The sequence below is a fragment of the Erinaceus europaeus genome, chromosome 6, assembly GCF_950295315.1.
Source record: "Erinaceus europaeus chromosome 6, mEriEur2.1, whole genome shotgun sequence".
NCBI lineage: Eukaryota > Metazoa > Chordata > Mammalia > Eulipotyphla > Erinaceidae > Erinaceus > Erinaceus europaeus.
The window spans coordinates 65032832-65317478 of NC_080167.1; the positions used below are offsets into that span (position 1 = coordinate 65032832).

The 284647-nt window shown below is 50.5% G+C and overlaps 2 protein-coding genes, 1 long non-coding RNA gene and 1 pseudogene across 4 annotated transcripts; 1 reads left to right on the forward strand and 3 right to left on the reverse strand.

The window, feature by feature from the left end:
* Positions 1-89228: 89228 nt before the first annotated feature.
* LOC132538953 (uncharacterized) lies at positions 89229-99571 on the reverse strand. Its single transcript, XR_009550278.1, has 2 exons — positions 96512-99571; positions 89229-91496 (listed from the first exon to the last, which is right to left on the reverse strand). It is a non-coding gene; the product is annotated as an uncharacterized LOC132538953 (long non-coding RNA).
* Positions 99572-105934: 6363 nt separating this feature from the next.
* On the forward strand, positions 105935-151746 carry PFKP (phosphofructokinase, platelet). 2 transcript variants are annotated; one of them, XM_060192386.1, is made up of 23 exons: positions 105935-106098; positions 117764-117837; positions 127387-127464; positions 129911-130100; positions 131673-131838; positions 132196-132240; positions 132389-132497; positions 134207-134302; positions 136600-136692; positions 136898-137023; positions 137803-137867; positions 138697-138766; positions 139069-139215; positions 139588-139658; positions 140024-140111; positions 142118-142270; positions 144661-144813; positions 146555-146719; positions 147015-147076; positions 147968-148079; positions 149391-149490; positions 151215-151317; positions 151401-151746. In XM_060192386.1, the coding sequence occupies exons 1-23, from the start codon at positions 105984-105986 to the stop codon at positions 151546-151548; spliced, it is 2529 nt and encodes an 842-aa protein (XP_060048369.1). In that variant the 5' UTR covers positions 105935-105983; the 3' UTR covers positions 151549-151746. The 2 variants fall into 2 exon arrangements, with proteins under 2 accessions (XP_060048369.1, XP_060048370.1); XM_060192387.1 differs by lacking the exon at positions 144661-144813.
* A 435-nt stretch (positions 151747-152181) lies between these two features.
* Positions 152182-177361, reverse strand: PITRM1 (pitrilysin metallopeptidase 1). The gene is made up of 27 exons (XM_060192385.1): positions 177265-177361; positions 175237-175333; positions 173739-173845; positions 173316-173467; positions 172472-172586; positions 172291-172387; positions 170217-170377; positions 168070-168196; positions 167714-167802; positions 166896-167024; positions 166247-166360; positions 165989-166085; positions 164731-164865; positions 161616-161754; positions 159989-160105; positions 158404-158536; positions 157629-157749; positions 157470-157546; positions 156474-156639; positions 155994-156094; positions 154928-155048; positions 154213-154281; positions 153798-153910; positions 153178-153303; positions 152810-152955; positions 152587-152689; positions 152182-152502 (listed from the first exon to the last, which is right to left on the reverse strand). The coding sequence occupies exons 1-27, from the start codon at positions 177309-177311 to the stop codon at positions 152409-152411; spliced, it is 3093 nt and encodes a 1030-aa protein (XP_060048368.1). The 5' UTR covers positions 177312-177361; the 3' UTR covers positions 152182-152408.
* A 59914-nt stretch (positions 177362-237275) lies between these two features.
* Positions 237276-248513, reverse strand: LOC103116047 (polypyrimidine tract-binding protein 1-like; annotated as a pseudogene).
* Positions 248514-284647: the final 36134 nt, after the last annotated feature.

Sequence of the window (284647 nt, forward strand, 5' to 3'; positions counted from 1 at the left end):
GAAAAAATGGCCTCCAGGAGCGGTGGATTCATGGTGCAGGCACCGAGCCCAGCAATAACCCTGGAGGAAAAAAAAATAAATAAGTGAGCTTGTTAAATAAAAACATTTCTGATTTATTGATTCACAAGTCTTTCTTCTGTTTTTCATTTTTTATTAGTGGTTTAATAACGATGAAGATTGTAAGATCACAGGGGTACAGTTCCATACAGTTCCCACCACCAGAGTTCCATGTCCCTTTCCCTCTTCTGGAAGATTCCTTATTCTTTTTTTCCCCCCACCTACCCCAGAGTCTTCTACTTTGGTGCAATACACCGACTCCAGTCCAGATTCTGCTTAGTGTTTTCTCTTCTGGTCTTGTTTTTCAACTTCTGCCTGTGAGTGAGACCATCCCATATTCATCCTTCTGTTTCTGACTTATTTCACTTACCATGATTTCTTCAAGCTCCATCCAAGATGGGCTGAAAATGGTGAAATCGCCATTTTTAATACCTGAGTCACATTCCATTGTGTATATAGACCACAACTTGCTCAGCCACTCATCTGTTGTTGGGCAACTAGGTTGGGAAGCTTCCCTATTCTTTATTCCTCTCAATGTATGGACCAGAATTCTTTTCTTTTCTTTTTTTTTCTTTTTTTTTTTTTTTTTTTTTTGATATGACAAAGAGCCACTGAGAGAGATTGGGAAGGTAGATAGGGAGAGAGAAAGACAGACACCTGTAGACATGCTTCACCATTTGTGAAGTGCCTCCTACTCTGCAGGTGAGGATCCAGGGGCTCTAGCTGGGATCATTATGTGGGTCCTTGAGCTACATACTATGTGAGTTTAACCCGGTTTACCACCACCCGGCCCCCTGGACCAGAATTCTTTATGGTGTGCAGAAGGTGGAGTTTCCAGTGACACAAACAAAACTCTTTTGCCAGGCATGGCAAAGAACTAGTCTTGGCTGAATGTATAACATCAAAGTAAAAATTTAATATTGGCAGACATTGAAAATGTGTGTTTCCTTTCAGCATATAGCACCAGTCTTTTCTTCTTCCTGGTCTGTTTTCAGTAATGTTATAGTATTCTACAATGTCTGTTCCTCAAATAATACACACTGGGGCAGTTAATGCCAACATAACAGTACTTAATCGCCTAACATAAACTTGTTTTAAGGGCACTAGTCCCCTCAAACCATTGTAATTAATGATAGTCTCCTCATTAATGACAAGAGTCTTCCTCTGGAGACAGACACATGGTGTAGCATAATTAGAAGAGAAGACACTTTGCAAAGAAAGTAGAGAGAGATGAGGAGGGAGAGGGATAGTCAGGGAGAGGGGAGATTGTCCCAGGGGGAGGGATAATTCTACTCTACTGTAACTAATGGGGGTTGTTGAGCTTGTGTAGGTTGGGTTTAACTTACCTGAGTCATCATTTTGCACTCTTTCTCCTCTTTCTCTCTCTCTCTCTCTCTCTCTCTCTCTCTATATATATATATATATATATATATATATATATATATATATATATTCATTTCACAGCTATTTTGGGTCTAAGTACCCCTGGAAGCTGATTAGGAATCACAAGTTGGTCTTCTTCCCACCCCACCCCCAAGCTTTCCTGCACACCTTATGCCCCTGGAATCACCTTATGTCCCTGGAATCACCTTATGCCCTTGGAATCAGCTTATGCCCCTGGAATCACCTTATACCCCTGGAATCAGCTTATGCCCCTGGAATCACCTTATGCCCCTGGAATCACCTTATGCCCCTGGAATTACCTTATGCCCCTGGAATCACCTTATGCCCCTGGAATTACCTTATGCCCCTGGAATTACCTTATGCCCCTGGAATCACCTTATGCCCCTGGAATCACCTTATACCCCTGGAATCACCTCTTCTTCTAGCCTTTGCCCTTCTTCCGTAGCCAGTCAACAGCGTCAGGTTGAACCTGATGTAAAGTTTCGAGACCTCCTTTGAATCTGGAGAGGTGGCAGTCGTTGACTATGTGGGTCATAGTCTGTCTGTAGCCGCAGGGGCAGTTCGGGTCGTCTCTGGCTCCCCAGCGATGGAACATAGCGGCGCACCGGCCATGGCCTGTTCGATAGTGATGGAGGAGGGCCCAATCATAACGTGCCAGGTCAAAGCCGGGTTGACGCTTGCAGGGGTCTGTGATGAGGTGTTTGTTCTTTACCTCAGCTGACTGCCAAGCCTTTCCCGCTACGAGACAAGTTCTCAAGATCTTCCCGCACAGTCATCACTGCCCAGCTATCATCCACATTGGTCTCCAGCTCCCACTGATTTTGTGCTCGGAGAACCTAAGATGTAACTTTCGGAAAGCAAAGTGGCGTCTGTTCAGTGATCTTACCAACAAATCTATTCCTGCAATTCCAATTAACTCTATCCCCTCTGAAGATTCCTACAGGCGCATCCGCCAAGCCATCTTCAAAGCAGCTTCCCAAGCTATTCCTTGTGGGAGACGTGCTAACTATACGCCTTGTCTTGATGCTCAATGTGAGCAACTACTAAAGCAGTATGATGAGTCGGGGGACCCAGATGTGGCTGACCATCTCATTGCCTCCCTGGATGCAGCACGCCAAGCCCGCTGGCAACAACTCACGGAAAGTCTGAACTTCACCCACTCAAGTAGGAAGGCCTAGAAGCTTCTTCATAGTCTGTGTGCCGGTAGCCAACCCTCTCCCATCTCCCATCCTCCCGTATCTCCAAACTCAGTGGCCAGTCACCTAACTCAAGTTGGATGTGCTAAGATCGACCCAGTCTGGAAAAGAGAAATTTCCCATGAGTGGTCATCCCACTTCCATTTATCTTGTCCATCTCCAAAACTCTCTCCCTTTACGCTGTCTGAACTGGAAGACGCTTTGAAGAGGGTTAAACCGGGAACGGCTGCTGGCTATGATAACATTACCCCAGAACTCATTCTTAACTTGGGCCCCGCAGCAAATAAGTGGCTCACTACATTCCTGTCCCACATCTTGGAATCCGAATCTATGCCCAAAATTTGGTGTCGTGCGAAGATAATAGCAGTTTTGAAACCAAAGAAAGACCCAACACTGGCCGCCAGCTATAGACCAATTTCTCTCCTCTCCGTGTGTTACAAACTCGAGAGGCTGCTTCTGTCACGAATTTCTCCTCTTACAGAGAAATTCCTATCACCCGCCCAAGCTGGTTTCTGTCCAGGAAGATCTACCTGCGAACAAGTCCTGGCCTTCTCAACTTACATTGAAAATGGATTCCAGAAGAATTTAAAGATGGGTGCTGTCTTTGTTGATCTCACAGCAGCCTATGACACGGTCTGGCACCGTGGTCTCCTAGTCAAGATCTCAAGATGCCTGCCTCCATGGGTGGCCAACACTATATCGTTTCTTCTCCAAAACAGAAGATTCTGGGTGCATCTGGGTGACAAGTCTAGCAGATGGAGACTTGTCTCAAGTGACCTCCCCCAGGGTTCTGTTCTGGCTCCTACGCTATTTAATATTTACATCAATGACCTCCCAGAAACTTCTTCAAGGAAGTTCATCTACGCCGATGACATCTGCTGTGCAACTCAGGCATCCAAGTTTGACATCCTCGAGGAAACACTCACGAAAGACATGTCTCTGATATCTGATTACTGTAAAAAATGGCGACTAATCCCTAGCACTGCAAAAATGGTATCATCTGTTTTCCATCTACACTATGCCTCGGCCTCGCGTGAGTGGAATCACCTTATGCCCCTAGAATCACCTTATACCCCTGGAATCACCTTATGACCCTGGAATCACCTTATGCCCCTGGAATCACCTTATGCCCCTGGAATCACCTTATGCCCCTGGAATCACCTTATGCCCCTAGAATCACCTTATACCCCTGGAATCACCTTATGCCCCTGGAATCACCTTATGCCCCTGGAATCACCTTATGCCCCTGGAATTACCTTATGCCCCTGGAATTACCTTATGCCCCTGGAATTACCACCCACTGAGAGGTCAAAGTCGCAGGGAGTGCTGGGAAGCCATCGTGTGCCACCAGCAGGAGAAGGAGGAAATGACCCCTAGAAAGATGGAGTTCCTGGGCTGGTGAACTAGCTCACCTGGATAGTACCCGGCTTTGCCATGTGTGTGACCCAGGTTAGAGTCAGGCCACTGTCACAAAGAAGGAAGCTTTAGTTCTGTGGTCTTACCTCCCCTGGCTCTGTAAGTAAATAAACAAATATATATCCCATCTACATGCCCTTAGAGGAGATAGCACTGGTGTCTTATCTACAGCCCCAGGATCCTGAAAGATTTTGTCAAAGTCTCCAGAACTTTTTCCAACTTCTTCCTCTGAAATGGCATGAGAGGTCCTGCCAAGTGCAAGAACTTTAATGTCCCTGTGTGTCCTTTCTCCTCTTTCTCCTTTCTTTTCTTCTCTTTCTTTTTTCTTTTGCCTTCAGGGTTATCTCTGGGGCTTGGTGCCAGCACTAGGAATCCACCATCCCTGGCAGCCATTTGCTTTCCTTTTTTTTTTTTTTTATTTGATAGGAGGACAGAAAGAAATTGAGTGGGAAGGAGATAATAGAGAGGGAGAAAGAAAGATAGACACCTGCAGACCTGCTTCCCCGCCTATGAAGTATCCCCCCTGCATGTGGGGAGCTGGGGCTTGAACCTTACTCCTTGTGCTGGTCCTTGTACGTGGTGCCATGTGTGCTTAACCTGGCGCAACCCCGCCAGGCCCCCTCCCCACCGTGTGTCCCTTTTCATCCCTGTGAGAGGCACACATGTCATGGGAAATGGCAGCTCTGACACAGAGCAGGAGGGTGGCAGGGGGGAGGGGGTGTGTTCTCTGGAGGTGGGCACAGATGGTTGGCTGGAGAGACCCCCTGTGCCCCAATGTGGTCTCTGTCCCTCTCATGAACCTACATAGCCTCCCAGTCAACTCTCGCTATGCTGAAAATTTCCCCGAGAGGGTCTCCAGCACTGGGGCCAGCACAAGATGAAGCCACCTGGGAGCCCGGAAGAGCATGGAGAGGCCTGCACCCGGCAGAGGGCAGGAGGAAGACGGGCGACAGTAAGGATGTCCCTGACACCCACATCAGATGCCAAGACCATGCTGTGTGGAGTGACTCCAGCAGCATGAAGCCCCAGCGCTCAGAGCCATTACTCCTACCAGCTCCATCAGTGTCCAGGCCAGACTGGGGCTCTGGAGAAGTCGGGGTGCTTCGAGGAAGAGAAGTGCAGGACCTCTGGCCGTGACTTACGGGGAGCTGGCTGTGAGCTCCCCCCCCCCCCGACCTCCACCCTCCCGTGTCAGGGTGAATGATCACACGCCGGGCTCATTCCTCCACCTCATTTTCAAGTGACTTCTTTTCTTCTGTAATTCATAAATCCTGACTTTCATGTGAGGCTTCTCTAGGATACTTTATCAAATGCCTTTTGAAAGCCTCTGCAGAAAATATAACCCATGTCGCCGACTTCCTTCTCTCAGCTATTTCTTCATAATGGAACCCATTTTTTAGAGTGGGGGGGCTTGTAGAGGCAGGTGGCCTCAAGATACTGCCCCACACCCCCCACACACACCACACCCTCAGATCCCTGCAGACTGCAATTGACTCTCCTGGTGCACCTTCTGCAACAGTAAAAGAAAAAGGGAAATACCGGAGTCCTGCTGTGGAAACCTCTCCCTGGAAGCCCATTTTCACAGATAATCCCAGGCTCCAAATTGGTGGAGAGCAAATCTTATCTCCACAGAATGGAGACATGGGGACATTCAGTAACCATTTCTGGGACAGAGTCATCTTCTGGTCTCTCTGTCTCATCTGCATCTAAGGAGTTTTCACTCTCGTGTTTTTAACTGATTTGATTGAGGAAATGTTGCCCCCAGACTGTTGAGTAGGAGTATGACTTCACCTCTCCTCAAACTATGTGTAAGCACCTCCCCTACCACCAAAGTAACCTTTTCCTCCAGTGCTGGGCATTGGGGTCTCTCCAACCTGATCGCTTTGAAAGCTTTAACTGTTCAACTACTTAGGGGGGCCGGGCAGTGGTGCACCCGGTTAAGCACACATAGTACCAAGTGCAAGGACTTGTGCTAGGATCTGGGATTGAAACCCTGCTTCCCACTTGCAAAAGGGGTCGCTTCACAAGTGGTGAAGCAGGTCTGCAGGTGTTTCTCTGTCTCTCCCCCTTTCTCCCTCCCCCTCCTCGCTCAATTTCTCTCTGTCCTAGCCAATAAAATGGGAGAAATGGCCACTGGGGCAGCAGATTCATGGTGCCGGCACTGCAAGATGACAGGTGTTCATGTCCCCAGACAACACCTTTAGCCCACCTGAGCTGTTGGGCTCAGGCAAAATTTAGCAAAGTCATAGGACCCTTGAAACAAACCTAAAACAGACCCACTGGCTTTTACAAAACGGAGACCCCAAATCTCATCTGCTCTATTCTTACCTTTAGGTTCCTGATTATTAAACAATTTATTCTGCTTTATATCTCAATGCTTTTACAGCCAGCCACCAAGTTACAGATCATCACACCAACCTGACTTCCCTGGGCAGACGACCTCACCAATGTGTTCTGGAACCTCACCTCCCCAGAGCCCTGACCCACTAAGGAAAGATAGAAACAGGCTGGGGGGATGGATCCACCTGCCAACATCCATGTTCAGTAGAGAATCGATGACAGAAGCCAGACCTCCCCCTTCTGCACCCGATAAGGAATTTGTGTCCACAATCCCAGAGGGATAAAGAATAGTAAAGCTGGGAGTCAGGCTGTAGCACAGCGAGCTACACGCATGTGGCACAAAGCCCAAGGACCAATGTAAGGATCTCGGTTCGAGCCCCTGGCTCCCCACCTTCAGGGGGAGTCACTTCACAAGCAGTGAAGCAGGTCTGCAGGTCTCTCTTTCTCTCCCCTGCTCTACTTCCCCTCCTCTCTCCATTTCTCTCTGTCCTATCCAATAACAAGGACATTAATCACAATAACTACAACAGTAAAACAACAAGGGCAACAAAAGGGAATAAATAAATATTAAAAATTAAAAAAAAAAGAATAGTAAAGCTTCCAGTGGAGGGGATGGGACACAGAACTCCGGCAGTGGGAACACTGTGGAATTGTACCTCTGTTATCTTACAATCTTGTTAACCATTAAATCACTAATAAAATAAAAATAATAATAATAATGTTCTCTCAAGTCATTTCCATGCTAACCATTCTAGACTAAGGGCAGGAGATGATGGCAGCACTGCGGTTTGTAGACCAGCTCCCTTAACTATATTTTCCAGAGTTGCCGAGCCCTTTGGACAGCTGGGGGGTCTGACTCTGTCCCCCTGGAAGAGCTGGGTCAAGCAGATTCCACGTTTACTTTCACTGTCACAGAAAATAGGCCATGCTCACCACCTGGGTACCCAGCCCCGCTCAAGGACAGGGTCCATCAGAGCACGCCTGTGAATGGAGTTGAAAGGCTTCCTTCCTTTGGGAGGAAGTCAAGGACACAGCCTCTGGGGACATCACTGGACAGCAGCTGGTGGTGAGGGTGCTTTTTCTGGAATGGCATCATCAGCCAGCATTCCATTCTCTACCAGAATTCCACCCCATCGTAGCCTGCAAGAGAGCGGCACTCTAAACACGTTGATGTGGTATGTAAACATTTGTTTTTCGGATGCAAAATTTAAGAAGTGATTGACACGGAGCTCAGTACGGCTCAGATGATGTGGGAGCTGGGAGGCCTTGCTTGCCAAGGGGGTCACCTTGGAGGGGGTTGGACACTGAGCAGACAACAGGCTGGGGGGGAAGGGCCAGAGAGAGGGGTGTCTCTAGTCACATGGAGCCCTTGTTCTCCACAGTGGAGTTCCCATCAGAGACTGGGGTGCAGAAATGTGCAAGGCAAGATTGGTGGTACAAACCTACTGCCTACTCGGGGTCTTTCCCTAGACCTCTGGATTCCCACCCCTGCAGCCCCCACTCAGTCAACCTGCCTCCAGCCAACCACAGGTCCACCAGCTCCAGCTTCACTGCTCACCAGCTAACCAACCATAAAAGTGAGGAAACACGGGGGCCTGCCATTCTCTTCTGATCGTTACGAATGTGCTGCCTGTGCTTTCCCTTTCATTGCTATTCGTAGTTTTATGATCCTTTTTAGAGTTGGAAAGGACCCCAAGGACCCAGATCTTACTGAAGTCCACTCTCTGCTTCACATTACACACTTGGACCAAATGGAAGAAGCACCACTGACTGCGGCTGCCTGCTCTTGGGGTCTCTGCTGCTGCCATCAGCCACCCCAGCGCCCCTCAGGGGGCTTCTGCACCAGGGGTCTTTCTCTCCTGCTGTGTCCTATCCTCAAGCTGCTCAGGGAAAGACACAGAGACTGTTCTTGCACCTCTTCTGGGCTCCAGCAGAGCCCACATGTTGGTAAAGACAGCATGGAGACAGGTGATCAAATGTCTTCCAAAAGAAGCTGGGGGGTGGGGTATGGATCCATCTGCCAACGCCCGTGTCCACTGGAGGAGCAGTTACAGAGACAGGCCCTTCACCTTCTGCACCCCATAAGGAATTTTGCTCCATACTTCCAGAGGGATAAAGAATAAGGAAGCTTGGGAGTCGGGCAGAAGTGCAATGGGTTAAGTGCAAGTGGTGCAAAGCCCAAGGACTGAGGAAGGATCCCGGTTCGAGCCACTGGCTCCCCACCTGCACTGGAGTCGCTTCACAGGTGGTGAAGCAGGTCTGCAGGTGTCTGTCTTTCTCTCCCCTCTCTGTCTTCCCCTCCTCTCTCCATTTCTCTCTGTCCTATGCAACAATGACGACATCAATCACAACTACAACAATAAAACAACAAGGACAACAAAAGGGAATAAATAAGTAAATAAATATTTTAAAAAACAAAACTGAATAAGGAAGCTTTCAGTGGAGGGAATGGGACACGGAACTCTGGTGGTAGGAACTGTATGGAAATGTACCCCTGTTATCTTACAATCTTGTTAATCATTATTAACTCACTAATAAATCCAAGTTAAAAAAAAAAGAGAGACTCCTCATTTGAAGCCTGTTGAGACAGCTCTGCACAGGACACCCACACACACACACTCCATCCCTCTCCTCTCCATCATGGTTCTCTTCGACCATCCTGGCTGTGCAGAGATCTCTGGAGTGTGGTCTCAGCAGTTTGCACCATGAGAGAGGGGCTAGTGAGGCCTTTGTTCTACCTAAACAGGAGCCCCCAAAGGGCTTGCAAGCCCCCACCCCTTTCTGACTGAGCACCACAGACAGAACTAGAGACAAGCTCCATGGTTCTGAAAGCCCATGGACACGGGCCCCTTGGCACCTCAGTGCAGGGACCCCCCCCCGCCCCCCCCACACACAGAGACCACCAGCGCTAATAATCTGAGAACACCTGCCCATACAGGACACTCTGCATGTGAGGTCACAGGGCCACTGAGGCACACACCAAGACTTAAGGAGCTAACAGTCCATAATTGCAGGACGTCTCTGGATTAATACTTAGATAATTGGTTTCTGACATAGTTAAACCACCTACTCAGAAGGTACCTAGCACAGACCAAATACTGCAGCTCACTTGATGCAGTCAGACTCCTCTGTACACCAGGTGCCTGGCCATCTGCCTGGAGCCTGTGGGGTTGAAGCAAGTCAGAATCCCTTTCTCTCTCTCTCTCTCTCTCTCTCTCTCTCTCTCTCTCCTCTCTCTCTCTCTCATACATACACACACACACACACACACACACGTTTTCATCTTCACCCTCCAGAAATATCCTAGAGTTTCACAGTTGTCCCTGGGGGTGGAGAAAAATTTTGTTACCAGAGCAGAAAAAATGTAGGTGTCGGGGGCTGGATGGTAATGCAGCGGGTTAAGCTCACATGGTGTGAAGCTCAAGGATCAGCACAAGGATCCTGGTTCAAGCCCCCAGTTCCTCATCTGCAGGGGGAGTCGCTTCACAAGTGGTAAAACAGGTGTCTGTCTTTCTCTCCCCCTCTATGTCTTCCCCTCCTCTCTCCGTTTCTCTCTGTCCTATCCGACAACAACAGCAGCAACAACAATGGGAAAAAAAATGGCCACCATAAGCAGTGGATTCATAGTGCAAGCACTGAGTCCTAGAGATAATCCTGGAAGCAAAAAAAAAAAAAAAAATTAAGTGTTGGGGTCACTAGAGGGGCCTGAGCTCAGGAGGGCTGGTCTGGACAATGAGCGACAGACATGGGAAAGTAGACGTCCTTCACCCCACCCCAACTGCAATTTCAGAAGGTGGAAACTGGCAAGGCAGGGCCTGAGGAGATACCTCAGGGGTAGCACACAGGACCCAGCTGAGAGAATGAGAGGGATCCCAGGTTCTCTCCCCAGCATCATTAATAGAGTTGAGCAGTATTCTAGTCTTGAGGGAAACAAGGAATATCTGGAAAAATAAAAATTTGTCTTTAGAATATACCCCCGAAGCTCCATCTCTACCCTCTCTAATAAATAGCTTCCTATGAGGTGGGTAGGGGTGAGGGGTGGTGACACCCTCTGGGGAGACATGGAACACTTGTGAGAACAACTGTTTAAGTCAGCATTTCCTCAATAAAGCAGACAGATAAAAAGTGACTTTCTGGGGGTAGCACAGCAGGTTAAGTGCAGGTGGCACAAAGCACAAGGACCGGTGTAAGGATCCCAGTTCAAGCCCTGGCTCCCCACCTGCAGGGGAGTTGCTTCACAAGTGGTGAAGCAGGTCTGCAGGTGTCTGTCTTTCTCTCCCCACCTCTGTCTTCCCCTCCTCTCTCCATTTCTCTCTGTCCTATCCAACAACATCATCAACAACAATAATAATAACTACAACAATAAAAAAAACAAGGGCAACAAAAGGGAAAATAAATAATAATTTTAAAAGTGACTTTCTAGGGGGCTGGGCAGTGGTGCACCCAGTTAAGTGCACATATCACCAGCTCAAGGACCCAAGTTTGAGCCCCTGGCTCCCCACCTGCAGGGGGGGGGGTTAGCTTCACAAGCGGTGAAGCAGATCTGCAGGTGTCTATCTTTTCTCCTCTCTATCTCCCTCTCCCTTCAACTTCTCTCTGTTCCTGTCAAATAAAAATAGAAAGGAGAAAAAAGGGGGAAGGGGATGGCCGCTGGGAGCAGTGGATTTGGAGTACCAGCACTGATCCCCATTGATGACCCTGGAGGCGAAAAGAAAAGAAAAGAAAAGAAAAGAAAAGAAAAGAAAAGAAAAGAAAAGAAAAGAAAAGAAAAAAAAGAAAAGAGTGGCTTTCTACAAATTACAAGCTTACTGAATCTACTTTTTTTTTTCCTTCTTAACATGCAAGAGATTCCCCTTCCTCAAACTAGTTCGTGAAAACTCTGCTTCCCCTCAGATGCTCTGTAAGTACACACCTGCTTGTAAACTGAATGTACATGTTGACTGTATGTACACATACAATCCCATACATACATACAAGGGTGGGTGAGTGGGTGAGTGGATGGATGAATGGATAAATTGATGGGTGGATGTATGGATAGATGGATGGATGGGTGGGTGGATGGGGGTAGATGGGTAGATGGATAGTGAATGGTAGATAGATGGTGGCTGGACAGATGGATGGCAATAGGTAGGTAAGTGGCTGATGGGTGGATAATGGGTGGATGGTGAATGAATAGATTGATGGATGTGTGGGTGGATGGACGGATGCTGTCAGAACCAGTGTCGGATGTGAAGCCAGCTGCTGGTCTGACATGGAGACATGTCTTCTCTGTATCCTACACAGGGAAAAGCTGAGAAAGTTCTCTGAGGTGTCTTTTATAAGGACACTAATTCATCCGTGAAGCTTCACCCATAGCCTCCACCCCCGCAACACCCTTTTGCCTGACTTCTTGGGAGTTAGGAGTCAGGATATGGGTTTAAGAAGGTACAGCATGCAGTCGACAGTAGAGAATAAACAGTGGAGGGACCAGATGGTGGCGCACCTGGTTAAGCACACACATCACAGTGCACAAGGACATAGGTTCAAGCCCCTAGTCCCCACCCACAGGAGGACGGTCTCACGAGTGGTGAAGCAGGGCTTCACCTCTATCTAACCTCTTTACCTCCCCCCCCCAATTTCTCTCTGTCTCTATCCAATAATAAATTAAAATAAAAAATAAGGGGGTGGGCAGTGGTGCACCCGGTTAAATGCACATGATACCACATGCAAGAACCCGGGTTTGAGCCCTCACCGCCCACCTGCAGGGGGTCCACTTCATGAGCAGGGGGTCCACTTCATGAGCAGTTTCTCTCTATGCTATCTAATAAAGAAAAATTAGAAAAAAAAATAATGAACGCCGGGAGCAGTGGATTTGTAGCGCAGGTACTAAGCTCCAGCAATAATCCTGGTGGCAATAAAAAAAATAATAAATAAATAAAACTAAATTAAAAGAGAATAAGCAGTGGAGACCAAGGGAGAGGATGTCGGGGGACATGACAACACGCGGGAGATACAACAGTAGGACTGTGCACTGTATGTGACGATGCAAAACCCTATGAGCAGGAGGCCCTGGGAAAGAAGGCCCCTCACTGACAACATTCTCTTTGCTTCTCCCTCTCCACAAAACCCTTCTCAGTATCAGGAAGCAGCAGCTGCCGGAGTGTGAAGGTGCGTGTGTGCTGTGGCCTGCTCCCTCAGCTACTGGGTCTCCATAAATCCCGGGCAGTCTCCGGGAGCCGAGACAGGTCCCCGGGCCAGCAGCCCCGAGGCCGCACAGTGGAAACAAGGCATTTATCAGGCCCTGACTGTGTTGTTCTCCCGCCCATGGAGAGTTCTGGAAACAACAGGAGTGGGCAGGAGTGGGCAGCGGTGAAAGAAGGCAGGTGTGCAGGCCTCCTCTCTCTGAAAGGCCTGTCTCTCCATCTCTGTCTCCCTGGTGTGTCAGCACTTGGGTCTAAGTGCCAGGGTCCCCAGCTGTGATCACCCACCGCCCAGCCCAGTGCCCCAAGGAACCCAGAGCACGGCTGCCTCCCGTGACACATTGCCGGACCCTCAGGGGGGAGGGGGGGAGGGGGGAGAGCCAGCTGGACATGATAACATCAGCCAGGCAGCTGTTTATCTGTCTTACACAGACGGACGGAGGCTTTGTCACGTTCCTTTCACGGACGCTTCTAATCAGATGCCTTTGAATATGCAAGGGGAGAAAAGGCCGATTAATAAACACGTCTCGCTTGAAAACTCTTTGTGGAGCCTTGCCGTTTGTTGCCTTTTCTTCCCTCTCTTCTTGGAATGCCTTTGAATGTGCCATTTGAAGCTGCCTGAACTCGCTGGGCTCTACAGGGGCGCGTGGATGAGAAGAAAGGCGGCCCCAGTGCCAGCGTCCTCTTTGGGAAGAGAGATAAGGTCCCCAGAAGCTCCCCCCTACCACACACCTCCACCATGGAAGGAGACGTCAGCCCAGCCTGAATGTAAGGAGTGCTCTTGGAGGACTTGAGGACTTCTAGGAAGAGGCAAAGCTCTCCTTCACCTCCAACCCCTACCACATAGCCCCCCCCCAAAAAAAAAAAAAAAAAGCCTTCTAGACAGGGAAGAAAATTGGGCATGTCAGCTGGAACAAAGCTGGTCTGAGGTTTCCCTAAAGAAAGACACATTCCGGGCATGGGGTGTTCTGAGCATAATCATTGCTAGGAAGGTTTGCCTGAGTTCTTTAAAAACTGTCAATCAATATCCTTATAAAAGGGTGCTATTGGGGCTGGGTTGAATGCTGATTTTTACAACGAGCAAGGATCCAGGTTTGAATCCCCAGTCCCCACCTGCAGGAGATAAGCTGTGTGAGTGGTGAAGCAGAACTTCAGGTGTCTCTCTGTCTCTCTCCCAATCACCTCTTTCCCTCTCAACTTCTGGCTGTCTCTATCCAATAACTAAATGAAGATAAAATTTTCAAAATATTAAAAGTAAATAAAAGGTTGCTGTTCACACCACAGTGGCTGGGGAGGTAGCTCAGCTAAAAGAGCACAGGCCTTGCATGTCTGAGGCTTTCAGTTCAATCCCCAGTATCACAGGTGCCCTAGTGGTGCTGTGGCTTCTGTCTCTCTTTCTATAATGTGATACTCTTTTTTTTTTTAATTTTCTTCCCTTTTGTTGCCCTTGTTGTTCATTGTTGTGGTGGTTATTATTATTGTTGCTATTGCTGTCATTGTTGTTGGAGAGGACAGAGAGAAATCGAGAGAGGAGGGGAAGACAGAGAGAGGGAGAGAAAGATAGATACCTGCAGACCTGCTTCAGTACTTATGAAGTGACCCCACCTCTGCAGGTGGGGAGCTTGGGGCTCAAACCAGGATTCTTATGCCAGTCCTTATGCTTCACACCATGTGTGTTTAACCTGCTGTGCTACCACCCCACACCCTTTTTTAAAAATTTTTTTATCATCTTTATTTGTTGAGCTAGCATCGTGAGAGAGAGAGAGAGAGAGAGAAGACCCAGGAACCAAGCTTGTGGCAGCAGGACAAATCAAATCTTTATTCATCTGAGAGCCCCAGAGTCGGGTGCTAGCACACCTGGTTAAGCTACATGGCACCAACCACAATGGCCGGTGTCTGCCTCCCGGTCTGCCCGCTCGTGACCTGGAAGAGACAAGATGGAAACGAAAGTGGCTTGACGATCCCATACATGGTTAGGAAGGGGGTGGAGAAAGGGGCCTGGAATGATATGGCCCTCCCCAGCAACTGTAGCTAGGGGTTCAACTCACAGGATTAGCAATACCCTGTGGGGATATAGGAAGGAGACCTTTAGTCATTTGTAAGACAAAGCAGAAGACTGATATGTAGATAATAAAGGGGTGGGCCATAGTAGCAGGGAATGTGGGGCGCTTTGTGAGCCCTGCCAAGCTCAGCCACATCTGCACAATTTCCCAACATTTACTTATAAGATAAAGACATCCTGAAATCGAGAGGGGAGAAGGAGAAGGAAAGAGAGACACCTGCAGCCCTGCTTCACCACTCGCAAAGCTTTCCCCTGGCAAGTGAGGACAGGGGGTAGGGGAGCTCAAACCTGGGTCCTTGTACACTGTAACATGTGCACTCAATCAGGTGCACCAGCCCCTCATGGGAAACTCCCCATCTCCTCTGAATAAATAAGAGATGGCTTTCAAAGAAGCGCATTACTGGTTGAGTATCCAGGGCTCTAATAGCCTCTCCCGCCCACAACTCGATGCCCACCCTCCATCCAAACATGGCGGGTGGCCCAGGGACCACACAGGCCTGGCAGCTCCACTCCTGCAGGCCAGGACCTCCCTTGAGGATGGAGGCCTCCTGGGAGGAGGAAGGAGGGAGGCCAGGGACACTCTCAGGTCAGCCCACACTCACCTGACATTCCCAGAACACACTGTACACATTACATGTATTTCACCAGAACATTCCGCCACGGCTCCAAACAAGTCCCATGTTTCTCTAATCCCCGAATGGAGGGCAGGGGAAGGGGAACATGTTTCCAAAGTTACTCAAGGATGTGGAGTGGCTTCCTCGCCACCCTCACCTTTTCCTCCTCTAACACTGCCTTCCAACAAGACAGCACCCTTTCCCAAGAAACCAAGCATCCTCCCAATCCTACCTCATGCCGGGAGCACTCACGCCAACGGCAAGAACTAGCCCTGCCCCCGTTTCTCTGCACAGTGTCACAAGAAAACTGCTTGCGAAGCTGCAAAGCTGGTCCCTCAGTCCCCCCCGCCCCAAGTGTGCAGGGCCACGCTCTGACAAAGACCCACATTTCACACTAATTCAAAACAACGCTCTGCTTCTGCACAAAACTGCACAGACCCCTGGGTGGAAGGGATCTCCAGATACTGCAGTGCTGACCCACACACACACACACACACACACACACACACACACACTTCACCTCCCACCTGGGGTGCCTGGACACAGGGGAGCCCTCAGAGACCTGTGAGGGTTCATTTCACATGTCAGCCTGCCCGGGTCGTCAGGGCCCCAGGGAGTGTCTGTGCAAGGAGGCCCAGCGGAGAGCTTCAGGCCTGAGGTGGAGGAAGGCAGAAGGCAGGCCTCATGGTGCTTGTATCTGGAGGTACCCATGGCCCCCACCCCACCATGCTGCCTCCTGGTCCACAACTGCACAGAGCCCCTCCTCTCTCTCTTTTCTGGGGGGGTGGTCTCAGAGCCCCTCCTCTCTCTTTTCTGGGGGGGTGGTCTCTTGTCCTCCTGGAAGCCCTCACAGCCTCAGGCATCCCCTCTGCCCTCTCCCCCCTTATCCTCTTCGTTCACTGTGGAAGCTCTTTGCTTTCATGAATGAGTTTCTTTGCTCCTCTGCACTCCATAACCTGTGAGCTGTGTTGCCCACTGCTATGTCCCCAGGCTCAGGGCACACCCCAAGCCCCAGAGCAGACAGCATAAATCTGTTTGTTTGTTTATTTGAAAGATTTTTTTAATTTATTCATGAGAAAGATAGGGGGAGTGGTCCAGGAGGTGGCACAGCATATAAGGCATTGGACTCTCAAGCATGAGGTCCCAAGTTCAAATCCTACACACAGCACATGTACCAGAGTGATGTTTGGTTCTTTCTCTCCTCCTGTCTTTTTTTTTTAAAGATTTTATTTATTTATTAATGAGAAAAAGAAAAGGAGATAGAAAGAACTAGACATCACTCCACTACATTTGCTGCTGGGGATTGAAATCAGGACATTATGATTGAGAGTCCAATGCTTTATCCACTGTGCCACCTCCCAGACCACTCCTGAATCTGTGAAGGTTCAAAACAGGTAGAATCAAGGACAACCAAAAAAAAAAGGAAGATGACTCTTCCTCACTACTTTCTTGACATGCTCCAGCCTAATCAGTAATGACTACAGCGGCCCACGGAGTCTCCTGAGGAGAGACACATGGGACCTGGGGACATAGCATACTGGTTATGAAAAAGGCTTTCATGCCTGAGGCTCTGAGGTTCCAGGTTCAATCCCCAGCACCACCTTATAAACCAGAGCTGAGCAGTACTCTGGTCTTTCTCTCTGTATATCTGTAATTCTGCATCTCTCTTACTGAAACAAATAAAATATTAAGAGAGAAAGATGTGGTCCAGGAGGTGGCGCAGTGGCTAAGGCACTAAACTCTCAAGCATGAGGTCCTGAGTTCAATCCCTGACAGCACATGTACCAGAGTGATGTCTGGTTCTTTCTTTCTCTCTCTCTCTCTCTCTCTCTCTCTCTCTCTCCTATCTTTCTCATTAATAAATAAATAAAATATTTAAAAAGAGAGAGAGAGAGAGAGATAGTAGCCATGAGTCACAATTGATAATTCACATCACCATTCATTCTGAGAAAGACATTTGCAGTTCATAAATGCAAAGGAAAACATTCGCCGATTTAGGGGGGAAAATGATATTTCAATAAGATCCGAGATCCTGATGTGTACATTAGATCTGCAAAACGGCTATAAAAGCACACTCATGTGGCAGCTGGTGATAAATTGGACTTCTAATTTATCTTTTCCTAAATTAAAGAAATCCCTAGCCCACTTTTCTCTGGGGCAGGAGACGTCTCAGCTTCAGCAGAAGGCCAAGCTCAGCTGGGGGAAGGCAGGAGGCCCCTTGGGTAATTAATTCTGGTGAGAAGTCAGTCGATGAGTATCACCCAGACTGTAGCTTTGGGACTGTTGCTACCTATGCTGATAGGACTGGGCTGCCTGCAGCAGTCACTCTCACTGAAAAGTCAGGATTGACTAGGGAGATAGCCCAGTGGTAGAGCACAGGACATGCATATACTAACTAGGCCTCAGGCTAGATCCCCAACACTGCTTATGTCAAAACTGAGCAGTAGGGAACAAGCAGTAGCTCAGTGGGTTAAACGCACATGGTGCTAAGTGCAAGGAACTTAAGGATCCTGATTCAAGCCCCTGCTGGGGGGGTCCTTTCACAAGCAGTGAAGCAGGTCTGCAGATGTCTATCTTTCTCTCCCCTTCTTTGTCTTCCCCTCCTCTCTCCATTTCTCTCTGTCTTATCTAACAAAAATAACAGCAAGGGCAACAGAAATGGGGGAAAAAATGGCCTCTGGGAGCACTGGATTCATAGTGCAGTCACTGAGACCCAGCGATAACCCTGGAGACAAAAAAAAAAAAAAAAAGTTGAGCAGAGCAGTGGTGTCTCTCTAATAAGCAAGATCAGAGTCAGTGAAATAGCTCCACATGGATAGTTTGCTGCTTTGCCATGTATGAAAACCCAGGTTTGAGCACACTGAAAGATGCTTCCCAGGACCACCACCACCACCCTGTCTCTCTTCTATCTGAAAAATCCAGCCTAGAGACCAGGTGTCACTCTCACTGAAAAGTCCGGATCAACTAGGGAGATAGCCCAGTGGTAGAGCGCAGGACATGCATACACTAACTAGGCCCCAGGTTTGATCCCCAACACTGCTTATGTCAAAAGTGAGCAGCAGGGGGCCAGGCAGTAGCAGTGGGTTAAGCGCACATGGTGCTAAGCGCAAGGAAGGACTTAAGGGTGCTAGCATACCCAGTAGAGTGCACACTTTACTAACACAAGGACCTGGGTTCAAACCCCTGTTCCCTACTCTTGAGGGGGAGGGGGGCTGGATGCTTTACAAGCAGTGAAGCAGGGCTTCAGGTATCTTCCTCTCTCCCTCTCTGTCTTGCCCTCCCCTCTCAATTTTTCTCTGTCTTATCAAATAAATGAAAGAAAAAGAAAAAATGGTCGCCAGGCGTGGTTGATTCCTTGCGCAGGCACGAGTCCCAGCCATCACCCTGGTGGCAAAAATAACTGGATCCGGGGAGATTAGCAGGCTGGTCACATGCTCTGTCATCATCTTATCAACTTCTGCAAAGGCGGAGTTTATCCTTTCACAAAGGAGTGTAGCAAGACTTCATTCCTCTGGAAGTTGCTAATTCACTTGTTCTCTAGCAACCTGGGTTGTGTCAGATATAATTTTATGAGTGGTTTAATAACAGTTTGCAAGATAATAAAATTATGGGTGAGTGTAGTTCTGCACAACGGAGTTGTGTCTTATGATAAAGTGTAGCTAAACAGTGAGCTGGCATCAGAGCTAAGGTTTGGGTCAGAGAAGTGACCAGCTCCTATTGACAGGTACCAAGAGGGGCTGATGCCATGGGTGCACTGACCCAGGTCAGGCTGTGGGCTCACCTGGCTGGCTGAGGAGCACGGCTCCTTGCAGGCACGGCGTGCACTAGGAATGATAAACCAGCTTAGAGAACAGCTTACTCACAGACCCTGCTCCCCCTCATAACCTCAGGCTTCAGTGTCAGCTAATGGAGGTCACTGTTCTGTGTGTGACATCTGCAGGGCTGATGGGGGCCAGTGCCTGCTGTTTCCCCTGAAAGAAATGGGGTCAGCCCTTCACTGTGTCGTTAGAGCCAATGAGAGCAGGACAACAGTCTGCCTCTTCTCCGGATGGGTCATTCCAGAGGCCTGAGAACCACCACACACACACACACACACACACACCCCTCAAGGAGGCACACTTGAACCCTAACAGATGACAAAAACACTGAGCCTGACCACAGAATGCAAGCTTGGACCTACAGGGATGCAGAGGTCACACAGCCTGTTGTGCTGAATATGGGTGCCAGATCAAATCGATGGGGTTTACAGTCCACGATGTTTATATGTTTCTCCCATATTTGGGAGCTACTCTCTTCCCTGATCCAGCTTTCTAGCCCTTTTTCCAACTCTGACACCATCTCTCCAGACAATAACTTGGGTCCACCTGCTTATCAGATGGCAGGCTCACGCAAAAACAAGTAAAGTCATAGGCCCCTTGGAGTATACATAAAATAGACCTACTAGCTTTTTCCAAAATGGAGACCCCAAATCTTCATCTGCAATATTCCAGCCTTTAGGCTCATGATTAGTCAACAATTTGTTCTGCTTTGTATCTTAATGCTTTTTCAGCCACCAGGTTCCAGATGCTACCATGATGCTAACCGGACTTCCCAGGGCAGATGACCCACCAATGTGTCCTGGAGCCCCACCTCCCCAGAGCCCTGCCCCACTAGGGAAAGAGAGAGACAGGCTGGGAATATGGGTCGACCTGCCAACACCCATGTTCAGTAGGGAAGCAATTACAGAAGCCAGACTTCCACCTTCTGCACCCCATAATGACCCTGGGTCCATACTCCCAGAGAGATAAAGAATAGGAAAGCTATCAGGGGAGGGGATGGAATATGGAGTTCTGGTGGTGGGAACTGTATGGAGTTGTATCCCTCTTATCCTATGATCTTGTCAGTGTTTCCACTTTATAAATAAAAGTTATAAAAATAAAAAAATTTAAAAACTGGGAGTCAGGCGGTAGCACAGCGGGTTAAGCGCACCTGGCACGAAACGCAAGGACCCACATAAGGATCTCAGTTCAAGCCCCCAGCTCCCCACCTGTAGGGGAGTCACTTCACAAGCGGTGAAACAGGTCTGCAGGTGTCTGTCTTTCTTTCCCCTTCTGTCTTCCCCTCCTCTCTCCATTTCTCTCTGTCCTATCCAACGAGGACAACATCAAGAACAACAATAATGACTACAACAATAAAACAAGGACAACAAAAGGGAAAATAAATATTTTAAAATAAAATAATAATAATAATAATAAAAATTTTTAAAAACTGAGCCGGCCCTCTGAGATCTGCTTTCCTGTCTGCTTCAGCTGCTAAGCTCTCTCCTCTGCTTCATCTCCCATCAGCCTCTTCCGACACACAACAGGTAGAGAAACACAGGTGTGGGACGACCACTGGCTCAGGTGCGCCCAGCAGAAAACAACAGGGTGGAGGTGTGGTCCTCAGAGCTGACACCCTACGGATTTGCCCTGGAACCTGTCTCCAGCAAGCCTTTCATTCCAGTTCCTTCAAGTCAGTCGAGATGTTTTTTAGCCCTTCACCTCTGGTTTCTGTGCTTCTGGCCAAACGCCTAGGAAATCTCGCCCCACCTGCCAGCCTTGCCCTGTGTCCACGGTCCTGGAACCTGCTGGCTCAGAGCCTGGGCTGCTGACCTCTCTCTGTCCGATCTGGAAGAATCTGCCTCAGTTGTCCTCCTCGGTCTCATTAATGACAGAAGTGTGTGAGCTAATGAGCCTGTCTCCACTCTCCAAGTCAGACGGTTAACTTCCCCTCACCTGGTTCCCCAATGAGAGGGGAGCAGAGCTAGCTGAGTGGGCCTCCCGCCCTGCTCCCCAGTGGCCGCTTCACTTGCAGTTAATTAATTTCCTGAAAGAAAACAAGCTTTCTTCATCTACAAAAGGATCGACAGCAGCTGAGAACCAAATAACCTCTTGAGTCATCTCCACGGGCACCCTGCGTACTCACTGACTTTCAGAAGTTAGCTGGGCAACCCCCTCCCACACACACACTTCAAATGCTGGAAACAGTAGAGAGTTTGGAGGAAGTCTCCCCCCACCCCAGTCTCTCGCCCTGACTTGGTTCTCAATGGATCAGGTTGAAATCTGGAAAGCAGGCCTGGCCTAGCTCCTCCTCATTCCAAAGGGAGGAATGTTTATTCTCAGGAGGAAAAAAAAAAAATCAATCGAAATTAAGACCTGCTTGTCAGGGGCCATGTTAGCCTTATTCTGTGACTTTGCCTGGATTTGATTATCTGTGAGGAAGGGTCTGGATGGAGGGACCTCCAGTCAACTTTTTTTTTTTCCTTTCTTCCTGAAAGATCAACAAGGGCTAAAAGGACCCTGGTACCAATTATTTTTATCAGGCCGGCTAACTGAAGAGATTGGGATTTTTCCCTGCCAAGCCATTTACTTTCCTGCCACAGTATTTTTATAAACAGACCTTAGCTCCCCGAGATAAGGAAAGATGTAAACTTTCAGATGACCAGAGCAGAACATAGTGGGAGAAAATACATTGTGGAAATTATGCTGTGATTCTTGTCCGGATGGAAATTGGGTAAGTTGTCCCAATCAGGGGCAAACGGTTTAAGGTCAGACGATAACAGAAGATGAGGCTGCCATCCGACATTTGCTGGACTTGCTTACACACTCAAAGGGTGGGTGACCTGCCCCAGCTCTGCACCCCAAGTTCACTGCAATAAACCTGATCCCCAAGGAACCCCAGGAGACAGGAAATGGGTCTGTCGATAACAAGAAGTGATACATGCATACATCTCTCCCCTCTGAGTCAGGTTCTCAGTACCAGAATTCTAGCATGCTGTCATCTTCCTTCTGTGGTCACCCCCAGATGGAGGGCAAGAGGCTGGGTTTGCCTGGGCCTCAAGCTGCTAGTGGAAGGACTCAGGATTTGAGGTCTAGCTCAGGCTGTACCCTTTGCTCCATCTCTACTGGAGCATTCTTTTTTGAATTTTTAAAAATTTCTTCTTAGAGATTTAATATTAATTTACAAAATTATGAGACAACAGGGGGTATAATTCCACACTGTTCCCATCATCACAGTTCTGTGTCCCATCCCCTCCATGGAAAACTGCAGTAGTTCTCCCAAGGTCATAGTTATGGGTTGAGTCTTATTTCTTTTTTTTTTTTCCCTCCAGGGTTATTGCTGGGCTCGGTGCCTGCACCATGAATCCACCGCTCCTGGAGGCCATTTTTTCCCCTTTTGTTGCCCTTGTTGTTGTAGCCTCGTTGTGGTTATTATTATTATCATTGTTGATGTTGTTCATTGTTGGATAGGACAGAGAAAAATGGAGAGAGGAGGGGAAGACAGAGAGGGGGAGAGAAAGACAGACACCTGCAGACCTGCTTCACCGCCTGTGAAGTGACTCCCCTGCAGGTGGGGAGCCAGGGGTTCGAACTGGGATCCTTACGCCCGTCCTTTAGCTTTGCGCCACGTGCGCTTAACCCACTGCGCCACCGCCCAACCCCCGATTCTTATTTCTATAGCTGAATATATATATGCCCATTTTTAATGTTTTTATATATAATCTTTTTTAATATTTGCTGTATTTATTCCCTTTTGTTGCCCTTGTTTTATTGTTGTAGTTATTATTGCATGTCGTCGTTGTTAGATAGGACAGAGAGAGGAGAGAGGAGGGGAAGACAAAGAGGGGGAGAGAAAGATAGACACCTGCAGACCTGCTTCACTGCCTGTGAATTGACTCCCCTGCAGCTGGGGAGCCGGGGGCTCGAACCAGGATCCTTCCACCATTCCTAGCACTTCACATCACCTGCATTTAACCCTCTGCGCTACCGCTCAATTCCCTATAATATTTATTTATTTATTGGATAGAGACAGAAATTGAGAGGGAAAGGAGAGATAGAGAGGGAGAAAGACAGACACCTGCAACCCTGCTTCACCACTCGTGAAGCTTTCCCCCTGTAGGTGGGGATCAGGGGCTCAAACCCGGGTCCTTGTGCACTGTAACATGTGCATTCAACCAGGTGTGCCACCACCCAGCCCCTCTGTCCTCATTATTATCTAGGGTCCTGTCTTCTCTTCCTAAGTCACACCTATATTTGTTACTACTTCCAAAGGGTCTTCCTTTCTTCCACTTCTCTCACTGGGTCCTGATGAAATTGGAGTTCAGAACCCTCTGGTCATCCTCTGCTAACATTTCTCCCTCTCTAAGGGGTATAAACCAAAATTCAGAAGATCTCTTTCACATCATATTTTTCTCCCTTCTCACAGAACTCAGATGATCTCTTAAAGGGGTAGGAGGTGCTATTTATAATAGCACAGAAACAACTTCTACAAGGCAGCTGTGTTTCTGCTACAAACATCCTGTGTCACCGGCTGGTGGTGCTCACATTACAGTGCACAAGGACCTAGGTTCAAGCCCCTGATCCCCACCTGCAGGGGGAAAGCTTCATGAGTGGTGAAGCAGTATTGCAGCTCTCTCTCTCTCTCTCTCTTTCTCTCTCCTCCCCCCTCTCTTAGATATATTTTATTTATTTGTTATTTTTACCAGAGCACTGCTCAGCTCTATTCATGGCGGTGTAAGGGATTGAACCTGGAACTTCGGAGTCTCAGGTATGTGAATCTCTTTGCGTAACCATTATGCTAGCTATCCCCACCCGCAGCTATCTCTCTGTCTCCCTCTCTATCTCCCTCTACCCTCTAAATTTCTGGCTATCTTTACTCAATAAATAAAGATAATAATAATAAAGATTCTGTGTCATCCTGTGCTTCCTTGGAGAAAGATGTGTTTGGGGGGTGGGGTGGGGGAATGCTTCCAATTTTTGACATGCTGTCCAGAACAGAAGAGGACATGAACTACAGAAAAGGCACACACAAAGGTGTGGCCACCAACAGGTTAGCTGGCAGGAAAGAGCCCTGGGAGGAGATGCATCGTGAAGAAAGCCACGTGCCTGCCCTGGTCACTGGCATGGAGTCTGTAAGGGGCACTCGCCAGCAGAGAAAGCTTTGCAAACACCTGTCACCAATTTCCTGGGCTCCCGCATTGCCAGAAGTGCGGTGATCACCAACTCTCAATTGAGCCATCTGGTTACTCTGCCAGAGGTGACCAGCCAGCCTCCTGGCAGCACTTACTGAAACGAACCCTCTTCTGGAACCGGGAGCTGCTTCTGCTGACTGCCCAAGCCCCACACCTGAGTCTGTGAAGAACCAAGGAAGCTGGTCCTACATTGGAAGCACCTGGGACACTCAGTCACCTTTTCATCGGATCCTGCACTGATGTGGAAACCATTTCAGGCCCGTGCAGGCACAGGATAAGTAAAATTCCACAAACCCATTTGGAAGACTGTCTGGAGAGTCCTTCAACAAATAAAAATGGGATGACCGGGAGTCGGGCTGTAGCGCAGCGGGATAAGCGCAGGTGGCGCAAAGCACAAGGACCGGCTTAAGGGTCCCGGTTCGAACCCCAGCTCCCCAGCTGCAGGGGAGTCGCTTAACAGGCGGTGAAGCAGGTCTGCAGGTGTCTATCTTTCTCTCCTCCTCTCTGTCTTCCCCTCCTCTCTCCATTTCTCTCTGTCCTATACAAAAACAACGACATCAATAACAACAACAATAATAACTACAACAACAATTAAAAAAAAAAAAAACAAGGGCACCACCCAGCCACAAGTCACACTTTTTTTCAGTAGTGGCAGGGTGGATAAAACTCTGGACTTAAAAGCATGAGGTCCTGAGTTTGTGGCTCCCTCCCCATCCCTGCCTCTCTGTGCCACTCTGGCCATATGCTCAGTAAGGGCCTCAGTAGTAAAACAGGTCCTTGTGTAGACACACAGGGCCAGCACCTCCGGACGCCGGGCTCTGGGCCCACACCAGGCCCCGCACACCATGGATAGTGCATAGAGTGTCTACCAGAGCCCTGCTTAGCTCTGCCTTATGGTGGTGCTGGGGACTTTGGAGCCAAAAGTCTTTTGCAAAACCATTATGCTGTCTCCTCAGCCCCGCAGCTTATTTGCTCCATCAAGTTTTTCCACCCCCAGTTCTGTTCTGGGTAGAAACCACACCTCCCAGAAAGAACTCAGTGAAGCATTCTTTGACAATAGTTCAGGGTATTTTTTTTTTTTTACTAGTTTTACCTGAGCTGTCAGGACCCTAACATTGCTGTGTGCTATAGAGAAAAATAACCCAGCTAACAGGACCCCAGTGGAGTTGAAAACAGAAGAAGAGCTCGTTTGGGGTGTGTGTGTGGGGGGGGGGATGTAATGCTATCTTGCTTGACAACAAAGTCATCCAGTGGAGAGGTGGGAGAGGTGGACCACTCTGGAATAAGAGTTATAGATTCACCAAGATGGATGCCTCCCAAACACGGGCCTCTGGGCTTCTCCAAGGTACATGAGGGGGTGATACCAGGGGAGGGGGGCGTATGGAAGCTTGGAGGGGTGGCCGAGCCACTGAGGAAGCAGGAGAGCACAGTGGAGCTAGGGATGAGCTTTCTCTACCTCTCTGGGTACATTTGGTCCTCTGTGCCCAGTGTCTGTTCCTCCAGAGTCACCGTGAAATGGCTCCATCTGTTGGCAGAGGAGGCAGGTACCTTGAAGGCAGGGGGCCCACCTGCTGACCCAGTCCCAGCCTGCAGGTGCCAAGGGGCCTTGCTGAGCATGGTATTACCTGGATGCAAAACAACGCAGATTCCTTTCTACTATCCCTAAACCCTGCCTCCTCACTCCTCAGTCTACACCCTCAAGCCGTTTGCCAGGGTTAGCGGAAACTGGAAAGACTCTGCTCTCTCTCTCTCTCTCTTTCTCTCTCTCTCTAATTTTTTTATTATCTTTATTGGATAGAGACATCCAGAAATTGAGAGGGTAGTGGGAAATAGAGAGGAAGAGAGACAGAGACACCTGCAGCACTGCTTCACCACTTACAAAGCTTCCCCTGCAGGTGGGGACCAGGAGCTCAAACCTAGGTCCTGGCACACTGTTAACATGTGCTCAGCTAGACGCACTACCACCCAGCCCCTGCTATCCTGTTCTCCATTCGGCCAGCTCTCAGTCAATTCTCTCTCTTTCTCTCCATCTCTCTCTCTCTCTCTCTCTCTCTCTCTCCTCCCTCCCTCTAAGCACCAGCACTGCTGTGCTTGGCTTCCCCTGCACATCTGGAGCATGAACCTGACTTGGGGCCTCAGGTGACAAGTCACAGCCATGATCCCAGGGCACTGGGCTCCTCTCTGTAACAGAGTGAAGCCATGTAGGCCTCAGGGGCATTTGAACTGGGTCCTGAGCCCCCTCCCCAGTTTATGCACAGTGCCTGCTGGTGTTTGGGGAAGGAACAGCCCCTCACGACAAGTTGGCAGGGAGAAGTGGAGGCTGGTTTGAGATGACTTCCCCCTGCAGAGAGCAGAGATTCTCAAAGCTGACTGCATGTCAGGGCCTCCCAGAGAGTATGTGGCCAAACTCACACTACAAGGACACAACAAATGCAGGACATGCCATGCCGTCCGTCCATCTGTGCAAATAGAACTCTGTCGGCAATTCTGACAGGTGGTCAGCAGCAAGGCCCCCTGCCCCCACAGCCTTGGCTGTAAAGGCACAGCTGATAGGATGCCCAGGGCCTAGGAAGCAAGGCAGGAGTGTGGGTGTGACTAGGAGGCCATGTCAGTCATGAACCCTGGGTGTAACCTGGGCAGTGGGGCTGGGGTACCACCACAGGAAGGCACTCACAGCTGTGTTCCCTGCATGTGGGACTTGGGAGTCTGAGCTACCTCCCTTCCGGTGACTTTAAGTCTGGGGGATGTACAAAACCACCACAAAACACAGCAACAAACTCCTGAGCAAAGGATGCTCAGATTTCTTGGGCTCCAGCACATAAGGATTGGTTTAGAAACCAAGGGCCAGGGATGTGGGTAGATAGCATAATGGCGATACAGAGAGACTCTCATGCCTGAGGCTCCAAAACCTGAGTCCCAGGTTCAATCCCCTGTACCTCCATTAGCTAGAGTTGAGCAGTACTCTGGTAAAAAAAAATAATAATAAATAAAAAATAAAAAAATTTGACTGTAAAACATTAATTCCCTGGGGGTCAGGCAATAGCGCAGTGGGTTAATCACACGTGGCACAAAGCACAAGGACCAACATAAGGATCCCGGTTCGAGCCCCCAGCTCCCCACCTACAGGTGAGTCACTTCACAGATGGTGAAGCAGGTCTGCAGGTGTCTATCTTTCTCTTCCCCTCCTCTCTCCACTCTCCTCTTCCCCTCCTCTCTCCTCTCTCTGTCCTATCCAACAACGATGACATTGGTAACAACAACAATAATAACTACAACAATAAAAAACAACTACAACAAAAGGGAAAATAAAGAAATATAAAAAACGGTTTTTTTAAAAGCAAAAAATGAAAGAAAAAAAAAAACCAAGGGCCAAGGACCAGGCAGTGGTACACCCAGTTAAGCCTACACATTAAAGTGTACAAGGACCCAGGTTCAAGCCCCTGGTCTCCACCTGCAGGGGGTAAGCCTCTCGAGTGGAAAAGCAGAGCTGAAAGTGTCTCTCTGGCTTGTTCCTTCCCTAGCTCCTCCACCCCTCTGAATTTCTCTCTGTCTCTATCCAATAATAAATAAAAACTTTTTAAAAAAAAAAAATGAAGAGACAAGAACATTAAAGGGCAAATCTGAGGTCAGGCAAGAAAATCAGTTTAGAAGTCAGGTTTGGTGGGACCCACAGCCCAGGCTGACTCCGGGCTAAGTGGCGGTGCTGGTTCTGGAGTGTGCTCTGAGCACCCCCTGGTGGACGCATCTGGAATGGCCCCAGGAAAGAATCCAAAGCAGCCCCTTTGGGCGGAGCCCTCAGCCAGAGTGTCTGGAATGGGAACTCGGAAAGGGAGCCTGGGGCTGGCTCAGGTTCGTGAATAAACGCTCCCAACAAAGAGCCATCTGTTCCGTTGTTCTCAATTAGGCAATTTTGCAAGAAGATTGAGCAAATTATCAATCTGACACTGCCGTTGCCAAAAATAGCCGAGTCCCGTCTTCCCCTCTTCCGAAGGGGAATCATCCGTGTGAGGAAGAGGGGGACGGGAGGAGGCAGCAACTTCTGAATTGTCAAAACTCTGAGGCTGCGTTTAACAAAGTTCACCAGGAGACCCAAGCATGCAAACAACGGTTCGGTCTGAATTCCGGCCCCCTCCAGTGCTTCCCATGTTGGGAAGATTCTGAGGTCAACTGCCCCCCAACCCCATGCTTAAGACACAGAGGCTCAGCTGAACTCTGTCCTGCACCCAAGTGCAGCTTTATCCGCCTCTGCTGCCAGACCCCACGTCCTTGGCCCCCAGATCTCATCAACTCTGTGTAGACTGGTTCTTGTATTTTCTAGAGGAGTGAATCATTGCTGACTTGATAATCTAGGATGTGGGCCTGCCTGGCACATAGCTGAGCTGATAGAGTGCACACTTCACCATGCAAGGATCTGGGTTCCAACCCCTACACCTATCTGGGAACACACTCAGCACCGGAGGAGGCTCCATGGAAGGAGCTATGGCATCACTCCTTCTATCTCTAGCTCTTTCTTCCATTTCTGTCCCTATGGGATTAAAAGGAAAAATTGCCTGCGGGGAACTGTGGACTGGCTAGGCCCCAACAGGCAAAATAATATTAATATAAATATTGATAATGTCAATCACAAGGAGAGTAATGGAGGTTGTGAGTGCTTCTTTTATGAATAATTTATTTTATTTGTCGACTTCATTTTATTTGACAAGACAGAGAAAGTTAGAATGAGGAGGGAGAAAGACACCTGCAGACCTGCTTCACTGCTTGTGAAGTTCCCCAGATGGGGACTGGGGGCTTGAACCCAGGTCCTTGCATGCTGTAATGTGAGCACTTCACCAAGTGTACCACCACCCAGCTCCTGGCTACTTCTTAGATCCCAAATGCTTGGGGTAAAGAAGGTTTTCATGGCTGACAATCTCACCAATATGTCCGGAAGTCTCAACTCCCCAGAGCGCTGCCCCACTAGGGAAAGACAGAAACAGGCTGGGGGTATGGATCCACCTGCCAACACCCAAGTCCAGATGAGAAGCAATTACAGAACTAGAACCCCCACCTTCTGCACTCCATAAAGAATTTTAGTTCATACTCCCAGAGGGATAAACAATAGGGGAGCTTCCAGTGGAGGGGATGGGCTGTGGAACTCTGAGGTTCCAGCCTGCAAAGCACTCACTGCAGTTAGGGTCTGCTGGTGTGCAGCTTAGGAGTGGAAGGTCCTGGTGGGCTGGCCCCCCAGACCCCAGCACACAGCTTCCATGAGCACTCGGGCCTTGGGCGTCAAGATATGGATCCCGCAGGTTATTGGAGTCTGCAGGTTACTTGCAAACATCTTTCCAGTTGCCACCCTTGTGGAGATCTCCTCTTTAAATCACAAAGAACTGTGCAGGGTGGGGGTGTTATGAGACTAGAACCAACCCCAGGACGAGGGGCACCTGTGACCCCTCTTCAGAGCCACACGGCCACATGCTGACAAACAGCTGTGCCTCTCAACACCCTGTTAACCAGCAATGTTCTTTCAGACTTGCAAGGAAGGGCAGAGGAAATAAGCTGGAGATGGGGGTCTATATACAGATACACACGCACACGCATAGTCCTAAAAATGAGAATATACATGAGGAGGCAGATGGATGCTTGCAGATCATTTCTAACAGGTTTGTGTCTCTGGGTGTACAGACAGTAGAGATGGCATAACCATGGTGGGGAGACTCCTCGGGACCCATTCAAGTTTCTTCTTCCATCACGGGGTGTATGTGTGTTAGTTGGACAGATCCCCACACAACGAGACTCTCACAAGGGAATCTCTTTACTGCATCTCCTCCTCTTCCTCCTTCCTTTTCCCATCCTCCTCCAGTCCTTGCAGATAGACACATAATGTTTCTTCTGTGTCTGCAGAGAATACAACTTGTCTGGGTTATCAGCAGGCTCTTGGGGCAGAAGAAGCAGATTCTCAGGCCACTGACCAAGACCAAGACCAAAGCCCTGTGTGGAGGGGGAAGTCGGCCACCAACTTTAAGAAGTTAACTCTTGATTTTCTCTTTAAAAAGTTAACCCTGGGAGTCGGGTGGTAGTGCAGCAGGCTAAGCACAGGTGGTGTAAAGCGCAAAGACCGCATAAGAATACCGGTTCAAGCCCCCGGCTCCTCACCTGCAGGGAAGGCGCTTCACAGGTGGTGAAGCAGGTCTGTAGGTGTCTGTCTTTCTCTCCCCCTCTCTTTCCCCCCTCCTCTCTCTATTTCTCTCTGTCCTATCCAACAACAATGACATCAACAACAATAATAACTACAACAATTAAACAACAAGGGCAACAAAAGGGAATAAATAAATTAATTTTTAAAAAAAGTTACCCCACGCTTGTTTCATCTCCAGAACAGGCTGTCACACCCAGGGGCAGGGAGGGGAGTATGTAGAGTTAGGTGGGGAGCAGGCACCAGGCCCCACCACAGGCAGGGAACAGTCCTTCTAAAATGAAAGGAGAGAGGGGGAGTGACAGAGAGACAGGGAGGGAGGGAGGGAGAGAGAAAGAAAGAGGGAGAGATCAGTGGGTGAGGCAATGGCGCACCTAGTTAAGTGCATTACAGTGCGCTAGGACCCGGGTTCAAACCCTTGGCCCCCACCTGCAGGGGGAAAGCTTCATGAGTGGTGAAGCAGAGCTGCAGGTGTCTCTCTGTCTCTTTCCCTCTCTATCTCCCCCCTCAATTTCTCTCTGTCTCTAACCAATAATAAATAAAATAAAGATTTAAAAAGAGAAAGAGTGAGATCACAACACTGGCGCTTACTTAATGCAGTGAGGGCTGCCATTGAACCAGGTCACACACACACAGACACACACACACACACACACACAAAGACACACACAGAGAGACACACACACACAGACACACACACAGAGACACACACACAGAAACACACAGAGACACACACACAGACATATACAGACACACACACAGACACACACACAAAGACACACACAGAAAGACACACACAGAGACACACACACACACACACAGACACACACACACAGAAACACACACACAGATACACACACAGACACACAGAGAGAGACACACACACAGACATATACAGACACAGACACACACAGACAGACAAGCACAGACAGACACACACACAGACACACACAGACAGACAACACAGACAGACACAGACACACACACAGACATGAAGCAGCACACCCTCCAAGTGAGTGACATCACCAGACTGTTACTGCAGGGATCCACAAAGACAGCCAGGCAGCATCAGTAACGGGGTTGCTCTCAGGAATGTGTGAGCAGACACAGAACTGGGGTCGGCCTCACAGAGGCACCCACAGTGAGAAGGGCTGGGCAAGGGCAGATGGCGACACAGGGGAGCACCCAGAGGAGCACCTTGTGCCCAGAAGCACCAGCTCCTCCCACAGACCCACCTGTGCTCGTGGGGGGAGAAAGGAGGCCTGGCCCACAACGCAGGCTTCACGGAGCAAGAAAAACAACATCTGGAGCCTCTGCCGCAAGCAGTGCTGGCCGGCGACCACGGTGTCCAGTGGGGACCTGCTGTGTGGCCCTGCCCTCCGCCACCAGCAGCATATGTTTACACGGTGGTGACCGGCGGCTCACAGAGGAAACGTTTGCATCCATCAAAGTTAGACAGCGCAGTGTGTGTGTGTGTGTGTGTGTGTGTGTGTGTGTGTGTGTATGCACAGCCCTGGGGAATAGACCCCCCCACCCTTGATTGCAAGGCATGCAGACACCTTGAGACTGAACTGACTGTGGGTGACCTGAGGGCAGGAGGTGTGTGAAATTTGGGGTTATCACAGGGATGGGCCCTTCTGGGACTCTCAGCCTCTCCCCTGTAACAGGCAAGTCTGAGATCCTGTGGCTATGCAGCCGAGGGCTGACAGCGTCCAGTCCAGGTGACACCGAAACGGGTCTGTCCTGTGTCCGTCCTGTGTCCGCCAGGCTCCCTCTGTTATCAGATTCTCAGGCAGAGCCAGGGCACCCTGAGGCTTGCATGCAGAAGGCTGTATTTATTCTGCCGGCAGTCTCCACAGGAGACTGGGCCCCCGAGCACAATGGGTCTGGCCGTTTAATGGTTATCGACCTTCCCATAGTAACTCCCAGCAACAAGCTTCACAGGTGACTTTCTTTTGTGTCTTCAGAGAGTGCAACTTGTCTGGGTGGTCTGCAGACTCTGGGGGCAGAAGGAGAAGATTCTCAGGTCACTGATAATGGCCACTTGGATGACAGGAGCAGAAAGCCCTGTGTATGCTGGGAAGATGGCTGCCAACTACATTTTTCTTCAACTAAGAAGCTAATCTGGGATTGGGCAGTGGCATACCTGGTTAAGTACACAAAGACCCACACAAGGACCTGGGTTCAAGCCCCAACTCCCCACCTGTAGCAGGGATGCTTCATAAACAGTGGAGCAGGTATACAGATGTCTATTTTTCTCTCTCCCTCTCTGTATCCCCCTCCTCTCTCAAAGTTTCTCTCTAGTACAGAATAAAATGAAAAAAAAGGGGGGGGTGGTGGAAGTGACTGCCAGGAGTAGTGGATTCATAGTGCTGGCACCAAGCCTCAGGAATAACCCTGAAAGCAAAGAAGAAGAAAGAGGAGGAGAAGGAGGAGGGAGAGGAGGATGGGGGAAGAGGAGGAGGAAAGGAAGGAGGAGGTGAAGGGCGAAGGGAAGGAGGAGGAGGAGAGAAGGAGAAGGAGGAGAAGGAGAAGAAGAGGAAGAGGAAGAGGAAGAGGAAGGAGAAGGAGAAGGAGAAGAAGCATGATTTAACCTTTGCTTTTCTCTCTAAAAGTTAACCCTTGCTGGCCTCACTCCAGAACAGGATGTCACACCCAGGGGCTAAGAAGGGGAGTCTTTAGAGCTAGGTGGGGAGCAGGCATCAGGTAGGAGACGGCCCTGAAATGAAAAGGAAGGAGGAGGAGAGAGAGCAGAGTCACCCATACAACACCCACTACCTTCTCATGATGGAGACAGCCTGGAGGAGCCCAAGGGTGGTGGGAGGCAGTGGGCTGGCTTAGCCGCTGGTCACAGACCCCCAGTGGCTTTGTCTCAGGGCTGGATGAGGTTTCCCTCCATGACAGGTGGGAAAAACACCTGTTGCAGGTGTTACAGCCCCAGACCTGGTTAGACACCAGATCTGGGGGCAGCAGCTCCCCTGCCCCATCCACATACGCCCCTGAAGTCAGAGTAGAGAAACCACAGGAAGCCAGTCCCCACCAGACCTGGGTCTGCGGGCACTGGGACAGCCAGCCCCAGGAGGAGTGAGAAAGCTTGTTTACGGACCTTGCCCAGACGTCTCCATCACAGCTGCCCCAGTGGGCTGAGACTTGCACACCCCCAGAGGGCTGAAACACTGCACATCCCCAGGGGGCTTGATGACTCTGCTTAATACATGCCTTCCCCACTGGTTTCCAGCCCATGAGGCTGTGCCCATGCTGTGCCCTGTCCCCATGTGAGCACTGGACATGAAAACAAATACAAACCAGAGTCTGGAGAGCATTCAGGTGTCCTGGGGGTACACACCCCCACTCGAGCCCTTAGGGCCAGCTGACACTTGTCTGGGTAGAGGAAGAAAGCCCAGAGGGTCCCTCATTGCCTCCACTGTCCCCAGGTCATACAGGTGGCTTCTCCTGGGGACAACCTCTGCTCCACCTGCCACCCTCTCCCTCCTCTGGGCAACGCCTCAGAGCTCAGGCTCCATTTCCATACCTGCAATTAGCAAGATTCATATTCCAGGGGAAGCTAAACTGTTCATTTGTGCTAACTCTGCACTTGGGACCCATCAGCGCAGTGAGAGAAAGCAAAGACACATTTCCTCTTCCAGACAGGCCTCACGGCTGCCGGCAAAACAGGGACCCCGCACCCCAGTGAAAGCACCAAAGGGAGTCTCAGCCCAGTCATCTCCCCAGCCTTCTAGCACAGGGCTCCATCTCAGTGTTGGAATCTGGACAAAAGGAGCCCGTCTGTGGCACTTGAATGCCCACATGACTGTGTGTGAGGACCCGGGTTTGAGCCCCCACTGCCCGCCTGCAGGGGGGACACTCGACCAGCAGAGCAATCAGGTGTCTGCCTTTCTCTCTCTCCCTCTCTAGCTCCCCCTCCCTCCTCAATTTCTCTCTGTCTTATCCAATAAAATAGAAAGAAGTAAAAGAGGAAAAAAATGGTTGGGAGCAGTGGATTCATAGTGCTGGCACAGAGCTTTATCCAGTGATAAACCTCTTGGCAAGAAAAAAAAGAAAAACGGAAAGGGGAAGAGAGGAATAGGAGGGAAGGGAAGGGAAGGGAAGGGAAGGGAAGGGAAGGGAAGGGAAGGAAAAAGAAGGGAAGGAAAAAGAAGGGAAGGAAAAAGAAGGGAAGGAAAAAGAAGGGAAGGGGAGGGGAGGGGAAGGGAGGGGAGGGAAGGAGAGGGGAAGGGAGGAAAGGAGAGGGGAAGGGAGGGTAGCAGAGGGGAAGGGAAGGGAGGGGAGGGGAGGGAGAAACCAGGAGAAAGAAAATAGAAAAATCTATGTCTGTAAATGAGTTGCTTCCCAATGTGAGGCTTGAAGCCGCTCTTTTTATTTTGGACAAAGAGAAATTGAGAGGGAAGAGGGAAGTAGAAAGGGAGAGAGAAGGAGAGATGCTTCCCTCCTGCAGGCGGGGACTGGGGGTTTGAACCAGGACCCTTGCGTATGGTGCGCTCTATCTAGATGCACCACTGCTCAGTCCCTCTCTGATCTGCACGGAGGAGAAACACGGCCAAAGAGCAGGGCCTCTGTCTCCACCCACGGTGTCACTCCAAAGCCCTTGTGGGCTGGTGATGGGCTGCCAAGGCCACACAACACAGGGTCTCACTTCTCTGCCCTGCTTCCCAGACTGTGTCCGACCCTACGGGAGCCGAGCCAGCGCCTCCCAGGTGCCCCAGACTGCCTTCTCCCACTGCACCTCCAACTCCAGCTCCTTTCTCGGGCTCTGTCTGGTTCTAGTTTAGCTGCTGTCACTGCAGGGAGTGTGGACCTTGTCTCTCATGGAAACCCTCCTCTTTGCCATACTTTTAAGCAAATGATTTTCATACTCTTTTTCAGAAGCAGCAGAAATGAACTCTGAGCTCTAAAAATAATTATGCCAAGTTGTGATTCAAAATTCTAGAACAGGGTGTCGCGGTAGCACAGTGGTTAAGCGCACATGGCACAAAGCACAAGGACCGGCTTAAGGATCCCGGTTCAAGCCCCAGGCTCCCCACCTGCAGGGGAGTCACTTCAGGAGGTGAAGCAGGTTTGCAGGTGTCTGTCTTTCTCTCCCCCTCTGTCTCCCCCTCCTCTTTCCATTTCTCTCTGTCCTATCCAACAACAACGACATCAATAATTACAGCAATAAAACAACAAGGGCAACAAAAGGGAATAAATAAATAAATATAAAAAATTAAAAAATAGATAAATCTTTTAAAGAAAAAAAAAAGAAAATTCTAGAACAGAACAACAGGAGGGGTGACTGTAGGGAGCAGAAGGGAGAGAGGAAGACTTATTCAAACAATCCTGAGGCACCGTGACTGGGCTGGGGGCCGGAACAGTGGACGTGCTCGGGCCCTGACACCAGACTCAGGCCCCACCGCTGGATCCCACAGAGGCAGTGAGCCCCGTCTGCTCCTCACAGCCGGTCACAAAGCCATTTGTGTAACAGCAGGACCCTGCCTCTAGCCTCACGCCTCATCAGCCTGGCCAGCATGGTGGAAGGTTTGATGGGCAGAGACGAGGCCAGACTAAGAAGGGGACAGTGGTAGAAGGTGGAAGGTCTGGCTTCTAGAATTGCTTCCCCACTGAACATGGGCATTGACAGGTCAACCCATACTCCCAGCCTGTCTCTCTCTTTCCCTAGTGTGGCGGGGCTCTGAGGGAGTGGGGCTCCAGGACACATTGGTGGGATCATCTGTCCACCTTCTACACCCCATAATGACCCTGGGTCCATACTCCCACAGGGTTAAAGAATAGGAAAACTATTAGGGGGAGGGATGGGATACAAAACTCTGGTGGTGGGAATTCTACCCCTCTTTTTTTGTTGTTGTTTAAACCCTTTTTTATTTTTTTATATTTATTTATTTATTTTCCCTTTTGTTGCCCTTGTTTTTTTTTTAATTGTTGTTGTAGTTATTATTGTTGTTGTTATTGATGTCGTTGTTGTTAGGGAAGAGAGAAATGGAGAGAGGAGGGGAGAAAGATTGACACCTGCAGACCTGCTTCACCGCTTGTGAAGCGACTGCCCTGCAGGTGGGGAGCCGGAGGCTCGAACTGGGATCCTTACGCCGGTCCCTGCGCTTTGTGCCAAGTGTGCTTAACCCGCTGTGCTACCGCCCAACTCCCAATTTTACCCCTCTTCTCCTATGGTCTTGTCAGTGTTTCCATGTTATAAATAAATTTTAAAAGAAAAAGAAAGAAAGGGGCAGTAGAGAGGAGTCACGGTGTCTTTCCCCATGACACGGACTGAAACTCCATCTGAACGGGTCATTCTACAGGGATATGTGGCATAGAAGGCTTTAAATTTCCTGAGAGTGCACCTTCCCCCCCACCTCTCCCTCTCCTCTCTCCTCCCTCCCCCCTCCTCCCTCCTCTCTCTCTCCACACACACACACACACACACATACACACACACATGCACACGCACGCACACGCACATACACTCCTGCACCTAGTCAGTTTGCCGATAACAGCATCCTAGAAGGGCCAAAAAGGGGCTGCAACAGAACACAGCACTGGAGGGTTCAGAGTCTCTACCAGTGCCATGGTCAGCCAGCACCAACCAGCAAGATATATGGGGGGAGGGGGCGTGTGCAGGGAGAGAGCATAATAGTTATGCAAAGAGACTTTTATGTCTGAGGTTCCAAAGCCCCAGCTGCTATTCCCCGCATCACCATAAGCCAGAACAGATCAGTGCTCTGATAAAATAAATAAATAAATGAATAAATCAGGCTGGGGATGCAAAACACTCTCATGCCTGAAGCTCTGAGGTCCCAGGTTCGATCCTCAGCCCCACCATAAGCTGGAGCTGAACAGTGCTCTGGTCTGTGTGTGTCTCTCAATAAAATAAATAAAATACAAATTATTTTAAATCCTTCACATGGGGCAGAGGGTAGATAGCATAATAGTTATGCAAAAAGACTCTCATGCCTGATGCTCCAAAGTCCCAGGTTCAATCCCCCGCATCACCATAAGCCAGAGATGAACAGTGCTCTGGTTAAAATAATAATAATAATAATAATAATAATAATAATAATAATAATAATATCCTTTATATGATGCAAGTCACTGTCTGACTGTGAGTCCGACGGTGCCTCCCTACTGTGGGGCATGCTCAGCTGCTGGAGAAGTGAGGAAATGGCACAGGACCGAACCCTGTCCATCATAACAGAAAGGAGAAGCTGCCCTCAAGAGGCAGAGTGACTTTGTGGGTCAGGGCCGCTGCTAGGTGCATGTGAGGGCACCATGCAAAAGCCCAGGTGCCGGCAGCCGGGCCACCTGGTTCATAGCCCCCTCCTGACCTGCCGACCCACCGACCTGCCACCTCTGGCCCAGATGGGCGAGAGAACTGTGATCCTGTAAAGGGACTAACACGCAGCAGGGCTGCTCCATCCTCAGCAAACACCCAGAAGTTCTGCCTTTGTCTCTTGGAAATCAAGTCCACTTAGGAACGTGTCAGCCAGAGGATCAAAGCGTCCTTCTGAACAAATGTCCTTTTTCTTTTTCTTTTAATTATTTATTTATAATAGTGGCAGAGGGGGGGGCAGGCAGTGGCTCACCGGCTTAAGCACACAGGATCCAAGTTCAATCTCCCAGTCTCCACCTGCAGGAAAGGACATGAAGCAGGTCAGCAGGTCTCTCTCTCTCTCTCTCTCTGTCTCTCTCTCTTCCCCCTCCTCTCTCAACTTTTCCCTGTCCTATTCAACAAAGTGGATAAAATCACCACCAGGAGCAGTGGATTTGTAATGCAGGCACCAAGCCCCCAAGGAGGCTGAATCTTGGAGGCTCAAAATATAATTAAAATAGAGACAGAGAAAGAGAGACAGAGAGAGAGACTTTCAGCACTGCTTCACCACCTGTAAAGCACCCTCCTTGCAGGTGGGGACTGGGGGCTTGAGCCCAAGACCTTGCACATTGTAGCATGTGCGCTCAACCAGATGCATCACCACCCAGCCCCCTGAGCGCACGTTCTAACATGCTAGTGATATTTTGTTTTGTGTGTCACTGGCTGCCAGGAAGCGCGCGCGCGCGCGCGCGTGTGTGTGTGTGTGTGTGTGTGTGTGTGGCCACTCAGCCTCAGGTGTCCTTTCTTTCTAATATCCATGGTGTTGACCTTCAGCCAGTATGTTGCACACACCTTTGGCATGAGCCAAATCCAGGGCTGTGGAAATAATGGTTATGGAAAAAGAACTTCAAGCCTGGGCCAGACAGCTGGTCATTTGCAAGGACCAGATTCAACCCCCCAGTCCTGCAGCAAGGAGTCTTTACAAGTGGTGGAACAGTGTTGCAGGTATCTCTCTTTCTCTCTCCTTCTACTTCCCCCTCCACTTTCAGTTTTTCTCTGTTTTATCAAATAAAAAGGAAAACTAAAATAATAATAATAATACTTTCATGTCTGAGGCACCACAAGTCCCAGGTTCAATCCCCAGAAATACCATAGGCCAGAGCTAATCAGTGCTCTGTTACCTATCTATCTATCTATCTATCTATCACTGTCTTTCTCTTTGTGTCTCTTTTTCATTAAAATAAATAAATGTTTGAAGCCAGGTGGTGGTGCACCTGGTTGAGCATACATGCTACAATGTGCAAGGACCTGGGTTCAAGTCCCCAGTCCCCATCTGCAGGGGGAAAGCTTTCTCGACAGGTGAAGCAGTGCTGCAGGTGTCACTCTTTCTCTCTCCCTATCACCCCCTTCACCTTTGATTTCTGGCTGTCTCTATCCAATAAATAAATAAAGATAATAAAAATAATAATAACTTGGAGTCTGGCAGTAGCGCAGCGGGTTAAGCACACATGGTGCAAAGCGCAAGGACCAGCGTAAGGATCCTGGTTTGAGCCCCCAGCTCCCCACCTGCAGAGGAGTCACTTCACAGGCGGTGAAGCAGGTCTGCAGGTGTCTGTCTTTCTCTCCCCCTCTCCGTCTTCCCCTCCTCTCTCCATTTCTCTCTGTTCTATCCAACAACGACGACATCAATAACAACAGAAATAATAACTACAACAACAATAAAACAGCAAGGGCAACAAAAGGGAATAAATAAAAAATATTTAAAAAACAAATAACTGTTTTTTTTTAATGAGCCACGTCCATCTCCCCAGGGCCAGAAAGAAGCTGCATGAAAGAGCGCATTGGTCACAGCAGACCAGAATCATCGGTGACTCGGCCCTTTCCACGCTTCTGTTTCAGAAAGAAAAGGCAAATGGCTCAGAGAAATCATATTTCTTAACACTCCAGGCTAACAGCATGAATCCTACCTGGTCAATTTCCCCCATTTCCTGCCAGACAATGAGAAACGAGGTCAGATGCTCATTAAGATTCTGACCATGACAACAAAGTTAAAAATGGTCGGGCACTGTGGCAATAGGAGTGACCGAGCCCGGGACGGGGTGGGAGGCAGCTGCTCTCCTCAGTGAGGCTTCCCCGAGACAGCCATGGGTGCTCTGCTGAGAAGCGCTGTTCCTGGTCCACTCCCTGAGTGATGGCGGCAGGAACAGACTACAGAAATCCCACCAGCAAAGGCCTTTTTAGCTCAGTGAATGAGCAAAACCTTTTCTACTTCCTCTTCTCCTCCTCCTCTTCCTCTTTTTTCTTTTTCTCCTCCTCCTCCTCCTCCTCATTTTCCTCTTCCTCTTCTTCTTTCTCCTTCTTTTTCTTCTCCTCCTCTTTCTTCATTTCCTCTTCCTCTTCTTCTCCTCCTCCTTTTTCTATTTATTTTTTCTTCTCCTTCTCTTCCTCCTTTTTTTTCCTCTTCCTCTTCTTATTCTCTTTCTCCTTCTCCTTTTTGTGATTCAATATACATTTATAAAATTATAAGATAACGGGTACAGGGAGTCGGGCGGTAGAGCGGCGGGTTAAGCACACATGGCGTGAAGCGCAAGGACAGGCATAAGGATCCCGGTTCGAGCCCCCGGCTCCCCACCTGCAGGGGAGTCGCTTCACAGGTGGTGAAGCAGGTCTGCAGGTGTCTGTCTTTCTCTCCCCCTCTCTGTCTTCCCCTCCTCTCTCCATCTCTCTCTGTCCTATCCAACAATAACTACAACAATAAAAAAAAACAACAAGGGCAACAAAAAAGGGAATAAATAAATAAATAATTTTTTTTTAAAAATGATAACAAGGGTACAACTTCACACCGTTCCCATCACCAGAGTTCTGTGTCCCCATTCCCTCCATTGGAAACTGCAGTGGTGCTCCCAAGGGTTGACTAATATATATGGAATATATATATATATATATATATATATTCCCTATGATCCTGCCTTCTCTTCCTTTCTAAGTCACACCTATACCGTATTACTACTTCTGAATGCCTTTCTGTTTTTCCTCTTCTCTCTCTGGGTCCTGATGGGATAGGAATTCAAGTCTCTCTTTTCATCTTCCCCTAACATTTCTCCCCCCTCTGAGAGTATGGCCCAAATTTCAGCTAAGTCCTTTCTAACTCAGTGAAGAAGCAACACCTGCTCTTGTGCACTTTCTAGATGGTGGCTGTGTCTGAAACGTCCCCTGCCCTTCATTCCAGGACTGCTCCCCTTGTCATCTTCACTCCTGCGTTAGAACACAGCCAGCCGGCCTTTGTCCTGAGGGAGTGGAGGTAGGGTGTCCACATCTCCTCCTGCTGAAAATGGTTGTGAGCCCCAGCAGAGAAAGAAACCCATCCTAAATAGATAGACCCCAGGAACTGGGGATCAGAGTGTCTTTCACTAAGCCCTCACCACACAGCCAAAATCGGGCAGGAACTTCGTGCCGAGGGTGTTATCTTCTCCCCTCAGCCTGAGTCAGGGACTCACCAGACACACTCGGAGAGGCTGGGTGGTGACAACCACAGCATCACTGGGATGGCACTCTGACTTCCTGTAAGAGGATGTTACTGGACAAAGATCCTAGAAAGTACCCGGTTTCTACTCACATTTGACATTTTCAAATGGAGTGTCATTCACTGGAAGGTTAAAGAATTAAGTTAAGCAACCCAGGTGTCCAAAGACAGAAAAGAGGTTGAGAGAAAGAGAGAGAGAGAGAGAGAGAAGAGAGAGAGAGAGAGAGAGAGAGAAGAGAGAGAGAGAGAGAGAGAGGAACACTACTCAGCTGAGGGGCCATGTGGTGGTGCACCTGGTTGAACATACATGTAACAAAGCACAAGAACCCGGGTTTGAGCCCCTGGTCCCCACCTGCAGGGGGAAAGCTTCACGAGTGGTGAAGCAGGGCTACAGGTGTCTCTCTCCTTCTCTATCACTCCCTCCCCTCTCAATTTCTGGATGTCTCTAATACACAAAGATCATATATATCATGTGCAGGGGTGGATAATAATGGTTATGCAAAGAGACTCTCATGCCTGAGGCTCCAAAGTCCTAGGTTCAATCCCCCATACCACCATAAACAAGAGCCAAACAGAACTCTGGTAAAAAAAAAAAAATTAATAATATATATATATATATATATATATATATATATATATATATATATATATGTTACTCAGTTGTTAACGATGAAGTTATCTCCTTCACCTCATCTTAGATGGCACTTGAAGGAGACAAGCCAAAAAGGAAAGACTGAATCCCAGGTGACCTAACCTATCCCAAGGTGGAGCTTAACAAACAAGAACAGAGAGGGGATACAAAGTAAAACTCAGACTGGGTTTGGTGAATTTACCAAAGCAAAGGACTCTGGGGAAAGAGGGAGTCGAGGGTGGGGAGAGTCTAAGGGCTCCTGGTGAATGATGATGGCAAAGGAGCTAAGCTGGGGGTGAGGGCATTTTGCAGACACTTATAAGAGGGAGGTAAGAAGTGTGTGTGTCAGCCGGGAGTCGGGCGGTAGCGCAGCAGGTTAAGTGCAGATGGCGCAAAGTGTAAGGACTGAGCCCCCGGCTCCCCACCTGCAGAGGAGTTGCTTCACAGGCGGTGAAGCAGGTCTGCAGGTGTCTGTCTTTCCCCCTCTCTGTCTTACCCTCCTCTCTCCATTTCTCTCTGTCCTATCCAACATCGATGACATCAATAACAATAATAACTACAACAATAAAAACACAACAAAGGCAACAAAAGGGAATACATAAATATTAAAAAAAGGAATTGTGTCAGCAACTGTACTTACTGTAAACCGTTACCTTCACCCTTAATAAAGTGATTTTTAAAAAAAAAGGAGAAAGAAAGTTGTTACATTTGCTTTTAATTCCCTGGTCAGCTAAGAAGAGTCAGCATGGGGGGGGGTCTGGTTTGATGCAGTCCCTCATTGAGGGGGTGATGACCTCACAGGAAAACAGGGAGATGCCCCTCTGCCCCCTGCAAGCTCTTCCCAGGTGGTTAAAAACAAATCACTCTAAAGGGTTCCAGTCATCATGAGTGTCCTCCCTCGGGGGGAAAAAGGAGTGGAAGTGGTCCAGGAGGTGGCACAGTGAATAAAGCACCGGACTCTTAAGCACGTGGTCCTGAGTTCAATCCCTGGAAGTACCAGAGTGATGTCTGGTTCTTTCTCTCTCTCTCTCATCTTTCCCATTAATAAATAAAATCATAAAGAAAGAAAAAGGAATATATTTTCTAAAAAATGAATGAAAAGTAACAAAAAGAGGGGGCTGGGTGGTGGTGCATTTAGTTAAGCACACATATAATCACACATAAGGATCCAGGTTCGAGCCCCCATTCCCCACCTGCAGGGAGGATGCTTCATGAGTGGGGAAGTAAGTCTGCAGGTGCCTATTCTCTCTCCCTTTCTTTTTTTTTTTTTTTTTTTTGCCTCCAGGGTTACTGCTGGGGCTTGGTGCCTACACTACAAATCCACTGCTCCTGGAGGCCATTTTTTTTCCATTTTTTGTTGTCCTTGTGCCCTTGTTGTTGTTATTGCTGTTGGAGAAGACAGAGATAGATTGAGAGAGGAAGGGAAGACAGAGAAAGGGAGAGAAAGACAGACACCTGCAGACCCGCTTCACCGCTTGTGAAGCAACGCCCACCCCTGCAGGTGGGGAGCCGGGGGCTCAAACCGAGATCCTTACACCAGTCCACTTCACTCCACGTGCGCTTAACCCTCAGCACCTGCCCCGCCCTCCCCCCCCCTCACTTTCTATCTACTCTTTCCTCTCAATTTCTCTCTGTCCTGTCAAATAAAAATAAAATTGAAAGGAAAACTGGAGCAGTGGATTCATGGTGCCGGCACCAAGCCCCAGCAATAACCCTGGAAGCAAAAAAAAAAACCAGAAAAACAAACCAAGGGAACCAGGAGATAGAGCACCTGGTTGAGCGCACATGTTACAGTACACAAGGTCCCAGGTTCAAGTCCCTGGTCCCCATCTGCAGGGGGAAAGCTTCACGAGTGGTGAAGCAGGGCTGCAGGTGTCTCTCTGTCTCTGTTCCTCTCTATCCCCTCCTTCTTCTCAATTTCTAGCTATCTCTGTCCAATAAATAAAGATAATTAAATATATGTTTTTTTAAAAAAAAAAAAAAAGAAAGAAAGAAAGAAAGAAAGAAAGAAAGAAAGAAAGAAAGGGAGCAAGGTAGCAAATGAATCAACCGGAATGGTGATTGTGATTCTTTGTCACGGTCTTGTGAAGCTGTGTGATACTCTTCTTCCTCTCTGTTCTGCAGGTGTTTGCAAACAGACCTGGGACATTTTCAGAGCCAATTGGAATGGCACTGTTCCGTGAACTTTGTAGGGTGGATGGGTGGACGAGGCCCCACCCTCTACCCTCCACCCTCGGTGGAAAGGTGTGCTGATTTGTGGCTTTTCCCGGAATACTTTCATGGATTCTTTCTGTCTTCTTCTTCTCCTTCTCCTTCTCCTTCTCCTTCTCCTTCTCCTTCTCCTTCTCCTTCTCCTTCTCCTTCTTCTCCTCCTTCTTCTTCTTCTCCTCCTCCTCCTCCTTCTTCCTCTTCTCCTTCTTCTCCTTCTCCTTCTACTTCTCCTTCTCCTTCTTCTTCTCCTCCTTCTACTTCTCCTTCTTATTCTCCTTCTTCTCCTTCTTTTATTTTTTTATTTCAGATTCATGACTGAAAATAGCCAGGCTGCTTTCTATCCCTCACCACATAAAAGCAATCGGACTTGGAATTATGTTAATACAGTTTACCCAAGTTCAAGGGAGAACATTTGCAAATTCCCACTGTGAGAGTCTTTCTAAATATTAGTAAAACCTTAGGTGGCAGTACAATGCCTGTTGAGGTCTGGAACCTGTGCTAATGGCAGGCTTGTGCACAACTGGCTAGTTTGGCTTAAAGATGTTCCAGGGATATTTTTATCTTAATTTGTGTTTTATTCAGAACTCCTAGGAAAAAAAATAATAAATCAGCAATATCATGTAAATCCCAGAACACTTTGCACTTTCCCATGAAAGCACCAATATCTGGGGAAAGCAACAATTTAATGTCACAGGGAGTCATGAATATGGCAAATATCTGGGGTGGTGGATGGGGTGGGGGGACAGGAAGTGTGACATCTCCGAGGAACTTGCGCTCAAAGGGGGTTTGTGACTAGGGGCCCACCTATTTTTTTAGAACCTCCTGATTGATTTATGCAGGTTTCTACAGTGTTTTTTAATAAGGAAAAAAAAAAAGACAGGGAGTCAGGCGGTAGCTCAGTGGGTTAAATGCACGTGGCACAAAGCGCAAGGACCAGCATAAAGATCCCGGTTCAAGCCCCCGGCTCCCCACCTGCAGGGGAGTAGCCTCACAGGCAGTGAAGCAGGTCTGCAGGTGTCTGTCTTTCTCTCCCCCTCTCTGTCTCCCCCTCCTCTCTCCATTTCTCTCTCTCCTATCCAACAACAACGACATCAATAACTACAACAACAAAAAAATTTTTTAAGGATTAAAAAAAGAAAGGCAGGTCTTCTTTCTCTACAAATTAGAGGCTTTTCTCCATAATAGATTTTCACTTTGGAACTCAGTAGGGTTCCCCTGGAAAAGACAGCATGGTTTTGTTTTTTCATCTGGCTGAAAGGGGGTTTGTGGGCTCTGTCTCCCAGTGGGTGGTTAACTTCCCACAGAAAGGCACCGTCCAGGACTCTGTGTTGGGGCCAGATGTATGTGTGTGTGGAGTGCGAGGGTGGGGGGTGGAAACTCTAGCCCAGAGCTGTCCAAGCAAGGACAAGGGAAGGTTGTTTCTCCCCTCCTTGGGGACATATAGGCTTTGTACCACTCTGGCGGGCACTCTTTCCTTTATTCCCAGGCTCGTCGGAGCAGGAGCAGTCTTTGCTGGCATGTGTCCTTGTGACTACAGTGTGTGAGAAACACAGTGACAGACCTGGCACCGAGCGAGCCTTCCGTCATCCACCGAGGGGGACTCTGCGAATGGCCCCTCCTCCTCCACCTCAGACTCTCATTCATCACCTCGGAGGCACCTGCCAGCAGGACTCCCAGGGGAATTTATCTGGTACCAAAAAGACTGCAGCCCAAGGACTAGGAGGGGCTGAAATAAAGCTTCTGGGAAGTTCCTAGGTGTTCAGAAAGGCTGGAAAGGTCAGTCTCACATCTCATTGGACTGCTTACAGGGCTGCAGGTGTCTCTCTGTCTCTCTCCCTCTCTGTCTCCATCTTCCCTCTCAATTTTTGGCTGTCTCTATCCAATAAATAAATAAAGATAATAATTTTTTTCATTTTGGATCATTTATTAACATATTGGTTTTCTTAATAGGTCAAATGTAGTGGACATCCAACCAAAGGTGGTCAAATCACCTGAAATATCTAGGTGGGACTTGTAACACCCGACAGTGACTCTAAGCACTTTGTTTTCTGGCAGTCAAGAAAAGGACAGGATGGTGGGGGGATCCTGCCGAGGTCTCTGCCACCAGCCATGGAAACCAGAACATGGCTTCCGACATGAGGACGGGCAGCATGGACACAGGTGGGAGGGCCGTAAGCTGGATGGAGCAGGAGAGAAGCCTGGTTTTGAAAAGAAAGCCACAAGGACATGATGGCTTTGCTTGTCCATCCGTGAGCCCCCATGACCCAAGGCACAGCACCCACCTGGACAGGCCTCGCCTGCAGCACACACTTCATGGGGAATCAACAGCTCTGGGGTCAGGCTGCAGCTCAGAACCACCACCACTACCCAACTCTAGACAGCAGTGATGTTCCCCTTAAGAGACAGGCTGGCCGTTAACTCAATAACAAAACACAAGGGGATACAGCCATGGGTCATTCAGAGATTTATTTTATTTTATTTTTTTATATTTATTTATTTTCCCTCTTTGTTGCCCTTGTTGTTTTTTGCCAGCCTAGCCTGAGGGTGCTTTTCCCGAGCACGTGCTCTCTGGGTTGGAGAGAACTCGACTGGAACCAACCTAGGCTGCTGCGTGGGAGAGGGATCAGGAACTCGTGCCGGGCTAGCATTGCAGGAGAGAGACTCTGGGACTCTCTGAGCCGGAAGGCAATCCAATGTGTGTTTAATCAGAAAAGGAGATTCTTTTATACATCCCAAGAAGGAAGTGGTAGGATGTGACTAGGAGAGGGGGTGGAGCAAAAAGAGAGTGCGAACCAGTGGGATTAAACCAGTGCCCTGCAGGCAGGACAGGTCTCAGGTAAAACAGTGGTTCTGTAAATAGACCCCAGGGTTAAGCAATGGAGTGGGGGGAGCTGGCGTACTGCCCAACAGTTTTTCATTGTTGTTGTAGTTATTATTGTTGTTGTTGATGCCATCGTTGTTAGATAGGACAGAGAGAAATAGAGAAAGGAGAGGAAGACAGAGAGGGGGAGAGAAAGAGAGACACCTGCAGAACTGCTTCACCGCCTGTGAAGTGACTCCCCTACAGATGGGGAGCCGGGGACTCAAACCAGATTCCTTATGCGCTTAACCTGCTGCACTACCGCCCGACTCCCCATTCAGAGATTTCTGAGTCCCCGCCACTCTCCTCCCCGAGGCAAGAACCCACGCAGTAAGGACCCAGGAGTATCCCCACCCGTGCAGGGTAGGAGGAAGACACAGCAAAGGTGCACAACTGCTGTCCCTGAGATGCCCTAAGACTAAAAGCACCTATCTGTAACGGTGTCCATGTCATAAATACTAATGGGTACGCGATCACCAGACAGGATCCAGTACTAAATTTTATGTTATTAAACTAGCTCCCTAAATAAATAGTCCATAGATGAAAACAGGAGCACCGTAAGCTAACTGGTCCTAAGTAGATTGGACTGAAACCTTCTCGGTTTCTCTTTGTAAATACAAAGAAAATGCACCGCGTCCCTCACATTGTGACGAAAACCTAGGAGCTTCTTGTTTGTGGTTTTGTCCATGTGTGTGTGTGTGTGTGTGTGTGTGTGTGTGCGTGTGTGTAAAAAGGAGGAAAAGAGGGAGAAGGAGAGGGAAAGGGGGAGGGAGAGGGAGAGGAGGGAGAAAGGGAGGGTGAGAAGTTGGAGAGAGGGAGAGGCAGCGAGTGTGAGAGAAAGACAGATGCTCTGGGGAGACTGAGGGCTGTGACGGGCTGGTCTCTGCGGGCCCCCGTCACATTGTTCATCTCAAACACCCCCCTAACCGTCTGATTGAATGGGAGGGTGATTTTTATGATGTGAGCTAAATGGAAATTAGGGTGATTTTTGAAACTCTAACATATGGCCCAACTGATTACTTTCCCCAACAAATTTTTCATGTGGTCAGGATCTCCATTTAAGTACGAGCGTGCGGGCAATGGAGGATACAGTCAACGTGCCCCCAGCCTCCTCAGAGGCCATTAAAACCTGTGCTTCCCAGAGGCAGAGGGAAATGGGACGCAAGGAGAAGACGAACGGTCATGGAATGGTGCCTCCAGAAACCGCCGCCTGCCAGCATCTCTCTAAACACCGGCTTTAACCAGAACTGACAGAGGGGCAGGGCCTTGTTTGTGATAAGATCATAGCAGCCAGACAGGGTGCTAGGGGTCCTGGAAAAAGCTCTGTGGTCGGGGTAATCACCAAATCCATGGAAGTTCATAGAACCTTCCAGAAAGCAACTCTGCATAACACGCAAAAGAAATTTTTGTGTGGCTGTCCATGTGGTCCTTCTCCACTTGCCATACCATTTTGTGTAACTATATCGAGAGCTAGGCAGAACAGAGGCCAGGCTGTGTACACATCACCACGCACAAGGACCCAGGTTCAAGTCCCCGGCCCCCCGACTTACAGGGAGAAATCTTCACAAGTGGTGAAGCAAGGATGCAGTTGTCTCTCTCAGCTCTTTCTCTCACTCTCTCTTTCTCTCCCTCTCTCTTTCTCACTCTCTCTCTTCCCTCTCAATTCCTCTCTGTCCTATCAAATTAAATAAAGTGAAGAGAGAGAGAGATAAGAAGAAGCACATAGCCACTACAAAACAAAAGCATGAAGGAGCACAAAAATAGGAAAGAAAAAATAATAGCCATTCAAATCTCCAAACCCCAGACAGCAGCTCTGACCAGGCTCTGACCACTCTGGTGCTTTTCCTGTGCTTTGAAAGTGCCGTCTGAGACAACGAATAACCCCATACAAAAATAGGAAGAGGACTTGGACAGAATATTCACCACAGAAGAGATCCAAAAGGCCGAGAAACACATGAAAAAATGCTCCAAGTCTCTGATTATCAGAGAAATGCAAATCAAGACAACAATGAGATACCACTTCACTCCTGTCAGAATGTCATACATCAGAAAAGGTAACAGCAGCAAATGCTGGAAAGGGTGTGGGGTCAAAGGAGCCCTCCTGCACTGCTGGTGGGAATGTAAATTGGTCTGACCCCTGTAGATAACAGTCTGGAGAACTTTCAGAAGGCTAGAAATGGACCTACCCTATGATCCAGCAATTCCTCTCCTGGGGATATATCCTAAGGAACCCAACACATCCATCCAAAAAGATCTGTGTACACATATGTTCTTGGCAGCACAATTTGTAATAGCCAAAACCTAGAAGCAACCCAAGTGTCCAACAACAGATGAGTGGCTGAGCAAGTTGTGGTCTATATACACAGTGGAATACTACTCAGCTGTAAAAAATGGTGACTTCACCATTTTCAGCCGATCTTGGATGGACCTTGAAAAATTTATGTTAAGTGAAATAAGTCAGAAACAGAAGGATGAATATGGGATGATCTCACTCTCAGGCCGAAGTTGAAAAACAAGATGGGGAAAAAAAAAAAAGTAGAACCTGAAATGGAATTGGCGTATCATATCGCACCAAAGTAAAAGACTCTGGGGTGGGTGGGTAGGGAGAATACAGGTCTAAGAAGGATGACAGAGGACCTAGTGAGGGTTGTATTGTTATATGGGAAACTGGGGAATGTTATGCATGTACAAACTATTGTATTTACTGTTGAATGTGAAACATTAATTCCCCAATAAAGAAATTTTTTTAAAAAGTGCTGACTGTGCTGCCTGTGAGGGAGGCAGCCCTGTGCTCCTAGTTGCCCCAGGCTCCTCATCACCCAGTGTCACTAAAGCCTCTGAAATCCTGAGAAATTCCAAAGATGTGCATTTCCAGTGCGCCCTCCCTACATTAGTGCATGTCAATCATTTTATTTCCCTTCCTCCTCCAAACTCCTCCTTCTAATTCTTCTCTTCTCCCTCTTCCTCCTCCTTCTCTTCCTTCTTCTCCTCCTCCTACTCTTTCTCTTCCTCTCTCTCTCCTTCTCCTCCTCTCCTTTCTATTCCTCTTTCTCCTCCTCATCTTTCTCTTCCTCTTTCTCCTTCTCCTCCTCTCCTTTCTCTTCCTCTTTCTCCTTCTCCTCCTTTCTCTTCCTCTTTCTCCTTCTCCTCCTCTCCTTTCTCTTCCTCTTTCTCCTTCTCCTCATCTTTCTCTTCCTCTTTCTCCTTCTCTTCCTTGTCTTCTTCCTCCTCTTCTGTCTCTTCTTCTTCCTCTTCCTCCTCCTTTTCCTCCCCCCCTTCTCTTCCTTCTCCTCTTCCTCTCCTACCTTCTCCTTCTCCTCTGCCTAAGTGAGACAGACTGGACCCACTGCCTCCATGATAAACACAGCAGACACAGTGATGGAAGGATAGGATCTGTCATCTACTATTTCCCACCCTCAGCAGAGGCTGGGGGCTGCGGGTTAGCCGCTAAAATGCTGGAACTCCTGGGAACTTGCAGAGGCTTTGAGGGGACGCAGGCCAGCATCCCAGACTGCATCCTTGCTGGCAGTCTGTGAGCATTTGGCTGGGTCAGCACAGCATGGTGGCAGGAGTTGGTCGCCTGAGATTTGTGGTATGGCTTCTGCAGAGGGACCTGCCCTTGTGTAAAAGGGCTGGGAAGTCTCGGGTCACCTGGTCCCTGATGCACTTCTTCTCCTAGCATTTGCCCTTCTTCCGTAGCCAGTCAACAGCGTCAGGTTGAGCCTGATGTAAAGTTTCGAGACCTCCTTTGAATCTGGAGAGGTGGCAGTCGTTGACTATGTGGGTCATAGTCTGTCTGTAGCCGCAGGGGCAGTTCAGGTCGTCTCTGGCTCCCCAGCGATGGAACATAGCAGCACACCAGCCATGGCCTGTTCGATAGCGATTGAGGAGGGCCCAATCATAACGTGCTAAGTCAAAGCCGGGTTGACGCTTGCAGGGGTCTGTGATGAGGTGTTTGTTCTTTACCTCAGCTGACTGCCAACTCTGTTTCCAAGAGTCTGGAACAGAGAAGTTCAGTGTAGGTGTAGGAGACCAGATTGGGTGACGAGACGTCAAGCGTTGGACAGGGTGGGCGAAGATATCCGCGTATATTGGCAGGTCCGGTCGAGCATAGACGTGGGAAATGAACTTAGATGATGCCGCATCCTGACGAATACCTGGTGGGGCGATGTTGCTAAGAACTGGCAGCCATGGAACCAGGGTGGAACAGATGGTTCCAGAAATGATCCTCATGGAGGAATATAATTTGGAATCGACCAAGTGGACATGGGGGCTACTGATGCACTGAGACGCAATAAAACAGATTTGTCTCCTACCTGGAAGGAATAGCAGGAGGAGTCAGTGACAAGATGCCCTGGAGCTGAAGAGGCCTTCCAAGGGTGGCCCTGCCCTCTGGCGTCAGACCTGGGCAGGCAAGTGGGAGAAAGAGCCCCCCACCCCTTCCCCTGGCCTGTGAGTGGTTCTAACCTCTCATGAAAAGACAGGAAGGACTACCTGCACGGGACTTTACAATAAATCTAAATGTTGTGATAATTGCCTGTCAGCACTACAAATAGTTTTTGCTTTTCAAGGAGCAAGCATTAAAGATCTGAGAAATAAATCAGAACTTCCAGTTCATCTGGAGACAGACAGGGAACAACGGGGGTGGGGGGGGGGTCTATCAGAGTGACCCTGAGCATCATGGGAGAGAAGGGTGTCACTATGTTTAAAAAAGAAAGGGGGGAGTCAGGCGGTAGTGCAATGGGTTAAGCTTAAGCGCAGGTGGTGCAAAACACAAGGACCAGTGTAAGGATCCCGATTTGAGCCCCCAGCTCCCCACCTGCAGGGGAGTCACTTCACAGGCGGTGAAGCAGGTCTGCAGGTGTCTCTCTTTCTCCCTCCCTTTGTCTTCCCCTCCTCTCTCCATTTCTCTCTGTCCTATCCAACAATGATGACATTGATAAGAACAATAATAACTACAACTATAAAACAAGGGCAACAAAAGAGAATAAATAAATAATTTTTTTAAAGGGGGGAGGATAGGGGAGTATCGCAGTGGGTTAAACGCAGGTAGCATAAAGCACAAGGAACGGCATAAGGATCCTGGTTCGAGCCCCTGGCTCCCCACCTGCAGGGAGTTGCTTCACAAATAGTGAAGCAGGTCTGCAGGTGTCTGTCTTTCTCTCCCCCCTCTGTCTTCCCCTCCTCTCTGCATTTCTCTTTGTCCTATCCAATGACGACGACATCAATAACAACAACAATAATAACTACAACAATAAGACAAGGGCAACAAAAGGGAATAAATAAATATTTGAAAAGAGAGAGAGAGAGAGAGAGAGAGAGAGAGGCTGGGAGTATGGATCCACCTGTCAACGCCCATGTTCAATGGGGACATGATGCCAGACCTTCCACATTCTGCATCCCACAATGACCTTGGGTCCATACTCCCAGAGGGATAAAGAATAGGAGAGCTATCAGAGGAGGGGATGGGATACAGAACTTTGGTGGTGGGAATTGTACCCCTCTTATCCTATGGTTTTGTCAATGTTTCCTTTTTATAAATAAAAAAAAAATTTTTAATCGAGAACATAGTCAAAAGGAATTTCCTCTGAGACAAGGTCTTCTGACCACACTATCTCCTCATGGTGGGGAGCCCGCTCAGTGAGCTGACACCTTGGAAGGGTGGGAAGGTGACAAGGACAGCGGTGGCCCCCAGCCGGATGGAGTCCCTCCAGGAATGCTGTGCAATTTAAGTCCAGATGTCACCTGGGACTTCACAATACTTTTTTTAATTTCTAAAAAAAAAAAAAAAGGTGGGGATATACTATAACACCAAATGACTCCATTTCTGGTTGTGAAGCTGGACACAGCTTATAAACACTATAAACACCATGAACTCATAGCCAGTGCTGCACAGGGCACGTGCCAGCCCACTGGGCTCACTTCACAGTGAGCTGTTGGTCACCGCTCCAGGGACAGTGCTCAAAAGTTCTCTGTCTCTATCTAAAAAAAAGTCAGCCCTGAAAAATGTAGGCTGGGCGTGGTGTGTTGCATCAAAGCAAAAGATTGTGAGGAAGAAGGGAGAGAGAGGCAGAAGTGAGCTTTGAGGTCCTGGTGGTGCCTAATGAAATTATATCCATGTCTCCATAAGTCATTAGCTCACTCAATTAAAAGGGGGGAAGGAAGCAGGAGTAATTCAGGGAAGGCTTGCTTTAATAAAAGGAACAAGCAACAAGGAGTCTTTCTGCAGTGGTGAAACCCCTGTAATAAAAAATAAGAGGATTCGACTTCCGGAGGCGGAGCTACGAGCAGCAGATCGCTTTCTCTCCTCTCCTCTCCTCTCCCGGATCAACTAGGAATACCAAAGGAGACCACCCAGGACTGAAACAAGACAGGACTAGAATGACCACAGGAACCCAGTAAATCACCGGTGAGTACAAACACGCGTGGCTGGTGACAGAGAGGAGAGAGGGGCCTAAGGAGAGATTAAGTGGCTGCTAACAGTTCAGCAGTTTATCAGTGGAGACACCACCTCCAGTCTGCTCCACCAACAAGGGGACAGCTGAAGGGAGGAGAGGACTCCCCAGAGACTCACCAAGTGCAACTCTGAGTCTCCATTGCTACTACCCTCAGAATCTGGAGCAGCAACAGGGAGGGACACCAGGGGACAGAGATCTAACCAGGAAACTCAGAAGACCTATACCTCAGTGGCATAGCTGAGGGGCTGTGAAAGTCTCTTTGCATAACCACTGGATTATCTCTGCCACACCCTGCTTTATCTCTTGGTCAGGAGTCAGTGATTAAGTCAGTGGATGCATTGGATCGACCTTCCCGTGGTGCATCCCGTGAGTACCCATTCATTGGGGAAACTGACTATCCTTCCTAGCCGACTGAATCCACATGGATCCCAGTCACTTTCAAAGCCAGCAATAAGCAGCTCCTGACAGCTTTCAAGCTGTTGGTCCTGCTCTTCGAGTCCTCCAACTTAATGTTGAGGGGCTGTCCTTTGCCAAACACGTTCTTATTGGTCAATTGGCGATACAGCATCAGGCAGATGTTATTTGCCTACAAGAAACACATATAGCAGTCGATGAAGCTGCTCGATTCACCATCAGTGGATTCGATTTAATATCTATAATCTCCATCCTAAACACGGCCGAGCCATCTACGCTAAATCGTATCTTGCGGACGTTTACCATACAGCCTCTTCGACCTTCTATGACTCCATTACTATTGGAACTATTCAGCTCATCAACGTATATAAGCCTCCCAGTGCCTCATGGGATAATGAGGTCCTGCCTAGCCCCAATCACCCAGCCGTTTACGTTGGAGACTTTAATAGTCATCACCAAGACTGGGGATACTCCTTCACTCGTGCTGACGGCTCTATCTTAGCCGACTGGGCTTCAGCGAATGACCTCTCCCTATTATACGATCCCAAACAGCCAGGCTCTTTTCACAGTGCTAGATGGAATAAAGACTCATCGCCCGACCTGTGCTGAATTAGCACAGTCAACGGCCAAGCCTTTCCCGCTACGAGACAAGTTCTCAAGATCTTCCCGCACAGTCATCACCGCCCAGCTATCATCCACATTGGTCTCCAGCTCCCACTGATTCTGTGCTCGGAGAAACTAAGATGGAACTTTCGGAAAGCAAACTGGCGTCTGTTCAATGATCTTACCAACAAATCTATTCCTGCAATTCCAATTAACTCTATCCCCTCTGAAGATTCCTACAGGCGCTTCAGCCAAGCCATCTTCAAAGCAGCTTCCCAAGCTATTCCTCGTGGGAGACGTGCTAACTATACGCCTTGTCTTGGTGCTGAATGCGAGCAACTACTAAAGCAGTATGATGAGTCGGGGGACCCAGATGTGGCTGACCATCTCATTGCCTCCCTGGATGCAGCACGCCAAGCCCGCTGGCAACAACTCACGGAAAGTCTGAACTTCACCCACTCAAGTAGGAAGGCCTAGAAGCTTCTTCATAGTCTGGGTGCCGGTAGCCAACCCTCTCCCATCTCCCATCCTCCCGTATCTCCAAACTCAGTGGCCAGTCACCTAACTCAAGTTGGATGTGCTAAGATCGACCCAGTCTGGAAAAGAGAAATTTCCCATGAGTGGTCATCCCACTTCCGGTTATCTTGTCCATCTCCAAAACTCTCTCCCTTTACACTGTCTGAACTGGAAGATGCTTTGAAGAGGGTTAAACTGGGAACGGCTGCTGGCTATGATAACATCACCCCAGAACTCATTCTTAACTTGGGCCCCGCGGCAAAGAAGTGGCTCACTACATTCCTGTCCCACATCTTGGAATCCGAATCTATGCCCAAAATTTGGCGTCGTGCGAAGATAATAGCAGTTTTGAAACCAAAGAAAGACCCAACACTGGCCACCAGCTATAGACCAATTTCTCTCCTCTCAGTGTGTTACAAACTCCTTGAGAGGCTGCTTCTGTCACGAATTTCTCCTCTTACAGAGAAATTCCTATCACCCGCCCAAGCTGGTTTCCGCCCAGGAAGATCTACCTGCGAACAAGTCCTGGCCCTCTCAACTTACATTGAAAATGGATTCCAGAAGAATTTAAAGATGGGTGCTGTCTTTGTTGATCTCACAGCAGCCTATGACACGGTCTGGCACCGTGGTCTCCTAGTCAAGATCTCAAGATGCCTGCCTCCATGGGTGGCCAACACTATATCGTTTCTTCTCCAAAACAGAAGATTCCGGGTGCATCTGGGTGACAAGTCTAGCAGATGGAGACTTGTCTCAAGTGGCCTCCCCCAGGGCTCTGTTCTGGCTCCTACACTATTTAATATTTACATCAATGACCTCCCAGAAACTTCTTCAAGGAAGTTCATCTACGCCGATGACATCTGCTGTGCAACTCAGGCATCCAAGTTCGACATCCTCGAGGAAACACTCACGAAAGACATGTCTCTGATATCTGATTACTGTAAAAAATGGCGACTAATCCCTAGCACTGCAAAAATGGTATCATCTGTTTTCCATCTACACCATGCCTCGGCCTCGCGTGAACTTAATGTGCAGCTTGACGATACGAGAATCCGGCATGAAGCCCAGCCAGTCTATCTTGGTGTTACTCTCGATCGCACCCTGCATTTCACGAACATCTCATAAAAACTGCAGCAAAGGTGGGCGCGAGGAATCACATCATTGCAAGACTGGCCAGCTCCTCATGGGGCGCGAGCGCTTCCACACTACGATCATCCTCTCTGGCATTATGCTATTCCACTGCAGAATACTGTGCCCCAGTATGGTTCCGTAGCCCCCATGTCCACTTGGTCGATTCCAAATTATATTCCTCCATGAGGATCATTTCTGGAACCATCCGTTCCACCCCGGTCCCATGGCTGCCAGTTCTTAGCAACATCGCCCCGCCAGATATTTGTCGGGATGCGGCATCATCTAAGTTCATTTCCCACGTCTACGCTCGACCGGACCTGCCAATATACGCGGATATCTTCGCCCACCCTGTCCAACGCTTGACGTCTTGTCACCCAATCTGGTCCCCTACACCTACACTGAACTTCTCTGTTCCAGACTCTTGGAAACAGAGTTGGCAGTCAGCTGAGGTAAAGAACAAACACCTCATCACAGACCCCTGCGAGCGTCAACCCGGCTTTGACCTGCACGTTATGATTGGGCCCTCCTCAATCGCTATCGAACAGGCCATGGCCGGTGCGCCGCTATGTTCTATCGCTGGGGAGCCAGAGACAACCCGAACTGCCCCTGCAGCTACAGACAATGACCCACATAGTCAACGACTGCCACCTCTCCAGATTCAAAGGAGGTCTCGAAACTTTACATCAGGCTCAACCTGACGCTGTTGACTGGCTACGGAAAAAGGGCAAACGCCAGAAGAAGTGATTAAGCTAAGAAGCCTATTGATAGTTTAAAAGCCCTCAGGCTCCCATTGCCTACAGGGAAGGAAAAAAAAAAAAAGAAAGAGGCTTTTAAACCACTGAGCTCCAACTCAGGGATTGAAATAACTGTTAACTTCCACCACTGTGAACCCTTTAATTAACTTACTTAGACACAAGTCAATCCAGGCAGTAGTGATCAATAATTTGAAAAGTACTGATAAAGGGAACTCATAACATAATATATAAAATGGTTAAAACAACAAGAAAAAATATTGGAGAATCGAACCAAGACAAGAGTCCAACTAAAAGTCCTCCAGAGGGTGAAGCACAAAATAATGAGTTCAACATCCAAACATTAGCTAAGGAAATAATAACAGGAGTGAGTAAAGAATTTGAAAAAATTGTAATCAGAAATGCAGGAACAACAAATGAGAATATGGAAGAAAATACTAATTATCTCATGGTTATTAGAGAGCTGAAAGCTGAAATCGCTGAGCTAAGAATGCAACTAGCTGAACAAGCTAAAACAGTATTGTTGTTGCTATTGATGTCATTGTTGTTGGATAGGACAGAGAGAAATGGAGAGAGGAGGGGAAGACAGAGAGGGGGAAAGACAGACACCTGCAGACCTGCTTCACTGCTTGTGAAGTGACCCCCCCTGCAGGTGGAGAGCCGGAAGCTGGACCCAGATCCTTTGGCTGGTCCTTGCGCTTTGCACCACTTGCGCTTAACCCGCTGTGCTACCACCCTATTCTCCCATGCTTTCTTTCAGAATCAAAGTGGGTCACTGTTTGCATCTTGAAAGGGAATAGAGCCCACTTCCCCAGAGACCCACCCAACTAGGGAAAGAGAGAGGCAGACTAGGAATATGTATTGACCAGTCAGCGCCCATGTTCAGTGGGGAAGAAATTACAGAAGCCAGAACTTCCACCTTCTGCAACCCACAATGACCCTGGGTCCATGCTCCCAGAGGGATAGAGAATGGGAAAGCTATCAGGGGAGGGGGTGGGATATGGAAATCGGGCTGTGGGAATTGTGTGGAGTTGTACCCCTCCTATCCTATGGTTTTGTTAATGTCTCCTTTCTTAAATAAATTTTTTTAAGTTGAAAAGTGGGGGAAAGGGAATAGAGATGGGGGGCAGCCTGTATCAGGATGGAGGGTATGAGAAGGAGGTACATCACTGTCCCCAAGTCCAGCCCCCATAGTGTGTCCTGGGAGCCACACAGAGCCCCCATCAGGGTCCTTACTCACACTGACACCCTCTGTGGAGTGATTCTGTCTCCTTCTCACAGAGGGGAGCATAAGCATGAAAGAACCACACAGGAGAAACGGGTGGTCCTTCAGCCTTCTTGGAAGATGCAGGCGAGGAGGAAACATCGAGGTGCATTGGCCTGCCTCGAGGTCCCCAGTTCTCTCTGTCCAGGGGAGGAAAAGGGAGACATGAGGAAGGCCACTGGGAGGCACTGACGTAAGCATGAAGTCAGTCAGTGATGCTTTGAGGGAATTTAGCCTGGTCAAGCACGCCCTCTGTTGTCTGAAATGCAGAATACAGGTACCTTGCTCAGAGGGTGCACAGAGCCTCCGGAAGTCCAGGCATTAGCAGCTCCAGAGCCATTGTAATTAACATCAAGGGAAAAAAAAAATCCCCTGCTATAATCCAGCTTTCTATCCCTATTATTAACTCTGACACCATATTCCCAAACAATACTTTTGGCCCACCTGCATGCTAGCTATCAGGCTCAGGCAAAAATTATGAAAGTCATGGGCCCCTTAGAATATATCTAAAATAGACTTCTTAGCTTCTTCCCACATGAAGACCCTTAGTTTCATCTGTTCTATTCCTGCCTTGGGGTTTCTTTTTATTAAACTGTTTTACCTGCTTTATATATCTTATTGCCTTTCAGCCACCAGATGCTACTAGGATTCCATCCTGATTTCTCTGGGCAGACAACCTCATCAAAGTGTCCCAAAATCTCACCTCCCCAGAGCCCCACTAAGGAAAGATAGAAAAAGGCTGTGGGTATGGATCCACCTGCCAACATCCATGTCCAGTGAAGAAGCAATTACAGAAGCCAGAACTCCCACCTTCTGCACTCCCTAAAGAATTTTGGTTCAGGTCAGAGGGTAGATAGCATAACGGTTACACAAAAAAAACTCTCATGCCTGATACTCCAAAGTCTCAGGTTCAATCTCCTGCACCACCATCAGCCAGAGCTAAGAAATGCTCTGGTAAAAAAAAAATTATTTTAAAAAAATGGAGTCTGGGTAGTAGTGCAGCGGGGTAAGTGCACATGACACGAAGTGCAAGGACCAGCAGCGTAAGGTTCCCAGTTCGAGCCCCCGGCTCCCCACCTGCAGAAAGGTGGCTTCACAAGTGGTGAAACAGGTTTGCAGGTGTCTTGTCTTTCTCTACCCCTCTCTGTCTTCCCCTCCTCTCTCAATTTCTTTCTGTCCTATCCAGCAGCAGTAATAATAATAACAACAACAAGGGCAACAAAATGGGAAAAATGGCCTCCGGGAGCAGTGGATTCATAGTACAGGCACCAAACCCCAGCAATAACCCTGGAGGCAAATAATAATAATAATAATAATTTTTGTCCATACTCCCACAGGGATAAAGAATAGGGAAGCAGCGCAAAGCACAAGGACCGGTGTAAGGATCCCGGTTCGAGCTCCAGACTCTCCACCTGCAGGGGAGTCACTTCACAAGCAGTGAAGCAGGTCTTCAGGTGTCTATCTTTCTCTTCCCTTCTCTGTCTTCCCCTCCTCTCTCCATTCCTGTCTGTCCTCTCCAAGAACGATGACATCATCAACAACAACAATAATAACCACAACAATAAAAAACCACAAGGACAACAAAAGGGAATAAATAAATAAATATTTTTTAAAATAGGGAAGCTTCCAATGGAGGGGATGGGATATGGAACTCTGGTGGTGGGAATTGTGTGGAGTTGTACCCCTATTATCCTGCAATCCTGTTAATCATTACTTGCGATGGAAGAGCAGCAGGAAGGATCAGGGTGACTCCAAAGGTGACCACCTGGTGGGTCAGGAGTTGGCGCAAGGGAGAACAGAATACACCGCACTCTGTTGGAGGGTGAATCTGAGCTCAATTTTTATTCAGCAAGTGAGAGTTTATATATCTTTCAGTCTTACATAAACAATATCTGAAACAGAAAGTAAAGCTCATTTCTTGATTAGATGGCCTTGCGGTTTTACGGAAATGTCCTACTTCATAGGGTGATGCATTTCTGAGTAATAGGCTTAGCAGATAGTATTTTATGTAGAGTTTTAACATATTTCATAAGAGGAGGTGAGTAAGTCTTACTAAGAATTTTTCCTAAAACTTTATGTATTTGATGACCCATAACTTCATCCACCTCATTTCCTGTTCATCTGTATCTAATCTGGGAACAGGGGCTGTTCATCCCCGATTACACGGCATCATTACCATGTACATAATGAAAACAATAATCAGAGTTTCCAATTTAGATCTGCTCAGGATGCCAAGACCCTTCTCCCAGAATTCTTCTTCCCTGAAGAGAGTTTTCCGGGGTGCTGACCCTGTGGGACCCATCGTTCTAGATTTGAGTGCGGCGTGCCAATTACTGAATTGTTAATGAAATTAAAAAATAAAAATAAATAACTCAGAAGTAATTAACTTTGTGGATGGCATCCTCACCAGTTGCCCACTGTTCTTTCTTCATTTTCAAGTGATTTAGACCCCAGTGCTCCAAGAAAAACTGTGAGAAAACAATATTCACAAAACTCATCAACTAGGGGCCAGGTGGTGGCACACGAGGTTAAGTGCAAGCATTGCAGTGCGCAAGGGCCCAGGTTCAAGCCCCTGCTCCCCACCAGCAGGGGGAAAGCTTTATGAATGGTGAAGCAGGGCTGCAGGTGTCTCTCTGTCTCTTTCCTCCTCTAATTCACCCTCTCCTTTCAATTTCTATCCATCTCTATCCAATAATAAACATTAAATTAAATTAGAAATTATTTTTTAAAAATGCATCAACTCCACTGGCTGGTAAGACAGTATTTTTCCAAAACATGTTTGAGCATAGGCAGTGCAGATGCCCAGATCTGTTGTTTATTGACTTTGTTGATTATTTTACTTGGATTTCAGTGTTTATATTTCTAGCTGTCACTTCTCTGCTTGAGCCATTGTTGATAAACTGAAATGTTCACTACTGTGGGAATAATTAAAAGTAAAGCCTTGGGGATGGGGGGGTAGGTTGTTGTATACTTTACATTGGGTAGTTCTCCCCCGCCAAGAGAATTGTATCAGTCCTGTTAATTTCGCGGGCCCACTTGGCCCCGCCCCGGAGGAACCCTGCCAGAGTTCCTGAGTTCGAGAGTAAGGGAGGGGGTTCCTGAGTTCGAGAGTAAAAGAAAGAGTGCTTGCGCCGCCGCAAAGAGACAGCAGAGTTCTGTTTGGTGATTTTTGTTTGTCTTAGTTTATGAATCGTTGTTCCTGAATAAAGAAATACAGCTTCCCTGCCCAGCCGTTGTCTCCGCGTCTCTGTCACCCGCCCGTGAAGCTAACCCTGCTGGCCAGAGCCTATGGAAATTTTAACAACAGTAGGTAGCATAATGGCTATGCAAAGAGTCTCTCATGCTTGAGTCCCCAATGTCCTAGGTTCAGTCCCCTGCACCACCATAAACCAGAGCTGAACAGTGCTCTGGTAAAATAAATAGATACATAGATACATAAATAGGTAGAGAGTAAAGCTTGAGGGGTCTGAGGTTTTAGTGGAGAGGCAGAGAACCAAGTAAATCAGAACTGTGCAGTGCTCTAACTTCTGTGTGTGTGTCTCTGTCTCTTTTATTAAAGAAAAAAAATTCCAGCCCCTGGTCCTCACCTGCAAGGGGAAAGCTTCTTGAGTGGTTGAGCAGTGTTGTAGGTATCTGTCTCTCTGTCTATCTCCCACTGCCCTCTCAATTTCTCTCTATCTCTGTCTAATAATAAATATATATATTGGAAATGATAACATAATAACTAAATGTAAAGGTTCTACTCGGAATGCAGAATGTGGCAACATGCCTTGGGAAATAATAAGTCGCTTCAGCCATTTTTTTATTCTTTTTTTAAAAATATTTATTTATTTATTTCCTTTTGTTGCCCTTGTGTTTTTATTGTTGTAGTCATTATTGTTGTTGTTATTGATGTCATTATTGTTGGATAGGACAGAGAGAAATGGAGAGAGGAGGGGAAGACAAAGGAAGGGAGAGAAAGACAGACACCTGCAGACCTGCTTCATCGCTTGTGAAGTGACCACCCTACAGATGGGGAGCCAGGGGTTTGAACCGGGATCCTTACGCCAATCCTTGCTTTGCACCAAGTGCGCTTAACCCACTGCGCTACCACCGGACTCCCCTGCCATTTCTTTTCTTTTATTTTTCCTCCAGGGTTATCGATGGGGCTTGGTGTCAGTACTATGAATCCACTGCTCCTGGAGGCCATTTTTTCCATGTTATTGCATAAAGACAGAGAGAAATTGAGAGAGGAGTGAGAGACAGAGATGAAGACAGAAAGAGAGACACCTGCAGACCTGCTTCGCCGCTCATAAAGGTTCCTCCCTGCAAGTGGAAAGCCAGGAGTTTGAACCCAGATCCTTCTATGGGTCTTTGCGCTTTAGTACTTACGTACGTTTAACCAGGTGCACCATCACCCAGCCTCTGTCACTTCAGCCACTTCTACATCTTGAAGTGAGCTATTTCCTCAGGTCCCAGCACTAGCTGGGTTGTTGAATACACACATAGCCACTGGGTTCTTGATTGATGTCACAAGCACCAACCAAGACAGAGAGTGTAAAAGGGCATCACCGAAGGTCACAATAGGGGCCACCACAGCTCAGGGTGGGACGTGGGTGCCGTCAGCCTCCCCCCACCCCCTAGGTCTGCACGGCTGGAGGGTGACAGGACAGGCATCCTTAGGAGAACTAATTAAAATAAATAAAACAATAAAAAGTGCTAGTGCCGGTGCAGTCTATTGGGGAAAAGAACGGACCTGTTTTTGTTTTGTTTTGATTTTTTGTTTCTGTTTTTGTTTTGTTTTTTTGGTATTGCTTTGCATTTTTCTGTTCCCAGGGGTGTCTCCCTCCCTCACATGCTGATGGCTGCATTACAGAGCAGTCTTCACTTGTGGTCTTGCACAGCCAAACCCTGTGGAGAAATAAGCAGGTCGAGTAGTGTCTCCTCAGAGGAATGTTGAGAAGAGAGCAAGGAGAAAAATACCAAGTGATCTCCTAGTCAAAGGGTACTGCTAATAAGTGGCAAACACAAAGATGGTGATTCAAAGCGACAGAAAACTTTCCTGGGGTGGTCTGGCTCCGAGCCCTCTACCCTCCATCCACAGAGTCCTCTCAGGCACAATGAAATGTGGTTATTATCAACTCTTATCCTCCCTGACCTACACAGAGGAGGTGTGTAGAGGAGAGTCCTCTGGATAAATAAATGATGTTAATAACACTGAACTCTCCGAGTGGTTAATGGACTAAACACCAGCAAGAGATCCTTTGTAAAGATAAAGAGGATTGCTTCCCTTCAAGTAGCTTGACCACGGAACTTGTCACAGCTGTGGGGGGTTGGCAAAGCATTCGGGCTGAGTCTCCACCAGGAAAAATTAAAAGTCTGTGGGTTGCTCTTTTATTCTATCGGCTTCTTATTGTTGTTGTTGTTCTCCTCCTCCTCCTCCTCCTCCTCTTCCTCCTCCTCTTCCTCCTCCTCCTCCTCTTCCTCCTCCTACTCCTCTTCCTTCTCCTTCTCCTCCTTCTCCTTCTTCTCCTGAATTTCAACTGGCAGAAATTATCCAGTCCCTGACTTTTTCCCAGCTCCCACAATGATGAAGATAAGTTCTGGGCAGGAGCCAGGTGGTGGCACACCTGGGTGAGCTCACATGTTACAATTTGCAAGGATCAGAGTTCGAGCCCCAGGTCCCTACCTGCAAAGGGGAAAGCTTTGCAAATGGTAAAGCAGTGTTGCAGGTGTCTCTCTGTCTCTCTCCCTCTCTATCAACCTCTTCCCTCTTGATTTAACTCTGTCTCTATTTAATAAATAAATATAAGATATTTTTTTAAAAAAACAATTAAAGAAAATGTAAAAAAAAAAAAAGTTCTGGGCAGCCAGGAAGTCAAACCTGAGCAACCCTCTCCTACATTTGAGATGAATTCTATTCACTGAAATTGTTTTCAGGTCTTTGAGAATTCAATTGAACAAAACTCACCAAAGACTCAGGCCAGACATTTAATAAACTTTGCTCTTGAAAAAAAAAAAAAAAAAAACTTATCAGAGAAAATGGCTGTGATGGACTAAATTTGCACAGTCATTTTTGTGAATAATATCCCCCACAATGTTTGAAATCAAATGAAAGTTAAGGATGAGAGATTTTTTTTTTAATCTGAGGACTTTAGTATTTATTGAGGTGTCCTTCTGCCGGGCTCCAAATGCCAGGACGCAGTCCCAGGGCAATGGATGTGGTGCTAGGAGACTTGAAGGGATCGATTGCACTGGCTGAGTTTTCTTGTCAGAAGGGTATGTGCGTGAGCCCTGTCCCAGGATCCCCACACACCCTGGCTTCAGCAGCAGGGCATCCTGCTACTTCTCTTCTGTGTCAGCGCTCTGAAGAGGCATGAACCTCCCCCAGTTGCTGCTCTCACCTCCTCTGCAAGAACAGGCATGGCACAGAGGCAATAGGCCTCTGGAGAGCAGCAAAACTGACAGACGGGGGCCAGGCAGTACAGCAGCCGGTTAAGTGCACATGGTACAAAACACAAGGACCAACATAAGAATCCTGATTCGAGCCCCTGGCTCCCCACCTGCTGGGGGGTAAAGGGTTGCTTCACAGGCGGTGAAGCAGGTCTGTAGGTGTTTGTCTTTCTTCCCCACCTCTGTCTTCCCCTCCTCTCTCAATTTCTCTCTGTCCTATCCAACAAGAACAATAGTAATAACAATAACAACAGTGGCAACAAAATGAAAAAAAAAAGGCCTCCAGTAGCAGTGGTTTCATAGTATGGGCGCTGAGCCCCAGCGATAACCCTGGAGGGGGGAAAAAAAACTGTCGGACCCTGTGTTGCTCAGTAATCTGCTTAAACATGGTTCCTTGTAGTTGGGGGATTGGTGATCGCCAAAGAAATTAGCATTGGAGCTGGAGGGGTGGATCTCTGCAGAGCAGAAGGTCTCCCCAGAATGAGTGGTCATCTTTCAGCCTGTTCAGGACCCAAGTGGGTGTAGAAAACGCGGATGAGATATTTGGGTCTCCTAACTGCCCTGGAACACCTCTGCCTTGGAACCCCACCTGCTCCCGGGCCCCAGCCTACAGCCAGCAGAAGATGGGGCCTCCTGGCCCCTGTTGTTCTGGGAGTGGATTCTCAGCACAGGGACAGTTGCCTCTGCCTCTCCATAGAGCCCTGCAAATGGGGTGCCTGTGCCCCTCCTGCCCTGAGTCAGAAGTCTTCTCTCTACACGTCTGCCTTTCCTCTTTGCCACTATTTCCCAGAAGAAATGCCCTGTGGGAGCCAGGATAAAAAGCAGAAGTGAGGGAGAAGGGCGGTGGCACAGCGGGTTAAGCGCACGTGGCGCGAAGCACAAGGACCAACGTAAGGATCCCGGTTCGAGGCCCTGGTTCCCCACCTGCAGGGGCGTCACTTCACAGGTGGTGAAGCAGGTCTGCAGGTGTCTGTCTTTCTCTCCCCCTCTCTGTCTTCCCCTCCTCTCTCCATTTCTCTCTGTCCTATCCAATAACGACATCAATAACAACAACAATAAGTACAACAAGAAAACAACAAAAGGGAATAAATAAATATTTTTTTTAAAAAAAGCAGAAGTGACGAAGTCGGGCGGTGGCGCAGCGGGTTAAGCGCATGTGGTGCAAAGCACAAGGACCCACTTAATGATCCAGGTTCAAACACTTGGCTCCCTACCTGCAAGGGAGTTGTTTCACAGGCAGTGAAGCAGTCTTTAGGTGTCTGTCTTTCTCTCCCCCTCTCTGTCTTCCCCTCCTCTTTCCATTTCTCTCAGTCCTATCCAACAACGAATGACATCAATAATAACAATAATAACCACAACAAGGCTACAACAACAAGGGCAACAAAAGGGGGGAAAATGACCTTCAGGAGCAGTGGATTCATGGTGCAGGCACTGAGCCCTAGCAATAATGCCAGAGGCAAATATATATATATCAACACATAAAGAAAAAAAAGTACAAGTGGGGGAGCGGTGGAACAGCGGGTTAAGAGCAAAGCGCAAGGACCTGAGTAGTGGAAGGATCCGGGTTCGATCCTCCGGCTCCCCACCTGAGGGGAGTCACTTCACAAGCAGTGAAGCAGGTCTACAGGTGTCTGTCTTTCTCTCCCCCTCTCTGTCTTCCCCTCCTCTCTCCATTTCTTTCGGTCCTATCCAACAACAACAACATCAACAACAATAATAAAACTACAAAAATAAAAAACAAGAACAACAAAAGGGAAAAATAAATATTTTTTTAAAATCTCTTTAAAATATCAGAAGTAGGAGAACCACTGGAGTGAAAGGAGCATGCTAGTAAGGCCTCGTGCCCTCTCTCATGGTTGCCAGCATCGCACCCAACGTCGGGGTGGAAGGAAGGAGGCTCATCCAGGCAGGCTTTACAGGGCCCTGTGCCAAGGCAAAACTCGCTTCTGAAATAAAACCACAAAGAGTTGGGTTCATGGGTTTAAATGTGCTTAATGTTCTTCTCCAGGAGAGTGAAATACACAAAGAGCAACAGAGGAGGAGGAAAGGCGTCTGACCTTGGACATGATAAACAACACGCTCAGATACCCTCCAATTTGTCTCCATCCTTCAATCTGGAAATTGATTTTCCTGACCTAGCCTGCTCCCGGGGTGTAAACCATCCCCAGCGCCCGGCGGGCCACTTCTTCATGCTCACGATATTGCTTTACCCTGCGATTTCCCCGCAGCCTCCCTCTTTCCTCCTGAGGTGTTTTTTTTTTATGTCCTCCTTGACGGTACTGTATTTCTTCTCCCCTCCTGCACCGCTCATCTGCACCTCCAAGGGTAAATCCCTTAGTACCCGGCAGACATCTGGTGAGCTAAATGGGGCTCGGCGCTTCTGTTTGCAGGAGGATCCTGAAAGACCACAATTGACTCCTCTGGCTCTGTGATGACTGGGTGCACGCCATGGAGGAGGAGGAGTGACTGCCACTATCCCCGGGAGTCCTGGGGCCTCCAAGCTCCTCCCTAACCTTTCAGCTTTGAGGAGAGCCTGGTGGAGGACAGAGGGGCTAGGCAGTGTGCTGCTGTCCTGCTGGTGAAGCTGTTCTCTGAGGAGTACACACACATCCGTGTGCACGAGAACACACATATGTACACGCTTGTCTCCTTTGTGTACATCCACCTGCAAATTCGTGTGGACACAAGAGCACATACGTGTGTGCTTACATGTGCACTGTATGCTTGTATGTGTGTTCAATGTGTGTGCACGGCAGGTAATCTTCAATTATTTTACTCATCTTTATTTTCCTAGGTAAAGGCAGAAAATGAAGGGGGCTGGGCGGTGGTGCACCAGGTTGAGTGCACATAGTACAAAGTGCAAGGACCCGCGCAAGGATCCAGGTTTTAGCTGCCCCCCCCCTCCAGGGGGTCGCCACCTGCAGGGGGGTCGTTTCACAAGCAGTGAAGCAGGTCTGCAGGTGTCTCTTTTTCTCCCTTTCTATCTTCCCTTCCCCTCTCAATTTCTCTTTGTCCTATGCAATAAAGTGGCTGCCAGGAGCAGTGGATTCAGAGTGCTGGGATTCAGAGTGCTGACACCGAGCCCCAGATATAACCCTGGAGGCAAAAAAAAAAAGACAAAAATTGAGATAGAATGGAGAGATAGAAAGGATGAGAAAGAGATGGGCCAGATGGTGGCACACCTGGTTGAACACACGTTACAATGTACAAAGACCGGAGTTTGAGCCACCACTCTATGAGTGGTGAAGCAGGGCTGCAGATGTCCCTTCCTTTTCGATTTCAGTCTCTATCCGATAAGTAAAGAAATTTTTTAATTGCATCTTATTTAAAAAAAAAAAAAATAGCAAGAGAGAAACACCTGCAACACTGCTCCACCATTCAAGAAGCTTTCTGGGAGTCGGTCAGTAGCACAGCGGGTTAAGCGCAGGTGGCGCAAAGCAAGGACCGGCATAAGGATCCTGGTTTGAGCCCCCAGCTCCCCGTCTGTAGGGGAGTCACTTCACAACCGGTGAAGCAGGTCTGCAGGTGTCTATCTTTCTCTCCCCCCTCTCTGTCTTCCCCTCCTCTCTCCATTTCTCTCTGTCCTGTTCAACAGCAACAAAAATAACTACAACAATAAAATAACAAGGGCAACAAAAGGGAATAAATAAATAAATATTTTTAAAAAGAAGATTTCTCCCCTCAGGCAGAGACTGATGGCTTGAACCCTGGTCTTTGTGCAAGGTATATTCAACAGGGAGCACCACCACCAGCCCCCACCATGTTCACATATGTGTACGTGTATCCTTCCTAATTGGCAAGGAAAAGGGAATTAAAAGAGAAAGACAGCCAAGGAAGGAATAAGCAAAAGAATTCAAGTTGCTGATAAATAATATTCTAAAATCCAAGATACCAAAAAAGTCAAGAACCAGAGAAATACCTTGTAACCTCAACTGATTTGAGAAAAATATAATAATTTCTACAAGTTTCTCCCTTAAACCATAAAACACCTCCTATTAATAGTTCTGGATGGGAGTCGGGCTGTAGCGCAGTGGGTTAAGCGCAGGTGGCGCAAAGCACAAGGACCGGCATTAGGATCCCGGTTCGAACCCCGGCTCCCCACCTGCAGGGGAGTCGCTTCACAGGCGGTGAAGCAGGTCTGCAGGTGTCTATCTTTCTCTCCTCCTCTCTGTCTTCCCCTCCTCTCTCCATTTCTCTCTGTCCTACCCAACAATGACAACAACAATAATAACTACAACAATAAAACAACAAGGGCAACAAAAGGGAATAAATAAATAAAATAAATATAAAAAAAAGAAAAAAAATAGTCTGGACATAGATTTTTTTTTTTTTTTTTGCCACCAGGGTCATCACTTGGGTTCAGTGCCTGAAAAATGATTCCTCTGTTCCCAGTGGCCATGTATTTTTATTATTTTTATTCGTTCTTTTTTGTTGTTTCTTGTTTGTTTGTTTGTCTGTTATTATTGTATAGAGACAGAGAGGAATTGAGAGGGAATGGGGAGGCAGAGAGGGAGAGAGACAGAGAGACACCTACAGCCCTGTTCCACCGATCGTGAAGATTTTCCCCCCAGCAGGTGGGGACCAGGGACTTGAACCCTCAATCGTGTACACTACAATGTGTATTCTTAACCACCTGGCCCCCTTTTATTTGTATTCTTTTTTTCTCTGATAGAGACAGAGAGGAACAGAGAAGGGAGAGAGAGAAAGAGACGCCTGTAGCACTGCTCCACTATTCATGAGGCTTCTGCCCTAAAGTTGGGGACCAGGGACTTGAACCTGGGTCCTTGCATGGGTACATTCTACTATGTGCACTACTACGACTACTGCATGGCCCCAAGTATAGATGCTCTTTCTATGAAGGGGATCCTTAAACTCTCTCTATCCCACTTGCTTCCTACCATATCTGACCTTCCAGATATCTGTCAACAGGTAAGTATAAAGGAACTAAGCTGCCATGATTCTGAAATAGTAAGTACTAGCAAACATCACCCTCCAGCATCATTTCAACATGTGAGTCTGTGAGAATCTAACTGACCCATATTGCGTGCTGCTGGTCAGAAAGTCCGCAGATGGGAGCACAGAGCTTGGGGAGTGTCGGGGCCCACAGCCCTGGCTTCCACATGCACCTCTCCTGTGTGGCTGAAAAGGGCTTGTCCCAGCACCCACACCTCCGCACCCAGGACGCATGTCCTCTCACCAAGCTCAGTCTTCACCCTCTGATAAGGAGGTGACAGACAGTGCAAGATGGCTGACCTGAGCAGCACCAGCAAAAAGTTATCCCTGATGCTTGGTCAGAGGAGGCCAAGGGCAAGGGTCTCCTCAGAGGGTGACAGATTCTGCTCCCCAACCTGTCCCAGCAAACAGAGGGAAGAAATCCAGCTGGGCAGGGAATAACCAAAAGCATGGTGGTGGGGCCGGGTGATGGCGCACATGGTTAAGCACACATTACTATGCACAAGGGCCCAGGTTCAAGCTCCTGGTCCCCACCTGCATGGGCAAAGCCTCATAAGTGATGAAGCAGGGCTGCAGGTGTCTCTTTGTCTCTCTCCCTATCTCCTTTTTTTTTTTTTTTACCTGAGTACTGTTCAGCTCTGGCTTATGGTGGTACAGGGCATTGAACCTGGGATTTTAGAGCCCCAGGTATGAGAGTCTGTTTGCATTATACTATCTACCCCTGTGCTCCCTATCTTCTCTCAATTACTCTGTCTCTATCCAATAGTAAATATAATAAAATTAAAATATTTAAAAACAAAAACAGCGGCACAGAAGCCAAGAACTAGAGCAGGATCTCACTCCCAAGCCCTTGTTGCCCCCGTGTGGCCAAGCCCCAATCAGAACCTCTTGAACCCCTTCAGCCAGCCAAGCTGGCTTCCGCCCAGGAAGATCTACCTGCAAACAAGCCCTGGCCTTCTCAACTGACATTGAAAATGGATTCCAGAAGAATTTAAAGATGGGTGCTGTCTTTGTTGATCTCACAGCAGCCTATGACACGGTCTGGCACCGTGGTCTCCTAGTCAAGATCTCAAGATGCCTGCCTCCATGGGTGGCCAACACTATATCGTTTCTTCTCCAAAACAGAAGATTCCGGGTGCATCTGGGTGACAAGTCTAGCAGATGGAGACTTGTCTCAAGTGGCCTCCCCCAGGGCTCTGTTCTGGCTCCTACACTATTTAATATTTACATCAATGACCTCCCAGAAACTTCTTCAAGGAAGTTCATCTACGCCGATGACATCTGCTGTGCAACTCAGGCATCCAAGTTCGACATCCTCGAGGAAACACTCACGAAAGACATGTCTCTGATATCTGATTACTGTAAAAAATGGCGACTAATCCCTAGCACTGCAAAAACGGTATCATCTGTTTTCCATCTACACCATGCCTCGGCCTCGCGTGAACTTAATGTGCAGCTTGGCGATACGAGAATCCAGCATGAAGCCCAGCCAGTCTATCTTGGCGTTACTCTCGATTGCACCCTGTCATTTCACGAACATCTCATAAAAACTGCAGCAAAGGTGGGCGCGAGGAATCACATCATTGCAAGACTGGCCAGCTCCTCATGGGGCGCGAGCGCTTCCACACTACGATCATCATCTCTGGCATTATGCTATTCCACTGCAGAATACTGTGCCCCAGTATGGTTCTGTAGCCCCCATGTCCACTTGGTCGATTCCAAATTATATTCCTCCATGAGGATCATTTCTGGAACCATCCGTTCCACCCCGGTTCCATGGCTGCCAGTTCTTAGCAACATCGCCCCGCCAGATATTCATCAGGATGCGGCGGCATCATCTAAGTTCATTTCCCACGTCTACGCTCGACCGGACCTGCCAATATACGCGGATATCTTCGCCCACCCTGTCCAACACTTGACATCTCGTCACCCAATCTGGTCCCCTATGCCTACACTGAACTTCTCTGTTCCAGACTCTTGGAAACAGAGTTGGCAGTCAGCTGAGGTAAAGAACAAACACCTCATCACAGACCCCTGCAAGCGTCAACCCGGCTTTGACCTAGCACGTTATGATTAGGCCCTCCTCAATCGCTGTCGAACAGGCCATGGCCGGTGCGCCGCTATGTTCCATCGCTGGGGAGCCAGAGACGACCCGAACTGCCCTTGCGGCCCCAGACAGACCCACAGACTATGACCCACATAGTCAACGACTGCCACCTCTCCAGATTCAAAGGAGGTCTCGAAACTTTACATCAGGCTCAACCTGGCGCTGTTGACTGGCTACGGAAGAAGGGCAAATACTAGAAGGAGAAGCAGCCAGCCAAAGAAATCAACAGCAACAACTACTGGTAACTACCACGAAGCTTCTATCGATCCCATTGAAATGGTTATTCACCCAGAGTCACACCCTACTAGGGAAAGAGAGAGGCAGACTGGGGGTATGGACCGACCAGTCAATGCCCATGTTCAGCGGGGAAGCAATTACAGAAGCCAGACCTTCTACCTTCTGCAACCCTCAAGGACCCTGGGTCCATGCTCCCAGAGGGCTAGAGAATGGGAAAGCTATCATGGGAGGGGGTGGGTTATGGGGATTGGGTGTTGGGAATTGTGTGGAGTTGTACCCCTCTTACCTTATGCTTTTGTTCACTAATCCTTTCTTAAATAAAAAATTTTAAAAAAAAAGGACATAATAGCAGAAAAAAAAAAAAGAAATGGTTATTCAATAGAGAAAGATTTTTCTTTTTCTTTTTTTTTCAGTATTCATTTATTTCCTTTTGTTGCCCTTGTTGTTTTTATTGTTGTAGTTATTATTGTTGCTATTTATGTCATTGTTGTTGGATAGGACAGAGAGAAATGGAGAGAGGAGGGGAAGACAGAGAAGGGGAGAGAAAGACAGACACCTGCAGACCTGCTTCACCACCTGTGAAGTGACTCCCCTGCAGGTGGGGAGCTGGGGGCTTGAACTGGGATCCTTAAGCCTGTCCTTGTGCTGGTCCTTGTGCTTCGTGCCACCTGTGCTTAACCCGCTGCGCTACTGCCTGACTCCCAAGAAAGCCTTTTCTAACATAGGGCAAAGCCCCCCTCCTCCTTCCTGATTCCCTTCCAAGTGTGTTTCAGGTGCGTGTGACCTTTTCACTTAACCCAGAAACCAATTCAGATACAACCAAGTTGCGCCATTAGCAGTCCTGGCCAATAAAATACAAAAGACCCTCACCTGTGCCGTTCAAGACAGCCCACTAATATTAGTAAAGCAAGTTAAATAACTTTGTCTGTGTGATGGGCTTGCTCCTACAAACACCCAGCCCACAGCCTCAGAAACAAACTGTGTGTGTTGTTGTTATCTCCAGAGTGATAACATCTGTGTTTTCAAGTAGAGTAGTTTTATATTTTTTTAGAATTCTACTAACAAATCAGCTTACCATAAATATGCCTTGATATCTACCTATCAAAGTAGATTGCCATCAGGTTATCGAGATAGATAGCACTGCCAAATTGACCATGAATAGGAGGCAATGTACTCACATCGATATCTTTCTGTGTGTCAATATATGAATATTTGTCTTTATGAAGCTGTCTGTATCAGAATCTCTGTCAGCAGTCCAAAAAGGATGACAGAGGACCTGGTGGGGGCTGTATTGTTAACTGGAAAACTGGTAAATGTTATGCATGTACAAACTATTGTATTTACTCTCGAATGTAAAACATTAATTCCCCAATAAAGAAATTTTAAAAAAAGAAATTTAAAAACAAAACAAAAAAAGAATCTCTGTCAGCCTGTGGTCCAGGAGGTGGCGCAGTGGATAAAGCATTGGACTCTCAAGCATGAGGTCCTGAGTTCAATCCCTGGCAGCACATGTACCAGTGATGTCTGGTTCTTTTTCTCTCTCCTCCTACCTTTTTTTTTTTTTTACAGGAAATCTTTATTTATTTATTATTGAATAGAGACAGAGAAATTGAGAGGGTGGGTGAGACAGAGAGGGAGAGAGACAGAGAGACACCTTCTTCATCACTCATGAAGCTTCCCCATTGCAGGTAGGGACCAGGGGCTTGAATCTGGGTCCTTGAGGATTGTGATGTGCGTGCTTAACCAAGTGCACCACCTCCTGGCCCTTTCTCCTACCTTTATAATAAATAAATAAATAATATTTTTAAATGTTTTCTTAACATTTATTTTATTTATTTATTCCCTTTTGTTGGCCTTGATGTTTCATTGTTGTAGTTATTGTTGTTGTTATTGATGTCATCGTTGTTGGATAGGATAGAGAGAAATGGAGAGAGGAGGGGAAGACAGAGGGGGAGAGAAAGACAGACACCTGCAGACCTGCTTCACCGCCTGTGAAGCGACTCCCCTGCAGGTGGGGAGCTGGAGGCTAGAACCGGGATCCTTATGCCGGTCCTTGTGCTTTGTGCCACCTGTGAATAACCCACTGTGCTACAGCCCGACTCCCAGTAAATAATATTTTTTAAAAAATAATTTCTGTCAGTATGTATATCACCCTCTCTGTCTATCCTGGCTGTCTATCTGTTGATCTAACCTAGCCCCGAATGGTTCCAGTGTTGGTTGTATATATTGAACAATAATATCAAATACAAGGGCTGGGGAGACAGCATAATGGTTCTGTAAGAAGGACTTCCCTGCCTAAGGCTCTGAGATCTTAGGTTCAAACCCCAGCACCACCATAAGCCAGAGCAGTGCTCTGGTAAAATAATAATAATAATAATCAATGATAATAAATTAAGAGGGCCAAGCGGTGGCACAACTTGGTTGAACATATACACTGCAGTGTGCAAGGACCCAGGTTCAAGTCCCTGATCCCCACTTGCAGGGTGGAAACTTCACAAGTGGTGAGGCAAGGCTGTAGGTGTCCCTTTGTCTCTGTCTCTCTCTTTATCTCCCCTCCCCTTCTCAATTTCTCTGTCTCTATCCAATAATAAATAAAAATGTTAAATTAATTTTTTTGAAATTTTTTAAATTTATTTTCCCTTTCGTTGTCCTTGTTGTCATTGTAGTTATTGTTGCTGTTGTTACTGATGTTGTCGTTGTTGGATAGGACAGAGAGAAATGGAGAGAGGAGGGGAAGACAGAGGGGGAGAGAAAGATGGACACCTGCAGACCTGCTTCACCGCCTGTGAGGACTCCCCTGCAATTGGGGAGGAGGGGGCTCGAACCAGGATCCTTACGCCAGTCCTTGTGCTTTGTGCCACGTGCGCTTTACCCACTGTGCTACCGCCCGACTCCCTTAAATTAATTAATTATATCAATATAGAAATAGGCCTCTGGATATATTTAACCAATTCACGCACACACACGTCAGCCTCCAAAATCCTTGTTTGGAAATGTCACCCCCTCAGCCCTTCCCTTCTCCCGCAGGGCTGTTGTTAGTTCCCCCTTTCCCACTGGCTGCTGGTTTCCCAGGAGAAATCAGAGGCCAAGTAGGTGGGCTGCCTCCTTCCAGGGCTGCATTTCAGGAAGTCCAGAGCTGGGTGTGGGCCCTCAGCCATCTCCTGGGGGTGGTCTCCCCACACTGCTGCCTGCGATGACTTCTGAGATGTGTGTGGGAACTCACTCACAGCCTCACCTGTGGAGACCTGAAAGTCCGTGTCCTGTGGCCTGCAGACACACTTGGGAGAGAGAAGAGGTGTGGCAGTTCATAGGGGTCCTGTCTGCAGGCCCGTTTCAGGAGGCGCTGGGCCTCTGCTCACAAGATGCTTAGAAACACTGTAGAAGAAGGGAGTCGGGCAGTAGCGCAGCAGTTAAGCACACGTGGCGCCAAGCGCAAGCACCTGCCTAATGATCCCGGATCAAGTTCCCGGCTCCCCACCTGCAGGTGTGCAGGTGTGCAGGTGTGCAGGTGTGCAGGTGCCTATCTTTCTGTCTTCCCCTCCTCTCTTGATTTCTCTCTGTCCTATCCAACAACGATGACACCAACAACAATAATAACTACAACAATAAAACAAGGGCAACAAAAGAGAATAAATAAATAAATATTTAAAAAAAAGAATTACCATAGAAGAAACAGGCTGGGGTTATGGGTCGATCTGCTAATGCCCATGTTCACCAGAGAAGCAGTTACAGAGGCCAGACCTTCTGCACCCCATAAAGAATTTGGGGGTCCATACTCCCAGAGAGATAAAGAATAAGAAAGCTTCCAATGGAGGGGATGGACACTGAACTCTGGTGGTGGGAACTGTGTGGAATTGTACCCCTGTTATCTTACAACCTTATTAATCATTATTAAATCACTAATAAAGTTATTGAAAAGGGGGGCAGGTGGTGGTGCACCTAGTTGAGCACACATGTTATAACACACAAGGTCCCAGGTTCTAGCCCCTGGCCCCCATCTTCAGTAGTGGTGGGGCAGGGCTGCAGGTGACCCTCTGTCTCTTTCCCTCTCTATCTCCCCCTTCTTCTCAATTACTGGCTGTCTCTATCCAATAAATAAATAAATAAAGATAAACTTTAAAATTAAAAAAGAAGAAAAAGCACAGTAGAATGTGGAGTGAAAAGTTCTGTTAACCAATAAAACTCCTTTTTTTATAATATTATTATCTTTATCTATTTTTTAAATATTTATTTATTCCCTTTTGTTGCCCTTGTTGTTTTATTGTTGTTGTTATTGATGTCGTTGCTGGATAGGACAGAGAGAAATGGAGAGAGGAGGGGAAGACAGAGAGGAGGAGAGAAAGATAGACACCTGCAGACCTGCTTCACTGCTTGTGAAGCGACTCCCCTGCAAGTGAGGAGCCGGGGGCTTGAACCAGGATCCTTACTCCAGTCCTTGCTCTTTGCGCCACGTGGGCTTAACCTGCTGCGCTACCGCCCAACTCCCTCACTCCTTTTTTTTTTTTACACTACTCCTCTACCCTTTCTGGATGGCCCCCCCAAGAAAAAAAAAAAAACCTCTCTGCTTTTCTCTCCCTATAAAAAAGTCCCCACCTGAAAGGGAGCTGGTTCCTAAAAATATGAGTCTGTTAGCATTTTCGGTTGCTAGAACACTGAATTCAACCTGCATTCCTCTCACCCATCCTTGTCTTTGAGATACTGACTTTGGAGCGGAGGGCACCAAACCTCAGCCTTCCAAAGACTAAGGACACAGAGTCCCTTACAACATTGGCACCAAGTAGCATTTCTAAGTTCCATTCTCCCCGTCAGTGCCATGCCCTATACCGACTCCTGAATCTTGATTGCCAGGGCTGATCACTGCATTTTGAAATCAGAAAAAGGGATCCTCTTTTTGGTTGTGTTTGTTTGTTTGTTTGTTTGTTTTCCCCTGGGCTGTTTTTGACTATTCTGGTCCCTTGCAATTCCATAGTGATGTTAAACCCAGCATGTCAATCTCCACAGAGACAAATGATCCAGGATTCCTACAGACACCATGCTGAACATGGAGCCATTAGAGGAATGTCTCCTCTGTGACAAAGATTCATCTTCCAGTCTGTGAACAGGGCTCTTTTTCCATTTCTTTAGATTCTCTTGAATTTCTTTCAGCAACACTTCACAGTTTCAGGGCATATGTCTTATGTGTCTTTGGCTAAATTTATTCTGCAAGTATCTGATTCTTTTTGATGCTATTGTGTTTCTCTGATTTCATTTTCAGATAGTTCAGTGTATGTGCACAAAACTCCATTGATTTTTAAGCATTGACGCTGTGCCCTGCAACCTTGCTGAACTCATTCATCACCGTTAATAATGTTGCTGTGGCTTCCAGGGGCTTTTTATACACAAAGCATCGATTTTCATTATTTTCGGGATAAACACACCTGTCTTTGCTCAGACGGCTTGCAGGCACTGTTTTTGCACTCTCTGTAGGCAGGGCTCGCTGGCATCCTTCTCTCACTAGATGAAGAACCCCCTCTTCCAGCTCTCTGACGGGGCAGGGATGCTAAGCCACTTTCCGGTCCCCTGTGTCCCATGTCACTGGAGGAGCACAGCCCTGGGCCCACCCAGTCCTGACTTGTCCTCCTGCTCTCCAGCATGCCAGGACTGTCCTCCTCTGGGAGGGCTGGACTTTGTGGGGTCCAGAGCAGGCTCTGAGCATTCCCCTGAGGAGTTACATTTCCCCGAGGGTCAGCACTCAGCATGTGACCCGTGTTCCATCAGCTGGTGACCACTCAGCTCAGTCTCCAGGTCACACTTACCCCTGGTTGACAGTGCAGGGATGTTCAGACTGGGTGTCTTTTGGAACCCATGTCACCACGTAACACAGAAGCACAACCCAATCGACACCAGACAGAGTAACTGTCCCCACGGCCACCATGTCCAAAAGGAGGCTTCTGACACACAACAGAGTCAGGCCTCACCAGCCTGCAAGGTCACAGAGACTCTGGAGGGGCTGCTGGCCATCTTACAGGGGCACAGAGGTGGCCTGCTGGCACGTGGGCTCCCGGGTGACTTTCTATCTCTGACAAGTGGAGCTGTTGCTAAGCTGGGAGATGTGGGTGGCCCTGGCCTCCCAGCCAGATCCAACACCACGCAGAGCACAGGCCCTTTAAAGAGAACCACCACCGCTGCTCATCCTCCCCGGGCCACTCTGCTCCTGGAGCCAAGGCCTGTGGTGGGGCCATTTCTCTTTCACGCCTCCGCTCCAGGGTTTCATTTCATTGTCCCTGGGCTTTGGGAGAGCCAAATGGGTTCCTCCTCTTCTCTTTTTTCTTTCCAATTTTGCTTTTCCTCCTTGGGCCTCATTTTCATTTCCTTCATGATGATTTTCAGCTCTCTTGCACACTTTGCCCAAATGGCTTGGTTCTGTGATTCACATTCTCCTCTCACCAGGAGGGTCGATTCTCAGGCCCATGATACCCAGAGCCTCACCTCCATTGCCGCAAAGACACATTTGGCAGCTGCTCCCCAAACACAGTCGCTCACTCAGATTCCAGCGGGGCTGAGAGGACAGACCCGTCCAGCCCCAGCTAAACCGCACCCTTAGCAGCTGTGCGATTCCTTAAGGTCTCTGTGAGCCAGCCTCTCACGTGGAAAGTGACAGCAGTGGGTCAGTTTCCCTCTGAGGGGACACAGTTCACTTTGTCGTTGCTACAGGAACTCCTGGGGCTGCACAACCACTGATGCTGAAATCTTAGCCCCGCAGACAGGAAAGCTAGTGCTGGGTTACTCACTGAAGCTATGAATTAAAATAAACAAATAAATAGAAGCAGAAACAAACAAACAAACAAAACCTACCATCATTGGGAGCAAAGAACCTTATTATCCAGAGTTAAAACTGAGGACTCCTAGGTGGAAGAAACCAATAGAGAGGGGAGCCAGGCCGAATTGGATGGTAGTGTGCCTGGTTGAGCACACGTTACAATGCACAAGGACCTGCGTTCGAGCCCCCTGTCCCCACCTGCAAAGGGAAAGCTTCACGAGTGGTGAAACAGTGCCGTAGGTGTCTCTCTGTCTCTCTCCATCTCTATACCCCCCTCCCTCTCAATTTCTGGCTGTCTCTATCAAATAAAGATAATTTAAGGGAGTCGGGCTGTAGCTCAGCGGGTTAAGCGCAGGTGGCACAAAACACAAGGTCGGCATAAGGATCCCGGTTTGAGCCCCCGGCTCCCCATCTGCAGAGGAGTCGCTTCACAAGCGGTGAAGCAGGTCTGCAGGTGTCTATCTTTCTCTGCCCCTCTCTGTCTTCCCCCTCCTCTCTCCATTTCTCTCTGTCCTATCTAACAACGACAACATCAATAACAATAATAACTACAACAACAATGAAAAACAACAAGGACAACAAAAGAGAAAATAAATAAATAAAATAAAGATAATTTAAACATGTTTAAAAAATAATTTAGGGGAGTCAGGTGGTAATGCAGTGGGTTAAGCCCATGTGGCACAAAGCGCAAGGACCAGCTTAAGGATCCCGGTTCGAGCCCCCGGCTCCCCACCTGCAGAGGAGTCGCTTCACAGGCAGTGAAGCAGGTCTGTAGGTGTCTGTCTTTCTCTCCCCCTCTCTGTTTTCCCCTCCTCTCTCCATTTCTCTCTGTCCTATCCAACAACAATGACATCAATAATAACTACAACAATAAAGCAACAAGGGCAACAAAAGGGAATAAATAAATAAAATAAATATTTTTTTAAAATAATAATAATTTAAAAAAAATTAGAGAGAGAGAGTGTGTTCTGATTAGCTGTTCCCCCACTCCAGGGTGGGTTCTAACCTACAGGTGAACTGTTTTCAGTGGAAGGGACATTTGCATTAATTGGACCCAGTCTCACTCTCTGACTAATATATGGTGATTCCTAATGTCTGGCTGGACAAGTACGCGCCCTCTCTGAACTCAGGTGACACTGTCTCTGAAGAGACACCCTGGGTGAGGGGAGGTACCATAGCTGAAGGCTCTGTCCCAGTTTGCCCTGACCTTCCCGCCATCGCAACAGGGATGGACTGTGGTGGCCAGAGGGTGTGGGCTCCTCACAGGATGAGGTACTTAGCTCTCCCACCCCCTCTTCCCTCCCTCGGCTGACTCAAACCCTCCACAGGCTCAGCTTCTCTGTCAGGACTTCCTGCTACCTACCATCTTCGAAAACTAAGTAAAGAGGAAGTGGATAACATAAACAGGCCCATCACAGCTAATGAAATTGAAACAGTTATCAAAAATCTCCCCAAAAATAAAAGTCCTGGACCAGATGGTTTTACAAATGAATTCTATAAAACCTTCAAAGAAGAACTAATTCCTCTATTTTTAAAAGTCTTCCAGAAGATTGAAGACACTGGAATACTCCCTGCCAGCTTCTATGAAGCCAACATCACCCTGATACCAAAAGCAGACAGGGACACAACCAAAAAAGAAAACTACAGACCAATATCTCTGATGAACATAGATGCGAAAATATTGAACAAAATTCTAGCCAGCCGGATACAGCAGTATATCAAAAAGATTGTTCATCATGACCAAGTGGGGTTTATCCCAGGCATGCAAGGTTGGTTTAATATACGTAAATCAATCAATGTGATCCACCACATCAACAAAAGCAAGACCAAAAACCACATGGTCATATCAATAGATGCAGAGAAAGCCTTTAACAAAATACAACATCCCTTTATGATCAAAACACTACAAAAAATGGGAATAGATGGAAATTCCTGAAGATAGTGGAGTCTATATATAGCAAACCTACAGCCAACATCATACTCAATGGTGAAAAACTGGAAGCATTTCCCCTCAGATCAGGTACTAGACAAGGCTGCCCACTATCACCATTACTATTCAACATAGTGTTGGAAGTTCTTGCCATAGCAATCAGGCAGGAGCAAGGAATTAAAGGCATACAGATTGGAAGAGAAGAAGTCAAACTCTCCTTATTTGCAGATGACATGATAGTATACATGGAAAAACCTAAGGAATCCAGCAAGAAGCTTTTGGAAATCATCAGGCAATATAGTAAGGTGTCAGGCTACAAAATTAACATTCAAAAGTCAGTGGCATTCCTCTATGCAAACACTAAGTTAGAAGAAATTGAAATCCAGAAATCAATTCCTTTTACTATAGCAACAAAAACAATAAAATATCTAGGAGTAAACCTAACCAAAGAAGTGAAAGACTTGTATACTGAAAATTATGAGTCACTACTCAAAGAAATTGAAAAAGACACAAAGAAGTGGAAAGATATTCCATGTTCATGGGTTGGAAGAATTAACATCATCAAAATGAATATATTACCCAGAGCCACCTACAAATTTAATGCTGTCCCCATCAAGATCCCAAGCACATTTTTTAGGAGAATAGAACAAATGCTACAAATGTTTATCTGGAACTAGAAAAGACCTAGAATTGCCAAAACAATCTTGAGAAAAAAGAACAGAACAGGAGGCATCACACTCCCAGATCTCAAACTGTATTATAGAGCCATTGTCATCAAAACTGCTTGGTACTGGAACATGAACAGACACACTGACCAGTGGAATAGAATTGAGAACCCAGAAATGAGGCCCCACACCTATGGACATCTAATCTTTGACAAAGGGGCCCAGACTATTACATGGGGAAAGCAGAGTCTCTTCAACAAATGGTGTTGGAAACAATGGGTTAAAAAATGCAGAAGAATGAAACTGAATCACTGTATTTCACCAAATACAAAAGTAAATTCCAAGTGGATCAAGGACTTGGATGTTAGACCACAAACTATCAAATACTTAGAGGAAAATATTGGCAGAACTCTTTTCTGCATAAATTTTAAAGACATTTTCAATGAAACGAATCCAATTACAAAGAAGACTAAGGCAAGTATAAACCAATGGGACTACATCAAATTAAAAAGCTTCTGCACAGCAAAAGAAACCACTACCCAAACCAAGAGACCCCTCACAGAACGGGAGAAGATCTTTACATGTCATACATCAGATAAGAGTTTAATAACCAACATATATAAAGAGCTTGCCAGACTCAACAACAAGACAACAAATAACCCCATCCAAAAATGGAGGGAGGACTTGGACAGAATATTCACCACAGAAGAGATCCAAAAGACTGAGAAACACATAAAAAATGCTCCAAGTCTCTGATTGTCAGAGAAATGCAAATCAAGACAACAATGAGATATCACTTCACTCCTATGAGAATGTCATACATCAGAAAAGGTAACAGCAGCAAATGCTGGAGAGGGTGTGGGGTCAAAGGAACCCTCCTGCACTACTGGTGGGAATGTCAATTGGTCCAACCTCTGTGGAAAACAGTCTGGAGAACTCTCAGAAGGCTAGAAATGGACCTACCCTGTGATCCTGCAATTCCTCTCCTGGGATATATCCTAAGGAACTCAACACATCCATCCAAAAAGATCTGTGTACACATATGTTCTTGGCAGCACAATTTGTAATAGCCAAAACCTGGAAGCAACCCAGGTGTCCAACAACAGATGAGTGGCTGAGCAAGTTGTGGGATATATACACAATGGAATACTACTCAGCTGTAAAAAAATGGTGACTTCACTGTTTTCAGCCGATCTTGAACGGACTTTGAAAAATTCATGTCAAGTGAAATAAGTCAGAAACAGAAGGATGAATATGGGATGATCTCACTCTCAGGCAGAAGTTGAAAAACAAGATCAGAAAAGAAAACACAAGTAGGACTTCCTGCTACCTTGAGCAAAGCTTTGTTTATGAAAGTTAAGAAGTGGAAACAACTGAAAGCCCTGGAGACAAAAACTGGCAGTGGAGTCAGATGGCAGTGGAGTCAAATGGAGTCAGAGTGGTCCCCTGTAGCACTGGGTATGTTGGCCACAACACAGACTTGGAGTCACTGTAACCCCTAGGGATGGGCCTGAAGGGCTCCTGCCTGGGTCCCGAAATGCAGGTGGCATAGAACCAGGCTGAGGGGAATCGAGTGGTAGCGCAGTGGGTTAAGCGCAGGTGGTGCAAAGCGAAAGGACTGGTATAAGGATCCCAGTTCAAGTCCCCCAGCTTCCCACCTGCAGGGGAGTCGCTTCACAAGCTGTAAAGCAGGTCTGCAGGTGTCTGTCTTTCTCTCCCCCTCTCTGTCTTCCTCTCCTCTTTCCATTTCTCTCTGTCCTATCCAACAATGATGACAGCAATAACAACAACAATAATAGCTACAACAATAAAACAACAAGGGTAACAAAAGGGAATAAATAAATAAATATTTTAAAAAAAGAACCAGGCCAAGGCCAATGTCTGGTGGGTAAGCCATGGCTTCCATAGCTTGGCCAAGCAGGAGGAAGAAGGCTCTGTCTAAGATGGCACTGGGAACTCCTGGGATGATGAAGTGGTGATTTACTATCTTTCTCACTTCTTTCTCTTTCCTTACTGATAGAAATTTAAAAATTGGTGGTCCGGGAGGTGGTGCAGTGGATAAAGTATTGGACTTTCAAGCATGAGGTCCTGGGTTTAATCCCTGGCAGCACATGTACCAGAGTGATATCTGTCTCTCTCTCTTTTCTCTCTCTCTCTCTCTCTCTCTCTCTCTCTCTCTCTCTCCCTCTCCCTCTCCCTCTCCCCTATCCTACCTTTCTCATTAGATAAAATATTTTAAAAATGAAAGAGAAAGAGGGGGCCAGCTGGTAGCGCACCTGGTTGAGTGCGCATGTTACAATGCACAAGGACCCGGGTTTGAGCCCCCGTCCCCCACCTGCGGGGGAAATCTTTGTAAGTGGTGAAGCAGTGCTGCAGTCTCTCTTTCCCTGTCTTCCCTTACTGTCTCAATTTCTGGCAATCTCTATCCAATAGATACAGATAATTTTTTAAAAAATTAAATAAAATATGAAAATAAAATCAAGAAAGAGAAACAATTTAATACTTGATTCAGGAAAGCTACTCAATGCAGAACCCAACATGGGAGTGAATAAAGTTTGCAAAAGAGATTATGTTCATGCTTGTGGCCTTGGTTCCAACCTTCTGTAATAGATAAAGTCCCCTCCTTCTAAGCATGACCTCAGACCCCTTATGAAAAGGTGTTCATTTTTTTAAATTTTATTTATTCATGAGAAAGATAGGAGGAGAGAGAAAGAACCAGACATCACGCTGGTACATGTGCTGCCGGGGATTGAACTTGGGACTTCAAGCTTGAAAGTCCACTGCTTATCCACTACACCACCTCCTGGGCCACGGTGTTCTTTTTTTGTTGTTCTTGTTTGTATGTTTGTCTGGCTTTGTTGTTGCTGTTGTTGTTGTTTTTAATTTTTTAAAAGATTTTATTTATTTATGAGAAAGATAGGAGGAGAAAGAAAGAACCAGACAACACTCTGGCACATGTGCTGCCAGGGATCGAACTCAGGACCTCATGCTTGAGAGTCCAAAGCTTTATCACTGTGCCACCTCCTGGACCACTTGTTTGTTTGTTTTTTTTTAAAGAAACAGAATCATTCCTGGACCAAGTAAGTATGGCAGATTTTTATTTATTTATTTATTTATTTTTAAGAAAAGAAACTCAATTTCCCAAAGGTCAAATATACGAGTCACCCTCGTTTTGTGGAATGGAAAGTGAGACATTTCAGAGCGACAGTTGTTAAGTTCCTCTCCCTTAACTGTAATTCTAAAATAGCTTGGTTTTAAGAAGAATTTGAGGAACCTGAAGGAAGCCGTCAAAATGACCCCATGGCCCTGAGGATTAGGAAAAGCAGAGCCAATATTACCCTCCACTCCTTTCCACAGAATTCTATTTTCTCCTTGAGACAAAAATAGCTACAGATGAGAACCTGCGTTTTTAAATTTTGACCTACTCCACTTCCCTGCTCAAAAAGTGAAATGGCCTAGAATCACTACAGAGCAGACTACCCAGTGTTCTGAAGGAAGGCTTACCACCCCTGCACCTCCACCCTGAGCCCTTACACTGAGTGTGTCTAAGACTTGGGAGTGATTGTACGTGGCTTTCAGTCAAGTCGCCTCTCCTGGACTCCAGCTTTTGGAATCCATCTTCATACTGAATGGTCAAGGCAGGTTTCCAATAAACACGGGCACTTCACAACCTGAGGGAACGTTCAGCTCCTAAAGGTGTTCATCGTGAGTCAGCACCATCTTAGTGCGCACCCAAAGGACTCAGGATGGCCATAAAGTCACTTACTGGGGGGTGGGCTGCAGCGCAGTGGGTTAAGCGCACGTGGCGCAAAGCGCAGGGACCCATGTAAGGATCCCGGTTTGAGCCCCCCGGCTCCACACCTGCAGGGGGCGTCGCTTGATAAGCGGTGAAGCAGATCTGCAATGACTTTCTCTCCCCCTCTCTGCCTTCCCCACCTCTCCTTTTCTCTCTGTGGGATCCAACAACAACAACAGCAATGACAACAATAACAATATATACAACAAGGGCAACAAAAATGGGGGGTGGGAAACGGCCTCCAGAAGCAGTGGATTGATAGTGCAGGCACCGAACCCCAGTGATAACCCTGGAGGCAAAAAAAAAAGTCACTTATTAATGAGAAATATAGGAGTAAAGAGAAAGAACCAGACATGACTGTGGCAGGGGACTGAACATGGGACCTCACACTTGAGAGGTCAATGACATCCACTGCACTAACTTCCAGACCACCATAAGGCCGTTTCATCTGAAGCCTGCACCGCCTTCATCAAGTCAAGGGAAGCAGAAGCACTTAAGACAGAGTCAAGGACCAGGGACATCTGCTGTGCAACTCAGGCATCAAAGTTCGACATCCTCGAGGAAACACTCACGAAAGACATGTCTCTGATATCTGATTACTGTAAAAAATGGCAACTAATCCCTAGCACTGCAAAAACGGTATCATCTGTTTTCCATCTACACCATGCCTCGGCCTCGCGTGAACTTAATGTGCAGCTTGGCGATACGAGAATCCAGCATGAAGCCCAGCCAGTCTATCTTGGCATTACTCTCGATCGCACCCTGTCATTTCACGAACATCTCATAAAAACTGCAGCAAAGGTGGGCGCGAGGAATCACAGCATTGCAAGACTGGCCAGCTCCTTATGGGGCATGAGCGCTTCCACACTACGATCATCATCTCTGGCATTATGCTATTCCACTGCAGAATACTGTGCCCCAGTATGGTTCTGTAGCCCCCATGTCCACTTGGTCGATTCCAAATTATATTTCTCCATGAGGATCATTTCTGGAACCATCCGTTCCACCCCGGTCCCATGGCTGCCAGTTCTTAGCAACATCGCCCCGCCAGATATTTGTCGGGATGCGGCATCATCTAAGTTCATTTCCCACGTCTACGCTCAACCGGACCTGCCAATATACGCGGATATCTTCACCCACCCTGTCCAACGCTTGACGTCTCGTCACCCAATCTGGTCCCCTACGCCTACACTGAACTTCTCTGTTCCAGACTCTTGGAAACAGAGCTGGCAGTCAGCTGAGGTAACGAACAAACACCTCATCACAGACCCCTGCGAGCGTCAACCCGGCTTTGACCTGCACGTTATGATTGGGCCCTCCTCAATCGCTATCGAACAGGCCATGGCTGGTGCGCCACTATGGTCCATCACTGGGGAGCCAGAGACGACCCGAACTGCCCCTGCAGCTACAGACAGACTATGACCCACATAGTCAACGACTGCCACCTCTCCAGATTCAAAGGAGGTCTCGAAACTTTACATCAGGCTCAACCTGACACTGTTGACTGGCTACGGAAGAAGGGCAAACGCTAGAAGAAGAAGAAAGGACCAGGGAAATAAGCCAGCTGCTAAAACACAGGCCTTCCATGCCCACAGCTGGATCCCAGGCATGTAAGGCCTCAGGCTCTAGCCTCTCCCAGGACACAGATAAAATCTTTTTTTTATTATTATTTAATATCGATTTACAAAACTACAAGATAACAGGGGTACAATCCCACACCATTCCCACCAGCAGAGTTCTGTGTCCCATTCCCTCCATTGGAAACTGCAGTGGTTTTCCCATGGTCACCGAAAAGGGTTCACTTTATAATTATCTATCTCTATATATTTATATCTATAATTATCTGTTGTAGCTATATTTTTGTTTTGATCATTTCTCTACATTCCTACCTTTATGTACTTTCTTTTTTCTATTTGTTTGTTTGTTTGTTTATTTATTTGCCTCCAGGGTTATCGCTGGGGCTCAGTGCCTGCACTACACATCCATTGCTCCTGGAGGCCATTTTTTCCATTTTGTTGCCCTTGTTGTTATTGCTGTTGTTGGATAGGACAGACAGAAATCAAAAGAGGAGGGAAAGAGAGAGGGAGAGAGAAAGACACCCACCCGCAAATCTACTTCACTGATTGTGAAGCAACCCCCTTCAGGTGGGGAACCGGAGGCTCAAACTGGGATCCTTGAGCCGGTCCTTGCGTTTCATACTATGTGTGCTTAACCTGCTGTGCTACATCCTGGCCCCTTATTTATTTATTTATTATTGCATTCTTTCTCTCCTTCCTCCTTTCTTCTTCTCCTTTCTTTCCTTTCTTCCTTCCTCCCTCTCTCCTCCCTCCCTCCCTCCCTCCTTCCTTCCTTCCTTCTTTCTCAGAGCACTGCTCAGCACTGGCTCATGGTGGTGAGGGGAATTGAACTTATAACTTTGGAACCTCAGGAAGGAAAGGCCATTTGCCTGACCAGTTTGCTATCTCTCCCACCCCCACCCTGAACATACCTCCCACTAGGTAGTGATGAAGGTTTGAGAAAGAATGTGGTGTGCTCCTCACAGAGAAACCACCTTCCCAAGTCTTCTCCACATACTTCCCAGGATTTATTTAGCCTGGTGCATTCTTTCCTCCACCGGCAGGTGAGGCCCCAGCACACCGGAAGCTATCTGTTTAACGGGAACTTTTGAAAGCTCAGACAGACCACGCACAGTCATTAAAAGAATGACTACGCTCACCTTGGTTCACTCCATCCTTCTCCATCAAGAATCAGGGTGGTTTTTCCACTCTCACGCCAGGAATGTTCTTTGCTGCTCCCTGTGAGCTCACACCTTCCCCTCCAACCGCACCCTCGTCCTTCAAGTTGTTTGGCCCAATCCCGTCTTTGCCCTCAGTGTTGCTCCAGGCAGTGCGTGAACCTCAGCAGACCCTCCCAAATCCTTTAGGTGTGGGACATGGCTCTAATCTAAGCATGGTCCCTGGGTCCCCCTCTGTGGACTCTTTGTTTCTTTTTGTTTTCATTTTAAAGAATTAAAAATATTTTTTTACTTACTTTATTTTTATTTTTTTAATATTTATTTTATTTATTTCCTTTTGTTGCCCTTGTTGTTTTATTGTTGTAGTTATTATTATTGTTGTTGTCATTGTTGGATAGGACAGAGAGAAATGGAGAGAGGAGGGGAAGACAGAGAGGGGGAGAGAAAGACAGACACCTGCAGACCTGCTTCACCACCTGTGAAGCGACTCCCCTGCAGGTGGGGAGCCAGGGCACGAACTGGGATCCTTATGCTGGTCCTTGTGCTTTGCGCCACCTGAGCTTAACCCGCTGCGCTACTGCCCGACTCCCACTTACTTTATTTTAATGAGAAAGAGTAGATATAGAAAGAAAGGTACTGAGAGAAAGAGATCAGAACGCTGCTCAGTTCTGGCTTACGGTGCTGCTGGGGATTGAACCTGAGATCTCAGAGCCTCAGGCGTTTAAGCATTTGCATAATCATTATGCTATCTCCCCTTCCTTCCTTCCTTAATTTTCCTTCTTCCTTCCTTCCTCCTTTCTTTCTTTCTTTCTTTCTTTCTTTCTTTCTTTCTTTCTTTCTTTCTTCCTTTCTCCCTGCTATGTCAGCTAGGGTGGGGCTGGATCTCATTTTTACCAGAAGCCACCTCCTTTACAGAGAAGGAAGTGAACGTGAACGTGGATCCTTTGTTTGATCCACTGATATGATTAGGCTCTGCAATAACATCAGATTCTGTCTCCGAGTCTCTGTCTCTCTTTCTCTCTCTCATATACAGATACCAGTGGTAGCCAGGACCCCCTTGCTTGATGTCATGTGGTTCAAATGAGATTTTAAAGCCTCTGACGGCTTTTTCTATGTGTTCACTGGCCAGATGCCTAATGAGAACCGTTTACGTAGCATGATGGTGGTAGCTTTCTAGCAAAGCCTGGAGGGCTGCCTGTTTAAGGGGACAGACCCATCTGTCTGCTTAGTGTTCACTTCAGGATTCGAGGGGTAGGCGAGGAGAGGGGGGCTTGTCAGAAAATTTGAAATGTTAAGACTCTGTTTTGTTTTTTCAGTCAGAGCACTGCTCAACTCTGGTGGTGTGTGGGATTGAACCTAGGACCTTTGGTGGCTCAGGCAAGAGAGTCTGTCTGCATAACTGTTATGCAGTCTATTCCACCCAAATGTTAAGATGCTGAAGAAAAATATCATTCTTCCACTTGGTCCAGAAACTGGCTCTGTGCTTTTATTGTAAAATAAAGGGAAAGAGTGTCAACAAATACATTTTCTTACAAACAGTTCCACAATAAGGAGTCTTATCCCCAGAGCCAGCATATGGGAACAAAAGACAGACGTAATCACAGTGTTTTTGTCTTAATCCTTGCCTTTGGAAGTGAAGGGTTTATGGAGTATTTGTACTGCCTGTCATCCTGGACCTTTTCTTTTCTTTTTTGTATCATTCTAGTTGGAAATGCATGTTTTTCCTTGGTGAGAAAGGAACGTGTTCTGGAGGAGAGCTGCTTTGACTATCCAGGTGGGCTCTGTCCTGAGCTGGGAGCCCACCTCATGGGCCAGGGCTGGCCTGGAAGTGAGCCGGGAAGGGAGCTAGGGAAACACACACACACGCACACACACACACACACGGGTACACACACACGGGTACACACACACACGGGTACACACACACATGGGTACAAACACACGGGTACACACACACACGGGTACACACACACACTGGTACACACAGAGACACACACACGGGTACACACACACGTGTACACACACACACACTGGTACACACACACACAGAGACACACACACGGGTACACACACACAGACACACATACGGGTACACACACACAGACACGAGTACACACACACACATGGGTACACACACACGAGTACACACACACGAGTACACACACATGGGTACACACACAGAGAGACACACACGGGTACACACACACACGGATACAAACACACACGGGTACACACACAGACACACACACGGGTACACACACAGACACACACACGGGTACACACACACGGGTACACACACACGGGTACACACACACACACAGACACACACAGACACACGGGTACACACACATGGGTACACACACGGGTACACACACACACACACGGGTACACCCATTTTTGGAAACTGTTCGGTAGTTGCTTTCCTTCTTTCTTTTTTTCCTCCAGGGTTATTGCTGGGGCTCAGTGCCTGCACCGTGAATCCACTGCTCCTGGAGGCCATTTTTTCCACTTTTGTTGTCGTTATCATTATTGTTGCCACTGTTGTTGTTGAATAGGACAGAGAGAAATGGAGAGAGGAGGGGAAGACAGAGAGGGGGAGAGAAAGATAGACACCTGCAGACCCGCTTCACTGCTTGTGAAGTGACCTCCCACACACATACACACACAGGTGGGGAGCCAGGGACTTGACTAGGATCCTTACTTCAGTCCTTGTGCTTTGTGCCATGTGCACTTACCGCCCAACCACCCCCTCAGTTTTTCTTTTTTTTTTTTTTTGAAAATTAATTTTTTAATATATTTATTTATTTCCCCTTTTGTTGCCCTTGTTTTCTTATTATTGTTGTAGTTATTATTGATGTTGTAATTGATGTCATCATTGTTAGGACAGAGAAATGGAGAGAGGAGGGGAAGACAGAGAGGGGGAGAGAAAGACAGACACCTGCAGACCTGTTTCACAACCTATGAAGCGACTCCCCTGCAGGCAGGGAGCCGGGGGCTCAAACTGGGACCCTTATGCCAGTCCTTGCACTTTGTACCACGTGTGCTTAACCCACTGTGGTACTGCCCGACTCCTTTTTTTTTTTTTAACTAGACATATTGGGCTGGTCGAGTAGCTGACTTGGTTACTGAGCTGCTTTGCCATGTGCGTGACCCAGGTTCCAGCCCCCACTGTACTGAGGGAAGCGTCGCTGCTGGGGTCTCTTACTCTCTCTGCCTCTATCTGAAAAAAAAAATGAAATCAAATCAAACGTATACTTCCAGGGAGGGGGGTTTAGATAGCATAATGGTGATGCAAAGAGACTTTCATGCCTGAGGCTCCAAGGTCCCAGGTTCAATATCCCTAAGCCAGAGCTGAGCAGGACTCTGGGAAAACAAAACAAATGTATTTTCCATTACACCCAGCATCCCCCCCCCCCTCCCCTCCACACACACACACGTAATTCCCCAAAGAACATGAGAGTGCCTTCCTACCCAGGACAGGGACATGTTCATCACTCTGCCTGTAATAAAAGCCTAGAGACACTGCAACACTCAGCAACAACAGGCTGGTTATGGGCTGTGGGAGAGGAACATGGCTGCCTCTCAAACCATGTGTTCAGTCAATAAAGCTGCAGGCCAGGGTAGCCAGGTGCGTTATCCCAGTCATGGAGTGATCTGAGATCCGAATCAGCAGTCACAGCTGCTCTTCCTGTGGACTTGTTAGGATGACTTGTCCAGGGTGGTCCAGGAGGTGGTGCTGTGGATAAAGCATTGGACTCTTAGGCATGAGGTCCTGAGTTCAGTCCCTGGCAGCACATGTACCAGAGTGATGTCTGATTCTTTCTCTCTTTCTTTCTTTCTTTCTCATTAATTAACAAATAAAATCTACATTTATTATTATTTTTTTCCAGAATAAACTTTATTGGTCTCTTTTTCCGCTCACATCATGTAAACAAACAAGGAACTCTTTCCCCATCCCCTTAACTCCCCCCGCCCTCCCCTCCCTGGGTAGAGGAGGGGTGAGCGCTGACTCTTATTTTTTTTAAAGGGCAGGGGTAGATAGCATAATGGTTATGCAAACAGACTCTCATGCCTGTGGCTCCAAAGCCTCAGGTTCAATCCTCGGCACCACCGTAAGCCAGAGTTGAGTAGTGCTCTGGTGTTTGTCTCTGTCTCTCTGTGCATCTCTCTCAAAAATAAAGTAAATAAAATATTTAAAAAAAAGAAACCCAGGGAAGTCTTGGGGGTGACAGTCTGGTGCCTGGGGTGGGAGAACTCACACACTGTGTGTGTGTGTGTGTGTGTGCAATTTTAATGAGAGATAGAGAGATGCCAGCTTATGGTGGTGTCAGGAATTGTACCTGAGGGAGTCGGGCTGTAGCTCAGCGGGCTAAGCGCAGGTGGCGCAAAGCACAAGGTCGGCATAAGGATCCCGGTTCGAGCCCCCGGCTCCCCACCTGCAGGGGAGTCGCTTCACCGGCGGTGAAGCAGGTCTGCGGGTGTCTGTCTTTCTCTCCCCCCCCCTCTGTCTTCCCCTCCTCTCTCCATTTCTCTCTGTCCTATCCAACAACGACGACATCAATAACAATAACTATAACAACAATGAAAAACAACAAGGACAACAAAAGAGAAAATAAATAAATAAAATATTTTTTTAAAAAAAGGAATTGCACCTGAGACTTTGGAGCTTCAGGCATGAAAGTCTTTTTGCACAACCATTATGCTGTCTCCCCCACCCCAAACTCACACAGCCTGAATGTTAATGTTAAGTGTGTATATTAAAGTTTAAGCATCCAAGAGACAGGAAAAGGCAGAGCCCTGACAACAAAGCTAACAGGAATTCTCCTAGTCGGACCCAAAATACTACAAAAAGAATTTACCCTCAGATTCAGGGTGCAGTTCTTCAGAAATACTGAGCTCCAAGGTTGAATGTAGAGAAAGTAAATTCCCAGAGTTGGTTGATGGTTTTACTTTGTTTATTTTATTTATTTATTTTTAAATTTTTTTTATATTTATTTACTCCCTTTTGTTGCCCTTGTTGTTTTATTGTTGTAGTTATTATTGTTGTTGTCGTTGTTGGATAGGACAGAGAGCAATGGAGAGAGGAGGGGAAGACAGAGAGGAGGAGAGAAAGATAGACACCTGCAGACCTGCTTCACTGCTTGTGAAGCGACTCCCCTGCAGGTGGGGAGCCAGGGTTCGAACCAGGATCCTTATGCCGGTCCTTGTGCTTTGCGCCACCTGCGCTTAACGCGCTTACTTTGTTTATTTTTTAAGCATTTTATTCATTTTGTTGGAGATGAAATGAAAGAGATATAATAATAATTATTATTATAAGTATAGGGAGAGACCCAAGGACTGCTCAGCTCTGGTTTACGTTGGTGCTGGGGAGTGAAGCTGGGCACTGTGGGGCATCAGGCAGGAGAATCTGGTCCACATCTGCTGGGCTATCTCCCAAACCCAGCTGGCGTTAATTTTAAAGCCACACTTGGCGTGAGGAGGACATAGGCTAGCACGAAACAGACAGAGGCCCACATTACTTAAAAGGCTCATTCTCCTTAGTGTTTTATTGTGGACTGGGTGCAGCAAGTTCTAGTAAATTCTGAGCACGGGCAATGTGGGGGCAGTGCTGTGTGTGTGTGTGTGTGTGTGTGTGTGTCCTTGAAATGCGGGGTCACATTAAGTCTGAGAGAACAATGTCCCTTTCAGCCTAGAAAGTGGGGTGCTGGTGCCCCCCTGTGCCGAAAGGACACAGCCAGCCAGCGCCTGTCCCTGAGGAGAAGAAGGTGTCCCAGAGAAGGGTTGGCCTGGTGGCAGTGATCCAGTGCTCCAAAGGCAGCATGAAGGGAGAGAGACATAGCCCAGAGGGGGGTGTCTAGTCCTTAAGATGGATGTGAAAGGCAGCTGAGGGCTGGAGAGACAGCTCACCTGGGGGAGGGGTGTCTGCTTTGCCACAGGTCACCCAGGCTAGAGCCAGGCCCCCCATAGCACTGTGGTGCTGTGGTGACACTCCCTTCCTACCTCTGTCTCCGTCTTTTCTGCTTGTCAGCTGCTCCAGCAACAATAAAAAGCAAAGGACAACAACAGTATGTCACAAAGGGCAGGGGTAGATAGCATAATGGTTATGTGAAGAAACTCTCACGCCTGAGGCCCTAAAGTCCCAGGTTCAATCTCTTACACCACCTTAAACCAGAGCTGAACAGTGCTCTGGTAAAGAAACAAAACCAGGGAGTCCGGCAGTAGCGCAGCAGATTAAGCTCACATGGTGCGAAGCCCAAGGACTGGGGTAAGGATCCTGGTTTGACTCCCCAGCTCCCCACCTGCAGGGGAGTCGCTTCACAGGCCACAGGCGGTGAAGCAGATCTGCAGGTGTCTGTCTTTCTCTTCCCCTCTCTGACTTCCCCTCCTCTCTCAATTTCTCTCTGTCCTATCCAACAACAATAATAACTACAACAATAAAACAACAAGGGCAACAAAAGGGAATCAGTAATAATAATTTAAAAAAACAGTATGTCATATACATGAGCACAGAGGCACCCTTTTTGTCAGGGAGCAGGGAGGAACTCTGAGTCTGTCACCTGAGTGAGGTGACTCCTGGCAGGTTGGCAGGAGCTGGGCAGAAGGCAGCCACCCTGAGGCTCAGTATGAGTGACCCCCATCTGCCCCCAACTCTGATTCTTCTGGGTTCAGGACCTGGTGTCACTGTGGACTCCACTGCAGATGGTCTGTCTTCCCCGTGAACACTGACGGAAACCCAGCCTGTTCTTTGTCCTACAGAGCAGGTCCTTTGGGGTTAGCTCTTGCCTTCCAGAAGCAACTGGAAGGGGGACAGGGCAGAGAAGGGGGAAAGGAGAGGAGGGCTGGGAAGGGGAGAGACAGGCCACTTGCCAAGACTGCAAAAGACTTCCGATGACTATAACCAAAGTACAGCTCCAACTGCTCCTTTAGAACAGCAGACTGCAGAGAAATGCATCTTACCAGGGGGAGGGGAGGGGAGGCGGGTGGTGTACCTGCTTAAGCACACACATCACTGAGTGCAAAGACCCAAGTTTGAGCACCTCACTCCCCACTTGCAGGGGGTCTGCTTTATGAGCGGTGAAGCAGGTCTGCACATGTCTTAATCTCTCTCTCATTTTAAGATTTTGTTGGTTGGTTTATTCATTTATTTACCAGGGTTATGGCTGGGGCTCGGTGCCTGCACTATGAATCCACTGCTCCTGGAGGCCATTTTCCCCATTTTGTTGCCCTTGTTACTGTTGTCATAGCTGTTGTTGGTGGTGGTATTTATTTATTAATGAGAAAGATAGGGAGAGAGAAAGAACCAGACATCACTCTGGTACATGTGCTGCCAGGGATGGAACTTGGGACTTCATGCTTGAGAGTCCAGTGCTTTATCCACTGTGCCACCTTCTGGACCACTCCCCCCCCTACATATCTCCCCCTCCTCTCTCAATTTCTCTCTGTCCTATCCAATAAAATGGAAAAAAAATGGCCATCAGGAGCAGTGGATTTGTAGTGCAGGCACCAAGCCCCAGCGATAACCCTGGAGGCAAAAAAAAAAAAAAAAAAGGAAATAAAAAAAAGGAAAAGAAATGCATCTTATTTGACAGCAGGGCTGGAATGTTCCACCAAGCCCGGCAGGCTCCTCTGACCTCACAACTGGCATCCAACTGTCCTCTCACTTTTCAAGGCAGCCTGTTGGAGCCACAGTCCTTCCCCTCCTGGGAGAGAACCCATTATCCTGGCCTCTGTGACCTGTGACCACGGGGACCCTGGCCTGCCTGTCCCTTGGTGCTACTCCCTCCTCCCCAGTCCTGGGAACCTGCCAGGCTCTGAATACAAGAGCAGATCTGGGATCCCAGGCTGCTCAGCTCCTGCTGGCCTTCCAGCATCCTGCCTAATATGCAGGGGTGGGGGTGGGGGGCTTGGAAGCCTCCAGCCTTATAAGGAGTCCTTCCCCCGGATGGGAAGAGGGGCCTGGCAGGCACTGGCTCTCTCCACCTCGGCAGGCTAGTTTGCTGTAAACAAGGCCTTCGCCTGAAGGCAGGGCTCCACTTCAAGCCACCAACTCTGCTTCTCCCCCTCTTGAGAGAACCAGGCTGCTCAGGGGACCTGGGGACCAAATTCAGTAACACCACCTCCCCCCATCCCTCCCACAGCAAGAGCCCAGGACTGCCCTGGGGGACAGGGCCTGCACCCACTTGCCTATGCTAGAGAAGGTCTCATTTCTCAAGGATAGCCAGGCCCTTCAGCTAATAAACACTAAGTGGCATCATTCTGGGGTGTCACCAGGACAGAGGCCACAAGAAAGAACAGGGCTCTGACTGCTGGGCCTTCTCTGTGGGAACAATGAAGAGAACACCCCAGAGAGTCCTACATTCAAGTGTCCCCTCCAGGAAGTGTCCGATCCTTGCGTTTGGCACTATGTGCATTTAACCTAGTCGGTTACTGCCCGGCCTCTTCCAGGAAGCATCTGGTCCTTGCACTTGTGCATTTAACCCAGTGGGTTAATGCCTAGCCCCCTCCAGGAAGCATCTGAAGCAGGGTGGCTAGTACAGCTTTGGGCCCAAAGTGACAGGTCTCTCTCTGCCTCTCTGGTGCCCATCCCCCTTTGTCACTTGGGGGAGAACCCCTGCAGGAGCCCGGGGTCCACGGGCACTGCACCGACCCTGCTGTGTGCCCTTTCCATGACTCCAAGTCAGTGAGGGTTGTGGGGAAGTCATCACAGACCCCCAGTGAGTGACAAGCAGACTCTGGCCACTGTGTCCTTACCTTGGCTGGGCCTCCCGTTCTCAGCTGCCCTGGGCATGGCTCACTTTCCACTCTGCAAGCTGCTTGTCTCCCTTTGAAACAATCTGTGTGTCCCTTTGAGAATCAAAGCCCCAAACCTCCTCTGAGGTCAGAATCTTGGCACTTAAGTGGAGCCAGGGAGCCAGCCACCTCTGGCCCAGAGCCAGGGACCAGGGGACAAAGCCTGGGGGTAGGTTGTGCTCCTGCAGGAGCTAGGGTCAAGCAAGGCCAGAGCAGGACACAGCTTCCTTCCAGCAGGTAGACTCAGCCAGGAGGGCGAGGGCCTAAGGTCCACACTGGGAGGTGGGAAAGGCCACCCCCGCATCTGCAGTGGTGAGCCTGTGTGGCCAGGCCAGGCCAGAGATGCCGGCTGTCACCATTAGCCTTTGGTTCCATAGTCCCCAGCAACCTGTGTCTCTGTCTGCAGAATTACCAATCTTCTATGCGGAGAGCCACATGGTCTGCGTCCTGAGCTCTCCCTGCCACCACCCCCTCCTGTCAAGTGCCTGAGAGGGCAGAGCAGACAGGTCAGAAGCCACTGGGTATTACCCTGAGGAGAGGCAGGGGGCACCTTCATCAGGACAGGGGGTAGGAGGAGGGCTGTTAGGGCAGGTGGGCAAGACCCCGGCCCCCCTCCCCACTTCATGACTGTCAACTTGGGGCGAGTGCTAATAACAGGTGTCCTTTTTTCAGGTGTAGCTTGCACAGGGACAACGGGGAGGGAAGTGCTATGTGCTTTGTCAGGGTTTAGATTCATTTTGCTGAGGAAGTCTCTTCCTCCATTAAGCTGTGGGATGGCTCCTTCTCTTTTGCAGGTTCTTTAATGAGAAGGTAACAAAGAGTGGCCCAGGACGTGGTGCAGTGGATAAAGCATTGAATTCTCAACCATGAGGTCTCGAATTCAATTCCCAGCAGCCCACGTACCAGAGTGATGTTTGATTCTTTCTCTCTCTCCTTTCTTTTCTTTTTTTTCTTAATATTTTATTTTATTCACTCATTTATGAGAAAGATAGGAGGAGAGAGAGAAAAACCAGACATCACTCTGGTACATGTGCTGCTGGGGATTGAACTCAGGACCTCATGATCAAGAGTCCAGTGCTTTATGGACTACACCATCTCCCAGACCACTTCTTTTTCTTTTTCTTTTTCTTTTTCTTTTTTTTTTTTGGCCTCCAGAGTTATCAGTGAGGCTCGGTGCCTGCACTATGAATCCACTGCTCCTGAGGCCGTTTTTTTCAATTTTGTTACCATTGTTGTTGGAGAGGACAGAGAGAATCAAGAGAGGAGGGGTAGACAGAGGGAAACACAGACACCTGCAGGCCTGCTTCACAGCTTGTGAAGTGACCCCCCTGAAAGTGGGAAGTCCAGGGCTCTGAGAATCCTTAGGCTGGTCCTTGTGCTTCACACTAGTGTGCTTAGCCTGCTGTGCTACCACCCAGCCCCTCTCCTATCTTTCTCATGAATAAATAAATAAATTCATAAAAAAGACATATATTGTGGTAACATTTCTTTCTTTTTTTTAAAATCTTCATTTATTTATTGGATAGAGACAGCCAGAAATTGAGAGGTAAGGGGGTGACAGGAAGGGAGAGAGACAGAGAGACACTTACAGCCTTGCTTCACCACTCGCAAAGCTTTCTGCTTGCAGGTGGGGGACCAGGGGCTCGAACCTGGGTCCTTGCGTACTGTAACACATGCGCTCAACCAGGTGCACCACCACTCGGCCCCAGTGTGGTAACATTTCTTTAAAAAAAAAAATAGGGAGTTTGGCGGTAGCGCAGCGGGTTAAGCGCACGTAGCACGAAGCACAAGGACTAGTGAAGGATTCCGGTTCAAGCCCCTGGCTCCCCACCTGCAGGGGAGTCGCTTCACAGGCGGTGAGGCAGGTCTGCAGGTGTCTGTCTTTCTCTCCCCCTCTCTGTCTTCCCCTCCTCTCTCCATTTTTCTCTGTCCTATGCAGCAACAACGACAAAAATACTAACTACAACAAAAAACAACAACAAGGGCAACAAAAAGGGAAAATAAATAAATAAATATTTAAATAAATAAGTGGTCCAGGAGGTGGCACAGTGGATAAAGCATCTGACTCTCAAGCATAAAGTCCTGAGTTCAATCCCCGGCAGCACATGTACCAGGGTGATGCCTGGTTCTTTCTCTCTCTCCTCCTATGTTTCTCATTAATAAATAAATAAAATCTTTTAAAAAAGGTAACAAAGATGTTAGAAAGCCATACTGAAGCTGCTGACACTCTACCCCAGGGACCCCTCCCTCCTGCAGAGAGAGTGTGACACTCTGCAGTCTCTCTGGCCAGTTCTCTCAGAAACAGGGACGACAGAGTCAGAAGGAAATTAAGCCCTGCCACACTGTAATAGCACCACAAGATCCGGTGCTTTAAAGCAGAAGGGCACTCTGGAATTTCTTTTATGGTGTCAAAAAGGAGACAGTCTGCAGGGCTCTGCTAAGAGACAACGGGGAGGAATGAATGAAGTGACAGTGCCCGCTAACCCCAGAGAAATGGGGCCTCCTTGTGCTCTCTGTGGTGGCCTGCCTTGGGCCATAACAGGAGAGGGAGGGAGGTGTGTCCTGTTCTGCTTCCTTCATAGGTTACAGAACCTTCAGGCCTGGGTGCAGGAAGTGAATTAGAACCTGGCTGGGGACACAGGAACGGCTTCAGGATCAACAACCCTGAGTCAGTAAGGCGATAAACACCCAGACACAATGCATTAGGAGGAAGACAAGGTTACTTATCCTGGGATATTAGGATAAATTTCCTCTGGTCCAGGAGGTGGTGCAATGAATAAAGCACTGGACTCTTAAGCTAGAGGTCCTGAGTTCAATCCCCGGCAGCACATGTACCAGAGTGATGTCTGGTTGTCTCTCTCTCTGCCTATCTTCTTAATAAATAAATAAAAATTAAAATAGAAAAAAGAAAGAGAAAGAGGGAGAAAGAAAGAGGGGCCAAGCAGTGGTGCACTCGGCAAGTGTGCACATTACAGTGTGTGAGAACAAGGGTTCAAGCCCCTGGTCCCCACCTGCAGAGGAAAATCTTTTTTTTAAAATTATATTTATTTATTTTCCCTTTTGTTGCCTTTGTTGTTTTTATTGTTGTTGATGTCATTGTTGTTGGATAGGACAGAGAGAAATGGAGAGAGGAGGGGAAGACAGAGGGGAAGAGAAAGACACCTGCAGACCTGCTTCACCGCCTGTGAAGCGACTCCCCTGCAGGTGGGGAGCCGGGGGCTCAAACCGGGATCCTTACGCCGGTCCTTGTGCTTTGCACCACGTGCGCTTAACCCTCAGCCCTACCGACTCCCAGAGGGAAATCTTTTAGGAGTGGTAAAACAAGGTTGCAGGTGTTTGTCTCTTGTTTCTTCCCCTCCCCCCTCAATTTCTCTCTATCCAATAAGTAAAAAAAAAAAAAAACTTTAAAAAAAAGAGGAAGAAAGAAAAAGAAAAAGCAAGTAAGCAAAAAAGAAAGATACCCATGCTGGGAGGGCTTGGGCAGGGTTGGGGTCATGAAGACAGGGCACCTTGGAAATGTGTGTAGAACCTCAGAGGTGGAGATGGACTTCCATCTCAGGCTTCTGGGAGCCCTAATGGTCTTGAGGTGGAGAAAACTCTGCAGGTCTCACCCATCAGTCTCAAATGCCCCCTCCCTGGTACAAGAACTAGAACAAGGTGACCTTGACCTCACCTGAGCTCTCCTCTCCAGCTTACATGTCATATGTGTCAATTGAGGAGAAAGAGTTACATGACCCTAATGGCCCCTGAATGCTCCATGAGTTTCTGTGATCTATGAGATTAGAAAGTGAGGGGCCGGGTGGTGTACATGTTACAATGCACAAGGACCCACGTTCAAGCCTCCTGTCCCCACTAGCAGGAAGAAAACTTTGCAGGTGGTGAAGTTGGGCTGCAGGTCACTGCCTCTCTCCTTCTCTATCTCCCACTTTCTCTTGATTTCTGGCTGTCTCTATCAAAGATATTTTTTAAAACGTTAAAAAAAAGCATCACAAAGGCAGAGGAGATAGCATAATGTTTATGCAAAGAGACTCTCATGCCTGAGGCTCCAAGTCCTGGGTTCAATCCCCCTCAACACCATAAGCCAGAGCTGAGCAGTGTTCTGGTGAAAAACAGGGAAAAAATAAAAATAAAGGTGTCACACACTAAATAGCACATGCATTTCTAAGAAAATCCCAGAGTGCCTTGGGCTAATAAAGGCTGCTCCCTTCACATCACAGGAGTCTGAGGACAGATTCCTCTGCTCACCCAGGGGGTGTCTTCCGGAGCTCCCGGAAGTCATCTCTGACTAGTCCCGGGGTCATCTCTGACTATCTCTTCTGTGTGACCTCATGCCCCATGGGTGGTGACTTGGATCCTACAATTATAGCTGTGTTCCAAGCAGCATTGGGTCAAACTGTTTCTTTTTTTTTTATTAATTTTTTTTCTTTATTTTATTTTAGTATTATTATTTTTACCAGAGCACTACTCAGCTCTGGCTAATGGTTATGCAGGGGATTGAACCTGGGACTTTGGAGCCTCAGGCATGAGAGTCTTTTTGCATCACAGACCCCTGCAAGCGTTAACCCGGCTTTGACCTAGCACGTTATGATTGGGCCCTCCTCAATCGCTATTGAACAGGCCATGGCCGGTGCACCGCTATGTTCCATCGCTGGGGAGCCAGAGATGACCCGAACTGACCCTGCGGCTACAGACAGACTATGACCCACATAGTCAACGACTGCCACCTCTCCAGATTCAAAGGAGGTCTCGAAACTTTTCATCAGGCTCAACCTGACGCTGTTGGCTGGCTACGGAAGAAGGGCGAACGCTAGAAGAAGAACCACTATGCTATCTATCCCTGTCTGGGTTAAGCCTGTTTCTAAGGAATCTTCCTGGAAGTCCTTTTCAGCAGTTCCATTGTTATCTCCAGAGCAGGAATGGAGGCCCGGGGCCCCACCTCATCTCTGCTAAAGGCTGGAGAGTGCACCTGCTCCACTGGGGATGGGGGTGGGGACTGGAGGACCAGGATGACTCTTAGCTGCGGGTGGGCAGGGGTGAGGCCTTGACAGTCCTGGAGAATTCCTGCAGTGAGGACCAAACACTAAAGTGTGGGGTACATTCTCAACATGAGATCGCTCTCAAAGGATTCACCTCTCTTGGTTGCAAAGTCTCTCTAGAAGCTCTGGGGCCTGGATGCCATTATTCTTTCTCCTGAGTTTTTGGAGGATGCATATGTCAACTCCATGTAATCTAAAGGAAGTTTTCTAGGGGGGCCAGGTGGTGGCTCGTCAGTGTGCAAGGACCCAGGTCCAAGCTCCTGGTTCCCGCCTGCAGGGGGGAAGCTTTGTGGTGAAGTAGGGCTGCAGGTGTCTTTCTTTTATTTATTTATTTATTTATTTTATTTTTGAGAGAGATGCAGACAGAGAGAGACACAGAGAAAAACACCAGAGCACTGCTCAGCTCTGACTTATGGTGGTATGGAAGATTGAACCTGGGACTTTGGAGCCTCAGGCATGGGAGTCTCTTTGCATAACCATTATGCTATACCCCACCCTGCAGGTGTCTTTCTCCCCCCCCCCCCCTCTCTCTCTATATATATATATATTTTTTTTTTTTTTTGCACTGCTTAGCTCTGGTTTATCAGTGCAGGGGAATTGAACTTGGGCCTTTGGAGCCTTAGGCATGAGAATCTCTTCCCATAACCATTATGCTATCTGCCCCTGCCCGTGTCTCTCCCTATCTCCCTCCTCTGTCTCAATTTCTCTCTGTCTCTATCCAATAATAAATAAATAAAAATATTTAAAAAATACTCACAGTATTTTTTTTTTCTTGAAGGGTGAGACCAGTTTGGGGGGAGAAAAGTCATCAGATCCCAGGAGACCAAACTGTTGGAGATGACCACTGAGGTTGGATGGAGTGGAGACAGAGCCCTCCTGGGCCTGAAAATCAAAGTTGCAATGATCTGCTACCACTGGAGAACTTGTTCTGAACGCTTTTCCAGAAAAACTGTTCTGAGCTGGGCTCACCACTAGTGCCCAGGCCTGGGAAAGAGCCACTTTCTAGATGCCAACAGGGAACTTGGGCCTGAAGGTCTCCTGGGGATGGGGAGGCGAGGGAGGGGCATCTCTCTCCCAGAACTCTCTGAGCCACATGCAAACAAGTGACAATAGTTCTGGGAAATGAAAAGTAAAAGTGGAGCGAACGTTCGAAGGAAGAAAGGTACCGTCTTGGCATTCGTAGTCGGCATTTCATCTGCCACAAAGCAAGACTGATGGTGAGCTTTTGATTCACTTGCTAAGTGACATTGTAACCAACAGGGCTGAGAAGTGGGGCGGAGGAAGGAAGTTCTTCAGTGCTCATGAGTGATAGGGTGACAGCCACGATGATACCCTCTCCCTCCTTCTCTTCCTTTACACTCGCAGTATTTTAGGTCCTGAGCTTCTGTTCATTCATCACGCCTAAGCACAACACAGACTCCAGGCAAAAGAAGGCTTGAGGGACAGGCGTCAGGAAACAGCATGGTGCAGAAGCTGAAGCATACTTTTGTGTGTGTGTGTTTTTTAAAAAAATATTTACTTATTCCCTTTTGTTGCCCTTGTTGTTTTATTGTTGTAGTTATTGTTGTTGTTGTTGCATAGACAGGGAAATCGAGAGAGGATGGGAAGACAGAAAGACAGACACCTGCAGACCTGCTTCACTGCCTGTGAAGTGACTCCCCTGCAGGTGGGGGAGCCGTCGGGGGCTGGAACCGGGATTCTTACGCCGGTCCTTGAGCTTTGCACCACCTGCGCTTAACCCGCTGCGCTACCGCCTGACTCCCGGGGCCTACTTTTCAAACCTCTTTTTCCGTAATCTCTTGCTTGTTCCATCAGAGCTCGGGTCACATTTCAGAAAAGGGGATTCAGAAAAAAGAGGTAGCACTGTGACTTTAGGTGAGAGAGTGGAAACATTAGAAAGAAGGATGTGGAAAGACTGCACGATGACTTGAAACTCTTAAGGATTAACTTGAAAGAGAGAGGCCTGACTGTGGTCTGGCAGGTGGCGCAGTGGATAAAGCACTGGACTCTCAAGCATGAGGTCCTGAGTTCAATCCCTGGCAGCACATGTACCAGAGTGATGTCTGATTCTTTCTCTCTCCTCTTATCTTTCTCATTAATAAATAAAATCTTTAAAGAGAGAGAGGCCTGACAATTTGACATGGTATTAGTGCAGATTAGGGAGAGGCAGGAAGAAATCTGGCAGGGGCCTTAAGTGCTGAGCACATTCAAACCAAGTGTGGATTTGCTCCTTCTCTCTGAAGAGTGGCAGCCTCCAGAAAAAGGATGTGAGGGGGAGGGAGGTTGCAAGAGCTGGAGGACCAGGACCTGGATGAGGAAGTGGGGAGCTTCCTACACAAGAAAAAGAAACAGGGGAGAGGAGGACACACTACTCGTCCGATGATCAGGAGGCTTCAAGCGCCTGTCCAACAAAAACACCACAAAGGCCACGGTCTTGGGTAACTTGCATATTGCTGTTTGGGTCCTGCATTTCCCACCTCAAATATGAGGTGCACTTTACACCCCATATTTAGAGGGGGCTCCAGAGGCACAGACAAGAGGGTTGGGGAAGGCTGTAGGTGTCAGAGATGTGTCTCCCAAGTGCTAGGCTGTGGGCAGTATCTCATGTCTAAGTCTCCATCTCGGGAAGCTTTTCACTTAAATCTATTTGCTGACTTTGCAGTTGGTTTTCTTTTTTTTTTTTTTTTAGAATGGGGGTGCTGCGGAGGTGGCACCATGGATAAAGCACTGGACTCTCAAGCATGAGGTCCCAAGTTCAGTCCCGTGAAGCACAGGTAACAGAGTGATGTCTAGTTTTCTACCTCCTGACTTTCTCTGCTTTCTTTCTCATTAATAAAGTCTTTAAAAAAAACAGTGGGGGTTCCAGGCCCTTGTGCCCCTATGATAGCACTACTCAGTGACCTTCCCTGGACTGATTTTCTCACTCTTTCATTTTAGAGAGAGAGAGGAGGAGGGGGATAAGCCCCCCTCCCAACATTACCCCCATCCTGTCCACTGTCTCAGGGGCTCAAACCTATTTTCAAATTTTTGATTATTTTTATTTATTGTATAGAGACAGCCAGAAATTGAGAGGGAAGGGGGTGATAGAGAGGAGAGAAAGACACCTGCAGCCCTGCTCCACCGTTTGTGAAGCTTTCCCCCTGCAGGTGGGGACCTGGGGCTTGAACCTGAGTCCTTATGGACTGTAGTGTGTGCATTTAACCAGCTGTGCCACCACCAAGCCCTAGGGGCTCAAACCTAGGGCCTCACACAGGCCAGGTGTGTGCCAATCTTCAAGCCCTAGCTAGACCTGCCTTTTCTCATAACTGTGCAAAGATCATGCTTCTTCCTCTTCTCTCCATGGTAACCGAGGCCATCCTCACGGCTAGAAGCAGGGAGGTCTAACACATGTCATCCATCACCAGCCCTAGTGTTCAGTCTTTCCTATCCATCTAGCCTTGTCTCCCGTTAGAAGTTGCTTAAAGCAAGATCTCTGCTAGACACCATTTAAGTTGAGTGCGTGCTCCCTGATTTGCAAATCTAAGACATCCCCCCAACAAATCCTACCATTTTATTATTTCCGCCCAGGGTATACTGATAAGAGAGTCCAGAACCAAAGGCCCGAGGGCCAGGAGCACAGCAAATAAGGCCCCTGTCACAGAGGGGGAGTCCGCCCTTCTCCCTCTGTTCTGACTGCGGGGAGGCCCACCCACCCTTCCTGAGTCTCTCTCTCTTGGATCCCCTGGATGCATACTGTACATCTTGAAGGCAGGGTGCTGTGCCCTTTGTGTCCTGATGGGTGACTGTATCCCCAGATGCAGCTGCTGTGAGCCTGCTCCCCGCGGGGGAGGAAAGTGGGTGCCCCTCCCGCGGCTCAGGAAAAGCCTTCAACAGTGGGCCGCACCCTGGATACTGCAGTATTGGGGGCGTGGTGGGGGGAGACTAGGCTGGAGGCGGGTTGTGACAGGGCCGGGTGGGGATGTCCTCAAGGCACCGCGGGCCTCGCTGGAGGCCACGTGTGTCACCAGCTGCCCGCAAGTCCTTCCGGCCTGAGGGGTAACCTGGTGTGAGGAGTGAGGGGACACCCCCTCCCCCCCCCCGCCCCAGCCGGCAGACGGCACCCGGCTGGCTGCACTCTGCCTACCGTGGTGCTCTGCCCACCTGGGACTCCCCCCTGCCTCGCCTGCCGCGCTTTGGGTGCACCTCCCAGACACCCCCCACCCGCACCGTGCCACCCTCCCTGGGCTCCCCCAGACCCCCTCCCGCCTCTAGCTCTGATTCCCCGCAGCCCCCCACCCCGGCCCCTCCCAGGCCCCGCCCCCTCCCGGACCCGCCTCCCATTGGCGCGCGGCCTGGCGGGCGGGGCGGCGGCGGCTGCAGAACTGCGGCCGCGGCGGCGGTGGCGGCGCCTGTTCGCCATGGACTCGGAGAAACAGGACTCGGAGCGCAAGGGCTCCTTCCGCACCTTCCTGGAGCACCTGTCCGGGGCCGGCAAGGCCATCGGCGTGCTGACCAGCGGCGGGGATGCCCAGGGTGAGCGCCGGGTGCGGGGGGTTTGGGGCTCGCAGAAGGGAGGATAGCAGCACCAGGAAGGTGGGGGGGGTGACCCAGGGGGGTCGGGGTGCTGGGAAGATGGAGTAACAGGGGGATCGGGGTGCTGGGAAGATGGGGGGGTCTTGGGAGGATGGGGGCGCCGGGAAGGTGGGGGACCGAGGTGGGTACGGGTCCTGGGAAGGTGGGAGGATCCTGGGAGGATGGGGGCACCGGGGAAGTGGGGGGGAGATCCGGGAAGATGGGGGCGCCGGGAAGGTTGGGGACCCGGGAGGATGGGGCGCCGGAAACATGGGGGACCCGAGAGGCAGTCTGGGGGCGTTGGAGAAGGAGCGGGAACCCAGGCTAGCGGGGACAGGCGACGAGGAGGGAGAGCCTGGATGGTGGAGGGGCGCCCGGAACCGCAGGGTCCCCTGAAGGTGTCGCCTCCAGGAGTTGCGGGTTGGGGGGTGGATGTGACTGTGGGTCCCCGCCCCGAAGGCTAGTGCGCATCCCGCCAGCTCGGTTTCGGTTGGGGTCCGAGGGCGTTCCAGGAGGACCCCTCCCACCCTGGGGTCGCAGCACAACGGCCGCCCTGGCGGCGCCATCAGCGCGCTCGCGCCCCCCTCCCCGGGCGGGTCCCCTCCCCAACCTGCCCTGCGCACCCCGGGTCTTGGAGGGGGTCTCTCGGGGAGGTCGGTCCCGCAACGCCCCATGTTCCTCCAGAGGCTCGCTACGAGGGTTCCCGCCCCGCTTCCCCCGCCCTTCCGCCTCCCGGGACGCGGGGACCAGGAAGCGGGGACTCCGCTGTGTCACCAGCCCGCGGGCGCACACGCGGGGCTCCCCCGCCGTGGGACGGGGGTCTGGCTCCCGGGAGCGGGGACCCCCAGCCCGGCCGGGGCACTGGGGGCGGCAGGTGGGCCCCGGCGGCCTGGGGAGCACGTGGGGAGCTCGCGGTCTGGGGTCCCCGGCTCCTTGGGGAGGGGGCAGCTGGGGCAGAGGCATCCCGGGGCTCCCGGGCGGGCTGGTGGGAAGCCCCTCTTCCTCAGCCCCCCACCTGCACCCTTGCCCCCGCATCCCGAGGCCGGGTACCTCGAGTCCCGGGATCCCAGGTCCCGGTGCCACAGGGATGCTCTGCGGGCTGCTCGCTGCCTGTGACCTTCCCGCGCCCTTGGGTGGTGGGCGGGGAGGCAGGTTGGGGCGCGGTGTCCGGAGCCCCGCCCAAAGGCGCCTACGTGATGCCCGGCCCGTCTGCCTCCTGTGCTTCTTACCCTGGGCTCTGGGCTCGCACAAGGTCTGGCGGCGGTGGGGGCGGGGGGGCCCTCTGCCCTTGGAGGCCTTGGCGGTCAGCGCACGCCAGGCCTGGTCCCAGGTCTCGCGGCGCCCAGTTTGGCTTCAGCGAGAAGTGACCCTGTAGATACACTTCCAGGACAGCGAACTAAGAGGAGGTGTGAGCCTGGGGCAGTAGCGGCCAGCCGACCAGAGCCCTTAGCCCCCTCCACAGAGGTTGCCCTGGGACCCTTCCCACCCCGGGTAATGGGTCCAGTGGTTTCAGAAGCAGGCATGTGGGGCTATACCCCTCAATCGAGGGCTTCTTGAGGGAGTTGCTGGGCCGGCACAGGGAACAGCCGTTGGCCCAGGAAGAGGAAATGGTCTCTTAAGTCACAGGCCCTAAGGTCAGAGTTTCAAGGTGATTTTAGAATGGAGGGGACTGGCAGAAATTTATGTGCGTCCCTCCCCCAGTTTGTGCAGCAATGGCCTTAGGCGCCTGGCTGCAGACAGCCAGAAAAGGCAGGGTGCCCCTTTCTTCTCCTGACCAGGGTCAGGGGCCCCTTTCTTCTCCTGTGCCATTAGCCAGGGCCCCTCTCCTTGGCATCTCTCATTGGCATCTCCGCTCCCTCCAGAGGCTGTCTGAGCAGTGGCCCCGGTGGCACTGCCGGCTGAGGAGTAGGATGCCAATGCCGTTCTTAGGTGCACCAGCTCCAGGCAGGCACTCTGGGCTCTCATGGGAATCACCTGGCAGCCCGATGACTGGGGAATTTCCCCCAGACAGAGCTGATGCTGCTGGCTGTTTTTCTTGGACAGCTGGGTCTGTTTTGTTTCTGTCCTGCAGCCCACTGAGTGCTGGGACACCTTTCTTTCTGAGACAGTCCCCTGGGTGTGCTCCAAGTTATTTTGGTGACGGAACATGTGCAGATCCTTAGAGCCAAGGATTAGTTCATTGCATTTTATCTATTTTTTTTAAAGATACAGGCAAAGAGTGAGAGAGACCTCAGCACTGAAGTTTCCTTCAGTGTGGTGGAGGGCTGGGCTCAAACCTGGGTCTCCCAACAGCACACTATGCAAGTGAGCTATTTCCCTGGCCTAAGCCAGGGATTCTTGGCTTGTGGGTGGGTAGTTGCACCCTCATTCTGCAACGATCCAACTTTCCCAGGGGTAGGGGGTCTTATAGCTAAAGGTCAAAGAGAGTATAAGTGCTCAAGTCAGGAGTGTTTTCTTTCTTTCTTTTGTATTAAAAAACTTTTAAATATTTTATTTATTTATTTATTAATGAGAAGATAGGAGGAGAGAGAAAGAATCAGACATCTCTCTGGTACGTATGTTGCCAGGGATCGAACTCAGAACCTCATGCTTGAGAGTCCAATGCTTTATCCACTGCGCCACCTCCCGGACCACAATTAAAAAATTTTAAGTTCAATCCCCAGCAGCACATGTACCAGAGTGATGTCTGGTTCTTCCTCTCTCTCTTCTTACTTTCTCATTAATAAATAAAATCTTTAAAAAATAAAGAAATAAATTTTTTTTAATTTTTTAAATTAATTTTATTTTTGAGAGAGATGCAGAGAGAGAGAGAGAGAGAGAGAAACACCAGAGCACTGCTCCGCTCAGGCTTATGGTGGTGCGGGGGATTGAACCTGGGACTTAGGAGCCTCAGGCATGAGAGTCTGTTTGCACAACCATTATGCTGTCTCCCCTGCCCAAAAAAAAAAAAATTTTTTTTTAAGATTTTATTTATTTATGAGAAAGATAGGAGGAGAGAGAAAGAACCAGACATCACTCTGGCACATGTGCTCCTGGGGATCGAACTCAGGACCTCATGCTTGAGAGTCCAAAGCTTTATCACTGTGCCAGCTCCCAGACCACGAATTAAAATTTTTTTAAATTAACTTTATTGGTTAGAGACAGCCAGAAATCAAGAGGGAAGGCGATGATAGAGAGGGAGAGAGACAGAGAGCCACCTGCCATACTGTTTACCACTCAAAGCTTTCCCCCTTCAGGTGGGGACCAGGAGCTTGAACCTGGGTCCTTGGACATTGTAACATGTATGTCAGCAGGCAGGTGTAAATAGCATAATGGTTATGCAAAGAGGGTCTCATGCCCGGGACTCAAGAGTCCCAGGTTTAGTCACCTGCACAACCATAAGCCAGAGGTGAGCAGTGCTCTGGTAAAGAAAAATAATAAAAATAAAATCAAGTAATAATAATAATAGAACATGCACGTTCAACCAGACGCTCCACCACCGGCCCCATCAGGGGTGTTTTCTTTCTTTATTTTTTATTCCCTTTTGTTGTCCTTGTTTTATTGTAATTATGATTGATGATGTTGTTGTTGGATAGGACAGAGAGAAATGGAGAGAGGAGGGGAAGACAGAGGGGGAGAGAAAGACCTGCAGACCTGCTTCACCGCCTGTGAAGCGACTCTCCTGCAGGTGGGGAGCCGGGGGCTCGAACCGGGATCCTTATGCCGGTCCTTGTGCTTTGTGCCACGTGCGCTTAACCTGCTGCGCCACCGCCCGGCTCCCAGGATTTATATATTATATAAGACAAACAACCCAACCAGAGTCACCCATCTCTGTTCTGAACATTCGGTCCTAAGGCTGATCATATCTCTTGTTCTCAATGTATCTTGCATCTTCACAAGAACTGTCTGGGCCGGGTGGTGGCGCACCTGATTGAGAGCACACACTACAGTGCACAAAGACCCAGGTTCAAGCCCCCAGTCCCCACCTGCAGGGGGGAAGCTTCACAAGTGATGAAGCAGGCCTGCGTGTGTGTCTCTGTCTCTCCCTTCTCTACCCCCTCCCCTCTCAGTTTCTGTCTAATATGTATATATATATATATATATATGTCTGCACATTTAGTTTTTCTCTCATCTACAATGTGCCCTGCAGAGCCCAATGAGCAGACCCCCCCCCATGACTAAGTGACACCCCTAGGACAGATTGTGTCACAGTGGGAATGACTCACAGACTGGGAAGGCGTAGGAGACCCATGGGGGTGGAAGAGATGTGGGAGCCCGGGCCTTTGTGCCTGGCAGAGCAAGAGTCTGTCCAGGGTTCACCCAGCAGAGCCTTTGTTCCCTGATGGCGAGAACTGACTTGGGGACACCTGTCTGTGACAGGCTCTGAAACCCAGGCCTGGGCCAATCCCTCCCTCTTGTGGGAGCCAGGGAAATTTGTGAGCCCCCGGTCCTGCCAGGAGCTAGGGCAGGCTGCCCATGTTCCTTCGGGCGGGGGGGGTACTCTCAGAATCTCACAGAGGATCTGGCCCACCTGCCATAAAGTGGCAAGAGACCCTGAGGCTCTAGAGTCTTGTCTTTATCAGGAGGTCGTTTCTGGAATTAAAGCAGCCCTGACTAGAAGCATCCTGTTGTCCACTGAACACACTGGGGAGTGTGTGTGTCCCCACCAGGGCTGCAGAGAGAAACTCAGACACCTGCTCTTTTAAATCCTCCAACTGGCAGGTGTTGTCTTTCCAGGAAAAACTTGTCTTCCCTCTTACTTACAGAAGTCAGAGGCTTTGCTACTGGACTCGTGCCTCTCACCAGAGAGGGCTGGCTATTCAAAATGCTCTTTTCTGACCAGAAGGCAGCTAGGTATCTGTTTGACAAAGGCCACTGGTTTCAGAAAGGGTCTTTGGATAAAGGACAGACGGTCCAGTGTCAGCACAGTAGCCGAGCTTTGGAAGGAGGCTACCTTTGTGTCTGAGAGAGCCTCTTGGGAGGGAGGACACCTGGCCCCCGCCAGGCACTTGGCATTGGCAGTGGCACTAACTCTGCTTGTTGGAGGGGAGACAGGCTGTGTCTCTTCCTGACCCTGTCTGGCCCTGTGAGGAGGGAAAGGGGAAAGGTGGCAGCTGTTCTCAGAAGTGGGAGGGGCCGGCTTGAGGACTTTGGAGTCAGTCACCTGTGTGGCTGGAACCAGGATGAGTCCCTGGCTGACTGTGATAAGAGGGCTTTGGGGCAGGGAGGGCAGGGGGCTGCACAGGGTTCCTGGAGCAGTGGGGTGGGGGCTTTGGGGTGGGGCAGGGAACACCGTGGCCTCCTGGAAGGGAGCAGGGACTGGGGAGGAGCTTGCAAGGAAGGCTCTGACCTCAGGGAGCTTTCTCTGCAGCAGGAAGGTGGCAGAGAGTGGAGGCGGGCAGGAGAAAGGACAGCAGTGTTGGGGCCAGGTGGTGGCTCCTGGTTAAGTGCTCACATTACAATGTGCAAGGACCTAGGTTCAAGCCCCTGGTTCCCACCTGTAGGGGGAAAACTTCACAAGTGGTGAAGCAGGGCTGCTGTTGTCTGTCTTTCTTCCTCTCTGTCTCTCCCTCCTGTCTCAATATCTCTGTCTCTATCCAATCATAAATAAATAAAAATATTAAGAGAAAAAAAGAGAAAGAACAACAGTATTTACCCGCTGGGTGACTGTCCCTCTAAGTGTCCCTGATCAGTGAGATTATACACACACACACACACACACACACACACACACACACACACACACACACACACACACATATCCCTCTCTCCAGAGATGCAACTGGCCTGGGGTTGACTGCCAGGGCTGACCTTGAAACTCTTCAACAGAAGGAAGAGAACCGCTGACAGGGGCCAGGTGGTGGCACACCCAGTTAAGCACACATACCACTAAGCACAAGGACCTCGTTCGAGCCCCAACTCCCCATCTGTAAGGGGGACCACTTCATGAGCAGTGAAGCATGTCTGCAGGTGTCTATCCCCCCTGCCCTTTTTTTTTTTTTTTTACCAGAGCACTACTCAGCTCTGGTTTATGGTGGTGCAGGGGATTGAACCCTGGGGCAGTGCCTATTCGCCATGAAATTGGAGCACAAGGCCTCCTTCCGCACCTTCCTGGAGCACCTGCCCGGGGTGAGCAAGGCCATCTGCATGCTGACCTGTGAGCCTCAGGCATGGGAGCCTTTGCATAACCACCATTTCAGCCCATGGACAGGGGAACCAGAGATGCCAGCTTCTTGCTCTCTCTCCACTCTGTGCCTTTGAGTGAAGTCCAGCGGGCAGTGGGATCTCAGGCTGAGTCTAGAAGTCTGAGTGACACACTCAGTTCTTCCATCTGGCAGTGGACTGGGTCCCCTGGATATGCCTAGAGTGGCCTTTTCCAGATGTTCCCCTGGCTGGCCTCTGTCATTCCTTCCTGTCCTGTCTGCCTTAAACAGCATTTCTCAAGGAGCCAGCCTGCGGCCCCTCCTCACCCTGTGCTAATTCCGCTCCCCATCCCCCAAGCTCTGGTCTGCCTGTGTCCTTCCTGAGGCTGGGGCTGTTGTTGACCTGCTCAAGCAACTTTCCAGGGCCAGACAGGGCTCTTGATCTGCCAGAGAGGTAGCCCAGCAGTTGTGGGGAAGACTAGATGCCCCATGCAGGGTGGACTGAGGGATGAGGAAAAGAAAGGAGGAATGGGGGAGTCAGGGCCAGGGCCGTAGCTCAGCGGGTTAAGCACACATGGCACAAAGAACAAGGACCGGCGTAAGGATCCTGGTTCGAGCCCCTGGCTCCCCACCTGCAGGGGAGTCGCTTCACAGGTGGTGAAGCAAGGTGGTGAAGCAGGTCTGCAGGTGTCTATCTTTCTCTCCCCCTCTCTGTCTTCCCCTCCTCTCTCCATTTCTCTCTGTCTTATCCAACAACGACAACATCAATAATAACAACAATAAGAACTACAACAATAAAACAGCAAGGGCAACAAAAGGGAATAAATAAATATTAAAGTAAAAAAAAAAAAGAAAGGAGGAATGGGTGGGTGGGCTCATGGATAAATGGATGAATGGACACTTGAACTAAGGAATTGGATGGGTGGATGGGTGGCCTGATGGAGGGATGGACAGATGGACACCTTGTGAAGTTCTGTAATTTTCCACTGACTTATGACACATGAGTGGGTGAGCTGGGTGGAGCCCAGGGCAGGGAAGGCCCAGTCGGGAAGCTTGGGTTTATGGCGAGCTGGCATCGGGCACAGTTAGTTCCTTGGGGTGTTTTTTCTCGTCACCAAGATCGTCACCAAGATTGCCGCCCGGGCTGAGGGAGATCAGGAACAAGACGGGATGTGCTTAGAGTGTGTTTTCTGGCATGTGCCAACAATGCTTTGGTGCATTCAGGGAGGAACCTCAGGGGAGGTGAGCTGAGTTAGTTCTCAGCCAGAGAGGGGAAATGTGATTTAACTTAAAAAGGGTTTGGTTGGGGGCTGCTGTGGTGCATAAAAGAATTCACAGCGGGAGCTGGGAACTGGTTTAAACAGTACAAGGTTTATCAGGGTGAAACAGGTAAAAGACAAAATAAGCACTTATCATCAAGGGTTAAGAGTACGCTACGTCCAAGTCTGAGTATAACTATACTAACTATCAAAAGTTTAGTCCCATAAGATAAATACTTATCAGCTCTGGTAAAGCTTGCTCATGGCTGTAGAGGGGTCTAAAAGTTTACCGGCCAGCAGAGTCACACGTGTTCAGTTCCCAGGAGAAGTGGCCATGGTGCACCTCTGCCAAGCTGCTTCTGACCAGGAGAAGCAGCAGCCAAAAGTGCTCCAAGTTCCATGCTTTTACACAGTCCCTTCTCTGTAGCACTCCCTCAGGGTGATGCCATTTGTATGCTAATAGTCCCCAAACTCCTGTTGGGGTCACAACATGGAAATCCACAGGGGCAGATTTGAGTACTCAGAACCTGTGGAGACCCAGCCAGGCCTGGAAGGGCGGCCTGTGGAGCTCAGTCACACAGGAGGGAGGGAGCCCGCTGTTTTACTGGTGTGAACACACCCTTTGTTCTTTACAAACGCTGCTGCTTCGCCGGGAGTGCAGTGCCTGGGCCCTGGAAGGCAGCCTCCAAGGCCTCCTCCATTGCTAAACTCTGGGTCTCTCTTCCACCTCAGCTCCTCTCTGCTGCTTCTAGATCCCGGAGCCCAGAGCAGGGCTGCCAGGCGCTGCCGTCCCTGAGGACGGGCCTGGAGTTGTGCAGATGGCGAAGGGGCTATTTCTCAGAAATCCAGGCTGTTGCTTGTAGCAGGACTGCATTTTTCCCATGGAAATAATTACAAGAGGGTGGGGATAGATAGCATGATGATTATGCAAAGAGACTCTCAGGCCTGAGGCTCCACAATCCGAGGTTCAATTCCCCTGCACCCCCACAAGCCAGAGCTGAGCAATGCTCTGGTAGGGGGGGGGGGGGGCGGGAGAGCATGGAGAAAGAAAAGAAAGAGAAAAAAAAATTGAGAGAGTGGTCTGGGAGATGGTGCAGTGGATAGTTATTGGCCTCTCATGCATGAGGTCCCGAGTTCAATCCCCAGCAGCAAGTGTACCAGAGTGACTCTTGGTTCTTTCTCTCTCTCCTTCTATCTTTCTCATTAATAAATACAAATATTTTAAAAAAAAACATGAGTTGCTTTCATACCCATGTAGAACTAAGAGAAAAGAACCCTCTGTGCCCGACTGTTGGTGAGATAACCCTTGAGTGTGGAGGGAGGTGGAGACGCCCCACCTGACCTTCCTGCACAGCCCAGGGCCCCCCAAAACTAAGCACCTCCTACCCAGGGGAACCAGCCCGCCCCTCCCTTCCCTGTGTCCAGGCCTGTGCTCCATTGCTGTCTGCGTTCAGCCTCCCAGATTTCCCTGGAAGCAGTTGAGCCTGGCAGCCCCACCCCAGTAACTCAGTTAGAATCTGGCCTCAGCGAGCTATTTCTCTCCTTCCTTCCCATTGGTGGATCTGGTGCTAGAAGAAATTGGGGGTCACATGTGACTTTAAAGTGGAAGACAGGGGCTGCTATTCCGGCTCTGACTTGATGGATTCTCTGCCCTCTGGCTAATCACTTCAGCCCCAGAGCTGACGGCTCCACCCTGGGGACCTGGCCTGGTCCTCGGTGGGATGGACGCAGTACCCCCTTGGGTACCCTGCAGTCCTGGGAGAGGCCGGCTGTGACACAGTGACAATGACACAGCAGCAAAGGCTGTCCCTCTGCCCAGCTAGACAGACATGTAGGTGCTCAGGCCCCAGAGCCCCACTGGCCACTGCAGATGAGGTCAGCAGGTGGGGGGACACCGGTGTGGGGGTGCTGGGCCAACCCTGGAGGGGTAGTTGGAGCAGGTGAGCAGACCCGGAGCGACTGAAAAGCCAGGGGCTGAGGAAGAGGAGACAAAATGAGGCTCAGGCCACTTCCTGTGCTGCCGGCGAGATAGCTCACCTGGGAGGGGGCCTGCTCTGCTGCTGTTGTGACTGAGGTTTGAGCCCAGCCCCCACCACGCCGGAGGGAGCTTTGGTGCTGCGTGCGCCCCTCCCCTCCCCCCCCAAAAAAAAGCCTGGAACCTTGAAGCTCCAGCAATTAAAATAATGATGACTCAACACAGTGTGCTTTGAAATACAGTTTGGTCCGCCTCTTTCTTCCTTCCTTCCTTTCTTTCTTTAATTTTTTAATTTTTTTAAATATTTATTTAATTTATTTATTCCCTTTGTTGCCCTGTTGTTTTATTGTTGTAGTTATTATTATTGTTGTCATTGTTGGATAGGACAGAGAGAAATGGAGAGAGGAGGGGAAGACAGAGAGGAGGAGAGAAAGATAGACACCTGCAGACCTGCTTCACCGCCTGTGAAGCGACTCCCCTGCAGGTGGGGAGCCAGGGCTCGAACCGGGATCCTTATGCCGGAGCTTGTGCTTTGCGCCACCTGCGCTTAACCCGCTGTGCTACAGCCCGACTCCTTTCTTTCTTTCTTTCTTTCTTTCTTTCTTTCTTTCTTTCTTTCTTTCTTTCTTTCAAGAAACCCAGTTAGTCAGCACATGAGTGTAGTAACGTAGTAACCCCGATATGAACAGTACGAACAGCAACTCAGCTGAGACACACACCCGTGCTGTCATGTATTCACAGGGGTCTGTGGGGTATACACCCTGGGCTCTCGGTGGCCCTCCCCTCTAAGGCAGCAGGCCCAGTGTGAATGTCTCTGGCTCAGCCCAGTTGAAGGTCTGGCACCCCTTAGGGCTGGCTCTGTGCAGAGATGTATGCAAATCAGGCCCCTCCTGGAAGCCTCTTTCCCTGGAGAGCTGGGCTCTCCTCTGTTTATGCAAAGGATCTCTCTCTCTGCCACCTGTTGTCTGAGGCCTTTGTCCTGATCTGCTTTTCCTGAAGTTTTTCAAGAAGCAGTTGGGGTTGTGGGGCCAGACTCTAGGGATTCCAGGTCCCAGTCACCCCAGGCTGGCCTGCCCTCCCAAGGGGGCCCTGGTGCCATTATGAGGCCAGTGACTCAGGCAGTATAGACAAAGCTTAGCTGCCATGCACAAGGGACTTTGAAGAGAAGGCCTCTGCTTTATCTTGGTTTATTTATAGTCTGCTGATTTCTTTTCTTCCTTTTTAAAAATGTTTTATTTATTAATTAATGAGAAAGATAGGAGGACAGAAAGAACCAGACATCACTCTGGTGCATGTGCTGCCAGGGATCGAACTCAGGACCTCATGCTTGAGAATCCAGTGCTTTATCCACTGCGCCACCTCCCGGACCATGTGGTTTCTTTTCTAAAATGTCGTTTATTTATTAATGAGAGGAGGGGAGAGAAAAATAGAGAACCATACATCTTTCTGAATACATGTGGTGCCAGGGACCGAACTTGGGACCTCGTGCCTAAGAGGCCAATGCTTTATTCCACTGCGCCACCACAATTTCATTTTGATGGGACTGGCAAAATAGCTCACTTGGATAGTGTGCTGCTTTGCCATGTGCATGACCCAGGTTCAAGTTGGGTTCCCACCACATTGAAGGAAACTTTGATGCTGTGGTGTCTTTCTCTCTCTCTTCCCCCCTCCTTCCCTCTCTTCTCTCCTTCCTCCCTCTCCACCAAAAAGAAAATATTTTTAAGAGCCCTTCTCAGCTCTGTCACATAGTGACGATACCAAGGATTGAACTTGGGGCCTTGGGTACGCAAGCCCTGTGCTCTGCCCCCTGGGCCATCTCCCCAGACCAGCCCAGGTCACCGCTTGGTCCTGTTGCATTTTCTTGTGATAAACTCTCAGGCTTTGTTGGGCCTGCCTCTCCGGTGTTGACTTGTGGTTTCCTCCTTAGTAGCTATTGATGATAAACTAATAATACTGGGTTGTCCTGGAAATCCGGGACACATTTTTTGCAAGGGAGACACAGAAAAATGCACCGTGACTTTTCTGACAGCCCAGTCTTTTCAGCTCCGGCTTCAGTTGGGTAGGTGAGGCAACTCCCCACCCACCCGCCCCATGGCTCTGTGCCCTGGATCTCAGCCTCCAGAGTCTGTCTGCAGGGACTCTGTGTGCAGTCCTCCAGGCCAGGCCCAGCTTGACTGTGATTCTCAGAGACTTGGGCTGCAGGGTCCCCGTCACGGAGGGCCGGGGTGGCTTGGTGCCCCTTGCTGACTAACCCTGGCTCTCGTCTGCAGGCATGAACGCGGCCGTCCGGGCGGTGGTACGCATGGGGATCTACGTGGGGGCCAAGGTGTACTTCATCTATGAGGTCAGTGCCCGTCACATCCCCCTGCCTGCTTCTGACTCGGAACTCCCACGCCCCTGCTCTGAGGTCACCTGCACAGATACCCCCCACCCCCATATGTCTTTGGAGAAGTGTCTTCTCAGACTTGTTGCCCGTTTTTTTTGTGTGTTTCTTTTTGTTATTGTTGATATATATACACATATGTATATGTATATGTATATTAATTGAGTAATTTCCTTCTACCAGTGCACACTGCTCAGCTCTGGCTTACAGTGGTACTGGGGACTGAACCTGGGACCGCAATGCATTTCCAGTGAGTTTCTGTGATGACATTAGGTTGTGGTCTAGTTTTGTTTGTTTGTTGCTTATACATTGGCTGTTCAGTTTTCCTAACTCTTTCGGCTGAAGAGGCTTTCAATTTCTGTCTCTACCCAATAATAAATAAAAATATTATAAATGCTAAATAATGTTTTTTTAATCTTTAGGTATTTACTGTTGGATAGAGACAGAGAGAAGTTGAGAGAGATGGGGAAGTAGCAAGGGAAGGAGACAACAGAGACACCTGCAGCCTTGCTTCACTACTGCAGGTGGGGACCAGGGGCTTGAACTGGGTCCTTGTGCATTGTAATGTGTGCCACTGCCTGGGCCCCCAATACTGCTTTTTTTTTTTTGTTGCCATAGTTATTATTGTTGTTGTTATTGATGTTGTCATTGTTGGATAGGACAGAGAGAAATGGAGAGAGGAGGGGAAGACAGAGAGGGGGAGAGAAAGACAGATACCTGTAGACCTGCTTCACCGCCTGTGAAGCGACTCCCCTGCAGATGGGGAGCTGGGGGCTCGAACCGGGACCCTTACACCGGTCCTTGCACTTTGCACCATGTGCACGTACCCTGCTGTTCTATGGCCCAACCCCCTCCAATACTGCTTTTTTAAAAAACATTTTTTAAAATTTATTTTTATTTATATTCCCTTTTGTTGCCCTTGTTGTTTTATTGTTGTTGTCGTTGTCGGATAGGACAGAGAGAAATAGAGAGAGGGGGGGAGAGAAAGATAGACACCTGCAGACCTGCTTCACCGCCTGTGAAGCGACTCCTCTGCAGGTGGGGAGCTGGGGGCTCGAACCGGGATCCTTAAGCCGGTCCTTGCGCTTTGCGCCACCTGCGCTTAACCCTCTGTGCTACCGCCCGACTCCCCACATGGTTTATTTAAATGTTTTTTGTTGGGAGCTGGGTGGTGCTACACCTGGTCAGGCACACATAGCATGATGCGCAAAGACCCGTGGCAAGGAACCGGATTCGAGCCCTCACTCCCCACCTGCAGGTGGGACACTTCACAAGTGGTGAAGCAGGGCTACAGCTGTGTCTTTATCTCCTTCTCTATCTCCCCCTCTTCCCTCAATTGCTCTCGTTCTATCCAATGAAACGGAAGAAATGGCTGCCAGGAGCAGTGGATTTTTAGTACCAGCATGGAGCCCAAGTGATAACCCTGGAGGCAAAAAAAAAATCTGTTTTTCTTTTTATGAAGTGTATGACATTGATACCATCCTTGAAACCATCCCTACATCCCTGCGATTGAACCTCAGTTGGTTTCAGTGGTTTATTCTTTTGCTGTGTTGTTGGATTAAATCTGCCAAATGTTTAAAGCATATTTGTTAATGAGAGGGGACGGGAGAGAGAATATCACTGTAGCACTTGTGATTCTGGGAATCAAACTCAAAACCTTGTGCTTGAGAGTTTGAGAGTTCATTGTCTTTTTTTTTTTAAATGTATTTTTTTATATTTATTTTCCCTTTTGTTGCCCTTGTTTTTTTAATTGTTGTAGTTATTGTTGGTGTTATTGATGTCGCTGTTAGATAGAACTAGAACAGAGAGAAATGGAGAGAGGAGGGGAAGACAGAGAGGGGGAGAGAAAGATAAGACACCTACAGACCTGCTTCACTGCTTGTGAAGCGACTCCCCTGCAGGTGGGGAGCCGGGGGCTTGAACAGGGATCCTCATACCGGTCCTTGTGCTTTGTGCCACATGCGCTTAACCCGCTGCACTACTGCCTAACTCCCGAGAGTTCATTGTCTTATCCACTGAGCCACTTCCCAGGCCACTCACTTTGCCAAACATAAAATAAAATCAACTAAAAATAAAATAATAGTTTAGTAACTTTATTCCATTTTTTTTCTACCAGGGTTAACACTGGGGCTCAGTGGTTAAGACAATGAATTGGCAGTCAATTTTATTTTCATTTAGGTCAGGGAAGAGAAAGAGGGAGAGGGAGAGAGATGCTACAGTACTGCTCCATCGCCCCTGTGGGGGCCCCAGGCTCAAACCCAGGTCCCTGCATATCTGTGCTGTACTGGCTGGCTGAGCTTCCTGCTCCTGAAAGTCCCTGAGGACCTTTGCATCAGCGTTTATCAAGGAGGTGATCAGGCTATCCTTCCTTCCTTCCTTCCTTCCTTCCTTCCTTCCTTCTTTCCTTCCTTTTTTTTTTTTAACTATCTTTGAAAGTTTTATAGAATTCACTAGTGAAACCACCTGGACCTGCATTTTTTGTGTGTGGGGCCTCAGGCAGGTGTGAGTTCTCCATTCCCAGGCCACTCTTTTCCATTCAGAATGAAGCAGATCAGGAGAAAGACCACAGCATAGGAGCTTCCCCCAGCATCGCACCTCACTGGTTGTGCTGGGCTCAAACCTGGGCCAGAAGCATAGCAGGGGCCCGGGCCCTGCCCAGGGAGCTACCTCTCCAGCCCCGAGTGTCTGCTCTTTGGGAGACTTTTGGCCACTAGTTTGGTTTCTGCACCTGCTGTCCTGCCTCCAGGCATCAGGTTGAAGCGGAAACTGGCCGCTGCCTGTGGGGAATTTCTCAACCTCCAGAGCTCAGGGTGGAGGGAGCCCAGGTCCTGGAACTAAGGCTCTGAGCTGGCATCTGCCCGGAAGCCCTGGGATCAGGAGCAGAGTGCCCCTCCCTCCTCCTTAGAAGGGCTCACAGCCAGGCTCAGGAAAACGCTGACTCCCCAGACAACCTTGACCTCAGCACAGTGGCTGCTTCCTTAGAAAGTCTGATGCTAATCTCTCTGCTGGACTCTGCTTCCTCTGCAGCAGGAACTTCTGTCATTCAAACCCAGTGACTGAAGAGGAGTCTGGGAAAGTTAGACTGAGTGAAAGCACCCAGTGGGGCCAGGTGTTGGCGCACCTGGTTGAGTGCAGAGGTTACTATGTGCAAGGACCGCAGGTTCAAGCCCCTGGTCCCCACTTGGGGGGGGGGGCATCTTCATGAGTGGTAAAGCCAGACTGCAGGTGTCTCCCTCCCTTCACCCCTCCTTCTCTCTTATCCCTTCTCTCTCAATTTCTATCTATATCCAAAATTAGTTAAATAAAAATATATGTATAAAAGAAAAATAAATAAGAAAAAGCGTTTCAGTTGAGGAGAGGCACACGCCAAGCATTCTGGGGGTGGGGGGGAGGTGGCAGCTCTCCCGTAGGGGTCTTTTTCAGAGTACCCAGGGTACCCCTGTGAGAGAGAGAGACGTGTCATCCCCAGGCCACTAGCTCTTCCTCTGGTTATGTCAAAATGGCCTCCAGCGAGTGGCCAGCCAGGAGGCGGCTTCTCAGGATTCCAGACCAGCTGAGCGCAGATGATTTCAGAGCCTGTGGCAGCAGAGCCTGTGGCAGCTTCGGGGACATGCTTACTGGAAACAGTCTCCGTGGGGGGCTGGGTGTGCAGCAGCCTGCTCAGGGCCTCCCATCTCCTGGGGGGAAGTGAAGAGCAAGAGGCAAGGTGCCACCTCTGCTCAGAGCCTCAGCTTGACCTGGGAGAGCCCAGCAGGGGCCGCGGCCCTGGGCACAGAGAGCAGACAGGGTTCCAGCAGCTTTGGCTCAGAGGGGGACACAGGGTTCCCTGGCTCTTTCCGCCTGTAGTCAGAGAAGCAATTAGGAAATCCTCCAACCAACTGCCCCACCCTCTAAAGAGTATTTCTTTTCAAACAATGTAAATCGAAAGGACTCGTTTCATTTACAAGGTAGACTCAACATCTCTGGCACAAGTGGTGCCAGCGGTCAGATTCAGGCCTGCAAGTCCAGTCCAGTGCTCCACCCGCTGTGCCCCCCTCCAGGCTGCAGATGGGGCGGGGTGGGGAGGGAGGTGCATCTGTCCATCAGGGAGTGGAGGAGGGCTGGAAAGCCAGGAGCTGGTCTGGGGGCCAGTAGGAAGGCCCCTCCCCCACCTCCTAGACCCTAGTTCCTCAAAAGGCTTCTGGAACAAAGCTTTTAATGGGACTTAACTGTTATTTAGGGGCTGGGAGTCCTTGCTGCTATCCTGTTATGAAACCAGCTTTCACTCTCAGCCCTCCATCAGAGCCTCCGCCAGGATCTCAGCCCGTGAGAGCTTCAGAGGGAGACTGGCCTGCAGCTAAGGGCCCTGGGGGTGGGTGGTCCTGCCTTGAGTCACCTTTGTCCAGATCCAGCATTGCCTGGAAGGCCCTGGGGACTGTTTCCCTCTGAGTCATTCAGAGGCTCTGGAGAGAGTTTTAGACCAGGGCCAGGCCCGGGCGGTGGGAGTCAGCCTTCCCCGGGCGGGCTGGCAGGCGGGTGGGCAGGTAAGACATGGTGCCAAGGAAAACAACATCACCTCTGAGCTCACATACATTATAGTAGGTCCCTACACAGCTGTCTTCCTAATTTAGTAACATCTCCCGGGTTGGCCTAAGACAGCTTGAAGCTGCTGGTGGCATGTGTTTGTAAAAGGTCCTGGCAGAAAGGATGACTCATTTCCCAGCAGTGAGCTGGTGGGCGGAGCACAGAGCAGGGCTGCTGCCCTCAGCCCAGGCTCCCTTCCTCTCCACCCCTCTGTCTCCACTGCCTCCCTGCCCCATAGCCACCCAGCCCTTTGAGGACGCCTTTCTCTTCCGACTGGGTGCTGTGGCTCCAGGGCCAGCTTCCGCTCTAGCAGCGAAAGGGGTGGGTCATAAAAGGTGTAGAGTCGGGAGGTGGCTCAGTGGGTAGAGTTGGACTCTACAGCACAAGGTCCCAAGTTCGAATCCCAGCATCGCACATGCCAGAGTAGTGCTCTGGTTCTCTCTCCAACACTCCTCACTAATAAATAGGAAAATAAATCTTTTATTATTATTATCTTGATTTGTTGGATAGAGACAGCCGGAAATTGAGAGGGAAGGGGGAGATAGGGAGATACTTGCAGCCCTGCTTCACCACTCATGAAGCCTTCCCCCTGCAGGTGAGGACTGGAAGTTCAAACCCTGGTCTTTGAGTATTGTAATCAGTGCGCTCAACCAGGTGCGCCACCACCTGGCCCCAATAAATATGTATTTTTAAAGTTACAAAAAGTTTTAAAGATTTTTTAAATTTTATATTTATTTATTCTCCCTTATGTTGTCGTTATTGATGGATAGGACAGAGAGAAATGGAGAGAGGAGGGGAAGACAGAGAGGGGGAGAGAAAGGCAGACACCTGCAGACCTGCTTTACCACTTGTGAAGCGACTCCCCTGCAGGTGAGGAGCCGGGGGCTCGAACCGGGATCCTTATGCCGGTCCTTGCGCTTTGCGCTACGTGCGCTTAACCCACTGCGCTACCGCCCGACTTCCAAAACGTTGTTACAAAGGTGTACTGGTGGCCCTGTCTCTGTGTCCGGACCGGACAGTTGGGAAGGGCTTCTGCCGTTCCCGTGGGCCACAGGCCACAGCCCCGGGAGGAGCAGCAGAGCAGGATCGAGAAAGACGCCTGCCCCTTCCCCTTCCCAGGCCAGGATAGGCAGATGGAAAGAGGATAGATAGGTGAGAGGATGGATGGAATCTTCCTCCACTTACCTGCCACCCCAGGACTCTGGGCACAGGTCCAAGGCTTCCCGTCCTGCCGGGCCCGGCACTCACTCACGTTCACATCAGGCTCTGGTGTGAGCCGGGTTCCCGTGTGGGGTCGGTGCTCTGGGCTCTGGAGTGCGGCCCGGGTCACCTTGGCCTCCCAGCCTCCAGCTGCAGGGGGAGCCAGAGGCCAGTGGAGAGTTGGCTGCAGAGTAGGCAGGTGCCAGGTTCTTAACTGGAGCGCAGGGGTGAGTAAGGGGCCGCCCTGGGTCGGGTGTCACTGCCCCTATCTCACAGCCTTCCTCATACTCATCCCTCACCATCTGTCCATCTGTCACTGCTCACACTGCCTTTTTTTCCCATTCAGCATCCTCTGTCTGCCCATCCACCCATACACCATCTCTGTCCACCCACTTTCTGTCCATCTACAATTTGTCTGTCTACCCTCCATCCATCCATGCATCTTCTGTCTATCCATTCATCCTCTGTCCATCTGTCCATCCATTCCATTCTCTGTCCATCTACCCATCCATCCACCTGTCCATCCATCCATCTGTCCACTTCCTCACTCTGTTTTATTTATTTTAATTTTTTACATTTATTATTATTATTATTTGTAATCAAAACAAAAAAGAAAAACGGTCGGGACATTAAGTTCTTCTATGCTTTCTAAGGAGGGTGGAGACCCCTCCTTAGGGGCGGCTGTGGTGGCACCAGCAGAAACTGAAGTCACAGGGATGGCCCAGCTGCCTTTCCTTGTGACACTCACGTTCTCAGGGTTAGAACAGGGAGCTGGGTCCCCATGGTGCAGGGGGAGGGTTGCCTCTAGTCCCGAGGAGAGGGGACACCAAGACCCGGTGCCCCCCCCCCACCTCACACGAAAGCCCAGGGTGTGGGGTGGCCTGGGGCCTCATCTCCTGGGCATGGGGAGGGCGCCCAGCCAAGACAGACATAGAACACCCCAGGGACACCAGTGCCCCGACTCCCATATTTTAATATTTATTTGCTAATGAGAAAAATAGGAGAGAGAGAAAGAACCAGCCATCACTCTGGTACGTGTGCTGCTGGGGATGGAACACAGGACCTCAGGCTTGAGAGTCCAATGCTTTATCCAGTGCACCACCTCCTGGCCACCCTCTTTTTTTTTTTCCCTTAAAAAAACACACAACACACACCTGCCAGAGTCACTTGTTGGTGTCCCTGGGGTGTTCTGTGTCTGCCTGGGCTGGGCACCCTCCCCCTGCTCACCCCCATGGGTGCCTGTGACTGTCTCTCCTGTATCCTTGCTGCCACCACCTCCTCACAAATTGTCCCCATCCCTCCTGTGTGGACACTGTCCCTGTGGCCACCCCCTTTTGTTGCCCTTGTTTTTTTGTTGTTGTTGTAACTATTGTTGTTACTGACGTCATCATTGTTAGATAGGACAGAGAGAAATGAAGAGAGGAGGGGAAGACAGAGAGAGGGAGAGAAAGACAGACACCTGCAGACCAGCTTCACCGCCTGTGAAGCGACTCCCCTGCAGGTGGGGAGCTGGGGGCTCGAACTGGGATCCTTACACTGGTCCTTGTGCTTTGTGCCACCTGGCCTTAACCTGCTGTGCTACCGCCCGACTTTTATTTTATTTTATTTTTTATTTTATTTTGTTTTGTTTTATTTTATTTTGTTTTATTTTTTATTTTATTTTGTTTTATTTTTTATTTTATTTTGTTTTATTTTTTATTTTTATAAAAATATTTTATTTTTATTTTTAGTTTGTTTTGTTTTATTTTATTTTGTTTTATTTATTTTATTTTGTTTTATTTTTTATTTTTTTAAATATTAATTTATTCCCTTTTGTTGTCCTTGTTGTTTTATTGTTGTAGTTATTCTTTTTGTCATCATTGTTGGATAGGACAGATAAATGGAGAGAGGAGGGGAAGACAGAGGGGGAGAGAAAGACAGACACCTGCAGACCTGCGTCACCGCTTTTTAAAAAAATTTTTTATTATATTTCTTGAATGGATAGAGACAGCCAGAAATTGAGAGGCAAGGGAGGGATAGACAGGATGAGAGACAGAGAGACACCTGCAGCACTGCTTCACCACTTGTGAAGCTCTCCCCCTGCAGGTGGGGATTGGGGGCTCGAACCCAGGTCCTTGCATATTGTAACATGTGCGCTCAACCAGGTGTGCCACCACCCAGCCCCGGCTTCACCGCCTGTGAAGCGACTCCCTGGCAGGTGAGGAGCCGGAAGCTCGAACTGGGAACCTTACACCGGTCCTTGCACTTTGCGCCATGTGCGTTTAACCCACTGCGCTACCACCCGACTCCTTATTTTGTATTTTTTACCAGAACACTGTTCAGCTCTGGTTTATGCTGGTATGGGGGATCGAACTTGGGACTATGGAGCCTCAGGCATGAGAGTCTCCTTGCATAACCATTATGCTATCTATCCCTGTCCTCCACTTAACTCTCTGTCCCATCTACTTTTTACCTATCTACCCATCCTCTTTCCATCCACCCCATCCTCTGCCCAGCCATCCATCCTCACCCATCCTCTGTCATCTGCCCATCCTGTGTCCGTCCATCCACTCCCTCATCTTCTGCCCATCTCTCCTTCGTCCACCCACCCAGCTACACAGCCACCCGTCTGCCACCCTGTGTGTATGTCATGCCCAGTCCCTTCTTCTTCTTCTAGCGTTTGCCCTTCTTCCGTAGCCAGTCAACAGCGTCAGGTGCAGCTATGCACTTGCCCTGGCCCTGGGCAGGGAGACATGGCCTCCCTGGTGTCAAGCCTCCTTCCCCAGACAGAATAAAAGCCACTCCTTTCCGGGGTGGGGGGAGTGCTGTGTGGGCTCTCACCTGCGGTTGACTCCCCCGCCCCAAACACACTGGATGGTCGAGTTGGAAGGCTGGGAACAGAGAGGCGGGGCCAACGCCAGGGCTGGGCAGAGCTGAAGGGGGTCCCTGCTGCCCAGCTCTCCATCCTCTTTTGCTCTCCCTCTTGTCTGTCCCATGGGTGCATGTCCTTAACCCCCACCTCTGTCACGACTGTGCGGTACAGGGGGTAGACTTGTTGGGGACATCAGCCTGCTTTCCATGTTGTTATTTACTTCTGCATTTATTTTGCCTCCAGGCTTATCGCTTGGGCTGGGTGCCCGCACTTTGAATCCACTGCTCCTGGCAGCCATTTTCCCCTCCCCCTCCCTCTGTTTTATTGGCTAGGACAGACAGAAATTGAGAGAGGAGGGGAAAATAGAGAGGGAGAGAGAAAAAGAGACACCTACAGACCTGCAGCAGGTGGGGAGCTGGGGGTGGAGCCTGGGCCCTTGTGCACAGTGCTATGTGCACCCAACTAACCATATGCTCCACCGCCCAGCCCCTTGCATGTTTATTATCTGTGGCGAGCAGCCAGGTCCCCCCGGTAAGTTGAGACCTCAGGAGCTGCTCTCACTGGGGCCGTGGCTTCTGCCGCTCCAGTCACCTGCCCTTGTACAAGCCTCTGGGACAGCAGCTTCCTCCCCACCTGGCAGGAGATCCCATGCCTGAGATCAAAAGTCTAGGAGGATTTACTCTGTCTTCCTCCCCACCGGGCAGGAGATCCCATGCCTGAGATCAAAAGTCTAGGAGGATTTACTCTGTCACCAGAACACTGAACCAGAAGGTGCCCTGGGGCTGCAGGAGCCTCAGCTCACTGGGCCTGCTTCCTGTTTACATAATTCTTGCGCACTGTGGGTGCCCCGGCCAGGACTGGCCCACGCTCAGGAGGCTCCTTCCCTCCCTCTACAGGGCTACCAGGGCATGGTGGACGGCGGCAGGAACATCGTGGAGGCCGACTGGGAGAGCGTGTCGAGCATCCTGCAGATGGTAGGTGCTCCGTCCTCCTCCCCCACCTCTGCTCTCCTGACACCTACCCTTCTGCTCCGGGATGCTGCTGCCACCACCGCCGGGGCCCAGGCTGCCCACTCCTGTGCCACCCCCACTTAATTAAGTGCAGAGCCACACACACTCAGGAAGTGTCACACCGTGCAAACGGAGGAGTCACCGGCTGAGAGATAGGAGGTCGGACAGCTGGCGGCGGTGGTGGCTTGTGGTGTCTTCCAGTCTCCCTCGAGAGATGCCTGTGGGGCTCCTCGGACCCCCTAACGTGGAGGCCCTGGGAAAGCTGCCCACTGGTTGTGGCCCAGGGTAGTTGGAGGGTTTAGTGGGACTCAGCACCCCTGTTCCCTCCTGAACCAGTCCTGCTAATTCCTTGGAACCAGTGAGAGTGAGGTCATTGCCTGCAGAGGGAGGTGAGGCAGGGCTTGCTCAGTGGAGAAGGGACCTGTCTGCATAGCGAGGCCTCCAGAGGAGCTGAGAAACAGAGAAACTCTGTGCTGTGGTTGAGATTCTGAAATGTGGGTCTTGGGTGGGGAAGATAGCATAATGGTTATGCAGAGAGACTCTCTTGCCTGAGGCTCCAAGTCCCAGGGTTCAGTCCCCCCTGCACCACCATAAGCCAGGGCTGAGCAGTGCTCTGGGGGGGGGGGGGGAAGAAAGAAAGAAAGGAAAAAAAAGAAATATGGATATCAATCTGTGACTTTGTTTTCTTTCTTTCTAATTATTTATTTTTTTAACTAAACTGGTCTGGGGAAATGTGTCCTTTAAAAAATTTGTTAAGTTATATTTATTTATTTATTTATATATTTCTCAACTTAGAAATTGAGAAGAAGGGGAGATAGAGGGAGAGACAGAGACACCTGCAGACCTGCTTCACCACTCGTGAAGCTTTCCCCCTGCAGGCCGGGACTGGGGGCTTGGATTGGGGGTCCTTGTGCACTGTAACATGTGTGCTCAACCAGGTGGGCCATCACTAAGCCTCTTACTTATTTATTTCTTTAAATTAGGACAGAGAGAAAGCAAAGTCTGAAGTGTGTGTGTGTGTGTGTGTGTGTGTGTGTGTGATGGATCTGGGTGGGTAGTGGACCATTCAGCCACTTATGGCATCATGGATGGGCCTGGAGACATGGTGCTGAGAGAACTAACCCAGAGAGGGAGGGAGGGAGGGAGACAGGCTGTTGGCAGAGCAGGGTACAGGGAGCTACAGGCCTGGGGTGGAGGAGACAGGCGGTTAGTCAAAGGTGCAGACATGCAGTCACCACATGAGTCAGCTCTGAGGGAAGAAGGAAACAGCCGCTGACAAGTCCCAACAGTGTGGACATTGGAACATGGCCAAGGAAGCTCTACACACGTGCAAACACACACACACACACACACACACACACACACACACGCTCATGTACACACACATGCGTTTGTAACAATAACAACAAGACCTACAACAACAATAAAAAACAACAAGGGCAACAAAAGGGAAAATAAATGAATATTAAAATTATAATAATAATAAATTTCTTTAATTTTGACTTATTAAAAAAACTTTGAGTGGTCCAGGAGGTGGCGCAGTGGCTAAGGCACTAGACTCTCAAGCATGAGGTCCTGAGTTCGATCTCCGGCAGCACATGTACCAGAGTGATGGCTGGTTCTTTCTCTCCTCCTATCTTTCTCATGAATAAAAAAATAAATTCTTTAAAAAAAAAAAGGCCTTTGATTTGAGAGTTGGGCAGTAGCGCAACAGGTTAAGTGCAGGTGGTGCAAAGCGCAAGGATCCCAGTTTGAGCCCCCGGCTCCCCACCTGCAGGGGAGTCGCTTCACGGGTGGTGAAGCAGGTCTGCAGGTGTCTATCTTTCTCACCCCCTCTCTGTCTTCCCCTCCTCCCTCCATTTCTCTCTGTCCTATCCAACAACAACAACAATAATAACTACAACAATAAAATAACAAGGGCAACAAAAGGGAATAAATAAGTAAATATTTTTAAAAAAACACTTTGATTTATTGACTCTGTAGAGACAGGCAGAAATAGAGAGGGGAAAGGGAGATAGAGATAGATGGATAGAGAGCCCTGCACCCCTTCCTCTGTACTTGTGCACTTCTCCCACCCCCCGTAGGTGGCAACCAGGGGCTTGAACCCGGGTCTTTGCACATGGTAACATATGCACAAAACCAGGTGTACCAATGTCCAACTCCTGGCACCCCCAAAATTTCTTTTAAGGTTCATCTTAACAGGGGGTGGGGCGGGGTGGGGGACTTGGCGGCAAACTCAGCCACCTGTGGGGCCCCTGCACCTGCTTCTTGGCCATGCTGACACCCAGGCTGGCTCCGAGGGAGCTCCCCGGGGTACCTCCCTCACGCCCAGGCGGCCGGGTGCACCAGCAGGCCGTCTGCCACACTGGCTGTGAGCAGGAGCGCCCGGCAGACACAGCCTCCATTCCAGGGTGGCACTGTCATCGGCAGCGCCCGCTGCAAGGACTTCCGCTCGCGGGAGGGCCGCCTGCGCGCCGCCCTCAACCTCACCCGCCTGGGCATCACCAACCTGTGCGTCATTGGCGGCGATGGCAGCCTCACCGGGGCCAACCTATTCCGCAAGGAGTGGAGCGGGCTGCTGGAGGAGCTGGCCCGGGATGGTGAGCTCCCGCTCCCTGCGTCCCCTGGATGGATCATGCGCCCTGCCCCTCTTGTCTTCTGTCCCTTGGTCCTCTGTCCCCCAGACAGAATGTGTCACCAGTCCCTGTGCCCCTGTCCCTGGGTGGTGTGTATATCCTGCCTCTTCTCTCCCCTGGATCATGCATGTGACCTCTCTCTTCTATCCCCTGGACGGTGCATGTGTCCTGCCATCTGCCTGCCCCGGCAGCATGACCCCCCGTGGTTCTGTCCTTGTCACTAAGGTGTGTGTGTGTGTGTGTGTGTGTGTGTGTGTGTGTGTGTGTGTGTGTAGGGGGGTGGGGTGGACAAGAGCAGCGGCTTCACTCAGTCCCCTTCACCTCACCCTGGGTGACCATATTCTCTGTGTGTCCAGTTCACGGGGTGGTGGGGTTGGGTGAGCAGGAACCAGATGTTCCCCCTTTGGCCCCATGCTGCCCCCTCCTTCACAGAGGCCATTCTTTTAAAAAATATATATATTTATTCTCTTTTGTTACCCTTGTTGTTTTATTGTTGTAGTTATTATTGTTAGTTATTGATGTCGTCATCATTGTTGAATAGGACAGAGAAATGGAGAGAGGAGGGGAAGACAGAGAGGGTCAGAGACAGATAGACACCTGCAGACCTGCTTCACCACCTGTGAAACAACTCCCCTGCAGGTGGGGAGCCAGGAGCTCGAACTGGGATCCTTAAGCCGGTCCTTGCTTCACGTGCGCTTAACCCGCTGTGCTACCGCCCGACTCCCCACAGAGGCCATCCTTGACCCCAGGTGACCCCAGTCTGCCCTATGTCATCTGTCACCACCCATGAAGCCACCTGGAGAATGTCCCCAAAGCCACGAGGCACCGGCTTTGCTTTCTGTCTTTCTACAGTCTGGCGGGAAGAGGGGAGTCGTGGGGCTGACGGGCCTGGGGCTCAGTGGTCCCCAAATCTGGACCAGGATCAGAGGCAGCACAAGCCCTTCATCCCCTTCCGTCCCCTCCACCATCCCATCTCACGTCCTGCTCTGCCCCAGAGCCCGGGTCGTGTGGGGAGGGGCTGCCTCATGGCACCTGGGCCTTCTGCTGAGACAGAAGCACTGCAGACACCTGCCAGCAGTTGGCACTGTCCTTGTCTGACTGCCTCTGAGCCGGGCCAACTGCACACCACCCCCCTCTCAGCCCTGGTCTGTGTGTCTGTGATCCTTCAGTGAGGGACAGAGCCCGGCATGGAGACACACACACACACACACACACACACACACACACACCCCTGCTAGAGTCACTTGTTGGTGTCCCTGGGGTGTTCTGTGTCTGCCTGGGCTGGGCGCCCTCCCCATACTCACCCCCATGGGTGCCTGTGACTGTCCCTCCTGTATCCTTGCTGCCTCCCCCTCCTCACAAACTGTCCCCATCCCTCCTGTGTGGACACTGTGGCCACCCCCGTGGACACCTATGAATGTCCCTCCCTGTGTTCCTGTGACTGTCCCCATCCCTCCTGTGTGGATGCTCTCCCTGAACCCCCCCTGTGCCTGGCCAGGCTGACCGCTGGCCCCCCGCGCACCCCCTCCTCCACAGGCAAGCTCCAGGAGGAGGAGGTGCAACGCTCTGGCTACCTGAACGTGGTGGGCATGGTGGGCTCCATCGACAACGACTTCTGTGGCACTGACATGACTATCGGCACTGACTCGGCGCTGCACCGCATCATCGAGGTGGTGGACGCCATCATGACCACCGCCCAGAGGTGGGCGCCGCCCCGGGAGCTTCCAGGAGCGGGGCTGGCTGCGTGGAGGGCAGTGTATGCCAGGCAGCCTGGCTTCTCACCCCCAAGTCACGGCCGCCCTGGGGTCGAGGGGGGTTCAGGATGGAGGAGGCACCCGGGGGCATGTCGGAGACCAGACAGGCCTGGCCCCACGGCCTTTAGATGTGTGTCAGGCAAAGCCTGCGGTGTAGACGTTCTGCTGAGGGGAGGCCGGCGGTGTAGGTATTGTGTAGGCGGCGTGCGGCCTGCAGTGTGGACAGCAGTGCGCAGAAACAGCCTCTCCCATGTGGTAGGTGTCCCCTGCCCATTGTGACACTGTCCCATTTTCTCTCTCTCCAGCCACCAGAGGACCTTCGTCCTTGAGGTCATGGGCAGACACTGCGGGTACGTAGGTGTGGCTGGACAGTCTCTCCCTGCTGTCCCGTCCCCCATAGTGGCCTGTGCCCCATGCTGGTCTGTCTGTCCCCTGTGGCCTGCCCCCTGGCACCTTCCCCTGTGCCTGCTGCCACCCAGCGTGGCTGTCTCCTCACAGGTACCTGGCTCTGGTGAGCGCGCTGGCCTGTGGGGCCGACTGGGTGTTCCTGCCGGAGTCGCCCCCCGAGGAGGGCTGGCAAGAGAACATGTGCGTCAAGCTCTCAGAGGTAACTCATTGCTGAGTCCTGGCCTCAGGTGGCCGGGGTCTCCCACTGGCCACTCCACCCACCCCTTCCAGCTGGGCTGCCTTCCCCCGCCCGCCAGCTAGGGAGTTGGACTCCTTCACAGGGGAGTCTGTCCAACCGCCCACCTGTCCGCTGAGGCCACCCATCCCACAGGGAGGGGACTGTTCTTGCCACTGGTGCCCAGCCCCCCTGCGCACTGAGGCCCCCTTGTGGACGGAACTCCACACTGCAGCTCTTCTAGTTAAGATGCTGGGTCAGGGTGGGATCCGGCGGCTGTCTGGTGGTGTCAGGTGTTCAGCTTGGCCTTGTCACTGTCTGTGACTGTGACTGTCAGGCTGCAGGGCGCGGGGGGGGGGGGTCCCTGGCAGAGCTGGCACGTGACCCCAGCTCAGTGTTCGCAGACAACTGCTATCACGCCTGATACTTGAGTTTGGTCGTGGCAAGCGCCTCTGTCTGTCACTGTGGGAATGCAGGGGATGGGGGCCCAAGCCCCTGCTGGGGAGACTGGTCCAGGAGATGAGGCCCCAGGCCACCCCACACCCTGGGCTTTCGTGTGAGGTTGGGGGCGGGCACCGGGCCTTGGTGTCCTCTCTCCTCGGGACTAGAGGCAACCCTCCCCCTGCACCATGGGGACCCAGCTCCCTGTTCTGACCCTGAGAACGTGAGTGTCACAAGGAAAGGCAGCTGGGCCATCCCTGTGACTTCAGTTTCTGCTGGTGCCACCACAGCCGCCCCTAAGGAGGGGTCTCCACCCCTCAAAGAAAGCATAGCAGAACTTAATGTCCCATCCGTTTTTCTTTTTTGTTTTGATTACAAAAGACAAGTTTTTTTTTTTTTCTTCATTGCCACCAGAGACTTGATGACGGCCCTTATGAATCCACAGCTCTCAGTGGCCATTTTCCTTTTTTCTTTCTTTTTTTAAAAAAAAATATTTATTCCCTTTTGTTGCCCTTGTTGCTTTATTTTTGTAGTTATTATTGATGTCGTTGTTGTTGGACAGGACAGAGAGAAACAGAGAGAGGAGGGGAAGACAGAGAGGGGGAGAGAAAGACAGACACCTACAGACCTGCTTCACCACTTGTGAAGCGACTCCCCTGCAGGTGGGGAGCCGGGGGGCCTCGAACCGGGATCCTCATTCCGGTCCTTGTGCTTTGCGCCACGTGCGCTTAACACTACTGCCTGACTCCCTTTTCTTCCTTTCTTATTGGCTAGGACAGAGAGAAACTGAGAGGAAAGGGGGAATTAGAGAGAAAGAAGAGACACTGTAACTGCTTCACCAATAGTGAAGTCATCCCTCCCCCCCACTCCCCAAAGTTGGGTAGCAGGGGCTCGAACCCTGATCCTTGTGCATAATAATGTGTGTGCTCAACTGGGTGTCTGTCCCCCTGCCTGGCACCTCTCCCCCCCACCCCCCAATTTTCCTTCTGTCATGGAGCATCCCCGCCATGTCCTTATAAAGGTGGGGGAATCTGATCATGATGGTGGACTGTTCCTGGCTTTGAGGGGATGAGGCTGGGAGGGTTCAGGGTTCCTGTGCTGGCCTGTCTGTCCCCCGTGGTCCGGCCTCTGACCTCATCCCCGCTGGAGACCAGGGTCAAAGGGCTAGCGCCCGTTCCCTTATGGAGGGAGGGGGCAGGGTCTCAGACTCAGGCCTGGTGGCTTCTGAGGGGATGAATCTGCCGTCTCCTTAGAACCGCGCCCGAAAGAAAAGGCTGAACATCATCATTGTGGCAGAAGGAGCCATCGACTCCCAGAACAGGCCCATCACCTCCGAGCAGATCAAGGAAGTGAGTGACCAGTGCAGAAGCCTGGGGGTGGGCGTCTTCCTCCGAACTGCCACAGGCTTTCCTCCGGACTCACGCCTCCGCCAGCCAGACAGAGCGGCTCCCATTCTTGCCTCTAGGACCTCTCCCTCCACCCTTCCCCACCCCACCTCACCCCCCAGGAGGGACCTTAGCAGGTGGGTGGTTCCAGAAAGTTCCAGTTCTGCTAGCCAGGAGGACTGAACTTTCACCCTCCATCCCTCCGTGAGCTCAGGCCCCGACAGCCCATGTATGGACTCCCCAGGGTCCTGACAGCTTGGTCTCAGGCTCAGGGCATCAAGGACTACCTGCAATATATATATTTTTAAATGCATTCTTTTTATTTATTTATTTTCCCTTTTGTTGCCCTTGTTGTTTTTTATTGTTGTAGTTATTATTATTGTTGTTATTGATGTCCTTGTTGTTGGATAGGACAGAGAGGAATTGGAGAGGGGAGGGGAAGACAGAGAGGGAGAAAGAGAGACACCTGCAGACCTGCTTCACTGCCTGTGAAGCGACTCCCCTGTAGGTGGGGAGCTGGGGGCTCAAACTGGGATCCTTATGCCCTGACTCCCATATTTTAATATTTTATTTATTTGTTAATGAGAAAAATAGGAGAGAGAGAAAGAACCAGCCATCACTCTGGTACATGTGGGCTGGGATGGAACACAGGATCTCATGCTCGAGAGTCCAATGCTTTATCCACTGCGCCACCTCCTGGCCACCCTTTTTTTTCTCTTATTTTTTTTTTTAAATTATCTTTATTTATTTATTGACTAGAAACAGCCAGGAATTGAGAAGGGAAGGGGATGATAGAGAGGGAGAGAGACACAGCACTGCTTCACCACTTGCAAAGCTTTCCCTCCTGTAAGTGGGAACCAGAGGCTTGAACCTGGATCCTTCATTGTAACATGTGCACTCAACCAGGTGCGCCACCACCCAGCCCCTCACTTTTTTTTTCTAGATACTTTTTTTTACTTGATTTTTAAATTTAGTTTTCCATCAGGGTTATCACTGGGACTCCATGCCTGCACAACTCGGTCATTCCTAGTGGCTTTTTCCTTTTTCTTTCTAGAGAGGGTAAGAGACACAGATAGGAAGAGAAAGAGAAGAGAGACACTTGCAGCACTGCTTCACTGTTTGTGAAGTTCCCCCCACCCTGCAGGTGGGGACTGGGGGATTGAACCCAGGTCCTCATGCTTAGTAACATGTGCTCTGCTGGGTGAACCACCACCTGATGCTAAAGACTTCTTTCTTTCTTTCTTTCTTTCTTTCTTTCTTTCTTTCTTTCTTTCTTTCTAGTTTTCTTTAAAATATTATTTATTAGGGGCCAGGTGGTGGCACACCAGTTGAGCTCACATGTTACAATGCTCAAGGACCCAGGTTCAAGCCCCCGGTACCCACCTGCAGGGGGAAAGGCTTTACGAGTGGTGAGGCAGGTCTGCAGGTGTCTCTCTCCCTCTCTGTCTTTCTCCCTCTCTGTCTCCCCTTCACCTCTTAATTTCTGTCTCTATCCAATAAGAAAAAGAGAGAGAAAGAAGAAGAAGAAAGAAAAAAAGAGAGAAAGAAGGAAGGAAGGAAGGAAAAAGAGAAAGGAAGGAAGGAAGGAAGGAAGGAAGGAAGGAAGGAAGGAAGGAAAAAGAGAAAGGAAGGAAGGAAGGAAGGAAAAAGAGAAAGGAAGGAAGGAAGAGAAAAAAAATAGGAAGAAAGATGGATGGTGGTAAACAGCCACGGATCCTGTGACTTGTGTTTGAGTTAGGAGAGACACAGATCTGGCTGGATAAAGTAGAGACGATTCTTTTTATAGTGTGTACATATTGACTTTAGCTTTATTTGATAGGACAGAAAGACATTGAGAGGGAAGGGAGATGGAGAGGGAGAGAGACAAAAAGACACCTGCAGACCTGCTCCACCACTTGTGAAGCCTCTTTCCCCTGCAGGTGGGGACCAGAGGGCTTGAACCCAGGTCTTTGTGTGTGGTAACACATATACTTAACCAGGTCTGCTACCGTGCCCCCCCTCCCTTTATTTATTTGTGTATTGCGAGAGCTCTCTGGCATATGTGGTGCTAGGGATCGAACTCGGGGCCGCACACGTGCAAATCCTGTCCTGCACCTCTTTGGCTCCCCTGGGCTACAGAAGTGAGAACTCGCAGTCAGATGTGCTTCTGGGAGGGAAGGAAGGTTAGAGACCTGTCTTCCGTGAGTGCCTGGGGAGCGGGAGCCACACAGACCCCTTTCTTGGCCCTGTCGGTGTCCCCTGATGAAAGGTGTCTCTGGCAGCTCGTGGTGACACAGCTGGGCTATGACACTCGGGTGACCATCCTGGGACACGTGCAGAGAGGCGGGACGCCTTCTGCCTTCGACAGAATCCTGGTGAGCGGGGCCCCGGGGGTGGGGGACGAAGATGGGTGGACGGTCTGCTGTGGAGATGGAGGCACTCAGGGTGAGCCACGGCGCTCAAGCACAGGGGCTCCTGGGAGCCACCACCTGAGCAAGGGGGGGTTTGGGGGTCTTTGCCTGAGGGTGGGCCATGGGGGCATGCTAGGGGGCCATGTCTGACCTCCGGGCTTCCTTCCAGGCCAGCCGCATGGGGGTGGAGGCCGTGGTGGCCCTCCTGCAGGCCACCCCCGAGACCCCAGCCTGTGTGGTGTCCCTGAATGGGAACCAGGCCGTGCGTCTGCCCCTGGTGGAGTGTGTGCAGATGGTGAGTGAGCGGGGGCGGGGCGGGGACATGGGAGGGACAGCAGGGGACACGTCCACAGGGCACTGCTGCCACCCCGCACTGAGACTGCTCTGCCTTCAAGCCAGCACCCCAGAAATGAGGTGTTTGGAGGGTGGGGCAGCTCCAGGATCTTAAGTGTTCTCATGGATGCTGCCAATGAGTGTGCTTGGGGCCTTGGGGCTCCGGCAGGGGCTCTGGGGGGCTCACTGAGCCTCACATCTTGGCTATCTCCCCATCTGATGTGACCCCGAGCTGACCATCTACAGGCCCTGACTTTGTTCAGGCCCCGGGAGGGAAGGAAAATGGATTAGAACGTTCCCCTGAGTCAGGGCAGCGGTGGGCACCGTTGCCTCTGGTCTCTCGGCCTTCCTTCTGGTTATCCCTTTATTCACCCTCTGCCAGGCCTTCGAGGTGGTGGGTCATGACAGCTGTGTATCTCACAGCACGGGGGGGGGGGGGCTGAGCCAAGGGGCCTGCCACATGGGAGCGCCCCCCAGCCTGGGTGCATGAGAGGGTGGGGCCCTGGGCTCTGCGTCTTTGCTGCTGTAGGTTCACTCATCCTTCAAACACCAAGGAGGAACGCTGGGGTCACCGGCAGGCTTTTTGTGGGCAGGGTCCCCCATCCGTCCTCTTCTGTGCACACGGGCCACCGGATTGTAGGGCTGAAGCCGGGGCCGGCATGTGGGTCCGTGGGCTTCTCTCCTGGACCGTTATCCCCAGACAGCACTGCTGACGCCCCCCGCTCGGCCCTCCCTCTGCAGACTCAGGACGTGCAGAAGGCTATGGACGAGCAGAGGTTCTCGGATGCCGTGCGGCTGCGGGGAAGGTGCGTGTGACCTGAGGGGTCGCGCTGCCTCTGTCCCAACAGGAAAACAGTAGCTCCTGCAGACCCGGGGCCAGGATGATTAGCCTGCACTTCCTGGGGGGCAGGGGCTGCTGGTAGGTGGAAGCAGCCACTGGTGTTCCAGTGAGGTGGGAGCTGTTTCTTTGACAGACAAGGGAAGGGTGCCTTCTACTGCGTGACCGGCGGGGTATGTGGGGGACAGGTTATACGGCAGACGGTGTGGGGGGGGTGATGATGGGTCCTGTGTTGTATGACAGTCGTGGGGGACCATTTTATATGACGGATGCAGGGTGGGGTTAGTCACCCAACTGTGATTGGCGCAGGACATACTTCATGGTAGACCTGCAGTGTTGCGTAGGCTGTATTGTATTAGTCAACTGACACTGGGGTGGGGTGGGAATGTGTTATATGATGGACAGGGTGGGACTTTATTGTAGGACATAAGGGGGAACTAGATACTGATGGACCCGAGGGGCGGATCATACCTAACCAATGGATGGGGCTCCTGGGCAGTCAGGACATGAGGGAACTGGGGACAGAGATGGGGGACTTAGAGGATGGGCATGGGGAGAGGGGAGGATGGAACCTATTCTCTACCAGTCATGGGGTCCAAGGGCTCTATTCTCGGGGACCCTGTGGGGGGGGCAGTGGGGTGGGCCTGACCCAGAATAGACTCAGTATCTGGCTTCAGGGCTTGGGTGCTGCTCCTCAGAGCCAGCTAGACGGGGTGGCCACCCCCTGGCCCCGGGGTTAGCGGGGCACCCTGCCCCCCCTCGCCGCCCTGCAGACTGACCCCCATGTTACCCCCCAGGAGCTTTGAGAACAACCTGAGGATCTACAAGCGACTCGCCATCAAGCTCCCTGACTCGCAGATCACCAAGGTGGGCATGGCTGGGGGGGGGGGGAGGCTGGAGGTCTTCCGGGGAGCCCCCACTCTCAGCCTCTCAGCCCCCAGACCCACTGCAACATGGGGACCCCCTCACTCACCCTCCCCAACCCCCCAGACCAGCTGCAATGGGACCCCCCTCTCACTTACTCTATCCCCCCACAGATCAACTGCAATGTGGAGACCCCCTTATTCAGCCCCTCTGCTGTGGGTGTCCCCCGTCTCACTCACCCCCACCCCCTACAGACCTGCTGCAATGTGGGGACCCCCCTTACTCACCCCCACCCCCTCCCGCAGACCAACTGCAATGTGGGCGTCATCAACGTGGGTGCACCCGCCGCGGGCATGAACGCCGCGGTCCGTGCCGCCGTGCGTGTGGGCATCGCCGACGGACACCGTGTCTTTGCCATCTACGACGGCTTCGAGGGCCTGGCCAAGGGGCAGGTGCGGGATGGGCTCTGGGCACGGGCACCACAGGAGCAGGGACGGGGGGGGGGGGGTTCGGGGGCCGGCCAGTGCACCATGTCTAGGGGGCTGTCTCACCGAATGTTGATGGGGGTCTGTCTCACTGCCCTGAGGACCAGGGTGACTTGGCTTGGGTCTGAGAGAAGGACTCGGCTGCCTGCTTCCCTCCCAGGCTGCTTCGAAATTGTTCTCTCATCCTCATTGGTGACAGGGAGCTGTGAAGTTTTTATTTCTGGGGCTCAGGCCACAGACACCCCTACCTTCATCCCCACTGTCCTCCTGTCCCCGCTTGTCCCCTCTCAGCGGTGGATGCAGGGGGACACATGACCACGTGGCTTCTGCTTCTTTTAGATAAAAGAGATTGGATGGGGGGACGTCGGCGGCTGGACCGGCCAAGGGGGCTCCATCCTGGGCACCAAACGGTAATCTTGTCCCCGAGCCCTGAAAGGGACGACCAAGGGGAAGCCGGGGTCCACAACCAGCTGCACCCATCAGCTGGGAGAGGACGGCCTGGGCCCTGTGTTGGCAGCCCAGCCCCCCATCTCCAGACCAGGGTGTCCCTTGTCACAGAGCCAGAGAGCATCATCCATTCAGAGTTGGCTCCGGGGGGGGCGGGGGGAACAGGCCACATCACTCCTTGGAGCCTGGGACCGTCCCTGGGAGAGGCACCGGTGGCCCCCAGCAGGAGAGTGGCAGCTTTCCCCCAACCCCTATCTCCTGGCCCCCCTGTCCTTGTCACCCCGGCTCGGCAGGAGTGGGGCTGTCTGACCCAAGGTCTGTCTGGCAGGATTCTGCCCTCCAAAATCATGCAGGATATCGCGGCCCAGATGCGCACGTACAGCCTCAACGCACTGCTCATTATCGGGGGCTTTGAGGTGGGTGACTGTCTTCTGCCACCTCTGATGCCTGCGGCGCCCAGGGAGGAAGGGTCTCACGGGGCCCCAATTCATTTGTTGTATTCTGGATGTCGGCCTTGATTTCTTTCTTTCTTTTTTAAAATGTCTTTATTTATTTATTTTTAAAATTTATTTATTCCCTTTTGTTGCCCCTGTTGCTTTATTGTTCTAATTATTGTTGTTGTTGTTGGATAGGACAGAGAGAAATGGAGAGAGGAGGGGAAGACAGAGGGGGAGAGAAAGACAGACACCTGCAGACCTGCTTCACCACTTGTGAAGCAACTCCCCTGCAGGTGGGGAGCCAGGGCTCGAACGGGGATCCTTCTGCTGGTCCTTGTGCTTTGCACCATGTGCAATTAACCCGCTGAGCTACCGCCCGACTCCCTAAAATGTCTTTATTATTTTTAACCAGAGCACTGATCAGCTCTGGCTTATGGTGGTGTGGGGTGGGGGTGGGGCGGTGGATTGAATCTGAGACTTTGGAGATTTAGGCTTAAGAGTCTCTTTGCATAATCATTATGCTATCTACCTCTGCCCAATATTTATTTATTTTATTATTGGATAGAGACAGAAAGAAATTGAGAGGAGGAGATAAGGAGGGACAGAAACAGAGAAATATTTGCAGCCCTGCTTCACCATTTGTGTAGCTTTGCCCCCTGCAGGTGGGGACCAGAGACTTGAACCTGGGTCCTTGGTGCACTGTAATGTGAGTGCTTAACCAGGTGCACCACTACCTGGCCCCCAATTTCTTTCTTTCTTTTTTTGCCTTTAGGGTTATCGCTGGGGCTTGGTGCTGGCTTTACGAGTCCACTGCTCCTGGTGGCTATTCACCACCCCCCCCCCACATTTTATCTGAGAGGACAGAAATGGAGAGAGGAGGGGAAGACAGAGAGGGAGAAAGAATGATAGACACCTGCAGACCTGCTTCACCTCCTGTGAAATGACTCCCCTGTAGGTGGGGAGCCAGGGGCTTGAACTTCCATCCTTCCATGGGTCCTTGTGCTTCGTGCATGTGAACTTAACTGGGTACTCCACCACACAGGCCCCTTGTCCTTGATTTCTTTCTTTTCTTTTAAAAAAAATGTTTTTATATTTATTCCCTTTTTGTTACCTTTTTTTTATTGTTGTAGTTATTATTGTTGTTGTCATTGATGTCATCGTTGTTGGATAGGACGGACAGAAATGGAGAGAGGAGGGGAAGACAGAGAGGGGGAGAGAAAGACAGACACCTGCAGACCTGCTTCACCGCCTGTGAAGCGACTCCCCTGCAGGTGGGGAGCCGGGGGCTCGAACCGGGATCCTTATGCCACTTGTTCTTCACCCTCTGCGCTCCCGCCCGGCTCCCTCTTTCTTTTCTTTTTAGCTGTTTTTATTTTCTATAGATATGTATATATTTTATTGCCACCACGGTTATCACTAGGATTTGGTGCTGTTACAGCTAATCCACTGCTCCCCGCACCTATTTTATTATTATTTTTTTCTTCCTATTTTATTATTATTTTTTTTCTTCCTATTTTATTGGATAGGATAGAGAGAAATTGAGAGAGGGAGGAGAGATAGAGAAGGAGAGAGAAAGCAGACCTGCTTCACCCCTGCTGGTGGGGAGTGGGAGTTTGAACTCTCGTTCTTTCACATGTGCTCTTAACCGGTGAACCACCACCCAGGCCCCATTTTTCATTTTTTAATGGGGTCCCAGAGGGCAGCTTCTAGTGTGCGCTCCAGCACTGAGCTGCCCCCCGTCCAGCGCTCGCTATCTCCCCGCCCCCGCCACCCCCCTGTGAGACGGAGACTGGGAAGCACTGTCTCCCACCCCCCCCCACAGCCACCACAAGCACGGAGCTAGATGGAGCCCAGGCCCGTCAGCCACATGGCTGGTGCTCTGCCCACTGGACCACCTGCCCGTGTTGGTTCCTCTGGGAGAGAGCTCTGAGCTGTGTCTCACTTGGGGCCACCCCCTCCCCCCCATATCCGCACGCTTCCCGCAGGCCTACCTGGGACTGCTGGAGCTCTCGGCTGCCCGGGAGCGTCACCCCGAGTTCTGTGTCCCCATGGTCATGGTCCCGGCCACCGTCTCCAACAACGTGCCCGGCTCCGACTTCAGCATCGGGGCGGACACGGCCCTGAACACCATCACCGATGTGAGTGCGTGCCAGCAAAGCAGGGCCGCTTTTATCTACCAGTCTGGAGACAGGCCTCCGGCCTGGGCTCAGGGTTCTGCCACTTGTAATATCCTGGACATTCAGGGGTCCTGAGCTGAGCCGGTGCCAGCACCGCCCTGCCCGGCGTCTGAGCTGGATCAGGCTGCAGGCCTCTGGTTTCATGCCCTCGTGGTGGAGTCTGGTTGACCGCCCCCCTCCCCTCCACTCGGTTGGGAGCTTAAGTCACAGCAGACCCAATTTCCGTTATTGGTTGGAAAAACAGTCATGAACCCAGCAGCTTACCCCCTCGCCGTGTGGCATCCACACTTGGGAGGTTACACGCGGTCCCTCCCCACGACCGGGTCCGGACCCCCCATCCCCAAGAGGCCTCCTTCTGGGGAGTCTCTGAGGACTTTTCCTCCCCTGGCCCGGTGCTTGTTTCTAGACTGGTAAATAAATTTAAAAAATAAATAAATAGAAACAAAGATAATAATAATAAGAAGAAAAAGGCTTTGAAAGCTCAAGCAGACGGTAACGCTTATTGCTTGCTCCCTGTTCCTCCTGCTGCTAAAACTGGTTTCTCTACTAAAAAGCTTGCCGCTGTCACCTGTGTCCTTGCTGCCGTCCCGGCCGTCACTAACCACCCTGTTGCCCACCAGGCCCGGTGAGTGTCCTGGGGGCCGCCCGCTGGCCCGGAGCTCACAGTCTCCTGCTTTCTTGCTTTCTCATCCACTCCCCTTCCCTGCCTCCCTGCCTCCCTGCTTTGGCTGTGCTCACAGTAGAAGCTTCTAGAAGTTGACGTTTCTTGATGACTGTGACTCTGGTGTCTGAGGGGGTGGGGAGCCCGTGACTGTCCCCGCAGGCCCTGACCTCGGCTGGCCTCTGAGGGACAAGACGCTATGGTTGCTGGGTTAGGGGCTGAGGTTCTAGGGAGAGTGACCCTGTGTGGCCCCGAGTCCCCTAGAGGAGCACTTGTGCTCACAGTGGTGATGGAGCCAGGGTGGTGACAAGAAGGTGTCCGGCAGCCACAGTGGCTCTAGGTGGGCGCTGGGCCCTGGGCCGAGGTCCGCCGCGTGCTGGTGTGCGCTGGTACGTCGCAGGCCTGTCCTGTTTTGCTCTGCTGTGTGGAGGACAGTGCTGGGTTTCAGCACTTTGTCTGTCTTGGGCTGTGAGGCCACCTCCTCGAAGGAGACCTGGACTCTGCTGGGCTCGGGAAGGAAGGGGACATGGGTGTGTGTGTCGGGGGTGAGGGCTGCAGGGGAAGGGGGCCCTTCCTGAGCAGAGAAGGTGGGGGTCCTTCTAGGAGACAGGCATGAGGGTGCCTGAGTGCGGGATGCACCCCCGAGTCCCCATTGCCATCAGTACAGCAGGCCCTGCCCTGTGGCCCCTCCCCGTCGCCCATTTGTGCTTTCTTGTGCCTGTCACCTCGTGACTCCGGGTACAAATCTGGGACCCCGCTGTGGCCCTGGGTGAGAGCCAGGGTGGGGTAGGGGGGCTGCAATCATGAGTGCTGGCTCTTCTCAGTACCTGTGTGGGTCCGGGGAGGTGACCTGTGTGCGGGAGTGACCCCGGCTCCCGCTGTCCTGAGAAGGCCGCCCCCCACCCCAGCCATTTCCTCAGGGGCTGAAGGGAGGGGGTTGAAGGAAAAGCCCAAGAGTGTGGGGCCACCCAGCTCTCAGGGCTGTCTGCACCCCAGGACTCAGGAGAGGTTCTGGGAGACTAACCTGTGTTCACCCTCACTGTGCTGGGGTGGGGTGGGGTGGGGAGGGTGAGCTTGGTTGGAGTGGGTGAGAGGACAGCCTGTGTGTGTGGGAACGGGGTGGGAGGAGGGTGTCAGGTGACGTAGGGGTCAGGTGACCCCTCCCTGGCTGCCCCAGCACTAAACCCAGGTCCAGCCCACTCCCTCCTCGGTCTCCAGTGCTGGCGGATCTGGAGGTGCAGAGCCAACCACGGGGTGGGGGTGGGGGCCCCAGGGGAGACACGGTTGTTTGGGTCCCATCTGCTAGCAGGAGGTTGAGGAGCTGGGCTGGGACACAGACTACCAGTCCTCGGACCCGCGCCCGGCATGGACGGTGTCACCCTCTGACTGTGTGGCTACCAGCCCCTTCCCCAGCTGCTGGCCTGCACTCACGGGAGGCCTCAGATGTGTCCACTGGAAGGCGGCCGTCCCCCACTAATCTCTCGGCCCTGCTTTGCTGCCACGTGCTCATGTCCCCTCCCCAGGGGCATGGAGCCCCCCCCCCCCCCACCGTCCCTCCTTGAAATTTGACCTGACCTAACCTCTGACCCCTGGCCCAGGAGTTGAACTTGGGTGTCCCTGGAACTGGGTGCCCCTGCTGGGGGAGGGTGTGGGGAGAGCCATGGGGATGCTGACAGCCCGCTGTGCCCAGGCCTACCAGGCCGCCATCCAGATTGGCGAGGGGCGTGGCCGCCACCCCGAGCTGTGCGTGCCCGTGTGCGTGGTGCCCGCCACCCTGAGCAACAACGTCCCGGGCTCCGAACTGAGCCTGGGCAGTGACACCAGCCTCAACGTGGTCTCTGAGGTGAGGCGACCCCATGCTGGGGGTGGGGGCCTCCCCAGAGCAGGCAGGGGCAGGGGGCGAGGCGGGCCCCATGCTGGGGAGTAGGGGGGCCAGGAGGTGAAATAGGCTCCACTCTGGGGGACCTTTCCAGAGCAGACTGGGGGAGCAGGTGTTATGTGGGCTCCCCGTGGCCTCCCTAGAGCAGACTGGGGCCTGGGGGGAGAGGCGGGCCCTGTGCAGGGGGATTGTTGGTGGGGTGTCCTACCCAGTACAGATGGAGGGCCTGGGGTGCCTTCCCCAGTGCAGACGGGGGTCCCAGTGGCCTCTGGTCACTCATCTCCGGACGTCACCCCCCCATCACTCCCGAGAGTCCGGAGTCCCTGCTCCCTTCCGTTACACATGGGTGGGCATGTCTCCTGCCCCAGCACCTGGGCGTGTCCCCTCACCATGCGGCTCCACCACTGACTTGAGGGCCTGCTGCCATCGTCCCCTCACAGATGTCCCCTTGTGGGAATATTCTGGTTACCTGTGGGGTGTGGAGGCAGGGACTATGGGGGCTCCAGGCCTTTCATGGGGGGAGGAGTGTCTCCACAACAGGATGGAGAGGTGGCCCTGCCAGCAGGTCACGGTGTCAGCTGTGTGGCCCCTTGCCCAGGGGGCGGGGGGGGGTATTGGACTCAGACCCCCACGGTTGGTTCAGGTGGGGAAGTGCGGCCTCCAGGTCTCTGCTGGGGGTGGGGGTGCTGTTCCTGTGCTTGTCTGCCACCATGCCCCTTGGTCCCCAGGGTGTTGGGCCTGACTTCCTGGGGTGGCACGGCCTGCATCCGACATGCCATGCTGCCCTGGCCCCACCCCCACCCCCAGCCTGGCATCCCCTCCCAGGTGTGGGGACTGGTCCTGGGCTTAGTGGCCTGCCCACATGGCACCCCAGCCAGCGGCTGTTCTGTCAGTGTCCCCTGTCCTTCTGTGCCTGCCTCCTGCCTGAGGAGTCCCGAGTCTTCTCCCTGGCCAGGTGGCCCTCAGGCTGTGGGCTCTTGTCACTCGAGCCTGTGAGTGTCCCCAGGAAGCAGTGCTGGGGGGCTGGGTCCTCCAGTCCCCCCACTTTGTGGGGCCTGGTCCTGAGACCTTGTCATGAGACGGGTGATCGATGCGTTCTCTGCACTGGGGACAGCAGGCCTTTTGTGCTAAGCTTGGTACCAAAGATTCAAGTGGTCCTGCGGCTTTGGGGACCAAGCCCCCCCCCTGCCCTTCCTGCACCCCCGGAATGTTCTGACAACCACTGTGGGGGAAGTTGTGGCCCCACTCAGCTCCTCCCCACTGTCCGGCGGCCTCCTCAGGACTCTCATGGCTCCTCCCCGCCCCGGACTGAGCTGCTCAGGGCAGGATGCGGTGATGTGGGGCCCTGACTGCCCACACCAGCCGCAGGGCCAGGGTCTCACAGGCGGGTCCAGTCAGGCAGGGCCACCAGTCCCCGCATCCACGTGGGGGCTGCCCAGGTCAGGCCGGTGCTGGGGGAGCCCAGGGCCGAGAGGCCGGGCTGGGATGTGAGAAGATGGGGCCACTTCCTGGCTGGGCAGGAGGAGTGGGGAGCCTGAGTCTGGGAGCCCGGGGTCGGTTGCAGGGAGAGTGGGGAGGCCACAGACCCAGAGCTTTGCTGCCAAGGTCAGGGCCTGCCTTCAGGGTCAGGCTCGGGCTCGGGCCTGAGGGGGCCGGGCGGGTCCTGTCCCCCGTGACCCCCATGACCGTGTCCTCCTCCGGCCAGACCTGCGACCGCATCAAGCAGTCGGCCAGCGGGACCAAACGTCGCGTGTTCATCATCGAGACCATGGGCGGCTACTGCGGCTATCTGGCCAACATGGGCGGGCTGGCGGCCGGGGCGGACGCCGCCTACATCTTCGAGGAGCCTTTCGACATCCGGGACCTGCAGGTGGGTGTGCGGCTGGACACCCCGCCAGTGGGGATGGTGCCAGGGAGGCTGTTTAAGGGACCTTGGGGACTTAGCCTGCTCCCGAGGGAGGATGTGGGCCCGCAGGTGGGCAGAGACCCTGGGGGCTTGTGCTGGACACGTGGGAGTCAGCATGAGCCTCCCAGCAGAGCCCCCAGCTTCAGGGGGTGTCCGAGGCCTGCACCCCCAGGGTCCTTACAGTCCCTGCCACTAGAATGAGCCAGGGACGTGCCGTGACCCTGCACACAGTAGGTGCTCACAGGGTGCTCTCTTCCAGACCAACGTAGCTCACCTGACAGAGAAGATGAAGACCACCATCCAGCGGGGGCTGGTGCTCAGGTAGGGCCCCCTCACCCCCAAGGCTGTCTGAGCTGACACACCAACATGATGAGGGTGGCGACTTTATTTTTATTTATTTATTTTTTTTAAAAAAATTATTGATTTTATTTTAGAGAGAGATGCAGAGAGAGAGAGGGACAGAGAAACACCAGAGCACCGCTCAGCTCTGGCTTATGGTGGTGCGGGGGACTGAACCTTGGACTTAGGAGCCTCAGGCATGAGAGTCTGTTTGCATAACCATTACGCTGTCTCCCCCACCCTAGGGTGGCGACTTTAAATAGCAAACTTGGATTTTTGAAATTAGTTATCCTTTTTCTTTTTTTTTTTTAAATCAGCACCTCTCAGCTCTCAGTTATGGTAGTGCTGGGGATCAAACCTAGGATTTCGGAGTCTCAAGCACAGAAATCTTTTTTGCATCACCTTTATGCTGTCCCCCTACCCTAATGTTTTTATTTTTTCTTTGTTCTTATTGTCTCCAGGGTTATCACTGGGACTCAGTGCCTGCACTACGAATCCACTGATCCTGGAGGCTATTTTTTCCTTTTGTTGCCCTTGTTTATTATTATTGCTGTCATTGTTGTTGGATAGGACAGAGAGAAATGGAGAGAGGAGGGGAAGACAGAGAGGGGGAGAGAAAGACAGACACCTGCAGACCTGCTTCAACCACCTGTGAAGCGACCTCCTGCAGGTGGGGAGCTGGGGATTCGAACCAGGATCCTTACTCCGGTCCTTGCGCTTTGTGCCCTGTGCACTTATCCCACTGGGCCACCGTCCAGCCTCCCACCCCCGAGGTTTATTTTTCAAAGGCAGCTGCAGGTCTGGACTGACACTGCCCACCTGGTTCCTCGAGGTTTCTGGCCCATTCACTCACCCGCACCCATCTCTTTTCAGGAATGAGAGCTGCAGTGAGAACTACACCACTGACTTCATTTACCAGCTCTACTCTGAGGAGGGCAAAGGCGTGTTTGACTGCAGGAAGAATGTCTTGGGCCACATGCAGCAGGTGGGCCTGTGAGGTGGTCTCAGATGGCATGTGATTGTAGCCATTTGGGGGAAACTCCCAAGATAGTTAAAAACAACACACTGTTTTGGCTCCACTGAAGAAATGCTGTGGCTTTTGGCGCTGTGTTGGTAGACGGACTTTCAAGGGCCCACTACCAACTTTCCTATAAATCATAATCCACTCACTGGAAAACGTGACTGGGCTTTCAGCTGGAATTTCAGGAAAAAAAATGACTTAGGCTTTATTCAGAACCAGGGTGATTTAACATCTTGAGGTAGAGTCTTGATTTGTAACTTCGCCACACAAGACAGCGGGTGCAGCCTCCCTGCAAGCCTGCTCCCCACTGGCTATTGCTGTCTGGGGAACACGTGGCCCAGGTCTGTCAGCTCACCTCAGGCTTTGTGGATCCTGGGGAGATAGCGCACACACACGTCTCTGTGAAAGTGAGTTTGTGGCGGGGGGGGGGGGGGGGGAGGCAGGCCGTGGCACACTCGGTTGAGCGCACATGTTACAAATGTGCAAGGACCTGGGTTCGAGCCCCCATCCCCATCTGCAGGAGAAACCTTTGCGAGTGGTGAAGCAGGGCTGCAGGTGTCTCTCTTTTTTTTTTTTTGAAAATATTTATTTATTCCCTTTTATTGCCCTTGTTATTTCATTGTTGTAGTTATTATTGTTGTTATTGATGTTGTTGTTGGATAGGACAGAGAGAAATGGAGAGAGGCGGAGAAGACAGAGGGGGAGAGAAAGACAGACACCTGCAGACCTGCTTCACCACTTATGAAGTGACGCCCCTGCAGGTGGGGAGCCGGGGGTTCGAACCAGGATCCTTATGCCAGTCCTTGCGCTTTGTGCCACGTGCGCTTAACCCACTGTGCTACCACCTGACTTCCTCTCTCCCTCTTTTTTTAAACAATATATATTTTAACTTTTTTTTATTTATCTTTATTTACCAGATAGAGCTTGCCAGAAATCAAGAGGGTGGGGGAGCGGATAGAGAGGAAGAGAGACACCTGCAGCCCTGCTTCACCACTCGTGAAACTTCCCCCCTGCAGGTGGGGACCAGGGAACCGAACCTGGTTCCTTGTACATTGTAACATGTGCGATCAGCCAGGTGCGCCACCACCCAGCCTCTTCTCTCTCTCCCTCTATCTCCCCCCTACCGTCTTGATTTCTGCCTGTCTCTAAAACAAAAAATTTTTTAAAGTGAGTTTGTGGAGTTGCTAGAAAATGCACTTATTCACAGACTTATCAAATGGCAACGCCCAGGAAGGTGGCGCTGTGTAGCTAACGCGTTTCTCTTAATGCCTCCAGGGAGGGGCGCCTTCTCCTTTTGACAGAAACTTCGGAACCAAAATGTCAGCCAGAGCCATGCAGTGGATCACGGAGAAGCTGAAGGGCTCCCAGGGCAAAGGTGAGGGCACTGCACGTGGCAAAAAGCACCTGAGAGTCTCGGGGGGAATAAAGCAGAGCTGGGAGGCGGGGAGTGAGGAGAAGCTACTGCCTCAGCTCTTGCCTTTTCTAGCTCCCGCTCAGAAGACTGGGGGGGGGGGGCAGCGCAAAGCACAAGGACTAGCTTAACGTTCGCGGTTCGAGCCCCCGGCTCCCCACCTGCAGGGGAGTCGCTTCACAGGCGGTGAAGCAGGTCTGCAGGTGTCTGTCTTTCTCTCCCCCTCTCTGTCTTCCCCTCCTCTCTCCATTTCTCTCTGTCCTATCCAACAACAACAATAACTACAACAATAAAAAACAACAAGGGCAACAAAGGAAATAAATTATTAATTAAAAAAAATAAAAAAGAGCAACAAAAGAGAAAATCAATATAAAAAAAAAAAACTGTCCAGAAACGAATGGGGCATCTAGAGACCTCCCTTCTCCCACACTAATGTGCCCCCACAAGACCCCCTCCCCCAGAATTGTGTGGTCTGCCCCAGCTTTGTCCCCTGGATCCCCGCTCCCCAGGGCCGTCCTTGCCCCTGTTGCCTTGGTGAGGCTCAGACAGGCTTCCTGTGTGGGCAAGGGCCCCAACTCACTCAGGGTTCTGGCCGCTTAGACGCCATTTTGTAGGACTTAGTTCTGTTTTATAGGAGTCTCTTGTTACATTGGCAGGATTCTTCTATTTTCCTGCCAGCCAGCTGTTTCTTGTGAACTAGCCTTCCAATGCTTTGAGTTTGCTGTTACTCAAATCTTATACACTTGGTTCTTTTTTTTTTATTAAATATTTTTTTATTCCCTTTTGTTGCCCTTCTTGTATTATTTATTGTTGTTGTAGTTATGATGTTGTTGTTGGATAGGACAGAGAGAGATGAAGAGAGGAGGGGAAGACAGAGGGGGAGAGAAAGACACCTGTAGACCTGCTTCACTGCTTGTGAAGTGACCACTCTACAGGTGGGGAGCCAGGGGCTCGAACCTGGCTCCGTATGCCGGTCCTTGTGCTTTGCGCCACATGCACTTAACCTGCTGCGCTACGGCCTGGCTCCCACTCTTGGTTCTTTAAATCCCCCGGGCTTGATAGAAGACTCAGTTCTAATCTCACACGACCAGCCCATGCTCAGGGCGCCATGAGGTCGTGACTGGAGAGGAGCTTGGTTGTCCTTGGTCATTTGCAGAAGCATAGGCAATACCCAGCTTCCTCATCTTCTGAACATCTACTCGCCCACAGACCTTTTGTCACTAAAATTAATTAAATTGTGCCCAATGATTTTTGTAACCAGCAGCTTTCCTTACATGCTTCCAGCTGCAGTAATGACTCATTCCTGTAACCGTCTCCGTGGCTGTTTGTGGGTGTGGCAGTGATGGCACAGGGGTGTTTCAGTCCTGCCTCAGTGAAGCCCTGGGATCAGCAGATGCCCATTGAGGCTGCCGTTACAGGGGCCGCTCCTCCCTGGGCACTTAGCCCTGCGGCTGATGCTGGACACGGCAGGATTGCTTTCCCTGCCTTGTTCACATCCCTGCATTTTGGGTCTCCCCTGCTCACTCACCTAAGGCAGCCTCTCTCAGCACATGTCTCCTTCCTGCCAACTACAAGGAAGCACCTTACTCTTTGGGACCTCACCCCCACCTACCCACCCAGGGCCGCCTGTCTCCCCCATCCTGTGCCGGGCTCCAGCTCAACTCCTCAGGCCACTCTTTCTCTCATAGGAAACAAATTTATAACAGATGATTCCATCTGTGTGCTGGGAATCAGCAAAAGGAACATCGTCTTCCAACCTGTGGCAGAGCTGAAGAGAGAGACGGACTTTGAGTAAGTAAACGCTATTTCCTGTCTGGGCTTCGGGGGTCACAGTGACTCCGGAAACCTGACCAGCTGCGCCCTCCTCCCTGCAGGCACAGGATCCCCAAAGAGCAGTGGTGGCTGAAGCTGCGCCCCCTCATGAAGATCCTGGCCAAGTACAAGGCCAGCTACGAGGTGTCGGAGCCCGGGCAGATGGAACACCTGCTCCAGCGCAGCAACGTGGAGACGGCTGCCATCTGAGGCTGCACCAATCTATCTCCCTCCCTACCCTGCCCAGTTGTTTTTTGTAACATTTTAAGTTATTTCTCAGCACTTTATGTGAGTATTGTTGAATTCATGTCTAATCACAGCCCTGCCTCCTTGAGCCCCGGTCCTCAGACTCCCCTCCGGCTCTGAACGTGCTGCTCAGTGGAATTAAAACTTTGGCTGAAACTTCGACCACAGCCCTTTGCTTCTTTCTTTTTCTGCCAAAACCAGAGGCTTGGCGGATAAGACGAAATGTCTTAAGACACGGACGGGCAGGCCAGGTGTAGCTACTGACAGAAGCAAACCCACCATGTGTACAAACAAGGAAAAGTCTCACACAGGGATGACACCAAAAACCAGGTGGGGAAGCTCCGGTTCAGTCCCCCGAGGCCTGGCACAACCACTGGGCAGGTCTAGTTGGGTGCCACCCACCGAAGAAAAAAAGGCCCATCGCTTAACCCACTTCCTGTTCAGAAAAAATAACGTGCAATGTATTGTCAGCACTCTGGAGCGGAAGCCAACCCCACTGGTTTTCAGTGTGAAAAGCTAACATGTGTGGTGATTTAATAATAACAAGGTTGGGACGGGAAAAACGGGAAATGGGATCAAATAAGAGTGAAAGCAAACTAAGCTGGAGTTGCCTTTTATTTTTCCACTTCAAAAATAAATACTCTGGAGTTAGGAGATAAAACGAGCACACTGAAGATTCTAGAATGATGCGTAACACCTCTGTATTCCCCATGTGATGGCTGGCTTCTTCACTCTCAGAAACTCTGGTCTGACTTTCTGATGCCTCTGGCAAGATTTTTAAGAACGATCAAGACTTTGGGGTCCGTGTGCCAGGAGCTGGGTCATCATCTCACGATCCAGGAAGGGTCCTTGGCGAGCTTCGTGTTCTCAGGCCCCAGGACGGCCAGCCCGTGTGTGCTTTTCCCGACACCGAGGTACCTGGTGGGTGGGAGAGGGGGCTGCCGTCGGGCTTGTGTCTTGGGGAGGGAGACCCACCCGGGGGGCCTGTTGCGCTGGACTCACTTGCTGCTCACGCGGACCAGGTCTTCATGGCTGACGGCGAAGAGCTGCTCCCGGTGGGCCTGCTTCATCTCGTCTGAGAGGCCGTACAGGAAGTGATCCATCCCTGCAGGGAGGGGGTGCGAGCTGACTCTCGGCCCTGGCCGCCCCTCTGCCCTTAGGGTGCAGGATGCGGTCTGCACACGACCCCACTCAGAGGTCAGGGGCTGTTGTCTGTTCCCAGTACCTTGGTCTGAAGGGGCCACCGGTGCATCCACAGCAGAGAACACAGAGAGCTTGGCTTCATCTATGTCCTGCTGGGAGAACCGCCCTGCCTTGGCCCAGTCCACGGCCTTCGAGAAGCTCTGGAGGGTTTCTGTGGATTGTGGGTCCCTAGGAGACCAGGACAGAGTTGGGCAGAGGATAAGGACATGGGCACCCTGCCATCTCACAGCCCCCATCCTTGAGGGGATGGTTCAAATACAGGGTGCTCATCTCACTGGGAGAGGAGGTGAGGAGCCGTGAGTGGGGTGTCCTGCCCTCAAGGGCTGGAACAGGGAGGGTGACCCATGTTTGTGCGTGGCCCCCGCGAGGGTGGGTCGGGCAGAGACTAACCTGTAAGAATACAGAGTGAATATCCCATTGTGGCTGAGCTTGGCGCCCCCGCCGTAGGCACCACCTTTCTCTCGGATTTCTGTGTGCAAGAACTTGGAGGTCATCAGCCGGGCCAGGATTTTAAGACTGAAAAGCAAAGAAAGCAATGTTACTGCGGCCGATATGGGGGGGGGGGGTGAGGGGAGGGCTGTGCAGTAGCCCAGGCACTCTATGTTCATGTCTAGGCGGGTGGAGTGTAGGGAGGGTCTGTAGTCCCATTTTGGGGTTTTCTCTCTGCATTTCCCAGGTGAACAGAGAGCAGTTCTTTTTCTTTTTTTTTCAGATTTTTCTTATTTATTTATTCCCTTTTTTTTTTTTTTTTTTACTGTTGTTGATGGACAGAACAGAGAAAAGTGGAGAGAGGAGGGGAAGACAGAGAGGGAGAAAGACAGACACCTGCAGACCTGCTTCACCGCCTGTGAAGCGACTCCCTGCAGGTGGGGAGCTGGGCGCTCGAACTGGGATCCTTATGCACCATGTGTGCTTAACCCGCTGCACTACCACCCGACTCCCCAGAGAGCAGTTCTGTCCTCACGGTGGAAGCCGACTGACTGCCCTCCCTCCACGGGACCCGACAGTACCTGGCGTGGTCGGGGTCAGTGTAGGGGGCAGTTCTCACACACTCGCCCACGTAGTTGACTGGGAAGGGAAGGAGGAAATGTGTCTTCATCTGGCAGGGTTTGAAAGTGGGGTCCTGGGGAGTAAAGGAGTGTCATTCAGAGATCGGTTAGGCTGCCATGACACACGCACGCAGCCCAGGCACAGGGAACCTTGGCGTCCCTGGGCCGTCCCGGGGCATCTGTGTCCTCTGGAAGAATAGTGACACAAAAATGGGACTCAAGAGTCTTCCCCCTGCAGGCTCCTGGGACCAGGCTGAGCTTGAGTGACCTGCTGCCGAGTGGGGGCTGGAGGCAGGGTCCCACTGTCTGAGAGCCTGGTTAGGATGGTGAGCTGCTGGGCGGAGACCCAGGGGTGGGTAAGGTCGGGCTGACTTACTGTGACCAGCTTTCTTATGATTTGGGGGCCTCTGCATCCACTGCCACTGGGTCCGCTAGGTGACGTTTTCTGAAAGCAAATTTAATTTTTTTTTTTGCCTCTAGGAATATTGCTGGGGCTTGGTGCCTGCACTATAAATCCATTGCTCCTGGAGGCCATTTTGGTACTCTTGTTGTTTATTATTATTATTATTATTGCTGTTGTTGTTTTTGTTGGGTAGGACAGAGAGAAATGGAGAGGGGAGGACAACGAGGGGGAGAGAAAGATAGATACCTGCAGACCCGCTTCACCACCTGTGAAGTGACTCCCCTGCAGGTGGGGAGCCGGGGGCTCGAACCGGGATCCTTACGCCGGTCCTTGTGATTCGTGCCATGTGCGCTTAACCTGCTGCGCTACCACCCAGCCTCCAAGCAAAATGTTTTTAAAGAGAAATAAAGATTCCAAAGAATTCCAAAGTGAGGAGCTTCAGGGCAGACCACTTTAGTGACTTTTCTCCAGTGTTCTGAACCCATAGGAACCTCCCCTGGCTTTCAGAGCTGTGGCCCCCAGGGGGGCAGCCTTCCAACTCCCAGGACAAGTGCAGATGCCCTGCAAGCAGTGCTCTCTGCTGCTCTCACCACACTGCCTCAAACTGGGTGTTTGTTGCAGCTATGATGGCAGAGAGCACGGGTTCAAGGCTACGGCAGGCCCCGGGCTTGTATCCTGACTGGCTCACCTCCACCATGTGTGGACGTGCTGGCTTCCGCTCCTTTTTGCTCCGACTGAGGCTTCTGAGGAAACTCTCCACCACTTGTTCGCTCTGTGACAGCTGCTGAGGAGTGGCATTCACCGAACACCTGCAGACACAGCACCACAGAGCCAGACACATTTTAGATTCGTGGCAAAGACAGAGGGAGGACATGCTGCTTTGTGTACAAAGACCCCCACAATGTCAAAAAGGAATGGAGGAAGTAGGCCAGCAGCCCAGCTTCCCTCCACAGTGCTCTCAGGCCAGCAACAGGCCTTCCTTCCGGTGTCCCCCCGTCTTTGGCCGCAGCCAGGTCATCCTTTCTGCCTCAGCTTCAACATTCTGAAGGAGCCTGGGGGAGTGTGCCCTCAGACAAGATCCGCAGAGTGAAATCAATGGTCTGAATGTGAACCCTGGAGGGTGGGTGAGACAGCATAATGGTTCTGCAATAGACGTTGATGCCTAAGACTCTAAGGTTCCAGATTCAATCCCCTGCACCACTGTGAGCCAGCCTTGTAAGCAAGGCTCTGGTAAAATAACAACAATAATAAAAATAACTTAAAAGAAGGTGAACTCGGGAGCCGGATGGTGGTGCAGCGGGTTAAGCGCACATGGCGCTAAGAGCAAGGACCAGCATAAAGATCCCTGTTCAAACCCCAGGCTTCCCATCTGCGGGGGGGGGGGGGGGGGGTCGTCGCTTCACAGGCCGTGAAGCAGGTCTGCAGGTGTCTATCTTTCTCCCCCCCTGTCGTCTTCCCCATCTCTCTCCAGTTCTCTCTGTCCTATCCATCAACAACGACAGCAATTAACAACAATGATTACAAACAACAAGGGCAACAAAAGAATAATAATAATAAAAAAAGGTGAACTCGTCACTGAAGGAGAAAATTCCCAGCTGCCAAAAAGTTAGCATGCCCTCAAAAAACTATTTCTACAAGCTACAGAGTCATCACTGCTTGCTATCATCACGGCTTTAGGGAGTGTGTTTTCCCTCTGGGCTCTTGGCTGACAGCAGGGAGAGGGCAGCCTGGGGGTAGCAGCGCCCAGCCCCCACCTCAGGTGGTCACGGTTCAGCAGGTGTTTCTGGATACGCGGCAGCTTCCTCAGCACCGGCTTGATGTCCGTCATTTCTGCAATTCTCTTCATCAGCCTCACCTGCACCAAGGAGACGGCACTTAGAGACTGGACCCTGGGCCCAGGACTTGTGGGTCCTGGGGGGCGGCTGCCCCTGCACCTGCCTGGTGTGAAGGAGCTGGGAAGAGGTTGGATGGAAAGCTTTTTTCCTGTAACTTTGACCAAGCAGAATAAGCTTTTCTCTGAATCCCCCCCCCCCCCCGTTATTTTATTTGATAAGACAAACTGAGAGAGGGGAAGGATAGACAGGGAGAAAGAGGGACCCCTGCTTGGGGACTGGGGGGGGAGTCTTTTGAACTCAGGTCCTTGGCCATCTAGCTGCAACAACAGCTTCTCACTGGGGAATGCTAACAGGGACGCTGGGGGTCTGGCTAGGTCTGAGCAGCCAATGGAGCATCACCTGGTCCATCCCGCTGAAGGTCTCCTTCAGGTCTCCCGCGGGCGTCAGTGTCCTGGCCGCTCGCAAGGCTGCGTAGAGGTGGCCCGAGTCTGGGATCCCGTTGGACAGCTCCTGGGCGGCCATCTTCACCAGCACTTTGAAACGCTCCTCCTCTTCAAAGCAGGGGCTGTGGGGCGACATGCGGTGCGCACTCCAGAATCAGAGGGCCTGGCCGTCAGCCCCCACAAACGTGGGAGCCTCCGGTGGCTGGCACACCCGGCTGCAGGGGCCCGGGGAGGGGGCTCAGCAGAGGGCACCGTGAGCGAGGCCTGGGGAAGTTCTCTCCAGGTGAGAAAATCAGGGAGGGCAGCACAGGGTCTGCCAGCCTGAAGCCCCAGGTGCAATTCCCAGCACCACATATGCTCCTCGATCCCCCCCCCCCACTCAGGTTCGTAAATGTTTTTGTTTTTTTATTTGCTTTTCCCCTTTTGTTGTCCCCTCTTTTTTATTGTTGTTGTAGTTATTATGTTGTTAGGACAGAGAAATGGGGAGAGGAAGGGAAGACAGAGAGGAGGAGAGAAAGATTTAGACACCTGCAGACCTGCTTCACTGCCTGTGAAGCGACTCCCCTGCAGGTAGGGAGCCGGGGGAGCTCGAACCGGGATCCTTAACTCTGGTCCTTGAGCTTGGAGCCCACTGCGCTACCGTCTAGCCCCGTAAACCTGTTATTAAAAAGAAAAACGGGGGGCCGGATGTTGGTGCACCTGGTTGAGTGCATGTGTTACAGTGCTCAAGGATCCAGGTTCAAGCCCCCGGTCCCCACCTGCAAGGGAAAAGCTCTGTGAGTGGTGAAGCAGGGCTGCAGGTGTCTCTCTCTGTCTCTCTTCCTTCCTATCACCCCCTTACCTCTCAATTTCTGGTTGTCTCTATCCAATAAATAATGATAAAAAAAAAAGGGCAGTATAGCTGGCCAAGTGGTGCTTTTCTGAAACAGTAATATCCACTCTGAAACATTACCTGTTGAATATTTCAGTCCACAGATGCATCATGTCAGGCAGGTTTCTGTCCAGGCAGTAAGACGAGAAGAGCACACCCTGAAGTCACCGGAAGACAAGGCGACAGGTTAACTATGATGTCACGGGGGGAGGGGGGGTGTAAACAAGGAGGAGGCCCCACCTGCTCGTAGGAGTCCAGGTTCGAGTCATCCGGCAGCACATGGGGGGAGACGGTCATGCCTCCTGTCTTGAGCTCAATCTGCTGGGCCTGCTCTCGGTAGTTCAGAAGGCCGCAGCCCAGCCTGGGGACACGGCGGCCCTTGTCACCCAGGACCAGCCTCAGGAGGTCCTGCCTCCTCCCCTCTGGCCCCTTCTGCCCCACCCCACCCAGAGGACCTTGCTCCCTCAGCAACTCTCGCCCCGCATTGAGTTCCCTTCTCTTCCACCCCCTTCCTCCAATCGCTCACCTGCTCCCAGCATTCCTAGGGAGGAAGTGGAGGCCACCTTGACACTAACGGTGCTTCTGGAAGAAGCACCCTAACCCCTGCCCTGACTGTCTCTCATGCCTGTGCTGGGTTCTCAGAGTAGAGCTGTGAAGGATGCTTAAACTCGAGCAGGGCCCACCTCGTGCCCCTAATATCTGGAACACGGGACTCTGGTTGTCACCCCTGAGCCAGCCTCTTGGATGCCTGGACAGGGAAGGGACAGGTGGCAGCGTGTCCAGACATCTGTTTAATGAGGACAGTGGGGCCACAGCAGAACCTCAGAGCAGGCCCAGGGCTGTGTGACATATTGAAGTGTTTAGGTTTCCTGACCACAAAACGTCCTTAGTCTTGGCAAGATGTTTTCCCGCTGAGAAAGGTGTGTGATTACTGCCTCACCCGCCAGGTCCTCATTTTTCTGTAGACAGACTCGGGTGAGAAACTGAGTCAGGGTCAAGCCATCCCCCGGCTTACTTGGTGAGGACGCTGCAGAAGAGGGGCACATAGGGCCTGAGCTCCTCGGGGAGGGAGTTGAGGCTGGAGAAGGCCCGGAAGTAGATCACACCATTGGTGGGCTGGGCGCAGTACTGCACGGGCGTGTCTCCAGCTGCACAAACAGGACTTCAGTTACCCCAGAGCCCTTGCCCCAGCCCAGCCTCCTGTGCCAGCTGGACAGAGCTGCCCACTTGGGCTGGCCCCCGTTGGAAACAGCAGTCCTGCCCACCGATGCCTCTTGGCACGGCAGCTTCTGTTATCCCGGTGGGTCCTAAGTGGCCACATCTGACCCTCAAGGGCTTTTTTTTTTTTTTTTAAATTATTTATTCCCTTTTGTTGTCCTTGTTTTATTGTTGTAGTTATTATTATTGTTATTGTCTTCATTGTTGGATAGGACAGAGAGAAATGGAGAGAGGAGGGGAAGACAGGGGGAGAGAAAGACAGACACCTGCAGACCTGCTTCACCGCCTATGAAGTGACTCCCCTGCAGGTGGGGAGCCGGGGGCCTCGAACCAGGATCCTTATGCCGGTCCTTGTGTTTTGCGCCAGCTGTGCTTAACCCGCTGCGTTACCGCCCGACTCCCCCTCAAGGGCCTCTTGTCTCGTCCTGCAGCTGTTGCTTCTCTGGTGTAGCCGCTTGGCCCATCATTGATCTCAGGAATGTGTCGTGGGCAAGCCGGCACACGGTGCCCTGCCCCACCCCTGGGACATCTCAGCAAATGCTGTTCCTGCACTGACACTCGGACAGCAGATGAGAACAGGATGTGCTGCGGGAGGGCCAGGCGGAGGCATACCTGGTGGAGAGCACCTGTTAGGGTGCTCAAGCCCCTGGTGCCCACCTGTGGGGGGAGGGGAGCTTCACAAGTGGTGAAGCAGCATGGCAGGTGTCTCTCTCTCTCTCTCTCTGTCTCCTCCTTCCCTCTCAATCTCTTTTGTCTCTCTCCAAAATAAGTAAAATGCTGCTGGAAGAAGGTGCTGAGAGCTTTCTCAGCAGAAGGTTAAATTCTTTCTGTGCAGCCTCCTGCTCAGAGACGCTGCCCTCTGTAGATGCTGGTGTGAAAGTGGGCAGCGAGACTGCTCAGCACAGGGCTAGGAAAGAGGGGGCTCACTGCTGAAGAAAGCTAGCTGGGGACCCTACCCCCCACTAGCCTTCCGCTCCAAGGCTCTTGCCCCCCAGCCCAGTAATTCCCAAGGTAAACGCAGACCCTCCTGGCCTGGTCTCACTGCCTCTTGGCTGTGGGGCTGAGTCCTGACCCATCTTCACTGGATCATGAACAGTCTGTCAGCACAGAGAGCTCTGACCAACCAAACAGCGAAGCTGGGAACGTTCCAGGACTGAAACAGCGACAGGAGCAAGTCTGGGGTGACACTGACACGGGGCCAGGTTGGCTCCCTTTTGGGCCTGGCCTGCCGACTATGCCCTCATCCCCTCACCTCCAAAGTGTGAGCAAGAAAGACTCGGGAGGGGAGCTTGAGAAGCCACCCCGAGGAGTCCTCACCCCGAGGAGGCCCTGCTCACCAGAGCCTATGGGGCAGGCAGATGGGGACAGAGGCCCGTACTCACCTGCCAGGGCCACCTCCAGCTCTGTGCCCACGAGGGAGGGCGTGATGTCTGACACCTTCAGTGCTGGGAGGCAGGAGGCGTCCTGGGGCTTGCTCTGTTCAGTCTGTAATTCTAAACCTGGGGGGGGGGATGGTGGTGAACGTTAGACCCCAAAGCACCACCTGCCCTCTTTCTGCCCACTCTTGTTGGCTCAGGGCAGCCCCAGGGCCAAGCCAGCAGTGGGCGCCTTGAGGCTCCCTTACTACCTCCCCCTCCCCCAAAATGCTATGCCACTCTGGCAGGACCTGTCCTCACAGCACCCAAACAGGGCCTGGCAAACTGAATTCAGTGACATCTTTGTTTATTCTCATCTTGTTCTCCTACTTTTGGTAAAATGCCCGTATAATTAACTGCACAAAGGGCAACAAGACTTCAGGACACTTGCTGGGGGCTGGGGTGAGAGCAGAAGAGGAAAGGTCTGAGAACCTGGGGTCTCGGGTTCCATTCCTGGCACCACATATGCCAGGGCTGAGCATCTCCCAGAATGGATCACAGTGCCCCAGTCCTCTGCTGAGCCAGGGATCAGTGTCTGCGTGTGCAGCTGACGGAGAGGGCTGCTGGTTCTCACACGAGGACCAAGCCATCGTCTCCTATAGGGCCCGCAGGGGCACCAAGAGCAGGCTCAGCCACTCAGCGTGGCTGTTTCCTGGGTGGGCGTTAGTGGGCTCATTCAGCAGCTGGTCCATCTGCCTGGGTGCAAGCCCGCCAGCTCTGTGCCCCTATGACGCAGCACCTGAGAGCCACCTACACCAAGTGCGCCAGGTTCTGTGACGGCACCAGCGCCACCCACACTGAGCACAGCAGCACTTCCCGGTGTGGAGGAGCCTTGCTGCTCGAAACCAGGGAGCCTGTCATTCCCTGGGTAAATGCCCGGGCAAGGGCCAGTCAGTGCGTTTAGCACTGCAGGGAATTAGGAGCCTGCAGCCTGGGAGGTAGCACAGTGGAAAAAGTGTTGGACCCTTTTGTGTTGGAAGTGTTGGAAAAAGTGTTGAAGCACGAGGTCCTGAGTTCAGTCCTTGGTACTGTATGTGCCAGAGTGATGCTCTAGTTCCTTTGCTTTCTCCTCTTTCTATCATTAATAAGTAATTTCTTCCCTACATATTTATTTATGTATTTGATAGGACAGAGAGAAACAGAGAAGGGAGAGATAGCTAGACAGACAGACAGAGATATGCAGCCTGGCTTCAGCACTAGTGAAACTCCCCTCCCGCAGGTGAGGACTGAACCCAGGTCCTTGCACACTGTAACGTGTGCTCTACCAGGCACACCACTGCCCAGCCTTCACCTGTGCCCACACTGCACACAGGCAACCAGGGCCTCTCTTCCCCACAGAGACCTCCCGTCTGAGGTGCTCACTCAGCATCTAACCATAATGCAACGCCACTACCGCCTCAGTGGCCAATCCTGGCCAAGCTGAGTCACTCCTGGAAAGCTCTTCTCCTGCACTCCCGCCTTTTCTGAACTGCCAGCTTCTGGTAAACTGGGTGGACTCGGCTGACCCCATCACACCAAACTCGGACTTCACAGGTGCCCACAAATCACTGGCCGCCGGGCCAGGCTCCCGGCAGACTGGGGGAGCGGCTCTGACCTTTCTCGTAGATCCGCTGCTTGTCTTCCTGGGAAAGCACGCTGACTTTTTGCTTCAGCTTCTCTGTTTCCATCTGTGTTTGTTTCTCGGAATACTTGTCATCTGGTTTCATTGTCAGAGTCAACTTGTGCTGGTTACTCTGTAGTGACCGCAGGACAAGGAGAGTCCGTGAAAGCAGGCCGGCCCAGAGCTCCCTGTGCCCCACCTGTGCTTCCACAAAGCCCAAGCCCCCAAGAGTCTGCAGGTCCAGATGTTTTTAGCACAGCCTGGGGGGGGGGGCAGCCAGGGCCCACTATGCTTCACCCCAGGATTCAACTTTTTTGGTTTGTTTTTTCTGCCTCCACGGTTATCACTGGGGCTCAGTGACTGCACTACGAATCTACTACTCCCAGACGCCATTTTTTCCTGTGGTTGTATGGGAAAGAGAGAAATTGAGAAAGGAAGAAAAGAGACAGAGTGGGAGAGAAAGATAGGCACCTGCAGACCTGCTTCACTGCTTGCAAAGCCTGCTGCACCATGGTCTGGCTCCCAAGAGAGTGAAAGAGACCACAGCACTGAAGCTACCTTTATTTATTTATTTTCCCTTTTGTTGCCCTTGTTGTCTTTCTACTGTTGTTGTAGTTATTCCTGTTGTTATTGATGCCGTTGTTGTTGGATAGGACAGAGAGAAACGGAGGAGGGGAAGACAGAGAGGGAGAGAGAAAGACAGACACCTGCAGACCTGCTTCACCGCCTGTGAAGTGACTCCCCTGCAGGTGGGGAGCCGGGGGCTCGAACCGGGATCCTTACGCTGGTCCTTGCGCTTTGCGCCATGTGCACTTAACCCGCTGCACTACCACCAGGCCCCTTTGAAGCTACCTTCTTTTCCTTTTCTTCTTTTTCTTTCTCTTTTTATTTATTTATTATTGGATAGAGACAGAGAGAAACTGAGAGGAGAGACAGAGAGAAACCTGCAGCCCTGCTTCACCACTTGTGAAGCTTCCCCCCTGCAGGTGGGGACCAGGGGTTTGAACCCAGGTCCTTGTGCACTTAACCAGGTGCGCCACCGCCTGGCCCCCTCTCTTTTTCTCTTTTTAACCAGAACACTGCTCAGCTCTGATTTATGGTGGTGTGGGGATTGTACCTGGGACTTCGGAGCCTCAGATGTGAGACTCTCTTTGCATCACCATTATGCTATATCCCTCAGTCCCCTGAAGCTTCCTTCAATGCAGTGGGGACTGGATTCGAACTTGGGCTGTGCACATGGTGAAAAAAAAAAAAAAAAAGGTGCACATTGGCCCTTAATCTACACATCCTGCTTGTGAATAAACAAAAACAAGAATTAAAAAATAATAATAATTCTCTGTGGTCTGGGAGATGGCGCAGTGGATAAAGCACTGGATTCTCAAGCATGAGGTCCCAAGTTCGATCCCTGGCAGCACATGTACCAGAGTGATGGCTGGTTCTTTCTCTCCTCCTCTCTCATGAATAAATAAATTAAAAAATTAAAAATATATATTTATAAAAATAATAATTCCCTTGAGCAGCCCTAAATTTATTATTGTTATTTGTTATTGCCAGGACTTCAGTTCTGCAGGGGAACTTTTCCAGCTACAAACAGAGGATACAGGGAGGGAAAGACCCCAGCACCAAGCTTCTTTCAGTGCAGGGGGCACAGGCTGGAACCCAGTAAAGGCTGGCAACGGAGTGTCCAGGCAAGCTATTTTGCCAGCCAGTCATCTGATTTTTCAGCATTAGAAATTTCATAGGCCAGGTGGTGTTGCACCTGGCTGAGCACATGTTACAGTGCACAAGGGCCCGGGTTCAAGGTCCCTCCCCAGCCCCCACCTGCACGGGGGAAGCTTCACAAGTGCTGAAGCAGGGCTATAGGTGTATGTCTCTCTCTGTCTCTCCCCTTCCATCTGATTTCTGGCTGTCTCTTTCCAATAAATAAAGATAATTAAAAGAAAAGTGGAGGGAGTTGGGCAGTAGCGCAGTGGGCTAAGTGTGGGTGGCGCAAAGTGCCAGGACTGGTGTTAAGGATCCCGGTTGAGTCCCCGGCTTCTCACCTGTGGGGGTGGGGGGAGTTGATTCACAGGCAGTGAAGCAGGTCTGCAGGTGCCTATCTTTCTCTCTTCCTCTCTCCATTTCTCTCTGTTCCATCCAACAACAACAAAATGGTAAAGCAGGGCTTAAGGTATCCCTCTTTAAAAAAATAATAAATCTCACCTTTGTCTAAGTTTAAGATAACACAGAAAACAATTTGGTGTTTGTCTTCATTAAACCAACTTATCAAAAGCTGGAACTAAGTTCTGCAGTGTTTTATAAATGTTAAGTGTGAGCTTCCACTGCATATCTGTGATGTCACACACACAGGACCCAAGTGAAACAAACACCAGAGGAACAAGGAGAGCAGAGCAGCAACTTCACAGAAAGTGACAAACTCAGTGGAACGGGAGGTCATGTGATCAAATAATGTCTGTGCCCATGTCAATGGCCTTAGCAACTGCTCCCTCTGCACAGAGGGTAGGCCGGGTGGGCCCACCCACCCACCCCACCCCCAAGCAGGTCTCACAGAACATCACAGCACCAGTGACCACACACCGAGTGCCCAGAAGACGAGTAAGCACATACTACGTGGCCTGGGAGGGGGCACAGTAGCTAGAATGCTGGACTTGAAAGAAAGTTTGAGGTCCCAAGTTCAATTCCCAGCATTGCATGTGCCAGAGTGACATTCTACTTCTCTCACATTGATGAATACATCTAAAAAAAAAGTGTCTTATTATCTTTATTTACTGGATAGAATTAGTCAGAAATTGAGAGAAACTGAGAGGGGAAGATAGAGAGGGAAAGAAACAGAGACACATGCACTCCTGCTTTACCACTTGTGAAGTTTTCCCCCTGCAAGTGGGGACCAGGGGCTTGAACCCCGGGACCTCATACATTGTAACATGTGCACTCAACCAGGTGTGCCACTAGCCGGGCCCCCTCATAAAGTATTAGTAGAATTTAAGTGCATACGAGCACTGATGTTTTTGCTGTCTCATAAAAACTGACTTAGATGAAACATCCTGTTTCGAAGCATTATTATAGAAGTCAGCTTTGAGATCACAGACATAAGCTCTAGTTTTTTTACCTTAAAGTACTGTTTGACTTTTTCTTGCAAAAACTTGGGGTCTTCCTTTAGGCAGCGTCTGAACTGTTCCACCTGGCCACCCAGCTTCAGGAGCTCCACAGGGTCCCCGTCGTGGTTCCAGTAGGAGGCTATGTACTGCAACGGGGACTCGAGTCACCGGCGTGCGCCCGCTGGGAGGCCTGCCCAGTGCAGGCACAGTCCCCTCGGGGAGGCTTGCTAAGATCTGCTGCTGTGCTTTAAGACACCTCAGAGGCCTGTCTCTGCTCAGAGGGAGAGCTGATGGCTGGGGAGGCGGCTCAGTGGCTAAGCTCCATCCCTGGCACCATGTGTGCCATGGTGATGCCTTGGTTCTCTCATAAATACGTTTTCTTTTCTCCAGTGTAATCACTGGGGCTTGGTCCACTGCTACTGGAGGCCATTTTTCTCCACTTTTTCATTGGATAGGACAGAGAAATGGAGAGAGGAGGGGAAGACAGAGAGGGAGAAAGACACCTGCAGACCTGCTTCACCGCCTATGAAGTGACGCCCCCCTGCAGGTAGGGAGCCGGGGGCTTGAACAGGGATCCTTGTGCAGGTCCTTACGCTTCATACTATGTGCACTTAGCCCGGTAGGCTACCGTCTGGTCTTCCTCCCCCTTTATTTTTTTTAAGCTGAAGAGAAAATGGTAGGGCCCACTTCCAGGCTGACCTTCCTGGCTAGGGGCTGTACAGTGTTTTCCTCACTTCAGGTCAGGCCCCACATCCTGACTGGAAGACTTTATCTTTTTGCCTCAGTTTCTACCCAACATGTAGGCCATGACCAAATCTTTCTTGATTCTCAAGATCAAGCCCAGACTTTATGCCTCTTGAAATAAAGCTATAATCATCAGGGAAAACGAAACAAACAAACAAACAAGCAAAAAAATCTAAAGATAGTCTAAACCTTTCCTTGCTAGCATAAAAACACAGGCTTAAATTGTTTTTTAAAACTTTGAGTACCAGGAAGTCAACAGTCATCATAAATCCCATGATCAACACGTACCCCTCCCCTGTCCCCATTTTTTTTTTTTAAACCACTGTTCAGCCCTGGATTATGGTGTGACTGGGGATTGAACCCAAGACCTGTGAGGCCTCAGGCATGCGTATATTTTTGCACAGCTATTATGCTATCTCCCCGGCCCATTAACATATACTTTGAAGAGCCGCCAAACACAAAAGTAAAATAAAAAAATTTAAAATACGACCAAGAAAGGAAAGAGGCTGAGAAGTCCCTACACACCGAGGTCAAGGCGAGTCCAAAGCTGACAGACTGATGCTTCATCTGGATCTCAATCTTATGGAGTAAGGCTTCGATGCGGTCGTCTTCAAACCCTTTCCTACAGAGGCAAGAACTGAGCTGATGAAAGCAGACGGGGCAGGGTGGCCACCGGGCAACCACTGGTGTCCAGGGACAGTTTTCCCAGTGGACGAGCTGGGCCTCTCTCTGCATGAGGCGGGACCACACCCAGCAGGCCCCGCTCTTGGGCTCGGCACTCACTCGGCGACTTCCTCGATGGTCCTGTCGATGAGGTCTCGGACCTTCCCCACATCTTTCTCCGAGATCCCCTGCAGGCCCACGCTGAAGTAGGCCTCCCGGGTGTGGCCGTTGTAGCTGGAGCAAGACAGAGGGCGCCTCAGAATCCACACGACCTTTGTCACCTGCCATGGGTAGTCCACTGAAAAGTCATGTCTCCATCGGCAGAGCTGAGCTGATAAGGACGTGAAGCTCCAACCCCCCGAGAAAGCACGGAAGGCAGGGCTGTCACATGCTTCTCCTTGGGCACAGTTGGTCATATTCTCATGTCCACACTCAAGAGAATTCAGAGTAGTGAGGGGAAGTTTCATGAGATTCTAGTTTTCAAAGAAATTGACTGGCCCAACTTGTGGAGAGGCAGAGAGGAGATACTCGCTTTCCTTCTACCGTTGGGTTTTGCTCACCCGGGACAGGCTCCACAGCCTAGTTCACATCTGCACGTCTACACAGGGCAGGGGTGCGGGGTGAGGGAGGCTGGCTGTGGCTAGGAGGCAAGGCCTGGCAACCCCCCACCCCCACAAGTTGTGACAGCCAAATGCAGGCCCAGGCCTTGTCAAATGCCCAAGCCACCTTTGACCGTGAGCTACTGGGCTCATCTAACAGGAAGGCTCACCCGACATCAGGAGAAAAGTCTGTACCAAGCCCAGACTCAATCAGGGCTTTGTAGAAGGGGGAGTTGGGTCCACCAATCAGGAGCGAAGACAACAGACTCAGCGTGAAGGCCTCGAACGTATCAGTGATGCTTCATTAAGAAGGGGGGCATGGGGAGGGAAAAGGGGAAAGTGGTGATCCTTACGAATGCTTTTCACCATCACTAAATGGCCCTATTGGAGCTGACACTGGTATTTCAAATAGTGCTCAGTTCTACTAGAGAAAGTCTTTCATTCCAGCCTCTATTTTAATAGACACATGGGCAGAAACAGGGCACTGCTTTGGGTTTGCAAAGCTCATACTGGGACCCTCCTGGGGGCAGTGGGGTCTCAGCCACAGGGCTGATTTCTGTGCCCAGGATGGCGAGGGCACATGCCAAGTGCTGCCCTTCTCTATTCAGAGGCACTGGGACTCCCGACATGAGCAGAGCCAAGCTCAGCGGATGAGCTCGAAAGCCAGCGGGGGTGGTCCGGGAGGTGGCGCAGTGGCTAAGGCACTAGACTCTCAAGCATGAGGTCCCAAATTCGATCCCCAGCAGCACATGTACCAGAGTGATGTCTTGTTCTCTCTCTCCCCTATCTTTTTCATTAATAATAATAATAAAAAAAAAAAAAGCCAGCGAGGAAGTCACCAGTCTCTTCCACAGGGATGCTTCAAGACCCCTCACCCAGAGGCTGCTAGACTCCCAGATCCCAGTCCTGTGTCCCCTCACACTTGGACCTGGAGAAATCCCCTGCCCTGTGCCCTAGGTCCTCTCCTGACTTGCAGAGGGGCACTTACTCTGAGAGCAGGAAACTGACACTGACAGTGGTCTGCTTAGAGGAGTCTGCTGCCAGGGAGTCTGGGCCGCACGTTACATGGAATTCCCGCTGGAAAAGGAGTGGGAAGGGTCACTGTGAGTGGGCAGAGTGTGAAGGGAGGGCTGGAAGCTAGCAGAGGTCACCCGGGCTGAGAACATGGCTCAGAACACGATGCCTTTTGCTCAACTCACCTCCAACACACGACCATTCTCTAGAGGCTTGAGACGCCCTGATCCCCACCAAGCTCACACCCTATAAGCCCTCATCAACCCACAGCTCAGTTTTCCTTTCCTTTCTGAGGTGTGGCGGGTGCCTGCATCTCGGGCGAACACCCACCGGCTTGTCCCATGGCTTCTGGGCTGGAACTATGGTGCGTGGCTCAATTTTCTCAAATTTACTCAACGCTTCTTCTTGAATCTGCTTCAGGTGCTGTTCCAGTGGGAAGTTACCATAAGTGAAGAACCTGACGTTTGGAGAATAGTGTCATTCAGTTGAAAAGTTAGGAATCAGGAGTCGGGCGGCAGCGCAGCGGGTTAAGCGCAGGTGGTGCAAAGCAAGGACCGGCAGGAGGATCCTGGTTTGAGCCCCCAGCTCCCCACCTGCAGGGAAGTCGCTTCACAGGCGGTGAAGCAGGTCTGCAGGTATCTATCTGTCTCTCCCCTCTCTGTCTTCCCCTCCTCTCTCCATTTCTCTCTGTCCTATCCAACAATGACGAAATCAATAATAACTACAATAAGAAAACAACAAAGGCAACAAAAGGGAATAAATATATATATTTTTTTTAAAAAAAGAAAAGTTAGGAATCAACGCAGATGGCTCTCTAGGGAAGTAGATGAGCAGTATGCAGGGGATGCTGGGAAGGAGCTCTGACCACAGATCAGGCTCTTGTCAGTCACATGTCCCCAGGCAGCCTGGGGGCCCCAGAGCCAGCCAGGGGTGAGAAGTGAGAGGCCCGGCCTCATGTCTCCCACCTGTCAGTGGAGGTCAGGACAGGGTCATGAAAGGCACACTAAGGGCAACTAGTGGACTTCGGTGCATTAGACGAATGTTCTGGGGAGAAGCAGAAAGCAGTAGATGGCTGGTTTGTGGCAGGTTGTTTTTTTATTTTAAGTGTGGGGATAACGGTATTGTCTTATGTAAGAAAATGCCTTAATGTGTTAGGGATCCTGCCTTCCTTCCAAATATGGGCTCCAGGGGCTGGGTGGTGGCGCACCTGGTTGAGTGCACATGCTACAGCACACAAGGGCCCAGGTTCAAGCCCCCGGTCCCCACCTGCAGGGGAAAAGCTTTGTGAGTAGTGAAGCATTACTTGCAGGTGTCTGTCTCTCTCCCTCTCTATCACCCCCTTCCCTCTTGATTTCTGGCTGTCTCTATCCAATAAATAAATAAATATAATAAAAAAAAAACCCGGGTGGTGGCGCACCTGGTTGAGTGCACAGGTCACAGTGCGCAGGGACCCAGGCTTGAGGCCCTGGTCCCCACCTGCAGGGGGAAAACTGCAAGTGGTGAAGCAGGGCTGCAGGTGTCTCTCAGTCTCTCTCCCTGTCAGCCCCTTCCCTCTCCATTTCTGACTGTCTCTATCCAGTAAATAAATAAAGAAAATGCAAAAAAAAAATTAAAAATTAAAACTAAAAAAAAAAGTGTACAGGCTCCAGATGTGGGCTCCACGTGTCTAAATGACTAATGAACGGAGCCCTTGTTCTATTCCCTACACCGCACCGGGATGCCTTCACAATACACACTAAGACTTAGGGGTGGTTAAAATGACTGTAGAAGTGATTTTCCATTTCTGCTGGATTGATCTGTAAGTACAAGCACTGCTGCCTCATGCTTAGTACTCTGGAAATGAGCACTCTGTGAAACAGCGTCCTCCCGCGGCTAACAGTCTCATCAGCCACATGGAGAGAGGCCCCCGACCTAGGGCCCCCTCCTGCCCCACACTTCAGTCTAGAGATGCAGAAGGTGGGCATCGCCCACGGGGTGTGTGTGTGTCTGAGCACCGGCACTGCAGACTGGAATGAGCCCGGCGAGTCAGAGAGGCCTTGTACTGCTGCCTAGAGACTCTCACCCTCAGCTACGCCTTAGCAGACACTTATCTGTCAGACATGAGGAATCATGCTACTTTGTATAAGAAAACACAAACCAGGGGCTGGGCAGTAATGCAGTGGGTTAAGCGCACGTGGCGCAAAGCGCAAGGACTGTTATAAGGGTCCCAGTTCGAGCCCCCGGCTCCCCACCTGCAGGGGAGTCGCTTCACAGGCGGTGAAGCAGGTCTGCAGGTGTCTGTCTTTGCCTCCTCTCTCCATTTCTCTCTGTCCTACCCAACAATAATGACATCAATAACAACAATAATAACGACAATAATAAAAAAACAAGGGCAACAAAAAGGAAAAATAAATATTAAAAACAAAAAAAGAAGAAAAAGAAAACGCAAACCAGCCACTTGTCTGCCACTGTGCTGTGACACCGGGGAGGGCACCCACCTGGCATTGCTGGGGTGGTAATGTGTGGCGTGGAACTGCTTCAGCTGCTCCCACGTCAGGTCTGGGATGCACAGTGGGTCGCCGCCCGAGATCACCGAGTACGTGTGGTCAGGAAGAAGTCGGTTCTGAAGGTGCTGGGAGAATATCCTCTCGTTATCTGTCTTCAGATGAAAAAGCAGGGAGCAGGTGTGTGAAGGGACATACACGGCCAACTCACCCCGTCCCAGGAGCACGGACCCACCGCACCTGTCAGTAAAACCATCAGCACAGGGGACCCCAAGTGTCTCTGCACAGAGCACCCATGTCACTCAGTCTGCTGGGGACACAGAGCAGGCCACTGGCAGCGTGTCAGCAGTGGCCACCACTGCAGTGTGTGTGTGTATGTGTGTGTGTGTGTGGGGGGAGGGGGCGACAGCCTCTCACCAGGAAGGTGTCTGAGGACACAATACTCACACTAAGTACTGAGGATAAGCTACAGAGGGGCAGACCCCAAGGGGGCCCCCACGCCCACAGGGCAGAGGGGAGGCTCTGAGGCTCTAGACTACGGCTCTCAAGGGTGCCTTCACACCCCTAAATGCCAACAAAGTCCCTAAAGTGTTTCAGGTGACATGGGGTTCTGATATGTCTGCTCTTAATGTTCCTGGATTAGAAATTTAGGCTCCGATATTTGAAACAGTCGTTTGTTAGCTTAACCCATCGTATGTGTTCATGCAAATATTCTCTGGGAGACACTTTTCATGCTGAGCCAGAGTAGTCACGGAGATGCACCATGCTGCATCTTTTGCAAATCAATCTCTCTCCCTCTGCCTCCAGGGTTACCGCTGGGCTTGGTGCCTGCACTACAAATCCACTGCTCCTGGCGGCCATTTTTCCATTTTAATGGATAGGACAGAGAGAAATGGAGAGAGGAGGGGAAGACAGAGAGGGGGAGAGAAAGACAGACACCTGCAGACCTGCTTCACCGCCTGTGAAGCTTCCCCCCTGCAGGTGGGGAGCCCGGAGCTCGAACCGGGATCCTTGTGCAGGTACTTGCGCTTTGTACTGTGGGCTTTGTACTATGTAACCTGCTGCACCACTGCCTGTCCTCCCCCCACCTTCTTTTCTTTTTTGTTTTTTGAGCCTAATTCTTTTTTTTTTTGGATTTTTTTTTTTCCTCCAGGGTTGTTGCTGGGCTTGATGTCTGTACCATGAATCCACCACTCCTGGAGGCCATTTTTTTTCCCCCTTTTGTTGCCCTTGTTGTTGTAGCCTCGTTGTGGTTATTATTATTGCCATTGCTGATGTTGTTCGTTGTTGGATAGGACAGAGAAATGGAGAGAGGAGGGGAAGACAGAGGGGGAGAGAAAGACAGACACCTGCAGACCTGCTTCACTGCCTGTGAAGCGACTTCCCTGCAGGTGGGGAACTGGGGGCTCGAACAGACTAATTCTTTTTTATTTAATTATTTATTATTGGATAGAGACAGAAAAATTGAGGGGGGAGGTAAAGAAGGAGAGAGACAGAGAGACACCTGCAGCCCTGCTTTACTGCTTGTGAAGCTTTCCCCATGCAGGTGGGGACTGGGGGCTTGAACCTGAGTCCTTGTGCACTGTGAGTATTTAACCAGGCGCGCTGCCTAGCCCCACAAATCTCTCTTTTGCTGGTTATCCTCATAAATCACGTGTGAGGACCCGGGTTCGAGCCCCTACTCCCCACCTGTGTGTGTGGGGAGCCTCATGAGCAATGAAGCAGGTCTGCAGATCTCTCTCTCCATGTCTTTTTTAAAAAATTATCTTTATTGGATAGAGACAGTCAGAAATCCCCTGCCTTACCACTCGCAAAGCTTTCCCCCTGCAGGTGGAGACTGGGGACTCGAACCTGAGTCTTTTTGCACAGTAGCATGTGCACTCAACCAGGTGCGCCACCACCCAGCCCCTCTTTCTCTCCACGTCTATCTCCCCCCCTCTCAATTTTTATCTGTTCTATCAGGTAAAAATAAGTAAAAAAAGTTAAGTGATATCACAGAATGTCAAACCTTTTCTAGTAAGTTATATCATTAAGACAATTCAAACAATATGAAAAAGGAGACACTCACGAATGCTCCCTTCATCTCGTTAAAGACGACTCCTTTGAAGATCAGGGGTGTCTGGGGGTCACTGGGGTTCTCGTGCTCCAGCCGCCAGCCTTCCTGCCTGCACGGAGATAAGGCGGCATGAGCTGATGGTGACTGACACCCGGTCAGCTAACTACAAGGAAGGCCTCTCGCTGCCTCCTACCAGAAATCCAGTTCCCGCAAGCAGGGGAAGAAGGCTGCATCCAAGTACACGGAGAGAAGGTTCTGGAAGTCCTTGTGGTTTTGTGTGGAAAACGGGTACAGAGTGTAATCGCTTGCTGGGCACAAATGAAAAGGTTTTAAAAGTCAAGACTTCCGCAGGCACGTTCCTGATCTACTTCACGGGGACTCTTCCCCGCACAGCGCCCGCCCCAGCCGCTGGAGCTCAGCACCGGCTCAGTGTCCTCACAGACGGACGGACGCCTAGGCTTCCCAGATGGCACTTGCTCTGCACACCCGCTGTCTCCTCGCTACCCTAGATCCTAAAATGAAAACTCAAAGGCCATCAGCACACTGCGAAGAGGCTGAATTCTACCTACAGCCATATTCTTCAGAGAAAACAGTTCTGACCTTTTCCAGAAAAATACTCAGATGTCTTTATCCTGAAACCGGTTTTTGAATCTGGGCAGCATGCAAGGCACAGACCTCCCATCATCTTTCCACCTGAGCGCTGTCTTTTTTTTTTTTTTAACTTCTTAAATTTTATTTTAAATGTATTTATTCCCTTTTGTTGCCCTTGTTATTTTATTGTTGGAGTTATTATTGTTGTGGGATAGGACAGAGAGAAATGGAGAGAGGAGGGGAAGACAGAGAGGAGGAGAGAAAGACACCTGCAGACCTGCTTCACCGCCTGTGAAGCGACCCCCCTGCAGGTGGGGAGCCAGGGGCTCGAACCGGGATTCTCCCGCCGGTCTTTGCGCTTTGCGCCATGTGCACCTAACCCGCTGCGCTACAACCGACTCCCCTGAGTGCTAAGTCCCAGTGGGGAGGCCCAGGAGGAGCCCTACCTGTGAAGGCGTTCATGAATGTGGACAGGGAGCGGTTGAGCATCTTGAAGAAAGGGTCCCTGCAGGGGTACCTCTTCGAGCCACACAGGACCGTGTGCTCTAGCACGTGGGGCACGCCTGTGCTGTCCATGGGCGTGGTGCGGAACTGCACGCTGGGGACAATGGGACAGGGGTCACCGGGCCAGGCTCTCGGCCTGAGCAGGACAGCGCAGGGCACACAGGCACCTTGGCGTGCTAGAAGCAGCGTCGGCATTACTCAGACTTTGCTTGCTGCCTGGCCCTCCTGAGGAAAGTCCCTGAGGGAGACTGTTTCTGCTATGTCACCAAGGACAGAAACCCCCCTAGTCTTCCCTTCTGGTCTCAGGACGACACTCCACAGCCGTTCTAGGTGCGACAGCTGAGCTGCACGATGCACACACACACCTGAACAGGTTGTTGGGGTCCTCCCTGGCCAGGTGTAAGTACTGGGCCTTGGTGCTGTCATGGCTGAGCCTCACCGCTGTCAGGAACAGCTCAGGGATGGATGTCACCTGGCGATGAAGAGGAAAAGATGAGCCACTGATAGCTGGGGGAGGGCCCAGAGGGGTCACCATTGTGCCAGCTGCTCCCAAGCAGGAGGGAGAGCGACGCTAGGACAGCACTGCCTGTGTGCCACAGCCTCCGGGAAGCTCCAGTTGGGTGCTCGGTGCTCAGTGCCACAAGGCAGCCAACCAACGTCAGAGCCGCTTCCAGACCCGCCAGTCCCACTGGCTGCCTTGGAGGCAGGTGAAGGTCCCCTCTTCCTCACCCAGTGCTCAGGGGGACCCTGGGGTGGAGGAAGAAGGCTCCCTCTTTTTCCCCAGAGGCACAGCGTGACAGGGGAAGCCTCCGTTACTCGTCCTGCTGGGAGGCTCCCACACTCATCCGAGCACGGGCCTTCCTTTCCCGGGTGAGCCCCTAGTCTAGGTCCCTCCTTCCCCCCTGATGCAGCCCACTCTTGCCACCCCACTTTCTAGAGGCTGGCTGAGAGAATAGCTGGCAGAGCGGGTCAGAATTCTGCTCTGGTGCCTCTTGCTGTCTACAAGAGGCCGCTGTGCCCTGTGGAGGCGGGAGACACACTGGAGGGTCTCAGGGCAGCTGCACGCTGCCTCTGCCTCCGATGAGGGTCAGGCTGGTCATATACCCGGTTTCCACAAGCCTTGAGAAGTGAAGGAAACAAGGTCAGTGGACCGCAACAAGGTCGTCCTCGTTGGTGGCCGGTGTAACTGACAGCCAGCCTACCCTCTGCCCAGCGTTCAGGCCCTCCATGATGGCTGAGGCGGTGCAGCCTCTCTGAGTGACTCACCCTTCCTCCTGCCCTGGGCCGGGGCCGGGCTCCTGTCCCCCTAAAGTCACCGTCCTTCTGCACACACAGGCCTTCCTGCCCTGCCCCAAAAGCAGGGCAGCTCTCTGCACTCCCCCAGGGATGTCCCTCACTCAGTTCCCCGGGGGGCTCAGCAGCCCACTGTTCCCTGCTCTGAGCATCTGCCTTTGTTGTTTGTTAAAAGGAAGCATCACCAGCATGATGTCAATAGCAGACCGTTATGCAAAGTATACATCTTCTAATTATTCCAGTTCAGGAAAGCCTGAAAGCTTAAGCAACAAGGCCTAGGGAATTCTATTTAACCAGAATTGCAACTCTGGCCCACAGTCCCTCATCTGTGCTTCTAAGCACAGTGTCTCAGAAACAGAATGCTTCGGCCTCAGGCTGGAGCAAACTTGTGGGCTGTCTCAAGCCAGCCTGGAAGGACACAGCACATGTGCCTGCAGTCCAGCAGTTGTGACGGGGAGGCGGCAGGGTCTGAACTTCAGAGCAGGAACTGTTCTGCTTACTGGGGACAGGAGAGGATGGAAAGGAGAAAGAGGCCCGTATCCCCACCCCCTGCACTGCCTCCCCACGTACCTGGTTCACGGTGAATTCGTGGATCTTTTCTCCGACCTGGTAGCGCAGTGCCCGCTCACAGGCCGTGCTCCCCCACCTCCGGGCTCCAAGGTTGGCCCTGTTTTGGTTAGAGAGGGTAAACAAAGTACAGATTTGAAGAGAGTTGGTCCAGGAAACTCTGTAAGGTGGCAGGCACACTGCCATGAGACAGCAAAAGTTAACCTTTCATCTTCCGAGCACATTCCAGAAAATAACTTTCACTCATGTTCTGTCACGTATGCGGTTCTTTGACCTCAACCCAAGCTCCACAAGCAACTAGTAAGCAAATGCCGGCATTCCTTCGCTGTACAAAATACAGCTCTCACGTCAAAAAGGGCTTCTTGGGAGAGTCGGGCGATAGTGCAGCGGGTTAAGCGCAGCACCAGCATAAGGATCCCAGTTCGAGCCCCTGGCTCCCCACCTGCAGAGGAGTCGCTTCACAGGTGGTGAAGCAGGCCTGCAGGTGTCTGTCTTTCTCTCCCCCTCTCTGTCTTCCCCTCCTCTCTCCATTTCTCTTGGTCCTATCCAACAACAAGGATGTCAATCATAACTACAACAATAAAACAAAAAGGGCAACAAAAAAAATAAATATTTAAAAAAAACCTTTAAAAAAAAGGGCTTCTTGGTCTTAATTCAGATCTGCGAATCTAGCCACAGAATGTCACTTTGTCACTTTTCTTCAGAGCCCAGATAACTTGTAAGACAACTTATTATTTACTAAGTGACTGTTCTTTTTTTTTTTTTAGATTTTTTTAAACATTTATTTATTTATTCCCTTTATTTCATTGTTGTAGTTATTATTGCTGTTGTTATACATGTCCTTGTTGTTGGATAGGACAGAGAGAAATGGAGAAAGGAGGGGAAGTCAGAGGGGGAGAGAAAGACAGACACCTGCAGACCTGCTTCACCGCCTGTGAAGCGACTCCCCGGCAGGTGGGGAGCTGGGGGCTAGAACCGAGGTCCTTATTCCAGTCCTTGGGATTTGCGCCACCTGCACTTAACCTGCTGCGCTACCGCCGGACTCCCTAAGTGACTGTTATTAAAGGACCACGACCCTGTGTAACAGAGGGGCTCATCTGCGGAGCCGCATACTGGAGGCTACAGCCTACATGAACATCACAGCCCACAAGATAACTTCTTTGAAAGAAAAACACACACAAAAGAAAGCTCACTGCTCACTCACTATCAGGCAGCACTGATGGTTTCCCTCCAGAACCTGAGATCCTGGCTTTGCTGGGGGTCAGATTTTCAGGACAGGGTGACACGGAGTGTGAGCACGACCAGGTGGCGTGGATACCCCTGCAGCCAGAGCTGGGCACCCCAACAGCCAACACCCCACTTTTATTTTATTTTACCAGAGCACTGCTCAGCTCTGGCTTATGGCAGTGTGGGGGATTGAACCTGGGACTTGAGAGCCTCAGGCGTGAAAGTCTCTTTGCATAACCATTATGCTATACCCCCACCCAACACCCCACTTTTGCAGCTGGGCCAACAGCAGCCCCCCCCAGCCCCACTTTTTTTTTTAAGCCGGTGAAACCCTGTTTTACAAATTCGGGTTGTGACACTCAGTGGAGGTCGGAAACAAAATGCACTTTTCCACCATAAATGTGTCTTTTCATACAAATTCGCGTCCCGGAGGCTACGATTTAAGAACCGGCCTAGCTGGGCCTGAATGGGAGGCCTCCCTGCCCACAAGAGGCAGCCAGGGGGCAGACACGCGAGCCAGGAGGCAGGAGAGGCCGTTTAAGACATGGGTGCACCCCATCAACCACCCACACCACTTCAAAGCCTGACACCCACGGGGCTCACCCCTGCTCCCTGTCCTGGCACCCCAGCTCCACTGGCTGGACCCCAGGAGTCCCAGATAAGGGATCTCCAAGGAAGGAGCTCAGATCAGGGGTGTCCGGGTGTTCCTGGGACGCCGAGCCCCCGACCGCTCCCGTCTCCGCGCTGGGCCCCGCAGCGCGCCGCGTCACCCCAGCTGCGATCACCCTGGGCCCCGGGGCTCACCCGCTCAGCCTCCGCAGGGGACCCGCAGCACGCCCGCAGCGCCACATGGCGGCAGATCCGCAGGAGCCGCGCGCAACCCCACTTAACAGCACGCACGGCGCGGAGGCGGGACCAGTGGCGCCCTCCCATTGGCCAGTGCACAGGATAAAGGGCTCTACGATAGGCTGGTCACGAAGAGGGCGGGGCTCCCACCGCGGTGGGCGGGGCCTACGTGGCGAGACCTTGTGCGCAGAGAGGCGTGGCCTGTGAGGCTAGGGCGTGGTCTGAGAGGCTCGGGGCGTGGCCTGCACCCGGAAAGGGCAGGTTAGGCGCGGACAGTGGGCAGGGCTCAGCGGGAGTGTGCGGGGCTGCCTTCTAGACTGGTGAACTTGGTTCTGTGTGTTGGGCTGTTTTCTCCAGGAAGGAGTATTTGCCCACCTCCCTTTCCTCCGCCCCCACCCACCAGGGCTCTCACAGGGGAGAGCTCTGCCCCCCTGCAGGGGGGCATACTGGTTGAAGCTGAAAGTTGCTGAGATGGTTTCCAGGGCTGCAATGGCGAGAAGGGCCCGCCCCAGAGCACCCTTGGGTGTGCAGGGTGCAGACCTCTGCACCTCCTATCTGGAAGACTGCACTTGAAAGCCCTCACGTACCTCTGACCCACAGGCCTAGCAGATCGGGCCTGAGACTCTGAACCCCTGCGCACTACGGGGTGGGGAGGGAGCAGGGGTGCTAAGCCTTGGCAGAAGGGAGGACCTGTCTGACCTGGGTTCCTCCTGTCTTTCCTCCCTCACTTCCCTTGCTCTTTTCCTGCTCAGGTCACTACTGCACTAGATCCAGGTCTCCCTGCCTTCACTTCCTCGCTCCAAAGAAAGGAAGCTGAGCAGGCAGGTGCAACTAGTGGGACTTGGAAGTTGGTGGCAAAATGGAGAGGAATACTATGAGGAAAGCCCCCCAGTGTCTACCTGGTACCCTCAGAGTGCAGCCCAGAGCCTGCAGTTAACCCACTTATTCGGAGACAAAGCCCCACTGAACGGAGTCAACAAAGGTGATGAGAGGCTGCCAGGCACACTTCCTCCAGCTGGGACCTTTCTTGTGGTGAGAATCCGGGTGATAAATGTCTGAGTTCCCACAACATCTCTGATCTTCCGGGAGACAGCTGGGTGTTATTAACCCTACGGTGTGTGTGTGTGTGAGGAGGCTGTGGCATTTGATGTCTGAAGGAGAGATGCTCTATAAAGCCAGTAATTGCCACCTGCCAGTGCCTTCCCACAGCACACACCTCACGGAAGGCCGACCTACACACGCTTTCAGAATTTATAAGTATCTATTTTGAGCAGCGCTCACTGTAATTTTAATACTCACCCATGTAATCTTGACTCATAGGAAACCAGGACAATGTAGATATGGAAAACAAAGGACCCACACAATGTTGTCTGTTAGAAGATCGGGTCTCATGTTGTCATGAAACTCACTGTTTTAGTGAGAGTAGCAAGGGGGCTCTGGCCAGTGCAGGCTGTGACTTGCGCTGGGAGAGGCAACCTGGGAGTCTTGGAGTGATGTGAGGAGGGGTGCCTGCCCGAGAAGAGATGCTGAAGCCTGGCCCTCAGAATGTGGTATCATCTGGCTTTAGGGTTTCCATGGAGATAATCAAGTTAAACGTGGCTCTTGATCTATTTGGCTTTATTTACTTACTTATTTTTCTGCCTCCAGGGTTATCGCTGGGGCTGTGATTTTACCGCTACCCATCCACTGCTCCTGGCAGCCATTTTTTTTTCCATTTTGTTGCATAGGACGGAGAGAAATTGAGAGAGGAGGGGAAGAGAAAGAGGGAGAGAGAAAGAGAGACACTTGCAGACCACTTGTGAAGTGTTTCCCCTGCAGGTGGGGAGTTGGAGGCTCAAGTCTGGATCCTTGCAGGGGTCCTTATGCTTAGTACTGTATGTACTTAACCGAGTATGCCACTGGCCAGCTCTCCAAGAGTGAAAAATTTCAAGATTCATTTTAAATTTATTTATTTTTAAAATTTGGTTATTTACTTATTTAATCAGAGCACTGCTCAGCTCTGGCTTATGGTGGCGCAGGGGATTGAACATGGGACTTTGGAGCCTCAGGCATCAAAGTCTCTTTGCATAACCATTATGCTATCTACCCTTCATTTTACATTTATTTCTTATGATAGATCCCAGAGCACAACTGTGGTCCACATGGTGCCAGGGATTGAACTGGGAGCCTGAAGCTTGTAAGCCCCACACTCTACTCACTGAGTTATTTCTCCTGACCCCTGAGAAAAAAATTAACTAGCTATGTCAAATCACTTTCAGCCTATCTGAAACTCATAATAATGTTGCTATTCTTCCTCTATGTTTTACTTTTGTCACTTAATTATATTTTTAATGATTTTTAAATTATCTTTATTTATTTATTGGATAGAGATAGCCAGAAATCAAGAGGGAAGGGGGAGATGGATAGATAGATAGATAGATACCTGCAGCACTGCTTCACGACTCACGGTGCTTTCCCCTTGCAGGCGGGGACCAGGGACTCAAACATGGGTCCTTGCACACTGTAATGTGTGTGTTTAACCAGGTGTACCACCACCTGGACCCTGATTTTGTTTGTTTATTTGTTTAGATAGATAACACTGCAATAAAGCTTTCTTTAATGCTGAGGGTGCCAGGCTTGAACCTGGGTTGTGCACATGGCAAAGCAGGACACTATTTAAGTCAATTATTTTGCCAGCCCTTGATTTAATGCTCTTAAGACATGCCTGAGCTTTGTCTAGCCATCCTATAGCAGAAAAGCCCATGGGAGCCGGCCAGTGGTGCAGCGGGTTAAGTGCATGTGGTGCACAGCACAGGGACCGGCTTAAGGATCCCAGTTTGAGCCCCCAGCTTCCCACCTGCAGGGGGGTCGCTTCACAGGCGGTGAAGCAGGTCTGCAGGTGTCTGTTTTCCACTCCCCCTCTCTGGCTTCCCCTCCTCTCTCGATTTCTCTCTGTCCTATCCAACAACAATGACAGCAATAACAACAACAACAATGATAAACAACAAGGACAACAAAAAGGAAAAAAAATTTAAAAGCTTAAAAAAATGCCCACAAAATTGAAATAACCCAAGGGTAAGTCAGCAGCTCAGATCCCTCAGTTCATGGTTACATTTTATTTTGTTGTTTATTTATTCTTTTTATGAATAAGTAAGTAATTTTTATTGTCTTTATTTATTGGATAGAGAGCCAGAAGTTGAAAGTAGAAAGGGAGAGAGACAGAGAGACACCTGCAGCCCTACTTCACAACTCCCAAAGCATTTCCCCTGCAGGTGGGGACCGGGGGCTTGAACCCTGGTCCTTGCATATTGTAACATGTACACTCAACCAGGTGTGCCACCACCTGGCTCCTTTTATTTTTTTTTATTATCTTTTTAAATTATTGAATAGAGACAGACAGAAATCAAGAGCGAAGGGGATGACAGAGAGGGAGAGAGACAGAGAAAAATCTGTAGCCCTGCTTCACCACTCACAAAGCTTTTCCCCTGCAGTGGATTTGAAGTGCTGGCACTGAGCCCCAGCAATAACCCTGGAGACTAAAAAGAAACAAACAAGCAAAAAACTACCTTTCTGAATCACCACAACAATCTTTAACATAAAACACTTGTTACAATGAATGCCTTACTGATCTGCAGTTGATATTTTAGAATGAAACCATGAGATTTACACTCCTAAACTGAGGTGATATATAAATACTCACTATTTGGGGGTCGGGTGGTAGCACAGCGGGTTGAGTGAACTTGGTGCAGAGCGCAAGGACTGGTGTAAGGATCCCGGTTCGAGCCCCCGGCTCCCCACCTGCAGGGGAGTCGCTTCACAGGTGGTGAAGCAGGTCTGCAGGTGTCTGTCTTTCTCTCCCCCTCTCTGTCTTCCCCCTCCTCTCTCCATTTCTCTCTGTCCTATCCAACAATGTCATCAACAACAATAATAATAACCACTACAAGGCTACAACAACAAGGGCAACAAAAGGGGGAAAAAATAGTCTCCAGGGGAGTCAGGTGGTAGGGCAGCGGGTTAAGTGCACGTGGCACAAAGCGCAAGGACCAGCCTAAGGATCCCGGTTCAAGGCCCCAGCTCCTCACCTGCAGGGGAGTCGCTTCTTTCTGTCTTTCTCTCCCCCTCTCTGTCTTTCCCTCCTCTCTCCATTTCTCTCTGTCCTATCCAAAAACAACAGCATCAATAATAACTACCACAATAAAACAACAAGGGCAACAAAAGGGAATGGACAAAGAGAAATGGAGAGGGAAGGGGAAGACAGAGAGGGGGAGAGAAAGACAGACACCTGCAGACCTGCTTCACCGCCTGTGAAGCGACTCCCCTGCAGGTGGGGAGCCGGGGGCTCGAACCGGGATCCTTATACCGGTCCTTGGGCTTTGTGCCACGTGCGCTTAACCTGCTGCACTACCACCTGACTCCCTCTCAGCTACTTTCTTAAATTCCATTTACAGGTGCAAGTCACTATTTCACAGAATAAATATGGTGTCTTAAAACTGCAAACGGTTGGTCTTTTCAGCAAAGCATTTTACACTATTCTAGTTTATTTGCATGAAGCAAGACCTTCTGACATGGACATGGCAGAAATAGAAGGGAATGAATATTATAATTGAATTTCCTGGCATCACTTTCTGGAGCTTTGAAAAAAAATTCCTGTCAGTTAGAGGAAGAACAAATGGCTACATATCAGAGGACAGAGGAAGGAAGAAAAAAATCCCAGGGCAGCATTTATAGCGTTTTTATTTTTTTTTATGTATCACTGTTTGTGGCAGTGGAATAAATATTCATGCGTGAAATGTCTTTTCAGAGAACAAGCCAGAGGCTAGAATGTATTTATACATGACAGCTCAGTGTGTGTGTGGGGGAAGCTGTTCCTGTTATTTCTCAAGTGATTCTTAAATTTGGAGGACAATTCTCTGTGAAAGTAGACTCCTTTCAACACAGTAATCATGAAAATTGCTCCTTCCCACCTGCAGGGGAGTCGCTTCACAGGCGGTGAAGCAGGTCTGCAGGTGTCTGTCTTTCCCCCTCTCTGTCTTCCCCTCCTCTCTCCATTTCTCTCTGTCCTATCCAACAACAACAACAATAATAACTACAACAATAAAAAAAAAAAAAACAAGGGCAACAAAAGGGAAAATAAATAAGTAAATAAATATTAAAAAAAAAAAAAGGGAGCCCGGCAGTGGCGCAGTGGGTTAAGAGCGCATGGCGTGAAGCGCAAGGACTGGTGTAAGAATCTGGGTTCAAGACCCCGGCTCCCCAGCTGCAGGGGAGTCACTTCACAAGCAGTGAAGCAGGTCTGCAGGTGTCTTTCTCTCCCCTTCTTTGTCTTCCCCTCCTCTCTCCATTTCTCTCTGTCCTATCCAACAACAGTGACAGCAACAACAATAATAACTACAACAATAAAAAAACAAGGGCAACAAAAGGGAAAATAAAGAAATATTAAAAAAATTGCTCCTATATTGATAATATTGATGATAAAGGAGTAATTTTTTAAACCAGAGCTCTGTTTAGCTCTGGCTTACAGTGGTGTGGGTAATTGAACCTGGGACTTTGGAGCCTCAGGCATGAGAGTCTATTTGCATAACCATTATGCTATCTACCCTCTGCCCAAGGAATAACTTTCTTAATGCTGAAATACCTTTTCTGGGGTGGGAGTGGTGACAGCGTGGTGCGTTTTGGGGGATCTGAGGCTCACAGATCTGCTTCAGAGAGTGTATGGCAGAGGGACACTGAGATTAGGGGGTGCAGTTGGGGGGGACAGGCTGGGCCTCTTCTCAATTAAGGTTCTTTCAGGGACCCTGGGTTTGAAAATACAAATTTGGGGGAGTTGGGCGGTAGCGCAGCAGGTTAAGCGCACATGGCACAAAACGCAAGGACCGAAGTAAGGATCGGGGTTCGAGCCCGGGGCTCCCCACCTGCAGGGGAGTCGCTTCACAGGTGGTGAAGCAGGTCTGCAGGTGTCTGTCTTTCTCTCCCTCTCCCTGTCTTCCCCTTCTCTCTCCATTTCTCTCTGTCCTATCCAACAACAATGACATCAATAACAACAACAATAATAACTACAACAATAAAAAAAAAGAAAGCTACAGTTAAAAAAAAAAGAAAATACAAATTTGGGAAGGTCTAAACTCAAGTATAAAATGCAAATTGGTGGGAGTGGTAGTGGGAGAACTAAGATTGGAAATGGCCAGGAGAGAGGGTTGGGAAAGCAAGTCCCAGGTTTCTTCACATGGTGTGAGCGTCCATCCTCTGGTTCTTTCCTGAGGGTGTTAGCTGTGCTGGGAGAGGCCAGTCTGAGCCATGCAGCTGCATGCCCTGGGCTCTGGCTTTGTCCTCAGAGCAGCACTGCACACTTCTGCCTGAGGCTGAGGAAGGTCTAGAGAAACAATCAGGGGTGGACAGTAAAGAACCTTCAAGATGGGTATGAGGAGACAGCATAATGGTTATGCAAACAGACTCTCAGGCCTGAGGTTCCACAGTCCCAGGTTCAATCACCTCCATAAACCAGAGCTGAGCAGTGTTCTGGTAAAAAAAAAAAAAAAAAAAAAAAAAAAAAAGATAAATAAATTTAACAACAAACAAACAGAAAGGGACCCCATCAGGAGACAAGGCCTTCAGAGAAGTAGCCAAGGTAAAATGCAGTCATTAGGTGCATAGAATGACTGCATAAAATGCAGTCATTATGACTAGGATTCCTTTTAGAGGCCACCCCATCCATCATCAGGGGCCCAGCCAGAGAATCCTAGGATTCCCATACAGATCCCTCAGTGTCGTATGCTTTACATTGGCTTGTTCTAGCCCTCCCCCTCCAAGAGAATTGGATGAGTCCTGTTAATTTCGCGGGCCTGCTTGGCCCCGCCCCAAGGGACCCTGGGAGAGGGTTCCGGAGTCCGAGAGTTCCTGAGTTCCCCAGTGACAGAGTTGCTGGGTTCCGGAGTGCGAGAGTGTGAGAGTTTCTGAGTTCGAGAGTAAGGGAGAGGGTTCCTGAGTTCCAGAGTAAGAGAGAGTTCCACAGTGGAAGAGTTTCAGGGGGTTCCCCAGTACGAGAGTTCCAGAGTTCCAGAGTTGGAAAGTTCCTGAGTTCCAGAGTAAGAGAGAGTGCTTGCGCCGCCGCAAAGAGACAGCAGAGTTCTGTTTGGTGATTAGTTTGTCTTAGTTTGTGAATCGTTGTTCCTGAATAAAGAAATACAGCTGCCCTGCCCAGCCGTTGTCTCCGCGTCTCTGTTACCCGACAGTGAAGCCAGCCAGCCCGGCCAGAGCCACAGAAAATTTTAACAACAAATGGCGCCCACGTGGACCTGACCTGCGCATCTCTCAGATAAGTAAAGACAATTTGGCTACCTATGCACTATGGCCTTCTCTTCTGCTTGTGAAGAGATCTCCAAAGGCCTCTGCTCTTTCTTCACAAGACTGTTTTGCTGTTTCTGGAACATTTATCTCTGGACCACTCTGTGGTTTCCACTAGCTCTGGCGAACTCACAACAGCCAGCGGGAAGAGCCAGCGGGCGGGAGGCGAGGCGCGGAGCTGCTGTTTCCACCTGGTCAAACAGCCAGCCAGCCGGCTGCGCCCAGACAACCCCGCGCACCGCGCCAGCAACCCCGCAGCCCCGCAGCCCGCAGGAGGCCTACGCCACCATGCAAGAGCCCGATGCCAGCACGCTAGAGCCCGATGCCAACATGCTGGAGCCCGATGCCAACATGCTGGAGCCTGAGGCCAACATGCTGGAGCCCGATGCCAACATGCAAGAGCCTGAGGCCAGCCCACAGGAGCCGGCTCTCCACCGCGTGGCGCAGGGCACTGGACGCGTGATCCCTCCACACTGCTCGGCCACTGCGAACAGGGCAGCAGACATGGCAGGGCCATGGGGCAGGGCCGCGGCGTTCTATCATGGCCACCACCCCTGGGCACCTAGGCTCACGCCTTCTACAAAGATGGCCTGCCTGCCCTCTTTCTATGAATTCTGGAACCATCCCGGGCCTCCCGGACTCCCGGGCTCCCTGCCAAAACTGGGCACACGAGATCTCCAGCCGCCGGTCCGGTCTGAAGACAGACAAGCTGGAGTACGCAGAGATTTGTGCAGAGATCGCAACCTGCAATTCCTAGAAGTGGAGCTGCGCGGGAAGCCACCTCCGGATGGTGAACCCCCCCCAACAACTAAGACAATATAGATTTAAATTCGTGTTTAAAATGACATGTCTTCGTAACAAAGGTTTCTCTCCTCGTGTATTAATGACTATGTTTATGTGTATGTTTAAAGTTTGGTAAACAGTAGCTTTAAGGCTAAATTCTTACTAGTCAAAGATAAATGAAAAAGGTTTTCAACGTAATTCTCATAAAGATAAAAATTAACTTACATTTAAAGTCTGAGGTAAAAATTAGTTAACAATCAATATATTTCAACTAAGTTGGTCTAAACAAAAGGTTAAATAGACTTGTTGATATGTAAAACACTACCTTCTCTATTAGAAATGGTAGATCGCACAATGGCTATGCTAATTATTCTCATGCCTGAGGTTTCCTCTCAGGCCCACACCTAGGGTGTGTCTCCATCTTGAATGGGTGTAACAAAAGGTTAAAAGACGTTGTTGATATGTAAAAGTCTCAAATTCCTTCTCTATTAGAAATGTTAGATCGTGCAGTAGATATGCTAATAACAAGTTTTGTTTCATAGTAAGTAAGTTGCAGCCAGCTGCCTTTGGGACCCTAGGCCGTTCCCCGCCCCCATGCAAATGCCCGTCGAGGCAAGTAGCCCCCCAGAGACAAGAAATGTTTTTTTTTTCAGATATGGCCCCCTCAGGCCTTCCCTTGGCAACATGCTGGTTTTGGTTATATATGTTTCTGTTCACCCCACACCCTTGATACTATAGTCATTTAGTTAAAAAGAAAAGGGGGAATTGTCGTATGCTTTACATTGGCTTGTTCTAGCCCTCCCCCTCCAAGAGAATTGGATGAGTCCTGTTAATTTCGCGGGCCTGCTTGGCCCCGCCCCAAGGGACCCTGGGAGAGGGTTCCGGAGTCCGAGAGTTCCTGAGTTCCCCAGTGACAGAGTTCCTGAGTTCCGGAGTTCGAGAGTGCGAGAGTGCGAGAGTTTCAGAGTTCGAGAGTAAGAGAGAGGGTTCCTGAGTTCGAGAGTGCAAGAGTTCCTGAGTTCCTGAGTTCGAGAGTTTTAGGGTTACAGAGTAAGAGAGAGTGCCAGAGAGACAGAGTTCCTGAGTTCCTGAGTTCGAGAGAAAAGAGAGTTCCTGAGTTCGAGAGTTTCAGGGTTACAGAGTAAGAGAGAGTGCCAGAGAGACAGAGTTCCTGGGTTCCTGAGTTCCTGAATAAAGAAATACAGCTTCCCTGCCCAGCCGTTGTCTCCGCGTCTCTGTTACCCACCCGTGAAGCCAGCCCGCCCGGCAAGAGCCTACGAATTTTAACAACACCTCAGTCCACCATCACTGGTCATCTCCATCATAAACAACATCATAAACCCTCTTGTGGGCCTCTACAGGACCTTGCCCTCAGTGTGGAACAACAGTGGTAGAAACTGCCCCACTCTCTGAAGGGAGGCTGGATCAGCACACTCTGCCACTTGAGGAAGACTGTCCTGAAATGAGTGCAGCCTAGAATGTTCCCAGCTGTGACCATGGTATTTGAGCTCAGACCTACAGGGATGCTTACCGAGCTTACACAGGTTTCTGTGCTGAATATGGGACCCTGATCAGATCTATGGGGTTTACAGTTAACAGTATTTATATATTTTCTCCAGATTTGGGAGCTACTCTTCTCTGATCCAGCTTTTTAGTCCTATTTATAACTCTGACACCATCTCTCCAAACAATACCTTTAGCCCACCTGCATATTAGCTGTTGGGATCAGGCAGAATTTAGTAGTCATAGGCCCCTTGGAATATACCTAAAATAGATTTCCTAGCTTTTTCCATAATGGAGATCCCAAATTTCATCTGTTATAGTCTTACCTTTAGATTCCTGATTATTAAACAATTTGCTCTGCTTTATATCTTAAGGCTTTTCAGCTACCAAGTTGCAGATGCTACCATGACACCAACCTGACTTCCCTGGACAGATGACCTCACCAATGTGTGTTAGAACCTCAGCTCCCTAGATCCCTGCCCCACTAGGGAAAGACAGAAACTGGCTCGGGGTATGGATCCACCTGCCAACACCCATGTCTAGCAGAGAAGCAATTACAGAAGCCAGACATTCCACAAAGAATTTTGGTCCATATCTCCAGAGGGATAAAAAATAGGGAAGCTTCCAATGGAACGGAGTGGGATATGGAATTCTAGTGGTGGGAATTGCATGGAATTGTACCCCTCTTATTCCATAATCTTGTCAGCCATTATTAAATCACTAATAAACAAGCAGGAGAAGAAGAAGGAGGAGGGGAAGTAAAGAAGAAGGAGAAGGAGGAGATGGAGGAGGAGGAGGAGGAGGAGGAGATCAGGAGGGGCCGCACAGTAGCACGCCTGGTTAAGCACACATGGTACTATGCAGAAGGACCTGTGTAAGGACCCGGGTTCAAGCCCCTGCTCCCCACCTGCAGTGGGGAAGCTTCACAAGCAGTTAAGCATGTCTGCAGGCGTCATCTTTTCCTCTCCCTAACTCTCCCTCCAATTTGTCTCTGTGCTATCAAATAAAATGGAAAAAAAAAAAAAAAGGAGGGAAAAATAGCCACCAGGAGCAATGGATTCCTAGTACTGCTACCCCCTCCAAAAAAAAGAGAGAGAGCAGAACACAGACACACATGACGACACAGGGTGGAGATGTTGTCTCTGTGCCCTGGTATCTCTGACCCTAGCTGAAGTCCCCAGGACCAAGACAGAATCTCTGTTGTCACTGCCTGAATCCCAGTTGGGTTCCTGTGGCCATCTTAGCTGACCAGACTGCTCCGGAACAGAGAATGTAACTTCAGCGACCCAGAACCTTGTGTTCAGAATTGTGGCCCAGAACACACGACATCTCCTCTGCTAAACATGCACTTAGAGTCACTAAGGAAAATAATAATTATTCAGGAACATGATGAGACAGGGCAGCTCAGTCTTGACCCACTCTTTCCACAGGGGTTCCAGAAAGATCTCTGGGCTTGATCCCTAGTGAGCTCAGAAGAGCATAACATATGGCCAGGCAAGTTGGAAATAGCATCTTGAAGCTATTTATAGGTATGGCATAAAAATCCGGACTCCACAAGGAAATACCTGGTACATTTGTCAGAATGAAATTCAGAGAAGTGCCAAGTATGAATCGTTTTAAAAATATATACATTTTAGGAGGGCGGGTGGTGGTACACATATCACTATGCACAAGGATCTAGGTTTGAGCCCCTGGCTCTCCACTTGCAGGGAGGACCCTTCACAAGCACTGAAGCAGGTCTGCAGGTGTCTATATTTCTCTCTCCCTTTGTCTTCCCCTCCTCTGTCAATTTCTCTTTATTCTATCCTATATATAAAAAAGGGAGGGAATGACTGCCAGGAGCAGTGGATTCATAATGCTGGCACCAAGCCCCAGCAATAAGCCTGGAGGGAAATAAATAAATATATACATTTGTAATAAAAATATGAATTGAGATGCCATTAAAACTCATGGGGAGGGGAGTCAGGCGGTAGCGCAGCATGTAAAGAGCAGGTGGCATGAAGCACAAGGACCGGCATAAGGATCCCAGTTCAAGCCCCTGGCTCCCCACCTGCAGAGGAGTCGCTTTACAGGCGGTGAAGCAGGTCTGCAGGTGTCTGTCTTTTTCTCCCCCTCTCTGTCTTCCCCTGCTCTCTCCATTTCTCTCTGTCCTATCCAACGACAACAATAATAACTACAACAATAAAACAAGGGCTAGAAAAGGGAATAAATAAATACATATTTAAACAAAACAAAGCAAACTGACGGGGAGTATGAAAGTCTGTAGAGAAGGGTGAACTCAGGAGAGGAGATGGGAAGCGGAAGACAGAGGCTGCCCTCGCTTGCTGCTCACCTGGCGGGAGTGGTGAGTGTTCACCTGCGTGTACATGGTTTCCACAGCTCTGGTAACAACCTGCACGCGGCTAGCCCAGAGCGGTCTTCTCACAGAGCCGTAAGGCCGTCAGGCAGAGAAGCTGTAGTGCTCTCCACTGTACTCTGGGAACTTGAAGCTACTGCTCATGGCCTTTGGATGCCCTCTGCCCATCTGTGTGGGGGCCTTGCTCAACTGGTGCCCTGGCCCCCACCTGCATTGCTGCACCAGCATGCAGAGAGCACTGGGGTTTCTTGTTGCTACCTTTTAATTCATCAATCAATTAAGTTTTTGCTAGTTGTGGAAAATGTCAATTTGAGCTGATCAGGACTTCACCCTTGGACCCTAGACCCTTTGCCTTGAAGCAGAGGTGAATTTTCTTCCTCTCCTCTCTCTCTCTCTTTCTATCTTACTACCAAGGTTATCACTGGGCTTGGTGCCCGAACTATGAATTCACCACTCCCTAGAAGCCATTTTTTCTTTTTCTTTTTCTTTTAGTATTTTAAAAAATTAATCAATCAGTTAATTAATTAAAAAATTAAAATATTTATTTATTCCCTTTTGTTGTCCTTGTTTTATTGTTTTAGTTATTATTGATTATGTCGTTGTTGGATAGGATGGAGAGAAATGGAGAGAGGAGGGGAAGACAGAGAGTGGGAGAGAAAGAGAGACACCTGCAGACCTGCTTCACCGCCTGTGAATCGACTCCCCTGCAGGTGGGGAGCCAGGGGCTCCAACCGGGATCCTTCAGCCGGTCCTTGTGCTTTGTGCCACATGCGCTTAACCCACTGCGCTACCGCCCAACTCCCAATTAATTAATTAATTATTTTAACCAGAGCACTGTTCAGCTCTGGCTTATGGTGGTGTGGGAGTTTGAACCTGGGACTTTGGAGACTCAGGCATGAGAGTCTGTTTGCATAACCATTATGCTATCTACCCTCGTTCCTTCTTTTTTCTCTTTGTTCCTATTTTATTTGACAGGACGGAGAGAAATTGAGAAGGGAGAGGAGATAGAGGGAGAAAAAAGATCTGCTTCATTGCTCGTGAAGCATTCCCCTTGCAGGTGGGAAGTGGAGGCTCGAACCCGGGTCCTTGTGCACTTAACCAGGTGTACCACCACCTGGCCCCCTCCCTCTTTCTCTCCATCCCTCACATTCTCTCGTTTCCTTTAAGACAGATCACAAGGTACAAGATGTCTTTTAGCTTCCCACCTAAGTGCCTCCAAGCAGACTTCACGTCTGTAATAGTTCTTACCTGAACTGCTGGATTTTGGTCACATGCACCAAGTATAGTTCCAGTCAATGGCTTAAGGTTGTCCTGTGTGGAGTGAGTGGTCAATGGCCATGACAATCAGACTCCCCATTCTTCTCACACGCAAAAAGAACACAGTTGTTCCCGATCTATAGTTTCTTTAGAGTATTTTTTTTTTTTTTTTGTCAGAGCACTCACTGCTCAACTCTGGTTTATGGTTGTATGAATGGTTGAACCGGGGACTTCAGAGCATGAAGAGAGTCACTTTGCATAACCATTATACTATTTACCCCCACCCTCTTTATAGCATTGAAACAAGATTTGGAAGTTTTTTTTTTTTTTCTTGGAAATAGTCCTTTTAGAAGGGGCCGGGTGGTGGCACACCTGGTTGAGCACACATGTCACAATGTGCAAGGACCCAGGTTCAAGCCCCCGCTCCCCATCTGCAGGAGGAAAGCTTCACAAGTGGTGAAGCAGGGCTGCAGGTGTCTTTCTGCCTCTCTCCCTCTCTATCTCACCCTCCCCTCTCAATTTCTGGCTGTCTCTATCCAATAACTAAAGAGAATAATTTTTTAAAGAAGGAAATAGCTCTTTTAGAGACCCTTTGACTTAACGCTGCTGGATGAGATTGCTCTTGGAGTATCCTCGAAGCCGCCGCACACTGGCCCGCACTGTCCTTTGTAGAGTAAACAGGCTAGAACCCACCTCACAGGGCTTTGCACAATTTCAGGAGGTAAGGCACCTGAAATGCTAGCCTATCAGCACCTTCCTTTCTCCTGACATGTCCAGAAGTCCCAATTCCACCACATATTACCCACCCCCCCCTCCCTACCCCTCGCTAAGAGTTGGCAGCTGCAGGGAGAGCAGGTCCAGTGGTTGTGCCAGAAGCTAAGGGAGGCTTAGCCATTGGAGGTGAGAAGAGGGGTCAGGATGAGTCACTGAACAAGTGAACAAGGAGGAAGGTGTCTAGGCTCCGTCCTGTGGTATTTCCATGCTTAGATGGCAACACAACTGACTCCCACAGAAGCAGTCCTCCCTTCAGGCTTCTTTTAGTGTTTTTATAGTTATTTATTTATTACATATATATATATTTAGTATTTTTATATTTACTTATTCCCTTTTGTTGCCCTTGTTGTTTTATTGTTGTAGTTACTATTGCTGTTGTTATTGATGTTGTTGTTTTTGGATAGGACAGAGAGATATGGAGAGAGGAAGGGAAGACAGAGAAGGGGAGAGAAAGATAGACACCTGCAGACCTGCTTCACTGCCTGTGAAGTGACTCCCCTGTGGGTGGGGAGCCAGGGGCTCGAACTGGGATCCTTAGGTACTTGTACTTTGCGCCACATGCACTTAACCTGCTGTGCTACCACCCAACTCCCCTCCCCCTAAAGTTTTTTTTCTATTTTTTTTAAATTTCTTTTGGGGGAATTAATGTTTTACATTCAACAGTAAATACAATAATTTGTCCATGCATAACATTCCCCAGTTTCCCATATAGCAGTACAACCCCCACTAGGTCCTCTGTCATCCTTCTTGAACTTGTGTTCTCCCCACCCACCCACCCCACCCCAGAGTCTTTCACTTTGGTGTGATATCCCTCTAAGGTTTTATGAACTCTTGAGCCCCTACCCTTCCTCTGCCGGTCACTCAGCTCAGCATGGGTCCCTCCCTACTCGATCCCCTTGGAAAGCTGAGCCACTGATCCAGGGCCAGACTCAATCCACAAAGGAAAGGGGGCTTAGACCACCCTCATTGTGAACGAAGAGACTGGTGGTTTCTCAGAACACTGTTTGCTTTATCTTGGTGGAGTCTTTGCTACCTCAACCATATGACCTGGGGGGCCAGGCAGTGGTGCACCAGTTAAGCGCACATAGTACTAAGCACAAGGACCTGTGCAAGGATCCCAGTTCAAGCTCCTGGCTCCCCAACTACAGGGGAGTCACTTCACAAGTGCTGAAGCAGGTCTGCAGGTGTCTCTCTGTCTCTCTCCCTCTCTATCTCCCTCTCTCCTCTCAATTTCTCTTTGTCCAAGTCAATAAAATGAAAAAAAAAAAAAAAAAAAGGCCTCCACGATCAGTGGATTTAAGCCCCAGTGATAAACCTGGAAGCAAAACAAAAAACAGTATGACTAGGCATAATCTCTCTCTCTCCTTAATTCAAAACTTGCTTATTTATCTTTAGGAGATATTTATTTATCTATTTATGTACTTCTAGGGTTATCACTGGGGCTCAGTGCCAACACTACAAATCCACTGCTCCTAGCAGCCATTTTTTCCCCATTCTATTGGTAGAACAGAGAGAAACTGAGAGGGGGTGGGGGAAGATAGAGAGAGAAAGAGAGACACCTGCAGACCTACCTCACCACTCATGAAGCATCCCCCCTACAGGTGGGGAGTGGAGGCTTGAACCCAGGTTGGTATGCTTGGTAGTCTGTATGCTTAACTGGTGCACTACTGCCCAGCCCCCAAGATTTATTTATGCATGAGAGAGAGAGGAGAAGAGAGAAGGAGGAAGAGGAGGAGAAACAAGAATTAGGGCATCATTCTGGCACTTGTGATACTGGGGATTGAACCCAGGACCTCACACTTGCTGGTTTAGCCACTGCACCACAACTTGTATGTCTTAAACATCCAAGTGGCAGGCTGCCTCAGTGCTGGTCACAGACCACCTGCCTCTGCACCCCATCTCATTTTGTTTTCCATCCATGTAGAATATGATGGGCTGTCACCTCTTTCCTGAAGAGATTATTTTTTGAATATTTCAACACGCGATAGACAGCAGACTATAAACAGTCTCACCCTGGTAATCCTCCAGTGATCTGTCTGCAAGCAGAAATGTCTTCCTGAGACACTCAGGAGGGAAGAGCAGCCTGCTCCCTCACACCTGTGGTCTGCACCCCGTATGTTCTGTTCTGTCCCCCGAGAAGCCCAGGCTTCATCTCCATCTGCCCACCTGAGAGTCGAAGGCCAGCTGCTCTGCCCACACTGCCACAGGCTTCTATGAAGGTCAAGTGCGTGACAAGAAGGTCACACCAAAGCAGGCTGTGAGCTGCAGCTGGGAGGTGGCAGCACAGAGCTCTTCTCTACCCTGCTTTTGGATAAGGCATGACTTCATTGGCTTCAGATCCCTGGCCTGCCAGCAAGCAGACCTTTCAGGGCCCTTTCTGTCCTAGGCTTCTGTCACTTCCTGGTTAGCTGTATGGCAATGCTGAGGCTCAGGAAGAGTCCCAGCTTATGAATCAGAGTCACTTCTTTCCATTAACACCTGTCATGAGCAGGACTTAAGTTCCCTGCATACCCCAAATCTCTCCTGAAGCTTAAGCCTGAACAACATCAGACGGTGACTATTCCGTTGAGGAAGGGACCCCGTGGGTGGGCCACAGAGCCTCAGTGGCAGAATTTCAATTCCACAGACATCTTGACACACCTGCATTTATGCCTTATCTTTTTTTTAAAAAAACATATTTTTATCTATTCTTGGATATAGACAGAGAGAAACTGAGGGGGGGATAGAGAGGGAGAAGGACAGAGAGACACCTGCAGCCCAGCTTCACCACTTATGAAGCTTTCCCCCTACAGGTGGGGACCAGGGATTTGAACCTGGGTCCTTAAGCACTGTAATGTGTGGGCTTAAGCAGGTGTGCCACCACCTGGCTCCTATTTATGTATTATCTTAGCATCCTGCCAACAGCATTGCGCCCTGATATCCCCACCCTCCCTGACCCCCTCCAAATATCTTTGCTTCACTGTTCACAAGATTATTTTATACTTGTATGTCTTCCTAAAATATAGTTATTTATTATTCTGCTTAGTTCTAACCTTTTTGAATGGTATCAACGGTAAGGAAGTCTTTGCAATCTGCCTTTTCCACTTATTAGGTGCCACTAAGACCTATTCTTGGGAGTTGGGCAGTAGCGCAGCGGGTTAAGCACACGTGGTGCAAAGCACAAGGTCCGGTTCGAGCCCCTGGCTTCCCACCTGCAGGGGAGTCATTTCACAGGCGGTGAAGCAGGTCTGCAGGTGTCTGTCTTTCTCTCCTCCTCTCTGTCTTCCCCTCCTCTCTCCATTTCTCTCCGTCCTATCCAACAACGACGACATCAATAACTACAACAATAATAACTACAGCAACAATAAAAAGACAACAAGGGCAACAAAAGGGAAAATAAATAAATAAAATTTAAAAAATTAAAGAAAAAAGAAAGTCTAAAAAAAAAAAGACCTTATGACACAAAGTGAAAAATATGTGTGTAACTACCCCAATGGTGTATCTTCTTCATTGTCTCCAGTTAGACTGGCTTTTTTTTTTTTTTTTTTTTTTTTTTAACCAGAACACTGATCAGCTCTGGTTTATGGTGGTGCAGGGGATTGAACTTTGAGGCTTTGGAGCCTCAGGCAGCATGAGAATCTCTTTGCAGAACCATTAAGTTATGTACCCCTGCCCCTGGATTTTTTTTTAAATCTGAGATAATGCTTATTTTTTAGTCTCACTATTTTTTTCTCAATGATCTTGCTCCAAATAGAGATGTTCTCCCCTATCTTTGATTACTGAGTTACTTTGATGGTCAGCCTGTGAATGGCTGTAGCCACTAGATGGCAGCCTTTCTTTTCACTTCATGCACGTCTTTGGCAAGACAGCTTTGGGATAAATACGGTGTATTAATTTTTACTGAAATTGCTTCCATGACAGTTATTCAAACTTACCACCACTTCATCCTGCTCAGCTGGCATTTTAAAATGCGTAAGTGAAACAAAGCAATGGTTGCTGTAAATAACAGAAAAGTTGTGGAGGGTTTCAAGCAACTCAGCTTCTGCTGTGCCTGCCTGTGGCGTGTTCAGCTCCGGAAATAAGTGCAAGGCCCCCAGACCCAGGAGGCCACTGGGGCCCTGAGACCCACTGCCTGCATTTGGGGTTCATACTCCAGATCTTTCTCTGCCAGTTTCTCCAGGTGTGGTCATCCTCCATAACTTGATGTGAGCCATATTGAGCACACGGTGCTTCCTGAAGACTCTGCCATGTTCTTCCATTCTAACAGCAGCACCACAGCCTGTCCATGCTCCCCTGGGCCCTGCCTCCACCTCTGTGCTACCCACTCTGTCAGGGTTCCCTGCTGGGCATCAGCTCCCTGAATATCTCCATCCATATGTGACATAGAGTATTGGCATGAACTCTCAGTTACATGCAGAAACAGCCACTGGCCTTCCTAACACAAGACATCTTCTCAGTAAAGGACTCTTCCAACTGCAGTTTTTTTTTGGGGGGGGAGGTAAACACCCTGAGAGGATTCCCTGGAGAGGGGTCTTTCTCATCTGCATCCCTGAGGTGAGGGGTGCCACATGCTTTCTGGGCTCAGGGTAAGGATCCATTTTTCAGTCCATGTCCCTCTTGTCATGGCTAATTTGTCCCAGACACCTTTATTGACATGATTTGGATTTGGTGTAGAATATTTGGGTGAATTGCGAGCTGTTTTACAAAATTGGATTTGTGGAGAGCTCTCCTAGGAGCCTGGTTTGGGGCAAGGTGGTAAGAATTGAACAGCAGATGATTAAAAGTTAATAGAATTAGTATTGTGGACTTGAGAGTTCCCTATTAATGAGATGCTGACAGTTTGCAGTTTTTATACGATTACAGTAGAAAGTGGAATCTTTAAGAACACTTGCCCATTCCATTTCCATTCCCGCCTCCCCATGCCATCACAACAATGTGCTATAAACTCTGTCTCACAAAAACCTGCTTCCAGGGCTTTCCTGCTTTTTTTTTTTTTTTAGGCCATTTTTTTCCATTTTTGTTGTCCATGTTGTTGTTGTTATTTTTATTGTTGCCACTGCTGTTGTCATTGTTGGATAGGACAGAGAGAAATGGAGAGAGGAGGGAAAGACATAGAGGGAGAAAGACAGACACCTGCAGACCTGCCTCACTGCCTGTGAAGTGATCCCCCTGCAGGTGGGGAGCCGGGGGCTCGAACCGGGATCCTTGCTCTGCTCTGGTCCTTGCACTTGGCATCATGTGCACTAACCTGCTGTGCTATACCGCCCAACCCCCAAGAGCCTTCCTGCTTTTAGTTTGTTTACACCATAATGGTTCTCACTCTTTTTCTGTCTCCAGATCTGAATAGACACTTGTCCACAGGAGACAGGCAGATGGCCAACAGGTGCGTGGAGAAATGGTCACTGTCTCTTATTATCAGGGAAATCCACCTCAGAATCACAGTGAGAGCTCGTCTCACACCCCAAAGAAGAGGTATTAATTATCCTAAAGACTGGAAACAGCAAGTGCTGGTGAAGGTGGAGAGACGGAAGCCCCAGTGGGGCTGTAAAGGTGGTACAGTCACTAAAGAAACAGTGCAAGTTCCTCGGAGAACTACAAAACACAAACTCCACACAGCTCAGCCATTTTACTTGTAGGTACTGACTTGAAATATGTGACAACCCTGCTCAGAAGCGAGGTCTGAGCCCCCCTGGCTTACAACAGCCCAGGGCCCGCTGAGTGGTGAGGGCAAATGGTCTGCACACGCAGGAACACCACCAGCTATGGGAAAAAAAACAAAGTCTGCCGTTTGCAACTACAGTGACACCTGGAGGGGGTGGTGAAAGGAGTGACAAAGACAGGCACAGCGTGATTTTGCTCACACAGCACACAAAGGAAACACACACACACACACACATACACACACACACACACACACACACACACACCACCACCACCACCACCACCACCATGCACTGGAATCAAAAAATCATAAAGACAATAAAAAACGTGCCCCCAATCTGGAACCCCTCCCTCTGGCTGGTGGCTCTGCCATCCCAATCTATCCAGTGAGGATTCCACCAGGACTCAGATGTGGGGGCCCCTCTTCACAGGCAGTGCTGGGGGTGCTTTTTCTCTGTCGCTTTTGAGATGAGCTAGTACCATAAGCGAATGGGGCCTCACCTATCTCTCTTTTGCCTTGTTACAGGCAATCTTCTGTAATTAACACAATCAGGTGTAAATAATCAATCTTGCAAACCAAGAAAGTGACATGTCTGAGATCAGAGAGTCTCCCTGGTGATGGTGTTTGACTTTCCTTGAAAAGTATCCATCTTTGAAGAGCTCTAGAATGCATCAGTGACCCAGCTCTAAGCCACAGGGATTGGAGCAGCCTTTGATGTTCACTGGCTGCTGGTTCGGAGGCGAAGCAGCACAGGGCACATCTGCTCACATGCTGAGAGTAGAACGTGCTCTAGAATCATGATTGCTTCTCTAGAACCACATCATCAAGAGAACCACATCATCAAGAGCAGACTGCAGGGCCAGGTGGTGGCGCACCTGGTTGAGTGCACATGTTACAGTGCACAAGGACCCAGTTTCGAGCCCCCAGTCCCCACCAGCGGGGGGGGGGGGGCTTCACTTCACGAGCCGAGAAGCAGGTCTGCAGGTGTCTATCTTTCTCTCCTCCTCTCTGTCTTCTCCTCTCTCCATTTCTCTCTGTCCTATCCAACAACAATGACAGCAATGACAACAACTTCTTCTTCTAGCGTTTGCCTTTCTTCCGTAGCCAGTCAACAGGGTCAGGTTGAGCCTGATGTAAAGTTTCGAGGCCTCCAACAATAACGATAGACAACAAGGGTGACAAAAGGGTGAAAATAGCCTCAAGGAACAGTGGATTTGTAGTGCAGGCACTGGCCCCAGCGATAACCCTGGAGGCAAAAAAAAAAAAAGTCTGGGGGCAGGGGTAGATAGCATAATGGTTATGCAAAGAGACTTTCATGCCTGAGGCTCCAAAGTCCCAGGTTCAATCCCCTGCACCACCATAAGCCAGAGCTGAGCAGTGCTCTGGTAAAAAAAAAAAAAAAAAGTCTGAAGAGACTGCATTTGGGTCTCAGCTGACACCAAGGTGGGGACACTATGCAAACCGCCCCCCCTCTCCCCCCAGCCAGGCCATCCTCCTCTGAGCTCCATGTCTAGCTAGACTCGCACTGCCCTGGGCATTTCTCCATGTAGGTGACCCAAGGGCTAGCGGCTGGGGGTGTTGCCCTGGGTGAGTCCCTCACCACAGGCAGGCGTAGATGTGAGGTATAGGGTTCCAGCAACAATCCGGGTGAGTTGAATGGCCTTCAGCGATCAACTCCGTGATCCACTGTGTTGAAAACGCTGCATACAGACACAGAGTCCCATGAACCAAAGTCCGCACACGTTCAGGTCCTTGCAATGTCTCTGGTGAGGGGCATGTTGGGTTTTGAATGATCTGCTCTGGACAGTCTGGTGTGTCAGCAGTCAATGGATTTAATGTAGTGCAGTATGTTCCCGCAAAGCTGTGAAGACATCCTCCTGATGAGGAAAGAGGGATCTTCCTCGATTGCCGCTGGGGTGTCGTCACCAGGGTAACTCAGCAGATCTTGCTCTCAGTGCCCTGCAGGCCCGGGGACATAGTGGCTGCAGTCCCTGCGGGTTTGTGGCCTCTCGGGGGACTCAGGACACTCGCTGCTGCGTGTCACTGCCAGCTCCTGTGCACACAAGGCCTGGAGGGGCGCCCAGACTCACAGTCACGTGGACGTTTTGCTAGCAAGCCCCAGCCAGGCTTGACCGGGTGGAGGTGGGGGGGAGGGACGGGGTGGGGGTTTGTGTCTCACCGACGTGAGAGCTGGTGGTCAGGCTTCCGTCACAGCTGAGGGCAAGACTCAGGAAGAAAGTAGCTGTGTGATTCTGTTATCTGTGTTAGCCAGAAGAAAAGGAGGAGGGAGGGGTGGGCAGGGTAGCAGAGAGGGTATGGGGGCAGTGACACGATTCTGTGTGATGCTCCAGTGATGGAGGCTTGCCATTACATGGGTCTAAGTCCACAGGATGACCAGCACTGCCAGGCTAGCGTGCTTCTTCCCAGGCACGTACTCTCTGGGTTGGAGAGAACTCAACCAGTGCCAGCCTGGGCTGTTACTCACTCAGCAACGTGAGGGAGATGACCCAGGAACCAAACACGTGGTAGCAGAGAGGCAATATGATTCTTTATTGATAAGAGAGCCAAGGCTTTTTTTTTTTTTTTAATTTTTTATTTAAGAAAGGATTAATGAACAAAAACATAAGGTAGGAGGGGTACAACTCCACACAATTCCCACCACCCAATCTCCATAACCCACCCCCTCCCCTGTTAGCTTTCCCATTCTCTAGCCCTCTGGGAGCATGGACCCAGGGTCGTTGAGGGTTGCAGAAGGTAGAAGGTCTGGCCCACTTTCCCGTATGCATCTCCCAATCCAAACCAAATAATATTGCATCCGCCGATCACAACCTAACCAACGCAATGATTGCCACTTCAACATGCTTCACCTCAGACTGTGTCCAGAGACTTCACGTGTGGAATGACAACCCTTCAGCTTCATTACTCGGGTGAGACCTTTCCTTTTATAGTACACTCTAATTTCATCTCAGGTAGTTCACTTTCTAACAAAGTCCCATAACCTGATATACACCAGTTTCTGTGAGAGAGAGCTTATGTGCACACGTATCCATAAACTACTGCAAAATATATACCTGAAAGCAGAAGTACACTAGAGTTTGCAGTGAGTACCTCCCTAACACTTCCTCTCCACTATTCCAAGCTTGGGATCCATGATTGTTCAACAAATTGTTTGGCTTCGTATGTTAACTCTCTTTTCAATCACCAGGTTCCAGATGCCACCAGGATGCTGGCCAGGCTTCCCTGGATTGAAGACCCCACCAATGTGTCCTGGAGCTCAGCTTCCCCAGAGACACACCTTACTAGGGAAAGAGAGAGGCAGGCTGGGAGTATGGACCGACCAGTCAACGCCCATGTTCAGCGGGGAAGCAATTACAGAGAGCCAAGGCTTTTAAAGGGCAGACCTGGAAGTGGCAAGTCAGAAATGGAAATGGCTAGGAAAGGGGCGGAGAAAGGCAAAAGGGGCTGGGAAGGTAGGAACTTCCTTAGCAACTGTTGCCAGGGTTTTAACTGGTAGGATTAAATACTACCCTGCACGCAGGGAGGGTCTTGAGGGTAGAAAGAAGATAGATCAGAGGAATGGAATGGGTGGGGATCTTTCAGGCAAAACACTGATTATATAGATAGGCCATAGTATCAGGAACACAGGGTGCTTTGTGAGCCCTGCAGAGCTCAACCACATCCTCACAATTTCCCGACACAGCACCAGAAGTGCCCTCTTGTCAGCGATGGATTCTGGGTGACACTGAGGGGTCCGTGGAGGCTCAGTAGCTGTAGCAGGTGTACCCTGGAGGATGATGGGTGTGGGGTGTATGGGCATCAGGGGCATATGCAAATCTCTGCACCTCCTTCAATTCTGCTGTGAAACTAGACAGAGCTGCTGTCAAAATGCAGTCCCCTCCTCCTATTTCTCTTTTTTTTTTTTGCCTCCATGGTTATTGCTGGGGCTCATAGCCTGTACCACCACAAATCCACTGCTCCTGGAGACCTTTTTTTTTCTTTTGTTGCCCTTGTTGTTTTATCCTTATTGTGTTTACTATTGTCATTGTTATTGTTATTGGATAGACAGAAACGGAGAGAGGAGGGGAGACAGAGAGGAGGAGAGAAAGATAGACACCTGCAGACCTGCTTCACCGCTTATGAAGTGACTCCCCTGCAGGTGGGGAGCTGGGGGCTCGAACTGGGATCCTTACGCCGATCCTTGCGCTTTGCACCACATGCGCTTAACCTGCTGTGCTACTGCCTGACTCCCCCTCTTCCTCCTTTTACCAGAACCACTGTCATATGACACTAGACCCCGGCCATGACCATTTATAGTGAAGACAGCCGGCTGATGCTCTGGTGTGGTCTTTGAGGTGGACGTGTGAAGAGGAAGAGCCCCTCCTGACAGCGGGTGGCCTGGGTTCAGGGATATGAGTCGCAGGGTCAGCCGGCAGCCTGCTTCTCGCCTGAGCTCTCGTCAGAGGAGGCGTGACTTCCATTTTGGAGTTGCCCCCTTCCCCATTGTTCAGTCTCCTGTGCCAAAAACTGCAGAGAGAGATGGAAAGATGGACCCCAAGTGGCTCCTAAGACTTCCTCTGCCTGTGCTTAAAGCATCTGTGTCCGGGAGGAAGGTGGTTGGTCATGTGAGACATCCCTACCTCATTAGGTGAATTGCAGCTGGTGTCTTCAGAGGGTTGGGTCTCTAGGCTGCCTCCCAGGCCTCTGTGAACAGCCCCCGTTGGTGGGCCCCCCAGCTCACGTGAGCTCTTCTGCAGTTCTTTGGGCATCTTTGGGCAGGGGTTGTCTCGGCTGACGGTCCAGCCGCAGTTCCACCAGCATCGTAGAAGACAAGGCTTGAGGCCCCATCCTGTTGAAGAGCAGCTGCTAGACACTGAAACCTAAATCCATTACGGACTGTGTCCCCCAGACTCATGTGCTGACCTTTAACCCTAGAGATGGTGTCAGGAGGCGGGGCTTTGGGAGGTGAGGGGTCACAAGGGTGCAGCCCACAATGGGATCCTTATCCTCACGAAGAGCCCCCAGAGAGTCCCCTGCTGCCCACTTACGGGAGGTCACAGAACAGCCCTGTCTGTGAACAGGAAGGGGGTTCCTGCCAGACATGGTGTCTGACCTGGACACCCAGATCCCAGGTCACGGCAGTCCAGCTCCCCAGAGACCGGACTAGGGACATCTCACGTGCGTGTTTGGCCCTGCACCTCAGCTGCCTGGCAGGGACATAAGTGCCTGGAGAGACTTCCCTGAGCAATGGGTGGGTGTGTGGAGGACACAGCTTCAGGCAGCATGGAGCCAATGCCTTGTCACACAGGCTGAGAGAGCGGGACAGGGCACAGGGAGAATGGCCGGCCCAGTACCTCAGCAGGATCTGGAGCCCAGGCCTGAGCCACTGGGGACATTCTCAGATGTATCTGCCTGTGTCCTGGTCCCCCTCCAAAGGGTCAGGGGCTTGTGCCATGTCTGGTCCATTGTTTTTTCCATCCCACCATTTTACAATGTGACAGGAAGGAGGGAGCTCAGCTGCCCTGCTACCTGGCCGAGGGAGCTCCCCAAAGGTAAAGGTAGGCCAGGCCTGCCCCTCTGATAGGCTCCTGACGGGAGAAGGAGAGCTGAACTCTAGGACTCTGTGGGCCTCATATGGAGGGTGCTGGGGGTGGGAGGTCATGGCTTGGTCCTGCCCGAATCTCAAGGACCCCCAGACAGGGCCTGGACTCAGTAGCTGTGCTCTTCCAGGTTCCAAATCTCCTCCCCATGGGCACAGTCTCTGCTCCCAGCACATCTCTGAGATCCCATCCTGGGAAGGGGAGCTCAGGGGCCCCTGTCCCTCCCATGGGGTTCTCTCTGTTATTCCTCTGTCTCCACAGAGCACTTCCTCCTGCCAGTTTCTCTGTGTTCAGTCCTGTCCTCAGCCCGCAGATGCCGTCAGCGCTGTGGTGACCCCCAGCCTAGAGACCTAAGCCGAAAACACGGCTTTTCTCCTGCTCAGTGGAGCTGGTTCTGAATCGCCTATTACTTCTCTATTTCTTGCTAAGATATCGATAGTTCAGGGGTGGGGTAGGGGCCGTCAAATCTGCTTTAAAATAGTTCACTTCAGGGGCTACTGTAATTGCAGTGGGCAGGGTTCTCTTAAACAAAGTCACACGTCGCTAACAGCTTTGTTCTTTGGAGATGAGCCTGACAGATGCTCTCTGGCAGCTGTTCCAGTTAAACTTTCTGATAGAAATGGGGGAGGGGGTGGGTCACCCTCATCTGAGGCTGCTGCAGTGTGAGGCCCCACACTAGTCACTCGCTGGTGTCCGCACCTCCACTGTACACTACTGCTGCTGGCTGTCCCAGCTGCCGTCCTGCAGGCCACACCCAGGGCTGGAGTTCAGATTCAGAGAGATTAGGAAGCTGGAGACCTGTGTCCTCCACCCCCTTTCCTCTGGAAACACCACAGAGACACATCTAGCCATCGCCAGGAGGGGCTGCCCACCCACCAGTCAGATTAGGTTCCTGCCCGGGGAAACGGCAGCCAGTCTGTGGTTCTAACTGGGAGGCTCAGGGGGTCTGCTCAGTGGACACCAGTGATCTAGTGGGCTGAGGGCAGATGCCGGGGCTGGGAGCACTGCCCTCTAATGCTGAGGACTTCACAAGGGCAGCTCACAGTCCGATGGGCACCCTGCCATCCCGCAAGATGCTGGGGGAAGGTGCCCTGCAGCCAGCCAGGAAACTCATGTGCAGAACATCGTGGCTTCTGTGGATGGCGGCGGACTTCTCTCCATTACTTTTAGTACAGTGGAGTTTTATTTCATTCATCTCTGCCTTGCTTCCTAACATCTTTAACTGTCTTGGCCCCACGAGCTCAGATTTCTTTTTGCTGTTGCGTCAGGTACAGTCCCTGGGAGCTGCACAGCACTGTCTCTGCATCTAGGTGGAATGCAGCCACTGGAAGATGTGCTGTGACAATCGGAGGGGACAGATGGGAGGCATCCACCACAGCCAGGGCAGGAACTGTGACACTGTGACACACCGGAGACGGGTAAGAATTTAATCTTTTGAGTGGAAGATTTCAGGCGTGCAGGAGTGAACTCTGAGCCCTGCTACTGTCTGGCGGCTCTGTGAGGCCCCACTCCCAGAGGGGCTCTTCCTCCTCTGTCTTCTGGTACTGCCTGAAAGTGAACTGATGGACCTACCCTTGGTCAAGGACACCCAAGCAAACCCCTTATAATCAACAGGTGTGCTCACCTAGGGTGCCCTGCAAGTGTGTCCCCCAAACCAGAGACTGTCTCAGTTCCCGGAAAGATACTTGAAGGTCGTGAGGTGTAAGTGCCGACTCCGTTCTCACAGCAGAGGCCATGTCATCAATGGAGCTGGGGGCTGGAGAGAGATAGCCTGTATAGGCCGCCGTTGACCAGCCAGGACCAGCACACCTACAACTCTGGGCAGGTGGAAGTGGTGGGGGAGGTCTTCCAATGAACACCTGGGGCTGTTAGCCTTCAGGTCTGTGCATGTGGGCCCCAGACTTCAGAACTGCTTGTCACCTGAGCCCCAGTCTGTGGTGTCCCCCAGCTGACCAAAACTGGGGGTCCCTACTCATGAATCCCCACACTTCTGCCCACATCTTCCTGCTCTGTGAAGGAACTCAGGAGAGTGTTCAGACCCTTGGGGTCTGAGAGCCCCCCATGTGCCCTTCTGGGTTTGGGTGCAGGAGGTCTGACTACACACCTGGGGTTTAGAAACAGTAAACCTGTGGTCTGGGAGGTGGCGCGGTGGATAAGGGTTTGGACTCTCAAGCATGAGGTCCCGAGTTCAATCCCCGGCAGCACATGTACCAGAGTGATGTCTGGTTCTTTCTCTCTCTCATATCATTTCTCATGAATAAATAAATAAAACTTAAAAAAAAAACCCTTTTAAAAAAAGAAAAGAAACAGTAAACCTAGCCCTGCTCCATTAGGAAAAGACAGAAACAGGCTGGGAGTATGGGTCAAACTACCAACTCCCATGTCCAGCGGAGAAGCAATTACAGAAGCCAGACTTTTTACCTTCTGCACCTCATAATGATTCTAGGTCCGTGCTCCCAGAGGGATTAAGAATAGGACAGCTTCCAATGGAAGGGTGGGATATGGAACTCTGGTGGTGGGAATTGTGTGGAACTGTACCCTTTTATCCTATGGCCTTATTAAATTAAAAAAAATAATAATAGTCACCCCCTATCTGTGACCTTTGGAGAAAAAAAAAAGCAACAGAATATCAGGGGGCCAGCTAGCACATATAGCTGTGGGCTATAGCACAGCGAGTTAAGCACACAAGGCATGAAGCAGAGCGTAAGGACTGGCACAAGGATTCCGGTTTGAGCCCCAGCTCCTCACCGGCATGGGGGTCGGTCACTTTTCACGAGTGGTGAAACACATCTGCAGGTGTCTGCCTTTTTTTTTTTAAACACCTTTTTCTTTTTTTCTTTTAATTTTATTTATTTATTCCCTTTTTTTGTTGCCCTTGTTTTATTGTTGTAGTTATTATTGATGTCGTTGTTGGATAGGACAGAGAGAAATGGAGAGAGGAGGGGAAGACAGAGAGAAGGAGAGAAAGATAGACACCTGCAGACCTGCTTCACCGCTTGTGAAGTGACTCCCCTGCAGGTGGGGAGCCAGGGCTCGAACTAGAATCCTTACGCCAGTCCTTGCGAATCGCGCTGCGTGTGCTTAACCCGCTGTGCTACCGCCTGACTCCCAGGTGTCTGCCTTTATCTGCTCCTCTCTGTCTTCCCCTCTTCTCTTGATTTCTCCTGTCCTATCCAACAACAACAACAATTACAATAATAACAACAACAAGGGCAAGAAAAAAGGGAAAAAAATGGCCTCCAGGAGCCGTGGATTCATAGTTCATAGTGCAGGCACGGAGCCCCAGCTGATAACCCTGGAGGGAAAATTAAAAAAAGAAAGAAACAGTAACCAGCTGACACCTCAGTCCTCAGTCCTCAGGAGTCAAGAAGTGCACCAGCTTTCAGCAGCAGTCCTGCCCTCTGACCTCACTCAACCTCAGAAAAGAAAAAAGAAACATCAGAATGTCACCTGAAGACAGAGCTGCGATCGGACAGATTGCAGCCCCCGGCAGAAAACAGTCAGGAACAGCCAGCCTGTCTTTATTTACAACGCTGATTGCTTTGTTGGGATTTTTTTTTTTTGCATTAATTTTGATGTTCTGACTTATTACACAATGTCCCCTTTAGCTGTGTGACAGAGATTTTAAGCCTGGTGTCTTCTTCCCTCACCCCCACAACTTCCCAGCAGGAAAGGGGGGAGGAGGGCTCATCATCTCCCAGTGCCAGCCCCGTCCACCTTGCTACACTTCCCCTGACCCCAAAAGAGGCTCCACCCTTCTGCTCAGATAGGGTTGGCAAGTCAGCACAGAAACCAACCTTCCTTCTTTCCTCCCTCTCATTCTTTCTTCCTTCCTTCTTTTCTTTATTCACTTATTCAATCCCTCATCCATTTGTTTACTCATTTGTTTGTTCATTCACTCATTTTTTTTTTTTTTTTTTTTTGCCTCCACGGTTATTGCTGGGGCTCGGTGCCTGCACTACTACAAATCCACTGCACCTGGAGGCCATTTTTCCCATTTTGTTGCCCTTGTTGTTACCATTATTGTTGTCATTATTATTATTGTTGCTATTGCTGTTGCTGGATAGGACAGAGAGAAATAGAGAGAGGAGGGGAGATAGAGAGGGCGAGAGAAAGACAGACTCCTGCAGACCTTTTTCACGCTTCATGTGAAGCAACCTCCCTGCAGGTGGCAAGCTGGGTGCTCGAAATGGGATCCTTACTCTGGTCCTTGCGCTTTGCACCATGTGTGCTTAACCCACTGCACTACCGCTTGACCCTCTCACTCATTCCTTTCTTTGCTTATTTATTTGGATAGAGATCAGGCCCTGGTATCAGGACTAGAAGTAAGTGTCCCTTTCCTTCCCAACATCCTCCTTGGGTCTCCCTGTCTCCCTGGCTTCATGGAGTGCTCTGTGTCCGCACTGGGGTCCAGCAGGGCAGGAGGACCTGGGGGCCAGCAGGTAACGAGGGGGCCAGACCTGGAAACCAGGGAAGTCCAGGATTAGGGCATCTGTGACCCCACATCCCCCAACCTCTGTCACTGAAGTACCTAGTCCTGCAGCCCTCTGGCTTCATGTCCTGTCCTGAACTCTTCCCAGGACAGCGATGTCTCCTCTGCTCCCTCAGGTGGGAGGAAGATGGAGTCAGGGTGCAATAGTTCTCACGAGGGAGATGCTAGAAACAGTCAAACCCCATCCCTTGTTGTACGAAGAAATGTTAGTGCAGAAAGAAAAGCCTTCAGCATGTTGGGAGCAGCCAGGAGAAGCCTGCTCTGTGCAAGGAGCCCTTGCCCAGGACGAGAGCATCACTGGATGCGTCCGCAGAGATGGGTGTTCTCTGAGCGACAGCCGCCTGGTGACAGCCATGGTGACCGTCAGGTGCCTTAGATGGGGCTGAGTGTAACCACCAGTCAAGCACCGACTTCCTGCTCTTGTCCCTGGTACCTTGGGATGCAGGAAATTGCTCTCCAGCCACCTCAGGAACCCCAGGGTGTGGGGATGATGCCACAGGCTACTTGAGTCAGGCCTCACAGGAGGGCCGGGGTTCAGGGACTGGGGGGCCATTTTTTTCCTCCTGATACTGGACATTAGGCCTCAGGTGGCCGCAGGCTGCCACCCTCCAAATGCCCACCAGGTGTCGCCTCTTCCTCAGGATGGAGCGAGGGGAGGCAGTGCTGTCAGGGAAGCCTCTCTAGTAAGCAACCCAGTCAGCAGGGGGACGTCCAGGCATTCACACAGCTCTTAGAGGGCCCCGACTACTAACTGAGTTCACTCGGTGTTTGGTCCCTGCTTTGGGGTAATGCCTGTGACTTGGCATCTTGTCCCCCCTCTGCACATGGCACATGGTCCCCGGCAGTCCTGCCTGAGGCCCTGCCTCCCCAGCCCCTGTTCTGCAGGGCAGGTGTGTGTGTGTGTGTGTGTGTGTGTGTGTGTGTGTGTGTGTGTGTACTTTGAAGGCTGAGCTAGAAGGTGTCTACAGAATGAGACAGGCCTGTGGGGCCGGGCTAGGCAGTGAGACTGGCACTGTGGCTGACCGCCCGGTGAGCTCGCCTGGTCAGCAGCTGCTCCCTGAGCCCTGGCCCAGGATCCATGCCCAACACACAGGGATCACATGGGTCCAGGAGGGCACTGCACTGGAGACACTGCCAGGCTGCTGGCGTAGCCACGTTGCCATGGCAATAGCCACACGTCCTACAGGCTGTCCTGGGTGACCTGAGGATCCCAGGTTCCTGTGAATATCCTGTGCTCGTGTGCCCTCGGGGGCCCGGTGGTGAGGGTGGCGTGAGCACTGGAGTGAGAGTCCTCTGTTCCCTTTTGATGGTTGGGGGGGAGGAGGAGTCCCCAGGGACTGGAGGGAGAGAGGGCTGCTGGTCTGTCCATCTCCTGGGTTGGTCTGTCATGTGTCCAGTCTACTCTGAAACCCATGGGCCTGAGGGAGTGAGCATGTGTGTGTGTGTGTGTGTGTGTGTGTGTGTGTGAGAGAGAGAGAGAGAGAGAGAGAGAGAGAGACAGTGTTGGGAGCAGGGCAGAGAGAAAAAAAGAGGAAGAAAAGGGAGGAGGACCCCCATGGCATGCTAGGGACAACCCTTTGCAGGCCTTCTGATTCCATTACAGACTCTGAATCTCATTTTTGAACCCCAAAGCTCCATCTTTCACTGGCTGATGGCCCATCAGTCCCAGCATCTGAGAGGAAGGCCCTGCAGGTGTTGAGCTCCTCTGGGTGCCACATGGCGGCTCCTCAGTGCTGGGTCCTGCACCCCTGCGACCTCTCCCTCAGCTCTGCTCCTAGGAGAGGGTGCTGCGGCCCACACCCCCTGAGGCCTTTACACATGGCTCAGCTATGGGACCACAGCCTTGAGTTGCAGCACCACTGCAGAACAAGGATGCAGGCTCAGCTCCAGACTAATAGTACATGGCCCTCTGCCGCAGAAAGGCACAGCGGGCTGGAGAGAGCATAGGGCAGTGCACCAGACATGCATACCCGAGGCTCCAGAGGCTCCCGAGGTTACAGGTTCAATCCTTGGCACCACCTCCTGTCAGAACTGAGCAGGACTCTGGCCTCTGTATCACATTAAGATAAATACACGGGAGTTGGGCGGTAGCGCAACGGGTTAAGCGCATGTGGCACAAAGCGCAAGGATTGGTGTAAGGATGCTGGTTCGAGCCCCCGGTACCCTACCTGCAGGGGAGTTGCTTCACAGGAGGTGAAGCAGGTCTGCAGGTGTCTGTCTTTCTCTCCCCCTCTCTGTCTTCCCCTCCTCTCTCCATTTCTCTCTGTCCTATCCAACAACGACAACATCAATAACAACTATAATATACAACAAGGGCAACAAAAGGGAATAAAAAAAATAGATAAATACACAAGTGGTCCGGAAGTAGCATAGTGGATAAAGCTTTGGACTCTCAAGCATGAGGTCCTGAGTATGATCCCCGGCAGCAGCACATGTGCCAGAGTGATGTCTGGCTCTTCCTCTCTCCTCCTATCTTTCTCATAAATAAATAAAATCTTAAAAAAAAAAAGAGGGAGTCGGGCTGTAGCGCAGCGGGTTAAGCACAGGTGGCGCAAAGCACAAGGACCAGCATAAGGATCCGGTTCGAACCCCGGCTCCCCACCTGCAGGGGAGTCGCTTCACAGGCAGTGAAGCAGGTCTGCAGGTGTCTATCTTTCTCTCCTCCTCTCTGTCTTCCCCTCCTCTCTCCATTTCTCTCTGTCCTATCCAACAATGACAACAACAATAATAATAACTACAACAATAAAAAAACAACAAGGGCAACAAAAGGGAATAAATAACTAATAAAATAAAATAATAAAATAAAATTAAAAAAAAGATAAATACACAAATCTTCAAAAAAAAAAGATGAGAAGAAAAAGGGCTGGAAAAATATTTCTTCTGGATAGTACACTTGCTTTACTCTGTGCACAGCCCAGACTGGTGGTGTCCTCACCACCATCTCTGATATAACAGGTGAGCACAGACACACACACAGACACACACATGCACACACACACGTGCAGACACACACGCACACACACGCGCACGAACAGACATGCACAGACACACACATGCACACACATGTGCACACACATGCACGAACAGACATGCACAGACACACATACACACAGATACACACACACAAACACACACACACTCAGATAAAAGAAAATGATGCTTTTTTAGGACATGGTCCTGAAACAACATAGGTGACAGGGGCCAGGCGGTGGCATACCTGGTTAAGTGCACATATTACAGTGTGCAAGGACCTGGGTTCAAGTCCCTGGTCCCCAACTGTAAGGGGGGAAGTTTCACAAGTGGTGAAACAGGGCTGCAGGCGTCTCTCTGTCTCTCTCACTCTCCCTTCCTCTTTCAATTTCTGTCTCTATCCAAAAATAAAGATTTAAAATATGTTTTAAAAAATAACACAGGTGACAAACTCTTATACTCTTACCTCCCACCCTACACCCACATACACCCACATACACACACACTCACACACACACACACTCATACACACATACACACACATACACACCCACATACACACATACACACACATACACACACACGCATACACACACATACACTCACACACACACATACACACTCACACACCCACATACACACACACTCACACACACATACACACACTCACACACACCCACATACACACACAAACACACATCACACACACATATACACACACCCACATACACACACATACACACCCACATACACAAACACACACTCACACACACATATACACACACCCACATACACACACATACACACACTCACACACACATACACACCCACATACACACACTCACACACACATACACATACACACACACACTCACACACATACACATACACTCACTCACACACACACAAACACACACACACACACACACACACACACACACACACACACACACACACACACACAGAGTAAATGGGTGAAAATATAAACAATTCCAAAGTTTAGGAGGCTGGGGCAACATCAGGATTACTCGCAGTTCCACCAGTTACCACCAGACTCAGAGTTTAGAGGGAAACGTGAACGAAAAAATGATGGACCGATTCACAATCTAGCAATGATGCCGCTTTTTGTCTGTTTTTGCCACCTGGGTTATGACTCGGATTGGATTCTGTGCCTGCAAGATAACTACCCTGTTCCCTGTGGCTATTTTTCCATCTTATTTGATAGAGAGACAGAGATACAGAGAGAGAGAGAGAGAGAAGGAGAGAAAGAGATGAAGAGAGAGAGAGGGAGAGAGAGAGAGGGAGAGAGAGAGGAGAGAGAGAGGAGAGAGAGAGAGGGAGAGAGAGAGGGAGAGAGAGAGGGAGAGAGAGAGAGAGAGAACCAGTCTTGTAGCACTGCTCCATCATTTGTGAAGCTTCCCTTACTCTCTGCAGGTGGCTTACAGTGACTTGAATTCAGGTCTTTCTTTCTTTCTTCTTTCTTTCTTTCTTTCTTTCTTTCTTTCTTTCTTTCTTTCTTTCTTTCTTTCTCCTCTTTATTATTTTTTTAACCAAAGCACTAGTCAGCTTTGGCTTATGGTGGTGTGGGGACTTGAACCTGGGACTTCAGAGCCTCAGGCATGAGAATCTCTTTGCATAACCATCATGCTACCTCCCCCCTCCCACTGAACTCAAGTCTTTTTTCAAAAAGTATTTATTTATTCCCTTTTGTTGCCCTAATTGTTTTATTGTTGTAGTTATTATTGTTGTTGTCATTTTATTGTTGTAGTTACTATTGTTGTCCTTGATGTTTTATCATTGTTGTGGTTATTATTGTTATTGTTATTGATGTCATCGTTGTTGGACAGGACAGAGAGAAATGGATAGGGGAGGGGAAGACAGAGAGGGGGAGAGAAAGAGAGACACCTGCAGACCCGCTTCATCCCCTGTGAAGTGACGACCCCCTGCAGGTGGGGAGCTGGGGGGATCCTTACACTGGTCCTTGTGCTCTGCGCCACATGTGCTTAATCCACTGAGCTACCACCCAAATCCCTTTCTTTCTTTTTAAATATTTATTTATTTCCTTTTGTTGCCCTTGTCGTTTTATTTGTTGTAGTTATTATTGTTATTGTTGCTGTATAGGACAGAGAGAAATAGAGAGAAGAGGGGAAGACAGAGAGGGGGAGAGAAAGACAGACACCTGCAGACCTGCTTCACTGTTTGTGAAGTGACTCCCCTGAAGGTGAGGAGCTGGGGGCTCGAACTGGGATACTTACACTGGTCCTGCGCTTAACCCGCTGCGCTACCACCTGACTCCCTCCTGGCCGTGATTCTTAACCCTTTACTCCCATGTGCTATTCCCAACTGCTGGAGTCTGGAATAGTTTCACCTTTTGTTCAAGAAGATGGGCTCTGGTCTGAGCTGGCCTTAGGTGCCCCTGGAGGCTCTGACACCCCCCCTCCCAGTGAGCCCACACCTCAGAGCTGGAGCACTTGGACTGACTGTGGAGGGCACAGATGGCCAGAGGAAGCAGCAGCTCCTGGGGACAGCTAGCTGGGGGTGCTGGGACATAGACCCTCAAGACCCCAGAACTAGGTACCTCTCTCCATCTTTTCTTCCATTCACTTCCCAAACAAACAGACAGGAGGGAACTTTACTGAGTCTTCAGATCAAATGCTTATTTCCTCAGAGGCACACCCAGAAATCACGTCTTACGGCCACCTGGGCACCCCCACATGTGGTCAGGGGGACACCTACAGTTCACAAACACTGCACTAACGTCACACAGGGACAGGGGGGATGACGGCACGGTGGGGGAGGCTGTGTGAATTCCTTACTGAGGAGGACATGGGCCTGCTGTCCAGGCTGTCGGGCTGCGCCGCAGAGAAGAGAGAGAGAAGATCCAGAGCAAAGAGGTACACAGATCTTTATTGTTGGGTCAGAAGGGTGGCTCAGGCCACGTGCAGTCAGCCAAAAAATGTCCGTCCCCCGCTACCTCACCACCGGGCAAGAGAGAGAGAGAGAGAGAGAGAGAGCACGGAAGTGGGAGGGCTTTATTGGGCAACAACCAGGAGTGACGTGTCGGGACAGGATTGGTTGAAAAGGGCACTGCGAGGATATCACAGGGAGCGGCAAAAGCTGAGGGCAAAGACTGCATCTGTATGAATCCCCAACACAGGCCGAGCCTTCACTCAGAGATGTAGCGACCAGCGACCAGGCCAGGGGCTTCCCTGCCTCCCCACCCGTCTCACAGGCCTGATGGCCCCACGGAGCCAGCTTTCTGCCCCTTTGCTAGGTTAATGTGGCAGCTTTTCAGCCCCTCTGTCCTCTGTCCCAGTGGGGACCTGTAGATCTAGTCTGAGCTCAGGTCCTTGGTGGGCTCCCCACAGAGCCCTGCTCTCCTGGGGGGCTCCCTGCCAGAGGCAGCACTTGGGAGGGGCTCCAGACACTGACTCAGCCCATCTTTGCTATGGTTTGTGTCCTATAGTTAACAGTTTTTTTCCCACAGAAACCAAGGAGAGCCCTGGAAAAAGTGACAGGGTGGGTGTGCCCTGCCCTCTCACCCCACCCCGAGATGCAGCCCTTTTTGGACCAGGCTGATTCTAACTCAACAGCGGCTCCCGTGAAAAGCAGTTCACTTCCCCCAAGATCCAGTGTTTACCTAAAAAAGAAAGAAAGAGAGGAAGAAAGAGAGAAAGAAAATCAGTTGTTGCAATAAACACCTCATAGGATTCCTTTGTTGTCACCAGGGGTTCATTGCTCTGGGCTGACTTTTTTTGTCAGAGAGAAAGAGACAGAAAGACAGAGGGAGAGAGAGAAAGGCCCCAGCAGTGGAGCTTCCTTCAGTGCAGTGGGGCTCCAACCTGGGTTGTGTGCATGGCAAGGCAGGTGAGCTCTCTAGGGGAGCTATCTTGCTGGCCCATATGATTCTTCAGTTCAAGAGGTATCCTTGCATTTGAATCTCAAAGCAAAATCCTTCTAGAACAAGTGGAAACCAGGTGTGTGCGATGATCTGCAATGCTTTTTCACATCTTGTATTCATACAAAGCAGAGTCTTGTGCCAGTCAATAATCCAGTCACTTGCAGTTGGGTCTGAGCAGAGAGGTGAGGGGGATGGAGGTGGGCATCAGAGGTGAGGGGCCCTGGGACTGAGGACCCTGTGACAGCATCTGCCTTTGATTTCATGTCCTAAAGTGGCACTGGGGAATCTGGATTCTAGCCTAGTGTTTCTCAGAAAGACGTCATTTGAAAGTACAAGCTGAGTTCCCTCTCTGCAGGGCTTTTTCCAGACGACCTCTTCCCTGGACGTCTCAGGGGCTGTCGGGTATCAACAGCAACTGATCCTGGGGAATGGCTCTCTGCTTCACAGCTCCAACAGACTCCTCACTGGCTGTCGTCCTGAATTGAATGGAGGCCCTGGGGCCTTTCTGGATATGGGGAATAACTTAATGTGAGTGAGTGGCTGCCAGTGGACCCTCACCTGTTATAGATAGTGAACATTCTTATTTAGAATGGATCGCTTACTTCTGGCTTTGGGGCTGGAGCTAAGTGGGTGTGTGTGAGTGTCCTGACCACTGGCCACCATGAGAGTGATGCACTGTCCACGTGCCGGCCTCCTCTCGCTCATCTGCTCCTCTTGGGGGCGGGCTGCTGCCTGGATCTACCACTCCCCTGAATGCCTGCTGTCCTCTCCTTGTTCTCACTCGAGGATCTGCCATTGTCTCTAGGCTTCTTCTTTTTTTTTTTTTTTAATTTTTAAAAAATATTTTATTTTATTTATTTATTCCCTTTTGTTGCCCTTATTGTTTTATTGTTGTAGTTATTATTGTTGTTGTCGTCGTTGTTGGATAGGACAGAGAGAAATGGAGCGAGGAGGGGAAGACAGAGAGGGGGAGAGAAAGACACCTGCAGACCTGCTTCACCGCCTGTGAAGCGACTCCCCTGCAGGTGGGGAGCCGGGGTTCGAACCGGGATCCTTATGCCGGTCCTTGTGCTTTGTGCCACCTGCGCTTAACCCGCTGCACTACAGCCCGACTCCTGGCTTCTTCTTTTAAAAAAAATTTTTTTTTAAGTTTATTTATTCCCTCTTGTTGCCCTTGTTGTTTTATTGTTGTAGTTATTATTGTTGTTGTTATTGATGTCGTCATTGTTGGAAAGGACAGAGAGAAATGGAGAGAGGAGGGAAGACAGAGAGGGGGAGAGAAAGATAGACACCTGCAGACCTGCTTCACCGCCTGTGAAGCGACTCCCCTGCAGGTGGGGGGCCGGGGGCTGGAACCGGAATCCTTAAGCTGGTCCTTGGGCTTTGCACCACCTGCGCTTAACCTGCTGCGCTACCGCCTGACTCCTGTCTCTAGGCTTCTAGGCAGAGTTTAATCCCTGTTTTGCTCAGCTTTAAGCTTTCATAGGATGTGAAATTTTATTTTTTGTAGACATTTACAAAGGCTTAAAAATTATGTCAATTCAAACCCTTCAGTATCATCTCCTGAGCGTATTAACCATATTGATCTTAACACTGCCAGAATCTCAATCTTCCTCCTACATAATTAAAACTGATTTGTTAAGCCATATTTCCACCTGTATATCCGTGTGTGTATGTGTGCATGAGCCACATTTCCAAAAGAAAATCCTGCCGAATGCGGAGTAAAATCTAGAGGCCCAGAGGATGAGAGAAGTGTCAGCGTGTCTGGGCCTGTCTGCCTGCTTCTTCCCCAGGGCCTGTTGCTGGGGATCTGCTCTGCCCAGGCCCTGGACCTCCACCCCATTGGTCTCTTAGCATCTGATTTATGATTTTTAATTTTCCTTATTAGTGACTTAATACAGATTTACAAAATTGTAAGATAACAGAGTTCTGTGTCCCCATCCCCTTCGTTGGAAACTGCAAGAGTTCTCCCAAGACCGTCAATATGGATTGATTCTATAACTATGTATGTGTAGGTTGTATGTTTTCCTCCCATTTTTTTCAATGGTCCTGTCTTCACTTCCTTTCTAAGTAACCCCTACATCCATTACTACTTTTGGGTGTTTTTCCTTTTTTCCTCTTTTCTCTCAGATAAGAGAAACAGTCTGGCATTCACTTTGTAATACAGTTGTTTCCAAGGCCGGAACATTATCTTAATGGCAGATGTACATATTCTTTTTTTTCTCTCTCTTTTTAAAAATATTTTATTTATTTATGAGAAAGATAGGAGGAGAGAGAAAGAACCAGACATCACTCTGGCACATGTGCTGCTGGGGATCGAACTCGGGACTTCATGTTTGAGAGTCCAAAGCTTTACCACTGTGCCACCTCCCAGACCACTTCTCTCTCTCTTTTACATTTTATTTAAAATTTATTTATTTATTTATTTATTAATGAGAAAGATAGGAGAGAGCGAGAGAGAGAGAAAGAATCAGACATCACTCTGGTATATGTATTGCCGGGGATTGAACTCAGGACCTCATGCCCGAGAGTCCACTGCATTAGCCACTGCACCACCTCCCTGGCCACCTCTCTCTCTTTTTTTTAAGTGTACACTTTACTGATATTTTATTTTTGCCTCCAGTGTTATCCCTGGGACTTGGTGCCTGCACTACAAAGCCATTGTTCCTAGAGGCTATTTTTTCCCCTTTTGTTGCTCTTGTTATTTATTGTTGTTGTGGTTATTATAATTGTTGTTATTGCTGTTGTTGTTGTTGGATAGGACAGAGAGAAATCAAGAGAGGAGGGAAGACAGAGAGGGGGAGAGAAAGACAGACACCTGCAGACCTGCCTTACTGCCTGTGAAGTGACTCCCCTGCAGGTGGGAAGCCGGGGGCTCGTACTGAGGTCCTTATGCCAGTCCTTGTGCTTTGTGCCATGTGCGCTTAACCATGTGCTACCGCCCAACTCCCCACTTTACTGATATTTATGCAACACAAACTTAGATCAAATACTTTTTGTAGTTCAGAAATCATTTTCTGATACTTTTTTAAAATGAATTTTATCTTTTTCTTTTTTTAATCTTTTAAAAATTATCTTTATTTCTTGGATAGACACAGTCAGAAATTAAGAGGAGGAGGGGAGATAGAGAGGGAGACAGACAGACAGACACCTACAGACCTGCTTCACCATTCGCAAAGCTTTCCCATGCAGGTGGGGACCGAGGGCTCAAACCCAGGTCCCTGTGCACTGTAACAAGTGTGCTCAACCAGGTGTGCCACCACCCAGCCCCTTCTGTCACTTTTCTACTGCCAGGGTGGTCTGCTGCCTCCACAGCTGAGGGTCAACCCCATGGGAAGAGGGGCATTTAACCTGAAAGTACAGGGCTGGAGAAATAGGCCCCTGCCCACAGGATGTTGAGAAGAATCCGTCAGGAGTGGGCTTGCTAAAATCTAATAGGCTTTTGATCTCAGAGAAGCCTTTGGAAACTCAAGTCAATAGCAAAGGCAATAGAAGCCCAAATCAACAGCTGAGAAGACATCAGTCTAAAAAAGCTTTTGCACAGTGAAAGAAACCATCTCGAAAACAAAATGATCACCTACTGATTACGAGAAGACACTGCTGCCTCATACATCCAACAGGGGATTCATATTCAGAATATATTTTAAAAGACTTCAATGGCAAAAGAATAAGCAACCCGGTAACAAAAGAAGGGCAGAAAATCCAAACAGATACTTCTCCAAAGAAGACATGCAGACACATAAAAAAAAAAAAAATTCATCACCACTTACCAGGGGGAATTCACAGCAAACCCACAATGGGATGTCACACCACACCTGAGAGAGACAGAAACTAGCACTCACATGACAGAAATGACATGTGCTGCTGAGGATGTGCAGGAAGCAAAGATACCCTCCTGCACCCTTGTTGTTGTCAATATAATTGATAAAGCGTCTAAGGAGACAGTACGGAGATTTCTTGTAATATTGAAAACAGACTCAGCATGGGATCCCACAATTCTTTTTTTAAAAAAATATTTATTTTATTTATTTATTCCCTTTTGTTGCCCTTGTTTTATTGTTGTTGTAGTTATTATTGTTGTTGTTCTTGATGTCATTGTTGTTGGATAAGACAGAGAGAGAGATAGGGAAGACAGAGAGGGGGAGAGAAAGACAGACACCTGCAGACCTGCTTCACCACCTGTGAAGCGACTCCCCTGCAGGTGGGGAGCCAGGGGCTCGAACCAGGATCCTTATGCCGGTCCATTAATGCTTTGCGCCATGTGCGCTTAACTGGCTACGTTACCGCCCGATTCCCGGGATCCCACGATTCTGTTCACAGATATTTAGCCAAAGATACGGCGCCAGTCATTTGATGAAGACACCCACATCCCTAAGTTCATTGTAGCATCATTCACAACAGTCCAGACACGGAATCAAACCTCAATGCCCAAAGACAGCAGAATCGTAGAGAGATGGAGTGACGGAACAGATTCCTACTGTGCTACGGGAAGAGGGGAAATGTTGCCTCAACATGGGTGACAATCGAGGTGACTAAATCAGAAAGAGAAAGACATCTGTCCAAAGGTCTCACTCATATATGGAAAGATCACAACTCAGGCTCTGACCAAAAAAAAAAGGTGGTTCCCAGTGGGAAGGGGGGAGGGGGAAAGGGGGGTAGAGGAGCCAGTGACACAGTGAGTGGGACTGACTGACACTGTGGGCCAGGTGTGGTGCCAGCAGAGCTGTGAGGCTGTGCTCCTGCACATGGGGAACTGAGCTCAACACGCCCCCCCCCCCGCAAAGGCCACTGCATATTGTGTGCTGGCGATGAAGGCAAACAGAATGGGCTTCCAGAATCCATAGGTAGGACACAGGTGAGTCGACACTGCACTGCTCAAGGGGCTGCTGACTCTGTGCCCCTCTGCTGCCCCTTCACGCCCCGCCCTGAGAAGCAAATCTCTACTGTGACCTGAGCGTCCCCTCCTCTGTGCCGTGTTCCCAGCATGTTGCACTCCCTTTTGGGTGCCCAGCTCTCAGTGGGGACTCTGGGAAGGTGAATTTCTCAGCCCTCTCCCGGGGAGGCGGGCTGTGCCTCGGTCAGGCTCCTGGAAGGAGCCTCTTTGCCAGTATCCCTGGGGTGTGGAGGAGGAGGAGGAGGAGGGGGTCTTCCCTTTGAAGGATCCCAGTGGTCCCATTTTTGTTTTGAATCTCTGTGGAAGCACTTGCAGCCTGTACTATTTTTAGCCAAACTGAATTCTACTTGCAAAGCAGAGAGGGGCTATTCTTTCATCCTGACTTGGTGTCCTCTTTCTGCGGCACTCACTGTGTAAGGCGCTAGCTCTCTTCTGATCGTTCTGGGAGACAGGAATGGGGGGAGCGGGGTGCGGGGGGGAGGCATGGAGGGGGTGGGCAGGTTAGTGATGCGGACACAGCCCCCGTTGGCTGTGGGATTCTGGGGTTCCCTTGGTGGTTTTTTTTATTCCTGGCCTTCCTCACCCCACTTTTTTTTATGGGCATCCTGTTGCTATGGTTACTCCTTGTCTGGTGGTGAGGGAGATGTGAGAGGAAATTTTAATTTGCTTCCCCTTGTTCTCCATATTAATGTGGGACTGTAATCCTGTCATTGTCACAACTCCACTAGACCTGCGAGGGTCTGGCTCTGCCTTCTAGGCTGGAATTTGGCGGTGGCAATGAACATGAAGGGGTTGGGGGCTGGAATGTGTCCTTTCTAGCCTCCTCTGGAGGGGAGGGGGCTCTCTCCCTGCAGCACCACCAGACAGTGTTAAAAATAAACGTGCATAGGAGAGACTAACATTCACTAAATTGAGACTTGGCTTTTATAGCCTTTCTCATATTTGGAGAGGCCCAGTGGACAGCTCGGCTGCAGGAGGTCCCTGCGGGCTGGCTCCCAGCAACTCTGTGAGGGGCCAAGGTCCCTGTGACCTTCTCCGGGGGTGGCTGTTGGGGGCTCCCCGAGTGCTGGTGTGTATGCCCACCCCCTCCGACTCCTGAGTCTGAGGCCAAGCTCCAGCCTGACCCCAGCCCTCCACACCTGACTGGCTTTCCAGAGAGAACAAATATAGGGGCTCCACTGAGAAGGGAAAGGAGTGCTCTGGGAGACAAATGGGCCCAGTCAGTTTATTTTCTAGTTTTGAGCAAGTGAATGCAGAGGCCTAGAATCCCTCCATGTGCAGAGCAGAGCTGTGAACATGCATGTGAGCTACACCCCAACACCCGGCCTCTCTCCCCTGCAGGTGTCCCGTTAGAGCTCTGTGGGCCGGTCTGTGGGCCGCTCAGACCCGGTGAGCATCATGTTAACGTGAGATCTGAGGTGGGTCGTAAGTCCAGCTCTGTGGGCCGCTCAGACCCGGTGAGCATCATGTTAAAGTGAGATCTGAGGTGGGTCGTAAGTCCAGCTCTGTGGACCACTCAGACCCGGTGAGCATCATGTTAAAGTGAGATCTGAGGTGGGTCGTAAGTCCAGCTCTGTGGGCCGCTCAGACCCGGTGAGCATCGTGCTAAAGTGGGATATGAGGTGGTCTCTTCTCTGAAGGAGCCATCGCTTAGGCTCAGCTCCAGCTGAGTGGACGCCGTTCCATTTATTGTTCCAGTGTGAGAACCTGCAGCTCTCGGCTGCAGGGAAGGTGGACGGCTTCAGGCCTCAACTTTCTCTCTAGCTGGAGCGGCTCCAAGGAGGGGCCTTGGAGAAGGTCACAGAGAGGCTGCAGCTGCAGAGATCACAGGCTAGAAAGGGCGGCGGGACACAGGCCCTCTCCCCTTCCTCCTTCCAGACTTCCCCGGCCCGCCTCCATTCCTCACTGGTGCGCGGACTGCTCCAATCCTGTGGCTGAGGGGGCCCTCCACACCCGGCTCAGGGGAGGCCACTGTGGACGGTTCCGACTGGCCCTCCACAGAGCGCCTCCTGGCTTCTCCGTGGGGCTCTGCAGCATCTGCAGGGCTGCAGCAACTTGCTATGCAGGAGCAACCCACTCAAGCTAAAACAGCTGCATGCAGGTCTCCTGTGAGGGCTGCAGGTGGCATACTCCTCAGAGGCAGGGCTGGGGATTCAGAAATGCATTCTCCTTGTTGGTGAAGGAAACGTAAACTCACGGCGCACCCTTCAAAAGGTTAAGTCCTAGCTGGCAGCCAATATTTGTTTAACTACTCTGAGCGAAAGATGATTTGGTCCAGGGACCTGGGATGGACCTTCTGTTTGATCTGACTTTATACAAATATTTCTGTACCCTGAGAGGAGGGGGAATGTTCCAGAACGTTATCGTAACCGTCACTAGACGTGTGCCCAGGGGACAGCTCAGCTTGCTCTTGGTGGTGACCCGGGCTTCCCACCTCAGCTGCAGGTGGGGGTGGTGGGTGGGGGGCTGCAAAGTCTGTAGGCAGGACAAAGGGGTCAGAAGTTCTCTGCAGTGGAGGTGGGGGGGCTCAGAGACAGCTTACAATTACATAAAGAGATGCCCTCTCGCCTCTTCCTGGCATTGCCCGGAAGTTGTCCTGCTCTGGGTGCCCTCTTCCTGGTCAGTGGCTGAGGTGGAACAGGCACCTGGTCACGGACCCAGAGCTCAGCTGTCAGAGTGACGAGGGGGCTTCTCTTTTGCAGTGGGTTGGCTGCCCTTCTACATTCTGCCTTGAGATGAACCAGACCTCAAGAAAAGCAGGTCACGGGAAGGGCAGGTTCAGAAGCCAGCTTGCTTGAGCTCCACTGATTGGCTCTTTTATTTATTTATCTATTTATTTTTAATTTTTTAATCAGAGCACTGTTCAGCTCTGGCTTATGGTGGTGCGGAGGATTGAACCTGGGACTTTGGAGCCTCAGGCATGAGAGTCTGTTTGCATAACCATTATACTATCTACCCTCTGCCCTCGTTGGCTCTCTTTCTACAGTGAACTACTGCATGTCAACTTAAAGGCTGGTGAGCCTTCTGTCTGGAGCCATGACCAAGGCCTGGACAAGTCTGCAGACCTTAAGGAACGCTCCTCTAGGTCCACTGACTGCTGTCCGTCAAGACAGGGAATTGCGAAATAATCTCCATTCTACAGAGAGCTCTTCAAGCGAGTATGAATGTCATCTGGGGAAGGAGAAACGTGGCATCCAGAACAAGGTCTGGGAAAGTGGCTCCTGAGGAGTGATCCTGGTCTGAGGTATTGTTCCAGTCTGTGGTATTGATTCTGCTCTGAGGTATTGATACTGGTCTGTGGTACTGATCCTGGTCTGTGGTACTGATCCTGGTCTGAGGTACTGTTCCCGGTCTGAGGTATTGTCCCAGTCTGTGGTATTGATCCTGCTCTGAGGTATTGATCCTGGTTTGTGGTATTGATCCTGGTCTGAGGTATTGATCCTGATCTGTGGTATTAATCCTGCTCTGAGGTATTGACCCTGCTCTGAGGTATTGATCCTGGTATGAGGTATTGATCCTGATCTGTGGTATTAATGCTGCTCTAAGGTATTGACCCTGCTCTGAGGTATTGATCCTGGTATGAGGTATTGATCCTGCTCTGAGGAATTGATCCTGGTCTGTGGTATTGATATTGGTCTGAGGTATTGATCCTGGTCTGAGGTACTGATCCTGGTCTGTGGTATTGATCCTGCTCTGAGGTATTCATCCTGATCTGTGGTATTGATCCTGCTCTGAGGTATTCATCCTGATCTGTGGTATTGATTCTGCTCTGAGGTATTGATCCTGGTCTGTGGTATTGATCCTGCTCTGAGGTATTGATCCTGGCCTGTGGTATTGATCCTGGTCTGAGCTACTGAGCCTACTATAAAATGTTGATTATAGTCTGAGGTACTGATCTTGGTCTGAGGTGTTGGTCCTGATCTAAGGTATTGATCCTGATTTGAAGTATTGTTCTTGGTCTGTAGTACTAATTCTGAGCTGAGGTATTGCTCTTGGCCTGAGGTACTGTTCCTGATCTGTGGTATTGATCTAGGTCTGAGGTATTAATCCTGATTTAAGGTGTTGTTTCTGGTCAGTGGTATTGGTCCTGGTCTGTGCTATTGATCCTGATCTGAGTTATTGATCCTGGTCTGAGGTACTGATCTTGGTCTTTGCTACTAATCCTGATTTAAGGTATTGCTCCGGGCCTGTGGTACTGATTCCAGTTTATCTGGGTCCCTTCACTGATAATCAGATATACTAGGTAACTGCTGGTACCCTCTTAGACAATTTTCACAAATTGAACCAACTGAAAAGTTAGTGGTTGAAAGCTAGTGCTTTTAAGCAGATGATCTCTTCAGATGACAGAGCAGTATTTTAGGGAGGAGGCCATTTTGTTGGAAGCAAGTCACTGCAAAATCCAGGAAGTCTTGGTTGCTGATGTTATTGCTGAGCTGCCCGCGTGAACACAAATGTTCTCAATGTCAGCACAGCTGTAGTTCTTGGTTTGCATTTTGGAGCAGGACTGAGTTTCTAAATACCAGCCAGCCAGTCCTGTAATCTCCCTTCTTTACAAAAACATGGGGCTTCCAGAGGGGAGCACCCCAGAGTGCATTGGTGGAGCTGGAGATGGGCTGCTGGTTAGGAACCTCCCACCACGGCTGGTCCAGCCCATCTGCACTGCAATGGAAGGGAAGGAATGCCTCCATTCCGCACAGGCTCTGTGTTTACTTGGTGTTTCAGGAGGTGATTCTGGGACTGCTTTTCAGGAATGAAAAATTACACCAGATGTAGAAAATGCCTGGGGAAAACAAGCACCACTGGGTTACAGGCTTGCCCATTCACCATGTATAGGAACAATCTGACTAGTTTAAAATTGGCCTTGGGCCAGGGAGCTATGCAAAAGACTTCCATGGCTAAAGCCTCAAGTTCTAGGGTTCAGTCCTTGGCATCACACACACACACACACACACACACACACACACACACACACAACTTATTCTCAGAATCCCAGTCTTTTCTACTTGAAGCAGTAGGGTACAGTACTATTAAGCTGCTATCAGTTTATTCAGTAACACACCCTTTGATGCGTTAGTTAAATTCTAGCTGAGTAGATAATTTCCCGTTTCTTAATTACAACACTGAACGTTCTAAAACAGCTTCCTTTCAAAGGCATTGTTTCCTTACATTTTAAGTTACTGGGCTTTTACTGTCATGGTGCAAGCCACCATCTGTCAGAAGGATTTATTTTCAAAACTATTTCTTACTCATGAATCGGTGTGTCCCGATTAAGAAATCTGAGTACTGCTTACTGAGTTACCCTCCAGAGAGAAACAACTCATTCTGGGAGGCCCTAGATGACACATAGATCATGCCACCAAATTTGAGATTTTTATGCTGTTTTCTACTGAAAATAACTCACAGAGCCCTGGCCACCATTATCTCTGATGCAGCCTTGGTGATCACAATGTGAACTCCCCTCTTTTTTTTTAAATAAAAAATTTAAACCTTTATTTATTTATTTTTATTGGGGAATTAATGTTTTACATTAGGTGGTAAATACAATAGTTTGTACATGCATAAAATTTTCCAAGTGAAGTCCTTTAACAAAGGCAAAGCTGGGGGCTGGACAGTGGAGTGCCTGATTGAATACATATGGTAAAAATACACCTAGGTTCCCACTTGCAGAGAGGAAGCTTCAGAAGCAGTGAAGCAGTGCTGCTGATGTCTTTCTTTCAGCTTCTCTATTTCCCCTTTCCCTTTCAATTTCTCTCTGTCCTATCAAATTGAGAGAGAGAGAGAGAGAGAGAGGAGGGAAAAATGACAATGGAGCAGTAAATTCATTACATAGGCACAGAGCCCCAGTGATAACCCTAGTGGCAACTAAGAAAAAACAATAGTGAAATTTCATTAGTTTAAAGCAAAATTCAGATTTATTTTTGCCTCCAGGGTTATTTCTGGGGCTCAGTGTCAGCACTACAAATCTACTGCTCCTGGAGGTCAGTTTTTTCTAATTGGGTAGGACAGAGAGAAACTGAAAGAGGAGGGGAAGATAGAGAGGGAAAGAGAGGGGGTAGACAGCATAATGGTTCTGTAAAGAGACTCTCATGCCTGAGGCTCCAAAAATCCCAGGTTCAGTCACTCACACCACCATGAGCCAAAGATGAGCAGTGCTCTATGAGAGACAGAGAGAAAGAGAGAGAGAGAGAGAGAGAGAGAGAAAGAGAGAGAGAGAGGGAGAGAGAGAGAGAGAGAGAGAGAGAGAGAGAAATGGAGAATGGAGAGAGAAAGATACTTGCAGACCTGCTTCACTGCTTGTGAAGTGATCTCCTATGCAGGTAGGGAGCTGGGGGCTCAAACTGGGATCCTTGTGCAGGTCCTTGCACTTTGTACTATGTGCACTTAACCTGGTGAGCTACTGCCAATCCCCCAAATTCAGATTTCTTCTTCCATGCCCACACCCAATGGCTCTGTGGCCATACCATTCCTGCATGTTGAGAGCTCAGCTTCTCCTTATTCTGATTTATGTTTCCTACATTTTCAGCTTACTAAGCACAATAGAGGAAAGGAAGGGTATGCCCAGTCCTCTTCAGTTTGGATCTGGCAAGCTAGTGGCCAGAGATTGGACTCATTAAGCTAAGAGTCAGGGCAGAGTGAAGGGGCTTTAACCAGCATAAGAGCGGTCACTTGGTGTGCACTGCACTATTCCACCCACTCTGGACTACAGTTCTGCTTTCCAGGGTGAGGACAGACAGAAGCTGTGGAGACAGAGTACCTTGCCCTCAACTTGGGTCAACAGCGGTAGAGAATGTGCCATCCTCTGAAGGGAGGCTGGACCACATACTCTAGACTCCACCTGAGGACGATGGATTGATATTGGGGCAACTTGGAATGTTCCTACTCATGACCACAGAATGTGAGCTCAGATCTACAGGGATGCAGAGGTCACATAGGCTCCTAAGCTGAATATGGGCCCCAGATCACATCAAACCAGTGGGGTTTACAGTCAACAATATTTATACCCCTTTCCCATATTACAGAGCTACTCTCTTCCCTAATCCAGCTTTCTGGTCTTTTTTCCAGCCGTGGCATCATCTCCCCAGACAATAACTTGGATCCACCTGCATATAAGATTTCAGGCTCGGGAAAAAAGAAAAAGAAAAAAAAAAACCAACAAGTATAAGCTACAGGCTCTTTGGAGTATAACTAAAATATGCCTACTGAGAACTAGAATGACTTCAGGAACCCACTAAATCACCGGTGAGTGCAAACACATATGGCACGTGGACAGAGAGGAGCCTAGGGAGAAATTAAGTGGCTTGTAACAGTCCAGCAGTTTATCAGTTGAGACACCACCTCCAGTCTGTTTCACCAACAAGAAGATGGCTGAAGGGAGGAAAGAACTCCCCTAAGACTCACCAAATGCAACTGTGAGTCTCCACTGCTACTGCCCTCAGAATCTGGAGCAGTGGTGGGGAGGTCTTATGCTGACACTAGGGGACAGAAAACCAACCAGGAATCTCAGGAGATCTATAACTTGGTGTCCTGGCAGTGGGGCTCAGAAAGTCTCTTTGCATAACCACTGGATTATCTCTGCCCCACCCTGCTTTATCGCTTGGTCAGGAGTTAGTGACTAAGCTAAGAAGCCTACTTATAGTTTAAAAGCCCTCAGGCTCCCATAGCTTAAGGGAAGAAAAAGAATAAAAGAGGGTTTTAAGACACTGGCTCCAACTCAGGGATTAAAATAATATTAAAACAATGTTCAATTTCTACAACTGTGAACCCTTTAATTACCTTACTTAGACACAAGTCAATCCAGGCAAGAGTGATCAGTAATTTGAAAAAAGTACTGAGAGAGGGACTTCATAACATATTATGTAAAAAAGTTAAACCAACAAGAAGAAATATTGGAGAAATGAACCAGGACAAGAGTCCAGCTAAAAGCCCCCTCCCAAAGGTTGAAGCACAAAATAATGAGGTCAATATCCAAACACTAGTAAAGGAGTAAGTAAAGAGTTTGAAAGAATTGTCATCAGAAATGCAGAAACAACCAATGAGACTCTGGAAGAAAACAATAATTACCACAAGGTTATTAGAGAGCTGAAAGCTGAAATAGCTGCGCTAAGAACACAACTAGCTGAACAAGCTAAAACACTATAAGAACAGGGTAACAAAATAGAAGAACTCCAGAAAACAGTAGAGGGGAGAGAGAATAGAATCAATGAGGCTGAAGACAGAATTAGCAAGATCGGGGACAAATCAGAGACAACTAAAAAAGAAGTAAGAGATCTTAAAAAGATATTTAGAGATACTGAAAACAACAACAGAGACCTATGGGATGACTTCAAAAGAAATAATATACGCAATGTTGGCTTACCAGAGGAAGAAAGAAGGGAGGGGAAGAAACCATTCTTCGGGACATAATAGCTGAGAACTTCTCTAGTCTAGACAACATAAAAGACATAAAGGTTCAAGAATCCCAGAGGGTCACCAACAGAATTAATCCAGACTTAAAGACACCAAGACACATCATATTTAGAATGGAAAGGAATAAGGATAAAGAAAGGATGCTGAAGGCTGCAAGAGAAAAATCAAAGAGTCACCTATAGAGGAAAACCCATAAGATCAGCAACAGACTTCTCCACACAAACACTACAGGCCAGAAGAGAATGGCAAGATATCTATTGAGTGCTCAATGAGAAAGGCTTTCAACCAAGACTATTGTTTCCTGCTAGACTGTCATTCAGACTAGCTGGAGGCATAAAAACCTTCTCAGACAAGCAACAGTTGAAAAAATCAACTATCACCAAGCCTGCCCTGAAAGAATTTCTGAAAGGTCTCCTATAAACAGTAAGACCACTATAAATATGCCATAGATCAGAACACCCTAAAACTCTACAAGAATGGCATTAAAATATCTTCAGTCTTTGATATCAATAAATGTCAATGGCCTGAATTCACCTATTAAAAGGCACAGAGTAGGAAGATGGATCAGAAAACACAACCCAACAATATGCTATCTACAAGAAAGTCACTAACTCAACAAGACAAACACAGACTCAAAGTGAAAGAATAGAAAACTATCATACAAGCCAATGGCCCACAAAAAAGGGCAGGGACAGCTATTCTTACATCTGACACAACAGATTTTAAAGTAAATAAAATAAAAAAAGATAGGGATGGACACTACTTAATGCTCAGAGGATCAGTAAATGAAGAGGACTTAACAATTATTAACATCTATGCACCCAATGAGAAGCCACCTAAATACATCAAAAATTTACTGAAAGAGCTATAGCAATATATTAACAGCAACACAGTCATAGTAGGGGACTTCAACACCCCACTCTCTCAACTTGACAGATCATCCAGGCAGAAAATCAATAAAGGCATGAGGGAGCTAAATGAGGAGATAGATAAACTAGAACTTTTGGACATTTTCAGTCATTCATCCCAAGAAACTGGAATACACATGTTACTCGAGTCCACATGGGTCATTCTCAAGGATAGATCATATGTTAGGCCACAAAGACAGCATCAACAAATTCAAGAGCATTGAAATCATTGCAAGCATCTTCTCAGACCACAGTGGAATTAAACTAACACTTAACAATCAATAAAAGATTAGTAATAGTCCCAAAATGTGGAAGCTCAACAGTACACTTCTTAACAACTTCTGGGTCAAAGAGGAAATCAAGGAAGGAATCAAAATGTTTCGAGAGTTCAATGAAAATGAAGACACAAGCTATCAAAATATTTGGGACACAGCTAAGGCAGTACTGAGAGGGAAGTTCATAGCCATACAAGCACACATTAGGAAACAAGAAAAAGCACAAATAAACAGCCTGATTGCACATCTTAAAGACCTAGAAGAAGAAGAACAAAGGAACCCTAAAGCAACCAGAAGGACAGAAATAACTAAAGTTAGGGCGGAAATCAATCACATTGAAAATAAGAAAACCACACAAAATCAACAAAAATCATTATTGGTTCTTCAAAAGAGTGAACAAAATTGACAAACCTTTAGCCAGACTTACAAAACAAAAAAGGGATAAGACCCAAATAAATCAGATCATAAATGAAAGAGGAGATATCACAGACACCTCAGAAATTCAGTATATCATGTGAGACTTCTATAAACAATTATATGCAACCAAGCTAGAGAACCTGGAAGAATTAGATGATTTCCTAGATACCTACGAACTTCCAGAATTAAGTAAAGAGGAACTAGATAACATGAACAGGACCATCACAGCTAATGAAATTGAAACAGTTATCAAAAACCTTCCCAAGAATAAAATTCTGGACCAGATGGTTTTACAAATGAATTATACAATGTGGGACTATGTGAAAGCTTGGTAGAGCTTAGAAAAGCTCCCCCCATCCTCAGATGGAGGTCTGGAAAGACACCCCACTTGTTAACCTCTCTCGTCATAGAGATGAGCTAAGTGGGAAAAAGTCTCCCAGACTAAGCTTGCCTTGTTAGCCTCCCAGGCTCATGGAAAACCTGCAGACCTCTTGCACTTAGTTTCTTCCTGCTGGCAGGTCACATGGATGCCTGCTTTAAGGTTTATTCGCAAAGGAGAAACACACTCCATCTTACACCTCAAAATCCAGAGAGAACCCCCCAAACTTCTAGTTTCTTATGGTCTTTGATATCTATGATTTACATCAAGTCTTGTTTATCTTCTCTCCATCTCACCTTACTGGTCAAACCCCTATGCTTCTCTCAAATACCTTTGGATAATTTTTTTTTGCATCATGGAGAATAATTGTCTTGACCTTTATGTATCACATCAATTCTTGTCATACCAGCCCCCTACCATAGGGGCAAACTGACCTTTAAGAAACCTGTAATTTCTGACGTATTTGAAAAATGTTCTTTGTTTAACTTTCTATATATACCCAAGCCCACCCCTGAATAAATCGAGTGTTTGTACCAGAATTCTCCCCGAGTTCCCTTTCTTTATCATGCAGTCCCTAGAGCTGGTGATAGGGCCTCGGTAAGCTTACCTTCCTGGCTGGAGCCACCTCATGTGAGCTCCAGCACTACAAAACCTCCAAAGAAGAACTAATACCTCTACTTTTAAAAGTCTTCCAGAAATTGGTGTATTGCACCAAAGTAAAAGACTCTTGGGTGGGTGGGTGGAGGGAGAATACAGGTCCAAAAAAGATGACAAAGGACCTAGTGGGGGTTGTATTGCTATATGGAAAACTGGGAAATGTTATGCATGTACAAACTATTGTATTTACTGTCGAATGTAAAACATTAATTCCCCAATAAAGAAATAAAAAAGACCTAAAAAGACACACACACAAACACACACACACACACACACACACACACACACACACACATGCCTTCCAGAAGATTGAAGACACTGGAATACTCCCTGCCAGCTTCTATGAAGCTAACATCACTTTGAAACCAAAAGCAGACAGGGACACAACCAAAAAAAAAAACTACAGACCAATATCTCTGATGAACATAGATGCTAAAATATTGAACAAAATTCTAGCCAACCAGATACAGCAGTATATTAAAAAGATTGTTCATCATGACCAGGTGGGGTTAATCCCAGGGATGCAAGGTTGGTTTAATATTCGTAAATCAATCAACGTGATCCACCACATCAACAAAAGCTAGACCAAAAACCACATGGTCATATCAATAGATGCAGAGAAAGCCTTTGACAAAATACAATATCCCTTTATGATCAAAACACTACAAAAACTGGGAATAGATGGAAAATTCCTGAAGAGAGTGGAGTCTATATATAGCAAACCTACAGCCAACATCAAATTCTCTGATTAACATAGATGCTAAAATCTTGAACAAAATTCTAGCCAACTGGATACAGCTGTATATTAAAAAGATTGTTTAGCATGACCAAGTGGGGTTTATCCCAGGATGCAACGTTGTAAATCAATCAGCATGATCCACCACATCAATAAAGGCAAGACCAAAAACCAGATGGTCATATCAATAGATGCAGAGAAAGCCTTTGACAAAATACATACAGCCAACATCATATTCAATGGTGAAAAACTGGAAGCATTTCCCCTCAGATCAGGTACTAGACAGGGCTGCCCACTATCACCATTATTATTCAACATAGTGTTGGATGTTCTTGCCATAGCCATCAGGCAGGAGCAAGGAATTAAAGGGATACAGATTGGAAGAGAAGTCAGACTCTCCCTATTTGCAGATGACATGATAGTATACATAGAAAAACCTAAGGAATCCAAAAAGAAGCTTTTGGAAATCATCAGGCAATACAGTAAGGTGTCAGGCTACAAAATTAACATTCAAAAGTCAGTGGTATTCCTCTATGAGCAAACACTAAGGTAGAAGAAGCTGAAATTCAGAAATCAATTCCTTTTACTATAGCAACAAAAACAATAAAATATCTAGGAATAAACCTAACCAAAAAGTTATACAGAAAAGGTAACAACAGCAAATGCTGGAGAGGTTGTGGGGTCAAAAGAACCCTCCTGCACTGCTGGTAGGAATGTAAATGGGTCTGACCTCTGTGGAGAACAGTCTGGAGAACTCTCAGAAGGCTAGAAATGGACCTACCCTGGGAGTCGGGTGGTAGCACAGTGGGTTAAGCGCACATGGCGCCAAGCGCAAGGACCGAAATAAGGATCCCGGTTTGAGCCCCTGGTTCCCCACCTGCAGGGGAGTTGCTTCACAAGTTGTGAAGCAGGTATGCAGGTGTCTTTATCTCCCCCTCTCTGTCTTCCCCTCCTCTCTCCATTTCTTTCTGTCCTATCCAACAATGACGACATCAATAACAACAACAACAATAATAACAACCACAACAGTAAAACAACAAGGGCAACAAAAGGGAGGAAAAAGCAAAAAAAAAAAAAAAAAGAGAAAGAAAGAGAGAAATGGACCTACCCTATGATCCTGCAATTCCTCTCCTAGGGATATATCCTAAGGAACCCAACACATCCATCCAAAAAGATCTGTGTGCACATATGTTCTTAGCAACACAATTTGTAATAGCCAAAACCTGGAAGCAACCCAGGTGTCCAACAACAGATGAGTGACTGAACAAGTTGTGGTATATATAAACAATGGAATACTAATCAGTTATAAAAAATGGTGACTTCACCATTTTCAGCCAATCTTAGATGGACCTTGAAAGGTTCATGTTAAGTGAAATAAGTCAGAAACAGAAGGATGAATATGGAATGATCTCAGTCTCAGGCAGAAGTTGAAAAATAAGATCAGAAGAGAAAACACAAGTAGAACCTGAACTGGAATTAGGATATTGCACCAAAGTAAAAGATTCTGGTGTGTGTAGAGGGGAGAATACAGGTCCAAAAAGGATGACAGAGGACCTAGTGGGGGTTGTTTTGTTATATGGAAAACTGGGAAATGTTATGCATGTACAAACTATTGTATTTACTGTTGAATGTAAAACATTAATTCCCCAATAAAGAAATTAAAAAAAAAAAAAAAGAAGAAAAAAGAGGAGGCCAGGAGGTAGCAAAAAAAAAAAAAAAAAAAAAGCCTACTAGCTTTCTACAAAAATGGACGACTCCCCAACTCTTCATCTGCACTATTCCAGCCTTTAGGTCCATGATTGGTCAACAATTTGTTTGGCTTTGTATGTTAACTCTCTTTTCAGCCGCCAGGTTTCAGATGCTAGCAGGATGCCGACCAGACTTCCCTGGACAGACAACCCCACCAATGTGTCCTGGAGCTCTGCTTCCTCAGAGCCCTTCCCCACTGGGGAAAGAGAGAGACAGGCTGGGAGTATGGATCCACCTGTCAACACCGATGTTCAGCAGGGAAGCAATTACAGAAGCCAGATCTTCCACCTTCTGCATCCCACAATGGGGTCCATACTCCCAGAGGGATAAAGAATAGGAAAGCTATCAGGGGAGGGGATGGGATGTAGAGTTCTGATGGTGGGAATTGTGTGGAGTTGTAACCCTCTTATCCCATGGTTTAGTCAATATTTCATTTTTATAAATAAAAAATTAAAAAAAAATACTGTGGGGAATAACCTGCAAACTGCCTTGTAAATTTAGCCAGGAGTGCTATTCATGATCTACCCAGAGAACAAAGCCCAATTCCGGTTTTTCAGGGGGCCAAACTGAGACACTCTTTAAAGTGTCGGGAATTCTCTTCCCTCTGTAATTTTTTCTTTTAAAATTTTTATTATCTTTATTTGATAGAGACAGCCAGAAATTGAGAGGAAGGGGAAGACAGAGGAAACAGAGATATCTGCAGCCCTGCTTAACCACTCGTCAAGCTTCCCCCCTGCAGGCGGGAACTGGGGGCTTGAACCCAGGTCTTTGTGCATTGTAACATAAGTGCTCAACCAGGTGCACTGCCACCCAGCCCCTTCCTTCTGTGATCTGCTATCTGTTCATATTTCAATGATACTTTGCACGATGAATGATGCTGTAGGTTTATGGAAAGTGAGAAAAGGGAGGGAGGATAAGAGAGAGAGAGATGGAGAGACAGAAGCGCATCAGCAGTACCCTGCTGGCAAGTGAATTACTATGTAAATCAGGTAATTTCTTCTTACAGTCACTTGCTGTACTGCCCACACGGGCCTCATAATGACCGGACACTGCCAGGAACGTGAAGCTGGAGTGCTGCTGGCACTTATTAACGGACAGGTCCTTGTGGATAGAGGTGAGGCAAAGAGCTGTGCCGTTTGCGACAGTTTGAGGGAAAGTCTTGCTCAAACTACAGACACTGTGGCTGTGGGTCAGGCTGCAGAAGGCAGGAGGAAGCAGTGGACCAAAGGGAGGTCTGTTTTGTGCGCAGACGGGCAATCACCAGCAGGCCAGACTCACTCAGGGCGTTACTCTCACATGACGGACACAGCTTTCACTTCCTGCTTTACTGCTCATGATCATCTAAAAGGGTTGATTGTCAGTTTCCTCCTTGATCTGAAGACTGCAACAGCAGAATGCCAGCCACACAATTTCTTTTTTAAAAAATTTTTTTTTACATCTATTTATTTATTTTCCCTTTTGTTGCCCTTGTTGTTTATCATTATTGTTGTTATTGTTGTCATCGTTGTTGGATATGACAGAGAGAAATGGAGAGAGGAGGGGAAGTCAGAGAGGGGGAGAGAAAGATAGACACCTGTGGACCTGCTTCACCGCCTGTGAAGCGACCCCCCTGCAGGTGGGGAGCCGGGGGCTCGAACCAGGATCCTTACGCCGATCTTTGTGCTTTGCACCACCTGCGCTTAACCCGCTGAGCTATGCCTGACTCCCCCACACAATTTCTATTCTCTTCACATGAACATCTTAAGTATCAGACAATAGGGTGAGAGAGAATGAAAATACGATCTTTGGAATTGTTAATGGGTGCTCTTAGCTTAAGGCGTAGATGGTATCAGAAGAATAGTTACAAGTACAATATTTGCTTGTGATAAATCTCTATTGTTAAAATAGTTGGGAGAGACACAGTTCTCTTAAATAATACTAATTTTGAAAACTCTCACAAAACACTTCCTCCATTACATTTTAACGATCCCTCCTCTCTCTCCCTCTCTCACGCACACATGCAAATTTCCAGTCTCCGAGCAGAGTCCGAGTGTTTCTGCGAGTTAAATGGAAGCTGTGTAGAGCAGAAGAAAGTTTTTGCTCCGATGTAATAATGCTCCTTACAAAGTCTTTTGCTTCCTGTCGACTTTGTAGGGTGAGTGTATGTCTCCACAGTGTGGTAAAACCCTTGGGCTCTTCTGTGACTTCAGTCTCTCTCCATTGGCCCTGAAGCCTACGCTGAGTGCGACCTGATATGGCGGCTCTCCAGCCAGCTTTCTGCACACTTCTCTCCAGGTCGGCCCCCAGGAGCACCTGCATCACCCTCTGCCCGAGGACTCTTCACCTATAGGCAGAGATGGGGCTCTCCTACAGGGCTGCACACAAAGGAATCTGTTCTTTAGCAGCCTCCACGCTCTCACTTTAAGCATTTATTGACTTGATTCTCCTTTGTTAGCGAGCATAAATCAAACCACCATCCACTGTAAGGAAGCAAAGATGTTTATTGACGAATTGCAATCCGGGCCGAGATGGTGACTGGTGTTAGTCTACCAAGCTCGGCCCCGAACAGGGCTCAAACCATACAATTTATAGGAATTCAGACTACACTCAGGGAGGGGGAGCACATCACCTTATCAACCTACATCCAATAACAGGCTATAGCAAACACAAGATCCAATCATTTCAAATTTAGCAAAAGCATGATCCATTCAAAGCAAAGCGTGGGCTAGTTTCAAATATAGTAAGATCACACAACCAATAGAATTCAACCAGGCACATCCTCCTGCCATCGGCTATGACCACCCATCTGGTAGACAGCACACCACAAAGTCTGTTCAAAGGTCCTGATAAGGCTTGTCCTCAGGCAGGGTCCTTTGAACAATGGGTGGCCTTAACTAATTAGGTCCTGCTTATTCAAGGGGGAAGGGGCAAGGAATTTTACACCTCATACTACAAGCAACTCATACTAAAAGCACTTAACAAACAACTGCATAAAAAGGGAATTTCAAGGCTACTGCCTTTTACATCCTTGAACTCAGCCATTTATTAAATAAACTTTGGAGAATATTTCTGCATTAACTCTTCAGTAGGAACATTTGACTGTACAGAAGGCCATTCCATTCCAGGAGCAAAGGATGGGACTGAAGAGTGAGGGGGCTACAAAGTGAACAAGCCCTGTGACATGACTTCACTCACTCCACGTGTCTTGAATGTCAACCTCTCCCAGGGATCAAAGCAATACCACAAAATCCTTCCTGGATATTATTTTATACTGCCTAATCTCTGCCAATGCTCTTTTTATTGCTTTTATTTGATTTTGTCTTTATAATAAACCAGCTTACATAGTCTAGGGTCTTGTTAATCCTAATTCACAGGACTGAAACCCTCAGAGAGTCTGCTTGAGGCCACGGGACGAGTGGCCAGGAGGGCAGGGACCCACAGCTACTGGTCCATCATCTGCATCTTCTCTTTGGAAGACTAGCAAAAGGAGGTGATGGATACAACAGCCAGAGCTCTCCAGAGCCAGACCAGTAGGGGAGTCTATCTATGCAGGGTTCACACAGGGCATCCACAGGGATGAATGTCACATGTGGATACGCTGTGTACGGGTCACAGATACTAGATACTGATTACATATTACACATGAATAATGTGCATATTACACACACATCGTATATGTGGATCATGTATGGACTGAAGATGGATTACACACCGTGCACAAGGACTATATGTTATATGTACGTGCTTATAGATTGTATGTAATAGACACAGATGAAGTACATATCTATGATTCACGGTCCTGGAGGCTGAGAAGCCCATGGTCGTAGTGGTGTGACTCAGTGTGTGTCAAGGCCTACAAATCAACTGCTGGCGTGTCCCAGGCCCAAGGCAGAGGCGGAGGGATTTAAACAATGAGAAAGTTCACAAGTAGGCGAAGTCCTCCTCCTTCTGCCTGGGTGTGGTTCAGGCCTCCATGGGAGGTGCCCACCCACCTCAGGGAGGACTGTGAGCTTGAGTGAGCCCAAGGATTCTTTCTTTTTTTTTTTTTTTTTTCCCCTCCAGGGTTTTCGCTGGGGCTTGGTGCCTGCACTACGAATCCACTGTTCCTGGAGGTCATTTTCCCCATTTTTTTGCCCTTGTTATTTTTATTGTTGCTACTGCTGTTGTTCTTGTTGTTGGATAGGACAGAGAAAAATCGAGAGAGAAGGGGAAGATAGATAGAGAAGGGGAGAGAAAGACAGACACCTGCAGACCTTCTTCACTGCCTGTGAAGTGACCCTTCTCCCCTCCAACTCCCCGCGGGTGGGGAGCCAGGGACTTGAACTGGGATCCTTGAGCCGGTCCTTGCGCTTCGCACCACGTGCGCTTAACCCGCTGCGCTACCGTCCGACCTGAGCCCAAGGATTCTAATGCTCCTCTCCTCCAGGAACCCTGCCCAATTCTTCTAGAAATAAGAGGTTTTAGTCTGGGCACCAGGCCAGTCAGGAGACACAGAAAATGAATTTCCAGGAACAGGAAGAGGAAGTTTACAGAGAGCCGCTGAATGGAACTGGGCACGAGACGGTGGAATCTCAGACATGACCTCCCAGGACATTTTGCCTCTGTCCAGTGAGGAATCCAGTGGAGATGCTGACTTCATGGGGGCGCTGCAGGAGCTGGTGGCCCTGGGCATTCCTCTCCTTAGGAGCACTGAGTGTCCCTCCCTGGCCTGGCCACAGACTCTCCGCATGAAGGCACTATTCGGGATTGACTGTCCAAGTGGCCCCTGAGGCTGTTAGGATGAGACAGGGAGCCCCCAGACCTCAGCAGCCTCTCACTCCTCACAGGACCCCTCTCACAGCCCCCCACCCCCATCCACCCTGCAAGGCACTGGAAGGGTCTTACCCTCCAGCAGCCTGCTCAGTCTCCACCCCATCACAACATGTAATTCACCCCCTTCCCATGAAGAGGACGATCACATGTTCAGACACCAATGTCAACGTCACTGCTGATTTACTGACTCACGAGGGTTCCGCCGGCCCCGCCGTGTGCAGAGAGAAGGCAGACTGTCTTCTATCCTGAGACGGTTGTCACGTCCTCCCTGTCTTTATCCTCCCTGTTCTCCCTGGAATACGAGCTGGGATCTTTTCCTTTTATGCCTTAAAAACAAAAAGAAAAACAAAGTCTCATTAGACTCTGATGAGCTAGGTAAGCTTCAAGTGTGCACCACTGAGTCACATGCACACACGATTGTTATATTTACTTATTTATTATTTTCCTCCAGGGTTACTGCTGGAGCTTGGTGTCAGCACTATGAATCTACTGCTCTTGGTGGCGATTTTTCCTTTCCCCCCCCTTTTTAAAAAAATTATTTATTATTTTATTTTCCCTTTTGTTGCCTTTGTTTTTTATTGTTGTTGTAGTTATTGTTGTTATTTATGTCACTGTTAGATAGGACAGAGAGAAATGGAGAGAGGAGAGGAAGACAGAGAGGGGGAGAGAAAGATAGACACCTGCAGACCTGCTTCAACACTTGTGAAGCGACTTCCCTGCAGGTGGGGAGCCGGGGGCTCGAATCAGGATCCTTGAGCCGGTCCTTGCGCTTTGCGCCACGGCGTGCGCTTAACCCGTTGTGCTACCACCGACTCCCTTTTCACCTTTCTTATCATTCAGTAGTACAGAGATAAATTGAGAAGGGAGGGGTAGATTGAGAGGAAGAGAAACACAGACACCTACAGATCTGCCTCTCTGCTCATGAAACATCCCGGCTGTAGGTGGGGAGCCGGAGGCTCAAACCTGGGTCTTTCTGCGGGTCCTTGGGCATAGTACTACGTGCACTTAACTGGGTGCACCACCACCCAGTCCCTGTTTTAAGTTTAAGACCTAGGTCACACCGTTTTTCCCATTTTGTTGCCCTTGTAGTTGCCCTTATTGTTATTGTTGTTGTTTTTGTTGGATAGGACAGAGAGAAATGGAGAGAGGAGGGGAACACAGAGAGGGGGAGAAAGATAGACACCTGCAGACCTGCTTCACCGCTTGTAAAGAGAGCCCCCCTGCAGGTGGGGAGCCAGGGGCTCGAACTGGGATCCTTATGCCAGTCCGTGTGCTTTGCACCCTGTGTGTTTAACCCGCTGCACTACCGCCCGGCTTCCCACAGTAATATTTTTACAAAGAAGCTAGAAATTAAAAAAAATGCCTCCCTAGGACATGCCTCCCCCTCAGAATTCCTCCACACTTTCCTGCTGACTGGGAACCCAAGTCCCATTGCCAAAGCCACAGCTGTATGTGTCCCCTGACATTCTGCTGTCACACTTCCTGCCAGTCCCATTGTGGCCAGACTCCCTATAAACTCTGACTAATGCAAGCACTTGAGCACCTGTGTGCGGGTGCTGTAGCCCAGAGAGGCAGCCACGTGCCCTTTCCTGCCCAGTCCGCCAGCCTTCCCGGCCTGCTCCGGGGCTGAAGAGCCAGGGTCCCAGTCAGGCTTCCCGGCCTGCTCCAGGGCTGAAGGGCCAGGCTCCCAGTCAGCCCCTTTGTTTCCCACTTACCCAAAGCAGCCCTAGGACACGGTCCTATGTTGAACCAAGAATGAGTTTCAGAGAACCTCAGACTGACTCTCTCCCCCATGAACATGTGTGGCCTCTCAGATGCCCACTTTGGGGGAGGGCTGGTTTTCTACAGAAGCCCCCAATTTTGCACGACTCAAACGGAAAGAGCCACGTTCTCTCGGTTCAATTCTGTTTGGTTCAGCTGCTACCCGCAGGGTGAAAACTGACTGAGCTTACGGTCTGTCCTAATATTAATTATGGTCTGTCGCTGGACAAGGACTTTAAAATGAGCTTCTTGATGGTCCCTTCACCATTTTACTACCTTCAGAGGGGAAATTGATCTAAATAAGCTGTTTTGCCTTATTTCTGGAAACAGCACCCTTTCATCTTTTTTTTTTTTTTTTTTTAACTTCCAAATGTAGCTGCCTTTTTTTTCCTTTAATTTCTAGCTTCTTTGTAAAAATATTACTGTGGGAAGCCGGGCGGTAGTGCAGCGGGTTAAACACACAGGGTGCAAAGCACACGGACTGGCATAAGGATCCCAGTTCGAGCCCCTGGCTCCCCACCTGCAGGGGGGCTCTCTTTACAAGCGGTGAAGCAGGTCTGCAGGTGTCTATCTTTCTCCCCCTTTCTGTCTTCCCCTCCTCTCTCCATTTCTCTCTGTCCTATCCAACAACAACAACAACTATAACAACAATAACAATAAGGGCAACTACAAGGGCAACAAAATGGGAAAAACGGCCTCCAGGAGCAGTGGATTTGTGGTGCAGGTACCTAGCCCCTGTGATAACCCTGGAGGAAGAAAAAAATAGTATTACTGTGAGTTTATATCTTTTATAAGATCTCCTTTTCATATTTTAGAGTGGGAGTTCAAGAAAAGGTCAGCATAAGTGTGTGTTCTCCACACTCTCTACTTCAGAGTCCAGCAGTACTTTCTCACTTAACCACAGTCTTCTCCCAGCCAAGAAAAACACAGAAAGCTCTAAGCAGTAAGGTGGGGGTAGGGTGGGAGGGGGGCTCTTTCATGAAACTGAACTTGGAAATAGAGCACTTTTTTTTTTTAAAAGACAAGAACAATTAGGTAAAACTTCCCAAGTATGTCTGTTTAAATATAGCCACACATTTCAGGAAAAAACAGAATAAAGCTTATGGATTTTTTTTAAAGAAACAGACTGAAAATGGATATACTAAGAAGTGGTTGCCTCTTTCAAGGTAATCCCTCTGGAAGGCTGAATACTTCTGAAATGAAGCAACCTGGCTTACAAAATAAAATTTAGGACAGTCCTTTCTCTCTCCCTCCTTCCCTCCCCTCCTCTTCCCTCCCTCCCTCCCTCCCTCCCTCCCTCCCTCCCTCCCTTCCTTCCTTCCTTCTCTTCTTTCACTGAGGAATGGTGACATCAGCAGTGAGAGCAATTTCAGATGACTTCACAAAGTGGGAGTCCCTCTTCCGGTCTTGCCCTGGCCCCTCAGTCTTCTGATTTCTCCCCACATCTGGACTACAGCTTGTCCATTCACCAGACCAGTGACCAAGCTGTGGCCCCACAGGAGACCCACTGGGATTCTCCTGACTCTGTCAAGGGAGCCGTGAAAGGTGCTTGGTGCTCTGGAGGACACCAAAAATCGGTCTTTCACGAAAGTCTGATTTCTCTTCAAAGACAGCCACAAGTGTCTGAGCGAAACATCTGGAAGGAGGTTGGGGGTGGGGTTGTCCCCATGTGCTCACCACAGTGTATGGGGCCCACCTGCTCCTGGGCTCTTCCAAAGTGAATTGATACGACTGGTGAAAGACAACACTGAACAGCAAATCAGTATTTCAGACAAGGAGGCCATCATTTCTTTTTCTTTTTTCTTTTTCTTTTTTTGCCTTCAGGGTTATTGCTGGGGCTCAGTGCCTGCACCATGAATCTACTGCTCATAGAGGCCATTTTTTTTCCCTTTTGTTGCCCTTGTTGTAGCCTTGCTGTGTTCATTATTGTTGTTGTTGACGTCATTCATTGTTGGATAGGACAGAGGGAAGTCGAGAGAGGAAGGGAAGACAGAGAGGGGGAGAGAAAGACAGACACCTGCAGACCTGCTTCACCGCCTGTGAAGCGACTCCCCTGCAGGTGGGGGATCCTTCCGCCTGTCAGTGCACTGTGCGCCACGTGCGTTTAACCCACTGCGCCACCGCTGGACTCCCAGGAGGTCATTTCTCACATGGACCCAGTGAAGAGTTTTTTAAAATCTCATCGCGTGGAAATTGGAGATACAGCTTCTGTGGTACAAATGAAGCCGTGCGGTGGAGAAATCACTCACCCTCTGGCTTCCACAGCAGGGAGGGGATATGTTTCTGTCTTGTCTCCTTATTGATGAGCACACCCCAGGACAAACACTTCCTTCTCTATCAAACCATCCTACGGGGCGGGGCCTTAATGGGTGCTTTCCCTGAGCTCTGATGATTTGATTGTGCAGCCAAACCCACAACATGGAAAATGGGAGTTTTATGAAGTTCATACATATTCACAATTGCTCCCCCAGCGATGCTTTCATTTTGTGTTAGGACTGGCATGAAGGCTTCTATCTATTCCAGAAGACTTCAACGTTGCCTCCAGTGAAAAGGCAAAGCTCATATTTCAAGGCCGCTGACGGCAGCTCATGGGGGACGGTCCCCGTTCCTTTTATGGGGAAGAAACTAGGGATGTGTTAGACCGAGCCTCTTTCGCACGTCTCCTGTCAGTCTTCTTGCTTGTAGATCAGTCGGTCTGGTAGGATCCGAAGGCCTGGTCTCCTCTGGAGCTAGTGATTATCAGCATGCCTTCCCTTTCTGTATGGAAACTCCTGTTTTGGTGGATAAAGCTATTAGTCGACAAAAGTATTGACATTTTTATGGGATTGTTTTTGGAAAAGACTAGCATGTAATTCTGAGTTCAACATATGGTCGTGGTCAAATTATGTTGCTACTGTGTAAAATGTTTGAATAACAACCTACTGCATCCTCTTGGCCAAGACTCACAGAGAGGCTTGATTAATGTCACCAGTATCCCTTAATCTCCGTCTTTGGCTCTCATCCCATTCTGCACTGGCTGATAAATCTCTCCTCCCCCGAGGATTATTACTGTTCCTGAGAGTCTTCTGACAGTAGGAAGGAGCTAGACTCAATGGTACAAAATATGTTCAACAAATGAGATCACATAAATAATTTAGGTTTCACAATTTAATTTTTATGGGGTGTTTTCCTTGTTGTTGTTGCTGTTGTTTATAGGGCACAAGAACTGTTGGCTCAGCTTATAGTAGATAAGTGTGAAATAGTCTGACATCAAAATTTCAATGGAGTTGTTACCTTTCATTGTTGGCAATACTCAAACATCCAACACTGCCTAAGGTTATATGTCTGTTCATAAATAATGCCACCAGAGAAACAAAGTCTCTCTCTCTCTCCCTTCTCTCATATCATCTGCCTTCTGTTTCTTAAAAACAAAATTAGCTGGGAGTCGGGCGGTATATATATCTGTGTCACCGTAAAGACACATTTGCTACCCCTCACAGCAGGCATAAAAAAAAATTACTATTTGCACCAATGGTGCCCCACGTGGAGCCGAGGGGTGCGGCCCATCCTTGTTGGTCCTGGCCCGGGGCCCTGGGACATTAACACTCGGGCCCCTGCGGGCCCATCAGCACTGGTGGAGGCAGGAAAAGAAAACAGGAAGTGGTCTAGGGGGTGGTGCAGTGGATAAAGCACTGGATTCTCAATCATGAGGTCCTGAGTTGATCCCCCGCAGCACATGTACCAGAGTGATATCTGGTTCTTTCTTTCTTTAAAAAAAAAACATTTATTTCCCTTTTGTTGCCCTTGTTGCTTTATTGTTGTAGTTATTATTGTTGTTATTGATGTCGTTGTTGGATAGGACAGAGAGAAATGGAGGGAGGAGGGGAAGACAGAGAGAAAGACAGACACCTGCAGACCTTCTTCACCAGCCTGTGAAGCGACTCCCCTGCAGGTGGGAAGCCAGGGGATCGCATCAGGATCTTTACACCAGTCCTTGTGCTTTGCGCCACGTGTGTTTAACCCACTGCGCTACCGCCCGACTCCCTAGATGTCTGGTTTTCTCTCCTCCTATCTTTCTCATGAATAAATAAATAAATAAATAAATAAATAAACACGAAGCTTTGGTCCATAAACTGCAGGAAGAAAAGCCCTGGACAGGGTTGGTCCCGGGGCGGCTGGGGGACCGGGGAGCACAGTGCGCGGTTGGAGGTGGGGGGGCGTTGCATGCGGCTGGGGGGTGCAGCAGTTAGCGCCAGCGTGACCCAGCACAAGCTCCGAGCAGGTGCGGGGCGGGCAGAGTCAGACACGTGATTAACGGACTGGGGGGGGGTCCTTCAGGCCCCGCCCGGGGGCTGCGCGGCCCTGGACTGGGCGAGCGTTAAGGCGCAGAGAGGGGCGGCGGGGACCCCACCGCGGGCTCCGGAGGGCGCGGCGGGCGGCGCGGGGGAGGCCGCCCCGTCTCTCCAGGAGAGGTGAGTGAGATTTGATTTTTTTTAAAAAAAAACCAGGTAACTGATTTCTCTTTTTTTTTTAAAGAAAAAACAAATAAAATAAAACCTCTGCTGTGGCAAGGTCACTTGCTGGGGCCTAGATGGCGGGCTTGGAGGACAGCGCAGGTGCTGGGTTCTCGCCCAGGTCGTGGTGGTTGCAGCTCGATGAGCGCCTGGATTGCCTCCTCCAGGGAGCCCATCTGGATCAGACATCTTGTGGTCCTTCTGGAAGAACTTGAAGCCGTTGACCTGGCCGCCATTGCTGGAGAAGAGCAGCCGGAACTCCTCCTCGGATTGGGGGCAGGGTGGAGGAGGGTGGGGAGATGTTCTGAAGAATGAGAAGCCGGAGCCGGGCTTCCTGGAGCGACGCAGGGGCCGGGCGCCCCGCTGGAGGCCTGGTTCAGGTCCTGGTCCTCTCGGAGGCGGCCGCCAAGGTCTGGTCCAGAGAGGCCTGGTTGTCGCCCGAGGGCGGGTCGGGCACCTGTCGTCCTTGTACTTGACGTTGAGGCTGGTGAGCTTGGAGAAGTCGCTGCTCAAGGTGCAGCAGGCCTTGTAGATGTCCTGGCCACACGGGGTCAGCTCGGCGTGCTGGGCAGCGCCTGTGACTGGTTGTTTTTTAAATTTTTTTCCCATTTTTTTTTTTTTTTTTGCCTCTAGGTTTATTACTGGGGCTCGGTGCCAGCACTACAAATCCACTGCTCCTGGGAGGCTATTTTTCCCCATTTTTGTTTCCCTTGTTGTGGTTGTCATAGCTGTTGTTGGATAGGACAGAAATCGAGAAATGGAGAGAGGAGGGGAAGACAGAGAGGAGGAAAGACAGACACCCACAGACCTGTTTTACCGCCTATGAAGCGACTCCCCTGAAGGTGGGGAGCCGGGGGCTGGAACCGGGATCCTTATGCCGGTCCCTGCACTTCGCTCCACATGGGCTTAACTTGCTGCACCAATGCCCGGCCCTCCTGGGACTTGTTGGTTGTTCTTGGTGCAGGGGATGATCTTCAGGACGGTGCCAGACTTGGAGATCTGGTGCAGCACACGTCCAGCTGAAGGTTGCAGACTACAGTGACTCCATGACAGGCTCCAAAAACTACAGAAAGGAGATAGGCCCCAGTTTCAGAAGAACAGGTCCTGGAATTCAGGACCACGACTGTAAATTGAACCCATGGCCCTGAGTCAACAGGAACAAAGATAAGCTGAGCATTGAGAAAGGCATCTCCGGAGAAATAGAGCCTGTTAAACATTTCCCCACATTTCCCCCAGATGTGTAAAGAAGATAACCACAAGACTAAGCTTGTCATGTATGCTGTGTAACCCATACCCTATATATCTCCTCGTGTGCTGGGGTTCGGGGTCGATCACCTAGAGCAGCTGTGAGGTCTCGGCCCGAGCCCCCAACTCCGGGCTAGAACAATAAAGGCTCTTTGTTTTTACATCACTCTGGTCTCTCTTGGTGTTTTCCTTGGATTCCCAAACCTAACACAGCGTCACCGGGTAGAAGAGGCTCTCCACAGTGACGCACAGCACGGGGCTCTGCCTGGCCATCACCACGCCTGAGTCTACCGCCAGCTTGCGGGGCTGCACCATTCACGGCCTGCGGGGCCTCCTGCGTGGGTGCCTGGTTGGTCGAGCTGTCCGTCTTGATCTCCTTGTGGTTGGAGAACTGGATGCAGATGGGTTGGCCGAGCAGCCCGGGCGTCATGGACATGTAGTAGTTGGCCGTGGTGTTGGCTGCCTCCTCTGTGCCCATCTCCATGAAGGCCTGGTTCTTGCCCTGGAGCATCAAGTAGGCTGGACACCTTCCCGAAGGGCAGCCCTGGCGAGATGACCTCACTCCCCCCCCCCCCCGTCATGTCCACAGGCAGCTTGCGGATGTGGATCACTTGGGAGGAGACCCCGGTGCTCCTGTTGTCCCCCTTGAACTTCTTGCTGTCGTTTCTGTTGGTTGAAAGAGGGGGGCTGCCTGCAGGGTCAGAGCTCCCACTCATGATGAAGGGACTGTATTGACGCAGGAAGAGAAAAGCTCGTCGGATCTCCGCTTGCTGCCAGCTGCTATGCCAGGGACAGTGCCGTCTGTGGCACACGGAGGGGACCCGCGGGGGAAAGAGTGGAGGCGCCGGAATAGGAGTTTTCTGTCCTCGCCCTGCAGACAACTTCCCAGTGTGCAAGGAGACCAAAGTCGCTGGGCTGGCAGTGTGGCAGTGACAGCTGTCACCAAACTCCAGACTTGTGTCTGGTGAGAAGCAGAGAGCCTCCCCCCTGCCACCCCCACCCCCCACCTCCCGGGCAGCAGGGATTCCTCAGGTGGCAGGGCCATGTGGAAACACAGCCCTCACCTGTGCGGAGCTCGCAGCTGCTTCTGACTGCAGGTCAGACTTGTCGGCATATCCCAGGCAAGTGTGGCGTCAGGGCGCCTCTGCACAGCGGAAGCACCTCCTTGCCCATCCGCTGCTGAGGACAACTGAGCTCATAACATTTCACAGGCCTCAGTTTCCCCGGGTGCAAAGCAGGAGAAATGGTACCTGTCTCAGGGGGGTGGGAGGCTGGAGGGGTTGCTCTGCAGACAGCTTGGAGCAGAGCCGAGCAGACAGACGGCTCTCGTAAGTGCACACAGTCAGTATTAGAGCAGCTCCTGGATGTCTGGTAGCACTTCAGACAGATCACAGCAAAGCAGAAATCGTCCAGTTCAGGTCACAGAAGCTGGAAGAGGCACAGTCACCATCAAGTAGTAAAGCCAGATCCACTGATTTAATGGAGATCATTTCAGTGTCCGGGCACATGGAGCACCAGACACAGGGATACTCCTGCGAGAGAGAGTCAACCCACAGCACTGCCGTGCAAAGGGACCGCGTGTCAGAGCACCAAGGCCGTACTCTGGGGGTGTGTGGAGCCAGCTTGGAGCACCCTGGCTTAGAGATGGAGCTGTGGGTTCCAGGACGCCGTTCCACACAGAGGGACTGAGCCAGTTCCCAGCACACCGTCCCTGCCCTGTGCCAGGGAGCTGCCCAGAGCAGTGCGGTTCTTGGGTGGGGCCCTCGGCTAAAGTACAGCAGCCACAGCCGCAAGCACAGGCGTATTTATGAGAGGGGTGTATGCCGTGTGTGTCTGCTTTTGGGTGGGAGTATATGTGTCTGTCTTTGGGTGGGGATGTATGTGGTGTGTGTGTCTGTCTTTGGGTGGGAGTATGTGTGTGTCTCCCTGTCTTTGGGTGGGAATGTATGTGGTGTGTGTGTGTCTTTGGGTGGGGATGCTTGTGGTGTGTGTGTGTCTTTGGGTGGGGATGCTTGTGGTGTGTGTGTCTGTCTTCGGGTGGGAGTGTGTATGTGTGTCTGCCTGTCTGTCTGTCTTTGGGTGGGAGTGTGTGTGTGTTTACCTGTCTGTCTTTGTGTGAGGATGTATGTGGTGTGTGTGTCTGTCTTTGGGTGGGGATGTATGTGGTGTGTGTGTGTGTGTGTGTGTGTGTGTCTGTTGGGGGAATGTGTGTGTGTGTCTTTGTGTGGGGATGTATGTGGTGTGTGTGTGTGAGTCTAGGGTGGGGATGTTTGTGGTGTGTGTGTCTGTCTTTGGGTGGGAGTGTGTATGTGTGTCTGCCTGTCTGTCTTTGGGTGGGTGGGAGTGTGTGTGTGTGTGTGTGTGTGTTTACCTGTCTGTCTTTGTGTGGGGATGTATGTGGTGTGTCTGTCTGTCTGTCTTTGGGTTGGGGTGTGTGTGTGTGTCTGTCTTTGTGTGGGGATGTATGTGGTGTGTGTGTGTGAGTCTAGGGTGGGGATGTATGTGGTGTATGTGGTGTGTGTCTGTCTTTGGGTGGGGATGTATGTGGTGTGTGTGTGTGAGTCTAGGGTGGGGATGTTTGTGGTGTGTGTGTGTGTCTAGGGTGGAAAAGAGGGATGGGCAGACTATTTTTAAACACCGTTGCTCCAGATGAACGAAGCTTCCCTGGTAAATAAAGGGTTATTTCCGTGCAATTAACTGTGAGCAGTGAGCCAGCTGTGAGCAACAGCGACTACGTCAATAACCATTACTCTTCCTCGCTCTGTAACCTGGGTGAGCGCTTTCTCAGCTCGCTCTCCCCCGATGTGCCAGCCTCTCCTCACCGCTGAGAGGGGAAGCAGGAAGCACCATCACCTGTCGGGAGGAGGTGGGGAGGGTGTTCTCCTTGGAGGGGACGCTGGGGACCGCTGGCCCACCTTTGCAGAAGCTGCTGGCTACAGCCTACTTTGCATTCCCTTTGGAAGCCTGCTTCCGGTGGGAGCAGACAGCCTGAATGGAGGCCGCAAGGACACTAATCAGCAGAATCTTGTGAAATTGGGTGTCTTTTCTTAAAAATCCTCCCTTTCCTCCTGGATACAGGCAGGGAATGAAAATTATTTCCTGTAAACAGCTGGCTGGGGGTCTGTTCTTTGTCCTGTGGAGAGATTTTCAGAAGTAGTAGTGATGGTGTGTGTGCAAAAGCTTTCTTCTTTGATGACAGTTGTGCTGTGTAGGTGTTTTTGGAAGATAACAGAAGAAACTCACTCGCCGTCCTGTGAACTGCTGAATGCCGTCGACAGGGCACTTGTGCTTAGCAAGAGAGGAACGAGGAGGCCGGGCCGGGCTGTTGCAGGGGGTCAAGTCCTGGGCACAGGTGGATTAGAGGCACAGCTGACTGGTCAGCACCCCAGAGAGCTGGGACCAACAGATGTCTGCCCGCAGAGCTTCCAGCAGCACTGAAGAAGTAAAGCTTGTGCTGTCCTGCATGTGAAGAGATGGGGTCCAGGGAGTTAGCAGAGCACAGGACTTGCTTGCTCGAGGCCCCAGGTTCAACCCCCCATATCACCTTATGCCAGAGCTGAGAGGTGCTCTTGTAGCTCTCTCTCCCTCTCCCCCTCCCTCGCTCTCTCCCCCTCTTTCTCTCTCCTGAGCTGTGCCAGGTGTAGAGCTGCTGTCTGAGGGGCTCAGGCTGCTGTGAGGGGACAGAGGTCTGGATCTGGGGGTTGGAGACCCAGGGCTCCTTGCTGCATCCTCACCTCTGGTGGGGGGCTCTGGGCCTCTGGTGGGGGGTTTCTGATAATCCCACCCTCATGACCTGACAACCCCAAAGACCTGCCAGCATACACCAGCCCTTGAACTTTGGGGAGCCGCGTGTGGAGTTTTGGGGACACAGTCAGCCCACAGCAGTTGTTGACGACAGTCATGCATTCTATGATGAGAGAGGCCACAGAAGCTCTCCTCACCTCTCCCAAGAAAAAACGGAAGAGAAAGGAAAAGAGAGAAAGAAAGAAAGAAAGAAAGAAAGAAGGAGAGAGAGAAAGGGGGGTTTGGCAGTGGCACATGGAGTTAAATGCACAGATGGTTATGCACCAGGACCCAGGTTTAAGCCCACGGTCCCCACCTGTAGGAGGGAAGCTTCACAAGCAGTGAGGCAGTGCTGCAGGGTCTTTCTTTCTCCTTATCTATTTCCCCATCCCTTTCGATCTACCTCTGTCCCATCAAATCAAAGTTAATAAATACATATTGAAAATAAAGAAAGGGAGAGAGCCGAGCAGGTACCAGTCTCCAGAGCCCTGGCAGCAGTGGGCACTGTGGCTGGAGAGCAGGTCCCCAGAGACCTCAGGGGCCCTCGCCACATATGGGGGCTGTGTGAGCAGGGGCCTGTCGCCTGACCACAGGGCCACTCGTGCCAGGGGGGTGTGTTCCATCACTAAGCCACATGCCCTTGGCTACGCAAAGCTAAACAATGTCCAAGAGTGACAGCCTCCAGCCAACCCATCCCTTCTGCACATGGGCCAGCTCTGAGGCTAAGGCAGAACGGGGCTGGGACCTCACTCTGGTGGGGGGGGTGTGAATGCCTCCCGGGTCTGGGGGGATGCAGCTCCACCAGGTCCTGGCTGTGGCCCCTCCTGCTGGTGTCACCTGGATATCAGTGACAGGGAGATGCTGAGGAGGAAGCAATGACTGGGCCCATGTGTTACCTGGACAGAAGTCTAAGGCTATTGCTATCCTGAGAAATCACAGGGCGTGCCTGGGCTGAGCATGAAGCCAGCACTCTGCTGTGTTTGGGGAACAGAGATTTTTTTTTTTAAGTTCCTTCCTTCCTTCCTTCCTTCCTTCCTTCCTTCCTTCCTTCATTCCTTCCTTCCTTTTCTTTTCTTCTCCTTTCTTTCTTTCCCTCTAGGGTTATTGCTGGGGCTTGGTGGCTGTACCACAAATCCACTGCTCCTGGAGACTATTTTTTTCCTTTTATTGCCCTTGTTGTTGTAGTTATTATTATTGCTGTTACTGATGTTGTTGTTGCTGGATAGGACAGAGAGAAATGGAGAGAGGAGGGGAAGACAGAGAGGGGGAGAGAAAGATAGACACCTGCAGACCTGCTTCACCGCCTGTGAAGCGACTCCCCAGCAGGTGTTGAGCCGGGGGCTCGAACTGGGATCTTTGCATCATTCCTTGTGCTCTGTGCCATTACGCTTAACCTGCTGTGCTGTGGGTAGGGGGGATAAAGAGGGAGGGACAGAGAGACACCTGCAGACCTGCTTCACCACTCGTGAAGCTTTCACCCTGTAGGTGGGGACCAGGGTCTTGAACCTGGGTCCTTGTACACTGTAATGTAAGCGCTTAGCCAGGTGTGCCACCCCTAGCCTTTGGGGGTATTTACCTCGTTACAGTGAAGAGCAGTCTGTGAAGTTGCATTGCTAGCACCGTCTGTGTGATAGTGACAGGAGACTCGGGACCGTAGCCCCCCCCCCCCCCACACACACACCATAGGAGTAGTCCTCTAATGGAGGCAAGCCCAAAACAACAAAACCAGCCAGACAGGACCCTGGTGACCAGAGCTCCAGAGACACTGCCAGCAGAAGGGGCTGAGAAGGGGAGGCACTGGCTTCAGGAAAGCAGGGCCGAGGGCTGCTGAGCGGTGAGCCCTACCCTGGTGGCCGACTTTTCAGCCATGTGCACTTCTTATTTCTGGCAGGAGAGAGAAAGCTGACAGGAGACTTGTGAGGGAGGAGTGGGTCTGGATGAAGAGGAGACGACGGGCAGGGGTCACAGGGAGTCTGAGTGTCAGGTCTGGGGGCAAGAGACAGGGCAGTTAGTAGAGGGGGCAGGGTGCTGTGCCCCCGGGCCATACCTCTTCTGTAGGGAAACCTCAGTGCTGGGCCTACCTGCAGGGCACCGTGCCCTACAGTGGAGTCCTTAGGTGGGCACCAGGAAGGGTGGCAGGCTGCCGTAAGCACCCCAGCTGGGCTCTGTGCCCCAGGGGTCTTCCCATAACAGGGCACTGCTTCCCACATTTTCTGGGAAGCGCCCAGTAAGTGCCATTCTGTTCCATGCAGGGTACTAAGTTGCTTAAATAATGGAACCTGAGTAGAGGTCGGGTTTCAAGTCACCTGGACTGTATTGTGCCCCGCCCCGTGACTCTAACATGATTATTTACCATCAGATCAGGAGATCAGGAGATGGTCCTGGAGGTGGCTGTGAGGATCTGGTACTAGATCTGGTACTGGTCTGGTACTGAAGGAGGTGTGCTGGGCAGGTGGGGGAGACTGCCTGGAGGGGGAGGAGGTGTTCCAGGACAGCGCAGAACGTGTGTGGGTTTCAGGCACGCCAGAAAGTCTGTGTCTGCGAGGTGGAGGAGGAGGAGGACTTAGGGAATAGTCTAGTGAAGAAGCCTGCAGTTGCTTTAGAGCAGAGAGGCAGAGGCAAACTCAAGGCAAGGGGGGTTGCTTCATGGCCACTGAGTCCAGCCATCTGGAAGGCAGGGGGGCCTCCATGTGCTGCTGCTCAGGAAGGGAATTCTGTCATCCTCCTTCCCCCCACCCCCAAGTCAAAAGAAAGTGACTATGATGACAAAGCTGACTCTGTGGAAGTGTTTTTTCCATCTCTGTTTCCCCTTGGCAGGTGGGAAAACTTGGAAGAATTTCATTCTGCAAAAACAAACAGAAAGGATAGGATTTTGCAGCAGAAACAGACTCTGCAATATGCTAGCAACACAGAAGCAATGATTAAAAGTGAGCAGACTAATTAAAATGCCAACTGTCTGAAAATAAACAGTAATTAGATGGGGGGGGGCAACAGCCAAGGGGGTTAGAATGAGGCTGTGAGGCTCCTGTCCCCCAGTTGTGGCCCTGTCACTTCAGGCTGCTTGGGGGAGACAATGGGAGGAGCAGGCACTGGGGGCACAAGGTTGGCATGGCAGCAGGGAGGGAAGCCCTCACACCTCTCTCTCCTCCTCTTCTCAGGCTGGGGCAGGTAGCCCTCAGTGCAGGCTCCCGCTGCCTGCAGCTCTCTGCACTGGGCTCTGCGGGGAGATGCTCAGTCCCAACAGCCAAGTGAGGAGACAGAGGCAGCGCAGGGGAAGCAGGAAGATACAGAGATGCCGAGGCAGCACTCAGGAGACGAGGAGTGACCTCACGGGCTGTCTCAAGTGGACTCTGGGTGCTCTCAAGCTACCCCGGGTTGAGGAGGACAGAATACTGCCTCCAGGGGGCGATGAGTCGTTCTGGGACAGTGGAGGAGGTGCTCCAGGAATTGGAGGAGATGGTCCTGGAGGAGGTGGCCACGATGGTCTGGTACTAGAGGCTGAAGGAGGTGTGCTGGGCAGGTGGGGGAGACGGCCTGGAGGGGAAGGAGGCATTCTAGGACGGTGCAGAACGTGTGTGGGTTTCAGGCACGCCAGAAAGTCTGTCTGCGAGGTGGAGGAGGAGGGAAAAGTGGATCTGGAAACAGAAGGAGGAGGAGGATTTAGGGAATGGTTTAGTAAAGAAGCCTGTGGTTGCTTTAGAGCAGAGAGGCAGAGATTATAGGTCTGGAGCTGTTCTGCTGTGACTGTACCAATATTTTGAAATAAATAATGGTCAATGTGTAGCCATATCTTAACTGATTAGCAGCATTTTTGGGAAGATGTCCGGACACAACCTCGATTACTTGTAACAATTTATGTAATTCTTGGCTGGAATACTGAATTTTACATACCTGTAGAGTCTCTTTCAATGCTCTGAGGTGAAAATCGTCTTCTTTAGAATGTAATATACCCTTAGTGAGTTTAGAAAGGCTGAAAGTAAAAGAAAGCTGAAAAAAAAAAAGTCGGTTCACTTACCAGGAATTAGCATATGTCACTTGGGTCCCTAAAAAGCTTTGGAATCTAGAACTGTAGGTTTAAGGTCAAGTGGAAAAGGGCAGGTAAAAGGTGTGGAGGTAAATATATATATTATATAAAATTCAACCTGTGTGGTAGATTAAAGTCAAGTAAAAATGGCCTCGAGCCAAAAAAAAAACAACTGTGGGTCAGAAATACATGACGGGTGGTAATATAAATTGAACTACATCAGCAAACAGGAGTGGGAGACCACATTGTGACACCCTTGGGAACGGCAGCGGGCACGGTAATATGAAACATGGGAGATAGACTGCCAAACCACACAGGGCAAAAAGGAGTGGGTAGGCACTGAAATGCATTGGGGCAAATTAAAGTCAAACTGCATTGGGGTGGGGTTGAAAGTCTGAAACACGTTTGGAACTGGCAGCCGGCAAAATCCAAGTGGGCCGCACATAGTAACTCCACACGTGGGAGACACAGTCAAACCCCACAGAGCAGAAAGTGGTTAATAACTGGAACACGCTGGGGTGAATTAAAGTCAAACCAAATCTGAGTGGGGTAAAACGCACATCATGAGGGGGATATCTGTTACAATAAAAGGGTTGGCTGCTGCACGTTAAGGACTTTTCTGTGAAGCAACTGGGAGCGGGTTTAAACAATCAATGCTTTATTACAGTCATACAATACTATGAAATATCATTATTTTCGAGATGGCAAGACAGGCAGTCAAATGACTTGCCAGAGATTAAATTAGTCACATAAGTCCATGAATTAGTGACCCAAACTTCAGCCGGATGAGATAATTATCAGCAGAGGCATAGGTTACTCCTTATACAGGAAGTCGGTCAGCTTACGGGCTGGCGGAGTCACATGGCTTCACTTCCCAGGAAAGGCAACCATGGCAGGGATACAAGTATCATCAACTGAGATCCCATGGACCAGAGGAACGACAGCAGCCCAAATGGCAGAAATTCTTGCCGACTGCGCCGAAATATATTCAGATCTAACAGTAATAAGAAAAACCAGGCTACTGTGCATTGGAGCAGATTGTGGAATACTTTGTAGACAGGCATAAATCAGCCCTGTGCTTTGTCCATTTTCAGTTGCCATCTAGACAGGTCTTCAAAACAGTTACAATTGGGAGTTAACAAAGGGTGAAACGGGTGCACCAGGTAGGGAGAGGAGATGGTCTGAAGGTGATGCTCAAGCACCATGGAGGAGATGGTGGGTCCTGGAGCTTTGATGAGAAAAGATGGTCCTCCTGGAGGGAGGAGGAGGTGCACCAGCAGTGTGTGGTAGGGGGCTCCGTGAGGCTGGCACAGATGTTCCCTGTTGGTCATCATTTCTCCTTTGGCCAATTCTGCTTCTGTTCCCCTGCATTGCTTGACGCTGCAGTCTATTTACATACTCATTGTTTTGTTTGAGACCCGCCCTGGTTTAATCCCCACTGGTTTTATCCCCACTGGTTCACGCTCTTTTTCCACTCTGCCCCCTCTCCTAGTCACTTCCTGTTTTCCACCCTACCACTTCCTTCTTGGCAAGTATAAAAGAATCTTCTTTTCTGATTAAAAACAATGGATTGCGTTCCCGTTCCCTGAGTCCCAGAGTCTCTCTCTCCTGCAATGCTATCCCGGCAGTTCCCCCTGAGGTCAGCAGGAGTGGAGAGTGTTTTGGAAAAGGTGGAGCTGGTGGTTCATGAAGTTGTGAGTGATGGTCCCTAGGATGAAACAGAGGAGTGCAGGACAGTGGAGTAGAGGAGAAGGTCCCAAGGCAGAAGGAGGTGCTCCAAGATGTGGAGAAGATGGCTGTGGTGGTGGACTTGATGGTTTGGTCCTGGAGGTTGTTGGAGGTGAACTGGTCTGGTGGAGAAGATGGTCTGGAGGCTGAGAGGTGATCCCAGCTGTGGTGGAAATGTGCCCCACTGGAGTGGGGAGGAGAAGCTACAGGAGGGTGGAGGAGATGCTCCCATTGGCTGGAGTAGAAGACATGTGGCTGAGGGAGGAGGAGGCATTGCTCCAGCACAATGGAGGAGATGGTGGATCCTAGAGCTTGGAAGAGAAAAAATGGCCCTCTGGGAGAGGGAAGAAGGTGCTTCAGAAGTATGTGGGAGGGGGCTCCGAGAGGCTGGCAGAGATGATCCCTTAAGGGCAGAGAAAGGGGAGAGTGTCCTTCAGAGGCAAAAGGAGCTGGTGGTCCAAGAAGTGAGTGATGGTTCTGATGGTGAGGAAGGAGCTTGGGGATGGTGGAGTAGACCAGAAGGTCCTGCTAGCAGGAGGAGGTGCCCCAGGATTTGGAGGAAATGGCCTTGGTGGTGGACCTGATGTCTGACCTTGGAGGTTGTTGGAGGCGAGTCTGAATGGTGAAGTAGATGGTCTGGAGGCTGAGGAGGTGTCCAATCTCTGGCAGAAGTGCCACCCACCAGAGTGAGGAGAATCTCAAGGAGGGTGGAGGAGACGCTCCTGTCTGCTGCAGTGGACAGCATGGTGCTGGAGGGAGGAGGTGGCATTGCTCCAGCACCATGGAGGAGACAGCGGGTTCTGGGGCAAGAAGGAGAAAAGATGTCATCCCAGAGAGAGGAGGAGGTGCCCCAAGTGTGTGGGACGAGGTTCCGTGCAGCTGACAGAGATGTTCACCAGGAGGGCAACAGAGGGGGGAGAATGTCCTGAAGAGGGAGGTGGCATTGGTGGTCCAAAACTGTTTTATTGCTGGTCCCTAGGGCGAGGGAGGAGCCTGGGGATGGTGGAGTAGACCAGAAGGTCCCACTGGCAGGAGGATGTGCTCTAGAATTTGGAGGAGATGGCCCCGGTGGTGAACTTGATGGTCAGGTCCTGGAGGTTGTTGGAGGACAGTCCAGCAAGAAGAGGAGATTGTTTGGTGGCTGAGGAGGTGTTCACAGCTCTGATGGAAGTGGCACCCACAGGAGTGGGGAAGATAAATTCCAGGAGGGTAGAGAGGATGCACCCATTGGCTAGAGAGGACGACATGGTGCTAGGAGGAGGCATGGCTACAGCACCATGGAGATGGTGGGTCTTGGAGTGTGAAGCAGAAAAGATGGTTGTCCTGGAGATGTGAGGAGGTGCCCTAGAAGCGTGTGTTAGGGGGCACTGTGAGGCTGGAAGAAACGTTCCCATAGAGGAGAGCAGGAAGGGAGAGTGCCCCTGTGAAAAGGTGAAGCTGTTGTTGTAGAAGGAGTGAGTGATGGTCCCTGGGGCAATGCAGGAACTACGGGACAGTGAAGGAGACCAAATGGTTCCAACGGAAAGGCGAGGCGCTCCAGGATAGGAGAAAATGATGTGGTTGTAGATGTGAAGAACTGATCCGGGAAATTATATGAGGCTAGACAGGCTGGCGAAGAAGATGGTCTGGAGAATGAAGAGGGGATCCAACTGTGGAGGAAGTGGTACACACCAGAGTGGGGAGAAGCTCCAGACGGTGGAGGATAGGACTTGTAGGCTGGAGTGGATGGCCTGGTGATGGGAGAAAGAGGCGGCATTACTACTGCACCATGCAGGAGATGGTGTGTCCTGGAGCATGGAGGAGAAAAGGGGTTCTCTCTGGAGTGAGGTGGAGGTGCCCCTGATGTGGTTTGGCCGGGGCTCAATGAAGCTGGCAGAGATGATGCCCTAGAGGGCAGTGGGAATGGAGACTGTCCTGAAGTGGAAGAGGTGTTGGTGGTCCAGGAAGGTTGAGTGATGCTCCCTGTGTTGAAGCAGGAGCTTGGGGTAGGTGGCATAGATGAGAAGGCCAGATGGCATGAGGAGGTGGTCCAAGGACAGAGGAAGTGGTCGTGATATTGAATATGATGTTTTTTTTCATGGAGGATGTCAGAGGTGGATTGCCGGGCTGTCGGAGCAATGGTGTGGAGGCGGAGTTGGTGAGCCCCACACAGGTAGATGTGGGCCGCCCGGAACGGTGGTAAGCTCCAGGAGGGTGGAGACGATGCTCCCAGTGTCTGGTGTGGACGACATGGTGCTGGAGGGAGGAGGCACTATTGCGCCAGCACCATGGAGGAGATGTTGTGTCCTGGAGCATGGAGGACATAAGGGGTTTCCCCTGGAGGGAGATGGAGTTGCCCCTGTTGTTGTTTGGTTGGGGCTTAATGATGCTGGCAGAGATGATGCCCTAGAGGGCAGTTGGATGGGAGACTGTCCTGAACGGGAGGAGGTGTTGGTGGTCCAGGAAGGTGATAGTGATGCTCCCTGTGGCGAAGCAGGAGCTTGGGGAGTTGGCATAGATGAGAAGGCCTGATGGCATGAGGAGGTGTTCCAAAAGTCGGAGGAGGTGTCTTTGATGGCGGATTTGATGTTTTTTTGTTTTTTGAGCATCTTTTTGGAGTTGACATGCCGGGGTGGCATACACGATGGTCTGGAGGCTGAGGTGGTGAGCCTCGCAGGGGCAGTTTTGGGGCCAACTGTATTGGCGATAAACTCCAAGAGGTTGGAGGAGATGCTCCCAGTGGCTGGTGTGGACGACATGGTGCTGGATGGAGGAGGCACTATTGCTCCAGCACCATGGAGGAGATGTTGTATCCTGGAGCATGGAGGAGATAAGGGGTTTCCCCTGGAGGGAGATGGAGTTACCCCTGTTGTTGTTTGGTTGGGGATAATGATGCTGGCAAAGATGATGCCCTAGAGGTCAGTTGGAATGGAGAATGTACTGAACGGGAGGAGGTGTTGGTGGTCCAGGAAGGTGATAGTGATGCTCCCTGTGGCGAAGCAGGAGCTTGGGGAGTCGGCATAGATGAGAAGGCCTGATGGCATGGGGAGGTGTTCCAAAAGTCGGAGGAGGTGTCTTTGATGGCAGATTTGGTGTTTTTTTTGTTTTTTGAGCATCTTTTTGGAGTTGACATGCCGGGGTGGCGTACACGATGGTCTGGAGGCTGAGGTGGTGAGTCTCGCAGGGGAAGTTTTGGGGCCAACTGTATTGGTGATAAACTCCAGGAGGTTGGAGGAGATGCTCCCTGTGGCTGGTGTTGACGACATGGTGCTGGAGGGAGGAGGCACTATTGCTCTAGCACCATGGAGGTGATGGTGTGTCCTGGAGGGTGGAGGAGAAAAGAGGTTCCTCCTGGAGGGAGGTGGAGTTGGCCCTGATGTGGGCTGGTATAGGCTGAATGATGCTGGCAGAGATGATGCCCTAGAGAGCAGCAGGAATAGAGACTGTCCCTACAGGGAGGAGGCGATGGTGGTCCAGGAAGTTGTGAGTGATGCTCCTTTTGTTGAAAAAGGAGCTTGGGGAAGGCAGCATAGATGAATAGGCCTGATGGCATGAGGAGGTTTTCCAAAGTCAGAGGAGGTGGACTTGATGGTGGATTTGATGTTTTTTTCTTCGAGAAGGGTGTCGGAGGTGGCTTGTCGGTCTGGCAGAGCAGACGATGCGGAGGCTGAGGTGGTGAGCCTCGCAGAGGCAGTAGTGGGGCCATTGTATTGTTGATAAGCTCCAGGAGGTTGGAGGAGCTGCTCCCAGTGGCTGGTGTGGAAGACATGGTGCTGGAGGGAGGAGGCACTATTGCTCCAGCACCATGGAGGTGATGGTGTGTCCTGGAGCGAGGAGGAGATAAGGGGTCACCTCTGGAGGGAGGTAGAGGTGCCCCTTACGTGGTTTGGCCGGGGCTCAGTGAAGCTGGCAGAGATGATGCCCTAGAGGGCAGTGGGAATGGAGACTGTCCTGAAGTGGAAGAGGTGTTGGCGGTCCAGGAAGGTTGAGTGATGCTCCCTGTGTTGAAGCAGGAGCTTGGGGTAGGTGGCATAGATGAGAAGGCCAGATGGCATGAGGAGGTGGTCCAAAGACCGAGGAAGTGGTCGTGATATTGAATATGATGTTTTTTTCGTGGAGGTTGTCGGAGGTGGATTGCCGGGCTGTCGGAGCAATGGTGTGGAGGCAGAGTTGGTGAGCCCGGCATAGGCAGATGTGGGCCGCCCGGAATGGTGGTGAGCTCAAGGAGGGTTGAGAAGATGCTCCCAGTGTCTGGTGTGGACGACATGGTGCTGGAGGGAGGAGGCACTATTGCTCCAGCACCATGGAGGAGATGTTGTGTCCTGGAGCATGGAGGACATAAGGGGTTTCCCCTGGAGGGAGATGGAGTTGCCCCTGTTGTTGTTTGGTTGGGGCTTAATGATGCTGGCAGAGATGATGCCCTAGAGGGCAGTTGGATGGGAGACTGTCCTGAACGGGACGAGGTGTTGGTGGTCCAGGAAGGTGATAGTGATGCTCCCTGTGGCGAAGCAGGAGCTTGGGGAGTCGGCATAGATGAGAAGGCCTGATGGCATGAGGAGGTGTTCCAAAAGTCGGAGGAGGTGTCTTTGATGGCGGATTTGATGTTTTTTTGTTTTTTGAGCATCTTTTTGGAGTTGACATGCCGGGGTGGCGTACACGATGGTCTGGAGGCTGAGGTGGTGAGCCTCGCAGGGGCAGTTTTGGGGCCAACTGTATTGGCGATAAACTCCAGGAGGTTGGAGGAGATGCTCCCAGTGGCTGGTGTGGACGACAGGGTGCTGGATGGAGGAGGCACTATTGCTCCAGCACCATGGAGGAGATGTTGTGTCCTGGAGCATGGAGGAGATAAGGGGTTTCCCCTGGAGGGAGATGGAGTTGCCCCTGTTGTTGTTTGGTTGGGGCTCAATGATGCTGGCAGAGATGATGCCATAGAGGGCAGTTGGAATGGAGACTGTCCTGAACGGGAGGAGGTGATGGTGGTCCAGGAAGGTGATAGTGATGCTCCCTGTGGCGAAGCAGGAGCTTGGGGATTCGGCATAGATGAGAAGGCCTGATGGCATGAGGAGGTGTTCCAAAAGTTGGAGGAGGTGTCTTTGATGGCGGATTTGATGTTTTTTTGTTTTTGAGCATCTTTTTGGAGTTGACATGCCGGGGTGGCGTACACCATGGTCTGGAGGCTGAGGTGGTGAGCCTCACAGGGGCAGTTTTGGGGCCAACTGTATTGGTGATAAACTCCAGGAGGTTGGAGGAGATGCTCCCAGTGGCTGGTGTCGACGACATGGTGCTGGAGGGAGGAGGCACTATTGCTCCAGCACCATGGCGGTGATGGTGTGTCCTGGATGGTGGAGGAGAAAAGAGGTTCCTCCTGGAGGGAGGTGGAGTTGGCCCTGATGTGGGCTCATATGGGCTGAATGATGCTGGCAGAGATGATGCCCTAGAGAGCAGCAGGAATAGACACTGTCACTACAGGGAGGAGGCTATTGTGGTCCAGGAAGTTTTGAGTGATGCTCCTTTTCTTGAAGCAGGAGCTTGGGGAAGGCAGCATAGATGAATAGGCCTGATGGCATGAGGAGGTTTTCCAAAGACAGAGGAGGTGGACTTGATGGTGGATTTGATGTTTTTTTCTTCGAGAAGGGTGTCGGAGGTGGCTTGTCGGTCTGGCAGAGCAGACGATGCGGAGGCTGAGGTGGTGAGCCTCGCAGAGGCAGTAGTGGGGCCATTGTATTGGTGATAAGCTCCAGGAGGTTGGAGGAGCTGCTCCCAGTGGCTGGTGTGGAAGACATGGTGCTGGAGGGAGGAGGCACTATTGCTCCAGCACCATGGAGGTGATGGTGTGTCTTGGAGCGAGGAGGAGATAAGGGGTCACCTCTGGAGGGAGGTAGAGGTGCCCCTTACGTGGTTTGGCCGGGGCTCAATGAAGCTGGCAGAGATGATGCCCTAGATGGCAGTGGGAATGGAGACTGTCCTGAAGTGGAAGAGGTGTTGGCGGTCCAGGAAGGTTGAGTGATGCTCCCTGTGTTGAAGCAGGAGCTTGGGGTAGGTGGCATAGATGAGAAGGCCAGATGGCATGAGGAGGTGGTCCAAAGACCGAGGAAGTGGTCGTGATATTGAATATGATGTTTTTTTCGTGGAGGTTGTCGGAGGTGGATTGCCGGGCTGTCGGAGCAATGGTGTGGAGGCAGAGTTGGTGAGCCCGGCATAGGCAGATGTGGGCCGCCCGGAATGGTGGTGAGCTCAAGGAGGGTTGAGAAGATGCTCCCAGTGTCTGGTGTGGACGACATGGTGCTGGAGGGAGGAGGCACTATTGCTCCAGCACCATGGAGGAGATGTTGTGTCCTGGAGCATGGAGGACATAAGGGGTTTCCCCTGGAGGGAGATGGAGTTGCCCCTGTTGTTGTTTGGTTGGGGCTTAATGATGCTGGCAGAGATGATGCCCTAGAGGGCAGTTGGATGGGAGACTGTCCTGAACGGGAGGAGGTGTTGGTGGTCCAGGAAGGTGATAGTGATGCTCCCTGTGGCGAAGCAGGAGCTTGGGGAGTCGGCATAGATGAGAAGGCCTGATGGCATGAGGAGGTGTTCCAAAAGTCGGAGGAGGTGTCTTTGATGGCAGATTTGATGTTTTTTTGTTTTTTGAGCATCTTTTTGGAGTTGACATGCCGGGGTGGCGTACACGATGGTCTGGAGGCTGAGGTGGTGAGCCTCGCAGGGGCAGTTTTGGGGCCAACTGTATTGGCGATAAACTCCAAGAGGTTGGAGGAGATGCTCCCAGTGGCTGGTGTGGACGACATGGTGCTGGATGGAGGAGGCACTATTGCTCCAGCACCATGGAGGAGATGTTGTGTCCTGGAGCATGGAGGAGATAAGGGGTTTCCCCTGGAGGGAGATGGAGTTGCCCCTGTTGTTGTTTGGTTGGGGCTCAATGATGCTGGCAGAGATGATGCCCTAGAGGGCAGTTGGAATGGAGACTGTGCTGAACGGGAGGAGGTGTTGGTGGTCCAGGAAGGTGATAGTGATGCTCCCTGTGGCGAAGCAGGAGCTTGGGGAGTCGGCATAGATGAGAAGGCCTGATGGCATGGGGAGGTGTTCCAAAAGTCGGAGGAGGTGTCTTTGATGGCAGATTTGGTGTTTTTTTTGTTTTTTGAGCATCTTTTTGGAGTTGACATGCCGGGGTGGCGTACACGATGGTCTGGAGGCTGAGGTGGTGAGTCTCGCAGGGGAAGTTTTGGGGCCATCTGTATTGGTGATAAACTCCAGGAGGTTGGAGGAGATGCTCCCAGTGGCTGGTGTTGACGACATGGTGCTGGAGGGAGGAGGCACTATTGCTCTAGCACCATGGAGGTGATGGTGTGTCCTGGAGGGTGGAGGCGAAAAGAGGTTCCTCCTGGAGGGAGGTGGAGTTGGCCCTGATGTGGGCTGGTATAGGCTGAATGATGCTGGCAGAGATGATGCCCTAGAGAGCAGCAGGAATAGAGACTGTCCCTACAGGGAGGAGGCGATGGTGGTCCAGGAAGTTGTGAGTGATGCTCCTTTTGTTGAAAAAGGAGCTTGGGGAAGGCAGCATAGATGAATAGGCCTGATGGCATGAGGAGGTTTTCCAAAGTCAGAGGAGGTGGACTTGATGGTGGATTTGATGTTTTTTTCTTCGCGAAGGGTGTCGGAGGTGGCTTGTCGGTCTGGCAGAGCAGACGATGCGGAGGCTGAGGTGGTGAGCCTCGCAGAGGCAGTAGTGGGGCCATTGTATTGGTGATAAGCTCCAGGAGGTTGGAGGAGCTGCTCCCAGTGGCTGGTGTGGAAGACATGGTGCTGGAGGGAGGAGGCACTATTGCTCCAGCACCATGGAGGTGATGGTGTGTCCTGGAGCGAGGAGGAGATAAGGGGTCACCTCTGGAGGGAGGTAGAGGTGCCCCTTACGTGGTTTGGCCGGGGCTCAGTGAAGCTGGCAGAGATGATGCCCTAGAGGGCAGTGGGAATGGAGACTGTCCTGAAGTGGAAGAGGTGTTGGCGGTCCAGGAAGGTTGAGTGATGCTCCCTGTGTTGAAGCAGGAGCTTGGGGTAGGTGGCATAGATGAGAAGGCCAGATGGCATGAGGAGGTGGTCCAAAGACCGAGGAAGTGGTCGTGATATTGAATATGATGTTTTTTTCGTGGAGGTTGTCGGAGGTGGATTGCCGGGCTGTCGGAGCAATGGTGTGGAGGCAGAGTTGGTGAGCCCGGCATAGGCAGATGTGGGCCGCCCGGAATGGTGGTGAGCTCAAGGAGGGTTGAGAAGATGCTCCCAGTGTGTGGTGTGGACGACATGGTGCTGGAGGGAGGAGGCACTATTGCTCCAGCACCATGGAGGAGATGTTGTGTCCTGGAGCATGGAGGACATAAGGGGTTTCCCCTGGAGGGAGATGGAGTTGCCCCTGTTGTTGTTTGGTTGGGGCTTAATGATGCTGGCAGAGATGATGCCCTAGAGGGCAGTTGGATGGGAGACTGTCCTGAACGGGAGGAGGTGTTGGTGGTCCAGGAAGGTGATAGTGATGCTCCCTGTGGCGAAGAAGGAGCTTGGGGAGTCGGCATAGATGAGAAGGCCTGATGGCATGAGGAGGTGTTCCAAAAGTCGGAGGAGGTGTCTTTGATGGCGGATTTGATGTTTTTTTGTTTTTTGAGCATCTTTTTGGAGTTGACATGCCGGGGTGGCGTACACGATGGTCTGGAGGCTGAGGTGGTGAGCCTCGCAGGGGCAGTTTTGGGGCCAACTGTATTGGCGATAAACTCCAGGAGGTTGGAGGAGATGCTCCCAGTGGCTGGTGTGGACGACAGGGTGCTGGATGGAGGAGGCACTATTGCTCCAGCACCATGGAGGAGATGTTGTGTCCTGGAGCATGGAGGAGATAAGGGGTTTCCCCTGGAGGGAGATGGAGTTGCCCCTGTTGTTGTTTGGTTGGGGCTCAATGATGCTGGCAGAGATGATGCCCTAGAGGGCAGTTGGAATGGAGACTGTCCTGAACGGGAGGAGGTATTGGTGGTCCAGGAAGGTGATAGTGATGCTCCCTGTGGCGAAGCAGGAGCTTGGGGAGTCGGCATAGATTAGAAGGCCTGATGGCATGAGGAGGTGTTCCAAAAGTTGGAGGAGGTGTCTTTGATGGCGGATTTGATGTTTTTTTGTTTTTGAGCATCTTTTTGGAGTTGACATGCCGGGGTGGCGTACACCATGGTCTGGAGGCTGAGGTGGTGAGCCTTGCAGGGGCAGTTTTGGGGCCAACTGTATTGGTGATAAACTCCAGGAGGTTGGAGGAGATGCTCCCAGTGGCTGGTGTCGACGACATGGTGCTGGAGGGAGGAGGCACTATTGCTCCAGCACCATGGCGGTGATGGTGTGTCCTGGATGGTGGAGGAGAAAAGAGGTTCGTCCTGGAGGGAGGTGGAGTTGGCCCTGATGTGGGCTCGTATGGGCTGAATGATGCTGGCAGAGATGATGCCCTAGAGAGCAGCAGGAATAGAGACTGTCACTACAGGGAGGAGGCTATGGTGGTCCAGGAAGTTTTGAGTGATGCTCCTTTTGTTGAAGCAGGAGCTTGGGGAAGGCAGCATAGATGAATAGGCCTGATGGCATGAGGAGGTTTTCCAAAGACAGAGGAGGAGGACTTGATGTTTTTTTTTTCGAGAAGGGTGTCGGAAGTGGCTTGTCGGTCTGGCAGAGCAGACGATGCGGAGGCTGAGGTGGTGAGCCTCGCAGAGGCAGTAGTGGGGCCATTGTATTGGTGATAAGCTCCAGGAGGTTGGAGGAGCTGCTCCCAGTGGCTGGTGTGGAAGACATGGTGCTGGAGGGAGGAGGCACTATTGCTCCAGCACCATGGAGGTGATGGTGTGTCTTGGAGCGAGGAGGAGATAAGGGGTCACCTCTGGAGGGAGGTAGAGGTGCCCCTTACGTGGTTTGGCTAGGGCTCAATGAAGCTGGCAGAGATGATGCCCTAGATGGCAGTGGGAATGGAGACTGTCCTGAAGTGGAAGAGGTGTTGGCGGTCCAGGAAGGTTGAGTGATGCTCCCTGTGTTGAAGCAGGAGCTTGGGGTAGGTGGCATAGATGAGAAGGCCAGATGGCATGAGGAGGTGGTCCAAAGACCGAGGAAGTGGTCGTGATATTGAATATGATGTTTTTTTCGTGGAGGTTGTCGGAGGTGGATTGCCGGGCTGTCGGAGCAATGGTGTGGAGGCAGAGTTGGTGAGACCGGCATAGGCAGATGTGGGCCGCCCGGAATGGTGGTGAGCTCAAGGAGGGTTGAGAATATGCTCCCAGTGTCTGGTGTGGACGACATGGTGCTGGAGGGAGGAGGCACTATTGCTCCAGCACCAGGGAGGATATGTTGTGTCCTGGAGAATGGAGGACATAAGGGGTTTCCCCTGGAAGGAGATGGAGTTGCCCCTGTTGTTGTTTGGTTGGGGCTTAATGATGCTGGCAGAGATGATGCCCTAGAGGGCAGTTGGATGGGAGACTGTCCTGAACGGGAGGAGGTGTTGGTGGTCCAGGAAGGTGATAGTGATGCTCCCTGTGGCGAAGCAGGAGCTTGGGGAGTCGGCATAGATGAGAAGGCCTGATGGCATGAGGAGGTGTTCCAAAAGTCGGAGGAGGTGTCTTTGATGGCGGATTTGATGTTTTTTTGTTTTTTGAGCATCTTTTTGGAGTTGACATGCCGGGGTGGCGTACACGATGGTCTGGAGGCTGAGGTGGTGAGCCTCGCAGGGGCAGTTTTGGGGCCAACTGTATTGGCGATAAACTCCAAGAGGTTGGAGGAGATGCTCCCAGTGGCTGGTGTGGACGACAGGGTGCTGGATGGAGGAGGCACTATTGCTCCAGCACCATGGAGGAGATGTTGTGTCCTGGAGCATGCAGGAGATAAGGGGTTTCCCCTGGAGGGAGATGGAGTTGCCCCTGTTGTTGTTTGGTTGGGGCTCAATGATGCTGGCAGAGATGATGCCCTAGAGGGCAGTTGGAATGGAGACTGTCCTGAACGGGAGGAGGTGTTGGTGGTCCAGGAAGGTGATAGTGATGCTCCCTGTGGCGAAGCAGGAGCTTGGGGAGTCGGCATAGATTAGAAGGCCTGATGGCATGAGGAGGTGTTCCAAAAGTTGGAGGAGGTGTCTTTGATGGCGGATTTGATGTTTTTTTGTTTTTGAGCATCTTTTTGGAGTTGACATGCCGGGGTGGCGTACACCATGGTCTGGAGGCTGAGGTGGTGAGCCTCGCAGGGGCAGTTTTGGGGCCAACTGTATTGGTGATAAACTCCAGGAGGTTGGAGGAGATGCTCCCAGTGGCTGGTGTCGACGACATGGTGCTGGAGGGAGGAGGCACTATTGCTCCAGCACCATGGCGGTGATGGTGTGTCCTGGATGGTGGAGGAGAAAAGAGGTTCCTCCTGGAGGGAGGTGGAGTTGGCCCTGATGTGGGCTCGTAAGGGCTGAATGATGGTGGCAGAGATGATACCCTAGAGAGCAGCAGGAATAGAGACTGTCACTACAGGGAGGAGGCTATGGTGGTCCAGGAAGTTTTGAGTGATGCTCCTTTTGTTGAAGCAGGAGCTTGGGGAAGGCAGCATAGATGAATAGGCCTGATGGCATGAGGAGGTTTTCCAAAGACAGAGGAGGTGGACTTGATGGTGGATTTGATGTTTTTTTCTTCGAGAAGGGTGTTGGAGGTGGCTTGGCTGTCTGGCAGAGCAGACGATGTGGAGGCTGAGGTTGTGAGCCTCCCAGAGGCAGTAGTGGGGCCATTGTATTGGTGATAAGCTCCAGGAGGTTGGAGGAGCTGCTCCCAGTGGCTGGTGTGGAAGACATGGTGCTGGAGGGAGGAGGCACTATTCTCCAGCACCATGGAGGTGATGGTGTGTCCTGGAGCGAGGAGGAGATAAGGGGTCACCTCTGTAGGGAGGTAGAGGTGCCCCTTACGTGGTTTGGCCGGGGCTCAATGAAGCTGGCAGAGATGATGCCCTAGAGGGCAGTGGGAATGGAGACTGTCCTGAAGTGGAAGAGGTGTTGGCGGTCCAGGAAGGTTGAGTGATGCTCCCAGTGTTGAAGCAGGAGCTTGGGGTAGGTGGCATAGATGAGAAGGCCAGATGGCATGAGGAGGTGGTCCAAAGACCGAGGAAGTGGTCGTGATATTGAATATGATGTTTTTTCCGTGGAGGTTGTCGGAGGTGGATTGCCGGGCTGTCGGAGCAATGGTGTGGAGGAAGAGTTGGTGAACCCGGCATAGGCAGATGTGGGCCGCACGGAATGGTGGTGAGCTCAAGGAGGGTTGAGAAGATGCTCCCAGTGTCTGGTGTGGACGACATGGTGCTGGAGGGAGGAGGCACTATTGCTCCAGCACCATGGAGGAGATGTTGTGTCCTGGAGCATGGAGGACATAAGGGGTTTCCCCTGGAGGGAGATGGAGTTGCCCCTGTTGTTGTTTGGTTGGGGCTTAATGATGCTGGCAGAGATGATGCCCTAGAGGGCAGTTGGATGGGAGACTGTCCTGAACGGGAGGAGGTGTTGGTGGTCCAGGAAGGTGATAGTGATGCTCCCTGTGGCGAAGCAGGAGCTTGGGGAGTCGGCATAGATGAGAAGGCCTGATGGCATGAGGAGGTGTTCCAAAAGTCGGAGGAGGTGTCTTTGATGGCGGATTTGATGTATTTTTGTTTTTGAGCATCTTTTTGGAGTTGACATGCCGGGGTGGCGTACACCATGGTCTGGAGGCTGAGGTGTTGAGCCTCGCAGGGGCAGTTTTGGGGCCAACTGTATTGGTGATAAACTCCAGGAGGTTGGAGGAGATGCTCCCAGTGGCTGGTGTCGACGACATGGTGCTGGAGGGAGGAGGCACTATTGCTCCAGCACCATGGCGGTGATGGTGTGTCCTGGATGGTGGAGGAGAAAAGAGGTTCGTCCTGGAGGGAGGTGGAGTTGGCCCTGATGTGGGCTCGTATGGGCTGAATGATGCTGGCAGAGATGATGCCCTAGAGAGCAGCAGGAATAGAGACTGTCACTACAGGGAGGAGGCTATGGTGGTCCAGGAAGTTTTGAGTGATGCTCCTTTTGTTGAAGCAGGAGCTTGGGGAAGGCAGCATAGATGAATAGGCCTGATGGCATGAGGAGGTTTTCCAAAGACAGAGGAGGTGGACTTGATGTTTTTTTCCTCGAGAAGGGTGTCGGAGGTGGCTTGGCGGTCTGGCAGAGCAGACGATGCGGAGGCTGAGGTTGTGAGCCTCGCAGAGGCAGTAGTGGGGCCATTGTATTGGTGATAAGCTCCAGGAGGTTGGAGGAGCTGCTCCCAGTGGCTGGTGTGGAAGACATGGTGCTGGAGGGAGGAGGCACTATTGCTCCAGCACCATGGAGGTGATGGTGTGTCTTGGATTGAGGAGGAGATAAGGGGTCACCTCTGGAGGGAGGTAGAGGTGCCCCTTACGTGGTTTGGCCGGGGCTCAATGAAGCTGGCAGAGATGATGCCCTAGATGGCAGTGGGAATGGAGACTGTCCTGAAGTGGAAGAGGTGTTGGCGGTCCAGGAAGGTTGAGTGATGCTCCCTGTGTTGAAGCAGGAGCTTGGGGTAGGTGGCATAGATGAGAAGGCCAGATGGCATGAGGAGGTGGTCCAAAGACCGAGGAAGTGGTCGTGATATTGAATATGATGTTTTTTTCGTGGAGGTTGTCGGAGGTGGATTGCCGGGCTGTCGGAGCAATGGTGTGGAGGCAGAGTTGGTGAGCCCGGCATAGGCAGATGTGGGCCGCCCGGAATGGTGGTGAGCTCAAGGAGGGTTGAGAAGATGCTCCCAGTGTCTGGTGTGGACGACATGGTGCTGGAGGGAGGAGGCACTATTGCTCCAGCACCATGGAGGAGATGTTGTGTCCTGGAGCATGGAGGACATAAGGGGTTTCCCCTGGAGGGAGATGGAGTTGCCCCTGTTGTTGTTTGGTTGGGGCTTAATGATGCTGGCAGAGATGATGCCCTAGAGGGCAGTTGGATGGGAGACTGTCCTGAACGGGAGGAGGTGTTGGTGGTCCAGGAAGGTGATAGTGATGCTCCCTGTGGCGAAGCAGGAGCTTGGGGAGTCGGCATAGATGAGAAGGCCTGATGGCCTGAGGAGGTGTTCCAAAAGTCGGAGGAGGTGTCTTTGATGGCGGATTTGATGTTTTTTTGTTTTTTGAGCATCTTTTTGGAGTTGACATGCCGGGGTGGCGTACACGATGGTCTGGAGGCTGAGGTGGTGAGCCTCGCAGGGTCAGTTTTGGGGCCAACTGTATTGGCAATAAACTCCAAGAGGTTGGAGGAGATGCTCCCAGTGGCTGGTGTGGACGACAGGGTGCTGGATGGAGGAGGCACTATTGCTCCAGCACCATGGAGGAGATGTTGTGTCCTGGAGCATGCAGGAGATAAGGGGTTTCCCCTGGAGGGAGATGGAGTTGCCCCTGTTGTTGTTTGGTTGGGGCTCAATGATGCTGGCAGAGATGATGCCCTAGAGGGCAGTTGGAATGGAGACTGTCCTGAACGGGCGGAGGTGTTGGTGGTCCAGGAAGGTGATAGTGATGCTCCCTGTGGCGAAGCAGGAGCTTGGGGAGTCGGCATAGATGAGAAGGCCTGATGGCATGAGGAGGTGTTCCAAAAGTTGGAGGAGGTGTCTTTGATGGAGGATTTGATGTTTTTTTGTTTTTGAGCATCTTTTTGGAGTTGACATGCCGGGGTGGCGTACACCATGGTCTGGAGGCTGAGGTGGTGAGCCTCGCAGGGGCAGTTTTGGGGCCAACTGTATTGGTAATAAACTCCAGGAGGTTGGAGGAGATGCTCCCAGTGGCTGGTGTCGACGACATGGTGCTGGAGGGAGGAGGCACTATTGCTCCAGCACCATGGCGGTGATGGTGTGTCCTGGATGGTGGAGGAGAAAAGAGGTTCCTCCTGGAGGGAGGTGGAGTTGGCCCTGATGTGGGCTCATATGGGCTGAATGATGCTGGCAGAGATGATGCCCTAGAGAGCAGCAGGAATAGACACTGTCACTACAGGGAGGAGGCTATTGTGGTCCAGGAAGTTTTGAGTGATGCTCCTTTTCTTGAAGCAGGAGCTTGGGGAAGGCAGCATAGATGAATAGGCCTGATGGCATGAGGAGGTTTTCCAAAGACAGAGGAGGTGGACTTGATGGTGGATTTGATGTTTTTTTCTTCGAGAAGGGTGTCGGAGGTGGCTTGTCGGTCTGGCAGAGCAGACGATGCGGAGGCTGAGGTGGTGAGCCTCGCAGAGGCAGTAGTGGGGCCATTGTATTGGTGATAAGCTCCAGGAGGTTGGAGGAGCTGCTCCCAGTGGCTGGTGTGGAAGACATGGTGCTGGAGGGAGGAGGCACTATTGCTCCAGCACCATGGAGGTGATGGTGTGTCTTGGAGCGAGGAGGAGATAAGGGGTCACCTCTGGAGGGAGGTAGAGGTGCCCCTTACGTGGTTTGGCCGGGGCTCAATGAAGCTGGCAGAGATGATGCCCTAGATGGCAGTGGGAATGGAGACTGTCCTGAAGTGGAAGAGGTGTTGGCGGTCCAGGAAGGTTGAGTGATGCTCCCTGTGTTGAAGCAGGAGCTTGGGGTAGGTGGCATAGATGAGAAGGCCAGATGGCATGAGGAGGTGGTCCAAAGACCGAGGAAGTGGTCGTGATATTGAATATGATGTTTTTTTCGTGGAGGTTGTCGGAGGTGGATTGCCGGGCTGTCGGAGCAATGGTGTGGAGGCAGAGTTGGTGAGCCCGGCATAGGCAGATGTGGGCCGCCCGGAATGGTGGTGAGCTCAAGGAGGGTTGAGAAGATGCTCCCAGTGTCTGGTGTGGACGACATGGTGCTGGAGGGAGGAGGCACTATTGCTCCAGCACCATGGAGGAGATGTTGTGTCCTGGAGCATGGAGGACATAAGGGGTTTCCCCTGGAGGGAGATGGAGTTGCCCCTGTTGTTGTTTGGTTGGGGCTTAATGATGCTGGCAGAGATGATGCCCTAGAGGGCAGTTGGATGGGAGACTGTCCTGAACGGGAGGAGGTGTTGGTGGTCCAGGAAGGTGATAGTGATGCTCCCTGTGGCGAAGCAGGAGCTTGGGGAGTCGGCATAGATGAGAAGGCCTGATGGCATGAGGAGGTGTTCCAAAAGTCGGAGGAGGTGTCTTTGATGGCAGATTTGATGTTTTTTTGTTTTTTGAGCATCTTTTTGGAGTTGACATGCCGGGGTGGCGTACACGATGGTCTGGAGGCTGAGGTGGTGAGCCTCGCAGGGGCAGTTTTGGGGCCAACTGTATTGGCGATAAACTCCAAGAGGTTGGAGGAGATGCTCCCAGTGGCTGGTGTGGACGACATGGTGCTGGATGGAGGAGGCACTATTGCTCCAGCACCATGGAGGAGATGTTGTGTCCTGGAGCATGGAGGAGATAAGGGGTTTCCCCTGGAGGGAGATGGAGTTGCCCCTGTTGTTGTTTGGTTGGGGCTCAATGATGCTGGCAGAGATGATGCCCTAGAGGGCAGTTGGAATGGAGACTGTGCTGAACGGGAGGAGGTGTTGGTGGTCCAGGAAGGTGATAGTGATGCTCCCTGTGGCGAAGCAGGAGCTTGGGGAGTCGGCATAGATGAGAAGGCCTGATGGCATGGGGAGGTGTTCCAAAAGTCGGAGGAGGTGTCTTTGATGGCAGATTTGGTGTTTTTTTTGTTTTTTGAGCATCTTTTTGGAGTTGACATGCCGGGGTGGCGTACACGATGGTCTGGAGGCTGAGGTGGTGAGTCTCGCAGGGGAAGTTTTGGGGCCATCTGTATTGGTGATAAACTCCAGGAGGTTGGAGGAGATGCTCCCAGTGGCTGGTGTTGACGACATGGTGCTGGAGGGAGGAGGCACTATTGCTCTAGCACCATGGAGGTGATGGTGTGTCCTGGAGGGTGGAGGCGAAAAGAGGTTCCTCCTGGAGGGAGGTGGAGTTGGCCCTGATGTGGGCTGGTATAGGCTGAATGATGCTGGCAGAGATGATGCCCTAGAGAGCAGCAGGAATAGAGACTGTCCCTACAGGGAGGAGGCGATGGTGGTCCAGGAAGTTGTGAGTGATGCTCCTTTTGTTGAAAAAGGAGCTTGGGGAAGGCAGCATAGATGAATAGGCCTGATGGCATGAGGAGGTTTTCCAAAGTCAGAGGAGGTGGACTTGATGGTGGATTTGATGTTTTTTTCTTCGCGAAGGGTGTCGGAGGTGGCTTGTCGGTCTGGCAGAGCAGACGATGCGGAGGCTGAGGTGGTGAGCCTCGCAGAGGCAGTAGTGGGGCCATTGTATTGGTGATAAGCTCCAGGAGGTTGGAGGAGCTGCTCCCAGTGGCTGGTGTGGAAGACATGGTGCTGGAGGGAGGAGGCACTATTGCTCCAGCACCATGGAGGTGATGGTGTGTCCTGGAGCGAGGAGGAGATAAGGGGTCACCTCTGGAGGGAGGTAGAGGTGCCCCTTACGTGGTTTGGCCGGGGCTCAGTGAAGCTGGCAGAGATGATGCCCTAGAGGGCAGTGGGAATGGAGACTGTCCTGAAGTGGAAGAGGTGTTGGCGGTCCAGGAAGGTTGAGTGATGCTCCCTGTGTTGAAGCAGGAGCTTGGGGTAGGTGGCATAGATGAGAAGGCCAGATGGCATGAGGAGGTGGTCCAAAGACCGAGGAAGTGGTCGTGATATTGAATATGATGTTTTTTTCGTGGAGGTTGTCGGAGGTGGATTGCCGGGCTGTCGGAGCAATGGTGTGGAGGCAGAGTTGGTGAGCCCGGCATAGGCAGATGTGGGCCGCCCGGAATGGTGGTGAGCTCAAGGAGGGTTGAGAAGATGCTCCCAGTGTGTGGTGTGGACGACATGGTGCTGGAGGGAGGAGGCACTATTGCTCCAGCACCATGGAGGAGATGTTGTGTCCTGGAGCATGGAGGACATAAGGGGTTTCCCCTGGAGGGAGATGGAGTTGCCCCTGTTGTTGTTTGGTTGGGGCTTAATGATGCTGGCAGAGATGATGCCCTAGAGGGCAGTTGGATGGGAGACTGTCCTGAACGGGAGGAGGTGTTGGTGGTCCAGGAAGGTGATAGTGATGCTCCCTGTGGCGAAGAAGGAGCTTGGGGAGTCGGCATAGATGAGAAGGCCTGATGGCATGAGGAGGTGTTCCAAAAGTCGGAGGAGGTGTCTTTGATGGCGGATTTGATGTTTTTTTGTTTTTTGAGCATCTTTTTGGAGTTGACATGCCGGGGTGGCGTACACGATGGTCTGGAGGCTGAGGTGGTGAGCCTCGCAGGGGCAGTTTTGGGGCCAACTGTATTGGCGATAAACTCCAGGAGGTTGGAGGAGATGCTCCCAGTGGCTGGTGTGGACGACAGGGTGCTGGATGGAGGAGGCACTATTGCTCCAGCACCATGGAGGAGATGTTGTGTCCTGGAGCATGGAGGAGATAAGGGGTTTCCCCTGGAGGGAGATGGAGTTGCCCCTGTTGTTGTTTGGTTGGGGCTCAATGATGCTGGCAGAGATGATGCCCTAGAGGGCAGTTGGAATGGAGACTGTCCTGAACGGGAGGAGGTATTGGTGGTCCAGGAAGGTGATAGTGATGCTCCCTGTGGCGAAGCAGGAGCTTGGGGAGTCGGCATAGATTAGAAGGCCTGATGGCATGAGGAGGTGTTCCAAAAGTTGGAGGAGGTGTCTTTGATGGCGGATTTGATGTTTTTTTGTTTTTGAGCATCTTTTTGGAGTTGACATGCCGGGGTGGCGTACACCATGGTCTGGAGGCTGAGGTGGTGAGCCTTGCAGGGGCAGTTTTGGGGCCAACTGTATTGGTGATAAACTCCAGGAGGTTGGAGGAGATGCTCCCAGTGGCTGGTGTCGACGACATGGTGCTGGAGGGAGGAGGCACTATTGCTCCAGCACCATGGCGGTGATGGTGTGTCCTGGATGGTGGAGGAGAAAAGAGGTTCGTCCTGGAGGGAGGTGGAGTTGGCCCTGATGTGGGCTCGTATGGGCTGAATGATGCTGGCAGAGATGATGCCCTAGAGAGCAGCAGGAATAGAGACTGTCACTACAGGGAGGAGGCTATGGTGGTCCAGGAAGTTTTGAGTGATGCTCCTTTTGTTGAAGCAGGAGCTTGGGGAAGGCAGCATAGATGAATAGGCCTGATGGCATGAGGAGGTTTTCCAAAGACAGAGGAGGAGGACTTGATGTTTTTTTTTTCGAGAAGGGTGTCGGAAGTGGCTTGTCGGTCTGGCAGAGCAGACGATGCGGAGGCTGAGGTGGTGAGCCTCGCAGAGGCAGTAGTGGGGCCATTGTATTGGTGATAAGCTCCAGGAGGTTGGAGGAGCTGCTCCCAGTGGCTGGTGTGGAAGACATGGTGCTGGAGGGAGGAGGCACTATTGCTCCAGCACCATGGAGGTGATGGTGTGTCTTGGAGCGAGGAGGAGATAAGGGGTCACCTCTGGAGGGAGGTAGAGGTGCCCCTTACGTGGTTTGGCTAGGGCTCAATGAAGCTGGCAGAGATGATGCCCTAGATGGCAGTGGGAATGGAGACTGTCCTGAAGTGGAAGAGGTGTTGGCGGTCCAGGAAGGTTGAGTGATGCTCCCTGTGTTGAAGCAGGAGCTTGGGGTAGGTGGCATAGATGAGAAGGCCAGATGGCATGAGGAGGTGGTCCAAAGACCGAGGAAGTGGTCGTGATATTGAATATGATGTTTTTTTCGTGGAGGTTGTCGGAGGTGGATTGCCGGGCTGTCGGAGCAATGGTGTGGAGGCAGAGTTGGTGAGACCGGCATAGGCAGATGTGGGCCGCCCGGAATGGTGGTGAGCTCAAGGAGGGTTGAGAATATGCTCCCAGTGTCTGGTGTGGACGACATGGTGCTGGAGGGAGGAGGCACTATTGCTCCAGCACCAGGGAGGATATGTTGTGTCCTGGAGAATGGAGGACATAAGGGGTTTCCCCTGGAAGGAGATGGAGTTGCCCCTGTTGTTGTTTGGTTGGGGCTTAATGATGCTGGCAGAGATGATGCCCTAGAGGGCAGTTGGATGGGAGACTGTCCTGAACGGGAGGAGGTGTTGGTGGTCCAGGAAGGTGATAGTGATGCTCCCTGTGGCGAAGCAGGAGCTTGGGGAGTCGGCATAGATGAGAAGGCCTGATGGCATGAGGAGGTGTTCCAAAAGTCGGAGGAGGTGTCTTTGATGGCGGATTTGATGTTTTTTTGTTTTTTGAGCATCTTTTTGGAGTTGACATGCCGGGGTGGCGTACACGATGGTCTGGAGGCTGAGGTGGTGAGCCTCGCAGGGGCAGTTTTGGGGCCAACTGTATTGGCGATAAACTCCAAGAGGTTGGAGGAGATGCTCCCAGTGGCTGGTGTGGACGACAGGGTGCTGGATGGAGGAGGCACTATTGCTCCAGCACCATGGAGGAGATGTTGTGTCCTGGAGCATGCAGGAGATAAGGGGTTTCCCCTGGAGGGAGATGGAGTTGCCCCTGTTGTTGTTTGGTTGGGGCTCAATGATGCTGGCAGAGATGATGCCCTAGAGGGCAGTTGGAATGGAGACTGTCCTGAACGGGAGGAGGTGTTGGTGGTCCAGGAAGGTGATAGTGATGCTCCCTGTGGCGAAGCAGGAGCTTGGGGAGTCGGCATAGATTAGAAGGCCTGATGGCATGAGGAGGTGTTCCAAAAGTTGGAGGAGGTGTCTTTGATGGCGGATTTGATGTTTTTTTGTTTTTGAGCATCTTTTTGGAGTTGACATGCCGGGGTGGCGTACACCATGGTCTGGAGGCTGAGGTGGTGAGCCTCGCAGGGGCAGTTTTGGGGCCAACTGTATTGGTGATAAACTCCAGGAGGTTGGAGGAGATGCTCCCAGTGGCTGGTGTCGACGACATGGTGCTGGAGGGAGGAGGCACTATTGCTCCAGCACCATGGCGGTGATGGTGTGTCCTGGATGGTGGAGGAGAAAAGAGGTTCCTCCTGGAGGGAGGTGGAGTTGGCCCTGATGTGGGCTCGTAAGGGCTGAATGATGGTGGCAGAGATGATACCCTAGAGAGCAGCAGGAATAGAGACTGTCACTACAGGGAGGAGGCTATGGTGGTCCAGGAAGTTTTGAGTGATGCTCCTTTTGTTGAAGCAGGAGCTTGGGGAAGGCAGCATAGATGAATAGGCCTGATGGCATGAGGAGGTTTTCCAAAGACAGAGGAGGTGGACTTGATGGTGGATTTGATGTTTTTTTCTTCGAGAAGGGTGTTGGAGGTGGCTTGGCTGTCTGGCAGAGCAGACGATGTGGAGGCTGAGGTTGTGAGCCTCCCAGAGGCAGTAGTGGGGCCATTGTATTGGTGATAAGCTCCAGGAGGTTGGAGGAGCTGCTCCCAGTGGCTGGTGTGGAAGACATGGTGCTGGAGGGAGGAGGCACTATTCTCCAGCACCATGGAGGTGATGGTGTGTCCTGGAGCGAGGAGGAGATAAGGGGTCACCTCTGTAGGGAGGTAGAGGTGCCCCTTACGTGGTTTGGCCGGGGCTCAATGAAGCTGGCAGAGATGATGCCCTAGAGGGCAGTGGGAATGGAGACTGTCCTGAAGTGGAAGAGGTGTTGGCGGTCCAGGAAGGTTGAGTGATGCTCCCAGTGTTGAAGCAGGAGCTTGGGGTAGGTGGCATAGATGAGAAGGCCAGATGGCATGAGGAGGTGGTCCAAAGACCGAGGAAGTGGTCGTGATATTGAATATGATGTTTTTTCCGTGGAGGTTGTCGGAGGTGGATTGCCGGGCTGTCGGAGCAATGGTGTGGAGGAAGAGTTGGTGAACCCGGCATAGGCAGATGTGGGCCGCACGGAATGGTGGTGAGCTCAAGGAGGGTTGAGAAGATGCTCCCAGTGTCTGGTGTGGACGACATGGTGCTGGAGGGAGGAGGCACTATTGCTCCAGCACCATGGAGGAGATGTTGTGTCCTGGAGCATGGAGGACATAAGGGGTTTCCCCTGGAGGGAGATGGAGTTGCCCCTGTTGTTGTTTGGTTGGGGCTTAATGATGCTGGCAGAGATGATGCCCTAGAGGGCAGTTGGATGGGAGACTGTCCTGAACGGGAGGAGGTGTTGGTGGTCCAGGAAGGTGATAGTGATGCTCCCTGTGGCGAAGCAGGAGCTTGGGGAGTCGGCATAGATGAGAAGGCCTGATGGCATGAGGAGGTGTTCCAAAAGTCGGAGGAGGTGTCTTTGATGGCGGATTTGATGTATTTTTGTTTTTGAGCATCTTTTTGGAGTTGACATGCCGGGGTGGCGTACACCATGGTCTGGAGGCTGAGGTGTTGAGCCTCGCAGGGGCAGTTTTGGGGCCAACTGTATTGGTGATAAACTCCAGGAGGTTGGAGGAGATGCTCCCAGTGGCTGGTGTCGACGACATGGTGCTGGAGGGAGGAGGCACTATTGCTCCAGCACCATGGCGGTGATGGTGTGTCCTGGATGGTGGAGGAGAAAAGAGGTTCGTCCTGGAGGGAGGTGGAGTTGGCCCTGATGTGGGCTCGTATGGGCTGAATGATGCTGGCAGAGATGATGCCCTAGAGAGCAGCAGGAATAGAGACTGTCACTACAGGGAGGAGGCTATGGTGGTCCAGGAAGTTTTGAGTGATGCTCCTTTTGTTGAAGCAGGAGCTTGGGGAAGGCAGCATAGATGAATAGGCCTGATGGCATGAGGAGGTTTTCCAAAGACAGAGGAGGTGGACTTGATGTTTTTTTCCTCGAGAAGGGTGTCGGAGGTGGCTTGGCGGTCTGGCAGAGCAGACGATGCGGAGGCTGAGGTTGTGAGCCTCGCAGAGGCAGTAGTGGGGCCATTGTATTGGTGATAAGCTCCAGGAGGTTGGAGGAGCTGCTCCCAGTGGCTGGTGTGGAAGACATGGTGCTGGAGGGAGGAGGCACTATTGCTCCAGCACCATGGAGGTGATGGTGTGTCTTGGATTGAGGAGGAGATAAGGGGTCACCTCTGGAGGGAGGTAGAGGTGCCCCTTACGTGGTTTGGCCGGGGCTCAATGAAGCTGGCAGAGATGATGCCCTAGATGGCAGTGGGAATGGAGACTGTCCTGAAGTGGAAGAGGTGTTGGCGGTCCAGGAAGGTTGAGTGATGCTCCCTGTGTTGAAGCAGGAGCTTGGGGTAGGTGGCATAGATGAGAAGGCCAGATGGCATGAGGAGGTGGTCCAAAGACCGAGGAAGTGGTCGTGATATTGAATATGATGTTTTTTTCGTGGAGGTTGTCGGAGGTGGATTGCCGGGCTGTCGGAGCAATGGTGTGGAGGCAGAGTTGGTGAGCCCGGCATAGGCAGATGTGGGCCGCCCGGAATGGTGGTGAGCTCAAGGAGGGTTGAGAAGATGCTCCCAGTGTCTGGTGTGGACGACATGGTGCTGGAGGGAGGAGGCACTATTGCTCCAGCACCATGGAGGAGATGTTGTGTCCTGGAGCATGGAGGACATAAGGGGTTTCCCCTGGAGGGAGATGGAGTTGCCCCTGTTGTTGTTTGGTTGGGGCTTAATGATGCTGGCAGAGATGATGCCCTAGAGGGCAGTTGGATGGGAGACTGTCCTGAACGGGAGGAGGTGTTGGTGGTCCAGGAAGGTGATAGTGATGCTCCCTGTGGCGAAGCAGGAGCTTGGGGAGTCGGCATAGATGAGAAGGCCTGATGGCCTGAGGAGGTGTTCCAAAAGTCGGAGGAGGTGTCTTTGATGGCGGATTTGATGTTTTTTTGTTTTTTGAGCATCTTTTTGGAGTTGACATGCCGGGGTGGCGTACACGATGGTCTGGAGGCTGAGGTGGTGAGCCTCGCAGGGTCAGTTTTGGGGCCAACTGTATTGGCAATAAACTCCAAGAGGTTGGAGGAGATGCTCCCAGTGGCTGGTGTGGACGACAGGGTGCTGGATGGAGGAGGCACTATTGCTCCAGCACCATGGAGGAGATGTTGTGTCCTGGAGCATGCAGGAGATAAGGGGTTTCCCCTGGAGGGAGATGGAGTTGCCCCTGTTGTTGTTTGGTTGGGGCTCAATGATGCTGGCAGAGATGATGCCCTAGAGGGCAGTTGGAATGGAGACTGTCCTGAACGGGCGGAGGTGTTGGTGGTCCAGGAAGGTGATAGTGATGCTCCCTGTGGCGAAGCAGGAGCTTGGGGAGTCGGCATAGATGAGAAGGCCTGATGGCATGAGGAGGTGTTCCAAAAGTTGGAGGAGGTGTCTTTGATGGAGGATTTGATGTTTTTTTGTTTTTGAGCATCTTTTTGGAGTTGACATGCCGGGGTGGCGTACACCATGGTCTGGAGGCTGAGGTGGTGAGCCTCGCAGGGGCAGTTTTGGGGCCAACTGTATTGGTAATAAACTCCAGGAGGTTGGAGGAGATGCTCCCAGTGGCTGGTGTCGACGACATGGTGCTGGAGGGAGGAGGCACTATTGCTCCAGCACCATGGCGGTGATGGTGTGTCCTGGATGGTGGAGGAGAAAAGAGGTTCCTCCTGGAGGGAGGTGGAGTTGGCCCTGATGTGGGCTCGTATGGGCTGAATGATGCTGGCAGAGATGATGCCCTAGAGAGCAGCAGGAATAGAGACTGTCACTACAGGGAGGAGGCTATGGTGGTCCAGGAAGTTTTGAGTGATGCTCCTTTTGTTAAAGCAGGAGCTTGGGGAAGGCAGCATAGATGAATAGGCCTGATGGCATGAGGAGGTTTTCCAAAGACAGAGGAGGTGGACTTGATGGTGGATTTGATGTTTTTTTCTTCGAGAAGGGTGTCGGAGGTGGCTTGGCGGTCTGGCAGAGCAGACGATACGGAGGCTGAGGTTGTGAGCCTCGCAGAGGCAGTAGTGGGGCCACTGTATTGGTGATAAGCTCCAGGAGGTTGGAGGAGCTGCTCCCAGTGGCTGGTGTGGAAGACATGGTGCTGGAGGGAGGAGGCACTATTGCTCCAGCACCATGGAGGTGATGGTGTGTCCTGGAGCGAGGAGGAGATAAGGGGTCACCTCTGGAGGGAGGTAGAGGTGCCCCTTACGTGGTTTGGCCGGGGCTCAATGAAGCTGGCAGAGATGATGCCCTAGATGGCAGTGGGAATGGAGACTGTCCTGAAGTGGAAGAGGTGTTGGCGGTCCAGGAAGGTTGAGTGATGCTCCCTGTGTTGAAGCAGGAGCTTGGGGTAGGTGGCATAGATGAGAAGGCCAGATGGCATGAGGAGGTGGTCCAAAGACCGAGGAAGTGGTCGTGATATTGAATATGATGTCTTTTTCGTGGAGGTTGTCGGAGGTGGATTGCCGGGCTGTCGGAGCAATGGTGTGGAGGCAGAGTTGGTGAGCCCGGCATAGGCAGACGTGGGCCGACCGGAATGGTGGTGAGCTCAAGGAGGGTTGAGAAGATGCTCCCAGTGTCTGGTGTGGACGACATGGTGCTGGAGGGAGGAGGCACTATTGTTCCAGCACCATGGAGGAGATGTTGTGTCCTGGAGCATGGAGGAGATAAGGGGTTTCCCCTGGAGGGAGATGGAGTTGCCCCTGTTGTTGTTTGGTTGGGGCTCAATGATGCTGGCAGAGACGATGCCCTAGAGGGCAGTTGTATTGGAGACTGTCCTGAACGGGAGGAGGTCTTGGTGGTCCAGGAAGGTGATAGTGATGCTCCCTGTGGCGAAGCAGGAGCTTGGGGTGTCGGCATAGATGAGAAGGCCTGATGGCATGAGGAGGTGTTCCAAAAGTCGGAGGAGGTATCTTTGATGGCGGATTTAATGTTTTTTTGTTTTTTGAGCATCTTTTTGGAGTTGACATGCCGGGGTGGCATACACGATGGTCTGGAGGCTGAGGTGGTGAGCCTAGCAGGGGAAGTTTTGGGGCCAATTGTATTGGTGATAAACTGCAGGAGGTTGGAGGAGATGCTCCCAGTGTCTGGTGTGGACGACATGGTGCTGGAGGGCGGAGGCACTATTGCTCCAGCACCATGGAGGAGATGTTGTGTCCTGGAGCATGGAGGAGATAAGGGGTTTCCCCTGGAGGGAGATGGAGTTGCCACTGTTGTTGTTTGGTTGGGGCTCAATGATGCTGGCAGAAATGATGCCCTAGAGGGCAGTTGGAATGGAGACTGTCCTGAACGGGAGGAGGTGTTGGTGGTCCAGGAAGGTGATAGTGATGCTCCCTGTGGCGAAGCAGGAGCTTGGGGAGTCGGCATAGATGAGAAGGCCTGATGGCATGAGGAGGTGTTCCAAAAGTCGGAGGAGGTGTCTTTGATGGCGGATTTGATGTTTTTTTGTTTTTTGAGCATCTTTTTGGAGTTGACATGCCGGGGTGGCATACACGATGGTCTGGAGGCTGAGGTGGTGAGCCTTGCAGGGGCAGTTTTGGGGCCAACTGTATTGGTGATAAACTCCAAGAGGTTGGAGGAGATGCTCCCAGTGGCTGGTGTGGACGACATGGTGCTGGATGGAGGAGGCACTATTGCTCCAGCACCATGGAGGAGATGTTGTATCCTGGAGCATGGAGGAGATAAGGGGTTTCCCTTGGAGGGAGATGGAGTTACCCCTGTTGTTGTTTGGTTGGGGATCAATGATGCTGGCAAAGATGATGCCCTAGAGGTCAGTTGGAATGGAGAATGTACTGAACGGGAGGAGGTGTTGGTGGTCCAGGAAGGTGATAGTGATGCTCCCTGTGGCGAAGCAGGAGCTTGGGGAGTCGGCATAGATGAGAAGGCCTGATGGCATGGGGAGGTGTTCCAAAAGTCGGAGGAGGTGTCTTTGATGGCAGATTTGGTGTTTTTTTTGTTTTTTGAGCATCTTTTTGGAGTTGACATGCCGGGGTGGCGTACACGATGGTCTGGAGGCTGAGGTGGTGAGTCTCGCAGGGGAAGTTTTGGGGCCAACTGTATTGGTGATAAACTCCAGGAGGTTGGAGGAGATGCTCCCTGTGGCTGGTGTTGACGACATGGTGCTGGAGGGAGGAGGCACTATTGCTCTAGCACCATGGAGGTGATGGTGTGTCCTGGAGGGTGGAGGAGAAAAGAGGTTCCTCCTGGAGGGAGGTCTAGTTGGCCCTGATGAGGGCTGGTATAGGCTGAATGATGCTGGCAGAGATGATGCCCTAGAGAGCAGCAGGAATAGAGACTGTCCCTACAGGGAGGAGGCGATGGTGGTCCAGGAAGTTGTGAGTGATGCTCCTTTTGTTGAAAAAGGAGCTTGGGGAAGGCAGCATAGATGAATAGGCCTGATGGCATGAGGAGGTTTTCCAAAGTCAGAGGAGGTGGACTTGATGGTGGATTTGATGTTTTTTTCTTCGAGAAGGGTGTCGGAGGTGGCTTGTCGGTCTGGCAGAGCAGACGATGCGGAGGCTGAGGTGGTGAGCCTCGCAGAGGCAGTAGTGGGGCCATTTTATTGTTGATAAGCTCCAGGAGGTTGGAGGAGCTGCTCCCAGTGGCTGGTGTGGAAGACATGGTGCTGGAGGGAGGAGGCACTATTGCTCCAGCACCATGGAGGTGATGGTGTGTCCTGGAGCGAGGAGGAGATAAGGGGTCACCTCTGGAGGGAGGTAGAGGTGCCCCTTACGTGGTTTGGCCGGGGCTCAGTGAAGCTGGCAGAGATGATGCCCTAGAGGGCAGTGGGAATGGAGACTGTCCTGAAGTGGAAGAGGTGTTGGCGGTCCAGGAAGGTTGAGTGATGCTCCCTGTGTTGAAGCAGGAGCTTGGGGTAGGTGGCATAGATGAGAAGGCCAGATGGCATGAGGAGGTGGTCCAAAGACCGAGGAAGTGGTCGTGATATTGAATATGATGTTTTTTTCGTGGAGGTTGTCGGAGGTGGATTGCCGGGCTGTCGGAGCAATGGTGTGGAGGCAGAGTTGGTGAGCCCGGCATAGGCAGATGTGGGCCGCCCGGAATGGTGGTGAGCTCAAGGAGGGTTGAGAAGATGCTCCCAGTGTGTGGTGTGGACGACATGGTGCTGGAGGGAGGAGGCACTATTGCTCCAGCACCATGGAGGAGATGTTGTGTCCTGGAGCATGGAGGACATAAGGGGTTTCCCCTGGAGGGAGATGGAGTTGCCCCTGTTGTTGTTTGGTTGGGGCTTAATGATGCTGGCAGAGATGATGCCCTAGAGGGCAGTTGGATGGGAGACTGTCCTGAACGGGACGAGGTGTTGGTGGTCCAGGAAGGTGATAGTGATGCTCCCTGTGGCGAAGAAGGAGCTTGGGGAGTCGGCATAGATGAGAAGGCCTGATGGCATGAGGAGGTGTTCCAAAAGTCGGAGGAGGTGTCTTTGATGGCGGATTTGATGTTTTTTTGTTTTTTGAGCATCTTTTTGGAGTTGACATGCCGGGGTGGCGTACACGATGGTCTGGAGGCTGAGGTGGTGAGCCTCGCAGGGGCAGTTTTGGGGCCAACTGTATTGGCGATAAACTCCAGGAGGTTGGAGGAGATGCTCCCAGTGGCTGGTGTCGACGACATGGTGCTGGAGGGAGGAGGCACTATTGCTCCAGCACCATGGAGGTGATGGTGTGTCCTGGAGGGTGGAGGAGAAAAGAGGTTCCCCCTGGAGGGAGGTGGAGGTGGCCCTGATGTGGACTGGTATGGGCTGAATGATGCTGGCAGAGATGATGCCCTAGAGAGCAGCAGGAATAGAGACTGTCCCTACAGGGAGGAGGCTATGGTGGTCCAGGAAGTTTTGAGTGATGCTCCTTTTGTTGAAGCAGGAGCTTGGGGAAGGCAGCATAGATGAATAGGCCTGATGGCATGAGGAGGTTTTCCAAAGTCAGAGGAGGTGGACTTGATGGTGGAATTGATGTTTTTTTCTTCGAGAAGGGTGTCGGAGGTGGCTTGTCGGTCTGGCAGAGCAGACGATGCGGAGGCTGAGGTGGTGAGCCTAGCAGAGGCAGTAGTGGGGCCATTGTATTGGTGATAAGCTCCAGGAGGTTGGAGGAGCTGCTCCCAGTGGATGGTGTGGAAGACATGGTGCTGGAGGGAGGAGGCACAATTGCTCCAGCACCATGGAGGTGATGGTGTGTCCTGGAGCGAGGAGGTGATAAGGGGTCACCTCTGGAGGTAGGTAGAGGTGCCCCTTACGTGGTTTGGCCGGGGCTCAATGAAGCTGGCAGAGATGATGCCCTAGAGGGCAGTGGGAATGGAGACTGTCCTGAAGTGGAAGAGGTGTTGGCGGTCCAGGAAGATTGAGTGATGCTCCCTGTGTTGAAGCAGGAGCTTGGGGTAGGTGGCATAGATGAGAAGGCCAGATGGCATGAGGAGGTCGTCCAAAGACCGAGGAAGTGGTCGTGATATTGAATATGATGTTTTTTTCGTGTAGGTTGTCGGAGGTGGATTGCCGGGCTGTCTGAGCAATGGTGTGGAGGCAGAGTTGGTGAGCCCGACATAGGCAGATGTGGGCCGCCCGGAATGGTGGTGAGCTCAAGGAGGGTTGAGAAGATGCTCCCAGTGTCAGGTGTGGACGACATGGTGCTGGAGGGAGGAGGCACTATTGCTCCAGCACCATGGAGGAGATGTTGTGTCCTGGAGCATGGAGGACATAAGGGGTTTCCCCTGGAGGGAGATGGAGTTGCCCCTGTTGTTGTTTGGTTGGGGCTTAATGATGCTGGCAGAGATGATGCCCTAGAGGGCAGTTGGATGGGAGACTGTCCTGAACGGGAGGAGGTGTTGGTGGTCCAGGAAGGTGATAGTGATGCTCCCTGTGGCGAAGCAGGAGCTTGGGGAGTCGGCATAGATGAGAAGGCCTGATGGCATGAGGAGGTGTTCCAAAAGTCGGAGGAGGTGTCTTTGATGGCGGATTTGATGTATTTTTGTTTTTGAGCATCTTTTTGGAGTTGACATGCCGGGGTGGCGTACACGATGGTCTGGAGGCTGAGGTGGTGAGCCTCGCAGGGGCAGTTTTGGGGCCAACTGTATTGGTGATAAACTCCAGGAGGTTGGAGGAGATGCTCCCAGTGGCTGGTGTCGACGACATGGTGCTGGAGGGAGGAGGCACTATTGCTCCAGCACCATGGCGGTGATGGTGTGTCCTGGATGGTGGAGGAGAAAAGAGGTTCGTCCTGGATGGAGGTGGAGTTGGCCCTGATGTGGGCTCGTATGGGCTGAATGATGCTGGCAGAGATGATGCCCTAGAGAGCAGCAGGAATAGAGACTGTCACTACAGGGAGGAGGCTATGGTGGTCCAGGAAGTTTTGAGTGATGCTCCTTTTGTTGAAGCAGGAGCTTGGGGAAGGCAGCATAGATGAATAGGCCTGATGGCATGAGGAGGTTTTCCAATGCCAGAGGAGGTGGACTTGATGGTGGATTTGATGTTTTTTTTCTTCGAGAAGGGTGTCGGAGGTGGCTTGTCGGTCTGGCAGAGCAGACGATGCGGAGGCTGAGGTGGTGAGCCTCGCAGAGGCAGTAGTGGGGCCATTGTATTGGTGATAAGCTCCAGGAGTTTGGAGGAGCTGCTCCCAGTGGCTGGTGTGGAAGACATGGTGCTGGAGGGAGGAGGCACTATTGCTCCAGACCCATGGAGGTGATGGTGTGTCCTGGAGCGAGGAGGAGATAAGGGGTCACCTCTGAAGTGAGGTAGAGGTGCCCCTTACGTGGATTG

What these genes read in the sequence shown, in the direction of transcription:
- PFKP (XM_060192386.1), top strand. Translation starts at nt 105,984, where the DNA reads ATGGACTCGGAGAAACAGGACTCGGAGCGCAAGGGCTCCTTCCGCACC. An exon ending in AGGTGTACTTCATCTATGAG is followed by an intron (nt 117,838 to 127,386) that starts GTCAGTGCCCGT and finishes CTCCCTCTACAG; the next exon opens with GGCTACCAGGGCATGGTGGA. An exon ending in GCCGTGCGGCTGCGGGGAAG is followed by an intron (nt 137,868 to 138,696) that starts GTGCGTGTGACC and finishes GTTACCCCCCAG; the next exon opens with GAGCTTTGAGAACAACCTGA.
- PITRM1 (XM_060192385.1), bottom strand. Translation starts at nt 177,311, where the DNA reads ATGTGGCGCTGCGGGCGTGCTGCGGGTCCCCTGCGGAGGCTGAGCGG. An exon ending in AAGTCAAACAGTACTTTAAG is followed by an intron (nt 161,755 to 164,730) that starts GTAAAAAAACTA and finishes CGGTCACTACAG; the next exon opens with AGTAACCAGCACAAGTTGAC. An exon ending in TTCTGCAGCGTCCTCACCAA is followed by an intron (nt 157,750 to 158,403) that starts GTAAGCCGGGGG and finishes CCGTGTCCCCAG; the next exon opens with GCTGGGCTGCGGCCTTCTGA.